Source organism: Xiphophorus hellerii, chromosome 1 (genome assembly GCF_003331165.1).
Source record: "Xiphophorus hellerii strain 12219 chromosome 1, Xiphophorus_hellerii-4.1, whole genome shotgun sequence".
Lineage (NCBI taxonomy): Eukaryota > Metazoa > Chordata > Actinopteri > Cyprinodontiformes > Poeciliidae > Xiphophorus > Xiphophorus hellerii.
In genome coordinates, this window is record NC_045672.1 from 15,924,704 (window position 1) to 16,160,721 (window position 236,018).

Below are 236,018 nucleotides of genomic sequence, written 5' to 3' on the forward strand. Positions count from 1 at the left end.
TGGTTCATGGATCAAAACACAACTAGACTATGAACAGAGACTGAATTTGATGAGTGAGATGTTCTTTGTTGGGGATGAGTGAAAACATGAGAGCTCTGAACAAATACAAGGTTAAAGAAGATAAATCAAGGTGTATATATATATATACGTATATATGCATGTTTATATATGCATAATATGCTGTTATGGCAGCCTTCTGGAGAACTTTTAAAAAACCTGTCTTATCTACAAACTTCAATGTTTTTTGTTATTTTATATGACAGACCAAGTAAGACACACAGTCATTAACTTCTGACGAGTGATGCATGCATTGTAGCTGCATTGGAGCAGCTTAGCTTCAGATTTTCAATTTTGTCACTGATTGCCAGTTGGATTTAGGTTGAGACTTTGACTAGGACATTCTAACACCCTTTAATTTAAATCTTTGCTTTGGAGCCCTGGTTGTATGCTTGATAATTAGATTGCACCTGTTTGTAGATCAATTCCAGTGTGAATCCAACTGTTATGCGAAGGACTTCTAGGTTTGAGCAATATATCATTTTAACCAGTGAGGCTGCTTGAAGGAATGGTTTTGAAACGTATGGGTGCCTGAATGTCAGCACGTTTGGATCAAAACATATCTATGTGTAAGGATGGTCCAGTCAAAGTTCTCACCAAAATTCAAGGGAGAATATGCTTCAAATCGTCAAAATTGGTGTTTGTAAATCCTTGATGTCTAATTTTACTCTGAGCTATCTTTTAAAGACGAATGAGCAAGAATGTATTTAAATGTGCAAAACTTATAGACAGTTTTACTCTTGCATCTGTACTTTTTTGCATTTGAAGTTGTTTCTACAAAATAATAATATGGGGTGAATCTAATATGATTGCTCTCCGTCCTTCTCAGAGTTTCTTAGAGTTGCATTGTCCCAGGATGTGTTAATTCCTGTAATGTGCATAAAAGTTTGTGATTGTAATACAATAAACTGTGAAAAAAAAGCTTAAGTGGTGTAGCTACTTTTGGAAATCAGTGTACTTGTAAACTGAATGTTGGAACAGTGAAAACAAACAGTTTATGGACAGACTGCACACGCTCCTCTTGAAACGATTAGGAAGGATTAATCGCAAGGAAATCACAAACAAAAGAAAGTTTCATTTTGGCTTGTGAATATAAAGCAAAAGGAAGTGAGAATTTATGTCTGATGCAGACCCTGTTTATCCACGCTGCAACCAAATCAACGCCGTCTCACGAGTACCGTCTGTCATCCCAGGAGGCTACGTGATTAAGGGCAGGCAGTGGCTATTTTTTTTAACCGTGGCACTGGACACCACCCAAAGATTTTAACCTGAAAGGACCCCGGCTCAAAGGAAAGAAAATTCAAAGATAAGAAATCAAAAAAGCACAATAATACATGTTCAGTTAGCAGTGAGAATAGGAAAAGGCACACTGCCTTTTTTGAGGAGTTCAACTGGTGCAAAAATACAATAAATCTCACTCATTAGCGGGCAAATCCTGATAATCATGTTCTATGCAAGTATCATTTTAGACTATTTTTTTAGCATATTACTGGTATTTGTATTAGAAAACATAAAGCAATCCATACAGAGAGAAGATGTTGAAGAAAACTATAAGATTTTAATTTTTATAGTGTTTGTAATAGAATTCCTTTCAAGTGTTTTTACACTTGAAAGGAATCAGCAGCATTATGCAGTTTCATTGAAATATTCTTTTGCCCACCCTATTTTTATTTACTGGTAAACATTCTTAGCTTACCTGCTAACTGCAGACAACACTAGAAGATCGTCTGGTGAACCTTAGAGAAAATGCTAAGGGAATGTCAATGAAATTTGTAGAATATAAATATGTTTCAAGGATTGATTATTAAAGAGGTTTCAATCTGGATAGCCTACTTTCTAACATAAAATCACCTTCATGCAAAAAAATATCAACGTATTGGATTGGCAACATTTATATTCTCACCTACAGTGGTCTTCACCATGTCAAAGGATTTTCTTTTTTCCTCTCAATGTTACCACATTTTATTGATAATGTTGTCTTCCAAGTCAGTTTATTAAGCACAGCAAAAGAGTCTCTGTGTCCTGAAGTCCGAAGATATGAATGCAAGATAAGTCGAAGAATCTAAAATGATCAAGAAAGTGCAAGTGTGGAAATGAACTGGTATTTGTACTCTGTCTTTCTGTTGTTCCTGTTGCAGAGTAGAAACAAGTCTTTACCCCCCCTCTAACGGTGCACACATCACATTAATATTTTGGGGCCCACCCAAAATATTAAATTCTGATCGCTTGTCTATTTTTATTCACTTAGAAATCTAAAAACAGAAAACACGAGCTAATTTGCACTTATTCCTCTCTGCGTGCGCTGTTGTTATTCCACAAATTCAGCAGCAGAGTCAAACGGGGGGAGTAGGTGAAAGGTTCACGGATGTGTTGGTGCAAAGAGCAGCTAAAACTCTGGGACTGTCAGAAGGCCAAAGCACCCCCACCTTTCAAAATGAATGCAATAAGCAGACATTCATGTGCAGCGTTGTTTTTGTTCCTGAGTCATATTCCTAGAATCTTTATGTCTCTGGTGGAGAGCAGACGCTGTGATATAAGGGACTTCCTTTAAATTCCAAGAATGTGAGCCATTGTGTTGATTAGCTCCAGAGCATTTATAAACACACCAACAGAGTGATGTGTCTGCAGACTGTTTAAACAAGATATTAGTCAGTTGTTAAAGGAACAATGCGCCGGATGGAAAAGGATATGGAGTGTCAACCCAAAACTAGATTAAGTCCTTTCACTCTTTCATAAATGGCAACCCATCATGTGTTTTAATTGTGCAAATGCATGAGCACAAAACACACACACAATGCTACAATGTTGTGCATTTTTCATCCTTGATATAAACTTTGTTTTATTCAATGTTACCAGCATGTGTGGATAAGGTACATGGACCTCTCCACTAATTTCCATATTTGAACTATTGCAGCAAATCATACAAATCATTTGGTGGCTTTGAGGTGAATCTTGAGAGGAGAGTTACATTTATGTTACAGATAAGTTTTTTTGTTGTTGTTGGGTTTTTTTATCCAAATTGCTTCAATGAGAGATTAAAGAAAATTTCTGCAGACAGATCTGCTCCAGAGGCGTGGACATGATGCTGAACACAAACAGCTGATCACTTTGGAAATCCATTTACATAAAAAGGGCTATTTGCATGAAATAGTCCTTATATAACAAAACAAGTGATTGGCAAACTTAGACAAATCATTAATTTCATGATTAAGGGCATTTTCAGAAAACTTGCCAGCACTATCAAACAGAAGGAAAATTAAGTAAAAAGAGTTCTTAAACACTTAAGCTCTTTAAAAAAAACAACAAAATTCACCTAATCTTTTGACTGATTTTCTCCTATATATTCAAACACTTGAGGTGAAATATTTTTAAAGCTTGCCCATTTGTCGTACCGATCTGCTTGCACAACTTAAGCAGAGACTTTTTATGTTTCCATTTTTAGTGTTGTTGATGTTTCTACAGTGCCTCACTGGAGAAAACATTGCAATATTGTTTATAAAAAAATAACGTCTTGAAATGTTGCAAGGCTATTAAAACCACACACTTTGATGGTAATTGTTATCATGTTTGGCAGCAGACCCAGTGATCCCACTTTCTTCATTGCATTAGCTTTAATCACATTATATAAATATCTTATCCACCCTGTCTCCTTCATGCTGAGCGTGTGTCCTGGTCTTACAGGGTCTTTCAATTATTCTCTTCCACAGAGAGTCTCCAGTTACGTTGTGGCCTATAGTTCCTGTTATTGTTCTTTATCTGCTTTATGGGATGCTTGTCCTGACCCCCCATAGAAAGTTGCTTTGGGAGTGACCTTGTCCACGAGGCCAACTGCTGGATGCCAAACTTCTCCTCGTGTCTCCCTGCCCTTTCCGCTTGATGCTCGTCTCTATCCATTAGTGTCTCTCCTTGTTTTGTCAGAGTATTGTTTGCCTTTTCACCGAAACATAACTTGTGGAGTTATGAATGTTTTTTTTCTCTTCAGGGGCAAAGTGCCTTCAATATCTAGTCATAAATTTATATTATCAAGCAGCTTGTCAGGGTTTAGCATTTCAGCAACACGTAAAGTAAAGCATTTTATTGATAATGCATGTTTTTGGCCCCTTACCACTTATTCAGTGAGTCTTGCATTGACTGAACGTTGTGTTGGGATTTCCATTTTGTGCTTCTAAATCTATAAAAACGTTCATTATTTTTTTTAATCTAAGCTTTGCGTGAGTACAGTAGATTTCAAAATAAGTTGCTTGTTTCCTGTTCATTCCTGATGAACGTCTTCTGACCTCCACCACACCTACACAGTCAGGTCAATTCATCAAACATCTGGGTCATGCATCTCCTGGGCGTGAACGCGAGTGGCTGCTCACATCAACAGGGTCCCAAAAGGACCTGAGAATGCATTCTAACAGGCATCCTTTACAATTACATTTTATGTTCTCGTACATTTGCCACTTACTTTAAATTGGTGATACTCAAGGCCACCCCTAACCGCCTGGATAATTCTGGTTTCAGCTGGTTTGTGCTCGCTCCAGTCTGCTCTTTTGTTTTGCGTCCTGTGGCCGGTAAACTGTGCTGTCAGGTTGGAGAAATTTCCTCCATGTTTTGATCTTCTATCAGTCAAAATGCAAAGCCATGAAATTTGGAAATCAAATGTGTGAACTCACTATATAAAGAACTACAGCCATTTTATGTGTATCATCCTGTGTTAACTCCAGTCAAATTCAACTCCTCACCCCTGTGTGATTTCTAAATTGGTGATTCAGGCATTGTCCAGAGGCTATTTAAAAGAAGGCTCTTCTTTGTGGTCTGCATTAAACAGTGCTAAATATTTTGATGTTAGAGAATAGCCATAGCAAAATAGACCTAAAAAAATGGTTACGCCATATGAATGTGACCTGAAATCTGAGCAGAACAAAAGACGGGATTCCCAAATGACCTTCCTTTTTCCACTGATAGTCCCCCGTCCTACAGTTCTCTTTTCAGGACACTGCTACACAGGGATGAAAAAAATAAAAACATGTGCACTAATAGGAGCAATTTATGTATTTCTGCTAAAATTGGTCTTGCAATATATTTATTTATTTATTTTGTTTTTTTATTTATTTTTTTTTTCCACTCAGCCAGGAGCCGTTTTAGCACTTCGTAGCAGCAGAACAAAGTAACCAGATTATGTCAACAAACTGTTTTGCTCCTCTGAGTACTTCAGATTCCTGGAGAGTCCAGAGTTTTGGGGTATGTCACTTCCCAGACCGAGCCAGAGCATTGTGCAGCTGAAGTACACAGTGGCGACACAGCCTTGAACCACATTGTAACCATTGTCTGCTTCACCTCAACACCTTCTGTCAACACTGGATTCACTTTCAGGAGCAGGGCACAACATTTCCTCATGTTGTCATTTCTCCTGTTGGTCACCAGAGACTAATAATTACTCCCATGTGCATTAAAAATAAAATTATATAGAAATAAACTGTTCTCTAAGCACATATGAGTTGAAAAAATGTGATTATTTTTGCAAAGAAGATATGGGGTTATTTTACAGAAATCAGCCTAATCATTGAAAAGTTTGCCACAGTGATAAGCAGACAGTGGATGGGATTTTGCATTGCATTAGTTCAGTGTATCTTGTGCATGGGGCTTTAATGGAGTGGGTCCTTGAGAATCACAAGTGCAGTTAAGCTTACCTCAAGCTGCGTTCGTCACCCGGAGATGTTGACTCGACAGTTTTTAGAGGTTTGACTAAAAATGCTGTAAAGAAGAAACATGTTTTTGTAGTCATATTTATTTGTTTTGGTTTTGTTCAAAGTGTTCAAGTTAAGTTGGAAGAAAAGGCAAAATTTGTGTCATGTTCTTGATTGAAAGTGCAACAGAAATGTTTTTCTCATTTTTTATGATCATTGAGTTTCCTTAAAAATTTAATCCAATTACTGAAGTGACGTGATACTAAAGACAAAATGGTGCAAAAATAACTTATATTAAGCAAAGAGAAACCCTACTCATTATATCATCTGTAATCAATGATAAAAACAAACAAACAAACACATTGTAATAAAGTTGCATTTCAAAAATAGCAGAAATATTAACTAGTAACCAGGGACTAAACAGTGGGTGTAAAAGTTTGAGCATCATTTAAATATGCACTTCAAATATGTTTTATTATTTTCACTACTAAACTTTATTTCTTTTTTTTTTTTTTACCACCTTGCTACTTCCAGGATCCTTTCCGACTCCAGTGCAACCTATATGTTAGCATGTTGCTTCAGAGTAGGACATAGATAACTTTCTCTTGTAAAATCATAATAACTTTTCCTCTTTACACATAACTGTTAGAACTTTGTTTTTCTTTTTTTCTCTCTTATTCTCCTCTTATTACACTTTTTGCTTTGTTTTCACTGCTTGCCATGTCCTCATCACCTTTACCTTTCTCCCAACTCTACTTATTCAGCATCAAAGAGGCTCGTGGCTCCAGCTGGGTGGCTACCAGCCTCTCATTTCCTCTAAGGCTCTGCAGCCATTCAACGTTGGCGTGCTCCATCAGGGCTGAGCGGACCCCTGGGAGTCGACCAGAAGCCTCCGCTAGCGTTCACTGGTACTTCCTGCTCATTTAAGTGACTCCTTCAGAATGGAGCGCCATTGTCCTGACTGTTATCTGATGGCTCCAATCCACAGACAGACAAAGCAGTGGGCCTGCCCCATCTACCACATTATAGTGACCATTATAATCCTTTCATTCTTTCTTTCTTTTCTTCTTTCTTTACTTCTTTCCCTCTTTCTTTCTCTCCTTCTTTCTCTTTTTCTTCAGTTTCCTTCTTAAAATATTTGCTTTAACAGATGTTAATGTCAATATAGTAAATACATCGCGACTGAAAGAGCCGTCAATATTTGCAAAAGAAATCACAAAATGTTTTTTTTTCATCCTTAAGTAATATTACTCAAATTTGTCTTTCATATATTGTTATTTCAAAACAATACAGTTCTAAAACAAAAACATTTTTAGCACTTCAGGTACCGTGGTGGCGCAAAGTGAGCAAAGAGTATTTTTATAGAACACTAACAAAAAAGGACAAAACAAAACAGCTAATCTGATTTCTCTCTAAGATATCATCTATTCAATAAAAATTAATAAAGACCTTCAGAGAAAAATGCTAACAATAATTATTTGTGGCCTTTGCTTTAAAAATAATAATTGATTTAGAAGAGTGCTTTTGGTGTTCAAATTTTCACTGTTTGTCTTGAAGCATTAGCTTAAAGGACTAAAAATAAAACTTTCTGTGGTCACTTTTTCTGAATGTAATATGGGAGCAGTGTCCTCTAGTGGTGAGAGACTGACAAGCAAATGCCTTTTTTTTTTAGTAACCATCTTTCCTTCCTGTTTGAGACTTCATGCCCCACACAGACATACCTAAAAGGTTTTTCTATAGAGAAACCATTGTGACCTTTATATCAAAGGGAGAGCTGCAAAAGGAGCTTTGGTGTGCTGTGATATCACCCACATCAGTCAGGATTACCTGTGCAGGTGCTTTGCAACCAGGTGGGGGTGAGGCCTTGACTGGGCAAGCTGCCTGCTCTAATTTCATATCCTTCTAACCAAACAGGAAGGCCTGTAAGGATAGAAGGGAGGGAATCAAGCAGGGATGTTTTGGGTCTAAGCAGCCTTTGAATAAATGCGTGTGCCCTCGTCTGTTTCAGTAGCTGTTGCCACTTCCTCAACAGCTCTTTCTTGTTGGATGAAATGGTGTTTTTTTTTCTTAGCTAAGTCTGCTCTGCTGTTCCTCATTGTTACGTGAAATAAAATTGTGCCATTATTTAGAGCACAGTCAGAAATAAGTTCTATTTCTCTGTAGTGAAAGTAGTTAAGGAAACATATTCATCTGTGAGATTTTTCTTCATGAAATTAATCAAGTTAATATTTAAAGTGCTTCGCATGAATGTTTGCTATATTTATTATATGCAACACAAAATGTACTTTAATATTGAAGATGAAAGAACGACACTTGGTTCTCAAAATGTTTTACAAATAAAAGTCTGAAAATGTAGCACACAATGGTATTCAGTCCCTGCCACCCCATTACCCCCAAAATAAAATGTAATTCAACAAATGGCCTTCAGAAGTCATCCAACTGGTAAACAGAGCGAAACTGTGTGTCAGTAAAAATACCTCAGTCATGTTTGAGAACAAAAGGGAACAATTATCTGTCACAGGCTACACAAGAAATCCCAATTGTTAATGTTTAAAGTGCTGTGTCAATAGTAAAAGTCAATTACTATAAGAACAAAAAGACATTTTAAAGTGAGAAAAATAAAACAATGCTAAACTCACTGAAGTTCAGAGACCAGACCCAGAACAAGAGGACGGCCCACCAAACAGGTCAGACATCTTTACATTACTGCTCTTTCTCTGAGGATTTTCTTTTTTCTCTCTCTCAACTTTTCAGCACCATCTTCATGTCTTGTAGTTTACTTTTGCTACTTTATCTTCATAGCTAATGTGAGCCTATTTAATGTTGCGTTTAGCATCAGTGACTGACAGGTAATGTTCCTCAGAAGCATGAGATGACGACAAAACTGGCCCAAGGCGTAGCGAACTCAGCAGCTGTTTAGGTCCCCAGACCTCTAGTAACTGCTATTAACTCTTTAACAATGTTTTTCATCAGCAGGTCCAAGAGGTGTTTGCTAATTTCTGCTGGCTAGTTTGAAGGAGCTGAGTGGGGGAGTCGCGGGGAGGAATGATCCGTGAGGTGGAAGCTCGAAAACTTGGAAACTGCAGCTCGAGCTGCGTCTCGAAGACAAACCCTACGTACACCTAGCTGTTTTGGACAGGTGAATGGTTGCCACGGGAGATTAAAGGACTTCTCAAACATGCATGGACGAATCAAAGCAAAACTCCAGGTATGTTTTTGATAAGGGAATAACATTATAAGATGATGTGAAGCTCACAAAAGTCATTTTGAGTCATTTTGAGCTGAATTTTTAATTATTCAAAACAAAAGCCAGGTTCATATTAACGTTAAAGAACACAGTACCAATGTTTAGAGGAATAACATTGATTTCAGTCACAGTTTATATGCATCTTGGTATTCTCTTTGCCAGTCTGGCTTGATGCTTACGCGATTGCACAATTAATACATTAAGTGGACCAATGTGTGCCTGCTTTGAAGCTCAACAGGAACTAGAACTTAAAGAACTTTTCTACATGTAGAGGTGCTGATTTGATTTTATGTGCCGCATCAACAAAATACACTGTAATGTGACAAAGGGTGAAAAAGTCTGAAGTCTGAATGCTTTTAAGGCACTGCATCATAAAAATACCAGCGCAAGTTAAGGACACAAAAGCAATATAAATCGAGACAGAGAGGGGGATTTAGTTTTTTAAGCATGCTTCGGAGAAGTCTTTGTAACATTTACCTGCAGAGTGAAGGAGAAAAAAAAACCTGTTCTGAGACATTAAAGTCGAGTAAAACACGCTGGATGAGGAATTTAACACTCCTAAAACAACTGAAGAAACACTCCAACTAAAACTCCTTCATCCTTCTAAGATTTCCCCTACTTTCCCCACGCTTCTTTTCTGAAGATCAAGCTATGGCGAAAAGTTGAAAAATTCTGCCTCTTTGATCTGCACACACAAGTGAGAGTTCATTTCCATTTTTGATTTTCTCTCTCTCTCTTTCTCTCTTCCTTTCTGTAAGAGTGCCAGCATCAAGATTTACCTTGGTGTGCAAATGTGCTGGAATAGGTTAAAAGGAAATCTCGCAGCTCTCTCAAAGCACAAGTGCAGATGTTATGAAGTTAATTAAAAATTTAGCAATTCGTTTCTCCCCGTCCCAATTTAGGCTGCATCAAATGGAAGAAAACAGACGGGTGGAAAAAAAAAATGCTTATGAGAGGAGTCCGTGCAGTCTGTAGATTTTACATGTATGGCATCGCTGACAACAAGGACTAGTTCAGAGATGTAAAATTCCCCTCATCCACCTTTTTTCAGTTCTTCTTGTATCATTAGGGCATATGTAAAGCTGTAATTTCTGCTTTGTGCTAAAACTTATCCGGAACTCTGAATGCAAGTCTGTTGGATTCATAGGCTCAGCCTGACTTTACTCAAACAAGCCGATGTTGCTCCACACATTTCCCTCCATCTGCTTCGTTTAGAAGACAATGTAGATAAACACGTTCGCGGGCCTCCCTCTTCCATCAGTCTTCCCAACAGCTAACCCAGCTTTATCCGTGTTTACTCAAATTGCATCAGTATGTTGACACCGGCCCCGTACCTTCTCCCAGCTCTTCCTTCTCCTCCCAGATAATAGTGCCATCATCAGAAAGGATGTCAAGTCTCAAGATGCTTGCCCACCCTTCTCCACTCCCCTGTCTTCCTCCCCACCCCCCCTTTTGGGGGTGGAGTGGGTGATGCTCTGGGAGCGTAGCAGAGGGAGGGCTTGCAGAGGCTGGTGTCTTTTCTTTTTTTCTTTTTTTTTGCACAGGTGCTTGCAGTTGCATTCGTCCCTTAATTCCTTTCGGTGCTCGGTGTTATAGCCTCTTTGTGCTGCCCCCTCCCCACCACCACACCCCAGTCCACCCCAATGGGACCCCCAAAACCCCCAGCCCCCCTCTCTCTTCCTCCACTGAGTGATATTACAAGCGGCAGCCGCGCGCCTCTGATCTACATGCGCCGGGCTCCCTCCTGGTCCTGGGTGAATAGCGCTTGACTTGTTCAATTTGTTTAGAAGCCGCGTTGGATGCTTTGAAGCCACACATTTTAGCATAAATCATAACCTGTCTCCTTGCTCACAACAGCTTTGAAATGCAACATCTGCTTTTGAATCTCCTGCTTTACAATTAGTCAGGCAACATCAATAGAATGACTCCTTGTAATTCTTCTTTATAATGAACTGCTTTGTGCACATGCAAGGGCATTGGCGGGCTCCATTTTTTTTTTGGGGGGGGGGGGGGTTGCTGTGTCTTTCCCAAGGTCTATGTCTTGAGACCGGTCAGTCCGTATCAGCAGGTCTGTTGTCTATGTCTTGAGACCGGTCAGTCCGTATCAGCAGGTCTGTTTTTTGGGGGGCGAGGGCCGTGAACTCCCTAAACTTTTGAGCTTAATCAGTCTCACGTGTTAAATTGGGTTACCCTCTGCGATAACCTACTTAGGAAGTGTCATGGTTGTGGGGCATGTTACCGGGCCGTGTTGTTTACTCTTTCATCATCACTCTTCAGGATTCCTGTTTGTTGGTTTGTTTTGCAAAGCACCAGCCTTCTGTTCAGCTGTGGGAAAAGTGCGGAATCAAAGTCCCGGAGAGCAGTCTGACGGTGACGTTGATAAGCTTGGCCTGTCACTATCCGTTTGTCTGAATGACACTGATGTTCAGGTTGGATCTCTGGAGGAAGCGATGCAGTGCAGAGAAACCAGGTGCGCAAGCTGCAGCTGTGCTGTGAGGAGAAAAACTTCGGCTTCCTTCAAGTTCGCTTTATGAATTTTGTACAAATTTCGAGACGATGCAAGGGATAAACGTACAACACGTTGGCATAACTTTCTGTTATTTTCTGAACTGTGCCGAAGTTCAAAACTCTCCGAAAGGGATCCAGCACTGATGGAGGCCCTCTCACCAGGTGCATTAAGAATTCTTTTTGCAGGTTGAAGGGGAAAATAACAATCCCAAAGAATTTTTTTATTATTATTATTTTCAAAGGCAAGCATTTGATCAGTAGTCATCAATTAAACTTACTGAGGTGCAAATTACACCGCAAGGATTAGATGAAAGAGTCTCGTGTCATTTCCTCCCCTCCTCCTCAAAGCTTGGCTTGATTCGCAGCACACAAACAGCGGGCTGATCCCTGGCATGGCGGTGACAGGGTGACACTTCCCCTCACATTACGCAGGCTGAGCTGACTGAGGGGCTTAACAGATAGTGGCATCGCAGGCGCACGTTTACAAATAAACCCACCGCTCTAGCTGTGTGGCACTCCCCTGCACATGTAGCCCTTGTATCTGCGATCCTGCTTTGCATTTATGATTTTAGCTGGAGTCCCGCCATGAGATCAGGTAACCACACTGGCAACATATATATATATTTTTTCCCACATGGCATTTTAAGACTTCTGGACTAAATTAATATAAGACGATGTGCTTATTTTAGTTTTATTTCATTACTTCTTTTTTTTTTTTCTTTCAGAAACAACAGTGGTGTTTTTCTGATCTTCTCACCTGAAAAGAGTTGTGAGGATGGAAGAAATCGGAAACAATTGCAGCAGGGACTGGCTGATGTTACTCAGTCTAAATCAATATTTGTCTTAACAAATTAATGATTTCGCTTCTTATTAGGCAACTGTTATCACAAATGGTTATTTTTTTACATTTAAATTTTACTTGGCGTCAATCAAAAAACAATGACGGTACAAGAAACAGTTTTAAGAAAACCCATCCCCCTGTAATTGTTTATTATTTTTCAGTCTTTTTATTCTTGCAAGCAACCCAGGCCAGTCATAAGGGCTTGAGGGCAAAGGCTCCTTCAAAAGAGAGAGCTAAGAAGCAAGTTGGCTGTCTGAGCTGACTACTGAGAGCCTGAGATCAAGAAAGCAAGAAGCTAATATTTCCAATGAGGTGGGAAAATTCTGTCTTAGTTGATAAAAATTGATGTGGGAGAGAAAACTTCAAACCCTGCTTTCCCTTTCTCTTAGATCAGATAAGGTGATATCAGTCCGATTGCCGATCTGTAATCTCATCTATTTATTTGTATAATCTCATGTATTTGCATTAAAAGAAATCTCAGTTCAAACTGAGCTTACCTTGAAGCTCAGATAAAGTGATATCAGTTTGAACTGAGATCTTTTCATTAAAGGTCTCATTAACATCCATACTAGCTAGACATATACATATACACTAGTTAGAGAACCAATAATTTCACACTTTGATCCTATTTGTACGTCATGGTGATAGCTTTTGGATGAGTGGTGCATTTAAATAAATTAAACTCCTCGTCTTTTTTCATGCCTTTTTATAGAAAGATGTATTGAGTCGCAAATCAATACAACATCTATTGATTTGTCTCAGTGCAAAATGATTGATTCATTCTGTTCAGTTAATATGTATCTTTTACTCAGGACATGCTTTATGTATTTCAGGATTTTTAATATTCCATTTTTGGCAGAAGTCGAAGATAAATTTCATTTTCAGTAAATATTAGAGACATATAAAAATCTTATCTTATCTTATCTTATTTTTTCAGAAACTAATATTTATGATTTAAATATTCAGGCGCTCTCTCCCACATAGAAAATGTCCCTGCAAGCTACAATACCCAGATGAACTTGATGGCTGTAAATTATAATGTCGAGTGTTACAGCTAATTATTTACCAATGTTCCTATAGGCTTCACAGCTGATAAGCCCATTGTTGTCTTTCTTCTTTTGTCTCTGCTTTTTTATTATTCATTTCATGTGCCAATTACACCGACAGGCAATTGTAGGGAATTCGTCTTTTTGGGGAATTTACACAGCAAACCCTATGAATAAACAATTCACACTTTCCGGGTAAATTAGTTATCATTAATTTTAAATGCTGTGTTGGGGAAATGAATTACCATAAACTTTGCACGCTGAAGAAAGGGCGCCAGTGTGGATACTTTAGACACCAACAGGAAATTCACAGAGGAAGTCACTGAACTGGCAGCGGCAGAGACATCTCAATTCAGCTTCTACTGGTCATGAATGCTGGGATGGAGGAAGAAATGAGGGTTTTCTCAACTGACAGGCAGGAAATTTAGACAACTGCTGAAAAATCACACGGTTTTATGTAAAATAAACGTCACAGACACCCAACAGTAAATATTGAGGGAAAAAAATCTGAAATGCTGAATGTGGAAAATTGTGTATTTTACACAAGGCAGCATATTTTAGAGATCAAACACCTTAGGTTGAGGTTGTGGGATGTAAGAAATTTTAGGACCACTATTTTAAAAAAATTTTTTTTTACTTGATAAAATAATAATGCATACGACACTCGACCTAAATTTTCATCTGTGCTTGGCCATATTTATTCATTTCTACTTCATTTTCCGCACCAAAAATACCAAAGAATATTCACACTGTAATCAGCAGTTCCAGTTCTGAAGAATTTCACATTTTAATTTTAAAATGGCAGATTTTTTTCTTTTCTGCTTGGTCTTATAGGAATAAATTCAGGTGCTCAGAGTACAACATTGTTTCTCAATCTTCTTCATTTGTATTCATATTTATCTTCTTTTTCTGTTAATTCCTTTTTCTGCATGTGAATAATTTGTTGATCATCGATGTTTTCTTGACTTACACAACAAATTCTTAGTTTTTTTTATGTAGAGGTGCTGATTAACCCCTCTGCAGTTCTTCACTGAGATCCACAGCATTGGTCTCTTTTCCAAATCAGTGATTTCCTCAAATTTTTTCCCGTTTTTTTTTTTTTTAAATCATTTACATATCAGCCCACATAGTCTTTCCCAGCATTGAATCCCTCCCTTCTTTGACTTCTGACAGATTTTGCAGTATGTTTTGTGAATACCAAATCTGCTCCTAACTTCTTATTAAGCATCAAAAACAGAGCATTCAAAAATCTGCAAGGAAGCATCTCTTTTTTTTTATTTTTATTTATTTGGCCGTCTTTGCGCTGCTTTCATTCGGGACCATTATTTTACCTTACTTTCTTTTGATTTACAATCAACATGACTCAATTAATTTCAGTCTGAAATTCTGCTCCTATAAACTAGGCTCCTATTTAAATATTTCTTGAATCAAATCAGTATCATTTGTTTGTTTGCTTTTTTTATTTTAGAAGTTGTTTACTTTTTTGAAAATATGACATATAATTTGGCCAACACCTTTAAGGCATGTCACATCCTGTTAAGATGATGAAATTATTATGAAGAACCATGAAAGTGACACTCGGCAGATGGACTGAATTCATCTTTATCCTGTCAGAGTTTCTGCACTATTTTCCTTTGATAAAACATGAAACACTCGCTCTGCTCCAGCTCTTAGCCTGTGACAAGTGTTTTAGTGCTTTAATATGAGTGATATTTTTGTAAATCCTGTGAGTTTATGTTATAAAGACGATTGCGTTTAGTTTGATTTTCTGACAGTTTCTGATGTATAACGAAACCATCAGCCTCTCTGGCTGTACAGATTTTAGTGTGTCGCATTTTTATCAAACAGGTAATCTCTGGTCGATTTATATAACATTTCTCCAAAGGTGAGTAAGGCAGAGATTTCTTCAATCCGTTTCTTTTACTGTACTTCTCAAAGCCCGTCAGCCTCTGCTGGATCTCTTTTTGCACTCTCCCCTTTCGTCTTCGTCTCTGGGAGTATGGGTGCATGTCAAGTGATTGTTGAATTGAAATATTGATGTGGAGTATCAAAGCGTGGCGTAGCACTCCTGTGTTTCCAGAACTAACCACGAAGCGCTTTGATCAGATACTCCTGTGATCTGACTTCTGAAGTTGTTAAGAGTGCTGGAAAACAAAATGCAAACAAACTTCAAGTGCTCTTGGTATTGATAAAAGTTTTCTTTGACAAGTGGAGATGCGTGCTGTCTGCATGCGTCTGCCCAAGACTAGAGATTTTGGGGGGTTTTGTACATGCTAATGGACATGAGATGAGGGAATTATTGTAGTTCTCTGTTTCTCGCACACCTTGCAGTGTAAGCTGCAGTGGAGGGCTGGGAACCCACACAGAATCAAGCAACACTGCAAAAATCTATTCTAATTATATGATTTCTGTGTCATTTAACTGTAATCATGCATCTTCGAACGCAACATTTTATATTTTCACTGGATAAAGACGTAATGTAAGAAATCTAAGAGTGGTAACATCAAAGGATGTAAAATTAAAATCCTTTTGCTCCAAAATCTGATTTCTACATTCTTTGGGAGATATACTGTTTATTCAGTGGTTCTATTATATAAAAATAAATAATGTAAGTGGATGACAAATCAGGTCAAAGTGTGAGCCTGAATATTAAAATGGTGAAGATAGAGGCAAAAACCACTTTGTGCTTTAACTGGCTGAACTGGGAAAAATGTTAAGTGCAATTTGTACGTCATCCACCGTTTGGTACTTATTTTATTAGATTTTTTTTTATAACATACACATATTTTGAAAGCAGGTCAAAATATAGAAATACATATTGGCTTGTATTTCTATATCCTCCTGAGACCCAGCAATACATTTTTGTCCTCTGTGGAGGACATAGGTTTTTTTGTTCATAACTCTGAAACCATACATGCCACTGTGTTAAATCCTGTTGGTCCTTAGAGAGGACATCCTGGGCCTCAAAATGTGTTCATATTTGCCACAAGAGAGTCCCGATGTCCTCTCCAAAGGACATACTGTAATAAATAAATAATAACATGTTTTGAAACTTTTTCAATTGTAGTGATGTTTTTTCACTCCAAAGAGTCATGTAGTGAAAAAAAAAAAAAATTCAAAAACTTTTTTTTTTCTGGGTCTCAGGAGGTTATGGGGGTACAACATCTATATTTCTATACTTGTATATGTATAAAATACATATTTTGAATACAGGTCTTTGAAAACATTTATTTTTATTATTTGGCTCTTTTTTCTTTTATTGTCAACCCATTTTCAGAGAAGTAGTCCAGTGGCATGTCCTCCAAGCCCAACTTTACATCTGTTTATCATTGAGTTTGTTTGTATTTGTCAAAGGATCAGGCATTTTGCAGCTTAATCTTTACAATACAGAAGTCGTTGTTTTGGTCCCAAAATACAAGGATAGAAATCAGCACTTGTCTTGAATTAAAGCTTATGCCAGATATCTAGACGCAGTAACGAGCACAGACAGAAACATGATGCAGATGTCAATTATTTGGTCTATTTATGTCTAAAAAAACTTTGCAATCATTATGGAGCCTCTGTCAAAACAGCTCACCCAAGATCACCAACACAAAGAAAACCCAAGTACAGCCATTTCCAAACCACCACTTTCCTTTGGTAATAATGGTGGCCTTTGGTCATAATATATTTCAAATAACCTTTACTGATTGATTAAAATATTACTCTCTACTGCAATCTTTCTGTAAAGGCGAAACATATAATTATTCAGTTTGCAACAAAGGAGATGGAGGGCATTATTATGTATTTTCCAGAAACATATTGACATTTTATGGCTCAATCAGGTAAGTATGTTACTTTCAGTTATTGAAATGCTCAATATATCAAAAAATAACCTAAAAACAAAAGTGACTTTGCATCATAGCTGCATCTCTGTTTTTTTAAAATCTCCTACTGTTTCCAACGCTTCACCATCGGAAGCAAAGGTTTGCCGTACTCTAAAGTCCAGCTGTTTGTGTTGTTTTTCTTTGCAAAGAAACAAGGAAATAAAGGCTAACGTACCACCTTGCCAGCATCAGCTTTGAGAACGGTCACTCATTGAGTCCTGCAGTTAGCAGAAGGCTTTTACATGCTGTCTGTCTGTCTGTCTGTCTGTCTGTCTGTCTGTCTGTCTGTCTGTCTGTCTGATCCATTAGGCCGCATTTGTCACACAAGGGCCATTCAGTTAGCGCAGCGCTGTAAAACCTGCTTTTTGACATGGCCACCAGCACAAAGGCTGCTCTCCACTGTGGCGGCCCGTTTTCAAGTGCAGATGGTCGAGACAGCTGGGACAATTTAGTGATCTGAGGCTTTTAAACTGCCCCCCAGGCATGATAAAAAAAAATAAAAAAACAGCTTGAGTACCCCCTTGCATATTCTACACCACAAGTTTAAGATTGCGTCTGCAACACAAACACCATTTGTTCTCTGGATCTAGAAGACGAGACAACCGCTTCAAGACTCCGGGAACCTTAATCGCAGAACCTCTTCCAAAGTTTTAGAATCACTTGTCTTGTTTTCCTGAATGTATTTTGCTGTCTAGAAATAGGTACACAAGAACATCTGCATCATGTTGTTGGGATGTGGGTTTTGAAGTTGCTGGTAGCCGCTCAGTCAGAGAGGAACGCGCGGCACATGACGGAGCGGCTCTGATTACCAGCAGTCTAACCAGCTGTTTAATGAACACAGGGACCTCTTTCTCTGGAAATTAGTTTTCCCTTGAATACTGTGGAAGCCTTATCCAGGTCTATTTAAATGAGGTAACATGGGGAAGGTAAGCACCACCACATGAGCATTGTTTTCACAGTTCAAAGTGAGGAGAGAGTACTTTGCACTTCAAAGACACTCTTCTGGGAGGCAGTACAGTGGGGGTGGAGTGGGGTGGTGGAGAGAGGGGACAGGAAATAAGAATCGGGGTAATTAACAACTTCTGCTCAGTAATAAACCGCAGACACGGTACACTTCTGCCTCCAAAAAGCACTCCTTTAACGCTGTTCCATTGCATCGAAGATGTTTCCCCTCAATTTGGAATTACACCGTTCATTTTGAGCTTATTCCGGACTAATAAAATCAGAATCAGAATTGACTTTATTGGCCAAGATTGCTGCCCAAACGTGGAATTTAACCTCACTTTCAAGTATTACATACATGGTGATAAGGCAATGGTAAAAATAAAATATATTTGTATGGGGAAAAAGGATGTTGCCAACACCTGAACTACAGTAAAACATGTAAAAGTGGGTGCAGCTTAAGTTGGGTGTTGTCTGTTGACACTAGCCTAAAACTGTCAGTCGAAGTGCCCTAGGATTAATGAACTAAACTCCCCCCTTGGTTTCAAAATCATTTTAAAGCATACGTCTTTTTATAGTTCAAATCCTAATTTCAGGTGGCTTCTCCTTCTCCTGAGGCCGTGTTTATTTAAGGATCACGCAGTGGAAAACAGTGAGGAGCAGATCAGCGAGAAGCGGGGTGATGGGAGTTGGGGGGGGGGATTTACATGAGAACAGGTTCCCAGCCTGGATTTAAACTCTTAACATTGTAATGGTGAGCAGACTTACAGAATGAGATTAAGCCTCCCGATCTGCATTTAATGGATGGCATGATCTGAAGTGGCCTCTACTTGAACTCTGAAATGTGAGAATGTCACACGGGGCGGCCTATTTGACATGTCGCCTACTGGTGAGAACTTGGAAAGGCTTTGATTGAGTTTTATCAATTAACTCTGTGAGGGGGGAAAATACTGTGACTTTCCTAGGAGTGTTTGAGCCCCACGCCGGCTAATCATGACCACTGTTTGCCCCCTAAAGGCACAAAAATACTTATCTGGATAAGCTAATTAGACACAATTCCCAACAAAAGTGTCTGCATATATTCGTTTATTTGTTAATTCATGCTGTAACTGCCTTAACAAGATTAAGTTTCGGTTTTTGAAAGATTCCTTTTTCAATAAATGGCTTAAAATGAGACAAATGTAGCTGTTGTGACTGAATAAGATCATAGTTGGTGATTTTGCAAGCATCACTGATACTTGATAAAAATACATTTTTCGTATTTTCTGTTTTTCACATATCCCACCAAGGGCTTGATGCTGTATGCAAATGTTTTGTTCCCAGTGTGAGCAAATTATTTCACTGAGGTGGCTCTAGAAATCTTAGAACTTTCACCAGAGTAAGCATTTTGTTCATCCACAATACGCTATATGTAGACATGAGCAAAAATGCAGATATGCAAACTCTTGAGATCACTTGAGATTCTACCCTGATGAAGCAAAGTGCTGGAATTTAACCAATAAAATCAGTTTGACAATCGGCATGCATTTTATTTTCATGTATTAATAAGACTGGAGTAGAAGTCATGAAGCTCGACACAGAGCTGTGCACAAGATAGGAGAAAAATATGAAATCCATTTCTGTTTAAGTTTAGATCCACACATTTACAAGAAGTATAGCTTTGTTTTTAATTTGCTCCCCACATATACAGAAGTGAGATTCAGTGTTTGTGCCTAAATCACAAACTTCAAGACTCTTTTAGCATCTACAAATTTTCATTTTGAGTCAATTTTGAGTTAAAATAAGATGTCAAATAAGTTAGGTTCTTTCATGATCCTGTGGTAGGTCGCAAGGAAAAATCTGCCATCATGCTACTAAAGTTGTTTCCCCTGTATTTCAAGTGTTAATGCAGTCCTCACCACTTCAGAGCATTTACCCTTTACATGCACCTTGCAAGCAGAGCTGAAGTTGTGCCAGAAACCTTTGGGATCACTTGTGTCTTCCATGTTTTCATTTCTAAAATGGCTTCACAAAGAAGTCGCATTTGCAAAAATACTGTGGACGGTGACATTGGCTCTCTTTATTCTTTTATATTTTCTGTTATAAAAGTTTGTAGTGTTTTAAAATTGATCCTTATATTGTTATAACAAACTTGCTGAATATATCCTAGGATTTAATAAAACGAGTCTTGCATCTCTGGTAAAAAAAAAAAATATTTGAGTTTTAACATTTTGAAGAAACTTAACACATTAGGTAAATTGAAACCTGTAAACTAACAAATAGTGACTAATTATGATAATCTTAGTAACCTTATTTGTCTTCCCATGTTAAAAAAGGAAAAAACAAAAAATGTTAGTAGTGAAGGTATAAGATGTAATATAACTATTAGTGATAACATTTTCTAAATCTAATCCAACATGCTGGCATGCCTCACGTTAGCCTGCCAGTACGTTTGATGTTGACATTGGTGCTGCCATTAAACTAGTTGAAGTTGGATATAAACTTTTTGGAAATAAAGAAATGAGATGATGGCATGTTAACATTTACAGGAACACAGCTAAGATGTGTCATGCATTAGAAATAGCTGCTTGAAGGGTTAAAAAGCTCAATTTACGTGCAGATTTGTCTTTAGCATTAGCATTGTCACTAAGCTAGCTAAAACTGGATAAAAACTCAAATTCTTTCTCCAAAACAGAAATTTTATCAAGCATGCCATTTTTTGCTTGACATTAGAATGAAGAACATCTTCATCTGATTTATAATCCGAATATCTGTTGGATTTACTGCTAAAACCAACGACTGAACCTAATAATTAATAAACCTTACATTACAAACTAATACGCTTGATTAAAATTAAATTTACTTAGCTGTTACTATTCAACACTTTCTAAAATTCATTTAGTGTGTGGGGCCTACATGTGTGGGCTACTTCCTTTTTCTTCTTTCTAAGATGAGAGCAGCCACAACATGTCCAGTGAAGAAAAACACCGTGGAGGAGAAAATATTCAGTGAGATGTTTTTGTTTTTTGTTTTGTTTTTGTTTTGTTTTTTTTAATCAAAGTCTTTTTGTCAGAACAATTGGAGGAGGAGTCAGTTCTCGGGGTCAGCATTTGGTTGAAATTGAGTGAAATTATGAGTAGCCCACCCCTTCACCTAACACGACCCCCCTCCTGCTTCCTCCGTCTCATCCCCACTCTATTGATGGGCTCGCCTGCATCATACTGGAGACCCCGTTGAGAGGATCTTTTCTCTCTATAAAGAGAAGATGCGGCTCGCGCGTCTTTGAGTTGTTCGCACTGGATTTTTGCAGCGCGCGCGCCTCTGTTGGTAACTTCAGCTGGCTCAACTGACCGCGAACAGAAAATACTTTTTTTTTTTTTTACCCGGAACATTTGAATGAAACAGGATTTCCCAGAGTCGGAGTGTTTAAAAAAAAATTAGAAATAATAATAAAAAAAATTAAAAAAAATCTTGATGCGCGCATTCTGCCGCATCTCCAGCGATAGTTTCATATTCCGTGCGTTCTCGGAGCAGTTTGTGCTGCGGGTGGGGAACAGGAGCGCGAGGACAGATGGCTGCGCTCACGATACAGAGGACTGACAACTTTTTACACACCTTCCTGCAGGTTTGCTTCTTTTGTCTTTAACTGGTATCACTTTATGTTGGATTTCCTCTGCATTGTTCCCCTTTGACTGTGCTGTTCTTAGCCTTTGCACATTATATACAAATATATATATTTCCAGTTATCACCTTTCTTTATCTATATCTATATACATATTTCAAAACGACTCAAGTTTTTGTGTAAAAATGTCGATTTCTACTTTTTAATTGAATTTGGCCAACTTTTTGAAAATATTTATTTAAAAAAAAAAAAAAAAAGGTAAAACAACATAACTTTTCCTAATGGTAATGCGTTTGTGTTTCACCGCACAGGACCGGACGCCCAGCTCCTCTCCGGAGGGAGCGCCCAACGCCCTCTCCTTCCTGGCCACCACCTGCAGCCAGGCCTGGCAGGTGGGCAGCACCATGGGCTCGGATGGGTCACAGTTTCCCTACGAAGGCACGGTCAGTTCCACATCTGGAATGTTTCAGCTATGGAGCAACGACATAGCCCCCAGTACTGCCCTCAGCACGCACCAGATGACTTTCACGGTGCCCAAGGTGCAGTTTCCTGGGCACATGCAGTCCGGCCTGGGTCACCACCATCATCACCACCACCACCATCCTCATCATCACCACCACGAGCTGCCTCTGACCCCACCGGCTGAACCTGCGTCCTCCTACTCCTTCGAACTGTCCCCTGTTAAGGTGCTGTCTTCGCAGCCGCAGTCCAGCAGCCCCTATTACCCCCAACACAACAGCGTGGGGCAAAACTTCCCCAGCTTTCTGCAGAATTCCTCCGCCAGGCATCACCTCTCGGGCGGCCACGTGGAGGACGGGCAGCAGTGGTGGAGCCTCCCACAAACCAACAGTGCTCCAGCCAACCATCCCTTCTCCCTGGGCAGGCAGCTGGTTTTGGGCCACCAGCCGCAGATAGCCGCTCTCCTCCAGGGCACCTCCAAGGGTTTGCTGAGCTCCACGCGCCGCTGCCGGCGATGCAAGTGTCCGAACTGCCAGACGAACAGCGGGGGGCTGGAGTTCGGCAAGAAGAGACTGCACATCTGCCACATCCCGGAGTGCGGCAAAGTGTACAAGAAGACTTCCCACCTGAAGGCGCACCTGCGCTGGCACGCCGGGGAAAGGCCCTTCATCTGCAATTGGCTCTTCTGCGGCAAGAGCTTCACGCGCTCGGACGAGCTGCAGCGGCACCTCCGCACGCACACCGGGGAGAAGAGGTTCGGGTGCCAGCAGTGCGGCAAGAGGTTCATGAGGAGCGACCACCTGTCCAAACACGTGAAAACCCACCAGAGCAGGAAGGGTCGGTCCGGGCAGCCCCCTCAGGGCTCAGACCCAATGCTCGCTAGTATTAAAAGAGAGTGATCCGCTTTATGCAGATTAAAATAAAGCAAGAACAAAAAATATATATAACTGTGGGAATCACATTTACTGCCATAGATTTGCACTACAGGGTAAGCGCTCCCTGAATGTTATTCTTCCTTGTCAGAATCCTGCTTTTGAACTAACCTGGACTTTGGTTGAGTGAAATTCTGATTGTTTTTTGACCCTAAGATGAAGCTTTCGCAGTGATATTGTGATAGTTCAGCTTGAAGGATTAAAGAGCCTTTGATATTCATTATGTAAATCTTATTTAAATTTCAACTGGTGTGAAAGTCTATTTTTTCAGACTTTATTGTGTAAATATTTGACTATGTTAAACAGCTGATGATAGGGTTCTACCTTAATATGTGCTCTAAAGAATTAAGTTGAATATAAATGTATGCCTTAGCTGGAAAACTGCAATTATCTCTGAAATTGTTGGGGGGGGGGGGGGGGGGGGAATTGCAAATCTTAACTCGGTTTTCATTCCGGATTTGCCCAACTGAAGCCCAGAAATTGTTTGGAAATTTGAACTCTTTGATTTGTCTGTTTTTAAGAGGCAACGTGATAAAATACGCTGCAGATCAATCCTTTTAAACTTTAAATTGTTTGTAAGTTATGTAAAACTATTCTGAACGATTTTATTTGGGTTTTGGCAGCATGTAAATTTGAATAAACACTGTCATGGAAAAAAAAGAAAAATAGTTTCTTATTGCATCATTCCTGAGTTTTGTAGAGTTTAACTTTCTCACCAGTTTTGTCCATTTGGAAAGATCTAGCATTTTGTTTCGATGGTAATTTGATTGCTTTTAGAATACAAATGCTGTCCATTGTGATGCCAGTGTGAAGGAAGAAGCTCCTAAAAAACACCCAACATGCTGGGGCTGTTCAAAGATTTTCACACCTCAAAGTAAATACTCATGCCATTGATGGGGGGCCGATTGCGCCGCCCGCTGCAATCAAGTTCACAGTCATGTGGCTTTTTAATGAGTGTTTTCTTCTCTCTTTTTTTTCCCAATAAAGAGGATTGAGTCAACAGCTGCATCACAGGGGCAGTGAAGAGGAATTCCCTGTGAATGGGACCCCTGTTGCCCGAGACCCCTCTGTGGTGACAGGAACTCCCTTTGATTTTGCACCCTTGTGAAAGTTAATACTCCCCTCCCTCCCTCCCTCCTTCCCTCCCTCCCTCCTTCCTCCCACCCAAGACCTCCATATATCACGGCCGTGTTACGATGGGCTCTGCTTTTACAGCCTAGAATGAGGCTTTATTCAGGTGGCCAGCCAACCAGATGTCTGATCATCCAGGGGTTTCTTCTCTTTGTTTCAACTTCCTCTGGCGGGAAGCGAAAATAAGTGAAATATGTTGTCTTTGTTAGGGGTCCCACAGTGGAGGCCGAGTGATTCCAAAGCGACATTTGTACTTTATTGCTGCCATCGGTTTATTTTCATGCAATCAGAGTGAGAATCGCCTGTGCAGAAACCCCCAGGGCCAAGTCAAATAACCTGAAATTTATTCTAGAAAAAAAGCCCTGGCATGCAGTTAAATCGATTCTGTGAGTGAGTGGAAAACACTTCTTTTTCTTTATTGCAACAGCAGAGTCCACAGTGTGACTGAGAGCAGTGCGGCCAGACTAGTACTGCACAGATATCAAAAGTCAAGTACAGTACTGTCAATCCAAACTTTATGGAAATTAGCTCTATTTCTATTAATTATAGCACGAATTTTCAGCAATGACAGCATAACTGATGATAATGTCACGGTGATGACATTTTAAAAGTTATTTAGAGTCATTCCAGTCACTGGAACAGAAACCTAGCCGATGTAGACATTCAGAGTTCTTGCAGCATTCAGACTTACAGTCTGCAGAACTTGTTGCTAATGCAAATCTGACCATCTGACTTTATTTAAGGTAGTACTATGAACAGATGAGTTCAAACATTAAAGCGGAGACAGCAGCACTTAGAAAAGCCATTTTAAGGGATAGCATTAATTAGTAAATATCTGTGAATGTTACAACACGCCAGACGTGTATTAAAACACATTTGAGTTCACAAATAGACTTAGAGTTCACAAGTAAACAAAGAAAAATAAAGTAAACTTGTTGCATGACAAAATCCTTGTATTAATTTTGGAAGAAACTGAAGAGACTCTGACACATAAACCCACACATTTTGCTCAGTTTCAAAAAGACACTTTTATTTTATATGATACAACTCCTTCTAGTCGCTCAAATGTGACATCAACCAGCCTTCTCTCTGTATTACACCTGTTACTTTTGGTTCTCTGTAGAGGTATTCCTTTGTGTGTTTCATGCAAAACTGACTGATCAGTCATTCCAATAAGAGCTCTGTAAAATAAACTGAAGTCAAAATCGGCCAATGTCCTATCTTTCTGGATTGTTTTGTTTTCAAAGTGAATGATAGTTTGTTTTGTTGTTTTTGTGAAAAGATTTCCCAAGTATCTTTTGGACGTGAAATGTGAGGCCTTTTGATCTTTGGTGCAGCTGTATGATCTAACTGAACTGGAGTCGAAAGTCTTTAGGGACCCCTAGTGGCCACAAATAGGAGAGCTCTTCTCATTTTGCAACTCCTGGTTTTTTTTTAAACGCTAACAGTAATTAATATCTTTGATTCTTTATTTGAAAGAGGAATGGCAAGCCGAACCCTATAGTAAGGACACAAAACATCCCAATTGCTGAGCTGCTGTTGTTTTTGGCACTTTTTAGGAAGAAGAATCATGCAAACAACCAGCTGGACAGATGAGAGTTCTTGGCATACCAGGGTCATAGTTCATCCTTCAAGTGGCTGTGTTAAAGTACGCTTTTTTTATGGTATGTACAGTATATGATCCATGAGGGCAAAAGTTATAGAACGAGGGTCTTGACATGACAAGAATTGACTTATAGTATAACTTACATTTTTTTAATATCATTTCTTATTTAAGGTTCACAAAAGATAGGTGTAATGTGGCATTTCTCCAGTCAGTGACGACCTAGGAGATTTTGCATGCAACACTTTGGGTGAGTCTCTATGGATGCGTTTTTAACTCTTGAGGAGTTGCCCAAAGAGGGGAAAAAGAAATCTGGGGTGACGTCATACCCACAAAGAACCTCCAGAGGGCTCCCGTATGCCTTCTTGTCCAGATCAAAGGGAGGCCGGTCAAACAGAATATTGGAGCACACAGGGCGCCCCTCAACACTGTTGCAACAAAGAAAGTTCCTCACTTTTCAATGAAATTTGAGAAAATAAAGTTCTTGCGATGACCACGTCAAATGTTCCGGCTTTCCCGTGTTTGTTAACATAAACAGCAAACTCAGGAGTCAGCAGGGAAATAAAAAAAAAAAAAAAAGAATATAAATGGGGTTGTCTCCATTGCAGGGTATCAGAATGAAACTTAAAGAAATTTGCAGAGGAGACAAGAAGAGGCGCTCCTTGCCCGCTCTCATGTACACAGACATATCCACAAGTCATTGTCACAAACACACATTCAGGCACACACTTAGCTCCAGTGATTGCCCCAATTAGGAATGGAATTATCCAAGATTTCGCTCCATCCCTTTCAAAGAGAGGAATACAAACTCTTCAAAAGAAAACAAACAAACAACAACAAAAAAAACAGAAGGTAGAAAGCAGAAATTGTCATATCACGGAGTGTTTTATAATTCTGAGCCTAACAGCATCGCGCTGGATGCTCTCGCTGTTCACTGAAGGTGATCAAGGCCACATCACCTCCCTTTTAAGTGGCTCTCTAAAAGGGAGCCAAGCAGTTTATATATATCTATATATATATATAAATATATATATAGATATATATAGCCCACTGCTCTTTTATACTTCAGTTTCCTAGGAAGTCCCGCAACAAGCATACACCTCAGGTGTGCGAACAAGTACACAAGTGGTGTATTCACAGCGTTAGTTAGCTGTTGTCCTCCTGACTCAGAAGAGTTCACAGGTCGTCTTCGGCTAGCTGGGCTAGGTTGCTGGGACGTCGTCCGGCTGAGGGGCCTGACAGAGAAGCCTGGGTCACCACATCAGAAGCAGAGCCTCTGTAGAAACCCTCTACTGCTCTCTGCTGGGGGAAAAAGGGAACACTGATCAAAGCACTGAGTGGCCCTAATGGAGCCAGAATGTAAGACAGGGGTGCCCAAAGTTGGTCCTCGAGGGCCGGCATCCGGCATGTTTTGGTTCTCTAAAACATGCAGGATCCAATGATGGCTCGTTAGAAGGCCTAAGAAGAACATTGACATGCTGAAAAGGTTGTTACTACCACCAGGGAGAGAACTAAAACGTGCAGGATGCCGGCCGTCGAGGACCAACTGTGGGCACCCCTGATGTAAGAGAAATCACTTTTTTTCTGTATGTATAATACATCTTTGAAATCCTTCCTCATTGGTGCCTGTAAAGGAAATATTCAGGCACCAAAATTAAAATTATGTGCATGTGAGAAGCTTAGCATGTAAGGCATTTTGTAAAAGTTTCCATGCCTCTTAAACTTTTTTAACGTTGTCACGTTACAGCCAGATACTTTAGTAGATCATAATAGGATTTCACCTGATAGAACAACAGCAATGCATAATTTTAATGTGGGCAGAAAATACAACTATGACGTCACTGAATAGGGCATAGCTACAGTATCACCAGGAAATAACCATTCTAAATTGACAGGCAAGGAATAAAGAGTATAATGAGAAAAGCAGCCAAGAGTCATATGATAACTCAAGCACTCTGCAGCTCCAAGGCCTCATTTATACATAATTTTAGCACAATACTTTGTTGGTGGAAAAAAAAACAACAAAAAAAACATAATAAGTTTTATTTGTAGTTTGCACCAAACACAGAAGAAGGTGCTCTGGGCAGATGAAATCAAAATTGAGCTCTTTGGCGTACATACAAATCTCTATCTATGTGGTAGTGAAGAAATATGCTGCATCAGCTCTCGGAGTGAGCTTTGCAAAACGAATTGACGGAAAATTCAGTTTCTCGACGTATAAAGCATGAAAGCGAAATTTTCAGATTCATTTTTCCTAAAAAGAAATTGGGAACTCTTCATCCTTTTTCTTTCTCTCTACAATTATTCACATTTGGTTGGTAGTATACATAAGATATCATAAGATTTGTGGTTGCATTGTGACAAAACGTAGAAAAGTTCAAGGATTATGAATACTTTCCAAAGCACCGTAGATGGATCTGACACCCCATCTGACTGGGAAACCGTTTTGCATATTTGATAGGCATCTCGTGGACAGGAAGTAGCCCAGGCCCACTTCCTGTTTGCTTAACATCATCAGCCCTCTGAGGACAAAAGCCTAATGATGACAGACGTACATCTTCTTGATGATAACAAAAAACAACTTTACAGAATGCTGCTGTTAACAGAACTTCTTCAAACTTCTTGACTTATTCTTATTTTTTAATAGTCCATCGGTTTTCTTACTAATCTGCAGTAGATTTGGTCGATGCACTTGTTCTCCAATAGGGGGAGGTGTAACTCTTTTTGTCAAACACATTTCTTCACTCAGTCTGTGTCTACAGAAGGAGTTGCAGTTACAGTTTAATTAGCATTAAACAGAAAATTGGATTTGTTGTTAGATGTGGCAACATGGTCTCTAAGCAGTTCCCCACAGGCTTGTTTTCTGTGGTGTGTAATTCTGCAGCTTGTTCGGTTACCCTGCTTATTGACTGCACAGCTCAGTGGTCATAATAACGTCGTAATCAATTGCATGTATACACTACCTGTGCACCCTGAGTGGCCGGGGTGTACAGCCCATTTGATACAGCTGGACAGTTTGACTGATCGGAGAGACCCAGTCGGACGTGTGATGGTGAAGCAGTGTGGGAGTCAGCAGGGACCGGAGTGGCCTGCAGATGTAGGTAAGGAAAAGGTGAATCACTCACTACTGAAGGTCATGCCCAAAGCAGTTTGCTGTTTTATTATTCTTCTTTCTACATTTAAGACATACAGCCACAAAAGCTTGAAAAACAGAGTTTCTGGCACAGCATGCACTGAAACAGTGTGCAACGGGTAACGGCAGTTTCATTTCCCACAGAGCGATACAGCTTGAGATACCTACAACCCTCAACGAGACCATCTCGCTCGGCCCTTGGCTCTGGCTTTGGCTCGGCAGGTAGAGCGTTGGCAGAGAGGTGTTGTGAGAGTGGAGGGAGGGAAGCTTGTGGCGGTCGATGGAGGCAGATGAGTGGGGCCTCAGGGTGCTCGTAGCAGACAGAGGGGGCCTCATGCTGCGGCCCAGGCTATTGGACTTGCTCTCTCGTCGCTGATACTCAATTGGTGATTGTAAGGCTGAGAGAAAAAGGGAGCGCAGTCAGTTTTTTGGCAAATTTCCGCAAGTGCGCTAAAGAGCATTGCATGAAGCAGATGCTTGTTTTTATTTTGTGAGAGGATAAAAGCCCAATCATATTAATTATCTGGCAACGTTGTTCTTGTTCCGTTTGATATTGCAGTGTTATGACACGCAGTAATCCATTATTTATTGGTCCAGATTCACACACAGAAGCTCATTGATGTTAACGTCACCTACAAAATAAACAATCCTAGGGTGTTTATGAGCACTTATTAAATATTTGGTAACCCTGTCCATGAGGTTGCAATGACTAAAAACATGTTCTCAATTCATTTTATCCACATCCACAAATCACTAACACTTTAAACATTTGTTTCATTTTGCAAAATCTATCACAAAGCTTATTTTATTAAAACAAAATGCATCTAAAATACTTAATGTAAGATGTTTGTGGGTTCATAAAGCTTTACACCTCCATGGCAATGTGTGAAGAGTGCTTAATGAGTGTTATGTTTAGACAGAATCTGTCCTGTGAAAAGCTTTGCATTAAAAAGTGTTATGACTGTGAAGTCGATGTTAAACCCCGGGCAGCTCAGGAACAGAACATATCTAAAATTGTCAGTCAGAGAAATGTTTGTCGATGTGTTTGCACCACAGAAAACTCTCCCTTTTTGAAAAATAATCACCCAAAAGTCTTTCTGAGCGATCAATGAAGGAACCGTTTGACTCAGAATTATCTAAATAGTCACATCATTCTGAATTATTCTTTTCAGTGAGAGCTTTTAAGCTTCAGTATTTGCCTGAACAGATGAACATGGTTCTTTCGCTCAAATGGAAATTGTACCAAAGGATAAAACCAAACTTTTTCTTCTTGGTATTTTGTTTTTGTAAATTTAGAATACCTTCACAGACTTACCTCATTTGAACTTAAAATGCTGTGAAATAAGTCATGATGTGATCATCAAGGCTATTACAAATAACTGAAAAGTTTAGGACTATTATTGAATGTAAACCTAAAATTTAATTTAAAAAAATTATTTTGATAATTCTTACTGACTTAATGTTTGGATGATTTAATGTCAGACATCAAAAACAATGATTGTCTGTCTTTTTATACAGTGTACGTTTTGTCATTGTGTTTAAGAAATGCCAAAAAATCCCCATAACATTTATCTACTTATCTACATAATCTCATGACATGCTCGGGGATTGATGAATAAATCAATGATTTATTACTTCTAGAGATAAATAACTGTCATTCAAACATAGGCTGATCGTACCATTAAGAAAGTTGCGCTGACTTTCCAGGATCTGAACCACGTCGTTAACCCAAGCTCTGCAGATCTCAGCGGAGGAGCCCTGCAGCTGGTACCGCACCACGCTCCCATCTGGGTTTCGTGAGGTCAGTGCAAAACGCGTATCGTCGCCATCAACACTGGGCTCCACCCCCAGGCAGCTAACCTGCAAAACAACACATCTGACTAACACCTGGGAGGATAACATCCTGCTGAATCGCTTGTTAAATAACTCGTGTGATTCTCTGGAGACTTCATAATGAGGAGTTACACAACATGCTAATTCGGGGGGAAGAATTAGTGTGATACAAATCTGTTGTGTAACTCGCAACCTGGGTGGGTGTTGCGATTTTTTACTTCTAGGCATTTTGTTGTTTTGTTTTGTTTTTTTGTTACATCCTGCATGACTTCATGGAGGACGGAAAAGCACACACCTTGATGCTGTTTTTAAAGATGTATCCAGGGATGGAGAAGTCTTTCTTCTTGTCAATGGGCTCACTGAAGATTACCAGCTGCTCAAACAGGAAGACTCGTCTCTCCTTGGCTCGAGATAGAAAGCCACTGTCCTGCTCTGTGACAGTGAAAGTTTCCTGCTGAAGCAGCTTGCCCTGGGCTGTGATATTTCCCTGGTACACAAACATAAAAAGAAACAAAAAAAAAAAGACGAAAAGTGTTGCTTCTCTTGTACCGTATGCAGGGAAAAAGCTGCTGCAAAGACAAACCTCAAAGCCTTGTAATCTGCCCACATTCATCATGTCATCGCAACGTTTTGGCACCAAGCACATCACCTCCACCGCTTTCTGTGTGCGAGACAAGAATAAGAGTTGTTGTCTTGGACACTCACATTCACAAAATATCTTCAAATCATGAATGTTTCCATCAGGACTCTCACCTCTAACTCTTTAGTGTCCTTCCCAGCTTTGATACAATACGTCAAAAGGTCCTGTAGAAACAAACACAGCACGGTCACCGGAGCATTACAGGTTTACTACCCAGAGTAAAGCGAGGATATCTGGTGGTCTGTTTATGGGTGTTTAATTCATTCATTCATTAGAGTACAATAAAGTAAAGTTTTAAAGAAGCAAGAGCTTTATACAACTGACCAGAAAAGACATTTACATGTTATTGTTTGAATCATCTGGCAGGGAGGGAGTCCCATTCTGTAATTTGCCTCTTCCTCTGTTAGTGGAAAGCAGCCTGACAGACAATATGCTCAGTGTGTGTCTTGATGTTTTAGGCACACAATGTTTACATAAGCCCCCATGCCATAGCTGTGTGTGTTCTGACAACTGCTCTGTGCATGTGCTTGGGTTGCTGGTGTGTTGGTCAGTGGCGAAGCAATGACCCATTTGTCACCTTCAGCAGAAGCTGGTACTTCATGATCCTCTGGACAGGTTTGATGAGCAGGTCATTGAGCTGCAGTCTATGTCCCAACTGCTGTCTGAGCTCCTAGAAAGAAAAACAGCAATTCACATGTCAGCAACATCTCAAAACACGACCTCTGATTGATGACTTGCGTAATCTAACTCAAAGTGATTAGGGATAGACACCAAAAATGAGGTGGCAGCTGTAAAGGGATTCACGTAAACATGTGTTAAACATAGCAGAGACATCGGTGCATGCTAAAATTTAGAATGTGACAGTAAACTGCTGCTGAGACAAAACGAAAACCGCAAACAGATTAAATTGTTCATTTTTCCGGAGTAAGAGCAGATTTTTCTCACCTCAAAGTAGGTCTCAATGTACTCTGAGACAATATGTTCTGACTTGGGCTTGTTCTGGCAGTACACAACGTACATATGGAGACGTCGCTCCTGAAAACCAAGACCAAAAAATAAATAAATAAAAAACTCTCAAAATGAATGTTGGTACAGATTAGTAAATGCTACTGTTGGCTTTCAAAAAACAATGAAATTATAACAAATTCCCCTAAAAGCAAATCACACATTTCTCTTATTTTATCACAGCATTTTGAGTATTTCATAAATCAAGTTGTCTTATGCATATGTATGTGAATTATTGGTATTGCTCATTACACATCTCTGTTTTGTGCATTGAACTTATTTATATTTACCTTAATATGTTACTGCCTAAAGAAATGAAGGTCTATGCAATGGTAATGATAAGAAGTGATCGGCTTGTGGGTGCGAAATGTCGACACGTGATTATGAAATGTGGTGAGAATTAGCAAAAGGGGGAATTTACTCTAAGCTTTTCTGAATTTTTGTATTTTTTCAGACTAATTCCTTTTTTCTTAAGCTTTAGCAGTCAATTGTATGTTACCCTTTTAAATATTTTGTAAATTGAAATATTTGTACTACTGCTTTGTTCTCAAAATTAATTAAAAGTCATGTATGTCATTTTGTTACTGTATTTTCGTAATTATCTATTCCTAATATTATACCAATTTGAGTCCCAGTGGGGGAACAATGTTTCTTTGATAGCAGCACAACCATACGAAATGCCTCCGAAAGTGAAGAGAAAAGGAAACTGTTTTTCAATGTGTGCTTAGTCTGGCTGCTGTTTGGGATGAAAGGCAGGCAGAACAACAATGATTTGTCTGCAAGTGCAGCGCCTTTGAAGCTGACTCTGTCTGGTAGTGCCTACTCTTCTGTAACTAATTGGCATGGGAGAGCAGATATGGCAGCGCTGAGAGAACTAATGGCTTTACATGTAAATGAGCACCAGGTTATGTATAATTTACCCAAGCCACCCTTCAGTGTAACCAGAGCCTGTCGATGTATAACAGCACCTAGCAACCAGCCCGCCCAGATCTGCAGACTATGGGCCGCATGTAAACAGCCGCCGTCCACGTATGAAAGGCTGTTCTGTGTCTGCCTTCCAGTACTCAGTATAAATCTGTTTTCACACGTGTTGCAAGCTGCTTGTGTGTAAGTGAGCACACATGGCGCATATTGGTGACACGGATCTTGTTAAAAGCGGCTCGAGCTTTCTGCTTTTCATTAGGGCCTTGTTCCCAGTCTGCTTGTTTTCACAGTTTGACACCGTGCTTAGATTTAGTTGGAGCTTTTTATTAATCCCCCACCGGCCTTTTAAGTTGATTATCCGGTGGGCTAAGTCTCTCTGGATTCCAAAAGGAGCTTCAATAAGAGAACGAGTGAACAAAGCGGGAAAGAGGAAGAGATCTTTGACTTAATTATGTTTGAAGCAGAAGCAAAGTCGAGCTAGTTGAATTGGCCGTTCATGTCTGCCTAGACTGCATGTGCCACTACTTAACCAATACACATGAATCTAATTTTATTCCCCATGTGACCCCATTGTGACTGAAGATCATCTCTTCAGCTTCCCAATGGTTCTAAGTTTCAGACAGAGGATTTTGCGTCAACACAGCAGTCCTCCCCAGGGAAGGACATTTGGTCTTCTTCTTTGTACATTAATCTGTTTCCACTTAATAAAAATATTCCAAAAATGTAATTTATTCTTTTACTTTTAATGATGAGTATTACCAAGTTAATTTTTCCACTGGAGCACGTTGGTGACTGTTCATTTCAGCAAATGTCTGTCATGGTGTGTAATGATTGCTCCTCATTTGTTAAAAAAAGAGATCATGATACATTTCAATGGTACGTGGAAGACAATGGACAACTGTCATTTTTTTGGTATTGTGGAGGACAGCAGTATTATTGCATGTACTGTAGGTTTTTCTGTGTGCCAGCCTTTCATTAACAGAGAGGTTGATGAATGGTATGGATCTTCTTAATTTTTTAACTAAAACAATCCTGAAAACATGTTATTGTCCAGCTGGACCTTTTGTGTCCCTCTCTGGCCTCATGTGGGGAAGGTGTCCCCACAAATTCGGGTGTGAAAATTGATTTTCTTATTTTTTCCTAAACATTAATGTCATGGAAACAGAGTGGTACAATCTTTCTTTTGAAAAATAAATCCATGTATGTCTACAAGAAACTTTGGCACAATAATAAGTGCTTGTATAATCTATGATTGATGAAAATGTTTTTCTTTTTGGAATTACTCAATTTTCTGTTCTTGAACTGGTACAAAATGCCAGGACGGGATGTTTAACTGGTACAAACACACAAAAGGCACATCGATGCATCTTGGTTTCCAAATGCATTTTTAATTTTGCTTTGAATACATTTTTTTCTAATTGTGGTCCATTTTATCTGTCTGATCCTTTGTAGCCGTCTTAACTATGCTTTCCCTCGGGTTCAGTAGACCAGATGCCTTTAATTGTTCCAGACATATGTTGCACAGTCACAAGTGAAACAGCTTTTGTGGTCGTAACTCCAAAACTTTAACCTATTATTTTATTACATTTTGTTCTATTTCTTTGAATTTCTGCATGCTCTTCTCTTGCTAACTCAGTTTGTGTTCACCACTTGTCCCTTATTCTTATTTCTGATACATTTACTATTGGTTGAACTTGTTTATTTTGTTTCAGAGTATCTTCATGGTATTTGTGTTTCTTTTTACTTACCATTGTTTGTCTCTTGTAGATCTGCAGCAGGGCAGGAGTATGGGAGGGGCCAGCCCAGTATTTCCTGCTTAAATGGCTAGATGATGTCACTGATTGCCTTGCTGGGTTCTACCAATTAGAGGGTTTTCTTTGAATATTGATCTGTTTGTTTTTCTTTAAAGTAACTTTTTGAGTTATCTTACCGGGTTTATTTTGCAGACTATTTCATTATGTAGATAAGTTTGTAAATTAGATTAATAATTGTATTTTTGTTTCTGTTTAGACTTTTTTGTTTTGTTTTGTTTTTTTTACCTGTTTAATTGTGGTTTGGTCCACTCATGTGCAGGTGTGTTGCCAATTGGCTATAAAAAGAGTGTTTTTGGGAAGCTCAGGAGAAAAGATGGTTGTCAGAGTGTGAAGAAGCAAATAAAAATTAATCAGAAGGCTCTGGAAACTGGTGGCTGGTGCGTTTTTGTTCACCTTGTGGCTCCTTGACCACACTATTTTACAAATGGTGGCAGCGGTGGTTCCAGGCCGATAGGTGACGGATATGCCGAAATCAGCCAAGACAAGGAGGCATCTGGGGCCAGTGGATTGTTCCACAGACGAGGCCTTTGATGAGGAAAACCAGCCAGAAGCTTCCGGTGAGCAGCGCCCTGAGGCACAAAGTTTTTCTGAACTCTCATCTTTATTGAAAGGTCTGATGCAGCAGCATGCTGACCAGGAAGCAAAATGGTTTGACTCATAAGTTTTTGTCTGGCCTGCGTTTTTGTTTGGTTGGTTTTGTCAGTTTTTTGGTTGGTTTGGGTTGCAGATTAGGCCTTCCTATTATCACTTTCATTTCATACCTGACTTTTCCAAGTATGAAATAAGATCTTTCACACCGGTCATGTGTCAACTCCTTCCTGCCATGTGGATGCTTCATTTCTTCCTTGACAACCAAAAAATGTAAGTAATTTTCTATGATATAATGCAAGTTATACCAAACCAAAATAACACTGAGTTATTTTGGTTTGAGTCTTGGTTTTAAATGGTAACATTTTAGGAAAGTAAATATGCCTAAACAAGGGGTGAAAATAAATGTGAAATGAATGAAACAGAATTAAATAAAAAGTGTCCAGACAATAATGCAAGACCAGGTTAGATTATGGGTGAGATTTGAGAATTTTTGACTAATTCTCCATAATTGATGAAAAAGAAAAAACTATGGCTACAAAATGCTGTTTTTTTTCCTCCTGTATCAAATTGAGGTAGGATGGGAAGATCAGCCAATGTGTAGGTTTGTTGCTGTCACTATCAGAAAACCGCTACTGCTTTAGTAATAAAAAGATAATTTTATGTATGTATATACGTAAGATATGTGATTAAAAGTGAAACTTTCTCCTCCACATCTTGTTTTTTTTTTTTTTTTTTGCTTGATTCTTGACCGGGTAAACAGATCTATGTCAAGTTATTTGGGGGGGGAGAGTTTTACATCAAAAAGCTTTCTTTTCTTTCTCACCAGTCCAGACTGTTAGATCAGCCGGTAAGTCATTTCACTGAGTACTGTTGCTAAAAGCCCAACCTGACTGAGAAGTATCAGTGAGAGGGAAATGGAAAGAGCCAGGCTGGGAGTGGAGCGAGGAAAGGAAAGAGCCACGTCTGTTTTCTTTCCTTTCTTTTCCATCACACCCAAAGCAGCAAGGAAACAGACACAGACCCACCTACTCCTCTAATATGCATGTATGTATATGCCTACATGATGTTTAAATGTACTCACATGTTTACTAAAAAGCTGAGCCAGGTTTTCTGGCTCCTCCAAGCACTTCTCCAGCTCTTCCAGGAAGTAGCTGCACAAAAAAGAAACACACACACATTCAGGCACGCACACACACAAACACAATCATCCTCCCAAAACGGAAGTTCAGATTTGCTTCATGAACTTTTGTTCCTTCGTTTTCCACTGAGACACAAACGCATTACACCCCGCAGACTGCCGTTTTCCTTTCACTTTGTCTGCTTTGAAACACGGAGCTTCCAACATTCTTTAAATGGAAGAAAAATCCTTAAATACTTGCAACTCACTCTTTGTGCCAGTCATATATTTGGTGAATGTTTCCAAAAACAATCTTGTCCTTTCCTTTCATACCCTCTGGAACACCTCTGGAACTCATTGTAGCCATGTAGCCCTGCAAAAGGACGAACAAGCAAACCAAACAAACAAAAAAAGCTGATCATACCAGCAGTGCATAACTAAGTCATTACAGCAAAGAGCAGCAATCCCACACCAGATAATGCTAAGCTTTTATTAACTTTCAGATGGCAAGAATTCCTCTCTAAACCAAAATATCTGCTGCTATTTAAGGCAACGGGAGATGGATTGCACCGTAATATAATACTCCTTAGGCTTATAATTCATGAAATCTGCTTAGAACTGGAGACGGTGGGATGGAAGCAGACCAAAGCGTGGAGTGAAGTGAAGGGATTGCGATGATTAGGATTTGGACCTCTCTTTGATAGACTGGGTGGATGAATGTCAGTGCAGACTGTGAGGTTTACCTCCACTATGAGCCCCAGGTCTGCCACATAGTCCTTCTCTGTCTCTATAAGCTCATTCAGTACATACCTGGAGGAGCAGACAGAGACGATTAGTGTTTCTGAAGTTATTTCACATCTTAAAGCACATGACGGCACTTTGATAATTTAAAGAATTTTCCTTTTGCCTTTCAAAAAAACACTCAGTTCCCAGATTTCTGGATGTCGCAGAGAAAAACGCAGGCGCTTTTCAGCTGGTGCATTTTTACTTGAATGGATCTAATTTAGCAGAACATCTTGCAAAGGTTTTGAAGTCAGCAAACAGGAAATCAGCTGTGCACACACAAAAAGTGGACACTCGCAGGTTTTTGATCCCTTTTCAGTGTCTCCTAAAGAACAGCAACAAGCCTCAAATGTCACTTGAAAGAGTTCAGCATAAAACATTTAACATATGATAGTAGCTAAAGAGTGCCAGTCAGGTTACAAGCTCAGAGGGATTTCAGGTGTATATACATTAATACATTTGCAGTTCAGACGCATTTTTTATTTTAATTTTATTTTTTGCATGCTTGTCAGTTTATGTAAAGTAAACTCTGCTTGCATTAAGTGTTTCAAAATGTCAACAGCAGCCGCTCTTGCTGCAAGAAAAGTATATTTTGTTTTGGCACCACAATGCCTTTTTTTTCCCCAGTTTTGACCAATATTAGATTAACTTTCGATTACATATGGAGGACCATGAACAACCGTCCTGTTTTCAGATGCTGGGGGAACTAGGCAGGAGGCAGCAGGATTATTGTAAATAGGTGCTTGATAAAATGAAGACTTAAAAACTATTGTTATAACACAAATCACATTCTTCTGTCGAACCTTCAAGGTGCAAAACTGAACATCTGAGAAAAATTCAGAAACATTACCAGAAGTTATGGGGACTACCATCACCTAATGGCCAGAGAATCAGCTGGTTACCATGGAGACTGACCCACAGTACTTTTGTACGCGAGTGCTCTTGGGTATCAAAACAAAAAAATATTACTTCATTGATATTTTCTGGACAAGAGAATTAGATTTTTTTTTCGTCGTGTTTCATGAAATTATGTCATTTGCTTGCTGCTTGTGAGGACAATAACAAGTCATAGCAAAAAATTGAGACAATAATGTTATCATTGCATTTTCATGCAATGCAAACAAGGAGTTTAGTCAGGCTAAATGTTGTAGTCAGATTGTGTGCAGACAACATGATCTAATTCCACAAGTAGGTGGTGCTCACTTCTCTCCTGAAAACAGCTTAAATTTTTACTATTATCCTTTTTCCAGCTAAGCAATATAGATTTACTCCTTTAGAACAGTTTATCTCAGATTATTCTTCCTCTGCCGCATCTACCCATTAATCATTACCTCATCGGGGCAGGATATTTGTATTTGCGTATTTTTGGTAAAACCGACGTACCAGAAACATCTGCAAACAGCAGTGATGGATGACAAAGCCCCATCTAATGACTCACTGGAGGTTAGTTTCATAGTTTATAAAGTCGTAACATGAATGGTAATAGCACCTTGCACCAATCTGGTGGCTGAAAAACAGATAAAAAACAAACATCTTTGCTGTTGAGCTCATAAGTCTAGTTATTAAATAATTTAGCAATTAATTGCGAGTAATTAATTACAGACCCTGCAATAAACTTGATTGAAGATTTTAAGAATCCCACCACTAACTGAAATAAATTAAAGTTTGCTATTTTAACATCACAAAATGTTAAAAGGTTCAGGGGAAATGGAAAAAAAAAATCTAATCTACCTGTGTTTTGGTAAAACAGGACTCCAGCTACTATCCTTAAAAACATAATAAAATAAAGTTTGTCTGGATTAAGTAATTCTGCAATGTTGTCTGTTGCTGTCATATGTGTAATTACAGTAGTTATCTTCTTATTCATGAGAATCACATTTGAAAAACCCAGTTAACTGAGTGCAAAATGTGTATTCCATAATTGTAGAATTTAAAGAAGAGTACTTCTTGATATTTTCCACCCTACTTATACATTATCCAACATTACTAAGCAAAGGGGAAAACTATGGGTTATTGGTTTGTAGCCTGACTCAGATAATGTCCCTGTCATGTAACTGTCATCATTTGATTATTTCTTGGCGTCTTGTTTTACGAGCTCATCAAGTTGAAAAGTTGCTCATTAATTCCAATAAGAGCCGGCAAACAGGCGAAGCCTCAGGGGTTAAATCTTGGCCTAAGTGACGTTCTGCAGCTGCGCTCACACGTAACGCTGTTTGTGCCGGGCCACGTTTAATGTACGACTGCAATATTCCGACGACAACTGCCGTGCCATGCATAATGTGTGGACATCCATCCTGATAAAACACATACATGCTTTTCTCGAAGGCACTTCTCCTCTCCTCTTCGGTCTCGGCCACAGCGGACCATTGGCTGGAGGTGTCGTCCATCAAGACAGAATCACTGTCCTTGGGCGGAAGACCGGCAGACTGGGTGTCCTGAGGAGGCAGAGACAGACAGACGGATTGTTTATCAGGAGCCTTGTGCCAGTAATGTGGATCATGCCAGGAATAAAACAAACAAAGGGAGATAAAGAGCAGAAGAGCAATGGTAATGATGCAGGTTGCTAAGGGGACCGGGGGGTGGGAGGGGAGCAGACGGGTACGAGAAACAGAGATTGAAAGATAAAGAGATTGGAATCAGATTGCTGCTGTTAATGATCGGCGCTGTGCCACACATTACAAACAATAAATCAAGAGTCAGAACTCGACAAGCGACACAGCTGTGGGATCTAATAAAACTGTAAAGACTCTTGATAAAGTTGTTGCTCCAAGGGAAGTGGAATTACAACCACAGCAGACTGGGCTCAGCGTTTTCAACATGTGAAAAAGAAACAAACGGAATACGCTAAGAAATATTTAGATGTTCTTTTGGGGGCGAGATTTCTTTCCGCTCACTTTCTTTATGTACCATCTCTCCGACTGTATCTATGTCAGCATCTCTAAGTGTGGTCTGTGTGGCTGCAAAGCAAACAGGAAAAACACAAGGTTACCTCAACCTAATCAATTGTGTTCATGTGTTGTATACATGACCTCATTTTTTCTTGTTTTTTCCTGGAATTGATGTCATTTCCTTGCGTGGGGCTCTCATGGAAAATATAGACGCTGTACACAAGGTTTCGCCTAAACAAGCTGAAATCTTCTCTAGCTCCGTGAATTCACATTTACCCACTAACTATTTATTTATTTGGCACAAAGCCTCTCCTAAAACAAACTGACAGAGCGGATACAATGCCTTGCAAAAATATTCTCACCCCTTGAACTTTTTCACATTTTTATCACATTACAACCACAAACTCCATGTGTTTCGCTGGGATTTTGTGTGATATGTGAAGATGAACGTAATTGTGAAGTGAAAGGAAAAGGGATAGGTCAAATGTTTTAACATTGAACTTCTAAAAATGAAAATGATATTTTTGGTTCTTTTTAAGTTGATGCTGCTAAGAAAATCCAGTGCAAGTTTGCAGTCTGAGGTGTGGCTTTCATATAAATTCATTTTATTTTTCTGTAAATAGAGAAGCCATTTGGAGTATCACTCCGCCATCTTGGCACACCAGAAAAGTGAAATTTGTGTCCATTTGCCATTAAGTTGGCTGAATGTGCATAACAATGCAATCTTTAAATTTCTATTTCCAAAGAATGTCAAAAACCTCATATGACTTTCCTTCCAGCTCATAGCTATGTGCTACTCTTTGTTAGCCTACCTCATAAAATCACAGTATGCTGTATATGTGCTAATAAAATGACTCACAGTAATATGTTGTGAAAATGGGTTAATTTTAGCCCTTTTTTCCCTCGAGCCACATGTTTCCTCTTCACTCTCCTGACAAAGTAAACTTACAAAAGTTTACGTCCATCTCCACGTAAAATTCTCTGCGTCTCCTTGTCCTACACAGGCATTGCTTTTGCACCTTAAACACACACACACCACAGACATTTCTCTAACTGCCCGTGCAGACGGGAACCTCACAGGGAAATAAACAGATGGGCGTACACTTGCACACAATCCAGCTGAAAGCAGCAGAGCGGTTTGTCCTTTTCATCCCTGGTCTAGTTCAACTTGTTCACCTGTCGTCTTTTTTGATAAACTCATTTGCAAAGTGTTGAACTTTCTGTTGTGTCACGGGGAATGAGACAAAGCAAAGTGAAGGGGGGAGACAGAGAGGCTCTGTTTGGACCCCCCGCTCCCATTGGCTCATCTCTCCCTGCTTTTAGAGCCCAGGCCTGGCTGACAGGTCTCCCTGGCTCCCTGATCATTTCCAGATGTGCTGTGGCAAAGACCCACAGGAAAAATTCCCATCTGCCTCTCTTCTAAATTTTGTTTTTAATATTCAGAAAGCACAGGAGAGGGGAAAAAAAAGAGGACAACAATTTTAGAATAATCTGAATTAATGATTTAAGAACTATTTTTCTAATATCTATCCTAACAGGTTAGTCAGTTTTTTAGTTATATGACAAACATTGGGGTCAAAAAAGGTTTAGACTGTACATTTATTGCAAAAGTGATCAGAAAGCTATACTGGACGTACTTTCTCTGATTCAGGCTAAGTCATTAAAAATTACTCAGATCTCTCTCTCACTATTTAAAATAGATGTACAAAACCTAAACAATACATTGCACATGGTTTGGTAAAATACTGATAATCCAACATATTTAATTTGTTTAGTTTGGCTTTGAGACCATTCAAATATTTGCAAAAGGCTAGCATAAGAACAAAAAATAAATAAAAAATCAAAGCAAAGTTTGATATCCCATGACCTAAAGATGTATTGTCTTAAAAATGTCTCTAGATGTAGGGGGGGGGAGAGCTGAAAAGCAAATGTGAATGCCTGTGAGCTGAGACAGCACTGCATTAAAACCAGGCAGAAGCCTTTTGTGGAAATTACAGCTTGTGCTCGAGACCATTTCCGACGGGTAAAACTATAAACACCGCAGATTCCACCATGTCATTATTAATTAAACAAGTCAGTCTGAAGAAAATGTTTGCGCATCCCAAAACACACACACACACACACTGACATAGCTAAAGAAAATATGTAATAAAAAAAAAAGAAGACATGCTTCTGAGTCTTCATATGATGTCACCACAATCTCCTCAGAGATGGCCTTTTAGTCCAGCAACAATAACACAGTGTTGTTCTGATTAACTAAGCAGCACTCAACTCAATTGTTTTGACTTTTTGATTTTCAGTTAGCGGCTCAATATGACAAAACTAATATAGATGCATATCAAGTATGTAAGTACTTTACATCACAGTTTCAGTCATTTTGAAAAAAAAAAGTATATGCCCCTTCAGTCATACTACTCTTTATCAGGACATTATAAGACTAATTTTGTCTTATCCTTTTTTAAAATCGAACCTTAAGTCTAAAAAAAAAAAAAAAACACACAACAAATTCCTGGAATGTCACTATTTGTAAAGTAAAGATGAATCCAGCATTTCACATCCTGTCCTACATGTGTCAGTGATTTGGAAAACCACCCAGTTTCTGTTCATCTTTATCAGTTTTTTTGTAGAGGAATTTTAATCCACACTTTTATGCAAACCTGCTTCACTTCCTTAGATCTGTGGACAGATTTAAGATCTTAACACAGCAACTCATGATGCTCCAACGTGGGACATTAATATATTTTTTTAGTCATTCTGTTCGGTCGTTCTGTTGTCTGACTCCACTGTAGGAAAGCTCTTGCAGTTAAAGAGATGGCCTCACATTTGACTCTAGAGTACAGAGGCATTAATGGTTAGCTGGACTGCGAGTCCAGATCACAGTGCGGTCAGGGGATGCAAGTGAGGCGGAGCCTCACCTGTCATGATGGAAAAATATAATGATAAAATAATTTATATTGCTATTTTCACCCTGTGGTTTGTACTGTAAAGTATTAGTTTAACAAATTGTGATTTTTTTCTTTTCTTTTTCAAAATCGCTGAATTTTCGCATTTTCCCATTCAAATACAAATATTTGCGTTGTTGTCAGTTGCTAGGGCAACGAGTCTGCGTGTAGCCTGGCCAATGCAGAGAGCGAGAAAGACGTGGTTTTGAGTTGTACTTCAACGAGTTTTTTTCCCCTTTGCTGTGGAGCATAGCACGAAATTAATAATACCTACATTTCCAAGTTTGATTGAGTTCCCGGAATTATTCTACCGCGGCAGCGCGGCTATGGATGGCATGCAAAAGAATTGTCTTTTTGCCTTCCAGCGTTGTCCGCATGCGCGAAATTTCCTTATGTAAACAATAACATGCAGGTGGTCAACATTTGTATGTCTGATTATGATTAAGTCGGTGCCTCACCAGCTTTGCACTTCACCGCACGTCACTGGTGTAGAGGTGGAGCGGCCGCCCCATTTGAGGATGTTGGTCTTCGGAACAGCCTTTTGGGCTTCAGGGTTGGTCCAGTTTCCACCCAGTGATGTCAGTAACGCGTTACTTAGTAACTTAACAACTTAGTAAGTGTTATTTTTATTTTTATTTTTTTATTCATTTAAAATTTTTCTCAGATTTCTTTTAGTTAGGTTAAAGTATACCAAAAAATTTTTATGATGGTACAAATAACTTGCAGTTACTGGCTATTTTTATTTGTTTTATATTCAGTGAAAAGTTAACATTGGTCAGTGGGGACATGCTCATTTGGCTGATCTCTACCTTTCAACAAGCCATAAAATTTTTCAAAGCATGATTTTTAAAATATATTTGCATGTTATACTACCAGGACACATGGATATTTCCATTTCTTGATTTTCTCAAAAAATGTGGTTTGCATTATATAAAAATCTTTGAGATAAACCTGTGGGACACAAAATGCACCGAATTCAGAGAATGACCTAACTCCCACCATAATCCAGGTTATTTCTTTTTTGTCCTAACCCATTAAATAGAAGCAAGAATACTTTTTTCCCTAATACTTTAGTTCAACAGCTGAAACTTTGACGAATGTCTAGCATTTAAAAATCAGTTTGTTTGATCACGCAGGTGAGACAACGCCGTTTGATGAATGAATGGTGAGCTAAGTCCATAAAACAAATGTGTAAGAAAGCAAGTTTACATGATTTTACAGCCCGCTCTCTGTCTCTCTTCCCTTGTTTAGTTTTAACTCTGTCTTCAAAGCCTAGCAATAAAAACACCAAAGAACTGACCTCATCCTACTGATGTAATCCCCTTTTGATGGGCTTTCGGGAGAGAAATTTTGATTCAGGTGTTGATTCCTAAACAGGAGATGCTCCATACCACTCAGACATCCGTGTTGTTGTTTCATTCTGACATGCCTCGGGCGCAGATGATTAATGCAACGTTTTCGCTTTGCAAGCAGCTTCGCCGTCTGGCAAGCTTTTATTTACAGCCGAGAGGCAACATATGAACACCCAACCTGGGATGCTCCTTTCCCTCAAGCAGATGACTTCAAGAGCTTAATGGAGAAGTGGAAACTCGTGTGTTTTATATGCCGTTCTTTCATCTCATCTGCCATGCCGTGCTGTTTCCTGTTTATCTCTCGGGCTGGTCCTTTTGTAATATTTTAAACGTGAGTCATGAATCACTCAGGTTGCTGTCAGACTCTTCCCTCTAATCCTTCTTACATCTTTCTGCTGTGAGACAACCTTGCACCTATTTAGACAGCCTGGCATGTAGACGTGTGCTCTGTATGCGACAGTAGTGGCCCACAGCCATGTGCATGTATAAGAATGGGCCTTTTATATATTTCCATTGATAGGTCACTGAGCTACTTCAGCAGCTATTAGCCATTTCCAGACAGTAATGGAGGACAGTGGAGGCACAGACTACATACCAGGATAGGAAATTATTTCTGCTTGTTCTCAGAGGAGCTATGTGCATATAGATGTTTTAGTATTAGATCTGGATTTTATAGATTGTAGTACTTTGTAAAATTAGTCACACTCTTTCAACTTTTCCAACATTTTGTCATTTTACAACCAATACATGTATTTTATGGAATTTGATGTGATAGAGCCACACAAGTGCTTAACTATGTAAAAATACATGGTTCTCAACTGTTTGTTTGGGTTTTTTTTTTTTACAAATGAAAATCAGAAAGTACACACTTGTATTTAGCTACATTTGTCTGAGGCCCCTAAATAATTTCTAGTACAACCAATTCCATTTAAGAGTCTGTTTCACTTTTCTGTAATTTCATCCGCAGTATAGATACACCATTTCTATGAGGGTATCAGCTCCTTGGCTAAATAGTCACTAACCCTGTTGAACTACAATATCTTCTGACTTTCTCTCAACAAGAGACTTCTTCTTGTTGTATAGACTTGTTCAGTGCATGACCAGTGGTTCTCCTGTTGACAGTTTTCGCCCACTTCAGGTTTACAATAAGTGTTATGGTAGTTTTGGTATGTTTTTTATTTTCTAGCGATGCTTTGGACAAAACCGGGTGATATTATCTAAGCTTTGTATACTGCTTTAAACATCTCCAAGTCTTCATCTCTGACCTGTCTGCTTTGCCAAGTGGTCTTCATAACACACTTGGTCCCCAATATTCCATGATTTAGTGGAATCAGAATGTAATGAGCTGATCCGCATTAGTATAAGAGTTAAGGACTGATTCCATTGCAGGAAAACTACTGTAGTTCATTTTAACTCAGCTTTAAAATTGCCCAATTTTTTAAAATACGTGTAGGCCAAGAGTACATTTGGGAAAATGTCCAAAAGTTCAAGTACGATGGATTAAAATTGAGTGTTTGACAGACCTGTGTGTTTGGCAGTGCTGTGAAATCCACCGGCAAGGCAGTCATGAAACCAGATGGTTGCAGGGATTCTGGCGACAGGTCCTCAGGGCTGGCCAGGCCATCTTTCCACTCCTTAAACCCAAACACACACACACACATATATATATATATATGTAGCCCTGTGGTAAACTGATCTTACTGTAATGATGTATGTTGAGGTTAATAGAAATCTTACATAGTTCAAGACAAGACCCAAATATATTAAAAGTGAACGTTTATTTACTAATGCATAACATTGGTGATAACTATGGATTTCATATTCTTGTCTCTGGAAGAAATACAGTTGTATTTTCCTTTACTTTAATATTTCAGTAATTTAAAGGGTAAAGGTAGCTATTAAGTAATTTGCTTACTTAGTAATTAAAACTGTATTATTTGTAAATCAACTAAGAACATTATTTTATGTAAATATTGCCATTGAAAGAAGTATTAGTGTGACGTAAGATGCACTGTGTATTTTATTTGGCTTTGCCATTTGATTGGTCACTGACACAGTCCGTCCGGTGCGTGACTCGTGATTGGTTGAGAGAAGAGGAGGAGGGAGGAGAAAGGAGAGGAGATCCGTGATGGTAGAGAACGGGGTGAGACGAGCAGACAAGAAGTGAAGAAAACACACTCAAGGGAGAGAAAAACTGGACAAAAGTACGGAAGAGGACGAAAATCGGGAGACGTTAGAAGAGCTTGGTCGCCGCGAGAGGGACAGGACCAGAGGAGGTGGACGCAAGTAGTCCTGACGAGTTTTGAGCTAAGCTACGTGAGCTAAGCTACGTGAGCTAAGCTACGTGAGCTTAGCCAAGTGAGCTTAGCCAAGTGAGCTTAGCCAAGTGAGCTTAGCCAAGTGAGCTTAGCCAAGTGAGCTTAGCTAAGTGAGCTAGCCGCTTCAGCACCACGTGTTCTGCTGCGTTCAGCGGAAGTCGAGGAGAGGACGAGTGAATTGCAACGCTCTCAATGTTTTGCAAGTGACTTTCGACTCATTGTTTTTTCTAACAGGCCTGCAACGTTTTCACACTTTCCTGGAGGTCGTGAGTAACAAACTGACTGGGTTATATTTTGTTTAGAACTGTATATTGATATAATTGGACATTTCTTGTTCTGTCCTGGTGCTGTGGAAAAACAAAAAGGGTGGCCGTTAATATTTTATTTATCCTGCCTTATGTAAAGAGGTTTATGTTTGTTTAGATCCTATTGAAGGGTCTTTCAACTACAAAGCTACGGTGGTGACTAAATAATAGGTTTTCTGTCGTTTCAGTTTAATAAAGTTAGGCTGAATCATTTTGCCTAAAATTTCGACATTCCTCTGGGTCGTATTTGTCATAAGGTAGGTCATTATTGGGGTACCGGACTGATGTCGAACCCAAGCACCCTCCATTTTAGTTTTCTCGAATAGAATGGAAAAGGGTGCTACATATATATAGACCAAAATTATGGAAATCACCACGTGGAACTGAGACACAGTCAATCTAATGCAGAAAACAAAAAAAGGGGAGCATGAGTCAGAAATTGTTGCATTAAGAAGAGCTGAGTCAGCTGCTGACCAGTGTGAGACTGAAAATGTCAAACTTTCATCTCTGCTTACATTCTTTAGCTACCTAAGGTCAACAAGAAGCAGCTTACCATGAACATGGCCAGGATTTATGTTTATTCAAGGCAAAAACTTTGCATATTTACTTCAGAACCAGTTTCAATAGGACCATGTCATGAGAATATGTAGGTCTAATTTGGATCACTGAGTTTACTTATGAGGAGGATCAAGTCACCTGTATAAGGTAAAACCCAGACTGCAAACTCAAGGCTTGTCTGACTAGCTCATGTGACCACAAATTAAAGAAAACATCCTGGTGGTAAGTGATACTGCTTGTTCTCACTTGTTCTCTGTGGGTGACAGGTAGAATGGTAAACGCTTCATCGGGCCTCACTGGGCTGAAAAGGTCCTGGCTCTGGGATGAAAGAGGTGGAGTTTTTCCCTCAAGTTTCCGGACCTGGCGGTCCCCCTTGACGGTGGATCCAGCGCTGAGTTTGCGCACAGGGTTGGTAAGCCACTTCGTCAGGGCGCTAACAGAGCGTCTGGAGCTCGGTGAGCTGGGGGCCGAGCTGCCTGAAGGCTGCGGTGGCAGCGATGCCACAGAGGTGGAAATGCTGCCCTCGCTGCCCGCTGCCGAGTACGAGTCTGCAGAGAGGACACAGGCAGAGAGAAATCAATGTGATAACTGCAAGATAAGGAGTAACTGCATCATGGGGCAGAGTACGCTCTCTGTTAATCAATGAAATTGTCAAAAGTGCAAAGAGATTTTTGTCTAGGAAAGATAACATTTGACTGATAATTGAACTGCCGATCTGGTGATGAGTGAGGTGAGTTGACACTGTAAAAACTGCTAGGCAAAAAAACAAAAAAAAATTAAGCACAGTCTTCTTTGTTAAACAATTTTTATGATTCACAAAAAATGTGGCCAGTCTATGCATATATCATGGGATTTTGCCTTCCTCTACTAAAGTAGTTTTGTCACACACAAAAATTCCCACAACTCTAAAGTCCTATTTATGTGCTTTGTCAAATAAAGTAAGAGTTAATCAAATCTTTTGAGGAATCTCTTTTTACAGTAGAATAATCAGTTCCAAATTAGCCTATGAAATGTTGTCCAGATTCCCTAAAGACAGTGGAAATGCAGAAGGTTCCAATCTCACACCTCTTTCGTCATCCTTTACACGCTGCAGTGCATTGTCAGCTTCCGATTGACTGGACATACAAACATAATAAAATGTTTCTGAGGACAACCGATTGATAACGTTTATGGTTTTATACCAAGTGCCATTGCTGACCTTGAACTTGATGATTCTCTGGGCAGTGAACCATTTAGCATTCATCAAAAACTGCACTCAGGACTCATTAAGAAACTCAGAGCTTAGGGCAATTTGTAGAAACCAAAAAACCTCATTGTGGGAAGAGTACTTAAGGAGAATGTGCAACTTCATTCCTAAAGTTGGACAAAAATCTAGGATCTTCTTGCTACGAAGCAACAGTAATAACAAATTGTACTACTGTGCACCCTGAGCAGCTTTTATATTTGCAATCCAACAAGATTAAAGATAATCAGTTTTTGAAGAAATAAAGACAACCTCATAAGTTTTATAACTGATAGTTATTTCATAACAGTATTACTATTAAGGTCAACTTGTAAATTCTGATTACTATCATTAGTATTTGCTAACTACTTCACAGCTAAGAGACTGAAGTTATCCTACATAAACAAACACATTTCTAGTCACTGTAAAGTCAATAACACAACCTGCTAACATTAGCATCATTATAGAGCACATATTTGTAATGAATCTTTGTTATTTTATCATATGTGAGGAACAATGCATATGGTCCATCTTCTCTAGCCCAACAAACTGGGTCACAATTTTTTTTATCCAGTTTAGATTAGTTAGCATCACCTCACCTGGCCTAACAACATAAACACAATATTTGAGTGAACAACGCAAACCCAGCAGTTTTTAGAGTGAACACAAGTGGAAAAATCTAAAAGTAAAAATCTGCTTTGATTTCAAAATCAGCCCCAAAGTGTACATTTTACATTATTACCATACATGTGTCATCAACACATATCTCCACTCCAAGGCAGGAAAGACAACCGGAGTGAGGACGGCTGACATCTGGCATAAAATTAAAAAAATCACTGGAGGATTTACAGAATCTGTGCTGCACAGCGATGTCAAACGCACATGGGAAGTGAGCAGGAGGTTTAGTTGAGACCGGACATCCACTTTAATCTTTTGTGGAGATGATGGGTTGGTCGGAGGGGGCTGGGGATCCTTGCCTGAGTCTGTTTGTTTTTTCTGTATTGTCTTTAGTTCCCATCCTGCCTCATCCTCTTCCCCCGTCATCCTACCGCAAATTTTCTTCAGCAGTCCTCAGTCCTGCAATCTTCTACTAAAGTGTGTGTTCATTTCCAGTTCAGTCATGTTTGCCATCCATCGTTTTGCTTTTAGACCTTTGACCCTCAATCACCCACAGCAGAGGGATTCATTTCTCATGCTGTTAGCTTACAATCTGGTCTAATACATCATCTACTTCACCTCAGGTTTCGACCTGCTGTGGCTGCTGAATTAACTTCTTTTTGTTTTTGAGTAAGCACTCTGCAGCGGAAGTTTCTACTAGGTTTGTAAATCTGTTGCAGTTTTGTTTATAAGGAGATAACAGTGTTTATTATGGTGGCCTCAAAGTGAGATCTTATCCTGGCCCTGTGCAAAGTGGACCCAGACTGCAAACAAAGTGCAAACCATTCTGAGTAGGACTGCACTTAAAGCTCTCCTCAGTCCTGTAAACACTTTTTTCTCTCAAACAAAACACACTACTAGCTTGTGTATTACAGATGCAAAAATCTTTATCTTAATGGAGGAAACCAGCAGTAGCTTTGCTGATATTTTATACCTGTCAGAACACAAAGATTTTGGTTGAAAATGTTTTTTCTCCCTATTATTGTCTGGCCTGTTCCAGACACTGGGGCATCACGTGCATGTTGCTGGTATAAATAATTGGCATCTCCCCTTTCAACAAACTCCACCCTGCTTTATTAAGTTGGAGGCAGTAAGGAAACCTGAGCATACCATAACAAGTAGCTGGGCAGACGGAAGAGTTAAGAAACATAACATACAGACTTGTGGGATGTACAAAAAGACAAAACAAAACAAAGAATGAATCATCTGTGAGTTTTACAAGAAAGAGACGACATAACAATCTGGTTGCCTCTTTTTACCCTCCTATGTCAAGTTCTCTGATCTTCCACAAGGCACCAAACCTTAAAGTTTGCATTTCTCTGCTCAGTGTTTGTAGACTGAAATCCACAAAGATGCATGGAGGCAATTTTTGCATTAATGAGCCATGATGGCTGGTGCTAGATAGACTGGCCTTACAAACTGCTGATCTACACACAGCCATCCATTGGGTTTACATCATGGTCATAAGCAAAAAAATATCCATTAAGCAGCAGATGTGTGGATATTGGTAAGAAGAGAATGATCAGAATGGTTTGAGATGATAAAGAGGCAACAACAACCAGTTATTATAGCCATCTACTGAATCACATGTCCAGCCCTAAAGCAGATGGGAAATAAAAGAATTGGCCAGGTTTGACTTCTGTCAGCTGAGAACAAGAAACTGAGATGACAACTCACATGGCTTATTAAATTGGAGAATAACACATTGGAAAAATGTTGCGTGGTTTGATGAGTCTTGATTTCACATTTGCCATAAGAACAAGAAAACATCCATCCTTCCATATGTCACTAATTTAACCTGGTGCTGGAGGTATACTGGTGTGAGGGATATTTTCTCACTTTTAACCTCTTGTGGTTACTTTCAGCTGGGTAGTGCACCTCTAGGATATTGTGGAATGGTAGACTATCAACATGGATATGCAGCCAACATCTTCAACAACTGTGTCACAATAACACATCAAAGTGAATCAAAATCACTAAAGGATGCTAGTGGCTTCTTCATGACTATGCCACAAAGAATTTCTGAAGGCAAAGAGAGAGTCCAGTAGAGCAGTAGAAAAAAAAGTGTGCCTAATAATGTGGCCAGTCAGCGTGGAAATTCACAGTTAAGTACAGCTAGGAATCACAGAGCATACATCATCCACAGGGTTTTGTAAAGAAAATAATTATTGTTTGGTGCTTAATATAGCTAATCCACGACATGTGTAAAGGTATAGCCAACACTTTAATTTGGAATAGTTTCTGTTGAGCAGTTGGGAATTCAGCAGACAAAGCAGGGCCTTTTTTCCTCCCCCTTTTGACAGACACAGCAATAAAATTTACAATTCCGAGAGAGCAGAACAGACTTCTTGGCGCCTCTCGGCCAGGTCGGACGGAGATGGGCACGAAGTGGTTAGATAAAAACCAGACATCGGAGCTGTAAAGAAGGGGAGTTTCCGGGAGTTTCTAAGTTTCTAATTGGTCAAAGAACGGAACGCCTTGACTGCATATATTAAATAGGGAAACACCTCTTTCATTAAAAAGTACAGGTCAGCAAGCCAGAGAGAGAGGTTTTTTCCATCTTTTCCTCCACATTTTGGGCGCCTTTGTCTGTCTTTTGTGTTTCGTGTTGTCTGTTCTCTTGTCTGTATAAAATGTATATCTCTGTACCTCTGCAGCTTTGTTGTCGATTGCTTTGTATGAGATTAAACTCCGTGATCTGTGACGTCAACACGTTTTGTTGTTGTTTCGTTTTAACAGCACGCGGTTGCGGGTCGCTCATGGAGAACGCCGCTCGATCCCGGGCAAAAGGAAAAGAGGAAGGATCCAAAGGTTTTGTCCAAAGCTAGCATTTAATGATCCTCATTTTTTAATAGTTTATAATGACGATCCTTTCGATCTGTCTCCATGGCAATACTGCATTATCACTGTGCTCACACTATGGATGAGCTTCCCTGCTGACCCTGCAAAGTTTACTCTCAATATCCTAATACTGTCTCAGAAGGAGCTATTAGAGAGATTTTTATAGTGAACTAGCAAAAAACTGATAAATAGGGAAAATGATGAGCCTCCTCACAGAAAAAAGAAACACTCATCCCCCCCACAGCCCCCCCCCCCCCCACACACACACACTGCCAGATATGTAACACTGGTATTGTTATACACCTACAAAAGAGGAAATTGAGAAAAAAAAACATTCCTCCCACTTGCTGTCTTGCTGTATGCTGATGGAATCTGATGATATTCATCTCCATAATGGTCCTACTGAGCAAAGATTACCCAGGCTGATTTTGTTAATGCAACTTGAATGTTGTTTAGGTGCTCGCAAAATTAACAGTCAAAGGCGCAGGGCGACGAGACCGCATTAAGCCGCCCCACTCTGTGGTGATTTGTTAATGTTGGGCTTTCACCAGTCGCCCACTCATTGTCTGAGAAGCTCTGCTGCTCCTCGGGGAGAAGGGGAGGCTCATCCAAAAGTGCTGCACTCTGTGACTTCAGATGCAGTACGAGGAGATGTTGTGCAGTAGTTCCAGATTTTTCTCTGATGTTTTTCACCCAACTGATGTCTGATCTTCTCATTAGGCAAATAAATGCCTAATGAGAAATTGTTCTTTGTAAGAACAATTTTTTAAAAATATTACTCCCGTGCAGGAGTGTTTATTTCCATTGAATTCTCAAATTTTCTGCACATACAGATTGCTTGATTTGATGTACTTTACTCAGAATTTACCTATTAGATTCTCAAATAAACACAAAGTGGTCGATAATTTTTACATTATAGACTTTCAAATACACATTTTTACAAATAAAAATCTATAATCTCTGAAATGTGTTGGATATGACCTGCATGAGCCAATATCTTTATAGATACAAGTCCAAAAGTCCATTGCTACCAGCTTTTCATATCTAAAGAAATTTTCTGCTTATTCTTCTTTGCAAAATGTTCAGTCAGACTGCATTGAGAGAGTCTATGAACAGACTCTCTGTTTTATTGGCTCTTGCTGTACGCTTAGTGTTGCCTAGCAGCTGAACTCCACTCTGGTCTTTTGATGCTGACAGATTTTTTTACAGGATCAACTTAAAATTAGCTCCATCCATCTTCCCTGACGAAGAAGCCCATCTCACAGATTGATGCTGCCACCACCATGTCGAACAGTGGCAGTTGTGTTCATTGCTTTAACTTTCTCCACTGCTTTATTTCCCCTCTATTGTAAGTATATTCTAGAATAAAGGGGGGTGAATACAAATGTGCTACACACTTTCTAACCTTTTATTTGACGAAAAAAAACACATTTGACTGTTATACATTTATAACATCCATACCATAAAATCCTCATCAAATACATTAGAGTTTGTGTTTTAAATGTGATTAAGTGTGAAAAATGGAAGACTGTAAATATGTTATCATGCTACTTTAAGTAGCAACATTCCTCTTCCACTGAAAATGACCTCATTTGTTACTGTAGCCATTTCCAAGCTTTAAAATCACACTATCTAATCAATAGCTGTTTCTTTTCTCATTTATTTTCATTCAACAGATGTTTAAGACCAATTAATTCATGAAAACGGAGTCGAGCAATGCATCCTTTCAAACTGAATCAGGATGGAGTCTTGAGCTTTCACCCAGACCGGTTTGAACTTTGAACTACCGGTGTCCATCTTTTCCACTGTGCTTCGGGGTGAATCGACTCTGAGTTTGATTGCAGATGAATGGAATGATAAACAGGGAAATTTAATGTTACAGTACTCTCTCACAAAGATTATAAAAATATATTGAATACAAACTAAAGTTCAAATGGGGATCCCTAACATTATTGATTCACAAAGGAAAAAAGTAGACATGTTTAGGACAATGAAGTTGATTTATGAGCTTTCACTGATGATCCACCGGAAGTCATCTCCTCCAACTTCCCCGTATCGATCGGCTGCTGAGTGAGAGCTGCTGAGCCGGCAAATCAGCCTAAAAGCGTTGGCTGTAATGGAGCAAACTTGTTCGCAGCCCTTGCGCGGTGGAGCTCTTTGTCGAGCCTGCGTGGTCTCTCAGGACCAGAGGCAATTTAGGCATTGCGGCACTCCTCCGATAAACACAAACATGCAGACGTGCAGATGCCCAGAAACGTGCATGTATTAAGACGAACTGCTCAAGGACATTTTTTTTTTCTTTTCCACAACCCAGATGGTGCGTGTCTGCAGGGTGGCCACCTGTGAAGTGGAAAACGTGTCAAATGTCCAGCTGAGTATGAGATGGAGCTGCCAGTCATTGTCAGCACCTCACAGATAAGAAGTGCAAGGTATTAGAGATGTAATTTCACAGCTCTGCCTCACTAACTGGAAGAACTCTCAAAGCTACATGAAGCGTAGTAACTTTCTCAAGTGAATCCCTCTTTGTACCAGAAAGAGCTTTATTCTCCAGCAAAATTACACTTTATCCCCTCAGAGCAAATATCCCAGCAGGCCTAGACTGCAGACAGACACTATGTGCAATCAAGCATGCGAGAGTACTTTAAGCATTCGCCTCCAGGTGGTTCGTAGCATAAAATTTAAAATCTTGCTCCATACTGATCCCTAATACAGAGATTTTTCTCTCATATTTCTGTCCTTAAAAACATTTATTTTTTCATTATCTTACATGCTGTTGGCCCCAGGTGTGTTTTTTATTTATTTTTTTGCTCTGCTCCTGATTTATGAAACCTGCAATATGCCTCTTTTTTTGTACTTCTCATCTCCACCTGTCCCTCTCTTCTGCCCTCTAATCTTCTGTTCTATGCATTGAAGCATTTTTTCCAAAATGGAACCACTTCCTCCTCTTTAGAATCAGGAAGCACAGCTCTTTTGCTCTGATGCAATGTCCTCCGCTGCTGTGACCCAAAGCTGCTGAGACCAGCACAGCTTCTGACATGCAAAACCATCCAGCAGAGGAAGCAGTGACACAGGAGGAAAGGGAAAAGTGTCTGCAATATCTCCTAGGCATTCCTTTTCCATTTCACATTAAGACTTTGGATGAGTATTAAGTGTTTATACCTCTTTAGCTTTCTCACATTTTGTGACGTCCCAGCCACTAATTTATAAAACATTTTATTAGGATTTTGTGTGACGGACCAGCACACAGCTGTGAATCAGAAGAAAAATTAGACATATTTTTAACCTTTCCAGATCTGGAAAGTGTGTTTGCATATGAATACTTCCTATAACCACCTTTCCACTCTATTCTTGACCTGTCATGCAGCCTCAAGCAGGCTTCCTTCAAGAACTGCTCTGAATTTAGCTCCATCCATATTACCATCAGCTGTCTTTGAAGGAAAACATCATGACGGTGGTGTGTTCAGGTGCTTTAAAGTATTCGTTATTTTGGGTCAAATGGTTCCGCTCTGGTCTCATCTTAACAAGAACACCTTCTTCTATATGTGTGTTGTCCTTAGCATTGCTTGAGGAATGCTACAAACAGGTTTTTCTTTTAAAAATGGCTTTCTTCCATAAAGATCGTGTTTATGGTCTTCTAATTGAATTGACAGGTTTTCCAACCTGATCTGTAGATCTCCCCAGATCCTTAGCTGGGTCTCTTAGCTGCTTCAAATTCATAACTTAATCCCTAAAATGTTGGGTTTCTTAATCTTCATGATGCAATTTGTTCCCAGGAGTCCTTTGACAAACCTGAGGCCTCCACAGAAGAGGTTGATTTACACTGATATTAACTTACACAAAGCCTGGCTGCATTTCCTAAATTATTTGACTTCTGGGTGCAAATGGTAGCACTGCATTTGATTTAGAGATATCAGAGTGAAGGTCCCTAAAAAAAAAAAAAAAACTAAAATCTACCACACTTTTCAAAACCGTTTGAAAACGTAGCTTTTTTTAAAAAAAAAAAAACTTCGTCTGGGTATATTAGTGTAGACAAAATAAGAGGGTGAATCTTGGGCAAATGGAAAACATAGGGATTTTTTGGCCTTTTATAGCATAATTATGAAATATTACAAAGTAGACAGAGGTCAACACTTGCCAGAAGGACTAAGGAGAAAATTAAATACCAATTTAGATACCAACACTGAGAGAGTTGGTATCATCTTACTGTGTTTAACAGGAGGAAGGACAGCTCCACGATTGTTGTTGTTCCTGTCTGTGCCATATGCGAGTGTTTTTATGTCCGTAAAGTCACACACCGCACTCAGACAAGTGAGCAGTGGTTTCCTGTCCTCCTGTTGACCTACTTTAAGCAGACACACACACACCAATGCACTCACTGCTGTGATTCCCAGAGCACAGAAGGAAATACGTGGTAGACACATCAAGCGGCGCACAAACAAGTCGCCAGGGTTGGCTTCCTGCTGTCGGCACTCACAGTGTCACATTCTGTGGCAGATTTTTTATTTTTTTTTTAATCAGGATCAAAGCGATGTCATTCTCCAGCAACAAAAAAAAGAGAGAAATCATGCTTTTGTTAATCCTGTCGTCTTTATAAGGAAGTGGGGGGAAAAAATTAATCGAGAGGCTCCTCATTATGGGCTTTAAACAACTTTAATTATTAGACAGATATCAAGCATGCCGAGTGTGACTCAGAACCAGGTCAACAGCAGAATGGTGATACATCTGAATTTGTGAAGGGTGCATGTTTACGTCAGAGATGTTGCTCCCTGCTGAAATAATCCTCCTGACATTTCAGATGAGCTTTCGATTGTTCTTTCAGAGCTCACTTTGCATCTGAATTGGATCTTTTCATGGACAAAAAAAAAAAAAAAAGATGAGCGAGACAGAAAGATAGAGTGACAGAGAAAATCTAACCACAGGCACTGGTTTTCCTCAGACCAGAGTGGGATACTGGAATTGTGTTTGTGGTTACTGGGCCTGAAAGCTCCAGACATTTAGAACCCTTCAGGAAGATTTTCTGGTTCTATTGGGGTTTTTATTTATTTATTTATTTTAAGCCCTTGAAAAACATATCCATTCATTCACACAGAGTAGGTGCTGATTATTTTTCTCTCTACTTTCACAAAAGATCAGGTGCTGTGATTTTACTGGACATGTGTTAATAACACCGGATGCTCAAACAACTGTATAAATCTGTCTGTCGGACCTGCTTAGTTTTGGGCATTTTGTACATTTAAATTCCTTACAATTAATGCAGGGAAAATAACTATCAGAATCAGATTACAAATTATTTTATTGTGTGTAACAGTGTATTTATGTCTCTGTGTGTGTGCCCTGGTTATTATAGCAAAGATCTTCTCTGCGTCAGCTGCAAGAGTGCTCACAGAGGGCTGATTATCACAGCAACTGAAGACACACACAGAGTAAAAGACCAAGAGCAACCCCCCAAAGAACGGCAAGAACACACTTATTTCTTGGGGCAAACAAGGCTGCCATTAGGGCCCGGGGTGCCTGAGAACACACAGCAAATTAAAAGCGATTATGATTTCGCTTGGCAGCTGTGGCAGTGCCAGCAAGGAGGCCTGAAAGGAAAGCCGGGCACAAAAACTGCAGTTTCCTGCTGGGCTGCAAAGACGTGGAGCTTCTCCAACTGGCCCCAACCTGGATCGCGCACATCACACACACGCTCTCCAGAAGATCACATCTGTCAACTGCAAGATTTAGACACACACACACACACACAAAAGTTGAAGTAGAAGTGTATGCCTCATTCTGCTCTGGTACACAGGCTTGGCCTCCAGACATGGTGGTATAACGATCCTCAGTTAGACTTGATGGTATTTCCAGACACATATTTTCATTCCTTTCCACAGCTCTGCATTTCTCCCCATACTCATTGCCATAGCAACTAAACCCAGTAGAAGAGGGAGAGAGGGACAGCAGCACAAGAGATTAGCCATTTAAAAAAAAAAAGCTCAACCTACACATGTGGGCACGTACAATAAATCATGTTATACATAACTACATACGTGGCGCTCGCGCACCCTTTCTCACACATTCACACAAAAGGAATCATTAGCGTGGATTGGTATAAACGCTTCTGCAGTAACCCAGCACAGCATAAAACTGTCAGGTTTTAGTGGACATTTGTAAAACAATACGGTGGGTGCTGAGAGGATGCATCTGAAGAGCTAATTTCACATTCAGAAAACCATCTGCACCTGCCATCCTTTGTGTGCTTCAGATCAGATCCTCTCCATATGGCCATTCTCAGGATGTCTTATGAATAATCAAAATCTATTCAAGTGTTGTAGGGCGAGCTCACCTCCACATTTATATCCCAGGCCACATCCACTCTCTGGATCTTTACTCGGGGCTTTCAGGTTAATCAGACCTTAAGATTACAGTGAATAAAAAGCTGTTACAGCTTTATTAAGGCTCAATATATTTATCACTTGGTCCCATTTAATTTTTGGGGGGCACTGGGCTGGAGGAGTGTTCCTTACCTCTCAAGTATTGCAGCTATGCTTTTGGTCTTGCTAATATCAATTAATTTGGAGGAAATAAAGGAAATCCCATTATTTGAAACCTTGTTCCCAATACCAGCTCAAACCAAAGAGATGTGTGTGCTCAAGTGTGATCATTTGGTTCGACAGGGCAGCTGTTGGGCCAAAGTATTAGCTGCAGTGAGGTTTCTCAAGGCTATCTTTAAAGTGAAAGTTTGTGTCAATTGCAGTGATCAATAGTACATATGGATCAGTGGCAATTGCTGCGTCATCTGATGACAAACAGGAGACAAGTCAGTGTGTAGCGTACTGATGATACATTGATCAGGCAGAATACAGAGGAAAAGGTTTACAGAAAGGTTATTTTGTGGCTAATGCTGTAATATCAATGAGGTTCACAGAGAACAAAGCTTTGCTAACCCACTAATACTGAAGACAATACTGTGGTGTATCACTGATAAACCATCAGTTAATCTTCATGTAGTGGAAGAAATACCCACTGGTCAACCTCGTGCTGTTTTTTCTTATTTCTTCAGATCATGAAGCTTTTCTTTCTACACAGCCTTCTGTGTAGCTTTGGGACAACATGGAGCTTTTCTATTGTTATTAGATCTTACAGACTGAAGACTGAGGGTAACTGAGGCTTTGTACTGATGGTCACTTCCATTCTGCAGATCTAATATCATCTCTCTGATTTTCATTGACAGATCTATTGTCTTGCCTTTTGTGGTTGGAGAGAGTGAACTGGAGACAATATTATTTCTTTGAACAGGTGCGTTTTATAGACAGTCAGAGATCAGGTCAGTAGAATCTGCAATCGACTGACTCATTACTTAGGCAAATAAAAATGTTATCAGAACCAGAACTCTGAATGAATTTTTGTATTAGAGCACACACCGAAAAAACATACGTGTTAAAAAAAATAACCAAATTTGGGTTATTTTCAGATCCAGTATTCAGAGAAATATGAACTGATTCAACTTTGGGTTGATTTAACGCAGCAAATTTGAGGAATGGGTTTGACCCAGCATACTTATTTAGATTTCAAATCCCAAAATGGGATAAAGTGACTTGTATAATATTCATTCTTACAAAGAGAGGGTTCAAAAATCAAGAATCACCAAAAACCAAAAATAGTAAATCAGTAGTATTTGTTTTAAGACGAAGGGCTTTATATGTGCTTAATTATGTAATAACAATTATAGAATCAAGTCAAATAAAAACTTAATATCTTTCAAACTATATACAATGTATTTTTTTACAGCCTAATAATTTTGCAGTTCATCATGTTCAAGAGTCTTTTTCTGAAAATCTATAAGTTAAAAGAAAATGCTAATTTAGAGCTTTGTGCAACAAAACCCCTTCAGATGAAACTGGTACGTGTAGTTTAGATTGCACCAAAGTTCACTCTCAATAATGTCACTTCCCATTGTTTGCTTTGCTTTGTGTACTGTTTTGGAAAGTTTCTCAGTTGAGTATCCTCTGGGGAGAGCTGCAGAAAATACAAAGGAGAGCCACCAGGATCAGAAATCCCCCTCTGGTCTGTCAGCCACACTGATGTGATGTCAATCAACAGTCACAGAAAAAATGCACTAGTGACACTGATAAATAAAAATATACTTTAATAGCTGCAATACTGTACAGTCTAATTTCAGGTCCAGATTAAGTAAAGACATATAAACATAAATCTCAATTAACCTTTAAATTGGCAGATAATGTTCTTTTATTAAATAAAAAAAAATCCTTTTAGGTCACTTCCACTGAAACATAAAGTCACTGCCATATATGTATGACAAGTCTGTCTCTTTCTGGTCTTCACAGAAAAGATTGCCCTTATTAAAAAGACATTTTAAAAGATCATGCAAGCCAATTACTGCTTAAACAAAAAAAGGATAAAATTAGCACTTTTACAGAAATGACTCTATGTGCAGGAACATTTCTCATTCCTCACCAGAAAAAGGTTTCTCACTTGGAAACACATGCCTGCGAGATTATAAATGAATTATAATCATAAAATTAAGAGAAGGAGCCATCAAAGTTGAGGAATGATGATAAAACATGATTCATGCGGCACCACCAAGGCGAGGTGTTGTTAGACTTTTCATAATGAGTCTTTAAAATTCTCTTCCATTCTTCACATGTTAAAATCCTTAAAAATGGATTTTTAAGGCCAACCAACATGTTGTTGAATAAAACTAGCCATAAACAAACTTTAAAAACAAGGTTTTAACAGATTCTTTATTCACTCGTCATATTCTGATGACCCAGTTGATTGTTGTTCTCAAAAGGGAAATGTGTAGTATACCGGTTTGCTAGGTTTCCATCCACTGCTCTAAGAGAACTGTTTATTTGACTTCCTCCTGGTCATTGAACAAATCCCTATTTAAATCTTTGATATATAAACTAAGAGTCAGGTTTGATCTGGACATTTTCCCATCACTACTTTGGACTTGGGTGGCCCATTGTGTTACTGTATGCACTGATGCTTGAATTTGGTGCTCTAAAACTAATCGCATTACACTTTGGCTGCCGTGACCTCACTTGTTCTTTCTTTTATGCATTTTACATCTTTCTTTATTTCTGACATGGAAACGGCTACATATTTTGTGAGCTAAAAACCTGATTAAAAAGGAAGGAGCTGTAAAATAACCAAATACTGTATACCTGTTAAAGTCACCACAGCACAGCACTGATTAATAATTAGTATTTTATGAGAATGCAATGAGTAGATAAGACAATGCAACAACTGAGTACAGAAAGCACCATTTTCATAGATTTCCCTGATGGCCGGATACATAAAATGAGCCATATGGGCTAAACGAGGGTATAGTTTTGCAGGGGTAAAGTGGTTGCTCTCCCCCTCTGCACTGTTGGAGAATTCTTTCTAAACAAGGTATGGAATGCACTCCTGTGTTTCATAATTTGTTCCCTCATTCTTCGCCTCTGCACGTTTACAAACAGAGTTCTGAGGAAGAAGGAAAAAGAGGGAGAAAGATTGTGGGAGACGGTGGAGCTGACATAGATGGAAGCCCTGGAAACATGTCAGGGCAAGGCGATTAAGTAGAGGAAAAAGGAAGGAAGAATGAAAAGTGAAAATAAGGAAGAAAAAAAAGTAGAAAAGGTGGGAGGGTTAAGATATGATTAATAACTGGATGACTGACTGTGTGCTGACCAGAATGAAAAAGAGAGAGCTGTGGGGAAACAAAGAAAAGAGAAAATGAGAGTGGCCCAGGAGGGGTCCTAATGTTCAAGTTGGCAGATCAACCCAAAATTCTGACCAGCAAATTTCTTCATACAGCAGGAGACTGGGAACAATTGGTCCACTCCCCTTCAACACCGCCATACTACATTTCACATTTCACACACACACACACTCAGATTGCGTTTCTATCCGTCGCTGCTTTCCTCTGTGCAAAGAGCAACAGTATAAAGAACATCTCAGCTGCACGATACGGAGGAGGCAGGGGGGCCTGGAGTAGGAGGGGGTAGAGGAGGTGGAGAGAGGGAGAGAGAGGTGAGGAGGGGCTGGGAGTGCAAAGTTTAAAAATATCTCAGAAACACAAGGCTAGGGCCACAGCCGGCCAGCATACCTTCAATTTCAGCTATTTTGGTTGCTTTTTTCCATACTGTCTGAAGTCTGCCTTATAAGCTGATGACAGCAAAGATGATTCATCCAGCTGAGACATAAAAAGACTTTCACAGAAACTTTTCTCCCAGCATTTGCCAGCAGGGCTGTTTTCTGTCAAAAGTGACCCCGGCTTGTTATCAACGTGTATTCATGCGTCTCCGAGGTCGCAGGTTAGAAACCGAAAACTTGGGGGTCGGGGGGGACTGAAACTGAAAGCAGACATGGTAATGCAAGACACTGAACCCTTCCACCTCTGTGTCTGTAACACATCACCACTAATCTCCAAAGGGCCAAATGGACAAAAAAAATGTAAAAAATGTTCATGTTTTTTTTTCCCCTTTCTAATCAATGAGTCATGTGTTCTAGTCACTGTCTGTGTATTGCATGCACTCTGCAGGATTTTTTGTTTGTTTGGAGGTGGGGCGGAGGGGGTGATCTAACTGTGCCCTCTTATGTGCAGCAGGTTGAAGATGATTTGCCTTCAAGGCAAGTGTGTCATTCTAGACTTGGAGATTTGGCTTTTATAATCAGACCCACACACGCAGCAAAACTGTGCCACAATACCATGACACGCAAAGTTTAATCAAACATCTGCAGCATTTTTTTTTAGCAGTGTCATAGAAGCCTTTGTTCTCCCTAGCTTCACAATTCAGCCATGTAAATGTGTGTGTGGTGGGGTGTGTAGGCGTGTGTATCATTGCTGTGGGGGATCCTTGTTCTCGCTGCATGCATGAGTCAACATCAGTCCCCCTTACTCACAAACAGGCTCAGATGGGAAAAGGAACATGTACAGTTTAGATGCAAGAGGAAGACTTGAAAGAGACCTTTTAGAGAAGAACAAGAGACAAACTTCAGAAAAGATTGATAAAGATTAAAGCTGCAGAGTTTAATCTATAGCTTGTAACCTGCCACCCCCCATGTAAAGTCACTTTTCTTCCAGTCGCTCAGAGCTCAGGTGAAGCAGTTTGCTACGTTTATTAGCAGAATGAGTTAAATGTCAAGATTCTTCATCTGAAAGTGTTACTTCATGGTTTGGGTTCTTTGGGTGGAGGAAAATAGAGCATTGGGAAATCTTGTTCCTTACTGTCAGTTTTGTTTATTCATCCATCCATCCAGCCAGCCAGTCAGCCAGTCAATTATGACTGCAGCTTTTTGTGAATTTTTCCCGATGTTTAAAGCACAGAGATTATTCTACTATGAAAGGCCTTTGAGTTTTCTTTTACTTTCACAAAATACTAATTTTTTTTCTGCATTCTCTCACATAAAAAAAGAAGCATTATCCAAATCTATTTCATTATTAAATCGGCAGCTTGGATTTCCAGGCTCTGGCCCATGAGTCTAATTGACTGTGGGCATCATAAGCACACCATTTTCCAAATGGTTTGTCAACAGTCTTTGCTGGGAAGCAGGTCTCCCTAATGGCCCTCTGGTAGGTAGCCTGCTAATGTGTTGCACAGAGTTAAAGTGGAACGTGCTTTTGTCTTTCATTTTACTATCCCTCTACCTGTGTACAGTGTCCTCTTGGCTGTCTCTATCACATTGACTACTCAGTCAATAGTCCTTTCCATGCTGTGTTGTCATTATGTCACGTAGAGTAGTGTGCAAAATTCTTGACTCTTTCCCCACACATTTCTGTGTTGGATCTAAGGATTAAAGATTAGTTTTACCGGTATGTGAATATTTTTTGATAAATCACTTGTTTAGTTGCCTTGCTAGGAAATTTAACTGTGAGCGAAGTGGAAAAAGACTCTAAAACTCGAGGGACAAGCTCCCGTTTGTGTTTACTCATAATAGATAGCTAGCATACAAACATCTCACAAAGACAGTTCACCTTTCTGTTGTATAACTGAAGCATTTAAAATGCCAAACATGATGTATGACGCATATTTACTTAGAGCTCTTAGCTGAAAACTTGGTAAACAGTAGAACATTGCAGGAGCATAGGATCTGTGTCAAGTCTAACCTTTTTTTGTCTTCTGAAGACATGATGTTCATATACCTTTATTCTGCTGAAAACAATATTAATGTCTTTGTTTACAATCTACTTGTTCACACTGATGCTGCCACAGCATCAGTGACAAAGTCCATAGAAAACGCTGAAAGACCTTCAGAAGGCCTGGAGAACCATCGATCAAAGCAACTTCTTACTCCCCAAAACAAATTTCGTGAATAAATCAGCTGTGGTTTGAAACTTTTGCTCAGTGCCATATTTACGGTAAGCATTATTCTTTCTAAATTGTCTCAGTCATGCAAGCCGTCACACACACACACAAACGGCTGCTTTCCAAATAAGTACTGCTTGTATTTCAAGTCATATTGATTAAAATGTGGAAACAATTTGTGGCAAGGGTGTCTGTGCATGAAGCCACAGAAAGACTCTGATTAGCCCCACAACCTTCTGAGGAAAAACGAATGTGTTACACGCAGGAACGACGGCTATCTAGCAAGGCATTTAGTCTCAATGACAGCAGCTGAAATCGCACAAGTTTCTCTATTTTTTCTCTCTGAAAAGTGTGAGAGGAGTTGATGTCTCTCTGCATGCAAGCATCAAGAAGGCAAATACATTTGTGTCATCATTTAGCATATAAAGTAATTATTTCCATGATAGGTAGGAAATGAATCATCCTGCTCTCTGACATTTCCTCCGGAGTCTACTGAGAAGCCTTTTCAGAATTGATGACTCAGCATTTTTCATTGACAGATTTGTCCAGGACAACCAAACAAAAGCTGTGACGATGATGACGATGATGGTCACATCAGAAATCCGGCAGCTCACACTTCTTTGTCACATAGTCCTTTGAAAAGATATTTACCCCGTTATGTACTTTTATCTATTTTTTTTTTCTTTTTTTCAAAATGAAATGTTTCTGTTTATAAAAGAGACAAAGAGAACCTGAGTAAATACAAAAAGCTATTTTCAAGTAAAATGTAATTAAGTTATATGGTGCCTTTCAAGATTTAAAATTTAGTAAATGCTTCACCACCGTGAGCGAAGAGCAAAAAATTAAGAGAAATTAATAAAAATAATATTTTAAAAATATGTTTCTATTAACAAACAAGTTCGAAAGCAGATAATTTCAGAGTCCCGGTGTCAGTGAACAAAAAGCTCTGTCTCCCTTCGTGGTCATCTTAGTATGTGGAACCATAAGTAGAACCTGAGCATGGGACGTAAAGGTGAAGAACCCATCTGAGAAAATCTGGTGCCTCTCTGTGTAAAGCTCTCCAAGTCAGTAAAAGAATTGCAGTCTGAAATCAACTTGAAGCAAGATGTACTTGCATCCAGATTGGAGTCACATGTGGAAACCTGGAGGATTTTAATAGAAGCCTGGCAGCAGCCTTTTGAACAACTTGCAGGAGACTTATGTGTAGTGTGTTGCAATAATCTAGTCATGAGGAAGCAAAAACATGAATAATCATGTTTAGGATGAGAGAAAATGGTATTTAGATTGGCAATATTTCTCAGATGATAAGAACAAGAATAAAACAGAGACTTGACATGCATCCGAAGTAAAAACCAGAATCAAAGTGCATCCCAGGGTTCCTTACAGAGAATTTTGGCAAAATAACTAAGAGGTCTAAAGGTCTCTTTTGTCCCAAACATACATTTTCCTGTTGTAAAGATAATAATTTCAGTTTTATTTTCATTTAATTGAAGAAAGAAGTTTGCCATCTACTCTTTACTAAAGGCTAAGCAATTTACCAAACAGTGGAGTTCAGACATTTTATCCGGGTAAACCAAATGAATATCTTCTGCATAACAATGTATTTAAAGGTTGACGGCCACAAGGGAGAGCAAGTACTATAAAAACAGAACAGGTCCAAATACCAAACCTGGGGGTACACCAAATAGAATTGAATAAATAGAAGATCTGTATTTACATTGTTATTTTTAGCTACTGATTTCACTTAACAAAACAGGATAACCAAATAACCCACGACCTTTGTGAAAAGGAATCCTGAGTAAATTGTGATATATCTGTTGAGTTTCACCACCCATACACAGAGAAATGCATCACCCATAAATCAAGAAATCACTTCAATAGAACATATTAACACATGAAGTAGGAAAGAAATTTGGAAAAAATGGTCAATTGTGGAGACTTCCAGTGCCGATTTTATCCTTAGTTCTGATGTCGATACCACATGAAAGGAGAAAAGGTATTCGCAGAGGAGTTTGAAGACCAAAACCGCTGTTGACAGTAAAGAACTGGAAAGCCCATCTCAGATTTCCCCCCCAAAAAAAAACATTTTGATGACTTTTCAGAATTCTGTCGACTGACAAATCAAAAATGAAATTTTTTGGAAGTGGTGTCCAGTTACACGTTGCCTAAAACTAAACCCAGCATTTAAAAAAGGAACAACATAACTGTGGTCAAACATTAAACATGCCTTTGGTAATGTGATGGTGTGGGGCTGCTGGGCTTAGGGTTGAATTTTGCTGTCTACCAAAACAAACTTGAGGAACAATCTCCCACCATTAGTTTGAGATCTTCACCTCCAGCTCTGCAATTCCACTCTAAAATAGCTCAGAACAAAAACAGAGTAAATATTTTTAGAATGGTCTAATCAAAGTTTGAACTTACAACTAATATGTCACGACTGTAAGCATTACCATGCAACCCTGCAATGTGGTTCAAAATAAAGAGAGTCAAAATGTATCCACAACAATAAAAGAAGACTCTTTGTCAGTAGTTCATAGTAAAATTAGTTGCATGCATCTTGTGTTAACTCAGATTATGATTGCCTTATATAAAAACTAGTGTTGTGTTGTGTTGTTCAAAAACCACAGAAAACTGCAAGTGGGTTTTTTTAATGGCACTGTTTGTCATTTAACCTCAACTATTCCAGTTAAGATTTCCAGACAGTGTTTCAGCTAATGTTTGTTAGAAACACTCCTCCAAAGACAAAAAAGACATTATGTGCTGCAGTGACATGCCTGACCTATGAGAACAATGGTGAGGGCTGAGGAACTACAAGTCCGGCCTGCATTGTTCAGTGTTTCCTATAAACAACACAACAGCGCCTAAAAGTTATTGCAGAGGTCACGGTTTCTTCCACCTTATGTGTGCTTATTGTGTTGTATTAAAGTTCTGATCAACATCAGCGTTAAAAAAGCTATTCCCTTTCTCACCTCTTGGCCTTGGTTCATTAGTTACTGGTAGGTAGCATTCACATAACCCAGCTGACAGACAAGCAGACGGGCAAAAAAAAAAGTCGCTGAAAACAGCAGCATATCCAGATCTAACCTGGGAGAAGAAACAGTGAGGTCGTCTGTGTTGTGCTACCAGAGGGCATGTTCCGGTAAACAAGTTTAAATTTATTATGCGATGTCAGAAGAAACAAAGCAAGTAATGAGATTTTAATGGTGGTGATTAAAAACAGTTGTAGAGCACTACCCCTGCTAATATTTTCCCTCTGAAATTATGTTTAGTACATAAGTTGTTGCAGACAATACCTCAGCGTAATAACAAAATGTGCAAGGGAGTAGTACAATAGGACATAAGAAATTGTTACAGTAGACTTCCAGTGGTAGACTAACAGCATTGATGAAGGACAGATGAAAGGAAAAGCTATATGGTTTTAAAAGATATTTTCAAAATAAAATACATTTTGTGTTTCTACCAGCTTTGCACATCAAGAGACTGAAATAGCTTCTCTAAAACATCTCAAAGTGACTCACGTTGAACAATGAGCATCTGTGAACATAAATGTTCAGGTCTTAACACTGGTTATGAATTGGAGGTAGGTCTGGACTTTGACTAGGCCACTCTAGCATATAAAGTCACTTTGATCAAAGCTCTGGCTGAATGTTTAGGGTGATTCTCCTGCTGGGAGGTGAAACTTAAAAAAAAAAATTTGTTCATCCACATCAACGCTGATCTTTTTCCCCTGTTGTTGACGAAGAGAAGCGTCCAACAGCATGATGCTGCCGCCTTCATGTTTCAGTGTGGATGTGGTGCATTTCATAATGTGATGTGTTAGTAATATTCTACATATATAGCTTTGAATGTCAGCCAAAAAGTTCTGGTTGCACTGACCAGAGGACGTTCTTCCAGATGATCATCCCCAAGATGAATTGTAGCAAACATGACTACTCTTTGTTGCATTGTTTTATCAAATGAAATCACAAAAAAATAAAAATTAAAGCTTCTGGAAAATTGTGAGTGAATTGAAAGTGCTGACTTTGAATTCAGCACTTGGTAGGTACTGCCTCGCTGTTCTGGAGCCAGCGTTGACTCTGTTTAGACTGAAGTGGTTAAGCTTGGTGCTTACTGTTAAAAACTGGAAGCACGCAAATATTTTCCAACTGCCTGATTGCTGTTTTATTTTTCAGACAGACTGTCAGCACAGATAATCAGGTGATTCAAGTGCTTTAAAAAATGCAATATGTCAAGAGAGAAGCTAAGTGTTTATTAATGTTAGTCCTCTAAAGCTGGAGGCGATTTGGAGTCAGACTTCAGCAGCTATTAGAGGTTTGGGTTTTGTATTCCAGCATTGTCATCATGTTCATCTTTTAATAACAATGTAGTCATGAAATAGCACATTTTATTGTATGAAGGAATAAGGTTTCTTTCTTGAGCTGTTAATGGGCATTGATGATATTCAGTTTACTAAGCGTAGTTGTGCATGGCTGAGTGTCAAACAAATTTGCTTATTTGCAGAGACTGAAGTATTTCCAACTAATAGACTCAAGCTCAGACCATGAACTCCAGCTCTCATTCTGAAGGAGGACAAACTGTTCAACAGCTGTTGATATTTTTGCTCCAAACAAATAATTTTTGCGGCCAATCCCGCTGACAGTTCCCAAGGCTGAAACGTGTCAACTAGCAACACACTGTTTTCGTTGGCAGATGTCTGAGCACCTTCAGTGCCCATTGTTTTGATTAACGTGGCTCATTGAGAGACAACAGATTACTTAGCTGTGTTCAGAATGAGAGTAGGCTGTTGATCTTTTACATGTTGTACTTTACTGCCAATATAGTCCTGAAACACTACAAGTTGTTTGAAATTGGGAAAACTGTGTTTATTAAGACGCCTTTTAATAGTCTGAAATGTTTAATTCCTCCAATCCCCCACATGTTTACATATTGCGAGCTAAGCGTGTGTGTGTATTTGCTATGATAACACATGCAGAAGGTGTAGTAGGGGAGCAGCAGACGATGGAAAAGGAGAATATCCATTACATAAGCGATTAAAACCAAAGGAATGTAAGGTATGCGACCAAGAACCCTGGCCAATAATGTGAAAGTCAACTCCAGGAGCCCCCCTGAGTACGGAGACTCGGTGGGTAGCTCCACTGTACGTACCTTTGATGTAAAAGAGAACAAGCACACACCAGGGCACCAAGGCATAAACTCATATCATGCAATTAGACACCACTGTTGTTTTTACTTTGCTTTGGGCCACAGCAGCAGAGGTCATACTCTATGGGAGTGCAAAGCAACAGCAAGGACAGTGAGGCGACTGGCACACAGTTAGCGACAACCAAGCAGGAGAACTTTCAGCTCTACAGCAGAATGAGAGTATTTATGCTGCTTTTCTTTACAACGAGAAAGCACGATTTGGAGACAAAGAAGGCAAGAAGGCTGAGTTGGACAAAGATAGGTCCGAGTCATTGCTTTGCAAGTTACCAGTAAAGTTGCAGTCTTTCCACTCAGCTGGAGGCTATCAAATCAAATCCCAAAGAAAGAGATTCTGATCACAAGTGAAGTTAAAACACCGTGGCAAAACCAGGAACAAGCTGCCAGGGCAGGGGAAAAGCCTAAAATCATAGCTTATGGGGAAAATACTCATTTTAGTTTTTTTTGCTAGATATACAGAAGTCATGAAGAAACCAGGGCCTGCTTTAAATAGCAGTTTAAAATAGTAAACTTTGTGTTTTAATGATTGGCTATGCACACACTTTTGTCATTGGTTCCAGCCAATAATCTGCACGTTTGGCAGAATCATATGACTACTTGTCGCTACCACAACAAGATCTGTAATTGATTGTGAACTCTACAAGAGAAAAAAAGATAAGTCTCCACTTGGCACACTGATGCTGGATTCTATAGCAGCAGAAAGAGAGTGGAAGGACATGAGAATAATTAGACGTTTTAAAGTTAAGAGACTATAGTCCTTACTTTGCATATGACAGCATCCTCTATGAAGAAATCAGTGACAAGAAAACATGCCAGGACCATAGTATGAACAGAAGTATTATAGTCTGTCTTTGGTTTACCTAAAGCAGATCAAGGCCTATATCTTTTGGGTTTTTTAACCCCACTTTCTTTTCCAGTTAGTCTTTGTTCTGACACTTGCAGCTTCTTGTTGTTCCTTTGTTGAGTTCTGGAGTTATTTCCTTGGTTATTACTGTAACAATTTGAGATAACTTCCACTCCTCAACACATTTGCATAAAACACTTTAAAATGTGTCTTTTCTCCTTTTCATCACAAACGCAGCTCTACAGAGAGTGATGCAGGGCAGCAATGTGCTCACCCTGCAGCACCCTGCAGTCTTTGGGGGGCTGAAAGCTTAAATGTCTGGAGCGAAGTCAGTCAGTTGGCCTCAGGCAAAACAGCACCATGTTGTCTGGATTGGTGGATGTGTCTGTGGCTTCACATCAATCTGATCCAAGCATGTTGTCAGTAGATGCTCTGATATCAATTTTGAAATTAATTTGCCCAATTTATTATCTGCATTAATAAAAATGGCTATGATGACAGCCGAGCAATATCAGATCGTAAAGCAGGCTAATTATGAAAGAGTTTAGTAATTTTATAAGAAATTATTAAATCACCTTCTGCAAGCTCTGTATCAACCTTGGATGCACTGCACAGCCGCATAATATAGCTCATATTTATCCAAGGGTTAGCAATAAATATGAGCTGACAACGTAAATAGCATTTGCTTTGTATGCTAGTAGAGATGATGCTTTGTGTTTAGTGCAACACAAGATGTATTAAGATGTCCATGCTGCTTTGGGGTGTCCGTGTGTCACTAACAGGATAGTGTCTGCACAAAACCACCCTGTTGGAACGGCATTATCGTATTTATTTTTCCCCAGTATCTGGTACTCACCATCTGGGGTCTGTGTTTAACATGACCATAACGCGAAAGCTATTGTGTTTCCCTGCTAATCCTGCATCCCTAATGTACCGCTTGGGTTTCAGATGAGGTTCTGCGGATAGAGACTGAACTCCAAATGCAGCAATTAGTAGAAATTATTCAGGTTAAGTGAAAGGGTCATATAATATGCAACTTAATTGGATGTAGAGATCGTGTAAGATGGCTACAAATTGATAAATTCGAGTGAGGTTTACTCGGGTAAGGCTTTATGTAAACACTTTTTCATGATGTCATATTTTCTCATCAAAAAGTTCCAAGCGGCATCACGAGTCATTCAGGCTGAAATCATGAACTTCCAAGTCTGCTGTGATATAGCAAATTCAGTCCAAATTCATCAAATGTTTGCATTGAGTCTGATTTGAGTCCACATCTTCTAGTGTCAGTGGGAATAGAAAGACCAGTTGTTTCAGACCGGTTCTGCCTTTCACGCGGAACACATCATCTACTGACACACACTCATCACAATGACGAGGTCCACTTTCCAAATCCTACTCACAAACAAACTTGTGTTCCCCTCTCTGTCTTACAGGGGAGAGTGTGTGATGCACTCCGTCCTTCCTGTTTCCCACTGTGCAGTCTTCTGGGGGGAAGGACATGCTTTGCCTGCTTGGATCCGGACGTGTATCACACACACTCAACCACACACGCACAAACACCCCTGTTGCTTTTGATGGGGGTGCAAACTGAAGTCCACATTTTGAACTCGGCATATATTTGGAAAAACGAGTCAGAAAACGGTCTATCTAAACATGCAGGAGAGGTTCAGCTACTGCTTTAAGTTTAGTGATTGACAACAACTCAAGGAAGATTTTTCTTTTCGTATGTGTTGGTATGAGCATAATACTGACCTCTGACTCTGGCATAGCAGCAGCCACACTTAACTAGGATTTTTCGGAACAAGTGCTGGCAGCCACAGCCTCTGTGGTGGCGATGGTGATGGTGGTGGCCCCCTTTCATGCTGTTGAACCATGAGCAGAGGTGGGCATGGGGCCCAGCAGTCAGTCTCTATCCCCCCCACCTCTCTTTTTCAGCTTTACTCCAGCAAAAGTGTAAATCTCCAAAAAAGGTGTCAGCTGATCTTCTTCTTCTTCCTCCTCCTCCTTCTCCCTCTTTTTCTCCTCAGTTGACTATTAACAGTGCTGGAGCCCACATCCAAGACACTGGCAGTCCTCAAAAGAAGCAGGCAAGAGGAAATCCACACCAACAGGGGATTTGTTTTTTTTTTGTTGTTTTTTTTTTTTTTCTTTTTAAAAGGCGGTGAAATATTCCTGCGAGCTCACCCTTACACTGAACATGTATTCTCTTCTCCCTGTCTCTCCGGTTTTTTTTTCCCTGCCTGTGCTTTCTCTCTGGTGCTGAGCTCTCGCCTCTGTGAACTGCCTGGTCAAATGACAGACGGGGAGACTGTTTCAGAGAGAGAGAGAGGGAGACGGAGATAGCAGGGGAGAGATAGAGAGAGAGTAAGGGGAGGGGTGAGAAGGGTGGAGTCTACGGATCTAGTTGTCGGCTATTCCAGTATAAGGTTCCCACTCCCTTGCTTTTTCTTTTTTCTCTCCTGTCCTCCGTTCCTTTCTCCCACTCCCCTAGTTGATTTTTGTAGCTGCCTTTTTTCCATTTCCTCTCTTGTCGGCGACCCCCTCTGCCATGTCTGTTATCCTCTTTCCTACATGCTTGAGTCTCATTGTGGCAATCCTTAATGGGGAGCCTTAGACAGGACTAGATTAAACGTGTTCTCCTATGCCTGCTCACTTCTGACTCTGTAAATAGTAACACCCAGGTCTGTAGTGATACTGATTGCTATTTAAAGGCCATATGCAGATTTAGGTTGGGTGTCATGCATTTTTCGATAAGTTAGACATGAGTTCAGTTTCTTTAAGACATGTTTTTGGGTTCTGGGTCACACCTCTTCATAGAGAGTCGTGTTCATTTATGATCCTTAAGGTAGTCGTTTTATTCTCTGTGTCTCCATGGAGCAAATAAGAAGTCTCATGTTTCATAATGTTGTTACTCCTGCACTGGGTGTGTGTCTGTGTGTGTCCAACTCTGTGTGTGTAACTCTCGACATGCAGACTTCTAACTCTTTGTCTGACATGGAGTAACATACTTACATAAAAACATAAACAAAGGATTAGCTCAAAGAGTCCAGGGAAGTACCCTGTGAGTCTGTGGTTAAATATTATGGTAATTGTTTTTAATTATGAATAATTTACGGAAGAGATAAGGGCTTCCTAATGCGCAGAGTTGTCCATCTGTACATTAATTGCATTACTGATGCTCTAGATCCATCACAACTTCTGCGGACAAGTGTTATTTCAAAACTTGTTCATTCATATCAGAAAAAACAAAGAGGTCAATGAATTCAGAATATGAATTCATATTCAAGTTTGAATTCATATTCTGAGGTCTTTCATGTGGTATGAAAGACCTCTTTATTGTTATACTATGGTTATTCCTTCTATAACATAAGCAAATTATTTACTGCTAATGAATGTCCATATTATTGATTGTTTAAAAACGTTATTATGAATTAATGCACAAACATAATCATAAACTTAATCATTGCTAGATCATTGTTACCTATTTCTGTGCTGTTTTACAATTGTATTCTGCCTGTAGTTTTAGCAATGGCAGCAGAGGAAGTAAACAAAGTCACTCGATTCCATCTTATTTTGGTTTGTACTTTTGTCATAGGGTAGGGTGGTTTGATTATAGTGCAATTTCTGGTAAGCTTCATAATGTCAAACTGGTGCATTACATAGGTCATGGCCAAACGTTGGCAATTCAGTAAAATCAAAAACAATAGTTTCTCAATAGCTTAGGGTCCAGTCCCTCTGTAAGAAGTAAAGCGTAGAAGCGTATGAAGGTTACTTTAATGGTTCTTAAGGGTAGAGCCTTACTCCATCTTCCAAAAAATTAATTTCAATATTCTGAGAAAGTGTACATGTAACCTCATGGATAGTAATCAGTAATGTTCAGTCCTGAACTGTCCCACAGGACAATATCCTGAAAGTCTTTAGAGTATAACCTCTTCTGGAAAAGTAAAGGTCTGAGAAAGTAACCTCTAATTTCAAGAAGACTTACCTCAAAGTTCTGAGAAAGCAAAAAATAAGTTCAAAAATGGTAAGCTGCATAGTCCTGAGAGATAGCTCCTAAATTCCACAACAGCAACATATAAGTTTGTTAAATATAACCTCTTCTGGAAAAGTTTAAGTTTAACATGTGGTAAGGCAATCTGTATGTTCTGGCAAAAAAGAAAAAAAAAATCACTGAGTTACAGAGATTTCACATGGAAACATGTCAGTCATGGAGAATGCAGCTTGTAAGTTCCAGTTAAGTAATCACCAAAGTTCGGGAAAACAATGTGTCAGAGCTATAAAAAGCAGCCTCTAGGTTTTAAGATTGCAACATGTTGGTTTTAACCAAACAAAGTTGGTTTCTGTAAGGTTCCCCATAAGTTTGGGCCCACATAGATTGTAATGTCTTAGCTCTGGGATACTAATCTCTACATTCTGGGAAACTAACATGTTTTCAGTATTATATAATGTTTTTAATGCATTGTTCACTTCAATAGCTTTCAATGTTTCTGCCAAACCATCTCTATGTATATAAGAGATTAAGCTATGTATTGTTTCTGTGGATTTGACCGCTTTAATAAATGTGTTGATAATCACTTCTCTCAAATCCAGATATATGTACAAATAATTATAATAATAAATATAATCTATTTTACTTCTAATCATACAATGCCTATCAGAGTTACCGAACGGTTTGCATGGTTAGTACAAATTTTTCCAGGTACATCAATGCATTTGCCTTAACAACTGAAGTAAATGTTTTGAACCAAAAATACTCATGAATGTTGATCAACCTTATTAGTGAATCTGGTGAAATTTGTTTATGAGTACATCATTTTTGTTCCACTCATCTGCATCTTTGTTCAAGCATGAAGCAGGTACTTTTTTTACTTTTCCCAACTCTTAGAAATGTTCAGGGTTTGATTTGTAGTCGTGCACTGGACATTCTTTGTGTCTGGCGCCAGAAACATGTGCACACCTAGCAGAGGAGTCCTACATCTCAAAAAAAAAAAAAAAAATGCAGTTTCCAACACTGTGGAACAAACAAAGCAAACCATATTTAGATGTGAACATCAAAACACCAGAAACACAGTTTACATTTTTAGCCTTTCTTACAGATGAAATCAGAGCGGGCCCGTAAAGTAAAACACGTTCTCTTGAGTAAATAACTCCAGACAGACCCGGCGCAGGAAGAAAAATGAAAAAGGTTTTATGAAATGCTATGACATTCTGGCCTGGAAATAGCATTCTCAGACTCGAAGCTGCTCAGATCATGACTCGGCGTATAATATGACTTTAATTTCGCTGCACTTCTCTTCCTTCAAAAGCTGCAACTGTATAAATCACCAGCTAATTCCTGGAATGGTATAGAGACAGGTGAGGATCAGCAGCCATCCAACCACCACACACACTCCAAAACACACCATCAAATGCCTCCATCTTGTCACGGCAACAGGGTGGGGGCAGACTGCTGACACGTCGTCTCTGTCATCTATAAGTGACAAAGCAAACAGACAGGCCTCACCCATCGGCCTTGCAAGCAGGATACACACACACATCCATTACACAGCTCGCTGACTTGCACAACAGTCTCACTGTGTCTTAATTTACAAACACAGAGAACCCAAAGCAGCTGTAACACACACTCTGAGAGAAAAAAAAAAAAAAAAAAGAAAGTTCTGCAGAGGAGAAGCCCCACAGTGAAAAATAAGTCATCTATTCTCAGACTCAGTTAGCACACAGGTTTCTCACACTCTGCACTTTCCCTCTTCTCAGACACAAAAGGCTCTCACTCTCTGTCCGTGCCGCTGCATCTCTTTGCTGAGAAGAGATTCTTTAAACAGCCGTGACTGAGGGGGTAATACACCTCAGGATTATTGAGCAGAGTTGTTGAACAGCGTAGCTTCTCACTGATGTGGATGTTAAATGTTGTCAAGTTGCAGGAGATTCGGAAAAGCCATGCGAAGCAACAGATTTAACAGAAATGCTAAAAAAAATATATAGAGACTGGAAAGGTATATCAATAAAAATCTTTTCATTGTAGATCTTATTTAAAAAATGCTTCGGTTAGAGTAACCCTAATTATAAAATTTCCGCTCTGAATTCACTGATACGTTTGGATTCTATGCTACTTTTACATCCACTTATTTTACGCTCAGAAGGAAACACATGTATCAGTCAGGCTTGATGACTTTTTACTGTAAGTGTAATAAGCCTTTAAAATATCTCCATGCTTAGAGATAAATCAAATTACTTTATACCTTTTCATCCCAGAGTGCTTGTGATACAGATCAGATTTTAAGTCTAAAAGAGTTGAGTTTAAAATTAAATTAAGAATTTTCTGACTTCTGTTTTAACTTTCTTCAGAAGTCAAAAAGAAAAGGTCATGATTACCTAAAGCAACTTTCACTCAGGCTAAAAGGATAAACTATCAAGACAACTACATAGGAAATTATTTTATAAACTTGGAATTGATCACAGCTGCAGTCAGTAATTTTTATTTTTAAAAAGTTGTGGGGGTTTTTTTTTTTAATATTTGTCTAGACAGTATGACATGAAACAGATAATCTGCGAAATAATCTGCTCTTACCATCATCTGCAGAAATATTCCACTCAGTCAGAAAAAATTAATTAGTGCCACAACAAGAGTATCAGCGCTGTCAATAATGCTTAAGTACATGCTGCTCTCACCATCCCCCTTACTCTCTGCCGTTAATGCTCAGACTAGTAAGCATAGCCACCCACGACGGTGGATAAATAGTTTTTCTGTAGCAGTAAGTTAGCATTAGCACAGCTGCAGCAAACAGGCAACCTTCAGCAGCACACACACGAGATTGATTGGCAGCGCTATGACCTGGCTCTGATTGGTTGTTTCTGACCAGGAGCGCTGCATTTCCACAGATGAAAAGGAAGGAGGCAAAGGAGCTCAATTTTTTTATTTTTTTTATTTTACAAATTATCTGTCTCATGTAGAACTGCTACAACATAGTGACAGTTTTAAAAATATTTTTACAACATTTAAAATATTAATTTGCCAACTATTATTGGCAAATTAACCTCGGCAGTTTAAACGACAGCTGTTGAACCAAATTTGTGTTCATCTTCTCTAAGCTCTTTCAATGACTGCTTCTTATATGGTGGCTATTTTTACATAACGCTGTTCCCCTTTGAATCTAATGAATCTTTTAATTTACTTAAAAATATAAGCAATTTGGACTATTACAGACCTACAATGAATCTTTATTTCCACATTTAAAAATTTCTGCTAATTAACTTTGAGATACTGGATTAGATATCATTGAGTCACAGAAACAGCACTGGCTATAATTACCAATCATCTCTTCCTAGTCCTCCACATTAGAGTTGCGTCTATATTTGTCCTGTCAGAGCTTTGTTTGATGCCATCTGTTACAAAATGACATTAAAATATCCAATTAAAGAGGATTTAAAGTGGTATTTTGATGAAAGGAAAAAAGCATTAGACTGATTTAGGCTTCAAATGTCTCCTAGAGTCCAATTTGTTTTGTAATCCCTGAATCTTCCTTCAACAGAATGCTAAATGTTTTGGTTCATGTTGACTCTATAAATGGTGATTTTTGAGAAATACAAGAGATCTACTGCCAACATGTTCATTTTTGCTTTTTGGGCTTGAAAACAAAACAACAATATAAATCTTTTGTTGTTGACAGGTAACCAGTTTGAAGGAATTGTAAACCTAATCAAAGAAAACATGTCACCACTCTTTGGGGACAGATTTTTGTATTTGATACTTGAGGAAGATCACAGTTATTGCCATCTACTGGCACACCCAGGGTATTTCAGCCTTTTTGTTAGAAATTCTCCTTGCAAGGACTTAAAAAAAAAGAAAAAAAGGATTAGACTCCAAGCACAGGTCAACAACCTAAAGAGCTGGATCATTTTATTAATGTGCTTTAAATGGAGGCATTTGTCTTTGGAACTGCGCACCAAAGACAGAAACAGCAAGGTATTTTTCAAAATAACATGTCCTTTTTGTCATTTAGAAATGAAATTTCTATCAACTCCTTCCATTTAAGTCATTACAAATAAATAGATAAAAAGACAAGACAAGAAATGGCCACACCCGTGATGTAGCTTTGTGTTCTGCGTCAAACATTTCGTGACTCGGATCGTCGTTTCCGTGCTGACATTTAGCACCAATCCGGTATCTCTTCTGCCATGTGGAGCGGAGTCTTTTAATAAATAAACACTAAAATTAGCCCCTGCAGACATGACAGTGTTCTGAGAAATATGGAAAAAATGTTCCTCCTCTAGCTTTCAGGGAGGAGCGGGGGATGTGAGGTGATACTTGCATTAGCACACATTCATCTTGCTTCTTTTTATCTCTCCTTTGCTCCTTCTTCTTTCTGCATCCAACCCAGAAACGCTCTCACATGCATTTAGTGCGATTCACATGTAGGCATGTACAGATGCAGACAACTGAAGAAAAGCTTTAAATATGTATATGGTGTGGACTTCTCTTTAACACTTATCTGTGGGTTAGAAATACAATCCATTCAAAAAGTTTTGATAATTTTCTACCTAAATGCCAAGCAGCTGAGCATGGATTTATAGGGTGCATTCTGATATGAAGTGATTCATGATTTTAGTCCACTCCTGCAACCAAATATGTTCTCCTAATCTTCATTTGATGTGACACTCCCGGAATGCATTTGAAAAGTTATTCTTAACCTGCAATCATGAAGTTCAGACTTCAAGGTTTGGATATCAGGATACCGATTCTCACTTCAGCAGAGTTTGCAGTTACTTATTTAGTGTGTTCACCAGCTCCCTATTGACATTAGCCTCTCCTCACCCCATCAACCAGCTGAAACCCAGCCAAAGTATACTCACTTACACTTCACTCTCCAAGCTTCTTCTCCATTGCTTTTCCTCTTTAGTTCCTTTCCCTCCCTTTTCCTTTCGCCCTCCCCCCCATTTCTAAACTGAGCTCCAATTAAGGCAAACTGGCATTCTGAACAAGCTGTTTTTAGGAGGATTTTTTTCTCTCTCTCTCTCAATGTTTTTTGGCTCTAGTTCCATTATAAAACAGAAGAAGTTAGGGTAAATATCCTGTTCTTATTTGCACTGTGCTGCAGAGAGGTGTGGGGATTTCTTTTTACCCATTAGGCCACAGTCACAGTGTAAGCATAAGCCACAGAGACAGGCAGGTGTGTCGATGGTGTACTTTGTGTGTGTGCAGGCAAGTGTGAGAGCATCTCATCATTAGTGCTTCTCAGAAGCTCCCTCATCAAGCTGTGCTTCTCTGACAGTGTGAGCTCTGCAGCCACCGTGTAGACTTGTTTCTTATAACGTAAACAGCTCTCATATGACACTGCTGCATTAAAGCATACACACTGAGAGCTGCTCTTGCAGAAATATGCTGTCTTTTTGTAAAAAAATAAAATAAAAGTATGGAAATGACTTGAGCTGTAGTTATAAAAATACTCTTCCTGAAACCCCCTACTTCACCTCTACATATACAGTATTTCTTCATGTAGATGTTGCTCTTGTAGCAGAATGAGCGTGTGACTGCTGCTGGCTCTGTCCAGAGCTTTGGTTTAATGTTGTTTTTAAAAATACTTAATTAAACACACTGAAAAGCCCAGGACTGAAGCATTTGCTTTATGTTACAGAAATGCCATGTAGTAACATGAGTCTGATTCATTGTTCAAATTTTAGTATAACTTTTGGCATCTCTGCTATCTCCACAGGGTCAGATTAATACACACAACCTCAAATATATACACACAGCACCACCAATATTCCCAACAGCTTGCACAGACACCAGCTATTATTAAGGTTCTGGAATAATGGCTGCATATTTGAGTATTGTTCTTGTCAAAAATGATAGAACTTATTTAATTTGATCGATAAAACCTTTGGTGACAGTCTGTCAGTGACCTGTACTGAAAAGGCCCTCACGTGTGAGCATGCGATCAACTTGTGCCTCTTTTTACATCTTACAGCTTATTTTGTGAGAGGAAAAATGTTCGCAAATAAACTGAATTGAAAAGTACAGTGACCTGTAACATTTCTTTGTGTTCAAACTAACTCGGTTAACTCAACCCTGTCCCCCTAAATAAAATATTTTTTATTAAGTTGTCATTATTTTATAGAAATCAATTTTCACCTTGACATTTATGAGTCTTTTTTTGTGATCTTTTGTGTCAAAAAGCCACATTATGTTGATCATGATTTAACCTGTAAAAGCAATAAAAAGGGTAAAACATGCAAAGGGGTGAATATTTTTATAGGCATTAACTGAGTTAGTCTGAGTTGTTCACTAATTCACAGAAACCTTACAGGTCATTTTACTACTCAGTTCCATTCAGTTCATTCTGATTGATTTATAAAAGCATAAAAAGGGTAAAACATCCAGGGGGTTGAATACTTTTGGTAGAGACAAGCTCTAAAATAGAACACACTGAACCACTTAGTCTTACAACTAAAAACAAAGCTAACACAAGCATTAGCTGTTGAATAACTTACTTATTTGAAACAGAAATAAAAAGTCTCTTTTTTTGGTGAGCTTCGAGTAACTGTAACTGTTTGTACTTTGTTGTTGTTTTCCACTTCCATCCCTCACGTAGAGTAATTTTTAGCCACAGCAGGAGGCGGCTTGTTCTGAAAAAACAGCAATCCGCCTGTACTACTCTCTGTTCTGAAGAACAAAAACATACTTTCAGTGATCTGCTGCCCAGCAGCTAAAAGGCATTGGATTTCCTACTAGAGTAAAAAAAAAAAAAGAGAGAGAGAAAAGAAAATATGAAGCAAAATTGATAAAGACTGGGTAAAGTGTTACGTAAAAGCAGTTAAAGCTAAGCTTTTTTATTAATATTATTTGTAATCCATGTAAAAAACTTATCATTAGTTCCACTAATCACAGAAACAGCTTTCAAACATTTATTGTTGCCTGTGAAACAATACATTTAGAAACCTGATCAATATCACCGGTTTAAATGGATTTAAATGTATGTAATTAGAGGGTAATGGCCACAAGGAGCTCCTTAAAAGCAAACTGACTAATGTCAAAGAAGCAGGTAATTCAATAGAGATAATTAGCGTATTTTGTCCAACTAATTGTTAATATCAATCAGTTTAATTAAAACAGGAAAAACAGCACTTACATTTGTCATGTTAAGAACTGATTGGAATCAGATTGTCCTGTTATAAGCCATAACTTAAAGCACTCGTTTTATATACAGTACGCCAGTCACTCCTATCAATATTGTCTCATATTAATTAATCTATTTAATGCTTAATCGAATGCAAAAAATCTTTTAGAATTAGGTTACATACCAAGATTTATGAAGATTACAAACTTTTTTTCTTGCTTCTCTGCAAGGCAGGACAGCACTGCACACACATAATCGAGTCAGTCACCTGAGTGAGGCGAATGCTATCTAATCTCAGGCTCTGGTAACCCGATGTGATGCAGCTTCAGGTTGATCTTTGTCCTTTTAAGGTCACGCACAGACAGGCAGTGTAGTCCCAGAGTCCTCTGTATCTCCTTCTCTCCCTGGAGGACACACGCTCCCAGTCTCCCTCAAAACCTGATATGGACAAAGCCCGGGGGCTCCCTCCACAGCTCACATCGTCATTACTTACACTCACACTCTTTAGAGTAGAAAACTGAACGGTTACGTTTGAAACTAGGATGAAGTAAACTTCAAATTTTGCTCCTAAAAGGACAAGTTTGTCTGTTATTTCCAAGCATATTGAGAGCAGTAGGTGTCTCCCATCTCTCATGCCTAGTGCAAACAGAGTTTTGTTACTATTCTGTTCTTGACAGTTATGTCTCGGTAGTAAAAAAAGAAGATAGAAAAAAAGACATGACCAGAGGACAGCGAGTAAAACAAATATATGACTTCTGCTGAATGAATAAAAGAAATGCTGCCAGTGTTAAAAAAAAGTTAGCTATTAGCATTGTCTTGCTGCTTAGTTAAAAGAAAAGATGCATGTGAATGTGGAAGAAGCGGGACTAGATGAGAGAAAGTGTGATTCAGTGATCTGAAAGTCAGAGGAAAGCAAAGCAGAACAGGATTGGGAATTTGTGGGCGTGCCGTGGTGGCGTAGGGGATAGCGCGGCCCATGTTTGGAGGCCTTGAGTCGTCGATGCGGCCGTCGCGGGTTCGACTCCCGGACCTGACGATATTTGCTGCATGTCTTCCCCCCTCTCCTTCCCCCTTTCCAGCCAGCCTACTTTCATATAAGGGAAACTAGAGTCCACAAACATTACCCTGGAGGGGTAAAAAAAAAGGATTGGGAATTTGTCAAAACAAGGAAGATTATCAGAGTTGGCAGATTTGACACTGTTTTGTTTCCAAGGAGGCAATATGCAGGTTGTCTTATTTCTAAGGTCTTCCATCTCCTCATTTGTTTTGTAAACCCCTAAAACTTATTCACATTTTCTAATAGAGTAGCATATAACTGTGAAGAGCAAGGTAATGGATACAAAGTTTTCAAAACTTTTTACATATTAAAGTATTAAAGATACTAAATATGTCTTAAATGCAGTACTCAGACAAATAGTAAGTTATCTTGTTTTTATTGTCTAGATGTTGAACAAGTTTCACCGACTTTCCATTTGGTTTCCCAGAGGAAAACTGGCAATTGGAAAGCCCAATGCTAAATAAAATAAACAATTTCCATTAACCTCATCATCCCCTTAGCCAGCCCTCAGTGAAACCTATAGCAACTTTATTTTACTTTTCTTTAGGACTGAAAACTCTGACCAAAAACAATATTTTGGCTGCATTAATAACTGCGTGAGACTATTACAGATAAGCATCGATAACAGCTTCCTCTGGCCTCACTCGCACCCTTTTGTACACCTTATACTGTTCTGCACAACAGCTAGTGAACCACTCACATCACCCATGCATATATACACGCAGACACACACACACACACACACGTACTCCATCTAACCCAAACCCAGATCCAGCTACAAAGCTCCTTTTGTTCCATTTCACTCCAGGAAAAGTCGCAACACACGCAAGTTCGCTGCAGCAAAATGAAAAGAAGTTGCACCACCACTGATGGGGCAGAAAGGGGAAGGGAGGCAACTAAGTGTGTTTTCTTGCCCCATCTGGAAAGAATTGCTTGTGTATGTGTACACACACGAGAACTCTCTCTCCCTCTATCGCTCGCACATACTTATGGATTGTAAATTATACCTAAGCAATTTACTGCCATCAGCACTACTAGATCAGGAGGGCGGAGCTTAATACAAGTGAACTACTAACTCTCAGGTGTCTCCAATCTGATACTTTCCCCTGAAGTTATTATCATCTAATGACCTCCATCAGATATGGCAGATGGGATTTGGGTCTGTTTTGACTCTCACATATGGGCAGCATGCAGAAAGTCTGGCTGCTACGTCACGTTACACAACCACACAGGTGGATCCAGTGCATGTTTATCACCCTGACTCCTGTTGGAAACACATCAGTGTTGTATGTTTGCTTGCTGTTGTGTAAACCATTGTCATTGCCCCCCCCTTTTTTTTAGGACATTGCTGGAGATGTTTCCAACAATGACTCAAAGCTGAATCTCGAAGTTTGCATTTCAGGACATGGCTTAGCTCTGACTGGTTTGGTGAGGGGTGATGTTTAGACAGCGCTGAAGGTTTACGGTGACAAAAGTGAAACTACTTCCGGTCTTACCTGTTCGTTCACTCCCGTTTGGGTTTTGTGTGGCCGTGGCCTGTTGCTCCCACCCCGGCCCATACTGGTCCCACTGGCCCTGCACAGGTCCCTTTTCCTCCTTGCTTGACGGGAGGTCCGCCTCGCCTCCCTCAGAGAGCTACACACAGAGATCTCATTGTCAGCATGGGAGCTCTGCTCTCAAGGAGGAAGCAATTGTAAGATTGCACCGGGTGCTTATGGCCACATAACCGCAGAACAATATACCAGTGGCTGATTTTTTTTTTTTTCCTTTTTTTTCCACAATTCCCTGCATCTTTTTCATCCAGTTCTCCATTACACACAGAGCAGGAATGCAATGGAAATGAGGCCCTGCTTTTGCTACAGAGAAAGCAGTTCCACTCTGTATTTAAAGCACAGCAGCACCAAAATGCAGCTTAGCAAAGGAGAGCTGAGTTATCTCCGTTTTGCAGACAGGCAAACAGATCAGATTCCCTCTCGTGGTTTTCAGGCCTGTCTGTCAGGAGGGGGAGAAATGATTTATGATGATAAACATTTTTCAAAGAGACCTTCAAAGAGAAATGCACTGGATGTTCTGGTACACTGTGACCTCTGAATGTCTGATTTCTGCTGCCAGATGTGGTTGAATGTACAGGCTTTACTTTCAGTCCTCTCCTTAAAATATAATCTGCATCAAGAAGACAAGAGGTTTATATGGATTCTATGTTGTCACTTAACAAATATAAATCTGAACTAACAAAAATCTCTTGTTGGCTTCACCATGGCTCAGTCTTAATGCCACTTTTATTCAATATCTTGGTCCACTCGCCCCCAAGAAAACTTAAATTACTAAAATTACAACGTCTCACCATAATACCACGGTACTGACAACTTTATATTCCTGTTTCACATTAATATAGTCTCTTGCAGGCACTGACTAAGTTCATACATCAGTGTTAATAAGAATTAAACATTATTATTTTTGCTTTATTGACGGTTTTACATGAAGATAAATTATTTCATAAATATTTTTTAGCCATCTTGAGATGTCCAAATGAGGATTTCTTTTTTTATAATGCTTACATTTTTCTTTTTTTTATGTTCCAATTTTCCAATTTTTAATGTCACTTTCTTTTCTTGCAGCTCTTTATTTTCTCATAAAACAATTTGAATTACCTTGTGTATTAACAGTGCCACGCACATAACCCTTTGGCAAGAATCCATATTCATGACTGACATCACAAATATTATAGAGAAACTGATAAGTTCCTATCCCTTATTTTAGTCTTGTGTGAAAGTAAAGATCAGAGAAAGTAAAGTTGAAACAGAAAAGCTATGTGAGAGTTTGAGAGGGAAACTAACGCAGCATGACTTTGTTTATGGTCACGTGTTTTGTTCGTCTCCACTCTGCTTCCTCTTCCACAGAAACATTCAAAATTCCTCCCAAGCACTGAACAGGGACAAGGCATCTCTCTACTTGTCTGCTTTGACCATTTTAGGTGGAAAACCAACTTATGGAAAATAAATTAAAATAACCTCGAGATGAAATGGAGTGAGCCAAAGATAAGATGCAATGCTGTGGCTCTCCAAGCCCAGAAAAGCGCCTCCATATGTGTGGGCTTCCTTTGTGAATTTGTGCTAACTACGCTTTCACATAAACACAAATCATAAACACACAAAGTGATCCACAACAGAGTTGTAACTCACCCACTGCTGATTGGGCATTGCCACGGAAGTCAGCATATCAGCCATGGCTCCCAACATCTGGTCGGTGCGTCCCTGATTCTTCTGCAGAGACTTCATCTTTTCCTCAGCTCCACTAACAACCTTCACTCCTCTCAGGCTGTGCCACAGTGTGGAGCTGAGCCCACCTCGTCCTACACTGGAGCCCACAGCATAAGAACAGCTTATCCAGGAAGAGGAGGGGTGCTTACGTTTGTCCGGACCTGGGAGTGCGCACTTCCACAGAAGCCTTCAGAAGTTGTCCCTTTCTCATTCCAGAGAGGTGAGTCTGCTTCTGCCTGAGTCCAGTGAACGTCTGCCTCGTCCTGCCAGTGGAAGCGTTTACCCTCTTGTCTTTACTACCTGAACTCTGCCCTCCCTCAAAATAAATCAATCTTCTTTTTTTTATCTCTCTGTTCTCGGCTTCATTTTAACCGTGTCACAGTGAGGTGCACTGTCAACAAATCTGCCCAGGTCTCGCGCAGCAACACGTTGACTGTGTGAACTCTTCAGCGGTAAGGGCAACCCCAACTAAGGCCTGAGGGAATGGCACGCTCATGAAACTTACTGAACTGAATGTAACCAACTACACCCATATTTTACTCAGCTTTGTTTACATCAAAACAGCTCATAATTCTAGCATGATTCAAAACTGAAGAAGACGGCAGCAGTTCTTGCCACGGAATTAAAAAGTTATGATTTCTGTCGAGGAATAAATTATTTGCCAAATTTAAATGGCAAAAATCACACACATAACACACTGGTGCATATGATTAGAGCTTTATTACTCAGCATTTTGAAGGCGGTTTGGCCTGTTTACGCCTCAGATGTTGGAGAACTAAAGCTGTCCCTAGACAGAAGGACACCCTGGGTCAGCAGTCGTATTTCCCAAATATCATCAAAGACCACTGGAGGCATGTGTACCAATTTGAAGTGCTGGTCTGATTTTAAAGTTTCAATAAATATTTTTACCGTCTGTAAGAGGTGAGCAGTGAAATTTTCAACAAGAGAATATGTTAATTTACATTAGAGGCAAATTGTAACACTCTGTTCATATTGAGCTTCTGAGCCACAGAAATGTGAGTTTTATTGATTTGGGGATTTCATAAAAAAGCACCTTTTTGTCTAATTTTACTCTTAGATATATATTAATGTTACCAGATCATTGCTAACAAAAAAGACTTTATTTTAGCCTTGAGAAGAGTAAAAAAAACCAAACAAACAAACAAGCAATGTTTGCATATTTGCATAGGCCATGTTGTTGAAAGCAAATTGAGGTTATTTTGAAAAATACAAAGTCTAGGCAAGAAAAAACTGGTAATATTATTAAAATATACTTCTACTGACTCTTCATATTGATCATTTTTATTTTGTTGAATAGTTACTAATAAAACTTATGCTTTTTTGTATTAGTTGGATTTTTCATGACAAGACTGATGCAGACACACCACCATTCTCTGCAAAAGGGTTCCCATATTTCCTATATTTTTTATCAATTGTCATTTATTTATTGTATTTCCATTTATCAAATGGCTGGTAAAACTGAACTCTTGAGGTTTGTCTCTGTCCTTTAGTCACTGGTTTATAATCCATAGAAAGTAATAATCTGTTTTTTTTTTTTAAATGAGATCAAATCAAATTGTCTTAAGTGAAAGATCCTACATTGATAGTAGGGAGCAGAATTTGAGAAGCACAATGTGCACACATTTATGCAACATCAGCAATAGTTTTACATTAAAAGATAAAGATAATCACACAGTATTCGTGATTTTACTTTCTTCAACAACATAATGCTGAAAACCAAAAGAAATTTCTGAGCACTTATTTTATTTCTGAAGTTTCTGTGGGTATGGAGAAGATGCAGAAAATAATTCTGGCAGCCAGCGGAGTGTTTCATAATAACATGTTTTAAATTTAGGGGTAAGAAACGAGCAGTTTGAACTTCTTAGAAATATGTGTTTGCAGCAAAACTAGACATTCTCAGTTTCAACCTTTAAAATGTCTTAGATTGTTTTCAGCAAGATGCAAATGCAACATTTTTTATGATCAGTGGCACCATTTAGCAAATTATTTTACCACACATCCAGTGGCTATAACAAAACTATTTCTCTAAAACACCTTCTAAATGTATTTTTATCTTGCCAGTGAAAGTCTTCAGTATCATGTGAGTCTGGACAGGACGTCAAGTACTCCCCGGATTGGCTGCTGTGTCAGTCAAAGACAATCAGGTACACACACCAACAAACACACACACCCACAGATAGTATGTCTTTCTATCGTCACAAGGACTTTGCATTAGTCCAGGAAAAACCAGCCACTTGTCGTGCGCTTTGCTTTTACAGGGGGTCTGTATTGTATTGTATTAACTTTGCATTTACTGTAATTCATTTTTCATTCAGTTCAGTAACGTGACCTTTATCCTAAGCCATTCCTAGTACATGCCTAGAGCTAACCTAACCTTAATTCACACCTTAGTCCTAAACCTAACCCCTAATCCCAAAATATCCTTTCTTCTTATGGGACTTGGGCTTTGGACCCCCATAAGGAGCATTCAGTCCTCTCAACAAAGTATGTTAGAAAAATGCTCTCTAGATAAAGGATGGATGTTTGAAGCTCAGTTCTGGGTTTGTTTAGTTTTTCTTCCCCCTCTCTTTCTACAGTTCTAGAAGCAGACTTTGTCTTATCTCCTTATTTCCCTTTAAATGTTTTCCCCCCCGACTTTCTCCCTTTCTTTTCCCTTTTTTTTCTTGTCAATGTGTCCATCACGTTTCTTTTAAGCTGACAGACAAGACACGTAAAAAAAAAAAAAGAGACATCTTGTTGAGTTCAGCTAGTAATATGGAATATGCTCTCTACAATAATAAATATTGAAACTTTGATGTTGAATAGTATCTTTGTGCTTGATTTTGAAAGACTGATTTTAGTCTTGACTGGTTTAGCTCAATCAGTCGTTTGAAATCTGCTTTTCCTGCAGTAAATACTGAGACATTTATTTTGAGGAGTATATTTAGACCAAAATAAAGCTTTTTTCATTAATATAAGGAATCTCCTTTTGCAGTGTTATGCTCTTGTTTATATTATCAAACTTGCTACAAACTTTCCAGACAGCCTGAACAAAGCACAAGCCGGCAACATCAATTTCTCTTTATTAAACCCTCCCACACATCAGCCCAGACCTCCTTGTCCTACATGAGCGACTTCAGCTCTGCTTCCTTCCTGCTACCTTTCATTCACCTGATTCCTTTTGGAGGGTTTCAGAAAACACAGCGTGAAGAGGATCTGTCGTCAGTCACATAGATGGAAATGATAGACCCCCAGAGTCTGAGCGATTCACTGCTAAGACCGGCCCGAAGAGACTGCCAGCAGTCTAATATTAGCTGAGCACATGTCAGTCCATACAATCAGTCACTAAGCTGGTTAAACTTAGTTCACTTTGTCCCAAGTCTCTTTTAAAGTTCTTCTGCTCCTCATCTGACTTCGGCTGGGTACCAGGGTGTCTGGGGAGAAGAAAAGCAGCCTTTTGAAGTGATGAGTGAAAGTCTCTGGGAAGAATTTAAAGAATAAAGAAAACAAAGCTCAAGACCCTAAAAAGGGGTCTTTCACCCAGCAGTCATTGGGTGAAAGTCATCAGATTTGATGACTTTCATTAGATGTGTCCCAGAATAAAATGCTGTCTAACAGATACAAATGTTCTGTGATTATTTAACACAGTTAAAACTTTTGTGCTCTGGGATCAACAAACACAGTGTGTGCAGAATGAGCAATGCTGCCCTCATCTGGTTGGTCAGCTTGCTTATTCTGGCATGTCTAAAAGGTTCTCCATGGAGAAAGACATCCTAAACCCCCCGCCCTGCTGTGCCAAACAGACTCCCCTGATATTTCCTGTCAATTTTATTTCTGTTTTGGTCCCTGGCGCTTTAATCTTTGCCCCCCCTAGACGTCCCCGCTTTCCACTCTTCCTGAGTTTCATATCAGCAAGGACTCAGCTGAGGTTCTTGTGTCTAAACATAGATCATCACCTTTTGAGTAATGGGTCAGGTTGGTGTGATGTTGTGGAGGTAATCCCTCAGTTTGCAGCCAATAGGGTAGCGTTCTGGGTAAAAAGAAAATGCATGCAGCTTTCCAAGTTTAGAGAACTTAGTCTGTCACCACTGGATGGCTGTGATCAAAAATACTCATAAAGACTCAAACAACTACTATATGAGGTGATATGTTACTTTTTTTTATCTAGATACATTGCAAAGATGAATTTACATTTCTGAGATTGTATGTTCATTAAAGGTGATACAGAACAGTTAAAATTCAGCAAACAAGGCATCTGAAATATTTTTGACATGTCAACACGTGTCAATGGATACTTGTCCAATAAGTATCCATTTCCTGTTGCAGCACATACTAAAGATCTGCATTAGCATTTAGATCTGATGACTGTGCAGGCCATTGAAGTGCATTGAACCCAAGAAACTTGTTTGGGATGATCTGAGATTTGCTTTATTGTGCTGGAAATATACATGAGAAAATGGATACTTTGTGGTCATGAAGGGATGTACGTGGTCCGGGTAGCAGTGAGGTAAGACACATTAATACTCTACCCCCACCATTATTAACCATCAATACATGGCAGGATGGAGCCATGCTTTCATGTTTGCACCAAGTTCTGACTCCATCTGAAATCAAAACTCGTCAAACCAGGTAATCCATCCATCCTTTGTCTGTACCGCTTTATCCTTGTACTGCCAAGGGGAGACACTAACGCTTATCTCCAGCAGTCATTGAGTGACTCAAACCAGGTGATGTATTTCTAAATTGCTGCTGCCTAATATTTAGAGACCCACTTTCAATTGTAGCTTCAGTTTCCTTTTTTGATCCACCAAGCGTTGCAGCCATTGTCTTCTTTTGATGTTGCAGCTCATCTACTTCGAGGTTAAACACAGTGTTCTAGCTATAAGCTGATGTTGCTTTTCGATCATCTTTCGACCTTTCTCTTTTTCCCTAACAAGCAATTGAAAAGGTGCACATAATAAATTGGTCCGTGAGCGTATTTTGTAAAAACTGGGCTCATGTACAAGCACTGCATTCTCTAGTTTGATCAGGAGGGGGCAGTCACATTCCCTCAAACAGAGACAAGGTATTGGATAACACAGACTATGATAACATACACAAGCAGTCTAGTTTGGCCTTGTTCCCTTACAATATAAGGGTTAATCTTTCTACATGACCTTTGGGACAAAGAGTCATTTATGCTATGAATAAACTTATTAATACAACATTTCTCTCCGCATGACTTCAGTCCACATAACACTAATCCTTTTAAAAGCACAAAAGGAAAGATTAAGTTAAATAATTGTTTTAAAATGTATAAATATCACAGAAAGCTGCGAAGGTTTAACTAAAGCTTTTACCTTCATGTAAGGATCTGGACTCTGCAGTGTGTGCACACAGACTGCATCATCCCTGCTATGGGAGCATCTACCACTGAGGCCCTCTGGCTGACTAACTTTTGCTGCCCCAGCAAATTGATTTTTATCAGAAATTTTTTTTTCTCCTATTTCACTTAATAAACCTGTATTTTTCTGGTTGGTGGGGCTATTCGGCAGTTTTTTGTTTTTTTACAGACCCATAGCCTTAATGATTCAGTCAGAACACTTTTTTTTTTTTGGACAACAAGCAAGGTTTTCTGTCACACAACAGACGGGCAGCTCAGAGCTGTGGACAGGCAGAGTCTGTGAGAGAGTCAAGAAGATGAGAGAACGAGCAGAATAACTCAACAAACTGATAGCAGGGGGAACAAGGTTGGCTTCTGTCTGTTTCTTTCTCTTAATCCGCAAATCTTCTGTAATCAGGATGAGAGGCAGAGAGCACGTTGCCTGACTTGGGACAGCGGAGTCTATGTTGGGACCAGGGTGATGAGGCAACCCAAGTGGCCGGCAGGAGAAATGGAGGGAGGGAGGAGGCAGAAGTTGTGTTCTGGTTGGGGAACGTAACCTTAACCAGTCGCTAGCTGCTGTGCACAAACAACAACAGTGGACAGAAGATGGTTTAACACCCGAGGAAAAAAATAAAAATCTACGACAAAAGAAGAAGACTGAACCATGGCTGGAATCCTTTGGGTGAGATCTTAATTTTTTGTCTTATAAAGTTTTAATTCTTGTTTGGTTTATGCAGTATTTTGCATTTTGAAAGCGACTGAGGAATCTCCTGTTTATTAAGATGCAGAGGCACAAGTTTGGTCCGATTGTGTTGCTCAGCAGGAAGTTGAGTCAGAATTAAAGTACAACAATAGTTTTCATGAACTTACGCTCGTGAAAACTGGATGCTGAGAAGCTCTATTTAGGCAGTCAAGGTCAGAAATGCTTTTTATAAGCCAGCAGTTGAAATGTAAGTTTATTTATCAATGAACCATTGACTTATGGGGACTTTACTTGTTTTGTCTTTCCTTCTGAATAGTCCAAATTGGAATTGATCACACATACAAACAAAAGCAAGAATCACAATGTCTTGTTCTGCAGAGCTGTGTGACTCTGTTAAGAGACAATGACACATGCTGCTACTAAACTGGCCTCCCATTGCTTCCAGCTCCATATGGCCTTTTTCATCCCAGTCCCCTCCTCCCACTATGTCTTCATTCACATTGGTTTCACGGGCAAAATGTCCTCAGGTCTACATTATTCTTTTCATTCATGCTTCAGTTAATGTTTAAGTACAGAAATCAGTGATTTTTTTTGTCCTTGCTGTGTAGAAAATAAACAGATATGCATTTCATGCTATGCTCGGTGTAAATCAGAAACTTAGAGATCAGCCGCTGTGACAGGAGGGCTAAGGTGAGGTAAAGCTCATCATCCTCTTTAGCCATCATATCTTCAGGTCACAGATATATTTAACATAGTAGGTGTGAGTCTTACAGTGTGAGATGTCTATTCTTAGTATGGCACATCAACATCAAACACCAGGCAAGAGGAAATAGAATGATTACTAAATCTCAGTACCACTTGAGATGTGCAGAAATTGTTTTCTTTGATGTAAGAACTCATATTTTTAATCTTTACTGCTGCCTATCATTTCTTAGGTTTTTATTGGTTATAATTATTTAGTAGGACAATTATATTTACCTCCAGAACTTGCTTGTCATATCTATAGGTGCATTTCCACTCCAGGAGCCCATATTTTTTTCTGCAAACCAAAAGCAGATAGAAGTCTATCCTGAAAACAACTTTTCTAGGCAAACATGACTCTTAGCATTTCTTAGTAGTTGACTTCCAACAGCATTTTTGCTTCAGTTTTATCTGAGTTTATTTGGTTCTGCTTGGTCATGCTTTTCTGATCAACCTTAAACTATGTGATTTTTGTATTTTTTTTCTTCCAAAAATAAAATTTTAACCCAGCCACCCCTCTCTCATTTCCTGCATTGGCAGGAACTCCTACATTTGTCAATATCTAGTCTGAAAGACAGTTAAAAAGTTACGACTGGTTAAAAAATTTAAAACAACTGAAACTGTGAAAAGGAGCCAAAGAGAAGGCATATAAATAAAGTTCCCTTTAGAGGGACTTTTTTTTTTTTTTTTTTGCCACTGCTCCAAAAGAAAAACACAATTTAAGGCTTTTCAAACATCTTTGTCTTTTCTCCTGGGTTGGGAATTTGGTACAAAAAGCTATGGCAGCTCCAATTAATCCTCTTTACCTTTCTCTGCACCATTATCTGAACTCAAAAAAATGAAAAAAGATGTGACCAAATCAAAAGCACATACTAAAATAACAAAATAATATCATGCACTTCCTTTTTGGTGTCAAGCTGTTTGATAAAAATGTCTTACATCAGTGTTGTAATTGTATATGCCGTACAACAATTGTGTATTGAGTTTTTGCAAAGAACATTTCCTGTTATGGGGATGAAGTCATACTGTAGCTACCTCATGTCTTTCTTGTAGCATGTGGTTGTGGTGGGAAAAAAAAATCCAGCTTATATAGAATTTTCTTTAAGGTTTGGCTCATGTGACCCCCAAGTGTAATCCCTGACTGAAGGGGCCAAGATGGCAGCTGCAGCCGATGACCCACACCTGGGTCCTGGCCCATCGAATGACGAAGAGGTCCTCCTGGATGACTCTGACTCAGGCAGCATACTCTCTGACGACTCGGTGCTTCCCGACTACGAACAAGATACAGTCTATAGGGAGCCACCGAAAACGCTATATGAGGCCTGTTCCAGGAACGACCCCATTTCCCTCAGCAACATCCTGGAGAGAGGGGTCACCAAGGAGGAGGCCATGGAGCTAGACATCAATGGCAGGGTGCATAAGCAAGCGACAAATAAATTATGTATTACTTTTAGCGTACAATAAGATAAATATTTTTGATTTATGTTTTATCTGCACCAGAATGGACTGATGCTGGCTGTGTCCAAGGGTTTTGTGGACATCGTCACCCTCCTGCACAAATGTCCATTCATAGACATCAACCACCAAGACAATGATGGCAACACTGCTCTCATGATAGCTGCACAGGCCGGTATGTGGGAAAATCCCAGCCACACATGATTAACCTGAGGCCTTCAATCCTTTTGAGAATACAAACAAAATCATCCTTTCGTCTCTCACCTTAGGATTCATCACCATACTAAACTACATCCTGAACTACTATTCTGGTGTGGAGACTGAGCTCAGAGACCCTCGTGGCTTCACGGCCCTCATCAAGGCAGGCCTGCAGGGGCGAGAAGACTGTGTGACCGCCCTGCTGATGCATGGTAAGTTTAGCAAGGCAATACCCGATTTAGACTAACGACGAGTGCGGCCTTAACCATATGAGCCGAGAGCGCACAGAAAGTCAAAATTAACTTTAAATGGATTGTCTAAAAACAAACCAAAAAAAATGATAGTAGGAGTCTTAAAATGTGCACTCTGCGATAAAAGACAGCTAAGATTAAAATGCTGTGTTTCATTGGATACACAGGTCAAACCAGTTTACCTGATCTGGGAACTAATCTGTACTCTCTGCAGGCTGCAGGGATTAGATTAGTCTGACCTGTATGGACACATTTAGAATAGGACAATAATACATTTCTATTTGTATTCTATTTAAGATAACATTGACTGAAAAGTTTAGAAAGAAAATATTATTCCACAGAACTTGCTACAGGAAAAATGCAAAACAAATCCAAGACAATTTTAATTCCTGATCATTCACATCAAAGATCAGCTCACTTTAAAAAAAATTTTTTAAATCCTTTGACTGTTTTAATGTGTAACATTAAGTTAAATTAATTATATGACAACTATTGACGTATAGTTGTCAATAGTGATCTGCATTAAATGACCTCAATTAATGCAGATCATTCTTCTAGTCTGCAAACAATAACAAAAGTATTCATACCACTTTGACTTTTTCTTTTTTTTCATATTACAACCTCTTTATTTGTATTCTATGTGACAGGCCAATTCAACAAAACACAGTGGACGGAAGATTGTTTTAGTGTATTTTTTAACCGAAAATCTGAAAATTGTGGCGTGCTATTTACTCTGATGCCCATCAGCAAAATCCAGTGCAACAATTTTCTAGAAGTCATGCAGCCCATAAATAGAGTGGCCCTGGAGGAAACCCTTTAAACATAACGCCAGAGCAATACTGGAATGCTTTTGAATCTATGTTAACATTCACAGATTCTCTCAGTTCAATCCAACTGAACTTGAACCGTTTGAGAATAAAAAACAAGTCAGACGATGGATGGGTAAATCTGGTAGAGAAATAATCCATGATTTGCATCAGTGATCGAACCAAAGTGCTGCTCTACAAAGTATTGACTCGAGGAATACTGAATACAAATAGACACTGCATCTTTTAAGGTTTTAAAAAAGTAAAACTACTACTTTATCCATTTTGAGATATAAACTGAGAAATTATGACAAAGCTTAAGAGGCTGTGACTCATTTTCCAAGTCCTTGTATACCAACTTCCCCCATACAGTGAAATTACCTGATTTGTTCCAAGTTATGCCACACAGCCATTTGCACGACTAAAACAACCACATGGTGGTGTTGTTATACTGATGAAAGCTGTTTAGTTTCAATACATCTGGTAGACCCATTTTCATGTTGTTGTTTTTACAGCTTTCCGTTGTTTTCCATCCTTTTTGTTGCACAGGTGCAGACATGCATGCTGTGGACCTGGTCCAAGGCAGAGGGCTTAAGGACTGGGTCCTTCGGACTGGACGGTTTGAGACACTGAACAGGATACGACGCCTGCAGGCCCACCCTGTTGCCGGGCAGTTCTGTGAAAGCTACAAGCCTGAGTGGCCTGAACTGAAACAGCTGGTGGAAAAGACCACTGCCCCAAAATCAACCAATCAGAAGTTGAGACAGCGCTTAAAAGAAAGCCTTTCTTTTAGCTTCCCTCATGACCCCCAAGACAACGGGGTTATGGATCATATGGTTCGGATAACTACAAGCATTCACAGCCCCCTGGTAGTTACCGGTTCCCGGCCGCTTTGCCCCACTAGTCCCCCTGAAATCGGCAAGAGACGGTACGCAGTACCAGAACTGCTTGAAAAGCACAGCAGCAAGGAGCTGGAGGAGAGCACTGTGTCCCACAGCAACGGATCCATCACTTCAGCGTCTCCAACAGCTTTGTCCGCCACCTCTGTCTCTCTGACGTCCTGCTGCCAGGAGGCAGAGCGCAGGGAGAGCATGCCATCAGGCGGCATCAGAAGTTTCATCCCCCGCAGCATGGCACACAGGAACAGCATATTCCCCTCGGGTTGCATTCCTAAGATCGAAGTGACAAAGTCTGGGGAGCCCACACCAAAAAAGGAGCAAAAGAAGAAGAGGCAGAAGGGCTACCTGGAGCCGCCCGTCTGGAAGTACAAGGAGGCCAAGGAGGAGAAAAAGAGAGAGAAGAAAAGACAAGAACTGGAGAAAGAAGATGAGAAAAAACCTAAAGGGTCCAAAAAATCCTCCAGCAAACGCTGAGTCAGCCAGATAAAATTTCACTGTGATATGGCCACGCACAAAATAAATAAAACAGTGAGATAACGGTGACTCTGATTTCTGTAACGAGAGAAAGTCAGTGCTAAACAACTTTGGGAGCGAGCATCTGACAAATTTCATGAATGGGTTTGAACTTTGGCTCCAACAGAAACTGTGATCCACTGGAAGGTCATGATATTTCTAAACAATTTTTGACATCTTAGGCACAAAATTATGTTATTCCTAATGATGTCTGGATTTAAACATCATTAGATTTTCTACATCTCAAGCCTGGTGAGTCTTTTGCTTTTGAACTACTGTGTCTGCTTGAGCTGCAGTTTTAAAGACACTTCTTTTTTCTTGGGGATCTTACCAATGTATACTTGGTGAAAAGTTTTATGGTAACTGAATACTAAATAAACAGCCAATAGCCTGTACTGTAAATGAGACATATATGATCAAAAATTTCATCAGTATCATCGTTAAATTATAATAAGTTGTTATATCCAAAGGACCTAAAAGAGACAAAATAAGGGGCCAACAATAGTCATGTGACTACAGAGGAACAAAAGGAAGATGACTCCCTGCTCTGATGAATCACCTTTTAATTTCTATCATGTGGTTGGCTTACGTAAGGAACTTATGTGTGGTGGTTTGGAGAATGTTCTGGTGGGGAACATTTTGTCCTGCCATCCAACCATTCATCCATCCACTTAATAACTGTCACAGACCATGTACAGAAAAACACAACAAGATGAGGTGTTGACTTCAAATTGTCCATGGAGGCTTCACCTCACAACGTGTACTGTCTACTAATAACATTGTGGTACCACAACACACCTTCAGGGGTCCATGCCTCAATGAGGAATATTAGGACTAACACATACATTACGGTGACATTCATATTGTTATTCCTGACTGATGTTTGTTTTCTAATTGCCCACCCAGTTCCCACCTCTCCTGCAACATGTAGCATCTACCAGATGTCTTTATGGCTTTTTCAAGTTTCCGACACTCCAAAACGTTTTTGACCCTCATTACGGACATTTACAACTGAAAGTGCTAAGTCTGCACGCTTGGCTTGTGGTGAATGAAGGACTTATGGTACATTTGCAAGTCCTCGGTCTGCAGCAATGTTTTGTGTTTTGTTAGACAAAGTCAACAGAACATGCTTTGTGTGCAACTTTGCTTTTTGATAAAAGGAGAAGCCAAGGAACCTCTGAGAGGAACTGCCTGTACCAAATGTTACTCAGGGTTATTAAATTATGGACTTTTCACAATCGGATTGTTTTTGGAAACTAGAAAAAAGTGTTAATGTTATATTTTTGTATTCAGTTTGCTAATTACAGTAACACAACTATTAATGCAAATTAATCCAAAACATATCCAGTTGTAACAGATTGTATCTATCTACGACATCAATCTAATTAGGCAATCTCTTCTTTGATAGAAAGTTTGAAGACTACTTTAAAAACAAAATACTTTGAGCACTCAGGTTTTTTGTGGCATATTTAAGGTGTGGAATCAATGACGAGTGTTTGTAATGCAAGCTTGTAATAAATTTTCTTGACCTTTGCAACGCAGAGTGAGTTCTTTTAAGGCATCATGTTCGATGTGGCATAGTCATATGACACTATATTAAGTTATATTTATCTTCAGAAATCAGTCAGCCTCCTAATCTATCAAAAAAAATTAATCTGAAGGATGATCTGCCTATTATTATGTGGGTTTACGCAATCAGGTAAGAATAAGGATTTTCCAGTAATTTTCTCAGGATTATGATTTATTTAGCTACCAGTGATTAATAGAGCAAAAAAACAAACAAATGTAAACATAACATATGATACAAAAACAAACAAAAGACACATTTATGGGAAACATATCTCACTTTGTATATCTGGTCAAACCTGGTTGATGGGCCCCAGGGTTTTGTTTTTTTTTATTTCCCAGAGCACAGCAATCCAGGAATCCTCCACTTCCTGGAGAGGAGATGCCATGACGGACTGGTCAGCCAATTGGAAGCTCAGTTTGGCTAACATTAGAGCTAAATCCCCTTAGACTCCCAAAGAAAAGCAGATTCAACTATTCTTTTCTAAAACTAACTCTTTGGACTCGGCGAGACCTCTTTGACTTCCAAAATGTTAACAAGCTGTCAATTTAGACATAAAATCTTATGAATCAGGCTGTTTTCACATGCAGGCATTTCAAACGTAATAATTTCATCAACTAAAAGGCAGATTCACAATAGCTTCTCGTATTTTTTTGAAATGCTCGGCTGCCATGCTTCCACTGGTACATTTTGAAGGGACTTGTAGGTCAAAGGGTAAATTGAATAATGCCATTATTCAGTGGTAGTAACATATGAAAAACATTAGAAAGATTTGTAACTGCTGTAAAAATCTTGCATTTATGCCTTTATCCAGATATGTGGAAAAACTAGTAATAAGATATTTTCTAAAGCAGAATACACGTGACTGATTAGTCTTGTAACCTTATTTACTCTTTTAAAATAAGGATACTTTGAGCTACTTAAGACTCTGCGGTGGCATGGGGTGGCTTTTGAACTCTGGTTGCCAGTAATCTTTTAATCCACACAAGATTATCATTACACAACAATTACCTTTTATTAGTGATCAAATGTGATCAAAGGCAACCTCTCATGTTTAAGCAAATTTTGAAGTTATGACTTAAATGAAGCTATATTTTGCAATTATGCTTCTTGTGGGAGAAAAGCTCACAGTGGCAGTTGGAAAAGGAGAAGCAAAATGTGTTCTTTTTCTGGTATGGCGTAAAACAATGTCTTATTTTATTTTCAGAGCTGCAGCTCACTTCCTTTCATGAGAGGGGAACTTGATGACCTTAGGTCAATCCTAAAATAAATCCCTCGCTCGAGTTAAGAAGGAAACACATCTTAGTTGAACAATTTCTCAAATTAAGATTCAAACCTGTCCATGCAGATAGAATTGACCTAAATATCTTGAAATTTTCACCTTCGTGAATAAGACATGTCAGCATTTAAATGAACTGCTTATTGCTGAAATAGTTTTTTTTTCTTCTTTTTTGCTTTGACAGGACTGAAATGTTATTTTATTTACTCCAAGGAGTTGTGCTACAAATGGAAACCATCAAGATTACATGGCTCTTCAAATTACAGAGATTAATGGTTTAAGAAAAATAAGTCCCAAAAGTGCAAAGAACAATTTGCTCATTTTGCAACTTGACAACTGATGTGAAAGTTTCCAGCTGGTGTCTGCAGCCATGAGCCAAATGTGAGAGAAAACAGAGCCTGTGAACAGGGAGGGAAATTTGTATTACATGAAGACATCTGCAGAAGGCTGTTTTAAGTGAAATGTCCCACACTGAACTCCCTTTGGCATTTGTCTTTATGGTGGGTATTAACTGCCACAATCGCTAAACACACGCAATAAAGTAAGTCAATTTAGCGTCATCATGTCTTCCCACAGTTGCTAAGCGTGCACATTTTTTCTTATGTTTTGGGCAACTTTTATGTTACATTAAATGTAATAATGTATTTAATGCATTTAATGTAGTTTATTTTCCATTTGTAAATTATGTCAAATGATGAGCTTTACACAGAAAAACAGTAGAAAACAAGAACTGGGATCAACCAAAGGAGTACCGGTTGTTATTTTTGCACTTACTGAAGTAGTTTTATGTGGCATATCCAGGGTGATGAGTTTTTGTGTACATAAATTAAGAAAAAAAAAAATTAGATCTAACTTTTCTTTCTTCCAACAACAGCTTTCTTCTTTCATAGATGTCAGGTTTGCTCAGGTAGCGATCTCTGCAGCTCCTTCAGAGCTCCCTCATGGGCCTCTTGATTGCTTCTCTGATTAATGCTCTCCTTGTGCAGCCTGTCAGTTTAGGTTGACAGCCATATCTCGAAAGACTTACAGTTGTGACAAGGACTTTTTATCTTCAGATGATGGGCTGAAAAGTACTCTGTGAGATGTTCAAAGCCTTGCATCTTGTCACACAGGCAAACTGCTTTAAATTTCTCCACAGTTGTATCCCTGGTCTGCTTGTGTTTTTGTTTTATTCTGTTGCTTTTATTCACATCTTCATGTGGCTGTTTGTTCATTAATGTTCTGCAATAAACAAGTAAGACTCTCACTAAAACAGAAGCTCTGCCCTGAAGCAGTAACCCACATAAAACAAATACTGAGCACCGTAGATTGTCGACTTTCTGCAGAGTCAATATAGCTGGAGACCTTGAGGTTTTCAGATTTGCTCAGGAACAGTGCATACATATTTCCAGAGAAAATATGGTAAATGGCCTGTATTTGAACTATATCAAAGCCTCATATTGCTAAGTGCAGTGCAAATTGCTGTAGGAAGTGGTGTATAGACACTTCTCTGTTTGGAGATCCAATAGATGAGTCTGTTTTGATGATTGGCCAAGAGAATAGCACTTACCTACCTGACTGCAATATGTTGAAGTTAAAGTTAGGGTCTTCTGCAGGTTTGTTTTATTTTTTATTTATTTTATTATTTTATTTTTCAAAAGATGGGGTTGCCCCTTTGGTTTCAGTGAAAGAAGTTCTTAATTTATGGCATTTGTGTTCGAGGGCGTGTGTTTGATTTTTGTGTGCTAGTCGGGGGTTGCCTTCTGGACAATTTGGGTTAGGGAAGTTCAGACAACAATTCTGAGTGCTACACTGTCAAACAGGACATGATAAGAAAGAATATCTTAATGCTTTGGCCCACCAAGAGATTTTGGACAATCTCAATTCTCCCAATTTTGTGGGAACAGTTCTTAAGCAATGGTCCCTTCCTGTTTCAACATGCTGGCGCAAGAGCTATATAGACAAGGATGAGTGAGTTTTATGTGGAATAATTTGAAAAGTCCTAACACTTTTTCTGATGCCAAAACTGCTAGCCAGGCTTCTCATCCAACATCACTGTCAGATCTCAAAAAATATGGACCAACAATACCATCAAAAATCCTATAAAAACAATCTTAATCCTTTTGGAAATGTTTCCAGGACAGTTTGCGCTGTTAGGTCAAGGTGGGATCATACTAGACCCTATGGATTAAGAAGAGATTTCGCTCATGAAAATATGTGTGTGAAGGCACACAAGTGATAACTTTTGGCAATATGTGTGTGAAATAATTTAGTTTGTGGAATCTGCACTGATCTTACATCGAAAATGATATAATTTCTGGGTACAGCAATAAATTCCAGCCAGAAATGTTCAAGGACTACTACACTTTATTTTCCTCAAATGGAAAATAGTGTCCTTCCAGATCCTATTTTACATCCATTAAATATGTCCTTGTTCTTTGCTTGCGTTCTAGCACCGCAGGCAGGTTATGATTCACACACAATAAGCACTACTTTAACCATTTCTTACATTGAGGGTGGAAATCTGGCCCTGACCGTCTCTACTTCTTGGTTTAGTTTGGTGCAACTCTTTGACGCACATTCCTGTCAGTGCAGCAAAAACACAAGTCCACAGGGGGAAAGGAAAATGAGAGGTTTAGCAAGCAACAGGAAAACCGCTAAGAGAACACATTCCAGGCGCGCAGAGTCTGGACGGAACAATAAGGGGTGGGACGACAACTCTATGCCTACAACTATTTAAAAATCTCTAATCTCGCCTTTTAATCGGGAACACGGACGGCGGCTGAAGAATTCGTACTTAATGGGAACCGCGTACCCTCCGCCGTCTCTTGTGAAGCCAGTCGAAGCGGAAGGAGTCTGGTCCGAAACCCCACGACGATGTTCCTGTTGTGGGTTTTATCAGCGCAGATTTGGACCCAGATGAGATAGGTTTCATTGAGGTCGATGTGGACTCAGACAACCCGCTCTGAGGTCCTCTTCTTGCCTTTTTCCCCCCCACTTTTGAAACACTACTTTCATCTTTCCGTGTGTGCGCGCTGAAGTGACGCGGTTTTAAGTTTTAAACCGCTCTCCGGTTTACCAGAACAGTTTTTCTGTTTCCACGAAGCTGCGGCTGGTTTTGTCGTCGAGGCAGCGGAGAGGATGTGAGGTCTCTCCTGGATGAAACATCTGCAGCTGGGCCTTCCAACTTTTAACTGGTTTATTTCTGTCTCACGATGAGGCCAGGTTTACCTCCGGCGCTGGTCTAAACTCTTACTCGAGCTGTTTGTGATATGGGCTACGTGTGGCGGCTCCATCTGACAAGTTAAAAGAGGAGCAGAAAACAGGTAATAAACACATTTTGACTTTCTATTAACTCTTGCCTAATAACCTAATTAGTGCTGATAGGTAGCAATACAAAGTAATTTACCTTAAATCACTTTTCGAAGCGGGTCACATGTTTCCAGATGTGAACAGGTGTCACGTGTGTAGAAAACTATTAGTTTTCCATCTATGAGCACATAGAGATGGACCTAATGTAAAGTCATTGATCATAGAAACTCAATTTTTCACAAAAATTGATTTGTTACCCGTTTTAATGGGATTTTTGCTCACATGGGAAGAAGTAAGTAATTAATCAAGATATTTGCATTATTTCTTTGCTGTAATTCTAGGGAAATATTCAGTTATTTTAATATGCGCAAGAGCAATTCTGATTTTTATTGAATTCCCAAGTTTAAATGAATAATAATAAAAAAAAAAATATTTAGCCTGAAAAAGAGGAAGCATATTTAGTTATTTCTCATGTATTTGTTTTAAAAAGAGTACCTTCAGCCTTTCCTTTTAACTTTTCCACATTTTGCTGTAAGCACAAACTTTACAAACACAAGGTAGTGCATCAATGTATAAAGAAGATAACAGATAATGTTTAGATTTGTATTCGTTTTTTCACAAATAAAGTATGAGAAGTGTGAGTATTTATATTCAGTTTTACGGAGTCAATACTTAGGGAAGCTACTTTCTCCTGCAGTTACAGCAACAAGACAATAAATATCTTCCAGCTCTGCACATCTTATAGCTAAATGAAGATGCTATAACTTAGCTATAAGCTCGAGTTCAGTCAAGCATTTGACTGAGCTTGAGCCAATGCAAAATGGCTCAAGCTCAGTCAGATTGGATGGAGATCAGTAGTTAGGGGTGGAGTTTGACTGGGTCATTTTATTGTAGTTCTAGCTATATGTTTAGAGTCACTAATGTGTTTCAGCAAGGGGTGGTTTGTTCAGGATGATGAACAGTCTCATTTTATTTCTTCACATATAGCGTTTTGAATGTAGGCCAAAAAGTCAAATAGTGAGCAGAACATCTTCCCCATGGTGGCTTGTAACAAACTGCAAACCAGACTTTATGTAACTTTCTCTCTCCACTGAAGTCTTCTTGCTATTTGACCATAAATAGGCTGTCTTTGAAATCTTCACTGAACATGATTGAATTCATGCTGAGATCAAATTATATGCTGATGGAATCTATTTATTAGTTAGGAGACTTTGGAAGGGAAATGTTTGACATTGATTTCAAATTCCAAATACAGATTTCAAATGTGGATTTGTAAAAACAAAACAAAGAAACTGTGCAAAGAGTGTATAATTTTCCTTCTGTTTTATAATTGAAGGAAATCTGTGTTGGTTTGTTTGTTTGCTACGTTTTAAAAGAATACGTGTTTTACCTTAACCAGTTGCGGTGGTCATAGGTAAAAATTCAATCAAGGCATATATTTTGGGTAATTCCTAAATGAGAAAGTCTGCACCAAAGACCTTGTGGTTGTGTTTAAATTAAATTTCTCTTTTTCTCCCACTGAACTTACACCACCACAAACATGCTGGAGCATTTTGACCTTCCAGACTTCAGGTCATCTTTCCATGTGACCGCTAGTGTTAGCTCATCAGGTGCATGCTGTTCACACTAATATCTGTGTGTTTGTTATTTTCTCTTCATGCATTTCCCTTCATTGTTTTCCGTCTTCTGTTTGGGAGGCAGCGTTTGTGTGTGCAGCTGAGTTTGAAGAATTTCCCATTTCCTCTCTCAGACAAACGTTCATTTCAGGTTTGATTTAAGGGGGAAAAGCGTCGTCTGCTTTTGTGCTGTAGGCTTCATGATAGAAGCTGTTGTAATACAACAGCATTTATTCTCAGAGGGGAAAAAAAACAACATTTAATCTAAAGAAGAGGAAAGTTTGTGTGTGATGAGGTGCCCGACACATCCAACCACCGCAACCGCACAGTCATTCAGATGGAATGAGAGATCTGCCTCCCTGAATTAGAGCCATGCAGATGAGAGGAAGAGATGACAGTGGTTGTTTTCCCCTGGGCCACGTGGGTGTAGCTTTGGACAGAATGGCGACAAACAGAAGCTAAGTATAAAGTCTGTACGCCTGCGGTGGGAGATTTTCCTTCACTGAGATCTCTGAAACATTTCAGCGATAATAAAAAATAGCAATAGGTATTTTGTTCCATATAACACAGTAGGAGTGTAACAGGTGAACCTTTTATGGATGCAAACTCGACTAAAAACCCACCTGTTTAGGATTGTATTTGAAACGTAATCAATTACAAATTTATTGATGGAACCTGACTTAATGTCGTGTTTTGATTGTTGATTCTATGTTGCATTGTGTTTCTGTGTTTGATATGATGTAAAGCACTTTGAAATGCCTTGCTGCTGAAATGTGCTATACAAATAAAATTTGATTGATTGATTGATAGCTAGCTCTTCAAGTGCACTATTTAAATCAAGAATTAGTCCAGTTTGTGTGTGGCATTTGTGTTTAGGCCAACCATCAGATTTACTTTCTTGGTTGAGGTTACATTTTTAAAAAGCTGCATGATTCAGGAAGCACTTTGTGCCGGGTGATAAGACAAGGCGGTTGTGGTTTTAACATGTTCTGTACTTCGAGTTCAACCCTGACAAAAGCGGCGTCTCAAGCTAGAGGTTGCTATACACTGCTATCAGATTGTTCTGGATTCAGAGGAGATGTGAGACACCAGTTCACCCTTTGCTTCTCAGAAGAACCTCCTTTTATGGTCTGCTTTCATCAGGAAGTTCAGCTCAACTTGCAGGAACTGTGCAATTTAAGAGAGAGAAGGAAAAAAAAACAATTAGAAATTTCAGAGCACCAAAAAAAAAGTTTCAGTGAAACTAGGTGTTTGTCTGGTTTCTGTTCTGTCAGAACCATCTGACAGAAACCATCTTGTTGCCTTTGAAATGCAACAAGATGACTTCCTGCAGTCTGGACTTGGATTTTTTTTCAAGCAGATGCATCTAAACTAAAGGAAGATATCCAAAGCCTTGGGCTGAAGTTCGCTGGTTCCACTGCCAGATGTGTTGAGATCTCTTATAGCTTCCTACCAACAGTTGTTTTGTTCTTGCCATCCTTCTGCAAAATCCTGATATTTAGACCACACAACTAATAGCTGTCCAATCAGCAGATTCTCCCATATGAGCGGAGGATGTCTGCAGCTCCTCCAGAGTTGCCAAAGGGCCTCCTGGATGCCACTCTGAGTAATGCCACTAAAATTCCCAATATGTCACGTCACAGAAAATGTTCTTAAAACATCAGTTAACTGGGACAAGACTTGAACTCATTTGCTGAAGTTGTCTATTTTTCACAAAACAAAAAACATGATGGTTCTGTTACATTCACGCGTGTAGCTCCACTGCTCCTCTTTCTGAACTCACATAATGCCGTTAAAGGTCAGCTAAATGTTGCCGCTTATGTGCTAGTAGTCAATGGGCCGGTGGCAGGGAACACAGACAATCATCTACACACACATCAAAGGGCAATTTTTAAATTTAGCAATAAAACTAACAGCTAACAGGCATTAGCTGTTAGTTTTAGCACAAGGAAATCCATGAAAGCACATGCATATCACGCAAACTAGAGACAGAAAGGAACTGACGCCAGATCTTGTTAACCAAACCACCACAAAGGCAGGTTTGTATATCTTGGCAGGTGTTAAAATGCTTCTCAGTATGTTGGCCTTTATAAACTTGGGTTTGAGATTTAAAAAGGTCATGCTTAAACCCATTATTCCTAAATAAATGCTGACTGAAGCAGAGGCGCCAGAGAGCCAGTGGACCATTTATACTAATTTCTTCAATCAAAACCTTCCTCCTTTAGGAGGTATTTGTAACTCTCGGTTTGCTACATCTACATTTAGTGTAAAAAAACAAAACATGCTTTAAATCTTTATAAAAGCATGAAGAAACACTTGAGAACTTGCTGGTTCTCAAGGGTTTTGAGAACTTGCTGATTTCAACACAAGATCAGCAGTAATGATATCAAAATTGTGGAGGTGAACAAGCCTTTTTTATTAATTTATCAATTTTATAAACTAGATGACAAACACCTGTTTCATTCATCAAAATGCACTGGTCTAGTGGCGGTGGTCTGCATCCGTTCTGTTTTACACCTTTCACCTTTTAGCTCCTTCCTTTTTTAGATTTCACGAAACAGTGTGCTACAGACATTAACTTGTTGAACTGGTTAAAAGACGCTTTTATGTTAGATATTCTTGGATATTCTATGTGCTTTCATCTAAGCCCTTTTATTGGCGCTCTTGCTATATGTTTAGGATCTCCGACCCCCTGCAATGTGAATTTCTTCTCTAGTCTTTAGAACCTCTTTCACAGGGGTGTCCTAAGTGAGACCCAGGTACCAATTGTGGCCCAGGTCTTAGATTCATCATTTTCAACTTAAGAATCATACAAATCTGACCAGCTGGGGCTGGTGGTTAATGCAGATTGAGACGTTTTATTTTTAATTAGATTAAAGTTATTACAGACAGATTAAAATATTCTTATTTACTAAATGTTGTTCATATATGAAATTATTCTTTATTCATTCTCTTTGAAGTCACTGTCAAATAGATTTTTTGTACAGGAAAAAACTCTGGTGCACTCAAATCTGCTTTTATTTTTATTCGTTTATTAAACTTTGCTAAAGAAACCAAGTTTTTTTTTTTTAAATGAGAGTAACCCAAATACTGGTGTTGTTGCTGAGAATAGAATAAATCGCAAATCAGTTGAGCCCAGATTAATTAAACATTAATCTTGAGTTGTGGTCCTTCTCAGGAGTAGGCATCTCACCTGAAATTTTTTGAAAATCAATATCCTTACTCTTCCACTTTACTCATATGTACTACTTTGTGAGGGTGTACATTATAAAGTTTGTCGCGTTTGTAGGTCAGTAAATGACCCAAGCAGAGGAACTGACTGTGGCAAATCCAGGGTGTAAAGTAAGAAACAACAGAAGGCCTTATAATGGGAAAAGTAAGGCAGGCAGAGTAATTTGAGAATCCAGTAAGGAACAAATAAAAACCAAAAGCTTAAATACTGAGGCATGGGTGGAACATGACAAAGGAAACAGTTTGCTTAATTGGAAGAGACTAATTAAAACAAAGGAAGGTGAACTAAGACTCAAAAGAATTAACAAACCAAAAGGGAAAAGGCCTGAAACTAACATAAGAGAATAAATCAAAATGCATAGACAAAAGTAGGAAAGATATATTAATAATAAAATAAGAAACTAAACACAAACAATTTATGTTATGTTAGGGCAAAACTCTAGCACAATAACAAACAAATGAATTTGGCAAGACATTTTCTAGCCAAAGGTCTAGGAAAAAAAACACAAAAGAAAACCAAAACACAAACATCTGTGGATCATTTTGTAGAAAAGATATAAGCAATACAAATATTGTTGCAACATTCTGTTTTATGGTTGTCATATTTTGAAAAATAATTGGAATCTCGCTAAAGTCCTTTAGTTGATGTAAATGAAAATAGCTAAAAACAAAATACAAGTGAATTAAAGTTGAATTATATCCACTGATACTGTTGAAAGATGTTGCTTCGCTTTTTAATAAAAGCTTAATTCCGAGCTCCCTTAAGTTTCGACTGTGCATTGCAGTCCTCTCACTTTGCGTGACTGCCAGCACCATGGCCCTAAACAATGAGCAGACCCGAGTCTCGCCGGCCAGCCGGGTGGGGCCACTCAATGGCAGGAAGCATAGCCATCAATATTTACTCTGCGAGCAGGCTAGCTGTGGAGTCGTCAGGCCTGGAGCCCGTGTAGCACAGCGCCACAAGCAGTCCAAGAACACACAAACACAAACACACTTAAGGGCCTTTTCAGCCCGCTTCCCCTTAAGCCCCCTTTTTTTTCCCACCCAGTGCAATTAAACACAGTCAGACAGGCTGGATCCTCTGGTTGTTGTTTTTGACCTCATAGCTTCCTTTAGGGCCTCGACTTCAGCCACCGCTCTGCTCCTCATGGACACAACTATTAAGTTACCATCTGTAAACTGAAATCAAGCCACAGCTGAGCTTCTCTGGGTCACTTCTCCCTTTCTAAGTATAAAAAAAGAAAAAAAAACTTCTGCTAACACTGTTTCTCTTTTATTTCCTCAGTGATGGGAAGATCTGTTCTGCTCACGGTTCTGTTAGCAGGAGTTTTTCTCTTGACTTCCACCATTCATGCAGGTGAGTTAAATATAAAGTTCTTGTTGTTGTTTTTTGCTTTCCTCGTGAAGCGTTCACTTGTTTTATTCTGCCGAAGTTCCGTTCAGTCCCCTGAAATGAAACTGTCTGTGTCCAACCAACAAGCTTAAACAGGACCAGTGTTTACCAGCTTCGTGACATGATGAGCAATCAAAGTAAATGAGAGGCAGATTTTCTCCACCCACTTCAAGAGGAAAGTTTCTTATATGCTCGACTGTTTTCCTTTTAGTTTTAAATTGCCTCTGGCAGTTTAAACAAAGTTGCATTCCTGCAGAGCTTTTCAACTCATAAGGGGATATTTCTGTCACTCCGTGCACAATATGGGTGAATTTTAATGTATTGTAATATTATCAAGAAGTTAAAACATTTTATTAGTTTATTTGAAAACATGAAACTGAAAATATTAACTAAACATTGAAGGATATATCTTAAGTTTTGTTTTTTGGTCAGCTTTGATGATTGTAGCTTACAGCTAATGAAGATATTATTTTTTGTCATAAAATGACAGACATTTTTATAGAGATATCAGCTATTATAGACAGAGAACACCACTGACTTCACAGTTGCCAAGCGGAGAGTCACTGACACTGTCAACAAGGAGTAGCAGCCAAGAACAGTCCAGCTGACTCTTCACAGAAGTCTGCATACAAACATGTTGATGGAAGGTTGAGTGGAAGGAAAAAAGCATTGCAGGAAAAAGTGCATAAGCAAAAGAGACAAGAGTTTAGGGGAGTGGCTGGAGTCGGTACTTCAAGAGCCACCCTAGAAAGATGAGATTCATTCAGGGACAAGTCGCATTTCTTGCAATAAGTCGCTCCGGAACCAGGACAATTTCAGTAGCTTCCTGCAAAAGAACAAAGACCGGACCGTGACTGAGTATTTTAAAAACTTATTTTTAGATGAGAGTAAATGTTTCATTCAATTTGGAAGTCAAGGTCCCAGTATCTGGAGGAAGAGTGGGAAGTCACAGATTACTACAGTAGTTGCTTGAGGTTCGGTGTTATTTGGGCCATATCATCTCCTGGTGTTGGACCATGTAGTGTTGTTGAGTCCAAAGTCATTGCAGCCTCCAACCAAGAAATTTTAGAGCACTTCATCCACCACTCTGCTGATAAACTTTATGAAGACGCTAATTTCAGTTTCCTTTGGTTCTTGTCACCTACTCACACTTCCAAAGTACCTGGAGATGATGACACTGTCTGAGGCCACTGACCTGACCGGAACCCCAAAGCAAAATGTCCAGAGGAAGATGAGAGACACCAACAAGATGCAGACTGCTATCAGAGCAGCCTAGGTTTTGATTTTACTTCAGCAAAACCACAAACTGATCACCAACATGCCACTCTGCACTGATGCAGTGATACAAATATTCTATATTCTATATAGTACATGGAAAATGTTGGTTTTTCTTTACTCGTATCATAATCATCAAACTAAACAGAAATGGAAAATTTAGAATGCATTACTTTGTGTGAATGATATATAAGTTTCACTTTTAAATTGCATTTCTGAAAAAAGTAATTTTTTGATGAATTACCTAAGGTACCTGTGGAGAACTTCAACTTTTAAGTTTTTAACACTATATCCCATGAGTTCAGATCATCGTCAGGTATTACATGGAATCTTTAAAGGCCTAATAGCAAACTGAGGCTTACATTTTGGGTTGTGTTGTCTCATTTTTGACAATATTGTCATTTGAAACCAAAATGGCCCCTCCCAATGAACGACCACAAGCTGGCTGTTGACGTGCCATCATGTGGCAGCACAGAAAATGCGGCTAACTTATAATTTGTGTTCTCCTAAAAGGAAATCATTTCTGACCTCCCGCCTATGATTCTTACCTCACCGTTGTGTGACGCGTTTTAGATTTAAATTAATTTCTATTTTATATTTTGTTCTTGTGCCTCAGAGAACCAGGATGGCAGTGAAGAAGGGAAGCTGCTGTGCAAATGCGAGAACCCAAAGAACCCAATCATTTGCAGCAACGAGACGTGCAGAGGAAACTACTGTTTCTACTCCTTGGTGCTAAACAAGGACGCAGAAGCAGAAAGCTCTGTCACTGAGACATGGGGATGTTTCCCAGAACAACACTTCAGAGAGCAGTGCTTTGGATCCTTCCCCGGCTTTTTTGTCCAGTGCTGCCAGACGGACAAGTGCAACACCCTGATCACACCGCCTCCAAATATTAGTCTGTACCTATAGTCATACTTTTGCAATATTTATATATCGTAGAAATGTATTACTAAACTTAATGGATCTGAGTGATTAGCTTTCATGAGGTAACTTTGGTCAGCTTGCATGGGTTAGTGGCAAGCAAGTCTTCTCTAGAGGTTGTAATTGCTTCCCCCTGGTGGTGAGTTACAGCAAATAAGTACATCAAGACTCATCAGTAGTTACTGTATATCTCAGCACATTAGAACTTCATTGAAAAGTTAATTTATTTCATTTTATAAAAGGAAACTGTGCATGTGCAAAGTAATTCTGCTAATACGTAAAGAATAAAAAAAAAATGAATTTCACATATTATTGAATATTTGCAGCCATTGCTGTGATGTTTCTATAACTTGAATAGACTCCACCTGTGGTAAACTGCTGACTGAATTGGATTTGGAAAGGCACGCATCTTTCTACGTTGGCTGTAATTATCAGAAGGAACAAAAATAAAAGCTTGAAATATATCACTCTGTTATTAATCAATGTATTATGAAATAGTTTTTTAGCTAAATTACTGAAATGAGTTTTTCAGAGGATTCGTGACTGAATCATTTATATCTGTCCAGATGGGGAGCCGACAACAGTTCCTCCCCCAGAGTACCCACATCCCAAACTGTGGATCGCTGTGGCTCTGCTGCTGCTATTCACATCTGTAAGCGTGTGTGGTTTTCTGCTGTTTCTGCGATTTCGACGTGCACCCAGCAAACTGAAAGACCCCGAAGATCACGGCCTCACGGTCAAAGTCCCCAGCGGAAATGACCCCACATACGGCGTAAACAACACCTCGTACCTTCCAATGAGACAGAGTAGAATGACTATTTTAGCTCTTAAATATATCTGCGTCTCTTGTTTTTTTAGGAAATCTTTGATGAGTTTTGTACTTCAGGAAGTGGGACAGGCCTTCCATATCTGGTCCAAAGAACTATGGCGAGACAAATCTCTCTTGTTGAATGTGTTGGTCAGTTTTATTTCAGTTTATTTCTTGTTCTCTTTCTCTCTTTTGCGGTAACCCTGATTAACTCTGTCTTTTCCTATCCAGGTAAAGGCAGATATGGTGAAGTGTGGAGGGGCACATGGATGGGGGAGAGTGTGGCTGTCAAGATTTTCTCCTCCAGGGACGAGCAGTCCTGGTTCAGAGAGACAGAGATCTACAATACAGTGCAGCTGCGCCATGAGAATATCCTGGGTACGGCAGCTAAAGCTGTGAGAAATAACCTTTCTACATCAAGAAAAACTTTTTTTTTAAGCTACAATATGTGCCTTCCACCGTTTGTATGGCCACCTAAAACTTTGATACCCATCAAATTAAATGTGAGACTAAAAGAAAACCCAGAAGTCGGTTTCCTGACATCTCTCGTTTTGTCTTTCAGGTTTCATTGCCTCGGACATGACGTCCAAAAACTCCAGCACCCAGCTGTGGCTCGTCACTCACTTCCATGAGCTGGGTTCGCTCTATGACTTCCTGCAGTACAGCAGCCTGGAGCCAGAGAGCTGCTTGAGGATGTGCCTCTCGGTGGCCTGTGGCCTGGTCCACCTCCACACTGAGATAGTCAGCTCCCAGGAGAAGCCGGCAATCGCCCACCGAGACCTCAAGAGCAGAAACATCCTGGTGAAGAGGAACGGACAGTGCTGCATCGCCGATCTAGGTAAAGTGTGCATGTTGCATCTACTTTCAAATTTGTGCTGATTTCACTCATTCATTCAAAGTGATAGATGAAATAATTTCACCTGTATTTTACGCACCCCGCCTCCTCAGGCTTGGCTGTGATGCACTCTCAGTCTCATGACTACTTGGATGTGGGCAACAACCCTCGTGTAGGGACAAAGCGCTACATGGCCCCTGAAGTGCTGGATGAGACTATTCGTGTCGATGTCTTTGAGTCTTACAAGCAAACAGACATCTGGGCCCTTGGCTTGGTCTTCTGGGAAATAACGCGCAGGACTGTCGTCAACGGTAAGCCGGCAGTAAGACCCTCAACCTAGCAACAGTATCCATATTTTGTCATGTTACAACCACAAATTGCATTATTTGATTGGAATTTTGTATGACAGATTGGGCTGGACTCTAAAAAGGGTTCTGTGGGTTTTGTGGATTTTAAGCAGATGAGGTGCTTTAAATGTACATATTTAATGATCAATCTGCAGCCAAAAACTGGCGGATCCTTTACACCCTTTAGGAGACCACTGCTCTCATTACATGACAAACATGGATAAAAACTTCTTAGATGCTGCAAAAGATATGAGAGTTCACATTCAAGCAGGAAAATAGACCTAAACATAGAGCCAGAGTTACAATAAAATGGCCTAGATGAAAGCATTTCAACTTGTTAGAACAGCATAGTCAAAATTCAGAGCTAAATCAAATTAAAAAATTGGAACAAAACTTGATCAACTCTGACTGGGCTTTAGCTATGCTGCAGAGAGGAATTAGAAAAGATGTCAGTCTCTAGATCTGCAAAGTGGGTGTAGAATAATATACCTCAAGGTAGTGAAAGATGGGAGTGGAGACAGGGTGGTGTTAAAAAAAAATACATGTAGCACATTTTGGATTTCTATTTCTAAAAGTGCCATATGTTGCATTGTTTTCCTGCCACCTTACTTTGTCCATCTATAACATAAAATCCCAATAAAATCCACAGAGGTATGAGTTTCTCCTAGTGATGTGGAAATGGTCCAGGGGTGTGAGTACACTTGTCAGGCATTGCAGTAGATTTGTTGTTTTAAAATCTGAGCCAAATAAAATAAAAAGAAATGATTAGTTTCTCCCTATTTGTCGGAAACACGAAAATGTGTCTTTTCTCACCGTGTTGTTGTTCTGGTAGTATACACACACAAAAGACTGCATCTCATCAGTTGAGCAGTTTTGTTTTTTATTTCCTCCTCTGTGTCTGTCTCTCCTCCCCTCTCCCATGATTAGCACTGCAGTAATTATAAACAGTCTTATCTGTTGTCAGCACTCACTGTTACATGGCCCAGATGCCCATGCACACAAGTTGTCATTGCAAACACATTCCCATGTGCAACCGGTTACACACTGCTGCTGCACACACGGACACAATGTGCAGATGAATACATATGTGGGGGAAGGTCTTCACCAGGGAACCGGTATCTCTCCTGCTGTCCTGTTTAGCCAAACATACTTTACAAAAACTCCCACTGCAGCTTATCTCCCGCAAGCTTATCTTTCTGTTTCAAGCCTTTTATGAGAGGAAAAATGCATGTGCTGTAAATTTATGTGGGAATAAATAAATAAGAAGCTGATATAAATTTGAGGAGGTATGACATGTGATCTTTCAGTTTGCCAGGGCGTATATTTACTTTCATGAACTGCATTTTCTCTGTCATGGTTGTTATTTTTAAAATGTGTGACTAAGTTTGTGTTGTTTATTCCTGTCCCACTTTTAGGGATTGTTGAGGAGTATCGACCGCCCTTCTTTGACTTGGTGCCCTCTGATCCAAGCTTTGAGGAGATGAAGAAGGTGGTGTGTGTGGACCAGCAGAAGCCCAGCCTGCACAACAGGCTCCACTCCCACCCAGTAAGTCCTTCCATTATACACACACAACCAAACACGCAGCTATATTAAAGAAGCAATTTGCTGGTGTAAGAAGTACCAGGTGAAATTTACACTGACATGGTAATCTTTCCAAAAATGAAAATATTTCATTTTAATTTCGTAGTAAACAGAACCGAAGACATTCAGCAAGTTTTACTCAAAAGCAGATTTGGACACACCCATTCATTGAACTTGGCTAGATAGAGTAGCCGGTTTTACACACAGAGTCACTCATGTCCTGTTCTTTGTTGCTGAATGTGGGCAAAAAAAGTTGTAAAGCCGCAACATAGGAATCATATTCTTTTCTTTAATGAGGCAAACATGCAATACTCTTGTGTGTTATTTCTACAAGTATTTCCCTTTTTGTACAAAAATCTAACTTTTTGTGTCAATGAAATGTTTACATTTTAACTGATTGTTGAGCAGGTGAAAAAAAAACTGTTTTGTATTTTCAGTTTTAAAAACATTTTTTTGTAGAGTAATTTTATGTTGTTCCTTGTGAATAAGATTAGCGCACCACTGACCCACACTTGCAGCGGGAAGGAGAACCCGTCTCAAGTCTTTGCAGCCTCCAACAGATTTTCTTTTAGGATTACCCTGAATTTACTTTCCCCTTTTCTTCTGAAAATCGGTTCTTACTGAAGAAAAAACAAATCCCCATTGCATAACCGATGGCGTTTTGCATGGAAGCCAAAAAAAAGAAGTAACATTTTAATTTCATCTGACCACAGCACCTTCTTCCACATGTCTACTGCGTCTTCCAAATGACAAACTCTTGGTGTAATTTCTAATGACTGCTTTTTATGTACTTTCTTGGCATTCTGCTATGAAGGCCAGATATTTGGAGTGCACAGCTTGTTGTTACTGTTCTCCTTTTGTGGTTAATCTTCTCCATACACATCATGTCAATATAGGCAGACGGATGTCATTTGTCACTAATTAGGTGACAAATGAAGGCAAATTTAATGAAGGGAAGGGAATTTAAAGTTGAGGAGGAATACAAATAAACATCCTACTTGTGAGATTTTTTGAAAATGTTAAAAGCCTTGTGTTTATTGATTTACCTCCATTTCGCAATTATTTGCTACTTTCTCCTGGTTTATTGCATGAAATCTCGATATGATACATTGAGATGTATCATATCAAGACTGTGGTTGCAGTGTATGAATACGCTGTATTTTATAGTATCTTGCATTGTTACAAGAAAGATTGGCTCATTTGAAGAAAAACTAAAACAGTACTATGAAGTTTACTCAAATAAGGACATATCGCCAGTGGCTGTTACTTTAATTACTTCTTTGTGTTTACAGATCCTATCAGCCATCGTCAAGATCATGAAGGAGTGTTGGTACCAGAACCCAACGGCCCGCCTCACAGCCTTGAGGGTGAAGAAAACTCTTTCCAAGCTGGACGTCGAAAGCGACTTCAGCATAGAGAAACTCAAACGTGACATCTAAGCGAAAATACCAAGAAATATCATGGAAAACTACAAAAACCAACAGGAGGAATGTTGAACAGCATAGTCATCAACTCTTCCCAAAACCGTATTTTGGAATTGCACATTTATAGCAGTTCTCCAAGCAAGGGGTCATAAAGGGAACTTGTTTTTTTACTCACCACTAGAAGACAGGAAATCATTGCCTTATTACTCACACTTTTCCAAAGTGGGTTTTTCACAAAAACTTAGTCATAGACAGCACAAAAGCTTGGCTTGTTTCACTATGATTTACAGGACACGTAAAAAGACAGAAGCTCTCACCAAAACAGTATTGACTATAATGTAAAAATGTTCAACTTAAGTTAAAGGAGCATTTATCACAGGTAGCAAAGACAGACTGAAATATTTAGTTGTACATATTCTACAAGCATTGAACCTTGTAAGGGTTCAATGGTTATTTACAATCTTGATATTAGTGTAAATATATTTCAAGAGATGTTATTTTCTATTTTAAAGCACATTTTATACACCTTTTTATCCCAATTTTTAATTTTTTTTGTTTATTTAGACCTAAAATGTACTACCATAATCACTATGGTCAAGAAAGTAAATCACAGAATGATATGAAATATTGGAGATCTTTAATAAAGGTTTTGTATTTTGCAAATAAACCAGTTCTTGTTGTTTTCTTTTCGACCAGCAGAGGGCATCAGAGAGTCAACATACAAGCATTTCTTATGACTACTGAAATATGGAAACATTTTACATTTAATTGTTTTGATAAATGTGTTAAATTTTCACTACATTACCTCCGTTGTTGCACAGGAAAGAGCCTTTTCTTAAATACAAATGTCAAAGTAATCATTGCAACATTTATAAAGTACACTTTAAAGTGTATTACTAAAACAGGATAAAAACAAAAAGTCTCAATAAATAAAAGTACTGTTCTGCGAAAATATCTTCTGTTAAACAGCTTTATAATTACATGTGATTATTATTTTTTGTGATAGTAAATGTGAAACTGTTACATATTTTTAAACCTTTAGGATTTAACACCAAATCCTCAAATTACCAATACGTTAAATATGAAGCATGAATTGGATTGTTTAAGCATAGACAAACTGAAAAGTTTTCTTTGATCTTACTTGGAAAAGAAACTTTTAAAAAGTAAACATTTGATGTCTTCTCAGAGTAAACAAAGATTTTCAATGAGTTTCGTTTAGGCTTTATCTTTACAGGAAGTCTATGTCTGGTTAGGTTTTTGGTTTATCATATTTGCTTATCTTATTTTTTTTTATATGTGCATAAACAAAAATAATGGCCTCTGATGATAAATGGCGCACAACATGAATTACAGACGCAACAGATCGCAGTCGACGAAGAATCAGAACCGCCGCTGAATTCTGCAAAACCTAAAGGATGTTGCAACGGATGTAATGAAGATATTGATATCAGCTGGGTAGCATCTGCAAGATTTCTTTCTGCCCCAGTCGAACGTTTTCCATTTCTCCTTTATCCGTGGCTTTGTGTGGGTGTGTTTATGTTGTCTGGCCCCTGTTAAACAAACCTCAGTGAGATAATACTCCCACTCTGTCTGCCCAGTCAGATGAGGGTTATTTTTAACACTGCAGGAGGGGAGCAGTTAGATATCTGGGGGTCCAAACTCTCCATGCTAATTTACATGGACTCTCTGCCCCACGTCTAAGTCCTGTTGTATTTTTCACATTGGGGTCATTGTTGGTGACTCAGTAGAGACACCAACAATGCTGAATATCGTTTCTACTTAAGAAGTGTGGAGATAAAAAAAAATCTTGAAAGAACTGATAATGGAGTGGTCTGAAACAATCAATCAATCAAATTTATTTGTATAGAACATTTCAGCAGCGAGACAGTTCAAAGTGCTTTACATCGCAAAAAACACAAAGTCATAAAAGACACCATTCAGTCAACTACTGATAAAACCAGTAATAAACATTACATTTTAATGAAGGCCATCATCAAAATCATAAGTACACATCATGTGTATTCATGATGTTGATGATAAATACACATCATCAAATTATGATAACATATTTAGTTCTAAACATACTAAATACTTAGTATGCTTAGTACTACGTTTAGTATTTAGTACTAAACATACTACACATGTTTAGTATGTAACATATTTAGCATGTTTAGTACTAGCCATATTTAGTTTGTTTAGTAAATGTTTCATTTATTATGGTTGAAAAGAATCTCTAAACAGGTGGGCTTAGAGTCAGAACTGGACTAGGGGAATCAGTGAGCGGCAAAACTATTTGTGTACCTTCAGTTTTTCCGATTTTGGTGTGTTACAACTAAAATTTTATTTTACTTTATCAGGATTTTAGATAATAGACTAAAAGAAAGCAGTGCATACTGTAGTTGTAACAATTTCTGAGATTTCTTCCATAGCTGTGCATCTATTACAGCAGTTTGTCAATACAGAGTCATACTAAATGTTACAGTTTCAGTTCTTCCCCTGCTGCCCTTTAAACTTCATCCTACATTGGGGAAATGTTTCATTTTCAAGCCCACTCTCAGCACTTTCATTTGCATCAGACAACTTCGTCATATCTCACTTTTTCAGCCACTGTGGTTCTATAAACGCTCCTGCAGACACACGTGCTTCATTTTTTTTTTAAATTATTGGTTTCTTTTCACAAACAGGTCACAATAGTCAATTAAAATTTACATCTAACTAAAATTTACAGACACATTTTTCCAAGTTTAAAAAGATGCAGCACAGTAACACAATGTAATAATATGCAGGCATTTTAATTTTTCTTAAACAATTGAATTTTTTTAAATTTATATATACATATAGTTTATCATTTTTTGTACTTCATGTATTTTTCAGACTCTTCTGTTTTCTGGTTTTCTACTATTTCATTTAATAGGGCAATGCATCCCTGGACAGTTGGAGTGTTTTCGTATTCATTAGAAATAGGTCATATCCCAGAAAAGGGAATAAAATGTCCTAAAACTGTCATAAAATTACAAGAGAATATATACTCGAAAAAATAAAACAACACAGGCATGAAACTGATACATGCTGGAAAAAAAACAGAATTTTTCTTTTTACAGATAACCATCTCAAGATTAACGGGGATAAATCTGATTTGAATCTCCACATATAATACTCAAAATTCAAAATGTGGCAAGTATAAAAAAAACATATACACAAGTACTGTTTTTCTGTGGCACATAGAGGAAGATGACATCAGACTGAATCACTAACCAGACAGGCAGACTATGAATGAGGGGGCGGCTAGATGAGGGTCACTGCTGATCTTGGGATGAAGCAACAAATCCAGCATCTCAAGAAGACAATTGTGGATTTGTCCTCTCAAACTGTAGTCAGTCATAGCGGAGAGCCTCTCAGTCTGAGCCTGGCTCTGCTGGAGGTCTCTCCCTGTTAAAAGGAACTTGTTTCTTTCCATTGTCGCCAATAGGTACTCAGGGGGAGGAACTGCTGCATAGTCAACGACTCTACGCAGTCAGCTTGGCTTCATTATGTAACTTTTTACCAATGTGCATCATACCCAGAATCTGACTGCACCATAACTAGGATAAAATGTATATGTAAAATGGATTTGAATCCGTCTATGCCTCTGAAAAGATTTGGCTATATAATTATATTTGGATATGAATTGGGCCTGTTTGCCTTGTGAAATCCATTGAGGTGACATTTATTGCAACACAATAAATAAACTGAAGCGAATTAATGTCACACTGCAAAACAAAACAAAAAAAATCGAACACATACAAATTGATCTAAGAATGTCTGCAAAAGTCAGAAAAAATATTTTCATTTTTGTGACAATATTGATTTAGATATTAGCCATAATTAATAGAACAAAACGGGCCCAATAATAATAATAATAATAATAATAATAATATGTCCTGTAAAAATACACTTCTTAGTAAGTTCTGCTTCATATGTCAGAGGAAAAAGATGTTTCCTCTGACATATGTCGGAGGCTGAATCATAACCCAGACAGGAAAGCTGAACTGTTTCGTTTAGTATATTTATAAGAAAAGCTGCGAAAATCGCACTCTCGCTTGATAATGTGAGACTGGCGGTCTGTAATTCAGCCATTGTTGTGTTTACCTCTCCCTACACACGCAGCCGTGACCTCGGAGGCAGAGTGAAGGGAGGCAGCGGGAAGCCCCTCCTCCTTTAAACACGTCACCGGCGGGCTGGCTGGCTGGCTGGTATCTGGTGGTGTGGTGTGTGCGGTCGGACTGTGGTTGTGTTTCAGCTCTGACCGTGTTGATAACGACACACTTCGGGCGCTTTTCCCTCGCGTAGACATGGGAATTCAGAAGACATGGCTCTAAGACAAACAGCCCTAACGCTGCTGGCCCTGCTCGGGCTGGCGGCTGTCGGTGACGGTGAGTGGGACCGGAGCGCCTCTCCGGCTTTTGTCTCGGTGTGTTTTTCCTGGACTGGGCACTGCCTGTTGTCGCTGATGATCATCATGGCGCTCCGTGTATCGGGGGATTTAGCTAGCTCGGTAGCGGCGTCTGGCTAGCGCCGACCTCTAAATCAACAGTCGCTGTTCTCCTCGACCGACGGCCCCCGCTGCTTTGTTGGTTTCGTTGTTTTGTTGGGATTTACAGCGACGAATGAAAGGAAATTAGTCGGCAGCGGCTGGATGAACCACAACAACATCATGGTGGAGCTGTGTGTTCGAGTCGCCAGCTAGCATTCGCTAGCCCCAATGTCTGAAGTTGACTGATGTTAATAAAAATGCTCATCTGGACAGATGCGTTACTAATGCAAGGATTTATCTTGTGTTTTGGGGATATGAAGCGTTAATAAAGATAACCAGACTATAATTTGTGTTAAAAGCCCAAGTTAATCCCTGCTTCTCTGATATGCGAAGTTATTTACTAAACACCTTCTTGTTGGTGGCCTATTATACCTGCTTATCAGTGTGTTGCTCAGTACACTGGGTAAATGATAGCGTGTTGGTTAAATATAGGCGATATGGTCAAGTGCTGCTTTGCACGCTACAAAGTTCACATAAGACGACCCCGGTTGAAAGCGTGAAACTGTTGTATGCAGTAAATAGATGCAGTTTTAGGGTCCTGAATGAGTGAAAAGGCTCAGACAGAAGTCAGAGTCGAAGTCTGGGTTCATTGTGATGGAAATGTGGAGTCTGGGGGTCTTTTCAGGCGCTGGTCTGGTTCTGAATCCCCACCCACCCCCCAGCAGATGCTAGAGCAGCTGATTCCTACCAACCACAACGACCACAACTACAGAACAGGCTGGATTTAAATGTGAATTTTTGCTATCCAGCCTACACGCATGAAATTTTATGCAGATAATTAGCAAATTGCCTTCTTTGTGGAGCCACGTTGCAACTACCCTTGAGCTGGTGTGAAAAGAGTGGGTTTAAATCATAATCACGCACAGAACAAACAAGGCATTATAACATGATCTAATGCTGCTGCTGAAACAGTATGACATGCTGGCTTCTACTGTTGCATGCAAGTCAGTTGACAATTTATTTAATCGTTTTGATCATTTTCGAGTCAGAATTATTTGCAATGTTCAAGAGTTATCAAAAGAATGGCAGAGGTTTTTTTTATTTTGTTTTCATTTTAGCAATGCCAAAACCATATATGTGGGGAAAACCATTAAAGCATCCATTATGAAATTCTGAATTAACTAATTAATGGTCGTAGGCTTGCATAGTAATCGTCCACAGTAAAAACAAACAAGCAAAAAACTCACCATAATTTGTTATCCGAACCAATTTTCCCTTGAAACATTGACAAAGAAAGCTCTTGGGTTGATATCCTGCTTGTGGTTGAAACAAAACGTTATTTTATCTTCAAGAATTCTCTCATTCAGCCAAAATGTTGTTACTCATAAATAATATTTTCAGTTTTTATAAGTCCCAACACAAACTATTCTGCCTAGAATGAAAGAAATTTTCACCTTTTAATTATTATTTTTATTTTTTTTTTCATGTTATAAATTGTTTAATTTTCAAAAAAGATAAACTATCTTCTTGTTGTACGGAAACTGGTTCTTGCAGGAGCTAATTCAGCATCTGGTCGCACATTAAATTTGTTGATTTCTAAAACATTAACTACTAGGATATTAGTTTGATTCTTAAAATATCTACCAATGTTGAGGTAAATGAAACAGTTCTTTTTTCTACCAAAAACAACAGCTAAAAAAATTGTTAGAAATTCTCAAAACCTCAACTTTTGACAAATGAAACGTGCACATGAGGAGATGAACAACTAATTGCAGCACAAATGGCTTCAAAAGCTGTAGAATCATTGCGTGCATATACGCATGCTGATCATAGCTGATGAGTCATCTTGTCTTCTAATAGCCAACCTGTAGTTGGATTTTTAATTTTAGAGCGGCTTGACCTTTATGAGATAATAGATGGTGCTCTTTAAGTTTAAACTGCTACAGTATTCTTTGAGGCAGCTGAATTTATCTTTCTTGCAAGAATAGGAAAAGTGTAGGAAGCTTCTTTTTGACCAGCAGTGTGCAGCAACCGGCAAAAAATGTAGGAACATGTAGTAGCCTTACTTAACCCAATGGTCCAGTCATGCTAGCACTTTCTTTGCCGTTTTATTAAATGGATGTCGCATTGTTGAAACAACCTGTTCTGACCGTGGTCTGAACAGGCTGGTAACCGGCTCATACTTGGTTGTAACTTGCCACTGTACAGAGTGATTTTGGAAAAAATAAAAATGATAACCGTCAGGAAAGCTATGTTGTCATCTTTCAAAGCATATGTTAGTTGAGTCATCTGAACAAGAATTAGAAAACTATTCCTCCCCCGCTCAGATAGATAAGGGTGCAGCACAGCAAGGTTTGACTTGAAGGAAATGATCACACCTACATGGCCGGTTTGCCTTTCTGCTCCAAACATTTCGCTGTGTTGGGTGAGGGTAATGGTGTGTGTGTTTGTGGGGGGTTACTTTTAGAGGGAAAGTCAGGCAGGGCCATGATGGCCAAGTTCTCTTTAAAAGACTCGCAGAGCGTCATTTCACACCTCATAATGGATTGTTTCGTGCGAAGGCCCCAAACCAGCCCAACCTGAAAGTTGCGGCAGTGAGAGCAGATATTTCAGGCTCTCGAAATGGACTTTAGGAAGCACACTCTTTTTTTCTTTTTTTTTTCTCCTCTCAGGTTTGGTGAATTTGTCACGTGTTGTTGACTTTATACAGATTACCAACCTCTGGTGTTATGGGCATTACATGGCTGCGTGACACAGTCAGCGTGTGTGAACCGAACCCAGTAGCAATGTGATATGTGCTGTCGGCTGAGTTGCTCTGAGGCAGGGTGCGTCCCTCCCTTTCTCTTCTGTTTTTTTTTTTTTTTGTCTGTTTAAAAAAAAAAAAAAAGAAAGAAAGAAGGCCTTGTGCTTTGTTGGGTTTTAATCTGTACTTTAACTGTAGTCCAGCTTCTGTTTTCATCTACCAGCTCCCTCCAGTGTGCCAAATAACAACTAGGCTGCTTTCTCTTAAGCACTACAGGGAAGGTGTGTTAATTTTCTGCTATCTCTTGAACTTTGTTCTCACAGTTAGCCCTACTGTGCCAGGGTTTTGTCATTCGTTGGTGTGCTTCTGTGTAAATCAAGCTGGGTAGCTTCTAGTTTGCGAACAGGTGCTATTTAATGCTGCATATGATGTGCAGGAGTTCATGTGGTGGAATCGTAGGCGAATAAAACATGTGCTCACCTGCCCATGAGGTCAGAGCCAAGAGAATGTGCAACGAAAGAGGGAGACTTATTTTTTTTCAAAGGTTTGCATTGAAAAAGAAAATAAACTTTAGATAGGAAAGGTTAGGGGGAATTTGTATTGCCTCTTGGCTTAAGATAAAAAAAAACGTTTGATATATTTTCCCCCGCGCCCCTCTCAAAGATCCTTTGACCTGTGGCTGACTTTTAATCAAATTAATTTTTGCAGCTTGTGTAAAGTTTTCCTTTGCTTGGCTTAGACACGCTCTCCATAGCGATCGTTGTTTACCAACAGTTTCCTATAGCGTGGCGTGGAGCCAGTTGGCGTCCGTTCGGGTCCGGGGTGGTCTAGTTTTCACTCGATAATCACCAGTATTGTTAATGACCTCCACTGGCCCGGAAGCACAGAGCCCTAATTGCTAAAGCAGACAGCGTAGCCTCTTTCTGACCCGGCTCTGCCATTATTGATGTTTGACCACAAGGGATTTACTATCAAGTCCGAGCACGCCAACTTCAGTGGGGTTTTTTTGTTTTTCGTTTTTTGCACACACCGGTTGCAAGAGAAAGATATTACATACACAAAGAAAAAATGTGTCGCTGATGGATGGATTTGGTAGCAGTTTATGTTGGCGACCTAATGCCAAACCTTAAACCTGTTTTGTGTAACGTGTCTTTGCGTTTGATATGTTTTTGTTTTTTCGAGCTGCTGTTGGCATAAAGACTAGATGCTCCTTTGCTGTGTAATTTTCTCCTGGAATGTGAGCAGTCTACTTCTCAAGGTTGTTTCCAGCTCTTTCCCGTGAAGGACTTGCTTTGATTGGTGTGAGTCAGGCCAGACCTGTTGATTTAAGTTATGGGATTTAGCTATTCTTTGACACACATTTCATACACCTAATAGCAGCTCCGTAGTATCACTAGCTTAAATATTTTCAATCTGTAGAACAGAAAGTAACTTAAATGCAAAATTGCATTGTTTTTTTTTGTGGGAATCCTGGATTCATTTGAGTAAATAGTAGATTTATGCAAGTTGTAATTAAGCACTGAGTTTGAGATGATTTTTTTTTCATTATTTCTATTAATTTCTTAGAGTATGAATACCTAAAAATTTATAAATTGCAGCAGTAATCTGATATTTTTGGTTTATAAGCCTATCAACCTCAGTTCCTTTTCTGAGTTTAATTTAAAAACAATATAAGTTTTTTTTGTTGTTTTGGTTCAAAACCATTGTTGTTTGTGTTCTACTCCTTAAAAAACAAATCTGAATATCCAGGGCAGATCAAACGGACCACTTGAAATTAATATCAGCCACAAAAAAACCTGATCAGTGCATCCCACTCTGTCAAATTATTCAGTTGTTTTTTATTCATAGTTTAGAATGGAAAAAGTTTCTAAGTTTCATTTTAAGTTAGAGATGAACTGATCAATTTTCTGTAGGTCGGAATCGACCGATATTTCATTAATCATTGTGGTTGGAGACTTTTGACCCAGATTTTAAAAAGTAACAATTTTTTTTTACTTTTTTTTTTTAAATCAAAAATCATTAAATACATAAAAGTTTTTCTAAACACGTCAACCATGTAGTTTTTATTCTGAGGTATAAATGGAGAGTAGCATCTTCCATGATTCGCGAATGGGGATAATGCTTCATTTTCTTTTTTGATTCTCTTTTGTGTCAGAGAACCTGGAACATGGGCTTTCTCTTGTGTATTACAGAAAAAAAAAATCGGTTATCAACAAGTCTGATCTCAAAGCAAACCGAAACTCTGTGTCAACCAGGAAGAAGCTTGATTTATTAGCTACCGTTGAGATAAATTACATAAATTATCTCTTATTGTGTTCATTCAAATGTAACCAGATCACTTTTTAAACAATCCTCTGTTTTTTTTTAGATGGGTGTAGCAAAGCAGTATTAAGATTTGATATTTCTTTTTAAGTTTTGTGGAAGAAACATTGATTTATTATGCTTGGGTTTTTATGGATGAAACTTTGATCAATGCGAGTGCCTGTGGCTGATCCAGAGCGAGCGTTTGATCCCGTCCAGGAGGACCGGCAGACAGGATGGGACGCAGCCTGCGGGGTGTGGGTTGGTAGGGATGGGAGATGCAGCCTCAGCCCCAGAGACTTCACTTTAGAATCAGATCGGTAATCTGACCCCGAGATGCAGACAAAGGTAATGACTTTCCGCCTTCCCCTAGCATTGATTAGGGCACAGTTGCGGTGTGTGTGTGCCCGTGTGCTTCGCTGTGTGTGTGTGTTGCACTCACACTGTCTGGTGGCGTCTGCATGTCTTGATCAGCTCTCAGTCTGGTATCTGTATGGATCTAATTTCAGCCAGTGCATTTTGGTAATGGCGCTCTCCTCCCTGTACACAAGCGCATGCTTTCTGTCTCCCGATTCGGGGCCCCCAGAAAAACACACTGCGTGTGTGCAACCTTCCGCCAGTCGCCCAGGGAAGTTCTGTGCATCCTCACCAGACTCTCTGATGTTCCCTTTCTCTAAAACTTCATCTGTTGTGACAGGATTGTTCTGCATGAGTAACCCCGGGCAACAGAGGAACACCATCACCGAGGTTAATGGGTGAATCTGCTCGGAGTGCGACTCTGCTGCCCTTTTTTTTTTTCTTCTATCATTCCCATATTTTTTTTTCTTTCTTTTTTTGTCGGGACCAAAAATGATGTTTATGTCAGTGATGTTTTATTAATCCCTTCCTCGCCATGTCTGCCATTTCCTGCCTCAACACGAATGGAATGATAGGAACTCCACTCACTAGCAGCTCAGAGGAATGGCTGTTGTGCTCCTGATCTCCTTGTTTTCCTCCACTGTTCCCTGTTCCCGCTCCCTCCTGTAAGTCAAAGTCTAGACTGGGTTTTAATGACAGTCGCAGCTGGTCACTTGGGCAGACCTCAATAGCAGCTGGGGGGCTGCGAGTCCTCCAAACTGTTCCCCCTTTTCTCCCTCCTACTCTATATTATCCAGTCCAAATGGGCACCAGCCCCCCATCCCCTCCTGTCTCACTCAGACCGGCCCCACCAAAACATTGGGGTTTGTTGCTGGTAACCCCAGTCTGTCCCCAGCGCTCCACCCCCTCCGCCCTCCTGCTGGAGTACGATCCCCCTCCCACCCCTCCACTTTGGGCTTTGTTCCTGTAGGGCCAGTCCAATCCCTCCTCATGTCGCCTTAATCTTCACACAAAGGACCAGTGTGAAAGACCACCAGTTATGTGGATACGAGAGCAGGGCTCACTGAAACCACACAGACCCGACGTCGGCTCAGATCTGTGTGTTTTGGTCCTAAAATGGGGCTTTCAATCGCAGCTTTGTAACACTTCTGCTCACAATCCAGTGAGATATGCAGAGCACTGTGCAAGCAGCGTGGCTCAGGAAGGGATGCTTGTGGCTCAGGGTCTCTTGTTTGATTCTGTTATCATCCACAGTCTTAACTTTTTCAATAGAAATTCTCTGATCAGATTTATTTTCATGGCTGATCTCTTGGTATCGTTAAGTTCTTTCGTCCTGGTTGCGATTTTCCTTTATGAACTATACATAAGAGTAAAATACTTGTTATTTTTTTTCTACTTTTTGAATAAATTTATAATCTTACCAATAATATGTTTATATTAAAATAATAAATAAAAGACAGGCCAGAGTTATAAAACTCCATCTGTATTACTGAAAATCTACAAATGCAGTGAAAAGTATTTAAGTTCCAGGTTACAGTACAGATTTATTGACAAATAAAACTCATCACGTTCTCAAATCATGTTCTCAATTCCTATCCTGAACTCTGAAAGTGATATTACAAGACATCCCTTTTTTTCTACAAAACTGTAAAAAAAAATTGTTTTCCAAATTAATATTTGACAAATAAAGCTGTAATTCATTGCTGTTTGCTTAATTGTTAAATTATTAATTAATGTTTTATATATAGTAGCAACTTTCTAGAAGTCTTTTTAATCGTTTATTTTTTGTTAGGATAATAGGCAGTGGCAAATCATGTGAATTCTACAATAAATATAATTTCAGCAGTGTTTCAAAAGCTTTTACAGGGTTGACATCATTTATTACATAAATCAAAGTATTTTTGAATTTAATTTGAATCATGTTAGTGATTAGCATGCTTAGTACACTTTATGTGGTTATGCCTATTTACTGTAAATGTCTGTGCATAATCTCTATAGCAACCTTTTCCTTTTTGCGTACCACAAAATCAAATCAAAATATTTTTGAAGTACCTCCTCAAACATAAATTTAATAAGCCCGTATTATTTATGCATCTGGAAATAAAACTTCTTAATTATTCAGAACGACCAATCTGAGACTGAACTAAAAGAAAACAAAGGCCTCACTTCAAATGAGTTCAACCCCACATGAGTCAGAATATGCTTCTTTTACCTAAACCTTGATCTAAACTACAATAATCAAAACTTTAACATAAAAATAAGTCATATGTATTTTTTGATTTTTGGATTATATGTTGAGATTAAATTCACAATTGCATGTAATTAAAAAGAAGAAAGTTAAACACATGAGGGCTTCTGAACAGTTTTCAGTTTATCACAGGGAGGCACAGAGCTAAGCAGTTAAATGTTCATCTAGTTTACGTTTGAGGGGGAAACGCAGCAGAAAGAAAGCTTTCCTAATTTCACAGGGCATTCAGGAGTTTCAAAAAAAAAAATTTCTATAGCGTTTCTTATTTTTTTCTGCCTCATTGGCAGCCATGTGTCTGTCCATTTAGCTGCTCACAAACAATACAGTGTTGATGTCTTTGTTTGTTGTCTATCCACCATGTTTGTTTTTAAACTGCAGCTCTGACGGAGCGTCAGCTGGCACACAGAAACACGTCAAGGGGACTTCTGTGCACACACATTTGCAAGAAGACATTTTTAGTCGGGATAATTGTGATTTTGCTTATTTTCTAAAAAATGTTGTAACACACATACCCATCTGTGTGGACATCTATTACAATGATCAAAGCATTTCAACCGTACCACACGGAGAAGATGGTTGCCTACGTTCAACAGAGCAGTTTTGCAGGGTTTCCCAATCAGGTGATTGACTTTATTTATTCAAGGCTGCGTCTGTTGTCAAAGTGGACAGGCCACACCAATAAAACGGACACTTGTATTTGTATGACAAGAGCCTTATTGTTGCATCTTTAGTTCTTCCTCACACATGTCTTTTCCAAGACCTGACTGATGGAGAAGATGTTTTACTCCGCGTTTTCTCCCTTGAGTAACAGCTTCCACACTGAAGAGTGTTGGTCTAAAAATGGAAAAAAAGGTCAGATTTTTAGTTTCAGACTAACCAGATAGTGGAGATTGTAGGAATAAAATCCCCTTCTTCACCACTTCTCGTTGTGTCTGTACTCTTGGTCAGTGGAAAGCTAGCTTCAGGAATTCATACCTCTAAATTTAAACTTTTCACTTGACTAAATTTGTCAGAAACTAAACCATATTTACCAGTTTAAGTAGTGGCCTTCAGTTGGTTCCTCCAGAGCGGCAAACGACAGGGCTGTTGGTGTGCTTTAGTTTGGGAGCAGGCTCCACATGTTGTAATCACACAGTAAGTCTTAGAGGGAGAGAGAAGGAAGTGAAAAATGTTTTCCACAAACCAAAATCTTGGTAGACCACAAACCATCCATGGCCTGTTCAGGAAGTGAATGTGGATGTTTTGAGCCATGTTCGGTTTGCTTTCTGAGCTTCTGTCTTTGGATGTGGGAAGCAGCCGTCTCGCCGCAACGGCGCTCCACGATCGACGCGCAGGCCGGTCGGGTTTAGATCGCGGCGCTCCTCCGTGGTGATTTACCGCCGTGCATGGGCGCCATATGTTTCAGATGAGCTGCATCACAGTGAAACTGACAGCTGTTGGCTTTAATGAGTCTTTTGAGGAGAAGCATTTACTCATAAAGCTAAGTTTCTTTTTTTTTAAAAATATTGCTCTGGGGGATTGATTGATCAAATGCATCTTGTGTGAACGCAGTTGTAAATAATTGATGTATTCCACAGAAAAGCAGTAAACAACAGAGGAAAAAGGCTGCCAAAACCCTCTGTATTAAACCCGCTGCTTGTATTGCTGTCATAGGTTTTATTTAGCTAAACTGCTTTTCTGCATTATTGCTGGAAATTAGTGACGCGACTTGTTTTTCTGCTTTCACCCCCGTTTTATCTTGCAGGAAATACCATCCACATGAAAACTTCAGCCAGTCTGGTCGCACTTGGGCTGGAGTTCCTGCATCTCTCTCACTGATTAAGATTCATTCTCATAAACGCGCACACGCCAATGTTTAGTAGATGAGAAATATTACGAAATCTGCCAACGTGCCACATTTCCAGTCACTGTTGTTGAACAAGCATGAACACATCAGCAAAAGCACTGCATCAACAAAAAAAAGATCAACTCGGTTTTCCCCTTCAAGACGTTCCTAGAGAAACAATTATTTCTTCTTCTGCTAAAGTAATCCATGTTACATTTTAATTGTAAATTTTAGAACCTTGTTTTGGTTGAGAATATATCTCTTTATCCTTCTGCCCCATATAGAGCGAGACATGGAAATTAAGCTGTAATAGTCTGATTAATTAGTGAGGCTATGTGCTCCGGTGGAGCTTGCAGTCAGCTGCTTAGATAAAGCAGGATTTCTTAACAAGACTGAATGGGGGAACTTTGGAAATAGTTCAGGTAGTACAAAAAACAGTCAGACAAGTGACCTGCATTTGGAGCAATGTGTGGGGGAGGGGCAGGGATGCGTCACTCTGGGCTCTCTTCAGGATCTCATTTAAAGAAGTTTGAACTGCAGGACTAGGGATTACAAAATTCTAGAACATCTCTAAAGCTGGAAAGGTGTGAGAATATGAAGATTATTCTTTGACAGAAATTTTAAACATGTTTGGGGAAATTTTATGTTTTTTTGGCTTAATCCCAACTTGAGCAATCAGAGTTGATGCAGGAACAGTTGCAGGTTTATTTAAGACACTTCCCCAAACACAAAGATGGTTTCCAGCAACCTGGGCCACGTCTGAGTCCATGGGCTACACAAAGGGAAGCAAACTTTATTTATATCATTGGGCAAATATTAATGTTTAACCAGGAAATACTAGGCTTCCTTCAATAAAACATTTGTATTTGGCTTTACATGTTGTGCAGTTTGTTTACATCCCTGTAATTTTCATTAAATCCGAATAACTTGCAAGAAAAGTTTCTAATTTGAAACATTTCCTCAAATTTCCAGGCTCAATTTTCTGGGATATTTCCACAAAACCTTTTTCAAACCTTAAGCAGTATTTAAAAAAAAATAAAATAAAACTGTAGTATACTTTTACACCAAAGACTAGTCCATGCTTGTGTAATAATGATGATGTTACAGAAGAGTGATTAAAATCTACCAACACTTTTTTTTTTCTGCATACAGACATTAAAGTTGGTTCAAAGGGATCATCAATGAACTCATGCAGTCAAAGAAGCTCTCAGTAAAAAACATGCAGGATTACTGGAGTCTTGCCACCTTAAACCCATTTTTTTTCCCCCTGTGAGCCAGACATTGTCAGCCATCCAACCAATACGGAGTCCTGTTTTTGTTGGAGAATAAGGATTGAAATGTCTCTCCTCTTTGTGGATTGCCCTGTGTTGTTTTTAGGATAGTTTTTTCTTTTAGTCTGGAGGGATTAAACTTGAGCCTTTATTTCTACCAGGGATCATTTCTGGGCCTGTCATTTGTGTTGGTGAAGGGAAAAGGCAAAAGCTACTGATACTGTCCTGCAAGCAGGTTGTCCTGTGCATGGCGAGAGCAGAATAACTTGGAAGAAGCCCTTTGTGCTGACCTTACCTAAATGAGAAGCATGTGTGCCATGACTCAAAATCACATTTATCTGAAAATCTAATCAAGCTTGTGGCTGTTGGTTGGTTAGGAAACTCGGAAAGCTGTGGGGGTTTTTTTGTTTTTAGATTTTGCAGACTTTCTGGCATTGACCTAATTTAACTGCGTTTGTGTGTATGTTTATTGGACCACCTTAGTTTTATTGCGGTAGCATGTCCATTGGGTTCCTGTTAATGAGGTCTCTCTGCAGGAGTGTGCTGCATTTAACAGAAGCCTTGTCTTATTAGCCCGAACAGAGTCCGCTTTAAGTGTCACGATGAGAAAGACCTTCTGCTGCATCGGGGATTTGGCAGAGACCCTTCTCCCTTGTTGGATTTCACTTTGTGTGTCCCTCTGGGCGGGTCTGTCTCCACTCTGCGTGTTTGGGTTCATCTGCAGTGAGAGATCTGATTTCAGGGCCGCCGGGGCCGTCTGGCTGCTGCTGCTGCTCCTGCAAGTGATGGTGATGATGATGATGATCTACACATCATAAACTACCCACAATTGGACGGGACCCACTCAGTAATTTGTGTTCAGATTCTGGGGTGAGGTCTCCCCCTGCTGGATAAAATGTGTATAGTATCTTAGGAAAAGTGTTACACGTCTTACCCTTCACTTTGTCAAGTTTTAATGCATCTTTATGTGACAGAGTAGAGCATAGATTACCTGCCATAATCCTGAAGTTTATTAGCATTTGATTGTTGTTAGTTGTCAGGTTGCATTTTTTTAAGCTAAAATTTGGCTCAAGAGCGCCACCTGTTGGTGAAAATGAATGGAGACTTGAAGCATGGCAAGTAGCAGCATGGTTAATGGTGTGGCTGCTTCACCCCAATTTTCTCCGGTGCTGTTACTACTTGTTTTCTGTTGTAACATAGTGCGTGTAGTACAGAATATTACAGGTTAATTACTGCGGTAATCGTATGCAGGTTCGATGCTGGCTTGTCACTGTTCTGAATCACATCCTGTTTATTGTCAGAATTGCATTTTAACCACAAATGCCATGTTAAATGTCTTTAGTCTGTTCTAAGCATCTGCTCACTAGCCGCTCCGTCTCTAAACCCAACTAATAAATTTTAGTTGGAAAGTGTACTCTTTTAATGCGTAGTTTATTTGAATGTTATGATTTGGTCAATTCTTCATTCTTATTGTTGGATTAAACTTAAACTGGAGATTTTACATTAGTTTATGTTGTTGTTTCCCTCCTAGTGCTACTGGGACAAAACCACCATAAAGAGATAAACAAGCCAACTTATTAGTGCAATCACGATTATGACCTTCAATAAAGAAGACAAAACTATTAAGAGCTTCAATTTTGTAGCAACCATTCAACTGTACTAACTTTCAACTTGTCTTTGAAATAACACATCCCCTCTACTCTAACCCTCCTAAATAAAACTGTTCAACCAATAGCGTTTAGAGATTCACAAGTTGATTCAAAGAGATATTTTTGTTTTTTTTGCCTCCTCCTGCCAAATAAAATGTTTGTGAGCTGCAAAACCTAAAAAGCCCTTATGGCACTTCAGATTTTAAAATTACAATATTTTATTAGAAATGTTAGGTATTGCAGAATTACATGTCAAATCTTATTTTATTTAGCTTTTAAAACAAATAAGTGAAAGAATGACCACATGGTATTAAAAACAATGAACAGGGTACCCTTTTTTTTTCCAAAGTACATTTTCAGCCTAATGCAAAGCAACAAATTAGAAGCAAAAACAATCCTCTTTTTGCCACTGTCTAAAATCTTCTTTGCATTTTTGTTTTGAAAAAGTACATGAAAAGTTTTACAGATCAAAACTCTACTGCAGCTGGGCTAAAGTTCCACGCTTGACTCCGGAGCCAAAGGTTGAAGACCCCTGACCTAAACTGAGAGGCTGGACAGGTAGAGCGTTAATCAGAGAAACCACCAAGAGGCTCACAGTAGCTCTGGAGGAGCTGTAGAAAACCACAGCTCAAGTAGGAGAATCTGTGGATTTCCTTTAATCGAGTGGAACGATCTGTCTGTGGATGTCCAAAGCCGGCGGAGACGCTGACCAAGAGCCTTGTGATTTTAGTTGCAGCTCCTACAATTAAAATCACAGTCTTTCTGAGTCGAGACTCAGAATACCAGTGAGCGCCAACAGGTCTCAGATTTTTGTCTATAAAAAGTTTGAGAACTGTCCATCGAGTTCCCCCCGGCTTAGTTTGTGGGACAGTCCAAGGTGTGTTGCGATCCTTGCGAGGCTGTGTGTAGTGAAACTCGTCCGTGTCTCAATAAGTGATGCACGTCTGTGTCTCTTTCCGCAGCTTTACACTGCAACTGCACGAACTGTAACGGGGTTAACTCGGGTGAGTGCGAGACAAAAGGAGCCTGCCTCGTTTCAACGTACAAGTTGGAAGGGAAAGATGTGCTCATGCGGAGCTGCCTCGACCCTGATAGGATGATTCCACCCATCTTCTGCAAGAGCGCCGAAGGGCACTTGAACGCTCACTGCTGCTTTGAAGATTACTGCAACAATATTGTCTTGAAAGTCCCAGGTAAAAACTGTCTTCATTGCACTTCTCACAGCTTCCGAGCTGAAGGTTTTTTATTCAAGTGTTTTTGATTCTGCCTCCTCTTCTTGTTTTTTGCGTGAAGACCCGACGACCGGGGAGTGGGTGACCTCGGGGAGCTCCTGGGGGCCAGTGGAGCTGGTTGCGGTCATAGCGGGGCCTGTGTTCCTGCTCTGTGTGCTGCTGATGGTTGGAGTGTTCCTCTTCCAGTATCACCAGAGAGCCTACAGCCACAGACAGCGGCTGGAAGTGGAGGACCCCTCCTGCGACCACCTGTACCTGACCAAGGACAAAACCCTGCAGGAGCTCATCTATGACATGTCCACCTCAGGATCTGGCTCTGGTCAGTGCGCACTGCCCGTTTATAGAACATTGTGTCTGTTCTTTCGTACGTGTCTCACACGGTCTGCTCCTTGTAGGGCTGCCGCTGTTTGTGCAGCGGACGGTTGCCAGGACGATCGTGCTGCAGGAAATAATAGGGAAGGGGCGTTTCGGAGAGGTGTGGCGAGGAAAGTGGAGAGGCGGAGATGTCGCCGTCAAGATCTTCTCATCCAGAGAGGAGCGCTCCTGGTTCAGAGAGGCCGAGATCTACCAGACAATCATGCTTCGGCACGAAAACATCCTGGGATTCATCGCAGCAGACAATAAAGGTGGTTATAATCAGATTTCCAACCCATATTACAGCTCTATGTAAGGGCTGACACAACCAAATAGAAAGAAGTTAAAAGTTGAAGATAAAGCTGAGCGAAATGACCCATTAATCCAGTTTGACGCATTTCGGTTTCCTTTAGACAACGGCACATGGACGCAGCTGTGGCTGGTGTCGGACTATCACGAGCACGGCTCTCTGTTTGACTACTTGAACCGCTACTCCGTCACCATCGAGGGCATGATCAAGCTGGCGCTCTCGGCTGCAAGCGGCCTGGCTCACCTCCACATGGAGATCCTCGGCACTCAGGGTGAGATTTAACACAGTCTGTAACTCGCTTAGTTTTTCCAAACGTCACACCCTCCTCCATCTTCGTCTCATTTCATGACGCTTCTCCTGCAGGTAAGCCCGGCATTGCTCATCGGGACCTCAAGTCTAAAAATATCCTGGTTAAGAAGAACGGCACTTGTGCTATAGCTGACCTGGGCCTGGCCGTCCGCCACGAGTCCATCACAGACACAATTGATATAGCACCGAACCAGCGCGTGGGCACTAAGAGGTAATTGGTTCCACTTGTAGCGGCTCAATGTTAATCCCAAAGGTCTTCCCTCAGTCTTTGTTACATCCTTTATACAAACAATGATCTGATTTTTGTCAGTATTCTCTGTAGTTTAAACCCCTTTGTTCTCTCTGAACCCATCCAGGTATATGGCTCCAGAAGTCTTAGATGAAACCATCAACATGAAACATTTTGATTCCTTTAAGTGCGCCGACATTTATGCGTTGGGCCTGGTGTACTGGGAGATCGCGCGCCGCTGCAACACCGGAGGCAAGACCTGCAGCCACAGTTGGATGTTAAAGGAACCTGGACAGCAACATTCAATAAGAGTCTGTCCACCTCTTCACTCTGCTCCACAGGCATACATGAGGAGTACCAGCTGCCCTACTACGACCTCGTGCCCTCTGACCCGTCCATAGAGGAGATGAGGAAGGTGGTTTGTGACCAGAAACTGAGGCCCAACGTTCCCAACTGGTGGCAGAGCTACGAGGTATTTCACTTTGATGTTGTCTAAAAATAGTTGCAGGCCACATAGGAAGAGAGTTTGGTTAACTTGTCCTTACGAGTATTTGTTTATTCCCAACTCTTTGACCCAAAAGCTACAAGAAGTTCCCAGAAGGAAATTCAGGCTAAGAAAATCTATGAAGTAACTTAAGTTTTGGATCTACAGCAATTCACAAATCCCCTTTCTACAAAACCCTTACTGTTGTGTTTGCTAAAATAAAATCCTGCATGATTAGTTTATTAGTGATTTAAAAAAGAAAAAAATAAATACTTTAAGAAAGTTAGCCATGTTTTTATTTATTTTTGTGGCCACCAACTGCTTTAAACGTAATTATTTTGCCAAAAGATTGGGACACCACTGGTTTAAAGCATTGTGTTGGAGTGGCTTAGTCAAAGTCCAGACCTACCTCAGAAGATTTGCTATTTTAATTTCAGCAAAAAGGACGACTGTATAAAATATTAACCTCAAGGGGGTGAAAAACAGGGTGCCTGCCACACTTCTTAGATTTAAATCCTTTTTCTTTCCACTGAGCCACCATTTTATTTTGGTTTAATGTATAAAATCTCTGCAACATTAATTTTTAGTTTCATTAGGACATCTTGTGAGACAGTGTAGCTGCAGACTGGTTTGTTTTATATCAAGAAGTTAAATTGCAGGAGTTCAAATCAACAAGGGTCAGATTTTTTTTTAATCATCTTAAAGAAGGTCAAGTTTGAAGGCGTGTATATCATCTAAAACAAATACTCTAATGGATTTCCTACATTTAGGCACAAAAAGTAACTTTATATGTGTTTGAGGCGTTTTATTCTGAATTCGAATACTTAGATTAAGGAGGCGCAAACTGACCTGTGTGTGTTTCGCCTCGCAGTCGCTGCGTGTGATGGGGAAGATCATGCGGGAGTGCTGGTACGCCAACGGCGCGGCGCGACTGACGGCACTGCGCATCAAGAAGACTCTGTCTCAGCTCAGCGTGGAGGAGGACGTCAAGATGTGAGCGGCCAGTGAGGCGCGCTAGAGACGCACAGCCCGACCACACTCCCATAGGAAACAAACACTAAAGACAGACTGCAAATGGAGAAAAAAAAACAAACAAACAAAAAAAAAAACAAACCAACAACCCTGCCAGTTTTAAAGCCACACTCCAAGTTGTGACAAGGCCTACCTCACCTTTTTAGCCAAAACTACTGAAAGTCACCCATCCCTCTCCTTCCTCCTCCTCATCCTCCTAACCCACGGGCCACACTACAACACTACCACTGTTAATAGCATACACTCAACCTCCTTTCATTTACCAGGGCAGGAATTACTGTACAGTCACTTTTTTTTTTTTTTTTTCCCCATTTTCTTTTTACCCGTTAGGTTCAGTGATGGATCTAAAAGTTTTCCAGAGGAGCTTCTTTTGTGGGTTTTAATGTTAAAGAAATAACACTCTGGCCGTTTTGTTGTTTTTTAGCAATATCTCGCCGTCGTGTGTGTGTGTGTGTGTGTGAGTGTGAAGAAGAGGACAGGGGCTGAAGTACTGTTTCTATTTATGCGTTTGTGTGTAAAAGGTGGCTGGACGTCGAGCATGTTTCCAAGACGGCGCCTTCTAAAAACAGGCTGCAGTTTATTAGACAGTTTATTCAGAAACAAGGAAAATCTGCCGTTTGAAATGAAGCATGAACAGCCAGATTGTTTTCTAATCTACCCCACTGGAATATGATGCAAAAAGAAACCGCAGGTGAAACCAGATGTTTACATTCGCCGTAGGAAAAACGCAACCCTTTTTCTGTCCGTCATGCTAAACTCATTTTCCATTTGCAAAACGCTGGAGCATTCAAAGTTTCTTTAAATTTAAGAAGCCCGGATGATGAAGACGACGCTGCGGCTTTGAAAGGCGTCGACACGTGCGGCTGTGTTTTAAGACGATACTTTGAACGCGCTGCTTCCTGGTGTGGCATCGTTGAAAATCCAAACGAAATCAGTCGAGATCTCAGGAAGAGAAACTGTGGACCTCCGCATCTCCATCTGTTTAAACAATTACAGGCAAGAAAGCACAATGGGAATATGTCCAGTTACACTGTTCAGGTTCTGTTTCCCAGAGATGACCGTTTTGGCCCCAGCTGTGCTAATCGACCTCAGAACAAAGGTAAAGTACCTTGTGAAGATGTGTCTTTTTTCCACTGGGAATCGAGTCTGTTACCCATACGGGCCGAAAGGCTCCTCTGAGAGGAAGAAGCCATTGTTTCAAGATGAGCTAGTTTACAGTTTGTAATTTTTCTCAGGTACTAAGTGTCTTCTGCGGGAGGGACTGGTGCACTTCACACACACAAAAAAAAAGAAGTCTTCCAAATGGACAGTGACCCTACCATGCCTCCAAATTAGCCACAAAGTGGCAGCGGGCAATGTTTTGGAGTGGTTATCATCAACCCCTGATTAAAGCGCATTAGGGGTCAGAGATGAAAAGGTGTCAAACTTCATCTTCATCAGTTCCAAGCGAAGGAAAGAGCCAAACTTCCGTTAGACTGTTGTGGGGAGCCGGAGGAGCGATGCGCTGAACGTGTAACCCAAGTCGAACTCTCAGATTATTCTGGCGTTTAGCAGTCGCCGCTTTAGTAATCTTGATTTTAACCAGGATAAAAACAGTTGTATGTCTTCCTACTGTCCACGTAAATATCTGGTTTAACCCGTGGTTGCACTCCGTGTAGCTTCCCGACGCCTGCCAGGAATCGCATTTATGAGATGTGGTCCAGCCCTGAATTTAGTTTGGGAGGGTAAAAAAAAAAAAAGTGGCAGGGATTATGTTTGGTGAGATCGTTTTACCGTTTTATTTATTTGTTTATAGTTGTTTTTTCTTTTTGTTTTTCTTTTTTAAAATTCATGTTGATGAACACTGTGAGATGAGACGCGACAAACCAGAGTGTAGACGCCGAGGTTGGAGGGGTTATTTCATTCAGTTGGTGTGGTGCTCAGTGTGAGTATGAATGTAGCCGTTAACCCGGGCGGTGCGCTCCGAGAGGCGTAATGAAATGGCAATGAAAAGTACATTTTGAATGATGTTTTTGTGTAAAGAGGTCACAATGGCTTTTCTTCTTTTGACATTAGACACTACTGATTATGGGTACATGTGATTTATTTGTATATAAACGTGCGTTTTTCTTTTCTCCTCTACATGCCACAGCTCCAGTGTGACATAATGATGCAGATTTGTTTTTTTTTCTCTCTTTTGATTGGACGGTACTTTGACAGATCTCTTGTTTTTAACCTGTCTGCATGGTCTCCAACTGTGCTAACAAATATTAATTGCTGGAGGTTATGGTTATTTTATTTTTCCTCCACTTGTTCCTTTCATGGCAGTCTGGTGGTACTACTGATCCTTTTCTCCTTGCGTATACCCGTTTCTACGCGGGGTGACGTCTCCATCTCCTGCTCATTTTGACACTGGAATACAGAAGGACTTGGTGTTGATCTTAAATACTGCCACTGGCTCTCTTTTTTTTTTTTTTTTTAAACCAGGAAATCAGACGAACTGTCGACGGATCACGTCGAACATGCAGGTAGACGCGGGGGACCTTCGAGGACTGACATGCCGCGAGCGGGGAACTGCATGTTTTCATTCTACTTCTGCAGACAAGACTATGAAAGTATTACACTGATATTCGTCACCTATGGGCTCTGCACTGTTATGTCCACAAGGGCGTTAGTTAATGTTTGTCGAAGCCATCACCTGAACCATGTGTCATGTCCGTTTTGCATGCCGTCTCAAACACCGGGCCCTCTGCACTGAGGTCCCTAACCCCCGTTTTCCTCCAACAGGTTGACTTTTTCTTCTTCTTTTTTTTTTCTCTTTTGGGTCATTGGCTGTGCACCCCAGAAATGTTGCTGCTACTGTTTAACATGGGTAGAAGTGTAGCGGAAAAAAGAGCGAGAGAGGGATGGAAAGCGGGAGAATGATGATGATGATGTCAAGTTGAACCAAAATTGTCAAAACACTCTTGTCCATGTTTGGTGTGTGTTGCCATGGGTATTTGATCATCATGTTCATAGGTGAAAACTTCAAAATTCAGTGATGATATTGTGCTGATCTTTTCTGATTTAGTTCAAAATGTACATAGACAATATACAATAAATTCCTCCTTTTTCTTACATGTGTTCAGTTGGTGCTTATTGAAGCTCTGTGACAATTACACTGGAGTGTGTCTGCTCCCTTTTTTTATTTCATTTTTTGTATTTGTTATATAAAGGATTCCAATACAGATTTGAAATGTCTGGAGAAAGTGGAATTTGTTTTTATCGCTTTCCGGGTATGGATAGATTTAAAAAACAAAAGGGAAAATGCCAAATTTTTCAAGGGGATTTCCTCCTTCCATTTATCAAATGCAGTGCTTTTCACGTTTTTCCTTTTTTTTTTTTATTTTAACTTGGTTGCCTTTGATTTCAGCTTCTTTTTTTCTACCCAGCCACCTTTGTGTTGTTTTTTTTTTATTAAGTAGTATCTTGTTTCAATCAGTTGTGCCTAGGGGGAAAAGATGGATATTATTAAAAAGAGATCTGCAGTAAGAAATTGAATTCTGCTGTCAAAAATGGCATGCATTAGATCAGACGTCCTAATGGAGAACTTCTCTGCATCCTTATGAGTTTTGCAGTTGCTGTTTGTAATATATTTACCAGTTAATGTATCAATAAACTTTTATGGGGCACTTTATACATCCAAAGTGTTGCACAGGTCCATAAAATGAAACATGACCCATACAAAAACCAACAATAAAACTGGTGGGATAAAAATGAGAAGTCTGATCAGAACAGCTTTAAAAGAACAGAATTAAAAGCTAAAAAGTAACAAAAAAAACGATGGATCTAAGTGACGACTTCAGAGTATTAGCAGTCCTTATAAGATAAATATTGCTCCAGAGTTTGGAAGCAAGAACAGATATGTTGAGTCTCCTTGAGGGGGAAAAAAAGCAGCTTCACATTTCTCACCACAGCAACGTGCTATTAGCTTCTTCACCAGTGAGCTTTGGAGATTTTTTTAGTTTCTGTTTTCTTGTAGCTTGTTCGTGACTCTTTAAACGGACGGTATTATGTTTTCCAGCCACATAGTGCCATTTTATAGCACAATCAACCTTCAGCTGTGTTAGAAATACTGTCCGTATCAAATGTGACTGTTGTTTAATTCCTTGAAGTGGGGACTGTCTCTTTAAGAAACTCTTGCGTTTCCATTTCAACTGAATTTATCACAGCTGGACTCCAAACACCTTAAGGAGGATCCGTGCAAAACAGCTGAGATTTAAGATGAACAACTGTTAATATTTATGAATATATTCACGTAAATATATACATGTTTAATTTATTAAATTAGAAATTTAAATATCTGAATGTATCATTTTAAATAAATACATTTACAAATTTAATGTTTAAGAAATGTGTACATTTATATTAAATTTATAAATTTTTACATTTATTAAAAATAAATCTATAAAAAAACAACACTTTTTTTCCTACATTGTCATGAAGGTGTATTTGTGTGTAGAATCTTGGGGAATTTTAATACAATTTGGAATAAGGCTGTAACATAAAATGTATAAAAAGTGGAAGAGTATTTTCTGATTATTTCCTGTCAGACCTTTTGTTTTGCAAAAATGATAAATTATAAAGGACGCTAAATATATTTTCCAACATCTGTTCTGTAACCAACAGAGAAACGGACACATATTTAAAATGCATTTTATTTTCCTTTCCATGAAACAAAAGCAGACAAAAAGTAGATGAAGGGCAAAGGGGGAAGTGGGGAAACCAGTATATAAAGAGATGCAACCTCTGGCGTCCTGAAAAAAATATGTACATTTTGGAAAGAATATCCATACAAAACATGCCACATACAATAAAAATGATCATTATATTTATTCGTATTCCCTAAAAGTATCTCTGCTGTACAGATGCAATATCTTTTTTTTTTCTCTTATTTTAAAAAGGCGAGGTTTAAAAAAAACCTTCGATTTGAGCAAACTTTATTAAATTAAAAGATCTGCAGAGAACTTAAATTAATTCAGAGAAGTTAAAAATTAATTCGGCTAAAATCCAGTGAGCACGTGTCGTCTCATCATGGTCTTCCCTTGAAATAGAAACATACCAAAAAATATATTTATATATATATATTTATATCCATATATATATGTATCACTGTTTGAGATACTTGATCAATATCTACCACTTTAGAGAAGGTCTCTGTTATACAATGAGAGTGCAATTCATTACCAGGTTAAGTATGGGGTTAACTTTTGAGTATTACAATGAACATACATGAGGCCAAGGAACCATTTCACAAGGTTTACCAACACATTCACTTCTATAGGGAAGATACTCAAAAAAGCAAACCACAAACAATATTCTAGGAAGTTCAAGATTTTTCCATTCAAGACTATATAGATCCAATTCTGACTGTTTACTGGAAAGGTTTTGGTAGTCAACAAGCAGTAGCATAAATAAACACAAACCAAAGAAAAGAAAAAAAAAAAAGGACAAAAATAAAACAATACATAAATACAAACGCTATGTACCATTGTACTGCTTTATGCAAAAAAAAAATAATAATTCTTTAGCACAGCTCAGTAATCGCCTCGGCTTTCGTTTTCCCTCCGTCTCTACAAACTCGCCTCTAGGAGCTTATAGCAAAAAAAAACAAAACAAAAAAACCACTAATAGAAAAACAGGTAAATCCAAAAAAACAACAAAAAAAAAAACACTCTGGTTCATATACATAAAGATATTAAGTTTGCAAATTTTACATATATTTATATTTATGTACAGCTTTGTTAAAATGATATCCAGTGGTTGATTTTTTTTTTTTTTCTCGTTTTATTATTTTCAGCACTTTCGCCTTTATTGATTACAAAGGGGGGTCGGATAAAGAGCCGCTCTCCTCCCTCCCCCTCTAATGCATATACGATATATACAGTTTGTACAACTTTTGCATTTTTAAAATCATGTGAGGTCTTAGGTTGGGGGAGGAAAGAGGGATCAAAGTCATATAGGAAGGCGGAGTTTTAGTAAAGCTCCCTTTAAAGACTTTCATTTTCTTTATTTTTATTTTTATTTTTTTTACACAGAAATGAAAACAAATGCCCCTTTTTTATTCCAATAAGTCTTTCCCTGCCACCAGTTCAGCCTCAATAAGACAGTACCAGCACTGGGAGGAAGTTAAAAGTATGCACTCTACAGAGAGAGGAGAAGTGTGTGTGGGGTGGGGGGAGAGGAGGCATAGAAACACTGCAGGCTGGACTCAGGCAGAGGAAGACTTACTTACAGTAAAGTTTTAAAAAACAGTCCATTAAATAACAGAGAGGAAGAGACATGATTCGCCGGTTGGTTGGTTGGTTGGTTGGTTGAGGTGCGTGAAGCGATTGTGTCGTCTTGAGGGAATTAAAAGAAGCACTGAATGGGACAGTAGTCATGCATCCACTGGCTCCGCTAAAAGCGACGGGAAGGTGGAGGGTTTTACTTGGTTAATACGGATCCACTACGCAAAGTTCATTCACACCATTTTAGCGAGTGAAGAGGTGGATTTATTGTGCTTTCACAAAGCTAATATGACTTTTGAGATGCATTTACAAAAAAAAAAAAAAACAACAAAAAAACGGGAAATTAATATTCCCCATATGGGCTGGTGGCATTTATGACGCCCTTTTACGCTTCCAATTTTGATTTTTCTAACGAAATATCTTATCAAAACTGATATATTCCTCTGTATAAATAATCCATGTTTAATAATAACAACGTTGGCTCCTTATTATTGTAAATCAACATCAGCATAGAGTAGACAGAGCAAATCTGCTGCTTTTAGATTCCCTGCTTGTCCGAGAAGGGCTACGCCCGTTAAAAACACACCCCTCCCCCGCCCCCACAGTAAATCCACAGTAGCAGTTAACAGTATTTTTCTTTTTTGTCGTTTTTCCTTTTTATTATACAAAGCAGTCATTTCCCGCTAAATCAGTGAGGTAGACTGTGTCAAACCAACCCCGACCTTGGGCCGCCTGGAGCCGCAGATGAACAGCATCTGAATTTTCATTCCGTCGATCCGTGTACAGTTCTTACGTCAAGATTGTCTAGCGAGCCAATGTCCGTGTTGTCGACGAGGACTTTTTAAGGGGAAAGTGCCGTTTCCTGGGAGGTCGAGAGGGAGGAGGGGCGGGGGACAGGAGATAGGTCCGACTGCAAACGTGAAAATGCTTTCCGTAAGTTCACTCTCGGTGTCTGAACATGGCTTCTTGTCAAAAGCTCCGACGAGCTCCGGTCTGCCGGTGCTGAGAGAGCGGAGGGTCAGAGTCATTTGGTGGAGTTGAGGATTGTTTTCCAGCCACTGCGAGCTTATAGAAGGTAGACAGTAGATTAGGGCGGAGGTGGAGGGTGGAGGAGTGGGGTCACTATCCAATCATCAGAGTTAGAACCCTCGCCCCTTCCCTCATCAAACTGTTTTCTGTAAAGTGATTGGTTGTTTTTTTTTTTTAATGATTAATGCTCTTCAGACCTTTGGCTACAAGATGTCAACACTTTATAGTCTTTTATTAGCAGAGGACTGCCTTCCTCCATGTCTTTTCAGAACAGCTTATGCACTGGCGATGTAGGATTCAAAGGCTTTGGCGCAGGAGTGTTGTGGTAGCAGCGAGGGCCACTCTCCCGATTTCGCTTCCTCCTGGCTAGTTCATCCACTTTCGGCAATTCCAGGCCCCGCAGTGGCAGGGGATCTTGTGCTGATCGTCTTCGAAGTCGAACTGGTAGTCATACGTCAGCTGGAGGTGAGGAAAACGAGAATGAGAAAGCGAAAATGCTGCCGTTTCTTACACGACGAGCAGCGGGAATGGGAACAAGTGCATCTCAGCTCACCTCTTCTCCTTTGGGGATCCTGCGGCTGGAAATGATGATGATCTTGTCTTCTTTGTCGAAGGTCACGACCTCAGCAACGCAGTTGGGGGCGCAGGAATGGTTCACGTAGCTGGGGGGCCGGAAAAAAGATAGAAGTTGGCAACAAAAAGCTTTGAAGCTTTTTAAAATTTTTTACTCGATCGATACTCACCGCGCCGGACCGCCGGTTAGGGTGGCATCGATCACCTGCTCGTTGTTGATGCGGAACATGTAGATCCCTCGGTTCTACGAAGAAAACGAAGCTTTACCGTTCCAGCAGGACAATAATCTACTACACTCCCTCAATATAAAGCTCTTTATAGAAGTAAAATAATATAATTAACGGCAAAAAGGAGTGTTAATACAAATACATTCTATATGCACCAACAACGCAGCTAATAACCACTTTATTGGCCTTGAAAAGCGAGAGATTGATTGAAAACCTAAAAATCCTGTCTGTTCCCGACCAGTGAGCGCAGCATACGCGAGTGGTAGTGATGTGATAAACAAATAGACTAAGGATCTACAAAAGGAAAAATAAAGTGTTGACTGTGGATTCAGGCTGCTACACAGTTAGCCTTCAGCTAAACGTCCGTAGTTTTTTTTGGGGTATGAAAACGAACAATCAAGTAGAAAATGTCCCCAGGGTTTTCCCCCAATGTATTATAGGCCCAGGGGGCCTCATTGAGCCCCCTGGAGAAAATGCTCAATGAACTAAGAGCATTGATATTCTCTTAGCTCATTTATGTTTTGGGCCGGTTCTAAATGTGACCAGCATCATATTGCGTTTTTAGATCCACTAACTGATGACTTAATTTGGATTTAACAGAAGTGCAAATAATTGATATCTGTTTTAATTGTATTTTTTATTTTCTTTTATTTGTTGTTTTTAAGATTCTATCGTTGTGGCTTTAAGTACTGTCGGCAATGACTTCCAGTAACATAACTACCCAGTAATATTTTACATTTCTTGTCAACTTAACATCTTTCGATACAAAACCCCGGTGGACCGCCTCGGTGCCCCAAACACCGGGCTTCGCAAGTTTTCTGGGGGGAAACCCTGATCCCACTGTCAATAAAACCTGGGGACAAATTGGAGAAAACACCAGCAGAGAACAGAAAGGCCGCAGAGTTTAGTTGTATACTCGGTCTCTTATGGAACATGGTGAAAGTCTTTTGCGTAATTCAGACCTAAGCTAAGTAAGGATATTCTTTTTTTTACATGTATTAATGCTAGCTTCCCTAATCCCTTTGTACAACGTGTGAAGGACAGTTTAAAATGTCAGCTCAAAGTCATTTAGAATGATAAAACACTATTTCACACTAAATTCTCTCTCACACACAGAGTGTGACGTCACCTCTTGCCTATAACACCTTAATAAGAGAAATTAAAAACTGCTTACAGTGGGAAACAAATGTTTTAAGAAACTGGAAATAATTGATATTTGCTTGGTACGTCTTCTAAACAAAAGCCGTTCCACGACCTTCAATCCCATGAAGCTTTGGGCTACCTGTGACTCGTAGATCTTCTCGCGGCGGTTGGCCACCTCGTTGCGTATGACCGTGCCGATGTACTCGATGACCATGGTGTGCTTCTCCAGGTCCTTGGCAGCGTACAGCCCAAGGCCCTGAATGCGAGACCGCGCCAGGTAGACGTTGTTCTTCCACTCCGTCTTCAGACGCCGATACTGGGAGGACTTGGAGTGGACGAACTGCTTGCTGTACGGAGTGTTGAGCTCCCCGGTGAAGGTGCTCTGGTAGGCCTTGGAGACGCTGGTGCTGTTTAGAGTATGAGGCCTGTGGACGGAGAGAGAAAACGATGAGCGCTTTGTGATTTAAGTCGTGTGTGATCCTGGAGGTATTTTAGGACTGACTTTAACATGATTGAAAGAAAACTAATGACGATGGGAAAAAGGAACTAGCATCTTCCTCTGTTATAATTTTAGAGCAGCTCATGAGGCTTTTTTTTTTTTTTTTTACCTTTTGCACTGTGTGGCAACCTTTGGCTCAGAGCGAGCGCTGCCTGTGGGGTTTATCATGAGTGGGAGCTCCATCAGAGGGTGTCGGCCGTATCGGAACTGGTAGTTCTGGCAGCTCTCAACTCCAGGCAGCTGAAGCGTTAAGAAAGCAGCTTTCAGTCACGTCGGATCTGACAAAACAGTTCTCTAAAACGTGCCGGCTATGGTGTTGGGATTTTGTCTGGCGCTGTCTGTCACCCTCAGATCAACAATGAGTCACCGTCGGAGCAAAACGGAGGGTGAAGGCAAGGGGGAACAGATTCTTACCGACTCAGTGATTCGCATGACAGCGTGGACGGTGAGTCCGTACATCTCCTCTCCCTTCACATGTTCAGTGAACAGCTTCAACATGGATGAATCATCTCGGAGTTTAGCCACCTGCTGAACGATGCGGTCCCAGATTCCTGCGGAACGAGGGTGGGGGGGCGGAGGAGAGGAGAGAGGACGATTTTACTTGCATGACAGCAAAGTATCTCAAGCTTAATTTCAATAAATTGCATATTCAGAGCCTTGCTGAAGAATTCACGTCTTCACATTTTGCCACATTACAACAGAAACCATCATCATTGTAAAGCAGGAGAGTGATTCATGTTTTTTTCTTAAGTTTTACCACACATAAAACCGTGAGAAATGTGGAGTGTATGTAGCAAAATTAAAAAAAAAAAAAAATCAGCAATAACTGATCTGCTTTACAGGGTTCTTGGTAAAGAGTTAACCTGTTGGTTTTGTCTCAGCATCAAACAGTTGTTCTATTAAGGCCTCAGGTTGTACAACGGCTTAAAGCAGAGCTACGTTAAACCACAATTTCTGCCTGTCTGAATTGTTTCGTAAAGAATATCTAAAATATTCAAGAGAAATCGCAGCAAGGGAAGCTGAAACACCTGGACGCCAATTAATGTGTTATTGATTGGCATTTGCAAAGCAACCAAAACAGGAGTGACATTGATTGTCCTTGGAACTGATTGGCTGTTTCCCCCAAAGAGCGGAGATTAGGATGACTGTAGCTGTTAGCTTCTGCAGTAGTGCTAGGACAGTTTCTACTTATTAAAGCATAATAAAGTATATTTGGTGCTTTACAATTAAACTAAGTAGTTCTAAGTGTTTTAGAGGGAGGGTGAAGTATTTACGGATTATAGCTTTCTGTGAAAGGCTGTGGTCCCTCCATGAATACTGGGGATCAACTGTACACTAAAAAAAATAAAACACTGATCACCGTCCCTATAATGAAACATGGCAGCATCGTACCGTGGGATGCAAATCTTAATGGCCCAGTCCAAGTCCAGATCATCTTATTGGAAATCCATCACAAGAATAAAGACTAAATGTGACTAAATGACTTGTAGTTGTTACTGGTATAAAAAGATGGTTTGGCAACATATTGACTCATGTGGCTAAATACAAATGCCCAACACACTTTTCAGACTTAATTAATTAATCATTTTCATTACCCTTTACCTTATGCACTACTTTGTCTAGGTAAAATCTAAATGAGAAAAAAAAAAGAAGAAACATTCTCTTTTCTTCTTCCATGGCAAAAAAAAAAAAATATGAGTGGTGTGAATACTTCAGCAATGCTCTGAATGAGACCGTGGTTGTTACCTTCAGCAGTAGTGTCGCGGTAGTGCAGGTCCTCCATGCCGTGCTCCAGGACGCGCACCTCAAACAGCGGGCGGCCGTCGTCCTCGCCGATGCGACAGCGGTAGCGGCAGCGCTTGTTGGGCACGCGCGTGCTCCAGTAGATGCGCGTGGCCTCATAGCCAACGGGGAAGATGGCGGTGGGCGAGTGGAAGTTAGCCATTTGGGAGGGCAGCAACTGGCCAATTGCGTGAAAGATGAGCCCGCCGACACGAAACAGGTGGATGCGGTCGCTGCGCTGCAGGATGCTGGCGATCTGCTTCACCTCATCCCGCTCGATGTAGACGCGGCGCAAGACGGCAAAGGTGCTGAGCTCGTCGTCGCTGGGGCCCTTCAGCTTGTGCTGGGTGCACAGCATGGTCTTGTCCTTGAAGAACATGCAACGCGCCCGGATGGCGCAGGCGAAGTGGTAGACGTTTGGGCAGCGCAGCCTGTTGCAGCTGTTGGTGGCGCCGGTTTTCTGGCAGTAGGCGCAGAGCGTCCGCAGCCCTCGGCGCAGGGCGACCTCCACGTTGATCAGAGCGCCGCCCTGCGTCTCGTACACCTCAGTGGACCACAGCGCGCAGTTGAGGTGCACCCACAGGTCCACGTCTATGTTGAGCAGCCGCGCCGGCCCGTCCGTGGCGCCGTCCCCTTCCTCGTGGCAGAAGCAGCATTTGCGTTTGTCCCGGGGCAGCTTTTCGGGTCGGAGGGTGATGCGCAGGCGGTCCATCAACTCCGACACTTCCCGGCTGGTCTCTTTCTTGGAGCCACCCTTCCGTATGGTGATGACAATTTGAAGGCGCTTCCAGCGAATGCCCCTCCATTTTTTCAATTTGGGGTGTGCCACTTCCTCGTCGGGTGACAGAGGCCTGCGCTGCTTCATGGCTTTAGGAGACGAGTCCATGGCGATGGGGGAGTCTTTAGGAGAGTGGGCCGGCTTAGTAACACAGTTCTCCTCCTCTTCCTCCTTCACAACGGGACTTATACCATCCTCATGTGACGCGGTGGGATCAGACTGTTCCAAAGACGGTTCAGTGTTCAACACCGAAGCAGGAACTTCGGTTTCTGACACATTCGCTGGCTGAGGAGGAGCGCTGATGGCAGAAACTGCGTCCTGTTCAGACTTGGTCTTAGTTTGGACACAGACTGGGCTGGTGAACGGAGGAGTCGGAGACGCAGACTTTTTGGGTGATTCGGCTTCTTCGCCGGTGACTGGTAGAGCTGGAGGAGGCTGAGGAGGAGAAGGTGAAGGAGGTGGAGATTCCTCCAGCGGTATAACAGGAAGATGGCGGACGTCCAGATCGCTGACGTTGGTCGTGTAACAGTGCTGTGCCGGTTTGTCGTCCGTCTCCTGGAACTCCTGCAAGAAGGATGCACAAGTGAAATCTGCAGCTTTTTGGGAACAATGTCCTACGAAAAGGTTAAAGGAGAACAACGATGCCAAACCTGCTTAATAAGTGCCAAAATGTCTACTTGTTTCTTCAGCGTGCAGCCTGGGAGAGAAACATCAAACTGCCTCAGCCACTCATCCTGACTGAGGGAAGTGCTATCCTTTGTGCACAATGCCCCTAGAAAACAAAACAATGTTGACATTAGCAGTGCTAATCTATCAGCTGATTAACCAAATGTGGCACACCTGAAAACAATCTCACAGTTGTTGCACCGTTCTGTTAACAAAACATTCTATCAAAATCTAAATCATAAATCTGCTCAGTCAAGAAGTTCGCTCAACATTAAAATGGGTCAAAGGAATATATGATTAATCAAAAATATGTAAACCTATGGATTCATCGTTCAGGTGTACCAAACAAATACAATGTATTGCAGGCAATCAAACTAGAATGAGTTAATATGAATCTCTGTGCGATTGAAGTGATTTAATTAAAATATGAACCGGACCTCTTTGTTTTAACATAATAGCAAAGAAAATCTGCCAAACTGATTTCAAAACGAGGCTGATTTGTGATTAATGTTTACCGTTTCAACACTGGACATCAGCAAGAGCAAAGTGTGCTTAAATCTGCGGCTGCATTGCAGCATCTTTCTCTTTTATTCCCTCTAAGCATCTTAGATACTAAGAGCCACTTCAGATGGTGGCATATCAGACATTGAAAGATTATCCATCTGGCCCGATAAATTACTGGCAAGGACAGTTTGAATGTGTGGCGCAGGGAATATAACAGTCACCAATTATTGAATCCTGTCAGTACTGTGCAGCTCTATTCAATTCTAGAATTTAATCTGAAAGCAACTCATTCAGGAATATGATCTGTAAATGAAAAAAATAAATAACATTTTCTCCTGAAAGACATAAAACGCTCACCTGAGTGACCAGGTCCTTTCTCTGTCCCTTCCACTCCAGGCAGCTCAGGGATTTGCGGAGGGTACGTGACTTCGTAAGTACCTGGCATTTTAATGCTGAGCAGCTGAGCCATCGCCATCATTACATGATTAAGTTTCTGTAGGCAGAAAGTGTCAGTGTTAAGTTTTAGCTAAATTTGAACTTAAAAGAAATCTAGGAAAAAAATTTGGCTGTGAACTATTACCTTGGCTGCAGCGGATGACATCGTCAAGGTAACAGACACCTCATTACTTTTGGTCTTGTCCCAGTGGTTGGGCATGGAAACGGTCTTGCCATCAGGTGCTTCAAATGGTTTGTTTTCTGGGAATGCTGCAAAATAAGTGAAAAGCTTCCTTACTACAGTCCTGCAAAGCCTCTAAACAATTTGTTTTGGTAATCTTTACGTGTGATGTCACAATGAAGACGCCGCTTGATACCTGGAATGGCGGTGCGAGGTATGAGGGGTATGATGGGAGATATTGCTCTCTCTGTCTCCTCCTCTTTAGGCTCCAGCAGGTGAGGAAAACGTGGATTTACGTCTCCTAAGTTACTCTCTGGCGACGACGCGGGAATGATGGTTTCCGGAGTGTCCTCATCATCGCTTTCCATCCTACCGGGACGACACACTCCACTTCATCAGCTCTTTCCAAAACAACACCCCTTCACCTGATGGAGAACTAGAAGCGATATGAACGGTTGTACCTGATGTCCTCGTTCTGGTTGTGCGGCGGCGTGGGGAGGGCCGCCAGGATGTCTACGCTTTTCACCTCCTCTGCTGCAGAATCTGAAGACGACGGTACAGAAATGAAGCGTGTGTAGAATCCAGTATGAACTTCCTAAAACATGAACAGTAATTACCCATTGGCTTTTCTGCTGCGTCAGCGTCCTTCTGGCTGTCAGGGAGCTCCTCGCCAGCAGTCACCCCGTTCAGCAGCTTGTGCTGCACCGATGGAGGTGGAGTCGGCGGCAGGGAGGAGGGCGGTGTTGGAGGGTTGCTGAGGTTACTCTGCAGGTACAAACAATTATGTTTAGGACTTTCTTCTTGATGTCACAAAGTGTGAGTTTAGTGCAGCCTTGTAATACCTTGGTGAGTAACTGAGAGTAGTAGTCTGGGATGTTGTCCAAAACTGCGTTTCCAAACGATCCCTTCAGCTGGTCCTTTCCGCCGGCTGGACTACTGCCGAAAGGAGCAAAGAGATCCAAGCTGGCGCTAATCGAGGGCTCCATCAACGGCAGCAGAGACAGACCCTGGCGGGAAAAGGTTCATTAGGTTTCCACATGTTAGGAGTCCGTCATTTAGAGATGCAGTTTTCAAGCCGGGTTTACCTGTTTGAGTTGTTTTATTAGGGTTTCAGCGCTTTTCCCAACATCCTCCTTTTTGTTCTTCTTCCGTGAGTTCGGCCCTCCGCCTCCAGGCGGCTTGTTGATGCGCTTTGGCTTTTGTACTGGAGCCCTTTTAGTTAGAGACTGCAGATCCTGGGAAGTTTGAAAAGACAGGAGATTTATTTCGCTCTGAACGAGGAAGTGGAAACGGTTTATTTGTTAAAACGTGCATTTGTAATTTCACTGTGGTCCATTTACAGTACAGACCAAAAGTTTGGACACACTTTCTAATTGAATTCAATGAGAAGGTGTGTCCAAACTTTTGGTCTGTACTGTATGTGGACTGAGGAAATCAGTAGGGGCAAAGAAAGCTATAACTGGCTACATGTGGATGCACCAGTATCTTTGTACGTTCAAGGAAATGAATGCAATGGATAGACTGATTTTTTCATTAAAACTTGCTGCTGGTAAATATAAGAAATCTCCCTCAAAATATGGAACATCTACCTGAACTTGGTACCAAATGTATTAATTTGACATTGAGTTTTACTTTTTTAATTTGCCATTGTCCAACTAGACACTCTAGACTTTTGTTAGTGGGGACCTGAATGCTCACTTTACAAATATTTCCAAATCATCCAAAATATTACCTCCATATTACGTGGTGTCCCTTGAAGCTTCTGCTCCAGCATGGCCAGTTTGCTGTTGATGTGGCCATTGATCTCACTGTGGATGCCTTCGGAGGGCCTCTGCGCATTCAGCTGGAGGTTCTTGGTTTTTAGCAGCTTCTGCAGCAGCTGCTGTCCCGTCTCGGATCTGGGACCTTGGGTCTCCGGCACGTTTCCGGTATTAATAAAGCTTGTGTTGTTCCCAGCGGAAACGGTTTCGCCCAAGGTTTCTCTCTTTATCACCCCGGGATGCGCCTCCGAGGAGCCGTCACACTGAACCTCCCTCGGTTCCTGCTTTATGTTCTGTATCGGGATCCTACATTGCTCCCCTTGTTGAGTGTAGCTTTCTGTGACCTGCTTCAACTCTTGCTGGACGCTCATGCCTCTCTGTGGCCCATTGGGCGTAGTTGGGGCCGTCTGAGGCGGCTCACCACTCGACGCCTGACTCTCTACTTTCATCCCTGGACAATCAAGTGGACTCCTGGCTCCAGGTGACCTGAGTGGAGAGGCCTTGACCTGGCTGAATGGACTGCCTCTCCCCGCTCTGTTGTCGGCGACCGAAGGCGAGGAGGCATGAGAGGAGTAGGGCGAGGCTGGGTGTGCGGGGCTCATCCCAAACGGACCTCTGGGAGAATAAGCGTGCGACGGGGAACCCGGGACGCGTCCCGCTGCGGCGGCCATTAACGCTTGCTGCTGCGTCTGGGTGGGAGTGGGGGGTCGCAGGGGCTGATTGAACACGTGCCGCTGCGGATCTCCGGGGGAGTTGACATGGGGTTGCCGTGGAGAATTTGGCCTCAGCATGCGGTTCTGCTCCATCGGGGAATGTGGCATCGGTAGATGACCTCTCATTATGTGCTGCTGCTGCTGCATCATCTCCCCTGCTTGCGGCTGCTGGCCTGTGACCATCATTCCTTGCTGCACCTGAGAAGCGACCGCAGGTCGCTGGCCAAACATGCCCGGCTGCTGCTGACCGGCCAGAGCTCCGGGTTTGCCTCCATAAGGCATCTGATTGGCTTCCATCCCCATCATTTGCTGCCCGCCCTGCGGCGCCTGGGCTCTCAGTTGACCCGGTGGACCCTGGCCAACGGGCATCCGCAGCATCTGACCCTGATGGAGTTGCCTCTGCGCGATCAGAGCCTGGATGTGTTGGATCTGCTGAGTTGGGGGAAGATTGCGCAGCTGAGGATTCTGGGCAATTATGGCTGGGATGTTGATGGTAGCGCGGATCTGCGCTGGTGGGACCCCGGGTCTCTGTGGCATCATCCCTTGCTGCTGAGCTCTCAGCATGCCCATCATGGCTTGCTGCTTCTGCTGCTGCGCCATCAGGGCTTGCTGCTGCAGGTTCAGACCCATCGCAGTGGGCGGAGCCTGGCCGGGATTATTCGGAGGCATCATCTGCTGTTGCATGCCCGCTTCCTGTGGTTTCTGCGCAGCATTTTGTTGTTGTTGGGTGAGGAAATTGACGGGTTTGCCCTCCTCTTTTACACTCATCAAGCTGGGTTTGTCAGCGCAGACAGAGCCTTGCCTCTGGACACCAACAGGAAGTTGATGCTGCTGCTGTTGTTGAACGACTCCGGTTTGCTGGTTCACAGTCCCACCAGCTTGTTGTTCGTGGACAGATTGAGAATTTGAATGGTGATGCTGAGTTAAATACATCTGATTCTGTTGCTGGCGGTCCAGCGGGTTATTTACTGAGCCTTGCTGTGAGCTCTGACTGGGAGTAGAAGGTCCGCTCTGCTGTGGCGGAGTTCTTGAATCAGGACTCAAGATCCCTCCGTCTTTGGCTGCTGAGTTCTGGCCGTCGGCAGATCCCTGCGGCTGCGGCGTGTTACTCCTTGCTGAAGGTGAGGAGCCCATCTGTGGGGTGGAGGGCTGCGAGTGCCCACCCTGGTCCTGGCCGGACTGACTAACCACTGGCGTCACTTGTCTCTGCTGGGCCATTTGCTGCTGAGATGCAAGCATGCGCTGAGCAAGGATATTCTGTTGCTGCTGCTGAGCCGGGGCTCCCCGGAGTCCAGGGTGACCCGGGGGCCCGGCGACGCCCTGCTGGCCCATCATCAGCTGGGGCCTCGGTTGTTGATTAACCATCAGCCTCGGCTGAGCTGCCATCATGGCCGCAGGCTGGATGGGCTGTCCTGGTGGCGCAGCGGGCTGACCTCCCACCATGCCTTGCTGAACCTGCACCATGCTCTGCTGATTTGCCTGGTTGGCGATTATTCCCTGCTGAGTGCCTGCTTGATGCTGCGCCATGAGCTGACTTCCCATCATGCCCGGCTGCGACTGAGGGATTAGACCGGGTTGTTGGTTCGGGTGTGGCATCGCTTGTTGACACATCATCGCCTGCTGCTGCTGGAGCTTTGCCATCTGCATCCTATGCTGAAGCTGCCTTTCTTGAAGAAGCCGGGGGTCCGCCCCTTGTACCGGGGCGCCCTGGGGGAAAAACCCAGCCGGAGTTCCAGAGGGACCCGGAACTCTGGGACCAGGAGCTCCGAGAGCAGCCGGAAGCTGCTGCTGCGGACCCCCCATGAAGGGCTGGCCTTGGGGCATCCGCAGAGGCATCATGCCAGGGTGTTGCCCCATTACTGCTGCCCCCTGCTGGCCCATCATCATTTGCCCTGGGACCTTAGGAAACATGTGAGATGGCCCGCCTTGAGTAGGATGAGCTGGGTTCAGCAGACCGGAGCTCTGCTGATGCTGCTGCTGTTTGCTTCTGTACTCTGCAATAAGGTTGGTGTGCTCCTTCTGCTGCTTGCGGACCTACAAGAGAATATTTATAAGCATTATTATATGTCAGGGCTGAAACTGAAGATTATTTTAATAATCAATTATTATTTATATGAGAAAACAAAGATTTTATTGCCTAAAATGTAGTAACATAGCATTCCTTTAGTAAATTAGAACTGGGTGAAGCTAAAATTGCTGCCTGTGCAGCTTTGGCTAAAATCTGTTCACAGAAAAATATATTTTTATCTTAAACGCAAAATGACAATATTTTTTGCACAGTTTTGGTTTAATTACTGCACTGAATCTGTTTTGTTTTTCATCAACTAGTCTTTTTGACTACTCCAGTTGATAATTAATCGATTACTAGATTAGTTGACAATTATTTCAACAATCAATTCATACATATTACAACAGTTTAGCTGTCTGATGTGAAATCCAGGGATTTTATTCTGCAAACCTGGTCGAGCTGTTTCTGAATTTTGCTTTGCTCTTCGGTGACCAACTTCAGTTTCTCAGCATCGGCCTCTGCGAACTCCCTGCCAGCTTTCTTCGCTGTGCGCTGCTTGGCGCAAAGCGCTTTGCGTGACTTTCGGTGAACACCGATTTGCTCTTCCAAAATTTTCAGCTGCATCTGGAGAAGCTGTTGGGTGTGAAGGAGCCACTCTTCGTACTGGTGCTGCTCTGCGTCATCTGCAACAGAAGAGGAAACTGTAGCTCGCGCACAAGATAACTTGTGCATCTCAAACTCAGACTGCATGTAAAACATACTGATGATTCCTTGCACAAACTGAGGAGGATTGGGTCTCGACTGGACGGGATCACTTGTTTCTCCCTCCTGAACAAGGAAAGAGATTGTTAATGATAATTTGGATGAAAAGTTATTGTCCAAATAATGTGTGTTTTCTTTATAGAAAAGTGAATACCTTTGGCGGTCCGGGTGCAGCCTGAGCAGGATCTGTGCCAGGTGCAGAGGCCAGCCGCTGGGCAAGCAGAGAAACTTGTTGCCTTAAAAAAAATAAAATGAAAACATTGTAAGTTACCAGCTACTACCTCTGACCACAGCTGTATCCAGAAATTCAGGTATTCAGAGACATGAACTTCCAAAATCTGGCCTGACTAGAAGAAAGCTACAAGAAGTCCCACTTGTAATTGGCTAAAAGCCAAGTAAGAGACACAGCAAACATGAGAAAAAAAACTAGCCCCATGCTGAAACATGGTGGTGGCAGAATCGTGCTATGGGGATGTTTTTCATCAGCAAGGACAGAGAAGCTGGTCAGTGCTGATGGGAAGAGAGATTTTGCCAAATACAGTGGAATACTGGAAGAAGAGCTGAGACTGTAAAATGACAGCAACCCCAAACATCCAGCCAGAGCTACAATGGAGGAGTTTATATCAAAGCATATTCATGAGTTAGAATGGCCTAGTCAGTGTCCAGAGACTCAGAGGCAAAAAGAACAGAAAAAAAAAAGAAGTCATGCCTCTTCTAATCTGACTGAATTTGAAGCTTTTGGTAGTAAGATGACAAAATATGAAAAAGTATGAAGATTATGAAGAACTATCAATACTTGAAAGGTACTGTATTTATTGGGACAGGTTTTTTCACTTTACCTTAAGTGGTACTTATTGTGAAAAGCTCCTAAGACAAATCAAGTCAAAAATACCTGTTGATCCCAGGAGGAACAACCATAGTCGGATCCTGCGCCAAGACTCTTTTAATCCCCTTCAGAGCCACCATCTTTGCTTTGGCAATGGGATCAATGATGTCATCCGCGGGAAATTTATCCAAATCTGCAACTGGGTGATAAATTTCACAATCAACAAAAACAAAACTTTACATAACGGACTGCCGGTGCCCAGTCGTTGTGCTCACCTTTATCTGGGAAGAAGTTGTTGGCCAGCGGTGATTGCTTAACCACCGGTTGAGGCTGATGGCCGAGGCCTGCATGGATTCCTGGCTGCCCTGTCCTCATCATGGCTTGCTGGTGAGCCATTGCCATTTGAGGGTGAGGCACCACTCCCGGCCCCATCATCCTCTGCTGTTGCTGTATCATGTGTGGAGCACGCGGCACCATTGCCACTTGTTCCATCATTCCCTGTGCCGGCGGACGAGGCTGATGCTGCAGAATCAGTTGCTCGGTTCCCTGCGGGTTTGGATGTTGACTTGAGAGGCCAGGAAAATGCGCGGGGATGCCGCCCTGTTGAAGGGAACTCAACTGTTGCTGCTTCTGCTGTTCTTTCTTTTCGTGCTCCAGAAGGTCTTGGATGAGAAGAGGCAATTCACCATCTAAAGAGCTCTCTACTTTTGCCAGGTCTACTGCAGGAGAGTGCTGGCCCCCAACATCTGGCAGCCCCAGAGGATCGTCCCCCATGTCTCCATGTGGGGCACCAGGGGAAAATGGATCCCCTTGTCCGGACATGGAGTACTGAAGTCTACCGAGTCTTACAGAACTGAGACAGGCTTGCTGGGTTTCCTTTTGCTCCGTCTTGGCTGTTGATGCGGTCCCTCCGAGAAGTATCGATACAGCCTCTCTCATTTCATTTTTGACTACAGATTGTCCCGCTTGCAGCTGAGGGGTGAGACATTTGTTCTCTACTTTGACTTTAGAAGGATCAGCACTTTCTGCAACAGGTGGGACTGTGGTAGCAGAATCCTTCTGGGAAAGCGTTAAACACTTCTGCCCCTGCTCATCTTTAGCTCTGTCTTCAACCTTACAGCGAGTAGATCCAGCAACCGATGAAGGTGTTTCGCTCTCTGCTTCTACCAGCCGCAGCTGGTCTGAAAAGACATCTTTGGGATCTCCCTGATCCAGTTCGGGGTCGGTGTAAGCCAAGATGTCGAACTCGTCACCATTTAATAAATCGTCCAGATGCGGGTCGTTGGTTTCCAAGTTGTCCAAGTTGCCTAAGTCATCGTCTCCTTTGTCAGGATCCAAGTCGAGAGTCAGATCGTTTTCATCTTCCACACCGCCATCCCCCGATCCGTCACCTAGACCCTCAAGGTCCGGCTCTGGCAGTTCCTCGCAGGGCCCTACACTCGCAGGCGGAGGGTCCGTCACCAATCCTTGATGTCCAACTCTCTGTTGCTCGGTACTTTGCATGCCGGATTTGGAAACGGCTGCCTGAGTCTGCAAGTGGGGCTGTTGGGATACTGTTCCGGTGGTCTGTGAAGGTAGCAAACCTGGGACGGACATAGCACCCTGTGGTACCCCCAGCTGCGAGACGCCACTTCCATCTGCTTGCATCCCTCCAGCTTGAGCTATGGGATGCTGCTGGAAGTAAGACGCAGCCAAATCCTGTTGCTGGACAAAGAGACGTGGTCTTTGCTGGGGTGCTCTAGGCATAAATTGAGGCCGTAGGGGGAGCCTTTGTGAGTTGTGTCTCAGTTCAATGAATTGGGGTGGGGGGCCCTGACCCAGTGTCTGCAGGTTTTCGCCTCCGTGTCCTGGCATCATGGTGTGTGGGTTCTCCATGCCCTGCATGTTAACGCCAGGGTTTAGGTTCTGTCTAATGCCCATCGCTTCAAGGCCAGGCTGGGGTAATCTTCTTTGACCTGGACCCTGGGGTTGCCATTGAGGAGGGAATGGTGGACGGCTAAACATACCAGGAGGTCTGATGGACCCTGGAAGCCTGTAAGAGACAAATATATAGGTTAGTTGGAAAACCATGAGATAAACCTACAATAGTTAACTAACTTTTTAGCTCAGTGTTTCCCCCAGAAAACTTGCTAAGCCCGGTGCTCAGGGCGCAAGGTCAGCCATCCAGCCGTTTGATATTGATTGTGATGGATATCGTTATCGTTTTATGGTCCCACCCAAGAAAACAGAACAGCTACAAATTTCTTCCACTTTTCCTTTTTGACATCACAAAAAACTATTTAAAAGTAGTATTTCTTACAATATAAATATAACATGAAGCTCTCTGTATAAAATGAACGTTTATTCTAACTAATGTTTGATCTTTCCCTTATCAAGTTTTATTTTAGCATTCAAAACTCAAGCCCAACGTAGCTCTCTTTAGCCCACTTCTGAGGTAGAGAATCAAAGCATTAAAGGTCAGCTTTCAAATTGTCATTAATGGTATTACATAACAGCAACATTACTGAAGATTCTACTTTATAACAGAGCTTGCCTGAGTCCACTTGTATCCATAATGGCAGCTGTTCCTGTAGGCGGTGGGCGAATGAGCTTATCATCCATGCCTCCTCCGACCACGGGCATCTTCCCAGGAACAGAAACTTGAGCCTCAGAGGGAACAGCAGCAACACGGTCCTAAACGAAGCAAAGCTAGTTAAATGTACAGTCTATTTATTCTTGTTTGTTTTATACTATCAAATCTTTCTGTGAATGGTTAGGTTAACTTCATTGTTTTATAACAATTTTTGCCACGTCAAAGTAAAAAAAACAACAATCAGTTCCCATTTCTCTCCCAACAATTAAGAAGATAACCATCTGATATTATCCACACAATAGCTGACAGATCTTCCCCTGCTGTCTCTGTGCTACATGCTTTCAATTCTTCACACCATAGTGACTGTGTCATTGTAGCCATTAATGATATTGCAACAATACAATATCATCACAATGTGTCTTTCTTGTGCAATTATTACAGAAGGTTTACCTGTGGGTAAGGTGGAGGAGCTCTGAGGGTCTTATCCTGTTGAAAAGCTCCCATCTCCCCTCCAGACCAGCCTGGGGAAGCGTTTCCAGCAGCTGCAGCAGCTGCAGCCTCTTTCTCCTGTTTGATTGTAATCTTCTGCCTTTGCTGCCTGATTATAAAGTCCCTCAGCTTTTGCCGCTGTTGAAACAAAACGCAAGCAGTGGTTTACAAAAGAGAAGACGTGCACCGACTGACTTTTAAACAACAGATTCTGAGAGTTCTGATACCTGCTTGTACTTCTCCAGTTCAGATGGGCTCAGTCCAACTAGCGAAGGTTCTTGCACAGCTGAGATGTCTGGCATTTCTTGTGCGCCTTGCACAGCCGGCTGATGAGGCAGCTCTGGAGGGTGAACAGCAGATAGTTCCTGGGATTCAGAACCAGGCATTGCCCTGGAACCAAGGGTGTCTGCTCCTGGGGTCAGCTGAGGCTGGGTCTGCTGAGGCTGACCTGGGACCACTGGGCTCTGCTGCTGGGTGCTTAGGTAAGACCCCGTGCTGGGGCTGCGATTAAAGGCGGGTTTTCCAGAGAGTGGGTCCACAGTGGAACTACTGTTGGGATGGCCAGGAGGGGGCTGGTTGGGATGAGGCGATGTTTTGTAGTTTCCAGTTCCCTCGGAGGAATGAGAGGGAGTGCGAGGAGGTTTGTGGAGAGCAGCATAGGGGTCTCTGGACTGTGGTCTAGAAGGTGGCCTGGAACAAGGGTCTGGGGACTGGAAACGAGGAGTAGCCGGAGACTGGACAGCATATGGGTCGGAGGATAGGCCACCAGGAGTGTGGGGAGACGGGACACTACCCTGGGACTGTGGACTGGAGGGGACTCTATGACCCTGATCCTGCTGGGTAGCTGGGTGTCTCTGGGCTCCCAGACCACAGTTGTCACCTGACTGCGGTCTGGGGGTAACCTGCGGGTGAGAGTGAGGGTCAGAGAAACTATGCGAGGGAGACTGGCGGTAGCCCTCTGAAGGATGGTTCGGGGAAGCTCCTGGATGAGGCGGTCCACCGTCTCCCTGGTGCATTCGAGGCGTCATGGGGGCCTTGAATAGACCATCCCCAGCCTCCAGCATTCCCAATGGAGACCCAGTAGAAAGCTCCAGTCTTCCTGCAACAGAAGATCGAGGAGAAGGTGCACTAAACTCAGCTCTGTGCTGTCCTGTACTGACAGGCGAGGAAGCCACGGCAGAGGGGGATGAAGATGAACCAAAGTCTGACCGTCCCATCCCTGGCTGGCCTCTGAAAGGGTCTACATGCTGAGTGTTGTGAAGTGGTGAGAAGACCGGTGACTCCCCAAGGCTGGGGCCTCGTGAATGGGGACTTCCAGAAGGACCTAAGGCCTCCTGTGAGCCCTGCTGCGAATGTAGGAGGAGACCCTGTTGTTGTTGCAGCTGCGATTTGAAGTATGGATCAACGTGCTGGGCCCGTCTAGGGGTTCCAGGAGTTCCTGGTTGCATGTCAAAAAGGCTGAGGCTGTCTGGCCGTCCCTGAGGAGGACCCTGTGGGCCGGAAGCGGGGTAACCTGAGGAAGAGGCCTGCAGAGGGCTGGCCCCAGTATGGGAGAAGGGTGTGCTGGGATGTGAGTGAGAAAGGGGCGACTGGGGAGGAAGTTTAGCCAGGGGGTCAGTCCGGCTTTCAGCTGACAACGGGGTCTTAAGAGCTCCATCTGAGAAAAATACAGAAGATGACCCCGAATCAGGAGGAAAGGAATAGGGGCTGTCTGCAGAGCTCGGGTGGGAAGAGATGGACGTGGAGCCTGAGGGGGGCGGGATGTGGAGGTGTAGAGTCGGCCGCTCCCCTTTAGGACGCACCGCCTCCGTCTTGACAGGGCGGCACACCTGACTCTCTGCCTGCTGTAATTTCAACAACACAAAGTTAAAGAAGGTAGGGATTTACACATGATACAGGTGAATGATGAAAATGTGACTTGCCTTTTGTGCCTTGTTAATCCTCTGTGCTGCTCGGTTGTCTTTGGCCTTTTGCTACAATGGAAAAATATTCCGGTTAATTAATTAATTTATTTTTTTACTTTGTAAAACTAAACAAAATTGTCAAGAGATTAAAATATTCGCAATTTAGGAATGGGGTTATTTAAGTCAATATATGGTTTCCCTTTCCAATATAAGAGTTCACAAGCATCAAGTGACTGACTACAAAATAAAATAAACTGGTTCAAATGCTGTATATTATGAAAAATATACTGTAAAAGTTCTCTTTTTTATAACAAGAACAACCTGTGTAACCACTAAGGTTTCTAGGTGTTTAAAAACCGATGCGTTTAAAAACAATAATAATGAGGACTGGGTTTTTCAGTGAGTTTTCTACAAGACAAAAAGATAAACATTGTTCTTTTCACTTTGAACAGCATGTTTGATTCTATAAGTTTTATTCAGGAGTTAATTTTTCTAACGTCCATGTTGGTAAAAACATTTAATTCAATAAGGCTCCCATTTGAGGTTGGTCATTATATGACGTTCATAATGTAAAGGACTGTTTGGAGTGCATTATTTGTTGGTTGGTATATTTCAAGTGTCATAAAGTTGCATTTTACATGCTAATGTAATATTTAGCCAGGTGGACAGTGTCTCAGAGCAGAAGATGCTCACAAAGATCACGCATAATGCGGCCCATAATGCTAAAGGTCACACAGTGATGGAAGCACAGATGAGATGGAGAAGAAAGCAGAAAATAAACACAAATCGCAACAGATATAGTCATCGCCAAAATGTCACACAGCGCTGCTGGTTGAAAACATACCAAAAACTGCCATTATAACATGTTTTTCTAAACTTTTAACAGTTTCAATCTACAGTACAGACCAAAAGTTTGGACACACCTTTTAATTCAATGAGTTTCCTTTATTTTCATGACTATTGACTTTGTAGATTCACACTGAAGGCATCAAAACTATGAATAACACATGTGGAAATATGCACTAAACAAAAAAGTGTAAAACAACTGAAAATACCCCTTATATTCTAGTTTCTTCAAAGTAGCAATCTTTTGCTGGGATTACTGCTTTGCACACACTCTGCATTTTCTTGATGAGCTTCAAGAGGTAGTCACCTGAAATGGTTTTCACTTCATAGGTGTGCCCTGTCAGGTTAATAAGTGGGATTTCTGCCTTATAAATAGTCATGAAAATAAAGAAAACCCATTGAATTAGAAGGTGTGTCCAAACTTTTGGTCTGTACTGTACGTAAATGGGATACAAACCATTTCACACCAACAAGAGCTGTAAGGGATTATGTCTATTTAGTCTTGGATGAGCATTGCAATAAGCCCCTCCCCATCTTCTGATTTCCACTGAAGCCCATTTAAATGCTACCTGTGATATTTCTACCCCAGAATAAACCTACCAAGTATGGAACCTTGTCAGCAGCAGACACCTTCCTCCAGATCTTCATAATCTGCTTACAGCGACTTGCCCAGTCTGGGAAAAAAAAGGGAAACATTTAGCAGTTGCTCCATAAACCTCCGAAAGTCTAATTTTGACATAGTGATCTCAAACTAGGCTGTGAAGTATTTCCCAGCTCACTAACCTGGGTAGTCCTGTTTCAGCGAGGGGAAATTGGTATTGGCATAAAGAACCGGAGAAATGGTGGAGAGCTCTCCGAGCTCCTCGTCTTTTTCCCAGCGCTGGAGGCTTCGCTGGTTGTAGGACAGTCCATCACCTTCTGCCTCCGTGGGAGTGGGCGGAGAGGAGGGCGTCACTGGGGTTGAGGGGGTGGCCCAGGGGCTCTCCTCACCCCCATCAGGACTGAACAGTCCTCTCTCTCTGCAAGTCACAAAACAACATCGACTTTTGTAACTATAAGAGCTAAACTTAGTATAAATAGCAGAGATACCTGATAACTTCAAAATGTAAATCGGTCATTTTTAACAGCTGTTTATATATAATAAGTATTTCAGTAAACTAATAAGAGCTAAGCAGTTCGGTACTGGTCCTACCGCATTTCAAAGAAGGGAGACTGGGAGAGGCCAGGAAAAGCATCCATCATTCCAGCAGAGGGCAGCGGCCCTATAAGGGAAACAAAGATTAAATATACACACATGACTCATCTGTACTTCAGTTATTATAAGACATGTGACAGAAACTACTTTAATATTGATAAAACCCACGATATTAAAATCTTTGTTGATAACTCAGTTATCAGTTTAAAAAGAGAAATGAAGTGAAGTATTTAATGATGTTATTCTGCAAATTACGTCAGCGCAACAGACACAGTTCGCTACACATTTTTCACTGGATTTTCTTCTTTGGTTTTCTAAAACATGAAATCATACACTGAGTTTAGCTTCTGATGGAGCAGTTAAGATTGTGTATTTATGCATGTTAAAACATCAACATGTTAAGAATCAATAAAACTAAGGTTTGTGAAATCTGGACTGAATTTTCATAACTTAAGTTAACTTTTGAGAACTTTGTTGTGTTGATAAAGATTCAGATGGATGAATTTCTCTGATTTGTTTCATGCCTGAACCAGATCCAGTAAACATAGATAAATGAATTAAAACTAGAGGACAGTCTATTTTACACACCTGAGGGGAGGGCTCTTTGTGGGACAGCACTGCGATTTAACTCTCCCTTAGTGCCCTCCAAGATGGGCTTCATCCCCCCTAAAGAAGTACCGTCTGACACACCCAGAACCTTCCTGAAGAACTGCTCAGAGTCCTGACTCTCCACTCCCTGTGGAAGACCTGTCACAAGCAAAAGGGAATGAAAAACTGAGTATTTGGAAAGTTTGCAGTACTAGACCGTTCGTTTTATGTTTCATGCAAATACACAGATAGATACCTCTCAATAGCAGGCTTCCATAGTGGTTATTCATTTACAAATGAACTTTGGATGGAGTTTCATGAAGAGATCCTCCTAAACTTCTTAAACTGCTCAAATCTTTAATGGTATGTGTATATCAGTTTAAAACGGTCTAAAGCTTTCTGGTAGATATATAAATGTGGTTAAAGATGTTTCAAAACAGGGAGGGGGGGAATCCTTCATTCAAAGCACCATGTTACGATTAAAATGATTTAATTTCCAAGATACATATGAAAAACTACATCCACTCCTCTTGTCTCAAAAATTATGCTCTTCTACTGCTGCTGTGTGGTATTGCTTATTTATTTATTAAATATTTCTGAGTGTTACAAACTTCCTCTGACTTTAAACCATAATGTTTCAGACTGCAAACACTGAATTGAACAAAATGTATCGATTACAACAGTGACTGGGGCCGACTCTCCTGGTCGCCCAAAGTGAAAAAACATAAAAATTGGCATCAGCACAATTTCTTTAAAATTACACCTCTCCATTGGGTTTCTAATAATGCTATACAAGTTATCAAGTGAGGTCACTTTGAACAAATCATTCATAACAGGTTTAACGCTGAGAATCGCAGTGGAGGATAGACTCCCACTTTCACTGTGAGCCGCTGAGTGAAACCTGGGCGCTGGGGCGTTAGGAGTTTCCACCAGGTGGAAACTTTCCCCCAAAAAAACAGGCAGAGTAAATAAAAGTCCCAGAAAATATGTTAATTAATTAGAATCAGGTAATTACCTTCACTTTTTTCTGGCTCAGTGTCATGGAGATGAGCTGACTGCTCCTTCACTGCTGAGGAAGGAATGGGAATTCCTAAAATTATGGAAGATTTTTGAGCTAATCTTGAACAGCTTTAGTATAATTGTAATGAATATGTTTCCCTCGACATCCCCAGAAGGTCTTACCTGTGCCGTCTCCCTGAGGCTGGGGTACTTCACCCCCCTCTCGCTTTACAGGAAAACTCCCATCCACAGCCCGATCTTTGGCTTCAGCATGAGAGAGAGAGAAGTACAAAGATGAGTCGATGAACATTTGCCAAGCTCAGTGTGCAACATTCAGGACTGTGTCACTGCTTCATTTAGGCGTTCCTACCTTCTGGGGCAGCAGTTTGGACTCCGGCTGGCTTTAGTAACACAGGCTGCACAAGGCATGCACCCGGCCTCTGGCCTGGAGCTACCATCACAGCTTTCTTACTCAAGTCTATTAGTGTCTTACCAAAGAAGGCCTCCTGAAACGCAGAAGCAGATTTTGTATATGAATGTTAAAAATCGTTGAATAATTTAGATGTCACAACCTTTTTAAGCACAGGAGTGACAGAGAGTGTACAAACCTGGAGATAAGCTGGAAACATGTCCTCCAATTTGCTCTTTTTTCTGCCCCGGCGCTTCTTGGCCTGTTCTTCACCTTCTGCTGGTTTGGGATCCATGATGTTGTCTGTGTCCGGGTGAGGACCTACACACAATCACACACATAGCATTCACTTCAACCATATGCATATAAAAGGCTAAGAGTCAGTTCACATCAAGGATGATGGGATATAACTTTGGAAAATTTGGGCCGATACCAATATCCAATATAAATTTTGCTATTATGCCTGATAACCTATAGTTACCAACATTATATGTATTTTGCTAGCCTTTTGATAACTTGGAGAAAAAATTGACCTCAGTTCAACTCTCCATACTACGATACTTTAAAAAATTATTAACATCAGCCAATACCAATATTAAAGCAGATATATGGTAATAAAGTAGTTCATGCACACATTATTTCCAAAGCAAGGTAGAGTTGTACACATTCCATCATTTCAGTGCCTGCTGCTCAAGTAATTCAAGTAAATTAAGATCTCTGCCTTAATCAAAGTTTTGTTTCCATATTTACTTTCTTAAATCATATGACAATTTGACCTCACCATGTCAATGTAAATCAAAGAGAGGCTAAATATCAGTAAATCCAGGTTCTAGTGAGTTTATTTCCTTTCCACACAGGAAGTACTTTGAATTTAAAGCACTTATTACATTATACATTCTCCAAACATTTTTGACTGTTAACAGCACACAGCATTAAGATGTTCTTAACGAAAAATCTACTAAACAATAAAATCTGGCAATCTGTTGACTCCAACCTTCTTCAATGGTTCGCTCAATTGGCTGTCCATCTAACGTGGTCTCTCCAGCCAGCTGGGCAAAGAACTCCTTCTTTAAGCGTGTGTGACACTTCCTTTGTCGCACCATGAAGCCCCCAATCCCTAAAACACACGAATAAGAAATTTAATTTATTTTGAAAAAACTGTCATCCAGAAGAATTTATTCCGTTTCAATCAAGTGCAAGACTGGAGTGGAGCAGAACTACACACTAAACCTTCCACCAGGGCCGCAATGGAACAAAATTTGAAAAAGTTACAGGTGTGTTTATACTTATTCCAGATCTTGTAACTGCTGAGAACAAAAAATTATGTAGGAGTTAAAATGTCTAACATCCCAGGAGGCTTACCTGGTCTGTAGGGCTTTCGTTTCCTCTTCTTACTGTCCTCCATCTCGTCGGCTCCGCCTTTGAGACCGTCACAGTCCCCCATGCCTTCCGGGCCAGCGTCCCTCTCGCCACCTTCTCTGTCAGGACTCCCTGGTGCCTCCATCTTGGATTCACAATCCATCGGCTCACCACAGCCTAATAATTCAAAGTAACGCTTAAAGAACAAACCCAACACAGACGAATGTTAATCAGCCGTCAGATGTGGTGAAACCGAGCAGACCTTTTCCGTCGTCACCGTCTCCTTCGACCTCCCTCATATCCATTCCATCAGGGCCGCCGTCGCAGCACAGAGTGCCGAGACGAGAGCGACGCTGCCGTCTCTTATGCAGGGGAGACATGGAGATGCTGCGCAGCAGGGACATGCCCGACTCGGTCAGCCACACGCCCTCCAGACGGTAGAACTGGGGTTCTGTGGAAAAATTTTTCAAATCTAAGCGACTCGGGACAAAAAAAAGACGAAAAAACCCCCCCCAAAAAACAGGAAACTACAACGTGCCATTGCAGGTGCATTTCAGTTTTTGTTTTTTTGTTTTTTATATATATTATTTGCAAGTAATGAAAACATAAAATGACATTTCCCAGAAAGTTTGTGTATTAAATAAAACCAATCATAAGAGATTTTTAATAGAGAAATATCATCCAGCTGAAAAGTACATAAATATATTGCACATTACATGTCCTCAACATTTGGTTAGGGCTGCTTTTGCATGAATTACTGCACCAATGCAGCATGGCACGGAGGTAATCTGCCTGTCTTCTGATTAGTCAAGCAAATATTAGTAATTTTTTGCACTGTGATAAGATGCCAAGTCCTACTGGAAAAGGAAATCAGAAGCTCTACAGGAGGGGTTTCAAATTCCAGTCCTCGAGGGCCGCAGACCTGCAGTTTTTAGATGTGCCACAGGTACAAAACACTGGAATGAAATGGCTTAATTACCTCCTCCTTGTGTAGATCAGTTCTCCAGAGTCCTGCTAATGAATTAATTATTCTATTCAGGTGTGGTGCAGCAGAGGCACATCTAAAAGTTGCAGGACTGCGGCCCTCGAGGACTGGAGTTTGAGACCCCTGCTCTACAGCAAAGAGGCACTGACTCAGCAGCAGCTCAAGTTTGCAACTCTTGAAAGAGCATTGCTTGACAAACCATCAGGTTGCAGTTATTCTTCTTGTGTACCCTTATATACCACATGTTTTGCCTCCACTCAACTTCCCGTTAATATTTTTGGATACAGCCAATGATTGTTCAAGGCTGTGACCCTACATTTCTCAATAAAAAACGGAAACTATTAATGCTTGTTTCATCATCTTTAAAGCCACAACCTAAAAATGACCAGAAAAAAAAAAAACAGTTTATATATTTAACTCCGTTTGTGATGAATTTAAACTATATGCAAATGAAACTTTTTGAACTAAATTACAAAAATAAATGAACTTCTCATTATTCTAATCAACTGAGATGCACCTGTAGATAATTCAATAAAATCTACTAACCTGGCTCTTTGATCTTTATTGAAGCCATAATAGCTGACTCTACTACAGAGAAAACAGGAAGAAGAATTAGAAAGCAAAAGTAAATCATGACATCAGTGCATTGAAGAAAATCTTGACACAGTGATATTCGCTTTCGGTTCGTCGGCTTCGTCATTCTGAGACTCACCCACGGGTTTTGGAACATACGGCGTGCAGGATGTGCAAGCGAAGCCTTCATCGGAGGCCTGCTCCACCTCATCCTCTGTGTACAGGCTCTCGCAAACAGCATGGACCCATCTGCACAGGCACACAGGAAAACACGCCGACACACACACACCTTTCGTAAATGCCAACAAAATCAAAAGATGTTATGGAATAATTTATGACGAGAAAACGCCATGAATAATCTATCTCCCGCTTGTCGTCATTAGCCGCATCCCCATGAATTCTTAAGATTCTCTTGGCATGTGCGGATGTAGGGAGCGCAGCACGCACCGGTCGCAGTACTGACACTGCAGCAGCAGCTCCTCTTCCATGAAGTTCTCCCTGCAGACCGGACAGGTGACGAGGCTGGCGCACGGCCCGCAGTGTGTGTAGTTGTTCTGCCACTCGCAGTGGAAGCCTGGTGAGCTGGAGCCGCACTGGACACAGCACACACACCTGCACGGAAGGAATCGGGTCAATCTTACACTGATCTAGTAAAACTGTATTATTATTATTATTAAAACAAATGCTACAATGGAAAATTTTTTTGATTTATTCAATGCTACAAAAGAAAAAGACAGAGCAAGAAGACTTTAAATTGCTAATGCGGAGCTGAGATGCTATTTCAGTGTTTTACATAATATGCAAATGTGCATGTACTCATTTCCATTTGACCTAGTTCAAAAGGAACAGAATTGTGAAGACTACTGCACACTTCTTCTTTACCATTTGCACTTCCAGCCCCCCTTCGGCACAGTGTGCAGGGGAGGGTCCAGGCAGTAGGTATGATAGCTGACATCGCAGTCGTCACAGAGCAGCAGACGGGACGGGTCCGACGCCTTCCCACACTTTTCGCACACGATGCACTCCAAACAACGCCAGCCCTTACGGAGCTTCGTCTTGGTGATCTGAAGAAGATAACGCGCTTAAATCTACGCTTTGGCAAATTGAGTATTATAGACGTAACTGAAGCAGTTCCTACTTTGCTGTTCACACAGTAAGGGTGGTAACACTGGGCACACTGAGCGCAAGCTAGCAACTGGCCCTCTGAGCCCTTTCCGAAACTGCCACACACCACACACATGTCCTGAAACAGACAAGAGCATGGAGTCAGATAGAGATACGCGCCGCTTGGGAATTTTTATTTTTTGTGACAAACCACAGCGAACGAAAAGTGTTGTACCTGGAGCAGGACGAATTTGTCTGTGTTTGAGAACAGAACCACCGTGTTCTGCATGGTGTCGTCTTCCTCGTCGTCTTCCTCCTTGCTTAGTCCAGTGTCTGAGGTCATGCTTAGCTGAAAGAAAGGATAACAGATGTGTTTAATTATAGGAAAAAATCCTATTAAGTACAAATTTGTATTCATTAATTTGTTACTCAGGAGGAGTAACAAATGTAAAAGAGAGAAAAAATAGCATTAATTGTAGAGTCCCACAATTTCCACATCCACACCTTTCCTGACAACTTTTCAATTCTGAGCATCTACACACAAACATTTGTGAACAAAAATGAATGATCCATGATTGCTTTTACTAATCATAATGAAATATTATTACAAGGACATGGATGTGTCTCACTTTATCCCGACTGTGACATCATTCAAATCCAAGCATTAAATATAATTTTAAACAGAAAGTTAGCTGAAGCCATTCAGAGCACTTCATCTGTTCTCTGATTGGCTTTCCCTTGAAACCTGTTGTTGCTAATTTACACTTTGCTACCAGCTATATTGACATATAGTGTTGTCCCAGTGTTTCTTTTGGGCTTTCAGATTGCAAATATTCCCAAAATATATCTGGAGGTTTAAAATTTTGTCCTTACTTCAGTTAATTTTTGGCTCTTGAGGATTCCCCAGTAAGAGTTTTTTTTTTTTTTTTTCCTGATATGTGTGTACAATATTTGTGCTTCCTTTACATCTTCCAAAGGCCATGAAAAACTAAAAAACATAATTTAATTCCATTTCACTTTGTGTATGAAAAAACTTTGGCTGTAATTCAGTTTTATGACGGATCATAAGAGACGCATTGATCAGGTTTCATCAAAATTGAGTGTTGACATTTTTGTACATTTCATAGATGCCCAAAGAGGTTTTGGACTTTTCGAGACAAGAGCTCTGAGTCCAGATGATTGGAAAGCTCACCAAAAAGGCATCAATGCAGGACGCCATGGCTTTGAGGCGTGACCTCCCGCCACGCCCTCTTCCTGCGCCGCCACCCCGAGGTCTCCGCTTTCCAGGGAAGCTGCTGCTTCGCCCCTACAAGTTCAAATAAAAGGAGAAATGAACAACCTAAAAGGCACTTTGTCATAAAAAACACTTTAACCCTTCAGATATTAAAATCAACGCCATGGTGACCTGACCTGTTTGACCCGTGAACGGCCCGGCGACCCTCTCCGTTTCGCCTTCTCTCTGTCGCTCCTGAGGGCATCAAAGGGAAGCGAGTCGTCGGTCTCTGTGAGGTTATCGCCGTGGGAACGGCTGGCGGGAACCAGTCCGAGTTCCATGGCCAGCTGATTGTCCGGTTCTCCGGGCGAGCCCAGGAAGCCGCTGCTGCTGGACATCTCGTCCAGTAGCAGCTCGGGCTTCACTGCCTGCAGCTCCTGCTTTATGTCCAAATGATGTCCTTTCATTTGCTCGTCGTCCTCGTCTTCGTCTTCCTCCTCGGACTGAGGAAGCAACCTCGCGTCCACGTCCATGGCAGAAAGCGCGTCTTGTGCATCTGCTGATGGCGAGGTTGTGGAAGGCGACTGGAGGTCTTGACATCGACTCCTCTCGGGTCTATAGTCCATGGACGGCAGCTCGGGTTTGTCCACAGAAGCAGAAAAGGCCGCTGGTCTCTGCGCATCCTTTCTGAACGGTTCAACGGCACAGCCGCTCTGTAACGACTCCTCCGAAGCTTCTGTCCCAGAGAGGGTGGACTCTTGCTTTTCCTCCTCCATGCTTCCAGTTGCTTGGTGTGATGATGCGGTGGGCTCTGGTGTAGGGTTAATGTCACACTGAGTTTCTGCTGAGAAGACCCGGGAGGGCGAGCTTCGAGTCTTCTCACAGAGCATTTCTTCTGATCTCCGTTCATCAGCAGTAAGACAAGTGGCTCCTTGTTCCGTTGTAGCACAAGCTGGATTTAAAAATAAGTCATTATTAGCATTAGAAATACACGCACATATCTAAAAAAAACATTTTAAAAAGTGAATTAACGTTCGCATATTAGATACAAAAAAATTTAAAAACCATTTAGGTTTATTAGACAGTGCTACACGTCAAGTGTTTATGTCTGTTCATCTACCACCAATGAAAATAAATGAATTAAACACTTTGTGTTTAATTCATTTATATGTTTATGTAGGAGTTTCATTTCTAGATTACCTTTATTGTCATTGCACAGTATTTTTAGCAGCACGACAACATTATTAGGGACGGCTGTTTTAAAATTAATACTTGAAATAAATGTTTCTCAGTTATTCTAATTTATTGAGAAGCACAAAAAACAGACAACTTTCTAATTATTTCAAAATAATTTAAATAATTATTTTTGTTCACCTGTAGACACAGTTGAAGCAGATGACTCTTGACAGGTGGATCCTTCTGCTGCCGCCTGCGGTTCTTGCTTCACTTCCTTCCCCTTAACATCTGCTGAGTGAACTACTGTAGACTCCAAACCTAAACCAAATAAAAATGAGCTCATTAAAAAGCCAGAACTGTTTTTTTTTTCTCTTTAAAGCTTTAACTTTTTCAGGTTCTTTGAAATTCTAACATACCCAAATCCATGGGGGCGTCTTTCTGAGGTTCATCTTTCACAACGTCCATCCCGGTTGCACCCTTCTGTCCAGGAGTTCCTTCTGATAAATCTGCTGCCATTTCAGTGACCAGGTCAGCTTGGATTGTCATCTCCTCTCCAGACTGAATGTCGTCCATGCAGGTCTGACCAGCAGGTTGCTGCTGATCCTCCTTGCAAAGAAGACAGATGTCCTTGGCTTCTGAAAGCTCTCCCAGTGAAGAACACTCGATGTGCATCCATCTGAAGAAAGCAAAAAAACAAAACAAAATAAAAAAAACAGAAAAGTTGTATTACAAGAACATCAGCTTGCACCAAGATGCAAAAATTGATTGAGTACAAGCTGGAATAGATCAGCAGGTCAAATATTGAAAAATTACGTTTTTTCAAATGCATGAAAAATATAAGTTTCCTTAATTTTCCAATCTATAACAGTCAAACTACAGTGTGTATTTTGATTACATTTTTGGAGTTCAACAACAACAGATAAAAGGTGAGAGACATGAGCATAATCTAGACATAATCTTGTAAATTCTTAATTGATTTTTAGGTTCAAAAACACAAAATCTGATAAATCAGAAAAACATTCAGCAAACTTTTTGTGTGCATTATATTCCTGGATAAATCTGAATGAACAGGCGAGAACTGAAAGAAAACTGCAAATGTGTGTCGGTCAAGAAAGGCCAGAGTGGTGCATCTCTAATAAACATAATTTAAATCTCCACTGTGTGTTAAGCTGACCTGTGGCATACGCCGCAACACTGAAGCCCAACAGATGGGTTGGCAGCTTTGCTGCAAACGCAACACACTGAGCTGCGGTGTTGCTGGCACTCTTCACACATGTTGTAGTTTTCAAACCACTGGGCCGAACCTGGCAGCGTCAACCCACGGACACCGCACTCCATACACACACGGCACCTCTGTGGAAAAACAGGACATGGTGATAATAAGGACCAATTCCTCAAAATGGAGAGCATATTTCATTCCAACAGCTAAATTCTAACAGTTAACACATTAATATGGTTTTACTATAATGCGCAACAAGTCCTCTCCACATAATCTACAGTTTAATCTGTCTAAAAGTAGATAATTATTCTTGTAAACATGTTGTACAATTTTCTGACTTTTACAACATTAGATTGTTTTTGTGTGTATGGTTAATCCTTAATACCACTTCAGAGGATGTTAGTAAAGGTTTTCTAGGTTTTGTTTTGGTTTTTATTCACTGCCAGATGATTAACACAACAAAATCTTATAAATAGCAAAAATGTCATAGATAGTAATAGACAGTATTACTGCTAATAGAGACGAAAAACAAAAAGTGACTAACTCTGCATTTCCAAGGGTCAGAGGGAAGAGAATCCATGGCTGGTTGGAGACAGAACGTGTGATATCCCTTATCACAAGCATCACACACCAACATTTTGGAGTCTTCTCCTGGTTGTCTAATAGTGAAATTAAATAACTTGGTATTATTTTAAAACAATACAAATGTCATTTCAAACAAAGATATTCAGCCCAAATCTTAAGTGCGGATGTAGTTTGTCCACATGTTGAACTTACCTGCAAGTCTGGCACACTTTACACTCTGGGCACTGCCATCCTGCCCGCTGGACGGGCGTGGCACCAATTTCCAGACAGGATGCATGATAATGGAGGCCACAACCCGTGCAGAAAAGTAGCTCTGTGAGCTCCCCAACTGAATCGCACACTGCACACCAGGCCTCCTCACCAGCTGTAAGCAGATTGCAAAGGGAAAATTGCATCATCTGGGTTTTTTTTTTTCAATTTCTGATACACCCGCGGTTGAATACAATTTCATATCACCACAAAAAAAAAAAAAAAACATTTCACAATGCTTTCATGGATGCATACAAGTAAAGAAACTAACTGATAAAATTATCATTCAATGAATATCTAAAGGACTAATAAATCCCATCTACAAGAAGAACAAATAAAAAAATAAATAAAAGTGTCTTTTGTGTACAACAGACAAGTGAAGAAAAGGATTAGGAGCTACATAAAGGTTAAACAATATCAGGAACACATTAAAAACTTGCCTGACAAAACCACTACCACCTGAAAGAACATTTAAATTATACCAAGGTCATTCTTGTACATAAAACAAGTCAGGTCAGCAACAGTGTTTCAAAACCCAAGATTCTACAGTAATTTATGATCCTTTATTTTACATTGTAACCATTCAAATGTCAACTCAAACTCACAAAAATATCCCCCCCCCCCCCCTTTAAAGTGCTGCATCAAAGAACCAACTAATTATCTCTGACAAATACAACTTAATTTTTAGTGATCAGAATGAATTTCAGTTAATTGATTTATTAAGTGCAACAATTTGGAACAATGGAACAAGATTTCCAACAGTGTCAGAGAATTCAGCATTTTTTTAATGGAAAATTACAGTCAAATCCTTTAAGATTTGTTAAAAAAAAAGTCAATTCTGAACCTGGTAAGTGCTAACTGTGCTCACATTTCACTGGATTTCTACCTTGTACGAACTTAAAAATAATAACGGGCAGTAATAACACAGTTACTAATCAAAACACAGGAGCAAGAAGAGTAGCTGTTGGACAGCTGATGACATACCTCCTATACTACAAGCACACTCAAAGTTATAAGTGAGTCACAGAGGACGTCTCTTACCCAACTCCTCAGCCTTGTCTATATGCTCTGGACAGAGGAGGACCAACTGCTTCATGGACTGGAAGGATCCACTGGCTGCAGAGCACGGGAAGTGGTAAAATCGCGAGCAGCCGTCTACATGGCATTGTATGGTTGCACCCAGTCTTTTGCAATATTCACAAAGCTGAAATAAACCAAGAGACGAAAGCACTCAATTTCCTGACAAAAGTGCTCATTTAATATTTCTTTTACACTCTAAGTAAAGTTGATGGAGAGCAGACTCACCCGTTGAGTCCCTGAGATAACAGCTTTATCCACGTCCTCCAGCTCCTCGTCTTTCGTCTGCTTCACCCCGTCTGACCACACCGCACACCAGTGGTGGACCCAACAACCACCTGCTCATCACAACAATAAACAGAAAATACCTCACAAATGTCAACAAAAGAAGAACATGGCTGCCTTGCAATGCTGAAACAGCATAGAAACATATTTTGAGCTTAACCTGAGTCATCAAAGAGTGCTGTCAGACAAGAAGAGTCAGAAAAACCAATGGAAGACAGGTCATCATTTCCAGGTAGTGGCAGTGGGAAAGCTGATGGCTTTTGAGTTGGTCGCTCCAACGACGACCTGAAGTGTCGCAGTTCCCGCTGCCCAAGCAAACTCCGCTCCACACAATTACAAAGGGCACAGGCACGAATGCATTCTCTGTCCACATAATAATGATTAAAAAAGTATATATATATATTTAGAACTTTAATAAGACGATACAAATCATGAACATCATCTTGTATTAAAGAAACAGGCAATTCTGAGGCAAACAGGGAACTTACACAGGTGTGCTGGAGGAGGTTGCATCAACACCAGACTCGTCTGCAGCAGGAGAGACTTTGGACGACTCCTGGAGGGAGACTGGCTGGTGTCCAGAGGCGCTATCATCTGCTAGCAAATACAAAAAGTATAAATAAAACAAATATATAAAGATATTAAAATATTTATTACTGCTTAGTTCAAATTAAATTAGAGATCCATCTCCACATAAAAAAAAACAATATCCAAAGTAAAGATGCATCAGTAAGTATAACAAAAGAAGGCATTTTTTTCTCTTCTTTTAAATATTAAATGCATCACATTCAAGAACTCCCAACTAATTTTGGATCATAAACACATCAACCAACAGAACAATTTTCCGCTGGATTAAAATTCAGTGCATCTGAGAACATAACAAGCATTTTTTCCATTATTTGCTATAATCCTTAGGATTATAAAAAATACTCAACAGAAAGAAAGTTAGAAATCAGTATCAATTAGAAAAAGCTTAATTGGAGCAGGTATGAAATGGAATACCATGATAACTTTACCTGTTGGTTCAGAGTCATTCTCTTCGCAGTTCGATTTCTGCTCGTCCATTCCACGTACAAATTTTGACCTCCTTATCAGAGATCTACAACACAAAACCAAATTGCAAAATTGTGGATCAAAAACAGGGCAGGTATGACAAAACTATTAGCACATATCAAAATTATTGGAATGATTTCCTTCACTTCTGAAATGGGCAAAACCATCGAGAATAAGCCTGCTGACTTGAAATACCTAACAACTTGGATAAAACACTGACAGTAAAGGGTTACAAACTACACATCTATAAAAATGCAAGGGACTGATTGCAATCTGAAAACTGAAAAAGCTCAAATATCTAGAATAAAAACAAGCATCGGATGCACAACACTGCATTAAACAATTCAACGTAAAATACTAAATCAGCGACACAGCTAATTTAATAAGATAGCCACATGTAGACTTTCCTTTGATTCCCATGTGTTAATTTGGTGGCTTTACTATTAATGCAACCGAGATTTAACGCCAACTCATGAAAATACCGCGAAGGTTACGTACGAGCGACCATTCAGAAATGGCTTTTAACGATCCAACTTATTTACCAAGCGATGCATAATCCACGTCGATGAAGTCTCCGTGGACAAAAAGCACTCGAGCTCGCAACTAAGCTGCGTTTTGTTTAATTAAACAGCCACAAAACGGGATACACAAAGAAAATACAACTTCCTTATAAAGAGCTTCCTGTTGCAGCGGAGCCCTTTTCGTGCAGAACACGGCCACTGAGAAATAATAGTTCCGCCATGGGGATTGAAGCGCTCAAGCGCTCATAAAACAAACAATGAAGGCAAATCGGGGTTTTTTTTCCCACATAATAGATGAGAAATAAGAGAACAATAAGTGCGACGACTCGTGTGCATATAAATACATGAGTAATTAATTTTCCAAGTGGCTCTTCGTGTATTACAAAACAATTATTGTGTCAGAAGCCTTGAGTGCATGCGTTTCGTAATGTTTCCTTTTCATTGTATAAAAGTAAATGGAAGTAGATGACATAGTTTTGTTTTTGGTTTCTTTTTTTTTTCTTTTTAACGAATTCACTCAAAAGCGCCACTTTTAGACAGCTTGAAGGCAAACGATGTTAACAAAAAGGATCATTTTTAAATTAGAAATTATAATTAATACGAATAAACATCAGGGGTAACAGTTAGGGTTAAGAAAAAATTTCTGTCACATCTATTTGAATGATCATGCATATATTACAAACATATCCTCATTTTTTATGGAGGAAATACGAACAGAGGGGAAGTGATGTGTGGGGTCAAAATATTGTATTTGGGGCCTTAAATAAAAATTACTCGGATTCAAAGAAAGATATGCTCCCCGTGCAAAACCTGAACGATCCTAAAAGCAGGCTTTTTTTTTTTTTTTTTACAACTACAACCAAAACTCCCACAATAAGACGCCACAGACGTGCACAGTAAAAACCATCCCGAGATTATTCTACAAACTGCATCAAAACGAGTGGGAATGTTACTGAGCTAATGGACACAATCTCTTTAGCAGTCTTAACATTGCATCGCTGTTCTCAATCGGGAGCGAGAAACACTCGGAAAAACACTCCAAAACAAGGCGCACATTTCACAATCCGATCGCCCAGCACTAACACGCTTTGAGACGACACGTTTCCGAAGATATACCATACGCTTTGCTGTAAAGGAAAAACAGAATTGATCGAAGCAAAAGTAATAAACACGATGTCGGCAAGTCTTCACATTATAGTTAGTGTTGCAAACTAACTGCGAACAGTATTAAATCTGGATATAAAATGGTAATAATCAGAAACTGGGGGGTGCTGCTGAACTACAATGAAGAGTTTATAGCTGAATAATGGCAGAGCCAAGCACTTTCTCAATGTAAACACCGACTTCAAAGGGTTGGTTCCAACCAGCAATTAGACGCATCCATATCAGTGACGAAAATTCTACAAAGCTAACAATTACCTATTGTGGCGCAGCTACAAACTTTCCCGAAGAAATCCCAAGAACCGAAACTACACTACGCTCAGGGACGTGTAGTTTTGAAATATGACAACTGGATTTTACGTGGATCTCCATGTGAATACAAGCAGTACAGAACAACCGAAAGAGAACACACAGGTTACCACAGCTAGCTTTCCAGCAATTAGATAGATTCATCTGGCAGCTAAATGCTACAGATAGCAGCGCTAACACCGGTCTAAGGTCAGGGTTAGTGTGTTTAGATCACTATGCTGCAAGGAAATACACCATGCCACACTTGTCCCTACCTACCTTAGAAAAATAACGTCCTCTTCTCATGCATCAGCAAGATCTAAAGAGCCACAAAGCTTCCGAAAATGCTGATGCTCGCTTCATTTTATGTACCCGGACTACCGCTGCGGCTAGCCCCGGCAGTTGTGAGAGTGGGGGAAGTGCAAGTCGGCGGAAGGCAAGGCAGTCAGCAGGCAGGCTTTGCTAGCTATTTAACTACACGGATAACACCGTCGTTACCCGGCTAACCAACGGCCGGACTTCTGCATTGACCAGTCGGGGAACTTTTGTATCCAAACGCAAGTCTTCGGCTAGTCCAGAAAAATGTTTCCCGTCTCCACGTAGCGACGGTGAACGTAGCTTGAGGGCTAACATTAGCAAGCTCCAGTTATGTACTGGAATCTCACTCGAAGAGGTCGTTCGTTGCAGCAAGTTTGCATAAATTGTCTGTATCCGGAAAGTGCTGCGCTGAACTTTGTAGACAAGCCAGGGAAAAACGGTTTCCTTCAAGTTTTGCTTTTTTTTTTTTTTTGCCGAATGCAGACTTTCATCTAACTGAATTTGCAGTTCAACTTTGCATGGGTACCCTTGTATTGGGTCACTAGCATCTCTTCTTTCCCTTCGCTAAACTGCGTTGCGTCTTCAAACGGCTGTTCCACTAAAGTGGCTAGCCCATGCTAACTGTGCTACGTTATAAACAACGTCGTCGAAAATTAATTCATCCAAACGAGCGATTCGCAATTATGCCTCGCCGGAGCATAAGTTACAACTTGGGGGCGATGCTAAAGAGATAAACCTCGTGAAAGGTTGATCGTGAGCACTCAACATGGGATTTTGATTTCGAGAGCGCGGCCACTGAAATATGGTGGATAATAGATATTAGGTCATTAGATTTTCGATCCAGGGAAGCCATTTTTCATTAGGTTGTTATGATTGTAACAGCAGAGCTACACTGATATCCCTGTTTGTGAGTGATTTAGCGTGGTTTTCACAGTTAAGAAAAAAACGGTTTCTGAGTTATCTCCCTATTTATACAAATTAATATTGGTAAGCAATTACAGCAAATGTAAATATAGTATTTTATGACTGTTTATATATGTTTGTTTGTTGTTGGTTGTTTTTTTTTTTACTAGATTTACTGAACGTTTCATATTGTAAAAATAAGATTTAAAAAAAATCTGATCCTGACCAGAATTTGTTCGGAAACCTTTCGTTATGCCGAATCATTACGAAACTTAGGTGAAATCAGTGGGAAAATAATGCAACATCTCCGTCTATGAAACCATTACAGTGTTTGTACAAAGATTTAATTTAAAAATATGTCATGTGTTTTAATTGCTTTAATTCGATACAGTAAACAAAATCTGTCTCCTCTAAATATAGTGTATGGTTTATTATATTATCTTCAATAACCATTGATTATTACTTTGACAAAGGGACTTTTTATATTGTGAAATGTCATGAGAAAAGGAATGAAAAATAACAAACCAAAAAAAAACAGCTCTTTGTCTATTTACAGAAGTGGAAGTAAGTAGTTACATTTACTTTAGTAACTTTTTTGTGAGGGCCAGGGGGGTGTAACTTCTAGGAATACTTTTGCTGCACCCCAAACGCTTTTTTAAATCTTTTTTGAATTTGAAAACATTATTTCTGCTTTAGATGGGTTTTTTTGTTGTTTTAATTTATGTTCCAACTTTGTGGGAACAGTTTGGGGGATGATTCCTTTTTACTCCAGTATACGACCCCACACCAGATCTCAGAGCATGTTCCAAATTGAGACGGATGAGCGAGTTTATTATGGAGGAAGCTAACTGGCCGTCACAAAGTGCTGACCTAAACCTGATGCACCATAAAGATGAATTAGATCAGAGATTGCAACCCAAACCTTCCTCCGCAACTTCACTGCAAAACATAACAAATGCCCTAGTGGAAGAATAGTGGAAATCCTTCATAATTCCAAAACCTCATGGAGAGATTTTCAAGAAGAGTCATCTTATTAAATACTATAGATTAAGAACAGAATGTCACTCAAGTTCATATATGTGTGTAAAGAAATATGAGCGGTTACTTTGGCCATATGGTATTTATAATGCTTATTTCACAGTATAGCATATTTTTGACCAAGTAACACTAGGAATCTAAAAAAACTTGTATTAGTTGTTTTCTTTGTCAGGTTATCTGCTTGGGCATAGCCTGCAGTTGGCTGTTCAACAGACATGATACTGGTATAAGAACAGTGTAAATAAATGCGATAGGCAGTTCTTCTCTAGGTTCAACACCATCGTAGTCCATGTTTACCATAACTGTATGTGGTATGACAACGTAGGTGAAAATTTTAGTTGCCTATAAGGTTCTAGAGGCGTAGAGTCGCAAATAGCGAAGTGGCACGGTCTGAGTTGTTGCTTTTCTTCATCTATAAGATGCCTTATCCCTGTCAGAAAATTACACAAGAAAACAAATAGCCAGGGAAAAATGAGTTCAAAAGAGCTGCTCTGAGAATTGATCTGCTTCTCATCTTGACTAACACTCTCTTTCTCATTTAGCACTTAAAATCCAAGAAGAGTTTGCCTACAAAGCTGTTTAGCAGGAAATTGTAGCCATTTTCCAAGTCATTATATAATCTATGAATGTGTACACATATATAGTACAAGGTTAGCTCTTGGTTTTGTAGGTAACCTTTCATCAAGGTGCCAACCTTCTCCCGGCCCTCCTTTCTTGATCCCATTGTGAAAAGGCCTGAGGCAATACACACACTAGAGCTCTAATGTCATGTGGAATGACCCTGTGAACTTACAGAAAATGGGTAACAGTCTGTCCCACTGGAAGAAGGTCACAAGTTTGATCCACAACAACTCCCGACATGTCTCAGAAGGGGACGTACAATCTAGAAGCAGCTCAAAATGAAGAGCCGCGGTAAAAGTAGGTATTTATTTTTTATTGAATTCTTCAGATTCATTCACTGTAGATGACAGAATTTTCACTGCTGCTGGAGCATTATCTGCAGTTGTTCTTGCATTACATATTTTTGCAATACATAGTTATGCTAGAAAAAAAGAAATCTGAGAGCAGAGCACAGAAATAATTTAGAGTGTTATAGCTGAAACACAATGTTCTGGTTTGAGTTAAATCTAATGGGTATCATTGCTCTAACGCCAACCTTTCAACACAAAACTAAACAAATATGACATAATTTTCAGCACCCTCTACATTTATTTTCATTGGCACAACACTTGGTAGCAAGTAACCCCAATAATTCATATAAACTAGAAGCATTTGAAGTGTTTAAGTACTCTGCACTTTTTTAAGGACATCAGGGTGTTAAAAACAACTATGAACTATAAACTGAAAACAAGTGACCTTTTCTTAATTACCTCTTTAAGTTGATATATTGAGAAGCTCAATTTTTATCCATGACGTCTTGTGGCATACATGTGAGGGTACATATTTCAATTTCAAGTTGTCCCTCTTTAAAATGGGAAAGATAGGAGAACCTGCCTTTCAAGTGGGGGAGATGTGTGCTGATCTTCTTACTAGTTTATGGAATAGCTAAAAAAAATAAATTTTTCCCCTTAATCATCTACAGTCAAAGCAATAAATCACAATTTTAAAACAATCAGGACTGTAACAAGACTGGATGAAAACCCATGTTTGCCTTCCCACCATGCATAGTAAACAGGACAATAAAAAAACTGCAGTCTTATCTTATTTGAGATTATGTTTCTACAATAAAATATCAATTTATTTTAGGTTTTTGTACAGCGGAGATGCTGTTAAATTCGGAGGCCGGTGTATGGTGGAAGATGATACAATAATGAAAAGAGCAGAGCATTCCTTTGGAGGTTTTTTGATGGACAGCATACTATGAGCATAGCACAAGACAGACTTAGAATTTGATAGAAGGATTTCATACGAGCTCCTTCGGCCCGACATGAACTGCTGGAGATGGGCGTTTGGTCATACCGTATGACCATTGCCACACAGTTTTGGATAAAATGAAATAAAAGCATAAAATAATCAAGGATTTGTTTCGTTAAACGAGAGTTGGTTCCAGACACAACGAAAAGTCTGCGCATGTTAAACCTCTGTGGGGTTTAACATGAAAATGACAAAAGCTCTTCAAAAAGTCTAACAAGAATAAAAACAGCTTGCCAGTTTCTGCCTCGTAAAAATTGTAGAAAAATGTGCTGTGTCTTCAATTTCCCTACATTCATAAACCTCAGATTGCCACCTGTGACTCTTTCAGAGAGCTGTCCCACATACAGACTTTATTGTTTTATTTGGAAATTTACACCAGCAGTTTCCCCTGGTTCTGTTTGGTCAGCTAATGTTTGAGTTTCTCTTCGTCTGAGTGTGAGGTGAACATGTTTTCATTTGGAAAATAAGGCATTACTGGTTCCAGTGACAGGATTACTAAACTCCCCATTCAGCTTTAAGACAATTAGATCAGATTTTGGAGGGGGCTGAGACCGGTTAAAGCGTGGTGACTGATTGGCCAACAGATCTGAACAGAGAGTGGTATTAAAACGCCAAGCTGCTTCTATTGGCCAGGCGATGAAGCCAGTGCTTTCCCATCTGGCTCCTGCGCTTCAAGGATAATCCCCTGGAATACCTCCACAGATGTTTACAATGGAATATGAACCTGGCAAGCACAATGTATTTTTTTTTTTATCTTTAGTTGTACGTTTCTATCGAATAAAAATTTTTTACACTTAAAATTTTAAGGTCACTCAATTTAAAAAAAGAAAGAAATAGCAAAAAGGAAAAAAAGTCATAAAAAGCCTCTTTCATATAGCTGAGTTTTGTTCATCTGCGGTTTATCCTCTTAATATTTTATTATTGAGGTCACTGGGTTCTGGTAACATCCTACAGAATGCCTAATGCATGCAACTGATGTATAGTTAGAGGGTATAACAAGGTACATTTTCCAATATATATATATAAACATGTTTTTGTAGTAAATTAATTTAGTATTATTTTAAAAAAAGAGTAGTTATTTTATGTTTGAAAAACCACTTTATGCGATCCTGGTGACAATACACAATTCCTCCACAAGGGGGTGTATTACCTCATCCTCATTTTATTAACACAAGTCCATTACCTTTTCCAGCATATGTCTTAGGAACAAATAAAAGATTTTGGATCAGGTGTTTAATGTGCATGCTGGGGGCACAGTTTCTCCTTACGTGTATATTTAGGACCAAAAATTCCCAAAACCTTTTCAAATATTAGAAACAAAAAGAAAAAATGCATACAAATATGCTTTTGTAAATATAAAATGGGAGTAATTAAAAAAGTATTAAGATCAGAATTCATCATACACAAAAGTATGAAATTACATTTCATAATCAAAATAAATTTTTTTTCATATTTCCTGGCGGGTTGCGCAGCGGAGCACGTTCTGCCCTCATACTTTTCAAGTTAAGGACACTTGCTGGAGAACAAGTGAAAATTGTTTCATTTCTTATCTACTTTGTGACAGCTAAAAATATTGAATCCACTTGATTTAGACACTTGTTGCCCTCCAAACAAATATAGTGCATAAATGTAAAAGAACAGTAACTCAAAAGTCATAAAACTGGCATAATTCAAACAGTAATTGTTGCAAATCACACAGAGGAAACCATTTACTCCAATATTCTCAAGGCGATAAAGACAAGGAGTGGCACAGTTGGGCTTCTTGTTAACTTCTTTACCTTGCATGGACCTTAATCCTCCAGCAACATTTTGCTTAACAAGTCAAAGAGAAATCACTTTAATATGTGCAGAAGCTAAAGAAAACACAAATATTGCATTTATGGAATTACATTTTTATTCGTTCGGTGATATGATACCAAGTCAGTGCTTACAATACAAGTTGTAGAATTATAGCAATAATAAAATGCAACCTCTATATATTATGATTCATGAAGTACAAAAATAAAGATTCTGTTGTACAGGGAATTCATTCCTATCCCATCATATTTTTCTTTTTTTTTTACTGCAAAAAGAAATAACAGCTGTACAAATACTGACTGACATACAGTAATATTTGGTTTTAATCTTTTCTGACCAATAATTTCATTATTCAACATATCTTACAGACTCCTTATGTTATGCATTGACAGTATATTAGCATACAGACAGTAGTGTAAAAAGCCAACCAGCAATTCCAGATTCTCACATCCTTCTTATCTGAAGGAAACAAACAGCAGCTTTATTTCAGGTACGGCCTGCAGTATGTTTCAACTTTTAAGCATGGAAAATGTTGGAGTCCAAGAAGATGCTTGCAAATCTGTACAGTAATCTAGCATACCAGTGTATTTCTGATGTCTTCAAGGAGCACTGCTCTTGATCTTTCACTCGAAGAGGTTCACTGAGATTGTTTTGTTTGTGAATACTTACTTCTTCTGTTGTGCCAAACTGTGTTGCACTCTTAGTGCCAGCTTTTTGCTTCCCTTTTACGTCTTCCCCCCCAAAAAAGTGGTTCAGTGAATGGAGAAGCCGTAAAGGTCCAAATGCCCAGTGTGCAAGGTCGTGGTCCTCCAGCAGTGCGTAGCTGGACACAAGCACCCCGTCAACAAACAAAGTTCCAGCTTCAGTGAGGGGCGCAAACACTCCCACACTTTCAGTAAGAGAGACAGATACGATTCGGGATGTTTCTGTTTGACCCCCCGGTGTGCCGATGAGGACGCAGTCACCGACTCTGGCTCTGCTCGCGAACTCAGCCCGATACTCATTAGCATCGTGTCCACAGTCGGGGTCTAAAAACACTAAATGATGTGGAGTCACGACCAGTCGGTTGCCACCGTCTGCCTCCAGAGACAGAAAGACAGACCGGCTTTCCTGGTCCCGGTGCAGAAACAAGAGGACTTGGCTGTACACGACCTGGCCTGTCCCAGACAGAGCCAGGATCCGGTCGCCAGAGGCCAGTGATGACAGAGTCTTCTGCCTTCCTCCAGCAACCGTCACCCGGGCCCAGCCTGGGAAACACCCACCCCTCTCCACTGCTTCAGATTTATCTGCAGAGAGGATGAAACAGAAAGTGTTCCTTACTGTCCTTAGCATTCAAAAATATTTCAAAGGTGATATATTTTATCCCTCACAGAGAAGGGGTAAATTCTCAGTAAAACTCAGTAAATTAGAATAATGAAAAGTTTTTTCAAGCTTTTTAAATCAAAAACTAAGACTATTGTAAATGCATTTTACACAAAGTTCTGCAATTCAAACATTTATTTCTGTAAACTTCAGTTAATGTGTCGCAAATATAATATCAATCTCCCAAAATGTTGTTTCTAAGAACATTAGGATGAAAGACTGTCCATGATTCAGGAGCCATTGACATCCTCCACAGGGAAGAAAGATACTAAAACTCATTGCTAAAGAAGCTGTCCGTTCATAGGGCTGTTTCCAAGCATATAAATGGAAAGCTTGGTGAAAGGAAAAAGTGTGAGTACACAAATGCAATCCTGAGAGATTGCAAAGAAAGGCCATCTCTAGTGGCCTTTCTTTGACAGTGATTGGACGGGAAAGTGAGTTCCTGGGGAAGACATTCGGCAAAGGTCAACAGGCCAGGATTTGAACTTGTGGCAGCCGCATAAAGTTACACATGGGTCGTGCGCTTCATGAGTTTACTTTTAGTGCAACATTGACTAACAGACAATATATGGCCTCGATATACGTATGCTCCAAATATACAGAAATTAATGCAAGGGAGCCATAACCGATGACTGAATGCAGATACTGTTTAGTGAGTCACAATTGTCGAAATTAACAGAAATAAATATTGAACATAATGAAATTCACTTTTTGAAGTGAATTACTGAAATAAACTTTTCATAAAATTCACTTGTAAGTGAAGAATCAAGCTTACCTGCTTTGACGGAACAGTGGATGTGATATCTGGACTCATAATGGACCCAGTCAAATCCTGCTTCTACAGCCAGCTGGGCCAGGATGCCGTATTTCTTTGTTTCTCTGTCGTCTGTGGTTATATCCACGGCCCGGCCTTCGTAGTGCAGAGAGCCCTGAGGGTGGTGGCCGTCTTCATCCCAGGCCTCCGTCACGCGCAGGTGCACCCCTGGCCACTGGTTCATCACAGCAATGGCCAACCTGTTCAAACAGTCCTTACACCGCTGCAGGAGAATAAAATATACAGGTGGAAGGTTTAAGAATAGGGGAAATTCAGACAGTTTTCAGGCAAGTACAGGGCCACAAGCAACTGTTCATGTTTTAAACACTTTGTTGTTTAAATTAGTGGATTGGTAGCCAGTATGCTGAGGAGTAATGCAGACTTCTGAATAAAGTTTCTTAGAGCAGGAACACATCTAAACACGTACCTCAAACCCACTGACCTAGCAAAGGTCAGTGGGTTTGAGGTACGTGGTTGGGGTCCGCAGGTGTAGAGGACAATATGAGCTTTTTAGAGTTTTACGTTAGCAAGCACATGCTCCAACACTGCATTAGTTTAACAGGCAGAATGCCAGAACTACCTATAATATGTCATGACGTATCTTAAGAACTATCTATATATTTCTCTTTAAAAACATCTTAGACTAAACGTCTTAAAGAATTGACATGATTTTGGTTAAGTTCCCATGTTTTTAAAAACTAGAACTGTACAAAATATCGAATCACAAAGGGAATCAAAAGTTGCAAGGACTGCTTCAATGTAATATTTGGTGGTATGAACATTTTGAAGCTCCATGCATTCACGCTTTGCACACTGTAATATTTAGTCGTTTGCATGGGCTTTCATTTGGTACATCGTGATGTTCTTGGCTAGAGGTTGTAGTTTTAAACTCAAGATGCACCAATCAGGCACTCACTGGCTCATAGAAATTAGTATTTTCTTTGACAAGAAGATTAAAGATTGTCTGCATTTATATAGGCATATGCCCCATTTTACTAAACTAAAAAGTGAGTAAAAGTACATGCTGTTAGCTGATGTTTTTAATCAAGCAAACCTAGAGGGAGTTTCTAGCTTTGATGCATTTAATGAAAAAGAGCAAGGGAAAACTTACCAATTCCAATCTCATATCAATTGATTGCGCCATCTTTACCTTTGTGTGAAATATTTTGTTTCTAGATATTTGGACATTAATATTTCCATTTTCAGTTAGAAATGTCCCTCGCAGAGAGCTCTCGGATGTCTTGCATCTCCATTTACACTTTGAATGTGCTTTCTATGGTGTCCGAGCCGAACTCTTGTTCAAGCGGCAGACGTTTGCAAGGTTTCATAAACAGCAAAGGCACTGCTACAGTTACCAGAGCCATGTATCCAAATCTACACCTAAGTATAGAGACCGATAAAACACAGTTCCTCCCTCGCTCTGCTAAAGGCCATCTTGGCTTTGTGCAAACAATCAGACTGCAACCTACTGTAGCCAGTTTAGCACATTCTTTGGTCTTTTCAACAGGGTGGCAGAATAATCAAGGCCATTCTCTGCCTTTCCAGATTGTTCCAGGCTCGAGTTAGACACTTTCACCCCTGAGACATTTGATCAAATGTGTGCACAGTGACTCTTAACACCCCCATGGGCCATAATGTTGCAGACTGTGTCAGCATTGTCGCAAAATAGAGAGTTGGGGGGAAAGTGGAACAAAAAGATGATGACAGCAGCAGCGTCTGGGACGATACACTCACTACTTCTTCAGTGCATGATCACTTTAGTCATCTTGTGACCTTTACAAGTAATTTTAAAATATATTTGTGCAGCAAAAATGATGAAAGGCAAAATAAATAAATAAAATAGAGGATGAGAGCAAGATCAGGAGCTCAGTGAGAAGAAAGCAATGCAGAGGAGGGTCGAGGTTGAGGCGAACGAGGAGGCCAGAGGGGAAGAATGTATGGGCATGTACTTGGGAATGTGACAGAAAGAGTGAGAAAGAGTGAGGGGCAGAAAACAAACTGGGTACATTTCTCTCGCAATGCCATTGAAGAGAGGCGTTTCATTGTCACAACCACAATAGTCGCTTTTCCGACGGTGCCATTACTTCAGCAGGCGGGAATTTCAGTATAGGCGACCTCTTCGGAGTTCTCAAAGTGACGCATAAAGAGCGTCTTTCACGTGTAGGGGGGGTCATATGCACACATTCAGATTGGGTACACAGAGGGTATGCACATACAATTAAAGATTTTCATCACGTACAATCACTCTGGGAGGAGGAAGCAACACAGACCTACATCCCAAACATTTACCAAGATCCTCTGTATAGTGGACAGAGCTGCATCCGATTCAGAAAGAGTTTGGCTGAAAATGTGTATTTTTCAGTGTCCGCAATTATTTTTTTGTTTTTTTTTCAAAGAACACATTTGGGGGTTCAATTCCTAGTAAACAAATACAAAAGCAAGAATTTCACTGGCACACAAATGGATTTTTGTTCTATTAAGGGAACAAAATCTGCAACTTAAATATTTAGTTTTCAGTGTCAACGTCATTGGCTAAAGATTAGAAAAAGAGGAGGAGGTGTGGAGGAGCTGGTGCGCAGCATTAGGTCCTGATTGCGTAATCTTTAAAAGATGGAGGAGGTAGTACAGAGTTTTAGCAAACATTGAATGACGTCCTTTGTTTTGAGCTGAACGTAACATAAACATAGCAGAAAGCATATGAGCTATAAATGCCAGCCAGCGTTTAAATACAATTTTTTTTTTAAAATTGACAGCAACACACTGATCAATTGTTCACACATCAAAATTGACTAATTTGTCCTTGATTGGCAAGCAGTTGGTTAAATACTGGATAGAATCAGATTTTTGAGTGATTGGTTCAAAATTAAAGACTTCCACCCTTTTTGTTAAAAAAAACAAACAAAACAGATTTGACATTTTTTGTCGGATTGATAAAGTTTAAGGAGAATACTTCAATGCCTAGAGATAATCTTGTAATTCGTTATTTTTATGTTCTGCTCTCTTTGTTAAAGACAATGAAACACATTCTCTTTCAATTTATTTTTCATTCAAATCCACCTCAAAGAGCAAGCAGCACATTTTTGCGTTATATTCCTCCAAATAATAACATCTAAAAATCAGTGTTGTGGAGCTTTGTTTATTGGCATTGCAGAGGCCCCATATAAGAAGGGAATCCGCATGCAAAGAAGTCATCTGGGGTTTGATTCCTGACCTCCTGAAAGTCTTCTCCATGCCTCTATACCCATTTTCTGTCAGATTGTGGTCAATAAAAGGACACTGGTGCCAGCTTATTAAAGTCCGCCAAAATCAGATTTGAATATAAAAACTTTACAGTCAAATCTGAATGTCTGATCTAAAGATATTCAGATATTGGTATTGATCAGGTAAACCTCATCAGTGCATCTCTATTAATTGATAGTACAAAAACACAAAAAACATCCATCTGACAGTCCACACTTTGTTAATTTTCCTGGATTGGAAGTGTAACCAAACTGAGATCAAGTGAAAAATGTAAATCCATAACACACCAACCTCACCTTAGTCATGACCCGATCGGCGCTTGTGTTCTCCTCATCCTTGAAGACAATGTCTGGGTTGTAGTTGCACACCAGCTGATTGAAGCGCTCAGAGTTGCGTGAGATCTTGCCCTCGGCCCTGCCACTGGCCCCGAGGGTGTTCTCAGAGAAGTTGGGGAAGAACTGCTTGTAGCGCATAGGTGTGAGCTTCCTGGGCCTGGAACGCGTGCCGTACCCAGGACCGGGTCCGCATCCCTGGACCACGCCTAGGCAGGTACAAGCAGCAAGCAGGCCGAGCGGTGCCAGGCGGGCCCACCAGAACTGCTTCATTGGGGAGGGTTGGAGCTCAGAGGCTCAGGATGACAGTCCGGTTCCAGGTGTGTGACAGCAACTGAATGAGGGTCAGATCTTGGTCCATACCCAATCATGGATAACTAGTGCTGGTATTTTAAAATAAACTTAAAGTGTGCACGTTTGAGGTATTTGGATTGTTATTGTTAAAAGATTAATTTATTAGAAGTTAAACTACAAAGTGGATATTGCTTTTAACAGTCCCAAAAAGTGTTCTGATTAGTTAAAGTATGTAAAAAGTTTGACATCAGGTATTTAAAGTGATGCACAATGAGGGCTTCTGAAAAAAGTTTCTCAGTAGAGGAGCTGCGTTCCTGTGGTCTTCTCGATTCCTCCACAGGTACCTGTCTTGAGGCAGGTGTTTTGAAGGGTTTCTGCTCACTTACCGCTCCTCTCCTCTCCAGCTCCCCTTTAGGAGGCGCGCACACACCTAAAGTCCGACGCTTCCCCAGACTACAAATCCCTCCTCTGGCGCTGTCATCCTCTTTTTGGCGTCCTAATTTCTCGCGTCTTTTGAGATCTTTTCTCTCCTTCGTCCACCCCCTTCTGTTCTCAGCGCTCCTACCCACCTTGCGCTAGCCATTGGGTCTTATTAGCATCCGGACAAGATTGCCCTCCCTTCCTCTGCGCGCCACAGCACACGCCTCCAATTCAGCCATACAAAGAACATATGATGTTAACACAATGACCCTAACCCCTTCCACATCAATTACCATCTCAGGAGGGTTAACCCTTTCGTGGATGAGTTATGATAGCCTCGCTCGGGATTTGTGATTTCAGTCGGGATTTTTAAAGTATGTGATTTTCAAGTAGTTTTAAGGAGTTTAAAATGTGTTCAGCTGCGTGTTTTAATTTGAATATCTTTCAAAAGCTAGCTTAGTTCACTGATTGCACGTAAAAATGAAAACGTTATTATTCATAATATAGATTAAAGCCACAGAGAAGTGTAGACATTTACTTTTGTTAACTTTGATGATTATAAAAACGTGAAACTTTGTTTCTCTGAACATTATATAAGATCAACATTTTTTTTTCTCAACAGAAATGGTATGACATTGCTCATTTATTTATTTAATTTTATTTATTGTAGCAGGTAGTTTGACTGAGAACAACTTTTCATTTTCAACATCTTGTTCAGAAAAAAAAAAACATTATGAGGAGACTGCTGAATTGACAGTTCGGTAAGGTACGGTAAACTTTACTTATGTAGCATCTTTCACGGGATAAAACCACAAGGTGCTTCACATGAACACAACTGTAAGAGGAAAAATAAAACATAAAGGAGAATAAAATAGCACACAAAGCAGTTATCCAGTAGGAGTTGAGATTCTCCACAAAGAGGATAAGCCATTAAAGCTCATATATTAAAAGGCTGGCTATTGTAATGAGTAATGGAAAGTTGAGCAGAAGGAAAAAGTGCCTTGAGAGAGGCGAAGCAAACCACTTTTAATAATTTGCTGAGAGTCACGAGTAATGGACTGCAGCTCATTTTCTAAGGCTCACCGACAATGAGCCTTCCTCCACTAACTTCTCAGCAGTCAGTGGAGGAAAGTTAGAATATAAATCTTCTTTTATATTTCAGCATTATAATCAAGTTTATTTGTATTGCACATTTCAGCAACAAAGCAGTTCAAAGTGCTTTACATCATAAAAACACAAAAATACAAAGTCATAGAACACACAGTCAACAGCTGGAGTATTACATTTTGTCAAGTGCCATTGTTACACATCCGAATGTTGATTAATGTTTAATTTATTATGTTTCAAAAGCAACTCTAAACAGGTGGGGTCTTTTCTGGAAGTTTGTTCCAGATTTGTGGTGAGAACCTGAATGCTGCTTCTCAATTATAAGATAAAAATACATTCCCATTATGGAAAATATCAGCAAAAATGTGTGGGGGTTTTTTTTATAGAAAAAAATTTTGTAAATTATCAATAAAATATGTTTTTACCTGAGATTGTTTTCACTGTTTCTAAAATTTCTTTCAGAACAGTATAGTTTTAGCAGTGGCTTAAAATTCTGTGAAATATTGACAGTGATGCCTGATGTTCACTTTAATGGACAGATAATTAATTGCAAACATAGAATCAGCACTTTAAATTTCATCAATTATGCAAGTCCTTAATTATTAATGAATGTCACAATTTATTTGGAAAATGTTGTGGATATAATAAAATGTTTCTGTACACTTTCTCTGCCTTCCCAGTAGGTGGCGGTGTACTGAATGACACGGCCCAGTGAAATGGCTCAAAGTACAAATCATCAACACCTAGACATGTAAAATAAATCCGCTTTTAAAAGCTGTTTCCTTTGAACATGTTACTGGACACAAGAGGATAAAAATAGTAAGAATGTGAACAACTTAAACTCCTGAAACTGCAAAGCTGCACCAGATAAACTCAAAGGTTCCCCACCAGCTTTGCATTATCATCTTTGAGATACATCCTGAAGAGACATATCATTTGAGCGTACATGCCCTTGCTTTTCTTTGCTCATCCTGCCCACTGGAGTAATTTATTAATAGACTGAGTTGAAGGTAAGAGGACCTAAGAAGAAGGAGCACAAGTGTCCTGCCTTGATACCCTTGACCGTGACTTACAGTGTTGCTTTCCTGTGTTCGGGGAGCCGGCCTGACCCCATCTGATACCCAGTAACCTCCCCAAGACCTCATCACTGGAACGCCCCGTGGCCAGATTGCCAACTTATTATTTTTATCCACCTCGAGACAATAGGTGGGAGCCTCATAAAATGACTCCGATAATGACAGACGAGAGAGCAAACATTGTGTCCCAGGGGTGAGACATCTGCAATCACACGAGGAAGCTGAAATTAATGGCAGATTAAAGGTCAGAGTTTCTCACAGGGCTATCTCTAGTTTCCTGAGACACACAAGGCTCCATTTTTGAACTAAATCGCCTTTTCTCCGGTTTGGTTTGGTCATGTGCAACACCTTGCGATGGTATTAATACCCTTTGGACAATTTTTACATTCTGACACATTACAACAGACTTCATTGCATTTTATTTTGTTTTTGTGACAGATCAATACAAAGTGGTGGAGCCGAAGAAAAATGGCTTCAGATTGATTCACACATTAAATCCTTACTACAGATTCTCAACTGGATTTAGATCTAAAGTCTAAAGGAGATGGTGTGCTGCAGTTAAATTCCAGTCTTCGTTTTTTGATACTCATATCTTGGACGAAGACTAAAACTCACAGTTTTGGGACTCGTCTGACCAGTTCACTTTCAACGTGTTCTTGTGTCGCCTAAACGACTTGAGACCAACTTCACATGGCTGTCTCTCAAAAACAGCTTTCTTTTTGCCACTCTTCAATAAAAAAGACCGATCTGAGGGAAGCAAAACAAATAACTGGGCCACAAAATTATGTTACCCGAGTCACGGATCGCTGAAGCTCCTCCAGAGCAACCATCGGCCTCTTGGCTGCTTTTCTGAAAAACACTCCACATGATTCTGTTCATTCATTAATGTTGACTTACAAACCTCTGAAACCGTCACAGGACAGCTGCGTTTGATCAAACTACACACAAGTAGGCTGTTTCTAACGTCAACTGGTTTCATTTGATTTTATTCGTAGAATGCCAGAGTAAAGGGGACTCATTGTCAATACATGCCACAAAATCATTTTTGTTACACTTCAGTAATCATGCACTAATTTGTCCTGGTCTACCACATCACACAAAACCTCAAGGTAAGGCTTGTGGTTGTGACGTGATAAAATGTGAAAAGGTTTACATTTTTTTGCAGCCTTTTATATTTCTTAACACTTTACTATGACTGAAAACGAGGGTCAAATATCTAACGGAGGCCTTAAAATAACTGATTGAAAGAACATTGTTTGATTTCTTTTCTAGCGGTCACTGAGTTCCACGGGGATCGTGGAAAGGCATCCTTGTGGGGAGAAGTTTCCAGATGATCCCAGGATGTTGTGGGGAGGGGTGGCGAAAGGCAAGGCTGCATCTTCCTGTCCTTACAGTAAACACAGAGGAAGCCTCAAGTCTGGGCTTCTCTCATCTGCGACGCAGATGAGAGACATCAGCCTCCGTAACAAGAGCAGAGAACGACCCAATCAATAAAGGCAACAAACACTTTCGTATCTACAATCGTCCACAGCGACTTTTCTCTTCAAAGCCGTTTGAAGGGCGAACGATTTCCATCAGGCTTGAAAGGGAAAGGAAGGAAGCAAACATCTGTGGGCTGGAGATGGAAATAAAGTCATTATTATTATTATGCGTTTTTTATTTTGGTACCCCCTCCCTCTGCCTCTCTCTTGCTCTTAACTTTTCACTCCCCAGATTTCAGGATGGGAGTGCATGGCTCGGTGAATAGATTTGTTTCCTGCTCAGCCGTAGCACAGAAAACGAGATCTTTCCTGCTTGTGTTAGCTTTCCCCGCTTTGTTCTTCGCAAACGCATTCACCTGAACTACTTGCTTTCGGTGACTTGCGGGAAATCAAACCCGCTACCCAGAACTTCCGCTTGACGTTTCCACCATCCACCCTTCGTGACGCGTTTATCGAAAAATAGAACTTATATTTGCAAAATCTGCTGGCTTTGACATTTCAAGTGTTTGTCTTTCTCTGGGAGCTGAATGGACACTCTGCAGGAGCAACTTCCTCTGATGGAGGCCGTTTCATGGGTTGTGGAGGAGGAAAGTCAAGGAGCTGCCATATTCCACACACCCTCTCTCTCCCTCTTTCTCTCTCTCACACATCCTTGCTCTCTGCCCATAGTCACACCACCCTCTCCACTGTCTCTCACCATGTTATCAGTGCAGGAAGAGGCAGGGTGGTGCATTCTGATGTGGCTGTACACACTGGATGATTCTTGGCTTCTGTGCTGTGGTTTTGCATTGGGTATAACGTGAATGAAAGCCGGGTATTTCTGGTAATGTGTTGGGTTTTGCATTAAAAAGTGCAAATTATCAGTTGCTACCATTCTGTTCCAGTTCTGTTTTTTTTTTTTTTAATTTAATTTAATTTTTTTTTTATCAGCTCTGGTGAAAAATAGCACCGGTGAGCCGAAGCTGAGATGATGCTGCACAGACATGGAGAATGAAATATAAGGGCTGGAACTTCCTCTCTGCAGACAAGAAGGTCAAAGTTTGGATAAGACATACCGTTCTGCGTGAACCCTGACCATAAATCGGTGGAAGCCGCACAGAAAACATACAATTTGTTTTCGATTCTCCACTGAAATGAATCACAGTAAACTGCGATATCGTCTGTACCACCCTTTGTGTCACGCCAGAGTTCCCCCCCCCCCAACAAAACAAAGGCGCTGCTGCGCCGTCCGATTGTGTGAAGCGAGTGTGCCGTGAGTGTGCACACAGGATGGCGGGCGGCTGCGGCAAACGGACAGTGTGGCCCATTATCTGTTGATTAGCAAGCAAGTCTCGCCTTTTCCTGACTGATTTTTGTGTTAGCAAGTGCAGAAAAGAGGGAATAACAGTCCCTAATGCACTCTGGCACAAACATCAAACGGGCGACTGTCAGGAAGGCTAATCTGAGCCTCTTTCTCCCCCTTCATTCCCATGTTTTGACAATAAAGATAGCCTATCTCATCCCATTACAAGCTGCCAGTTTCCCGCCTTGTTCCTGATATGCCTGAAATCTAGTCCTGTGGAGTGTGTTACCCAGTGGGACTGCTGGGACGCTTCCACTGAACTGTGTGTAACCTTCATGTTGCGTGGAGAAGAGCCCTGCTCGTTGTGTCTCACACTATGCCCAAAGTTTTGATTTGTGGTAAGTTGTATATTCTGTGCCCACCACATGTCAGCGTTTTACAACTTTTTAATTATCGCATTGTCTGTATGACCAAGTTATTTTCTCGGAGCCTTTTCCTGACCGGTGAAGATAAGCACATATATGCTTTACTTGATGTTCTCTTGTGTTTCTCATTTTGACGAGTGGCTAAGAGAAATGGAACCTCTCTGTCAAATCACACAGTATTTAAAACCACATGAAAATTGTGAGTTTTACTCCACTGCATGTTAGACTCACCTGCTTTGGAAGAATGCGTTTCATTTCAATTCTAGGATCATTTCTAAATTACAATGGCCTCTGAAAGTTTACAGAACAAGTCCTCTTTTGTTGAGATTTGAGAAATAAAAAAGAAAAACAGAAAAAAAGAGACCATTATAAATAACTTCCAAACTTTGTCTATTTTTAGCTAACTTAATCATTTAGTATTAAGTCGAAGAAAAACAAGAACATACAAATGAGAAAACGTGCAATAACCTGGTCACACATGTGTGTTTAAACTAAATCTTGAACTAAATCTAATTCAGTTTCAGCATTTAGTCTTTGAGTTCACACCTGCCATCAACTATATGTGATTTGATCATTATAATAATAATTATAGTAATAATAATTCACATCCTTTTAGCTAAAGCCATAACATCTTTATGTATGATGAGGCCTTTTATTAAATATTATTTATTTATTTTTGTTTACTTTAGAAAATTGTTCACTGATTTCAAAATCGCCATGATCTGTATTTTAGCTTAGCTTCAAATGTATAATTTCAAATAAAGGAATAAAATATGTCCTATGCATTACGAATCACTAATAAAAAATACTACTCACTGGACGCACACAACTGTAGATTTCAAATTAAATAAGCTTATCTTCAAAGAACAGCCAGCGTATAATCCATGGCTGACAATCCAGCTGTTTAGGTTAATCTCAAGAAAACTAGGTTTTGTGTTTTGTTAAATTACTCAGGAAATCAGGCAAAGTTAAGAAAATAAATAAATAAAACAGCTTCTGTTAGAAAGAGGGTGCTAAATTGTCCCCAGTAGGGCTACTGTGCACAATGCAAATTTTAACATTGATGCAATGTAGTCATAGCAACAGATCACATGAGTGCCTGACTGGCCTTCCTGCAGTTCAGATCTGCTTTTTTTAAAAAAAAAAACAAACGTATGGCATACCATGAACAGGAGAGTCAAACGATGACCACAAAGTTCCAGGGTGGCTGAAATATTTAATTCAGCAACAGAACATTCAGATTCTGTTTGAAAAACTGCAACAGACAGCATCCCCTGTTCCCAAAGGATGAAAACATCAGTCTGCAAGCTTTTATTTTATATTTTTGAAGTTTGATGCGATAGGTAGTAAATTGAGCTGAATGCCGTGGAAATGGGAATTGTACAAACTGAGCTAAACAAACAAACAAAAAAGATGATGATGCATTTGTTTACTGAACAGAAAGATGGGTCAAAACACCAGTGGCATACATTATGCAACATTTCTGCTGCCTGTAACAAAACGCAAAACACAGATTTACTCAGACAAGCAGCCTGTCTGTGTTTGGCTCTTTACACACGTCCTTTCAACAATGAGGACTTGGGGCCACCGAGCAACAGCAAGATATTTTAGACACTGGTCAGGTCGAGCTTCAGCTCACGTCCACCTGAATGTGCCTTTGTTGCAGCACTGGAAGCACCTTAACTCTTTAATGTGGTTGTAACTTGTGAACCAATTTCTACAGTATTTTTTCTTCCACTTAATTATAAAAAATATCATGAGACAGGTCGCCAGTCTGTCACAGGATCTCATGATATTTCTTTGGAGGTAGGCACCAGCACCCCTCCTGACCCCACTAGGGACAAGGGTGTACAGAAAATGGATGGATGGATACTGAGATGCAGTACAAACAGCCAGCTTCTTCAACGATAACCTTGTGGCAGTTCTCCTCCTCGCAGGGTGTAAATCACTGTCTGGTAGCACTATTTCTGAATTTAAAAACATTTAATTGGCTTGATTTTCCAAAAAGCAAAACTTTGGGGTTTTGATTACCTGTGTGCTAATATATATATATATATATATATGTATATATATATATATATATATATATATATACACCCTAATTTATTGACCTTTTTAATTTCTGTCTATAAACTAGATTTCTTTGAGTGTTTTTTTCTTTTAAATGAACCTGTCAACATCTTTTGTTAAAGACACCTCTCTGTCTCCTTTCCTTCTAGACTCTGGCAAAGGTCGCACCTTTGATCTGTCCTACGTGTCACTTCCCCACAAGGTTACCAGCCTCCAGATGTAGCGCTGATGTTACAGCGACATTTCAGTTCATTTGCTTCAAAACCAAAAGGAAGCAGAATTGCAAAACAAATGAGCTTAATTAAAGCACCCAACAAAAGAAAACAAATGCAAACAAAGAAAAAAGAAAGGAGGGGAGAAATTAATCAGACTTTGGGTTTGCTTGACTTGAACAGACTTCAAGAAGAAGAAAAAAACGGGAGGACGGGAAATGAACAAAAGGCAAGGAAGAGGAAAGGACGAAAGGAGGAGGAAGAGGAGGATGACGAGGAGTTAATGCGAGTGAATGTCCCCTCTCTTGATTTGAAGGGTTTTTATCTGGCGCTTGCATCAGAGCGGGGAAAGCGTGGGCCACGGCCACAGCGGCGTCGTGGGTGGACAATGCTGACAGACGGGGCCAAAATATGGCTTTCTTCTGCTGCTGATTAAAGAAGTGCAACAAAAGGGTGGAGGGCACACACACACACCCACACACAGTACGAGCCGCAGCAGATTGCTCACAGCGTTGATACACTTCTTAAAATGTAACGGCATCAAAGGCATGGCTTACAGTAAAAAGGCATATTGATGTGTTTCCAAAAGGGACACAAAAAAGATAAAAAATCAAAAGATTTTCCTTTTTATTGCTTTACGCTCATAACACTGTAAAACATGAAAAAAAGTGGAATGCCAAACCAGAGGCCTCTAAAGTAAACACTTTTTTTTAAAGTTGCAGTATCACTTTAAATATTTGCTCATACATCACCTCACAGTTATGGAGCAATGACTAAAACGTGACGTATAAAACCCAAATACCTATAAATAGAAAACATTAGACACCTTCTGTTTCAGAAGCAAGAATGAACATTCCCTGAACAACATCGGTGGGTAAACGTAGTGGTTCGTGTACATAACGTTGGGACACATAGAAGAGGACAATCTCCAACAAAACTTGTTTTTGCGTTTGAGATGCACTGCCCCCTGCTGGTCACACCAACAGAAAACAAGCTGCTGATGATGCAGGCGCAAAAGCAGCGACACAGGATCACCAACACGCAGCAGATGATGACATAATGCTGAGATTATGGAATTTTGCACCATTCTGGAAAACAATGAAAGCCCTGAGGGTGACATTTGGTTTCTTTATTAAAAAACATTAAGAAAATAGGATTCTAAAAATTATAACATAAAAGAACAACAAAAAAAAACAAACAAACACAAAAACAAAATTAAAAAAATAAACAAATAGGTTCTAAAATGACTTTTGGTAAAGTTTCAAAGTGTGCTTTTATGTATAAAATATTGCACAATCCCACACAGATTCTTAATGATCCACAGTTTGATTGGTAAAGGCAGCAATTCCTCACTAGAACAGTTTACATTAAACTGTTCTAATGTAAACTGTTACATTAGAACAGTTTACATTAGAACAATTAGAAAAATTGTCGCTTGTTTCTTAAACAAGAAAAGTTTAAGACACATTTCTTGTCTTTTCTTCCCCACAATAGTACAATTCTGGCCACACTCACAAAGTGCTCCCATTTGCCTGGAAAACCAGCAAAACACACACACACAAATTCCCTGTGTAACCTCTAGGTTGACATACATACAACAACAAAGTTTCTTTTCCTCCAACAAAACAACCTCTTACTTATTTACAGTAAAAACCCTGTTAGAAAACCAGACCCACACAAAAGAAGAGTCCCAATTTCACAGAGGTTGTGTAACGTGCAAGGAATTGACTGGAGTACCAAGAAAACCCTGAAGGGGGGAGATGGATTCATGACACAGCTTCACTTCACAAAAAAAAAAATACTGCTGACTTTATTGTTCAGAAAGGCAGTACTCCCAATATGGCTTCCATCCTTTCTTCGCTGTCCAGCGCTGTCCAACGCAGTGCAACGCAGTCTTGTATAAGATGACTTGGACTGAATGCTCAACTTGCAGTCACTTAGCAGCACAGTTCTCGATCGGGACGCGTCGCTCATGAAAACACACCAAGATGCTGTGTTCCCGCTGGGTAAAGAACGGAGAGGCTCGTCTTTGCCCGTCCTTTTAAAGAGGGAAGGCTCTGCTGTCCAACGGCCAGGAGGAGGCTTGAATCACTGGTTCACAAAGTGGTTCTGCCTTTAAAGGTTAGACTAGCCAGTGCTTAGGAGTGGTAAAAAATAAATAAATAAAAAAAAAAAAAGGTCACTGGATTTTAGACAGCCCACTGGCCAGGAGGAGTTTAAAAGGAATGGTAGACCGTGACACAGTTATTGGCAGCCTGTCGAGTCCTGCGAGAAAAAGAAAAAGAATGGCCACTCCTATTAAAGCAGGATTAAATTAGCAAAGCTGAGCAAAATTAAGATCTAGAATTCGCAGAACAAAAGTAATTCGGGAGGCAATGGAAAACTGCAGCAGAACTCCTGTGCTGCTCAGATGCTATCTCCACGGCGAGGAAGGGGATCGCGTGTGTAGATTTGACGTGCCCATGCTCCGACTGCTTATTTGTGTTGGGTGGAGATTTCGATGGTGTGTGTGTGTATAATGGAAGGGGTCTAGGGCGGTGTGCCTGAAGGTCCCCAATGGACCCGACTCTCCTCTTGTCCCTTTACAATTTCCTGAAAGAATTGTATTCTTTCTATCTGAGGAAGAGAGACCAGCCCATCGGGAAATGGGGCCAAAGGTGGGGAGCTTATGGTGTAGCTATTAAAGTGCAGCAAGCAGAGTGGAGTACAGACCCCTCCTCCCCACAAAATAGACGATAAAACAGATGTAAAGTCAGAGCTTTGCAAAACTGCTTTGACCACTTTTTCCACATATCCTCATTGGGATTGTATGCAAAATTATGAAGCTGATGTAAACTGATAAATCGTTTTCTACTGATTTTCTACCTATATTACAAATAAAAATCTAAAAAGCTTGGTATGGAATTGCACTCGGTGGCCCTGATACCTGAAAATCCTTTGAAAATGACACAAAGCATCCTTCGACCAATCATCCAAAATTTTAAAAAATTTGGATGCCACCTGCTAATCTACCGAGACATGATCCTCAACCTAAGCTGACAGATAGCAAAGCAAGGAGATAATTAGCCAGGGAAGCAGCTGGCAACCTTGGAAGAGCTGCAGAGACCTAGAGCTTAGGTTGGAGAATCTGCCACAAGCCATGTAAGGAACACAGCAGAAGCATAGAAATTAAGCTCTGGTCAGAGGAGTCAAAACGAGAGCTTTTGGTATACATGCGATGCAAATAAAAAGAATCCCACTGTACGTAAGGATTTAAAGCAGACACAGACTAACCAAAGGCACGGATGAGCTCCCTCCGCACCGCCCAGGTGACTGTCTTTGTAAGGGAGGCGGAGGTGAGACCAGCAAACATCATGTTGTACAGGAAGACCACGTAGAAGTTTCCAAGCCAGTTATATCGACCAAAGTCTCCCAGCAAATCGAAACGGGTGATCCCTACAGAAAAGGAGCAGAGGTAAAAAAAAAAAAAAAAAAAAAAAAAAAGTTACACCAACAGGCTCGGCTGCAGAGCTAGGAATCATGAAATACATGTGCACTCTTGTGGTCATTGTTAAAACTGCAAGTAAATTGATTATTTTTGCAATTTCTTAAAAGAATTGCCTAAAAAAAATAAATAAAAAGGAAGCTCTTTCTCCCCTTATTCAGACATTCAGCAAATAGAAAAAAATGGCAATCCCACCTGACATACAGTAAAAATGTTAAACATGTAAAAATGGAAAACTACACCAAACACTGCTGATATAAGGCTCCCTATTATCTGCTTGAAAAAGAAAATATATTGTCTTCCAATGTTGCAACCCTAATGTGAGTTTCACATTCAAGCAATCAGTATTTCCATGGTAACAGGACGAGACGACACATTCATTTTAACCCATTTTTTCCTTAAGAGGGAGGACTCAGACGAAATGTTTTAGAGCCACATTAACCGCACATTCAAACATCAAGAGTGTCATTAAAAAAATATATATTTGTATATATGTATGTTCTTACCAAGTGTGCGTGAAAACACCGGCAGTGCAGAGCTCAGAATTAGCAGCGAAACACAGTTTGCAATGATCTGAAAGGAGCATACATTTTCAGAGATGACAGCCAGGAAACGGTAAAACATCTTCAGTTTCCCTGTTAAATTCAGACACATAAAGCCGTTTACCTGTGTGAGGTTAGTGTCTTTCATGCGAGGGAGGAGGCCACAGAAGAGCGGAGAGCTGTAAAAACCCACAACTGAGGACACCATCAGGTAGCTGCAATTTACTTTAAGGACTACGGTGAAAATGTGTGAGAAACCTGGTGACTAGTTCTCAATGTGTTGTTCCAAGAATAAATCTTAATGCATGCATCAACTGAAAAAAAGAAATCAGTTTGCGGCAACAATTTAATCATTTAGGACTGAAATGATTAATTTAATTAATAGTGGTAAATTGATAAATCGTCAACTAATTTAGTAATCGGTTAATTGTTAACTGGAGTATGCAGACTCTGAAAATGGCCATTTACTGAAACAACAACACAGAGCAACAATTAAGCCAAAACTGTACAAAGAATATGCACATTTTGCATTTAAGATGAATAACCTTCTGTTCTACCCAGAACTCCTCGGGTGGCATTTTTAGATTCACCTGGTTCATAATCTGCAAAAAAAGAGAGAAAAACTATTTTTAAGCACCTTTTGCTATCATTAATGTAAAAAAAAATAAAATAAATCAACAGATTGATACAGTATGTTAGCTGCAGGTGCATCCTTTACTATAAATATTCAAGTGTACTATGTTTTTGGAATTAAGGCAACAACATTTCTAATTTCTTTTATTATATTTTCTTAAAAATCAATGAAATTATTTGTTTATTTGCATATTTGAATGTATTTATAATACTTTGCACAAAAAAAAGCTAATGTGGTTAAATCAAAATTCTGCTGAATGTGCCTATATTTAAAAGTCTGATTAGAATAATCGATAAAATAATTAATAAAAAAAAATATATATTATTTGGAGCCCTACCATCAATACGATAACAATTGACCTGTTTTTTTTTATTTCAAATGTGTTACGAGAAAGTTCACTACAAAGCTGAGCACACCACAGCTCGCTGGTTGTGTTGAAAGGATACAGGATGAGGACCACCTGAACTGCAGCTCCCAGAGAGCCGAACATGGAGAAGGAGGCCATTCCCAGGTGAGGGTCCTACAAAACATAACAATCCTCACTGTAAGCCGCCGACTGTACGCTTCCAACAAAACAGGAAATGTTTCTGGTGCCTTCAAAGGAGAACCCCGACCTCCATTCCTCTGGGCATGGCTGTCTCATCCAGCAGCAGCTCCAACACATTGAAACAGACCATCAGCACACACATCACCTGGAGACACACGCAGCAACCCGTCATGAAGAGGTCACAAAACGAGGAGTGACTGTAGAACTCGTGAATCCAGCGCTGTTCTTTGTACATACCGTCAGTGCAAGCAGGATAAGCATCGCCAGAGGATAGCCCAAGTTTCGTTGCCATGGTGACGCCTTCCTCCGCATTTCTTTGGGGGAAACAAAAAGGAAAAAAAACAAAAAAAACAATAAAAAAAAAAAAACAGTGTGATGTTGATGCTGTGGGAGAAACTCTGCAGACAGAAAGCTTCGTCAGCCTCACCCAGGGCGACACGCCTGCTCTGAACTGCTAGGTACTCTTTTCTCATGGCCTCCATGTTCAACTTGACCCAACACGATGGACTGCCACCTTCAATCAGACATGCAAGAAGGAGAAAATAATCTTTTAAGAGTCAAGCCACGGGGAAATGAAGCAGGGTAGTGATCACAGTCAAGAGACTTACAATTCAGCTTCCTGAAGAGCGAATCTTCTTCAAACACGGTACAGCTCAAAGTGTCTTCTATGTCCTCCAGAAGCTGAAACACAGAACGGTCAATTAGGGTGGGACATCAGAATCTGTTCATGTAATTTTCTGAAATAATACTCTAAATTTTATTGCGCATCTATTCAAAGTAGAGAAATATAATACATCAAAATAAAATTATGTCAAACGTTTCTGAAAACTGGCCATGGTAAACCGTACTTCCTGATTAGAAAACATTGTGCTCAACTATAGCAAGAGCTTCAGTTAAGCACAAGTTAACAAATAATGCATACTGTAGACCCTGCTTTATGTATACTTTGTTCTCTATAGAGAGCAAAAAGGTTTTTAAAGACCTGACAGAACCAAGGTATGTGGTTCGGGTTTTGATTTTTGCGGAGAGGCTCGACTTACCCGAGGTTTCACAAGCAGGCTACCCGTAACACTGAACATTCGAGACAAGCCAAACGGGGTGCACACTGAAAAGGGAAGACACAAATTAGTACACAGGAGTGACACAACTCTGTCTCAATATGTCTGGCATTTGTGCTCAACGTATACTAACGCAGAAGCAGCAGCACTCCAAACAGAGAGATCCCAGAGTACAGGTATGGCAGGTAATACTCCCACAGGTCTGCAGTTTGAAGAGGGGGGAATAACAATTAGCAACACTTCCAGTGAAGCCCATGAGGAATATAAGAGTATGATGAGAATGACTCACCGTAGAGGCTCTGTCGGGCAACGTTGTCATGGAGGAGAGCTGATGCCACCCACACAATACCCAGCACAAGAAGCGCAAGCAAGATCAGCAGGACAACAGCTTCATACACTCGCGCCATTACTCCCTACACAGAAACACGAGTTGTTTGGAGATCAGTTTGAGAGAAGCTCATTTTGAAATCAGGTTTCTAATGGGCTCTTAGACATTTAAGGTGTAAAAAAAATTGCACAGTCTTAGTAAATAAGGTAGGACACAAGAAAGAAATATAGACAATGGAGGGTGAGAGGAAAGAGGGAAGGTCAACAGGTCAAAAAATAAACTACCTTTTTGGATCCAGCGAACCCCTCTGACTCGGTGAAGAAATACGCAAAAGGCATGAGGAAGACGAGGGACAAGTTGGAGAACAAAAACACTAGGTTCCATAACCCTGACAAGAGAGAAACAGATCATTGTTAAAGATTTTGTGCGTGTGTGTTAACATTCATCAGTAATTACGACTGTAATGAAACATTTTAGTAGTTCCCTCCATCAACCACTATGTGGCATCGTACTGAAAGAGTGGATAGGCTCCATTCCACTGACAATGTGAAATATTTAAAACAGAATTTCAAAAAAGCAGAAAACACACAGCTCACATTGACTTTACACAGCTGCTCAGGGTGGACTGAACAGCTTTGAGCTTACAGTGTGCATTGCTAATTATCTGCTGGGCCACAGGCCAGTCGAGTATTGATGTGAATGTTATTACTGATCCTGTAGCACTGTGATGCCCGACTGTTCTTAATTATTTTCAATGGGACGGACGAACAAAAACAGTGAGACATACCGTGGATAAGAGAGCCATTGAGCCACTCCATGTAGTAGCTGTGTGGGAAGGTGAGCAGAACCTCGTTTGACAGGATGGAGATGGGGAGAAGCAGCACGGCGCACACTGCGACAGAGAGGGTGAACGTGCACAGCCAGAGCCTGGGAGGAGGAACAGTAAGATAAGTCATGAGTGTTTGTGTTTCGCCTCAGCCTAGCAAAAGCAGTCTCCGTAAAGCCAAACTAAACACAATACAAACATCCAAAATGAAGGTGCAGAGTACAGAGTGACAACGATGTTGGATGTTCACTGCCAAAAGCAATAAACACACAGGCAACCATGTAACAAGGCGATAAATCAAAAGAAAGACCTCTGGCCGCCAATCATGTCCCAGTCACTGCTACCTGTGCAATCATCCAAAGTGACAGTCAACGTAGCTGCTGTCCAGTTAATCATTAGAAGTTTGCACTTACGCAATTTTGTTGACGGTAGCATCTTCGATATCATCTGAAAGAAAGAAAGAAAAAAAAAAAACCAAGTTGTGTTTTTTTCAAAACGGAACTTCTTTTCCCTACATTTCTCCGATATGACTTTTTGAAACTAGGAGTTTAAGAGAGAAGAGAAAAAAAAACAGAACAAGAAGTTTTTAATCAAACACTTTATATGATGGCTTAAAAAATTCCTGAAGCAGCATGCGAGCATGCACTGCACACAAAACGCTGAAGAAAGCAAACCTCTCCCTGAGCTCAGAGAGGGTGTGACCAGGGGTCAGGCCTGTTTGGAACATTTTGTTCATTCTGGACCAAATGTTCAGAATGAACATTTGGTTTAACGTATGCAAAAAGAACCAAGGTACAGTCACATCCAAAAGGTTTAAGATTACAGAGATCTCATCGTTTAAGAACTGTACAGCCTCATTCTTCAATTGGAATTGAGTCTTGATTGCTGTGAAAAGTGATACCATGAAGTGTGATTAACAGTAAATAAAATCAAATTTTCTTAAATTTTGGCCACTATCCACTATCCACTCCAGAGCAAAGAAATGATGAATGCTCCCATGAGAATTGCCCTCCAGGCAGTAAAGAATCCTGAGACAAGTTGCGACTCAACCCTTTAGGAGTCACTTTACCAAACAATTCAGGATCAATCCAAAAAGTCCCAAGGTGAAAGTGAAAACCAAGTGACTGGGATCAAAACTCCAAGTTCCAGACTCGTAAGCAAGAAAACTCCCCCAAGTCACATCAAGACTCTGAGGTCATCTTGAAAACGAAAGGTTGACATGAATTTGATGCACACTCATTACTGGGTACATCTGTCCAATTGCTTGCTAAAACAAACCGCAAAATTAACTAATCATATTTTAAATTCAAATTTAGAACCAGAATGGCAAAAACAAGAGATTTAAGTGACTTTGAGAGAATGTAGCGGTCTGAGTATTTCAGAAACTGCAGACATACTTTTTTTCCCCTTTTACCTGCACTACAAACAATCAAGCAGGTTCTGGGGGCAAAAGAGAGAAACAACTTGATTCTAGCAAAGTGTATCTAATAGAGTGGTCAGTAAGTGTTTATCTCACAAAACCTCTGAAACTGAAATGCTTCTTACTGAACATCAGAAAACCATGGAAACACCTGAGGAAAAAACCTCTTGCAACACTGAAGCAACACAATTTGTGAAGAACAAAATTCTGTCAACCTTAAACATTTGGCTACAACTATAAATAACAAGCAGAAAAAAACAAAAACTCCACACCTTTTATTGTGCACCTGAAACGAATTAAGTGCTACTCTTAGTCAGGTATGTGATAATGTGTCCTTTTGGCAATGCTGTCACTGACGTTCTGTTGCAAAGTAAAACCCAAGGAGCAAGAACCAGTTCTGGGTGTCATATAATTCTCTGCACTGTGGGATTGCACAACTGTCACATAGCTGCAGGGCAGAACTGTGCTCTTGTTGTTGATGCACAAACTTCAGCAGAAGGAGACCGATGCACAGAATGTGAATAAAAACGTGCAGAAGAAATGACCATCTACTAGGGTGCAGCCCAGCCACAGTGGAGAACTGAAGAAAAATCCACATCTGCTTCCAATGGACTCACATTTTATTGGATTGAGCGAATGTTAATCAGCTCAACAGAGCACAAGAGAGCTTCCAAATATGCCTGAGCACACAATAGTTGTGCCGACGCATTTACTGTCATCTCGCAGTACATGTGTCTTCTTCTTAGCCTCATGGTGACACTCATTTGTCCCTGCCAGAAAGTTTGTACGAGTTTAAGGTTTCAACTTTATCTTGTAGCATTCTGTTACCACTCCGCCGTCTTTTTAAACAGCTTGCTGCACACCGAGCAAACGTCTCCTCAACAATATCTCCAGGCTTTTCAAATCAAAGCTCAGAGTGTGACGTTAGTGAGGGTCCTAAAAGAAACGGGCAAACTTTGTTAAATGTGCATACATGCGAAGAAAGGAAAGGGCAATGAACAAAACAATAAACAACTATAAAAGCAGAACAGAAAAACAAAACAAACTCTTTACTCAAACTGCGAGTTTCTGAGTAGGATTTATGCAAGCATGAAAACGTGTTGCCAACACACTCAGTGGAAAGAAATTCCAAAACTTCAGTGTAATCAGTATGCATGTCAACATTGTTCGTTTTCCTCAAGGCAGTTCTCAGTGAACTGTTGATTGAAAGCCAACTCACAGAGCTCTCTTTAATACATACTCACATCCAGAAACTGTCGAACTCACCTGTGATAAACTCGGCAGTCTTTTTGAAGTGTGTGAGGATGAGGTAGCACACCATGTAAAGGCACGTAAACAAGAGGACACAGATCTGCACGAGAGAAACAAAAAGGAACTTAGTCTTTTCTGCACGAGTTTGAAGACAGAAAATGTACCCCCAGTAATCTGTCAGAACAGCTGCGGCTCAAGACATCTACCCGTTTTTAACCATTTAGTTTTGCTCAGGCATTGAAGTAAGATGTAAATCACAAGACGGGGGAGATGGAAACAAGAGACGGGGTGGCAAAAGCTGAAAACATGAACTGTTTTGTCTTACATAAAGATTACTCAAAGAAAATGGGGTTCCAGTGCTCAAAAGGGATAGTTCCCCTTTACTTGGATTAGAGGGACTTAGGGAGACAGATGGGTTAAAACCAGTGAGAAACAGTCCACCCTGCCCCCTATTGCAGAGAGTAAAGGTCATCAGCTGATGTTACATTCATTCAAATTTAGGTTAAACCAGCAATCTGTCGTCTGGCAAATTTCCAACACGTCAAACACTAGGGTCTTAGGGTCTGCTAAAGCCCTCACACTTGTATAAAGTTTCAATTAATTACAAGTTCTAATCAAATTTTCAAGCCTTTAAAAGTTACAAAATGACAGCAGAAGAGGCTTTTAATCCCCAACAACCAACTGACTACACAGGACTAATTTATTATTTATGCATTGTAACATGCTACTTTGATTTTTGCTGTTTGATTTGTCCCCACAATTTTTATTTTTTATTCCTCACCACAGCTTTAAGGAGCCACATGTAATCTACGAACAAACATGCTGGGCAAATTGAAAAAGGAAGTAATGTTGCAATATGATGACATTTCTAAACAGGTGCCAAAAAGGAGTTCAACATGCAAAACGGGATTTACATATTTACCCATAGGGTAATAACAGCAAAAAAACACAGATATGCTCTCCTAGGTAAGATAAGATACTTCAACATAAATGTGAAGAATAAAGCCCACATGGTGGTAATATTAGATCTGGTACTCTATATGAAAAGCTCATGATATACATTCACCAGCAATCTTATTGGGTGCACATTGCTAGACCTCGTGGTGAACGGTTCAATACGCCAGAAAAATTCATCACATATTTGGTTCAAATCAACAGGAATGCTTCATGCATTTGTTACGGATTTTACCAGCTGCACATCTTTGATGGGAATGTCACATTCAACCACATACCAAAAGCTCCACTATTGAACTGAGATCTGGTGAATGCAGAGGCCAATAGAGTATAGAAAACACCGTTGAAGAAACCTGCTTGAGGTCACTATGATTCCGTTTTATTCTGCGGGGCGAAGCCACACCAACAACAGCCTTCGCCATTATAAACATTGACGCAAGGCAGGGGACATTTTGCTGCTGTAGTCCATCTGCTTCCAGCTTTGGTGTCTCGTGCATTCAGATTTTATTTGGTATACCTTGGTTGTAATATCTAGTAATCACCTCTAACCATGTCTGTCCATTCTCTTTTGGCACACAGCTGTGACTCACAACATATTTTCTCTTTTTCAGAGCATTATCTAGAAACCTGAGCGATGGTTGTGCATGGCATACACTACAAACTCGGTCTTAGAGCAGGATTTTCAGAAATAGTCGCACGCCAGACTTGCACTAACAACCATGGCATGTTTAAACTTGCTAAAAATCCAGTTTCCTTTTCCTACTGATGCTCCTCATAAAGTTCAGTGAGTTGCATTCATCACAAATGGATACATAAATCTATTAAATTACTCTCATGTGATTGGCTGATTCAGTGTTAACATGCAATAGAACAGGTGTTCCAAAGTGGCGGGTACAATTTCTGTGAAAAATAGTCACTTATCCCACAGGGACAGTTGATCCAGTTCATCTGGATCAACAACAAATGAATAAATCAGCTTCTTCCTGAGTGTTCTTTCTTGCTGGAGAAAAGCTGAGAATAAAGCAAACTGAATTTAGCTATCAGCGTTCTTCTTTTGAGAAATATTGGAAATTTCTCGTCATAAGCAGGAATAATGGGTGGCAACAAACAAACTGCATATCAACAACAAAGCACCCTATACAACAACTAATCCGCTCCGGCTGAAAATTCTTCAATAATGCAGCCTAATTTGGCGAGAGGCTAATCCGACAATAAGGAAAAGCAGGGAACAAAGGATGGGTGTTAGGTTAGAAATAAGACAGGTAGAATAAAACCTTTTCAGCCCATGTTGGTGAGAACACACATCTTTCTTTGGTGTCAAGGGACAGAAGCCACCTTGAAGACAGTTTTAAGGTTTTTAGCAGGGAGGGGAGTGTATCAGAGCATGACCTTTTCATAATCAATATCAGTACAGGATCATCTACTTCCTCTGCTTTTGTGATTATCTGCCAAATGATTTTGATCATTTAGGATCAAACTTGAAAACCTTTGAAGAAAATACGAAAAATCTTCATAGCCAAAAGAGTGTCAGACTAAAACTTCCAATGAGTCACATTACAGTTAGATTTGACTAGCAACCCTGAAAATTCATTGCATATTTATTAAACAGGCTCCAAAAGGTAACATAACCCTGTTTAATAATACTAAGTTGTGGTAAAAGTTGTGAATTTTTACTTTTCTAGAGATGCAGAAATATTAGCTGGAAATATTAGTAGGACAAATTTCAGTGTGTTGTCCCCAAAAGGTGACCTGCAAGATGGAAACTAGAAATGAAATTCTTTTCCGATAGTAAATGCACCATACTGAAGCGCTAGATCTTGTCAACAACACTTTTAGGCGAGGAGGAAGTTGGCAAAAAGAATTAATGTTGGATTTTCCAGTATAACTGAAGTGTTTAAGAAAAAAAAGTTGGGTGAAGTGCAAAAGCTGCAATAAGGCAACAGTATTTGTTATGAGAGAAGTCAGGTGCTACAACTCAGTCCTAGATTTTGGTAGGATAAATCTAGGAGTGGTGGTCGTTTTGCCTCGTGAAGTTGAGCAGGCTGCTGCAGAGAACAGGAAAGCTGCACATGTTACAGAAAGTTGCTTAATTTTTTTTCTTTTGAGCTTTCAACCTCAGTCAGTTAGGAACAGGGTTAGGGTTGCCTTTCGTAAATCTAAGAGTTAAGGTAAGAATCTGGGTTCTTGAGGAAAAACACGCAAACTGATGTTTAGTTAGTAAAGCTAATTGTCAATAAGGACAGATTAAAATACAAACTTCTAATAATTTTTACTTTATTTTGTTTGTGCCACAGTCTTACATGGTCATCCATTACACATCACTTCCCAGAGGCTTCTGGCAGATTCTGTGCAACCATCTACTTTAGAAATAAACCATTCACTTCCAATATTTCCAAATATTCCCTGGACCGTTCACTCACATTGTTCTAGGGCATCCTATTTCTGACCTGCAGGATTCTGCCTTGACCTTTTACCCAGCCAGACATCGATCCTTCCTGGCTCAGGATGCAGGCTAAAGCATGGGCTCTCAGCACAGCACATCCTCAAATACAGGCTGTTCTTTTTCCATGTCAGTTATGCATAAATTTGCCAGATGTTATTAGTCTGGGTGATTTACAATGATAGAGTGGAGACAGATATTTGGCAGCAACAACATTTTCCCAAGGATTTTGTTTTCTATTATTATTTTAACCTGAACACTGGTGTGCAGCATGCATACTAGGCCGCTTGTTGAGTTGCAATGTTACATTTCAACAGGACGTAACCATCAAAAGTGTGTTGGAAAATGTTCAAAAGGGAGAAACCCATTTAGAGGCATATTTACAGTAGTAATACTATGCCAATTTGTTAATTTTCTGAAAGAAAAGCAGACATTTAAAAAAAAAAAAAATCTGCATAAACGATAAATACGGTACCTAGGTTAAAATCTATCAAATAAATTACATATGTCAGGCTGTTTGGTTAGATTGTTTTTTTAAAGATTATTTTTAAGTGTTACTTTCAGTGGAAAAAAATAAGAAAATGTACTAAAATGTGAAACCATCGAAAAAACGTATAGGGGAAATCAGGAAAATACTGTAACTAAAATGTCTGAAGTTACTAGTCAGTGAAACAGATATTTGACAGCTGCCTGTTTTCTAAGTAAATTTAATTTATGGAGAATTTGTCAATAATAAAAAAATAAAAAAACAATCAAAATGTTTCACAAAGAAAGAAAGAGGGTCTCCTATATTTTTAAGTTATAATATGAAATCCAAAACAGCAATACATGTCTTGATAACATCTTGCAATACTATGTAGCGTTCTCAAATAATCGCATTTGAGCTGATTCAGCATTTATAGCCTTCTCATGAATGTTCCCTTTAAAGTTACTCTCGTGACATGTGCTAATCCACCCGCATAAAATTACCATCACTAATTTATATTTTTGTTTTTGCAACAAAGGCCAGACTGTACCTCTCCTCTCAACCTAAAGGAGGTCGCATGCATCCTTTCTACACAGAATGTCTCACTGTGAATTGTCAGACCTCAGAACCAGTTTCCCATACCACCGTATGTCCATCTAAGCCAGGACTGGAAGTCAATCTTTTACAAATGTTTTGTTGCTACTCTATGAAATTACACAACTTGCAGATGAGACTTTAATAACTTGGAATAATATTATTTTTTATTATTATTATTTAACTTCTCCCGAGTGTTGCAGACTTCTCCAGGAAAGTGCAAATGTTGGCCAATGTAACATATCTTTATAATTTCAAGTGACTGTCATAAATAGCTTGTCACTTGGACTTGTCTTAGTGTCACTAGGCGCTGGGACAGCTGACTGTCATGAGAGGGTGCACTGTCAGAAAGTGATGTGCTAGACACTCACGGCTCGCCTGCAGCTAATAGCATTAGGTCCTGAGGGGAAAAGGTCACTGACAATCTGAAGCAGCAAACAAAGAGGTGATTAAAAACGAGTACAACTATAGACATGAACTGCTTTGTGTCGCATGTCACTTTCCATCAATACTTTGCATTTTATTGACAAATGCCCCAAATTTCTCCATAGTGTAAATATCTCAGGCCAGTCCTAAGTAGAATGAAGACCAAGAGAGTTTAAATGTTGTGATTTGAAAATCTGGTTTAAAGTTTATGTTTGCTTAAAAAAACCCCCCAAAAAACAAAACATATATGGGTTACAAAGTTAGCCCAATTTAGAAATTAAGGCGTAAAAAAATGTGATATTATTTGATAGAATTTGAACTAAAAATCATAAATGATATGATTTTAGCTTCTATAAAAAAATAGAAGCTTTCGGTTCTTGTCCATTTTAACAGTGCAAGAAAAAAAAAACCCTAAATTAGTTGGAGCCGAAGGTGCAACATCTCAGAAAAATATGTTGTTGCTGAAAACCAGGATAATAATACTGATTAAGATCAATCTAAGATTTAAAAACATTCTTTAAAGTTGTTGTGATAACAACTGTGATTCAATATGTTGTACAGCTTTTGTGCAAAACCACTGGCTGATAATTGGAATTTTACAATTCTGAGGTTGAATCCAAAGAATTTCTGGCACAACTTCGTTAACTCTCAGGGTCCACGGATCGGGTCAAAGATCTGATAAGGTGGAGACATCGGCAACACTTGAATTGCTAAGAAATAACTTAAGTGGTAGACCAATGCATTTCTCAGCATTTTAAGTGTTACTACAGTCAACTTCACCTTAATAATTCTGAGCATGAGTTGAAACACATGATATTTTGATCAATGAATGTACCAGGAGACTTGGAGTCATTTAAGAAGAATTTTCAGATGAAACTTTGCTTTTCTTCTAATTCTTTTTTTTTCACAAATACATGTCAGATAATGACCATGAGTGGACTTCAGTAAATACCTGGAAAGATGAATATATTGCAGCAAAGTTGCTCTGTTTAATGGTTTTGAACAATCAACCTCTTATAGGACATCCTGGATTTGGAAAAGTCAGCTGCTTTAGGGAAAATGGTTATGAGAAACAAATCCTTGATGTATTTCTATGCATCACTACTAAATTTTGATCAAATAATATGCCATATCAGGCCATTAAAAATTTTTGATTTGGCTTTTTCTGCTATTAATCATTCAGACATTCAGATTATTCATGACAAGCACAAAGTTATCATCAAAGTTAATTAATACATCCATAAATGCTGAGATAATCTCCAAAGAGATTACCTGTTGCTATTTTCTTTCTGTAACATTATATAATGGTCATACGTCTTTGTCTGATCGTAACTGCACAGGTTTTGCTCATCCCTTCATATCTTGGGACGCAAAGTGCCTGACAGAAATGAACAAACTTGAGCAAAACTGCAAGTTCAACATTGTCCTTATTGATAAACTGGTGTATCGACAACACCTCAGCTTTCAGGATTGGATCTGTCGCGGGAGACCTGAATGTTTTAGATCGGGTTAAAGTTCTCTGCCTTGCTGTAACTGAACAGAACGAGCTGCAAAGTCTGAAGTTCAAGCATGAGGTGTGGTTTTAAACATAGCCGAGTCAGACACAAGAGCAGGCAGAATAGTTACAGAAAATTATACACACAGGGCTAAAAACAGACAATAATGCAATACTACTATGGCTGCATTTGTCTTGTAACGTGACTAAAAAAAGAAAGAAAAAAAAATCAGGTTTAACAAATGTAATTTAGAGAGATAAATAACACAAACATTTTAACAACGTGACCTTTTGCATGTGTAAAGACAGCACGCTATATTGTCTGTGACGAACCCCCCCCCTTTAACTCGTCAACCAACGGTTGCTTCACTTTTAGCCCAGCTTTACTTACTATCGTCTCTCGGACGCGGTTGTGGAAAAGTTGCTCCCTAATCGACACTTCGTCCGTTTCCATCCTCTACAAACCATGCCACTGCCCTGAGCCCCGGAGCCGCTCAGAGGGCCAGTTTGATCAAAAATGTTGAACCGGGCGCATCGTCGCAAGTCAGCAACGGATGAAACAGTTGGTTAGAAGCGCTGAGTTGTAAAAATCGGATACAGGCTACTCTGATCAAAACGGGGCGGGGTGGGACGCGCAGGGGCGGGGCTTAGCAGCAGAATGGATCCCATTGATTGGTCAAGGCAGCTGCCAATCAGAACTAAACTTACGGAGGTTGTGTTTTGGGTTACAGAAGTTCTGTGCATTTTTACTAAGTAGCAAAAAAAATGAGCACATATCTAGTAGTAAGATGATATTTGAATTGAAAAGAACTAATTTATGTATCATAATTATTTACACCATAATAGGTAGAGGAAATCTGCTTAACATTTATTTTTTTTGTGTTTGGAATTTTGCACACCCCATATGACATTTGTTACTGTTATAAAACCCCCATAAACTTTAAAGCATCTTCTTCATTACATTCATCCATACATGCTTTTTCTTATAAGACTAGGATAATGAGTAACCTTATAAATAAGGCTGCCTCAGTTCTGGGAGTTGTTCTGGAGTTTCTAGAGCTGATGGTGCTATGAAGAAATCTCTCTGAAACGAAAAACACCATAGAGAACCATAGGCATCTTCTTTGCAACCCAACAATCTAACAATAGACAGTCTTCAGTGATAGACTTCTTCAAATCTGATTAAGGACAGGCTGTGTTGCAAAAGAACCCTGAATAATAAAAAAAATTATTCAATCATCAAATTTTATATTGGGATCAATGACATATTATTGGATTAAATTAAACTGAACCAAATTGAATGAATGTCTTTGATGTGTCTCGGACGTCGGAACTCAGATCTAGAAATTAAGCCTCCCCCTCCAGGTTGCAAGCCAGAAAATGAAAACCAGTGGGTTTATCAATTGTTGTGATGCTACTACTAAAATATGTATACACTGATAACAACATGTGTTTTCCATATTTCACTTCAAACTCTAAAATGAATATGATTTCAAATAAATATTGTGCAGCATGGATGCCACAGATTTAATTGTTTAGATCAGCTTCTTTCAATACATTTCATATGCATGGGAGTCGACTCATATTAGATATTGTGTGGAAGGCAAAATGAGGCTTATTGGAGAGCTTTCCCAGTCAGAATTTGGACTTCAGGGACATTTGTCAGAAACTCTGACTTCAGAGTATACATAGAAAACACCAAGATCATTGTTTGTGTGAGTAAAACAAGGGAACAATGCAGCAGAAAACCTATGCTTTTCTGCACACCAGAGCCTTACAATAGAAGCAACATGCATAATGATATTATTCTTGATTTGTAGAATGTTTTACATTTTATTATTGCTGATTAATCAGCTGTATCTTTAACAAGTGTTTCTCATTTTTACCACTGGAAAACATTTGAAACTATTTTTGAATGTACTGAATTGTCCCAGTCAATGTTTCAGCAGGCTATTTTTCCTTCAAGGCTTCTAATAAATTAAAAATCTTCAAAGCTTATAACATTAGCATCCTGTTTTTAAAAAGTGCTCATCAAGCACTTTGTTTTTATTCCACCAGTCATTATGATGTTCCATATCTAGGCTGCTGTGTAATCTTATTGTCATGATCCAAAGTCCAACTGTTGCAACAACGTGCTGCAACTTCAACAGCGGAAAGCACTGAAAAGGATTTCTCAGGATAAAGATTTTTAAACTAAGGACTACGTAAGTAAAACAGCCTTTATGACACAAAGCCAAATACTAAATTTGTGAAAGGAACAGATGGGCTTGGTGAATAGAGAAAGTTGGTTGAAATCTTTTTTTTTTTCAGTCTGCTTAGAGAGTTCATATGATTCTTTTTCAACGGCATTAATTTCTGGGGATGTCAAAGTAAATGACTTGATGATTATGAGCTAAAATAAACCCCATTTATATAACATATTAATCCAAGTAGGGACATGAATCGCAGAGATTAAAAATCCCTCTGACTTTTCTGCCAGAAATGACTGGAACAGCTGGCAGATAAGATCAGGAAATCACGACATGTGGCATCATGTGAGTTTCAGAATAGCTCACATGGGTTAACCCCCGCCCCCCAAAAAACAAATAAACTCAGTCCTTCTTAATAACAATTTTTTAAAACACTCTCAAATGTGAAAGCAGACATAATTCTGTCACTTCATTGCAGGAACTAAACAAGGATGACAGCTCACTAGAGCAGGAACTGATCCACTGCTACAACAGTATGGTGAAAAGAGTACTAGTAGCCTACGCCCTGTGGGCGATGGGTGGGCCTTTGGGTCTTCACCATCTCTACTTAGGGAGAGACAGCCATGCTCTGCTGTGGATGCTAACACTGGGAGGTTTTGGCTTTGGCTGGGCAAGAGAGTTCATACGTATTCCAGCTTATGTCAGCGAGGCTAATCGAGATACAAAAAAAGAAAGAGGGCTGCCCAAAGAGGGACTCCCACCTGTCAGCCCCGTCAGATTTGCGGGGCAGGTGTGTGTTGGGATCTACTTTGGCATGGTGGCTCTCATTGGACTAAACTCCCTCAGTTTCTTCTACTTGATCGTTTTGCCCCTCAGCGTGGGTGCAGGGGTTCACTTGGTGTCCAGTGTTGGTCAACAGACTGCAGATCTCCAAAAAACCCTCACTGCGTGTCTTGTGACATCACCAATATTCTACGGCAGCTCTCTCTCACCTCTTCCTATAAGCTTGGCGGCTAGCATCACTGCTTCACAGCACCGCAGGTTCAAACCTCCAAAAGCCCCTGGCAGCCAGCAGAAACTAGGTGAGCTCCTTTACATACTCAAAGATCCCTTACTTGAATTTATAAAACTCAGCTGAAACTACATTTTCTCCATGTTTCGTTCAGGTCCACGGCTTTACAGGATTGGTCTAGCTTGCCTTGCCTTCTCTGCTCCACTGGGTTATTGTTTTTTTTACAACACTACAGCCACACTGTATTACCTGTCTGACTCAATAGCTGCACTGCTGGATATTTTCTGGTTCCTGCCTTGGCTCAGAGGTGTGCTGGAATACTTTCTTTTAATTCCATACCGCATCCTGTGTGCACTGACTGGAGGGGGGTACCACGAAGAGGCTTGGAGGAAGGTGCTGGAAGTATTGCTGAAAGAGTACACACACAGAGAAAAAGAGGCGCTAAAGGTGAGCAGGTTATGAGTGATGAGTTAATATGTCCATACCCTGTTTCTGGTTGACATTCTCTTTGTGTTTGAATGTTTGTACTCCAGGTGTTGTCATTGGAGACAGAGGCGTCTCTTGAGGAAATAACTCGAAGCTACAGGGAGCTGGCCAAGACATGGCATCCAGACCACAACCCTAACAACGATGCTGAGAAAATGTTCATGAAGGTCCAGGAAGCTTATGAGGTCTTGATGCGATGGCACAAACCCCAGAGATTCAAATAGTAGTGCTATTTTTCTTACAGATCGGCCATCCTTGAGTTTAAAAAAAAGAACTGTTTGTGGATACATGACAAATCACTTGTACAAAAATATATGTCTTGTTTATTGAGCATCTCTCAGTTGCAGTTCCTACAATAAATCGTCAGTTGGTTTCAGATACATTTTGCAGGGTTTGCAGGACATGTTATTATGTTGACAGTTTAAGCAAGGTTTGAGTGCTCTTTGTTTGTGTGTTTGGAAGATTCGTCATCATCATCGATCCTTGTGGACTGATGGAACAAGAAAAGTGTCTAAAATATCAATGTCCACTGTTGCATTTGCTGCCTTCCGGGCAAATTTACCTGTCTCTACATTGTCCATACGTTTGGAAATTTGGGAAATTTATTTTTTTTATCAGGCAGGCAGCTTCACATGTTCCATTGGATTGGCATGGCACCAAACAACATTCTGACTTCATCTTCATGTTCTACATGCAGATTCACATTTGGGCCTTTCTGCATGTAAATCCCATTTCATCCTCATTATTTCTTTCAGTTCTGTGTTCTGAAAGGAAGCGTGCTTTGAAATCTACCTTGATGGGTTTTTTTTTTATTATTATTTGATTTTTAGAACTTTCCGATTTGGAAAGATTTAAGCTGTAGGTAAAGTTAAATGAGAACACTCAACCCATTTTTCCACACCCTGTGTTCTTTCGCCTTTCCTCCTACAGCCAAAACCATGCATGTTATGTTAATTGCAGGTTCTAAATTGCACTAAGGTATGAATGCGGGTATGAGTGACTGTTTGTGACACCTGTCTCTATTATGGCCCTGTGAAGGACTTGTCACTTGTACATGTTGTATTCTGTATGTCTACTATTGCCCAGCGGACATAGAAACCAGCTCCCTTGTGACACTGAACCTAACATAAAGCAAGTATAGACAATATGCTTTATATTAACAAGTATATTGCTAACATAACATTTAGTAACATAACATTTAGTATGTGCTAACACAACATTTATTGTCTATACTTGCTTTATGCATAAAGCAATGAATGGATGGATAAATTTTTCACCTGGCATGATCTCATGATGGAATTACGTTTCCTGTCAGTCAGAGAGATGCAACACCTTGTATGGCCTCCTATCACTTTCTTTTAACTTCACACTCATTTGAAGACTTATAGACTTGTGCAGGTGTTTGTTTCAGAAGTGCAAAAGATAAGATAATTCTTTAATTCTATTGTTTCGCTGGGTGATTTAAAAATGTTTTCTCTGTTAGATTTTAAAAGGCTATAACACAGAAATGTCAGATCAATTATTTGGAGCTATGTTTGTACAAAACCATGCTGTTTAAATTTATTCAATAAATTTCTGCAATGAATATTTTTCTCAAAACCTGAACATCATGACAGATGTTTCATAACAGAATTGTACTTTGCCTAATGCAATAGAATTTTACGCCTGTTCGATTGTGCCAAAAACAACAATTTGCTGCCATCTTGTGGTACAAATGTAATATTAAAAGAAGCAAAGTCATTACTAATTTTTACCTGCTGTCATTATCGGGTGTATCAGCAGGTACTGTACATGTTTACTTATAAGTGTTTATAATGATCAAGATAAGTGCAAATAATAAAAATAATAATACACATTCCGGGCCTTTACGTAAAACTTGTTGCTGGTTTGCTAGACTGATAGCGCTCAAAACACACATTCTCACTGTGATTGTGCAATTTCTAAGAGCCTATGTTGTTATAAAGCTATAAACGTCAACATATTGTTTGTGTCCTATGTGTGTATCGATGCATTCGACAATCACTGGATCAACAGCTCTGTCTGTATCCCAGCATGGGCCCGGAAGTTGTTTGGGTTTCAGGTGAAAAAAAAGACGAAAAAAAGAAAGAAGGGAGGACAGAAAGAAAAAAAAAAGATCCCAGGGATGCTGCCGTCGCTGGGGAAAACAAACAACCAGGCAGACAATTAAGGAAGGAGCGCGCCGATCGACCTGCAGGTAAGGACGAGGACTCCGCCGCCCATCCGTCGCCGCTTGATCGGCGTGTTTTTGAGTAGTTGCTGCGGGTGAATGCCATTTGTCTTGTGGTCGGGTGCCATAGCAACGGCTCGTGAGAAACATAGCCCAGGTCGGTTTGACGCGCTCGGTGTTGGATGACAGCTGCGTTCATGCGGACAATTCGCTCAGTCGCAACTCCTGCAACACACTGCCGCCGCCGCCGCGTCTCGCCGCGTCTCGCCGCTGTCTGGAGCCGTGCGTGAGCAGATCGGACCAGAAATCATCCGAGAAGGCTAAAACAAGTAGCCGGGGATGCTCTGAGAGAGACAGAGAGAGACAGAGACAGAGAGAGTGAGGCATGACACTTATCTGGAAACATATATGATCCAATGCATACTCGACAATCTGAAGGCCAGGAAAGGATTGTAAGGCAAGGGTTGGTGCCGATGCGCGTCCCCTTGTTTTTATTTATCTCTGTTATTTTATTTTAATCGCCGTGCCCCGGTGTGGCTGGCGCGTCTCCCGGCTGCATCAGCGCCTGTTGCTCCCCATGCGCGGCCAATGCCAGGATATTAATTCTCCCTGAGATGTGCTGTCTCCGCCTCCCCCTCTCTCCAAAGTCAATGTCCACTGTTGTCATCCATTTGAGCGAGAGGTGCTGCCGCCTTGTACATCTTGGTCTGTTTCCGTTTCCTAACGTGAAAGCTCCGTCTGCTCCCAGTGAACATAAACATGTTGGCGGCTATGTCTAAAGACAACGTAAGTCAGCAAGAAAGTGTCTGGTCTCGGTGTATCTATCTGTGTCACTTGGTTATTGGATAACTGTTTTATGTAACGTGCACTATATGCCCCTTATTGTTAATTATTTGGCAATTATGCATGAAGGAGGTGGACAGAGTAAGAATAGATAACAAATGGGTGAAAGACCTGTTTAACCTTAACTAACAAAAATCTGAAAATCAGAATGAATATAATATAATATAATATAATATAATATAATATAATATAATATAATATAATATAATATAATATAATACAATATAATATAATATAATATAATGCTAGGGTAAAAAAAATAGCACGTACTTTGATTTGTGCAAGTTCCAATTTTGAGCTTTTAAGATAATATAATAAAACTTTTAGATATGATTATTGCACTTAACCACACTGAACATCTCTAAAGTTTTGTTTAGATTAAGCGTCAGTTTGCTTTGTTTAAGTTATTTTATGTTAAATTTTACTGAGAAAAGTCCTTCTTTATTTCCATAAGGTGTGTTATGCAAGTTAGAGTAAATACAACATCTGGTTTGAGTTGCTTTCCTATACTGGGAACTACAATTGCTCTTTCAAATAAATAAACAAAGTTTTCCTGTCCCTTGTGAACACATATGGCAGTCATGTTTTACTGCATTAAAAATACATTATATGATTATTTCTATGTTAAAATATGAGTGCTTTGCAGTCTCTGAGGATTTCCCTCAATCAAGACTTTAGCTTTGGCTGGTTCAGATGTTGAGGTCTTTAGGTGACAATTTTCATAACTTCTTTGATATTTATTTAACCCTACAAAAACGTTAAAACTCCACGATTATTTAAAAGACACAAAATGAACTACAGGTGCATGTTTAGAGCTCTTTACTTAAAAAAAAGGTCTGTTATCCTCACTCCTGGGTTGTTATGGGAAGAAAACGAAACAATTTAGAATCAGAAGGCTATTCAAAACTTCAGAGGGTAACAAACCAGTCTGTGACCAATGTTAATTGTTTAGTATAATGTTTAATCTTAATAAATAGTTTCATTTAAGATCAAAATATTAAAATAGAGAGGAAATAAAAACAAAACTCTTTCAAAAACATGCTCTGACATTGCTCACCTTGGACTGTTAACAAAAATGTCCCGGCTCCTTCCATGTTAAACTCTAAAAAAAGAAGGTTGGTTCACATAAAAAATAAATAAAAATGCAGTGAAATTAAAAGACTTGGAAAAAGTTTCTTGTGCTCCACTGAAAAGCTGACATTTTAGATAACCTTTAAATATCTAGGACCAGTTTGGACTAAAGAGAAAACAAGGATTTGTTCTCAATAAGGAAGTTTTGCTTTTCAGGTTGCACTGATGTAAAAAGATATTGGTCCAGATAGCTTCTGTTCTGGTTTTTATGTCACACCTAAAGGTTTCAGATCATAGATAACCTCAGTACATGTAAAAAGTTGTTTTCACCTGATGATTCCATTCATTAAAGTAATAAAGTTATCCAAACCAAGGTAGCCCTTTGTAAAGAAGAATTTCGTCCTCTTGTTAAATCAAGACTTAACTATCACAAACCTTTTTTAAAAAGATGTGTTCAAGCTCCTTGAACACAAGATTTTCAAGAACAGATCAGAAGCAATATCACTGAGATCAATCAGTCTGTCAACAAAACAGTCCAAAATTGTGACAGTCTTAGGATACTTTTCTTCTCCAGGACCAAGACAACTTATCATATCTGATGGAACCATCAATTATGTTCTAAACCTGAATATACTGAAGGAGTAAATCTGACCATTAGAGATGGATGATACGGACTTTAAAAATTTTATCACAATAATTTGCGGCACTTATTGCACTAATTATAAAAGTAATGATAAAATGTGGGGGAAAAAAAGCATCAGTATAGTCTTTTTTACCATCTACACAAAATGGTACAAATGCACCACTGATCGTTCAAAAAAAAAAAGTATTTAATTGTTGCTTTTATAAAAGCAACTATGGAAATAAAGCTCCTTCAAATAGCAAAAGTAAGAATCCCAACCAAACCAATAGTTTTCAGGTTGTGCAAACATCACAAATTCCTTACATAACTGAAATGATAGCTTTTTTTCACAATAGCAATAAATGGTATAATAATTTCCCATTCCCAACCAACCATTAGTTTGTGACCGTGAATAAAATTTAATGCAGCAGTTCCCATTAATCCATCCATCCATGATTGCTTTTTAAAAAAAAATCTTTAGTACACTCATTGAAAAACATCTTTCAGCAAACATCATGTTTACCTGTCATTAAGACAAAAAAAAACTAAACTGGTCAAAATTTTAACATTTTTTTAAAGTAGTTTATTTGAACAGACTTCTTAATATATGTTGTCAGTTAATTAATGTTAACTGACAATATTAGTTAACTGCTTTCTTCTTATTCAGTGTCAACTCATGTTGAAAATGCTCTTCATTTGCCCTGTAACCCCCTAAACCTTTTCTGTGTTGGTTTCAACTCCTCCTTTGACACTGTTTACCAGACGATTTGTATAAATGTCAGGCCTTTCATTATTATTTGTTAGACAGAGGAGGTTCACCAGGATACAGAAATAGTCAGAAAGAACTCAGATTTTTTTAAAAAGATCATTTTTTTAAAGTGAATTTGATATTAGACAATCAGACCTGACAGCCTAAAGTGTTCTGCATTTGTTTCCACCAACTGATTAGCATATTTTTTATTAACTACAGCAAAGGTATTTATTTTTAATACTTTTAAAAATATATTTTATTTGATTTTTTCAAAGAAAATATCATGAATTGAAACATGTGTTTTATTGTTTCAGGCATCTGGTGAGAGAATGAATGCTGATGAATGTAATGGACGCTCATATTCACAAGGTAAATTTAAACATTTATATATGTGTGTGTGTGTTTTGTACTGAAAAAAGTTTCATTTAAATCTTTTTAAAATTTGATTCTAATTCTTAAGGATTTTGGAGAGTTTTTCCGAAACCCTCCTCTTTTTTGGGCTTTTGATCCTTTTTTCTGATTTTCTCTTTAATTGTTATACATTGCTGGACATTTTAGCCTAAAAAATTAGGGTTGAGGACAAATAGGGGATAAGCAATTACTGTGATATTTGAATTCAAGAAGTTAATTAGATATGAACTGGACCTGTTTGCTGGAGTGCCTTTAACGTTTGTGGGGAATTAGTGCTAAATAAATAAACTAAATTAAACAAATCTACTGCTGGTGAACAGTAACAGAAAGTCAAATCTTTAAGAAGTGAGAGAGGATCCAGCAAACGCCTGACCTAAAAGATGCATCATCATAGAAACATTTAAGCTGACAGTTTTGTAGGCATCATCTTGCTGCTAAAATGCAATCAAATATAAGTAGTTTCTTTGTAAATGTGTTTGTTATATTTAGTTGAGCTTATAAGAGATGATTAGTTTGGGGATTTAGCATCCATAGATTAAAATCACAAAGTTCTTTTCAAACACAGATAATAAAACATGATTAAAAAGTCCAAAAACTAATTCAATAATACAGATATTTAGACAAAAGATAACATGTATTTGAAAAGATCTTAAGAAAAAAAATTATTGAATGAAAATGTCTGCTTTTTGTAATGACTCAAGAATCTGAAGACTGTAAAAACAAAGGAAGATCATTCAACAGTTTAGGTCCAATATTCTGAAAAAAGTGATCCTAACGGCTTTTCCATCTAGATTACAAGAACACTTTGATTTGAGGACCTGAAGGACCCGAGTTGGAGTATGTGGCTTTGGGCATATAAAAATGTGTGAAGTCAGGATTTCATAGTGAATTTGAAATGGGCAGACAAAGACATTAAAACAGGAGAGATGCGAGTTCTTCTGTTTGGTTCAGCTAACGGTTCTGCTGCAGAGTTTTGGACCAGACTACTGCTTTCTTCTTCCTCAGAGAAATACTGGGTAAAGATATTTTGTAAGAGTAAAAATGTTCTACAATTTTAAGAAAGTTTGAGTCCCTGGAAGAAACATAAGATATAATATGAATATAAAGGTGTAATTTAATAATTTTTTCAGAGTGCAGAAATCGGTGCACCCTTTGCTATGATTACTTTGTTACAATATATTTGTATTGCAGGTAATGGAGGAGAATCATCAGCAGAGCAGGATTTTTATGCTGGGTTGCGGGCCACTTCTGTAAGATCTCCCAACAGCCAGCAGTCCTCGCCTCACCGCTCCCTAAGTGGTTAGCTTTTGCATCTCTTAAAATGATTTCAGTCTTATAGTATGTATTGGGTTTATTTTATTGAAAGCATGTATTCAAGTTAATGCATTTTCCTCTACCTTTCATTCTAAAAAAAAACAACAAAACAGACTCCATTAAGGTTGAGCTGTGTAGCGATGAAGAGTCTTCAGGTGCCCGACAGTCTGAGAACAAAGAGGCTGCGAGGAGCGACGGTGGGAGAGATGACAGGGTGGGTCCTGCTGACGAAGGAGGTCCAGCGTTTGCCGGAACCGGAGGAGACAGAGGTAACATCTACAGTGAGATGGCTACTCCTAATTCGTCCTCACCGGGACCAATCCGGCTGCCCAACGGGAAGCTGCAGTGTGAGGTGTGCGGGATGGTCTGCATAGGACCCAATGTGCTGATGGTCCACAAGCGCAGCCACACAGGTGAGACGAGCCGTTGGCAACGGTGTTCACGGCCAAGTGTTGCAGACATTAACACTTGGTGAATAAATTAATGTAGCCCAAACATCCATGCACATGTTTGCAGGTGAGCGACCTTTTCAGTGCAACCAGTGTGGAGCCTCTTTCACCCAGAAGGGCAACCTGCTGCGCCACATCAAACTTCATTCAGGAGAGAAGCCTTTCAAATGTCCCGTTTGCAACTATGCCTGCCGTCGGAGAGATGCTCTTGCTGGTCATCTGCGCACTCATTCAGGTAAATCAGGGAGCTCCCTTACAGCAAAAGCTAGATTGACATACAGTAGGTTTCTGCTTTATTTTTCCTGGCCTATGAAAGTAATGATCTCCAAATTCTGCATCCACATAGAATTCAACATTTGAGCCAGAATCAGCCTTTAGCTCATAAAAGCCTATTAAAAAAGAGTTCTGACTGGCTTGCTGTGGTGGCGCAGGGGCAAAGCACAACTTGTATAAGGAGGCCTTAGTACTCAACAAGGCCATTAGAGGTTTGAGTGGTGATGATCTTTGCTGCATGTCCTCCCCCTCTCTCATTACTCACTTTCCTGTCTAAACACTCAAATAAAGGCCCAATAAAACCTTTAAAAAGGTTTAAATTTTTTTTTTAACTGTCTACAGAGTCAATAAAGCAAAGTCTCACTTCTTAAAACAGTAGCATTCATTTGCATCCAGCCCACTTGGATCAAGGCTTCATAGAGCCTTCTTTTGATGCAGTTAGAACTGATACTTGTTTTTGACAATGTCTCCACCTGCTTTTCACGTAGGGACTGAAATCATGGACACATGGGATCAGCAGTATTTGACTTAAATCTGGCTCTCTTTGTACGTTTTGGGTTGTTGTCCTGTTGGAAAGTGGACATCTGTTCCAGTCTCAACTCTTTTGCATCTTCCCATCAAAGATTATCCTTCCTGTCCCTGCTGAAAAAAACCATGAAGCTTTCGCCGCCATGTTTTAAGACTCAAGTTGTGTGAGTCAGTTGGTGTGTGGTATTACTTGTTGTGAACGGCATCTTAACTTCTCGCTGCTTTCTTTCTGCCATAAACGCTGAGTTTGTGGCATGCTCAACTAATAGTTGTCCTGTTGGCAGATACTTCTACGTGAGATGGAAGCCTATTTTTTGTACCTACTTATTTATGTTTTATGGTATCAGATTAAAGAGAGATGAATACACAATACTTTATTTTTATTTGTATCATGTTCCTTCCACTTTACAGTTCCTATGAGCTCTTAGGCATTGAATTTAATTAGTGATGGAGTATAACCAAGTAAAAGAGTGCTACAAGTGGGTACACTTACTAGACTGGTCCATTTCTCCTTTCTTTGAAACTCAAAGGAAGTAGGTCTTCATCACAATTTTCTGTAAAAAAAAAACAAAAAAAAACGTGACATTTACAGATTTAAAAACAGGAAATCATGTGAGTGCGCTTTCAATTTTGAGAACATATGTGAACAGCAGGTGTTCACATACAGTGTTGATGCAATTGTTCTGGCTGGATGTGATCGGGTCGCACAGGTTCATTTACAGAGAAACCATCGCTGCGAACTGGATTACAGTGAATTGACGTCAGCGCTTCCGATGGCTTACCAAACTGGAAGGTTGCGGTGAGGGGCTAGGCGCTTCCTTTACCGTCACTTTCGGGCTTCAAATATCGATGTCAGGAATTTCTAATCGAAGGGAAAATCCAGTCTCATAAGCCAAGATATCGGTGCTACTTCGTCAGTAAAAATCCCCTCCAATAGATGCACAAAATCTCTAACTTTCTGTCGTGAATAGAATAATTTGTTATTGGTTTGTTACGTCTCTGGCTCGACAAGCAATCATTAAAATGTTTTCCCTCTGATTTTCAGTTCCTTCCCCGACAGTGGGGAAACCTTTCAAGTGCAACTACTGTAGTCGCAGCTATAAGCAGCAGAGCACACTGGAGGAACATCTGGAGCGCTGCCATAGTTACATGAAGACACTAGACTCTCAGATGCCACCTGGTAACACGTCGTACATAGTAGAAATCCAAATCCTTTATGAATTAACAAATACTAGTTCATGTGTCAGTGTTATTGAGCTTGGGCTTCTCCCTGTGCAGGTGAAGAGTCTGTAAATATGGAGAGCATCACTAAACCCGTACTGCAGCCGTCCAATGAGAAAAGGCCGTTTGTGGACAGACTGACTGTCAGCATAACCAAACGAAAGAGGTCAACACCACAGAAGTTTTTGGGTGAGCTTGTTTGACACTGTAATTCCTCGGATTTACCTCACCAGTCAAATGTTTGCTCATCAACAGCATGAAAATATAATTTTGGATGTTTCATATTGCAGTTGACAGATGTGTCTTCTGAGGTGATATGATTATACTACCACCTCAATGCAATGTGAAAACAACAACTTGATTAACTGTGAGGAGGATTTTCTTTTTCAAAATATGGGTCACTGGGTCAAAGATATTCACTCACTTCTTAAATAACAATAACAATAACCCCCAATAATAACAATATGATAATAACAAAAACAAACTTCCAGCATAATTCTGACTAGATTTCTGACCACTTGTCTTGGCAGAAATGGAAGAGCTCCTTCAGTTTGATTAGTTATCTGCAATAGACCCAGCTTTAAAAGATAGACCTTATTTTTTCTTATGAATACGATATCAAAGTTGTTCCAAAAGTCGATGTTGGCTTGCTTTATCTGCTCCAAAATCAGTTTTGGATCATCCTGTGGGAACAGGCAATTGTTTTAGCCATCAACCTGAAGTGAAACAAAATAATTTAGAGGTAGTCATCCTGTATTATTTCATTCTCTTTGTTGGATATAAGAATATTATTGAGAGGGAAAAAAAGACCCTCAGCATTATAATGTCATCACCACACTTAACACATAACTCAATGTTGTTGTTTGAAAGCCAAAAATTGACTCCTCATAGATACTCTTAGCCATAAATAACTTTTAGCTTAATCTTTTGTCTTATCTGACGATGAAACTTTTCTCCATAAAAGATTTGGACTGTCCATCTAAGTTTTCAGGCGTTTATTTTGTAACAGGCACTTCGTTCTCAGTCAGCAATCTCTCAGTCCATGTTGATGCTAAATGTACTTCACTGTAAATGGTGACAGTGGTGTTGTAGCAGTCTCCAGATCAGTTTATGATCAGATTATGCTGACCATATACTGATCAGTTTATGCTGATTATACCCATCTTAACCACTTGCCTTTCCATAAAAGTAGCAGTTTCGGTTGGATGAGTGAAAAGTTTGACACAGTTTGGTGTTAACTCTTAATTGTGGCCCAAGAAGACTGGCCAATTATCCAGCCAGTACCAAGACAGGACCCTGATAGCAACAGATGATAGCAACATAATGTTTGTGGCTTCTATTACATATTACCTATGTACAAAGAGTTGCTGTGTTTTCAACATGCAACATTGTTTAATGTGCTGTACTTGATTAAATAAATTTGAATTGAATGATTAAAAGAAGAAAGTTTGCATCCCAGCATGCTTGCACCCAGAGTGCTGGGTGCAAGATGGTGACTTCCTGTAAAAAGTCAAGAACTGTTGCGCTGAACCATCAAATATTATCACTCGGTATCAAGTTCCACCCTAAGCAGAATTTATCAGTGCCACATTTCTTCTGCAGGAGAAAAGCACATGCACCTTGAACCACCAGAAGCACCTTATGAACTGTCCTCTGGCTCTGAAAAGGAAGGGGATCTCCTCAGCTCCCATTCTGCTGGAGACTCATCCGGTCTGGTTAGTTCACACCTCCACTTCGCAAGAAGTAAAGCCGAGAGCCAGGAATCGCCCTCGCTGCCTCCGCTCCATCCCGGCTTCGTGGCAGAGCTCCGAACCGTTGTGGGTTCCCTCAACAGTGGCGTGGTTCCCCAGGGCCCCCGAGCCCACAGCGCAGTGGGGCTCGCAGCAATGTCCCTTGGCCTCCATGGGCGGGAGGCAGGCGAAGCCCGGGACGACCAGCCCTCGGCGCACAGCCACACCACCTCGCCCAACGGCTGCCCCGACTCTACGGACACAGAGAGCACAGCGGAAGAGCAGAGCACAAGGGCTACAGCCCCTACAAGTACCTCCAACAACCATCACCTCCACTATCTGACCCCAGCACTGCCCCGCGGCCATCCCACCATCAGCCCCAGCCAGGCCAAAGATTTGGACCCAGAGTGGGATAGAGAGGTTCCTGTTCTCCCGGGTGTTGTAAAGAGAAACCCAGGCTCGCCTCTCTCCTCCAGGAACAATTTCCAAGTTTTGGACAGGGGGGGCAGGCCTGTGCGCTCCTTCTACTGCCGGCACTGCTGCATCCTCTTCCTGGACCACGTCATGTACACGATCCACATGGGCTGCCACGGCTTCCGCCAGCCCTTCGAGTGCAACATCTGCGGGCATCCCAGCCAGGACCGCTACGAGTTTTCCTCTCACATTAGCCGCGGAGAGCACCAGGTGGGCTGAGGACAGGTGGTTGCACAAGGAGGGGTAAACTGCTATAATCTAAAAGGGGGCTCATGTTTGTTCTGCACCAGATCAGCTATTTTAAATCCCTAGTTTAAGTCAAATAAATCCTGAGCTTGCTGTGGATTTATATCCTACATGACATAAGTGAGCAAAAAAAAAAAAAAAATCTTTTTAACGCATCAGTTAGATTAGTTTAGACAAATTGAATTGTGTAACTGATTGCACTCCCTTATCAAATCGCATGGCAAACTACAGGTTTTGCCTCAGAAGTGCCTTCTTTGGGGATTTCCTCTGAACACACACTCACACACAACACAAACACACACCCACACAAAAAGAAACAGTGGAGAACTGGTGCTCAAGAAACCCGACTAGCCATCCTTTCCTCGGTGATTTTAGAAACAATCACATCCAAGAGGTCATGTTCACATGCAGTTATTGAAAGCATTTAAGCATTTATCAAAAACAGGTTTTATTCAGTACGCACTGAGAGCTTTGCTTCAGCGGCTGAGGAGGGTGCTTTCTGGGTCAGGTGAGCTACAAGTGCACGGAGAGCTGTGTGCCTCTGAGTGTGGGACGAGCTTTTGTCACAGACGAAGCACAGATGTGGATTGCCTTAACTCCTACAGCGGTAACTGCTGTAGGAACACATATTGTTTACAGCACGGTTCAACAGTGTGCAAAGCAGGCATGGGCCGGTATGAGGTTACCACAGTGTCAGATCTTTTGAAAAAAATACTTTGCTTTGGTGGCACCACTGTATTTACAAAAATAACTTAGGTAAAATTGAATGAAATTGTTTATCTTTTTTTAATTACTCATTGTTATTTTGATATTTTCTGCTTTAGGCCTCTTGCTTTCCATAAAGCAGCACTGAACTATGGCAAACTTACATTTCCTGGTTAATTGACAATGTTTCTGCAGGGTGTTTGAATGTAAAAAAGTCAAAACATTTAGGCCTGAAAAGGTCTTAAAACTGTCCAAATGTCCAAATTGCATGTTTCTTAAAATTATACTTGTTGCCATTTTAAAAAATATTTTATGACATTTAGCAATTCATAAAAACGTGACAAAAATCTGACCATGATGACGTCTTGCTGCAGTATTTTAGGCAAAACAGTCTTGTCACATTATATTTGTAATTATTCAGATTTTTATCCCCACTTTGGCTCTTTAACTCTGTTGACATGTGGCATGTCATTAGAGTTGATACTTTGGTTAATACTGAAATAGAGATCATTTATTATGATCACATAGCCACATTGTTTCAGAGAAGACAATTGGTAGAATGCAGAAAATTACGTTTAGTTGTTGGTTGACGAAGCGGGTATGAAACTTCCGGCAGGTATAAAGCTTCAACATTTCATATGAGAAAACTTTGGTACAAAATGATCAAAACTGCAAAGGTATGAAAAAGTGATGGGGTGAAATGACCAGCAGCCTTAGTAATTATAAAAGATTTAATAGATGTGATAGGTGGAGGTCTGGTATTTTCCACCCCATTTCTTTCCCTGTTAACAATCAAATTAAACTTTTTTGTCGACAATGGAAGGATGGAAGTGCCTTTTCTGAGCTAGATGACCTGCAGTATGCAGAAATAGGTGGAGGAGGAAATATCACAGTGCTGCTCTATGATTCATGCAAACAGAAAACTAACTCTGCCGTTTCTCTTACATGTCATTAAAACGACTTTAAACCATGAAAACTGTTTGACAAAAGATAGATACATCGATACCGATGCCCATGCCTGGTGCAAAGCTAACTGTGTGGAACAGAGCCTCAGGATGAAGCTGATTCATTGAGTAAAATTAGGATGAAATAGGCTTTTAGATTTCAAAAGTGAGTTTTAGGATACTGGTGCAGATCAGACCATGAGCTTCGTCGCTTATAAGAGCCTCACTGAATGGACCCAGGGTGCTCTACCTCTCTGCAGGATTGCACTTTTTAGAATAGGTTCCCTGCTTACATATGAACGTCTTTACTGAAGCACTTGACTGCTTTACAGAGTTGTTACCTGTGATTGTTCTACTGCACTGATGAATTTAACAGTGACAATAACTGACCACCTGGTTTAGGTGGTGAGTTTTTACTGGAGCCGGCCTTCTGCACCTTGCTTCGGGACCGGTGAGGGTTGAACCGTCAGCTCAGCTTAAACAATCCCATTGTGGTTTTGCACTCAGCGGCCGCAGCTGAGATTTTAAACGAGTTCCATAATGTAAGTGATTTAAGAAATTATTTAAAGATGAATTATTAGCAAATCAGTTTGAATCTCTTCTGTTATTATCTCACTTGTGATTATCTACTTAGTGTCGTTTGTTTCTGCCTTGGTGTATTTAATCAGCTATATTCCAAATCTTATCCAGCATATTCCTCAAAGTTCATGAAATGTTACCTCCTGCTTCTTTATAGCACCCAAATACCTTATTGCTACAGTATGGTGAATGATTTGATGATGTTGATATCGGGAACATGAAAGAAACCAAACTCAGTATTCTTACTTATTGTTGTTGGTTTGCTGCTTTATAGTTTAACCTGAGTTTCTCTACTAGCAAGCAAAATGTACTTGAAAACAGTTTAAAAAAAGATATATATATATATATATGTATATATATATATGTAAATGCACTTGGGTTTGATATGTATGCTGGGGTGTGTTTGTGTGTGTGAATGGACTATAGCATGGGTGCTTGTCATTTTCTCCTTTTACCCGAATTGTGAATTATTTTTGAAATGTGAAGTGAAAACGAGGCATGGGTTTTTCTTTGTCCCCTCCTCGCGATGACTTAATGTTCTAAAAAATAAAAATAAAATAAAAACCCTTTGTGAATGATGTAAAATAACAAAAAACACTTTTACCTCAAAGTTCGAGATGTACAACTGCCTCATTAGTTCAATAAAACTAGGGGGGGAAAAAAGAATGAAAAAAGGTCATGTCGCTTTCCAAGATGTTTTTGCGGTTACAAATTGCGTGCTCCTTGATATTTTCAAAACTTTTTACTGTCAATAAAGTTGCATTTATTGTAAAAATTGATTCTGTCCAGCTTGACTGATTGCATCCTAGTCTGTGTGCTTAGTCACCATAAGAATGATAAAGTTTGATGTTTCAGAAAAATAATGTTGTTATATAAGTATTATATTACAAGGACTGTCAAAATTATACTTTTGGCAACTTTAGATTTGAATTTATTTTCATTTAGACACTTCTGATAGGAAATGAGACACAGATCCCTTAAAGGATAAACAATTTAAAAGGAGTGTCGATTTTGAGGTTTTAATTAACATTTTATTTAACAAAAAAGGCATGTGAAAAATTTCATATACTACTCTCAATAATTTTTTAATGAATGTCACTATTACCTGATTTTAAAGCTCATTTAAGCAGTGGATGATCTGCTTAGATGGTGCTCAGATACAATCACTTCAAATGACAGCAAATAAAAGATTAGGGGACCACGAATGAGACCCTGTGGCACTCCTATAGACGGAAGAGCATTGGATAAAAATACATGGCATTATTAGTCATAACCAAGAAGGACCCATCCATCACATAGCATATAAGCCATTTGACCGCAAAGTCATGGATACCAACATAGGCAGACTGAATTTATCCAAAAATAAAATGATCTTCAAAAAAATTATTAATTGGGCAAAACCAAATTTCTCCTGTATAGCTTTTATTATTAGTTATTTAATGCAAATGTTTTGAGGCTTACATCTTCACTTTGTACACAGCACAGTTATGATT

At 40.1% G+C, this 236,018-nt stretch overlaps 10 protein-coding genes and 1 long non-coding RNA gene across 26 annotated transcripts; 6 read left to right on the top strand and 5 right to left on the bottom strand.

The window, feature by feature from the left end:
• The first annotated feature begins 21,317 nt into the window (after nucleotides 1–21,317).
• On the top strand, nucleotides 21,318–24,287 carry sp5l (Sp5 transcription factor-like). Its single transcript, XM_032574458.1, has 2 exons — nucleotides 21,318–21,783; nucleotides 22,092–24,287. The coding sequence occupies exons 1-2, from the start codon at nucleotides 21,730–21,732 to the stop codon at nucleotides 23,136–23,138; spliced, it is 1,101 nt and encodes a 366-aa protein (XP_032430349.1). The 5' UTR covers nucleotides 21,318–21,729; the 3' UTR covers nucleotides 23,139–24,287.
• Nucleotides 24,288–24,656: 369 nt separating this feature from the next.
• Nucleotides 24,657–86,691, bottom strand: arhgef25a (Rho guanine nucleotide exchange factor (GEF) 25a). 3 transcript variants are annotated; one of them, XM_032574430.1, is made up of 17 exons: nucleotides 86,521–86,691; nucleotides 84,835–84,973; nucleotides 48,355–48,656; nucleotides 46,451–46,561; nucleotides 40,056–40,180; nucleotides 37,706–37,772; nucleotides 37,232–37,335; nucleotides 36,927–36,996; nucleotides 32,457–32,546; nucleotides 32,089–32,181; nucleotides 31,625–31,675; nucleotides 31,455–31,532; nucleotides 31,167–31,358; nucleotides 30,718–30,898; nucleotides 29,207–29,436; nucleotides 28,869–28,994; nucleotides 24,657–27,207 (listed from the first exon to the last, which is right to left on the bottom strand). In XM_032574430.1, exons 1-17 carry the CDS (start codon nucleotides 86,614–86,616, stop codon nucleotides 27,082–27,084), a joined length of 2,181 nt encoding a protein of 726 aa, XP_032430321.1. In that variant the 5' UTR covers nucleotides 86,617–86,691; the 3' UTR covers nucleotides 24,657–27,081. The 3 variants fall into 3 exon arrangements, with proteins under 3 accessions (XP_032430321.1, XP_032430330.1, XP_032430338.1); XM_032574439.1 differs by having other exon boundaries at nucleotides 24,657–27,204; nucleotides 86,521–86,690; XM_032574447.1 differs by lacking the exons at nucleotides 84,835–84,973; nucleotides 86,521–86,691 and adding an exon at nucleotides 72,920–73,476.
• A 5,235-nt stretch (nucleotides 86,692–91,926) lies between these two features.
• ankrd33aa (ankyrin repeat domain 33Aa) lies at nucleotides 91,927–99,063 on the top strand. 2 transcript variants are annotated; one of them, XM_032561886.1, is made up of 5 exons: nucleotides 91,927–92,645; nucleotides 94,514–94,820; nucleotides 94,908–95,037; nucleotides 95,132–95,272; nucleotides 96,667–99,063. In XM_032561886.1, exons 2-5 carry the CDS (start codon nucleotides 94,563–94,565, stop codon nucleotides 97,488–97,490), a joined length of 1,353 nt encoding a protein of 450 aa, XP_032417777.1. In that variant the 5' UTR covers nucleotides 91,927–92,645; nucleotides 94,514–94,562; the 3' UTR covers nucleotides 97,491–99,063. The 2 variants fall into 2 exon arrangements, with proteins under 2 accessions (XP_032417777.1, XP_032417782.1); XM_032561891.1 differs by lacking the exon at nucleotides 91,927–92,645 and having other exon boundaries at nucleotides 94,131–94,820.
• Nucleotides 99,064–102,958: 3,895 nt separating this feature from the next.
• acvrl1 (activin A receptor like type 1) lies at nucleotides 102,959–117,768 on the top strand. 2 transcript variants are annotated; one of them, XM_032574480.1, is made up of 11 exons: nucleotides 102,959–103,497; nucleotides 103,580–103,679; nucleotides 109,799–109,870; nucleotides 111,798–112,076; nucleotides 112,669–112,874; nucleotides 112,961–113,060; nucleotides 113,142–113,288; nucleotides 113,473–113,748; nucleotides 113,859–114,056; nucleotides 115,508–115,638; nucleotides 116,967–117,768. In XM_032574480.1, coding segments are annotated over exons 2-11 (1,557 nt in total). In that variant the 5' UTR covers nucleotides 102,959–103,497; nucleotides 103,580–103,678; the 3' UTR covers nucleotides 117,114–117,768. The 2 variants fall into 2 exon arrangements, with proteins under 2 accessions (XP_032430371.1, XP_032430362.1); XM_032574471.1 differs by having other exon boundaries at nucleotides 102,959–103,679.
• A 3,536-nt stretch (nucleotides 117,769–121,304) lies between these two features.
• acvr1ba (activin A receptor type 1Ba) lies at nucleotides 121,305–141,051 on the top strand. Its single transcript, XM_032574493.1, has 9 exons — nucleotides 121,305–121,510; nucleotides 134,968–135,198; nucleotides 135,299–135,556; nucleotides 135,633–135,863; nucleotides 136,005–136,172; nucleotides 136,265–136,421; nucleotides 136,567–136,691; nucleotides 136,781–136,911; nucleotides 137,795–141,051. Exons 1-9 carry the CDS (start codon nucleotides 121,447–121,449, stop codon nucleotides 137,918–137,920), a joined length of 1,491 nt encoding a protein of 496 aa, XP_032430384.1. The 5' UTR covers nucleotides 121,305–121,446; the 3' UTR covers nucleotides 137,921–141,051.
• A 1,562-nt stretch (nucleotides 141,052–142,613) lies between these two features.
• Nucleotides 142,614–180,531, bottom strand: kmt2d (lysine (K)-specific methyltransferase 2D). Of its 8 annotated transcripts, none has more exons than XM_032574526.1 (55): nucleotides 180,219–180,531; nucleotides 177,933–178,015; nucleotides 177,405–177,510; nucleotides 177,077–177,279; nucleotides 176,860–176,969; nucleotides 176,596–176,758; nucleotides 175,498–175,669; nucleotides 175,265–175,379; nucleotides 174,676–174,854; nucleotides 173,918–174,177; nucleotides 173,700–173,819; nucleotides 172,523–173,277; nucleotides 172,305–172,418; nucleotides 171,348–171,461; nucleotides 171,147–171,251; nucleotides 170,891–171,072; nucleotides 170,456–170,620; nucleotides 170,148–170,257; nucleotides 169,982–170,023; nucleotides 168,713–168,901; nucleotides 168,454–168,627; nucleotides 168,086–168,208; nucleotides 167,291–167,412; nucleotides 167,053–167,188; nucleotides 166,866–166,946; nucleotides 166,699–166,773; nucleotides 165,684–165,842; nucleotides 165,093–165,162; nucleotides 164,684–164,919; nucleotides 164,501–164,574; nucleotides 163,073–163,123; nucleotides 161,378–162,994; nucleotides 161,112–161,288; nucleotides 160,623–160,762; nucleotides 158,365–160,121; nucleotides 158,156–158,288; nucleotides 157,418–157,499; nucleotides 157,263–157,329; nucleotides 156,952–157,184; nucleotides 153,753–156,527; nucleotides 153,106–153,255; nucleotides 152,863–153,027; nucleotides 152,638–152,785; nucleotides 152,482–152,563; nucleotides 152,217–152,389; nucleotides 151,985–152,109; nucleotides 151,762–151,897; nucleotides 150,885–151,006; nucleotides 149,421–150,798; nucleotides 148,089–148,225; nucleotides 147,784–147,914; nucleotides 147,315–147,600; nucleotides 145,976–146,049; nucleotides 145,786–145,894; nucleotides 142,614–145,691 (listed from the first exon to the last, which is right to left on the bottom strand). In XM_032574526.1, the coding sequence occupies exons 2-55, from the start codon at nucleotides 177,979–177,981 to the stop codon at nucleotides 145,599–145,601; spliced, it is 14,844 nt and encodes a 4,947-aa protein (XP_032430417.1). In that variant the 5' UTR covers nucleotides 177,982–178,015; nucleotides 180,219–180,531; the 3' UTR covers nucleotides 142,614–145,598. The 8 variants fall into 8 exon arrangements, with proteins under 8 accessions (XP_032430417.1, XP_032430436.1, XP_032430459.1 ...); XM_032574545.1 differs by having other exon boundaries at nucleotides 169,982–170,020; nucleotides 177,405–177,513; XM_032574568.1 differs by having other exon boundaries at nucleotides 166,699–166,749; nucleotides 177,405–177,513.
• Nucleotides 180,532–185,988: 5,457 nt separating this feature from the next.
• Nucleotides 185,989–192,547, bottom strand: dhh (desert hedgehog signaling molecule). Its single transcript, XM_032561791.1, has 3 exons — nucleotides 191,622–192,547; nucleotides 188,047–188,308; nucleotides 185,989–187,195 (listed from the first exon to the last, which is right to left on the bottom strand). The coding sequence occupies exons 1-3, from the start codon at nucleotides 191,928–191,930 to the stop codon at nucleotides 186,426–186,428; spliced, it is 1,341 nt and encodes a 446-aa protein (XP_032417682.1). The 5' UTR covers nucleotides 191,931–192,547; the 3' UTR covers nucleotides 185,989–186,425.
• Nucleotides 192,548–200,629: 8,082 nt separating this feature from the next.
• lmbr1l (limb development membrane protein 1-like) lies at nucleotides 200,630–217,080 on the bottom strand. The gene is made up of 17 exons (XM_032574581.1): nucleotides 216,881–217,080; nucleotides 210,130–210,214; nucleotides 207,857–207,890; nucleotides 207,405–207,544; nucleotides 206,902–207,005; nucleotides 206,579–206,702; nucleotides 206,423–206,491; nucleotides 206,272–206,336; nucleotides 205,840–205,912; nucleotides 205,659–205,745; nucleotides 205,469–205,545; nucleotides 205,299–205,376; nucleotides 205,131–205,204; nucleotides 204,175–204,265; nucleotides 204,015–204,081; nucleotides 203,298–203,459; nucleotides 200,630–202,289 (listed from the first exon to the last, which is right to left on the bottom strand). Exons 1-17 carry the CDS (start codon nucleotides 216,941–216,943, stop codon nucleotides 202,204–202,206), a joined length of 1,479 nt encoding a protein of 492 aa, XP_032430472.1. The 5' UTR covers nucleotides 216,944–217,080; the 3' UTR covers nucleotides 200,630–202,203.
• A 1,510-nt stretch (nucleotides 217,081–218,590) lies between these two features.
• Nucleotides 218,591–220,982, top strand: dnajc22 (DnaJ (Hsp40) homolog, subfamily C, member 22). Of its 2 annotated transcripts, XM_032574629.1 has the most exons (5): nucleotides 218,621–218,693; nucleotides 218,969–219,023; nucleotides 219,157–219,760; nucleotides 219,845–220,137; nucleotides 220,224–220,982. In XM_032574629.1, the coding sequence occupies exons 2-5, from the start codon at nucleotides 219,012–219,014 to the stop codon at nucleotides 220,398–220,400; spliced, it is 1,086 nt and encodes a 361-aa protein (XP_032430520.1). In that variant the 5' UTR covers nucleotides 218,621–218,693; nucleotides 218,969–219,011; the 3' UTR covers nucleotides 220,401–220,982. The 2 variants fall into 2 exon arrangements, with proteins under 2 accessions (XP_032430528.1, XP_032430520.1); XM_032574637.1 differs by lacking the exon at nucleotides 218,969–219,023 and having other exon boundaries at nucleotides 218,591–218,693.
• LOC116727295 (uncharacterized) lies at nucleotides 220,480–222,857 on the bottom strand. The gene is made up of 2 exons (XR_004340780.1): nucleotides 222,789–222,857; nucleotides 220,480–222,708 (listed from the first exon to the last, which is right to left on the bottom strand). It is a non-coding gene; the product is annotated as an uncharacterized LOC116727295 (long non-coding RNA).
• On the top strand, nucleotides 222,097–235,304 carry ikzf4 (IKAROS family zinc finger 4). 4 transcript variants are annotated; one of them, XM_032574610.1, is made up of 8 exons: nucleotides 222,097–222,391; nucleotides 225,966–226,020; nucleotides 227,254–227,361; nucleotides 227,490–227,789; nucleotides 227,866–228,060; nucleotides 229,672–229,806; nucleotides 229,905–230,036; nucleotides 231,450–235,304. In XM_032574610.1, the coding sequence occupies exons 2-8, from the start codon at nucleotides 225,981–225,983 to the stop codon at nucleotides 232,268–232,270; spliced, it is 1,731 nt and encodes a 576-aa protein (XP_032430501.1). In that variant the 5' UTR covers nucleotides 222,097–222,391; nucleotides 225,966–225,980; the 3' UTR covers nucleotides 232,271–235,304. The 4 variants fall into 4 exon arrangements, with proteins under 4 accessions (XP_032430501.1, XP_032430484.1, XP_032430491.1 ...); XM_032574593.1 differs by lacking the exon at nucleotides 222,097–222,391 and adding an exon at nucleotides 222,707–223,150; XM_032574600.1 differs by lacking the exon at nucleotides 222,097–222,391 and adding an exon at nucleotides 222,707–223,150 and having other exon boundaries at nucleotides 227,893–228,060.
• The last annotated feature ends 714 nt before the right edge of the window (nucleotides 235,305–236,018 follow it).

Excerpts from the sequence above, each read along its gene's own strand:
- sp5l (XM_032574458.1), top strand. The coding sequence starts at position 21,730 with ATGGCTGCGCTCACGATACAGAGGACTGACAACTTTTTACACACCTTC. Across the intron at positions 21,784-22,091 it reads TTTTACACACCTTCCTGCAG|GACCGGACGCCCAGCTCCTC; the intron begins GTTTGCTTCTTT and ends TTCACCGCACAG.
- arhgef25a (XM_032574430.1), bottom strand. The coding sequence starts at position 86,616 with ATGAAGTCTCTGCAGAAGAATCAGGGACGCACCGACCAGATGTTGGGA. Across the intron at positions 48,657-84,834 it reads AAACGGGAGTGAACGAACAG|ACTCGTACTCGGCAGCGGGC; the intron begins GTAAGACCGGAA and ends TCCTCTCTGCAG. Across the intron at positions 31,359-31,454 it reads GCAGATTACAAGGCTTTGAG|GGAAATATCACAGCCCAGGG; the intron begins GTTTGTCTTTGC and ends TTTGTGTACCAG.
- ankrd33aa (XM_032561886.1), top strand. The coding sequence starts at position 94,563 with ATGGCAGCTGCAGCCGATGACCCACACCTGGGTCCTGGCCCATCGAAT. Across the intron at positions 94,821-94,907 it reads AGCTAGACATCAATGGCAGG|AATGGACTGATGCTGGCTGT; the intron begins GTGCATAAGCAA and ends TATCTGCACCAG. Across the intron at positions 95,038-95,131 it reads CATGATAGCTGCACAGGCCG|GATTCATCACCATACTAAAC; the intron begins GTATGTGGGAAA and ends CTCTCACCTTAG.
- acvrl1 (XM_032574471.1), top strand. Across the intron at positions 113,749-113,858 it reads GTGCTGCATCGCCGATCTAG|GCTTGGCTGTGATGCACTCT; the intron begins GTAAAGTGTGCA and ends CCGCCTCCTCAG. Across the intron at positions 114,057-115,507 it reads GCGCAGGACTGTCGTCAACG|GGATTGTTGAGGAGTATCGA; the intron begins GTAAGCCGGCAG and ends TCCCACTTTTAG.
- acvr1ba (XM_032574493.1), top strand. The coding sequence starts at position 121,447 with ATGGCTCTAAGACAAACAGCCCTAACGCTGCTGGCCCTGCTCGGGCTG. Across the intron at positions 121,511-134,967 it reads GCTGGCGGCTGTCGGTGACG|CTTTACACTGCAACTGCACG; the intron begins GTGAGTGGGACC and ends CTCTTTCCGCAG. Across the intron at positions 136,912-137,794 it reads ACTGGTGGCAGAGCTACGAG|TCGCTGCGTGTGATGGGGAA; the intron begins GTATTTCACTTT and ends TTCGCCTCGCAG.
- kmt2d (XM_032574506.1), bottom strand. The coding sequence starts at position 177,981 with ATGGACGAGCAGAAATCGAACTGCGAAGAGAATGACTCTGAACCAACA. Across the intron at positions 171,252-171,347 it reads ACAAATTCGTCCTGCTCCAG|GACATGTGTGTGGTGTGTGG; the intron begins GTACAACACTTT and ends TGTCTGTTTCAG. Across the intron at positions 152,390-152,481 it reads AACCAGAACGAGGACATCAG|GATGGAAAGCGATGATGAGG; the intron begins GTACAACCGTTC and ends TCGTCCCGGTAG.
- dhh (XM_032561791.1), bottom strand. The coding sequence starts at position 191,930 with ATGAAGCAGTTCTGGTGGGCCCGCCTGGCACCGCTCGGCCTGCTTGCT. Across the intron at positions 188,309-191,621 it reads CCGATCGGGTCATGACTAAG|CGGTGTAAGGACTGTTTGAA; the intron begins GTGAGGTTGGTG and ends ATTCTCCTGCAG. Across the intron at positions 187,196-188,046 it reads CCACTGTTCCGTCAAAGCAG|ATAAATCTGAAGCAGTGGAG; the intron begins GTAAGCTTGATT and ends TCCTCTCTGCAG.
- lmbr1l (XM_032574581.1), bottom strand. The coding sequence starts at position 216,943 with ATGGAAACGGACGAAGTGTCGATTAGGGAGCAACTTTTCCACAACCGC. Across the intron at positions 207,006-207,404 it reads CAATGGCTCTCTTATCCACG|GGTTATGGAACCTAGTGTTT; the intron begins GTATGTCTCACT and ends CTCTCTTGTCAG. Across the intron at positions 205,205-205,298 it reads CCATGCCCAGAGGAATGGAG|GACCCTCACCTGGGAATGGC; the intron begins GTCGGGGTTCTC and ends TATGTTTTGTAG.
- dnajc22 (XM_032574629.1), top strand. Across the intron at positions 219,761-219,844 it reads TGGCAGCCAGCAGAAACTAG|GTCCACGGCTTTACAGGATT; the intron begins GTGAGCTCCTTT and ends TGTTTCGTTCAG. Across the intron at positions 220,138-220,223 it reads GAGAAAAAGAGGCGCTAAAG|GTGTTGTCATTGGAGACAGA; the intron begins GTGAGCAGGTTA and ends TTTGTACTCCAG.
- ikzf4 (XM_032574593.1), top strand. The coding sequence starts at position 223,124 with ATGTTGGCGGCTATGTCTAAAGACAAC. Across the intron at positions 226,021-227,253 it reads TGGACGCTCATATTCACAAG|GTAATGGAGGAGAATCATCA; the intron begins GTAAATTTAAAC and ends TTTGTATTGCAG. Across the intron at positions 227,362-227,489 it reads GCCTCACCGCTCCCTAAGTG|ACTCCATTAAGGTTGAGCTG; the intron begins GTTAGCTTTTGC and ends ACAACAAAACAG.